Source organism: Thamnophis sirtalis, unplaced genomic scaffold (assembly GCF_051295495.1).
Source record: "Thamnophis sirtalis isolate CommonGarterSnake01/CBP01778 unplaced genomic scaffold, rThaSir2_p1.2 scaffold_7, whole genome shotgun sequence".
NCBI classification, from domain to species: domain Eukaryota; kingdom Metazoa; phylum Chordata; class Lepidosauria; order Squamata; family Natricidae; genus Thamnophis; species Thamnophis sirtalis.
Genome location: NW_028261387.1, coordinates 51,749,539 through 52,037,896, shown reverse-complemented (window position 1 = coordinate 52,037,896; position 288,358 = coordinate 51,749,539). Strand labels below are relative to the sequence as shown.

Sequence of the window (288,358 nt, the reverse complement as noted above, 5' to 3'; positions counted from 1 at the left end):
TGGTATCCTGCAAAGAGACATCATGTGCAAATAGTTTGAGCTGTCTAGCATGTCTATGTCTAGCATACCTACAGAAGAACAGTAAGCATCACAGCTTTGTAGTCTATCCCTTTTATTACTGAGCTGATTGCTCCTACACATTGAAGCACACTGTCCATTTACTCTGAACTTGAGGCTGACTCCAGCATCACTATCCTGAAAGGCATCATTCAACATAGCAGTAAACATCATGCTGAACAGTATGCGTGAGAACATACAATTCTGTTGTGCCTGAAAATGCCTTAGAGCAGTGGTGTCATCACAGAATCATCATCAGGGGTGGTATTCAGCCAGTTCTGACAGGTTCTGGAGAACCGGTAGCAGAAATTTTGAGTAGTTCGGAGAACCGGCAAATAGGTTGGCTCTTCCCCCTCTACCTCCCAGTCTCCCAGCTGAACAGGGGAACAGAGCTGGAAAGCAAGTAAGTGGGGTGGGGAGGGAATAGCAATTTTGCAGTATCCTTCCCCTGCCATGCCCACAAACTCATACCATGCCCACAAAGCCACACCCAGAGAACTGGTAGTAAAATTTTTGAATCCCACCACTGGTCGTCATGGGATATATTGCAACTTCCCCCCACTTTGCTAAACCAGGTGTGGGCATGGCCAGTATGTGACACATCAGGCCGCAAGTTTAACACCCCTGCCTTAGAGGATTCCTCCCTGTCTAGCATGCTGACCAACAAGCCAGCATGAAACTGAAGTACCATGTGAATGTATTTCAGCCAAATTTTGGCATGATCTTCCACAGGTCTTGTTGATTAACAGTGTCAAAGATTTTCATGAGATCAACATGATTCTGCTGCAGACACTTCTGAAGTTGGTGCATGGCAAAAATCATGTTAATAGTCCCAATACACTTGCAGAAGCCACATTGTAACTTTGGCCCAGTTCCAGATGAGTGACCAGATAATTTAGCAGAATTCTTGCAAAAGTTTTTCCTACCGTGGAGAGCAGCAAGATTCCTATATACTTGCATACTTATCAATTGCCCTTCCTCTTGTAGGGGTGTACAATAGATGTAGATTGTGTGGAAAGAATGAGCTTACAGATTGGCTTACACTTTTCAAATCAGAATTTGCTGTAATAAGTTATAACATCTGATATAGCATATAGAACTATATTCTTTGTAAAAAGAAGTCAGAAGTCACCTTTTTGTATATTTTTGTTCCTTTCTACAGTTTTATCTCCTATCTCTTTTTCTTTCTATTTTATCTATTTCTCTCCCACACACACAAACACACACACACATGCACTCTATATATTGATGATAATCTTTCAAAATAACACATTACCTCTATTTACTATTCTACTATCGTAAACAATTTTGTTTTTGCTTAGCAAGTTGTGTTAATCTAACCACTGGTTTATAAACAATGATTTATGGTTTAGATGAGGGGTGTCAAACTCGTGTCATCACAGCATCGTCATGTGATGTATGGTTACTTTCCCCTCCTTCATTAAACTGGGCGTGGTCAGCATGTGATATATCTGGCCTGCAAGTCGCATGTTTGATGCCCCTGCCTTAGACTATTCACAGTTGTGGATTATTAGACTCTTGTTAAATGATAGCTTAATTCAATGTATAAGCCAATAGCAAATGGGGAGGTCTTTGGAAACGGAATGTGTTAAGTCATATTCTTAATAATTTTGAAATATTTAAAATTGCACTGCATTTCCTATGTTTAGAGGTTTGTCTCATTATTTGCACAACAAAGTTGCCAGTTCTGTTTAGAATCCTTATGCTCGCATTTAAAGTCATGTTTTGGACTGCATCACATTGGTAGCATAAGAAGGTGTAATAATCACAACATTATTTTAAGCCACTTTACTTGATGGAGGTTTGGACATGTCTAGATAATAGGCTACATGCAGCTTTCCAAGTCTCTCCAACTTTCACTCTTCCATCTTCCTCCAGAAGAAGACTGGGAGAAGTTGTATAACATTATCCCCTTAGGCCAGTAGATAGTGTAGTTTCAGCAGTTAGCTGGCGCTTTTATCAAAATTCTTCTCAAACATATTGGGGAAGCAGTGTGATTTTTGCATCTGAAGGAAGTGCTATAGCAACCAAACATTTTCTCTCAAAATGACAGAGTTGGAAGGGACCCTGGAGGTCTTCTAGTCCCAATCCCCTGCTCAGACAGGAAGCCCTATACTATTTCAGACAAATGGTTGCCAATCTCTTCTTAAAAGCTTCCAATTTAGAGCATTCACAATTTCTAGAGGCAAGTTGTTCCACTGATTAATTGTTCTGTTAGGAAATTTCTCCTTAGTTCTAGGTTACTTCTCTCCTTGATTAGTTTCCACCCATTACTTCCTGCCCTGCCCTGTAGTGCTTTGGAGAATAGATTGAGTCCTTCTTCCTTATGGCAGTTCCTCAGATATTGTAAAATTGCTATCATGTCACCCCTATTACTTTTCCTTAAACTAGATATAACCAATTCCTGAAACCATTCTTCATATCTAAAATCTAATAATTTAAAAGCAAATATTAAACTGAGAACTGCTCATCACCATTATTCTATTAGATGTAGTCTCCTCCCCCCCCCCCATTTCTTTTGTTAAACTTCTATTTTTGTCACCTTCCCCACTACTGGAAACCTTCCACCTGAAATTTAGGAGGACATTCTGAAGGGGTCTTCTGTTCAGTGCTGCAGTTGTTAGCTTTGAATTACTGGTGTGTGTGTGTGTGTGTGTGTGTGTGTGTGTGTGTGTGTGTGTGCGTGTGCGTGTGTGTGTGTTTACTGTAACTGCATAGCAAAACCCACCCAGCAATTGCATAATAGAGGGGAAAAATACCTTCTCCTTTCTCCAATCCATCTCTAATCTCTCTCATTCTATTTTGTTTGAACACTGTGTTCTTAGTTTGCAGTTCCCTGTAGTTTTGTATTTGCATATAAAAGATCTCAAGTATGTGAAGTATCTGAGCCCATCTTTCAGCCATCCTTCCCAGATGCATATGAGAATTTTTGTACATCTGGCAAGGCACCATCTTGCCCTGAAGTATAAAGGTTCACCTCGCACATATGTGCTAGTCATTCCTGATTCTAGGGGGCAGTGCTCATCTCCATTTCAAAGCCAAAGAGGCAGCACTGTCCAAACATGTCTCTGTAGTCATGTGGCTGGTATGACTAAATACCAAAAGTGCATGGAACGCTGTTACCTTCCCAGTAATAACGGGTTCCTATTTTTCTACTGGCATTTTTACATGCTTATGAACTGCTAGGTTGGCACAAGTAATGGGAGCTCACTCCATTACGCCAGGGATTCGAACCACCGAACTGCCAACCTTTCTGATCAACAAGCTCAGTGTCTTAACCACTGAGCCACTGCGTCCCTGCCCTGAAGTATAGGGTCCCCAATAAGTTGTTTTTTTTAAGACAGGGAGAGGAAGACAGATGCAAAACTTATAGAAGCTCACCAGCCACTTTACCCAAAGCCTGGGGGAATCGCCAAGGTTTCAATGCTCTTGAACTAGTTAGAAGTCATAACACTCTCACAGTAACAGTTTCACATGTGCTGATCCCGAGACCATCCCCCTGGGTTTAACTGACATAGCCCAACACAACACTGCCATTCCAGGGCTGTGCAAATGCCCATGTGGTTTTTTCCCCCTGGAAATCCAGAGTTGGTGCTTACAGGCATGGGTGAGAGTGAGTTGTAGTTACAAGGCCAGCTTTCTTTGCATGCATAGAGTGTGACAGCCCTGTTGCATTAATGATGTTTCATTCGGTTGTTGTAGAGAGATCCTTCTTGGAAGGTTCTGGAGAAAATGGAGAAGATTGCTGCTAGCATGCAATGTTCCTGCTAGAGAAGGATTTGCTATTTGAATTGCTAGTCCTCTTTCTTTGGATGCTGGGGAAAATAACTGTTCAGGTAGACCGACTGTGTTGCATTCCAAGGATTGCCAGCGTTCTTTCAAATGCCCTCAGAACTCAAGACATTTTTCACTGGTAAAAATGTAATAATATTTGGTGCTTGGAGTATTTAGCATAATCTCAGCAATTTCACAGTGCTGCAGGTTGATATTACAAGGGGAGAAATATAACACTTAACTAATGAGTTTATTGTACTGAGGTAGGAATTGAACTTGGGGCAACCCCAGCTTACTGTAATTATCCTGGCTCCCAAGAGATTTAAATTCCGATCAATGCAAGTAGAATCAGCAAGGATTCCTATTCAGCAGCTAGTCAATTAGCCCTGCCTTTCTTCTTCACTCCTTTGAATCCCTTCTTTCCCCCATCTCAGGGTTCTGCTGATCATTTCAGTGGACATTCAATCATTACTGAATGCAAATTTGAAAACGTTTTCTCCATTTTTTAAAGGATTGGTCCTATTTCAATTTTATAAAGAGGATTTGCTGCTGAGATTTCTTTCAAGGGATAAGAGAAATTTTCATGGATGAAGTGTGGTATTCTTGTGCCAGTTATGAGCTATTTATTTAAAACATTTATATGGCTGGCTATCTTTCAGCCAACTCTGTGTGAGTGGTAGGTATGGAATAATTATGACTGCCCTGTCCTGACTTTGATTGCATAATCATCTCTCCAGCTGTTAGTATCCCTCTCATTTTGCAACCTTCAATTAAATCCAAAGGAAAAACTACCATGAGGGAAATTTTTCACATTAAAATGTAAAGTCCAGAAGAGTTTAGCATGATAGGAAAAATGCAACAGCAATGCAGTCTTCAACTATAAAGTAAGCTTAAAGATACCAGCCAAAGAAATTCAACCTCATTTTCAAGTATTCTGAGAAGATAGAAAAACAGAAGATTCTTTCACAAAAACCAAAATTTCTAAACATGATTGTACCCTAATAGAATGGAAGCCTCACAGGAAAGCCATACAAAACTTTGTTGTGATTGGGTTAATATTCTATATTAGTGTGAATTTATTCAGAATGCTTTAGCAGTAAAATTGCTCTTTGTTCACTAAATTTTATGGGCAGTGTAGATTATGTTATCTCCAATTTATAGCATTCCAAAATTTGTTATTATTTGCCCTTTAGCAGGCAGATTTATGCTTATAAAATAAATAAAAATTTACAGCTTTCCTAGCTTCACAGCTAGGCCATACAAGTAGGATTGGCAAATGAATTATTTTAATCTTCTTTTATGTCAAAGTGGAGGGCTGAAGCTTAAATTTAAACTGTCTTAGGTTTTGTCCTACTTTCAGGACATGATTCAATTTGTTGTTCCTAGATGGCCAAGGCAGATTTTAGTTTAACAGGTAATCTCTGTCACATGAGCAAGTATTTGATCAATGAAGCAAACATAGATATCCTCAAATACTCTCATCTTTACAATCTCATAATCCCACATGTTGCCCATTGGTACTGAAAATATCATTTGTACAAATCAATGGCAAGATTGAGTAAAGGTCAATTTTACAAATGCAGAAAATAAAAAATGACATGTTCAAAGAAGAAATATATGAAAGAAAAAATATATGAAAGAAAAATCCACGTTCCTTTCATTGTCAACACACAACACAATGTTGTGAATGGTAGATATCAGTTTTGCACTATATGTGCTTCAAAAAAATAAAAAGAACAGTATAAAACTTGGCTTGAACTAACCAGAACTCCAGTGTAAAAGCTTTAGCAAAGGACTTTATCACTGCTAGGCAGTTCTCCTTGTGCTACCACAGGCTACAATGTCACCCGAGACAACATTGCTTTACTTTTGTATGTAAAAAAGTTGCATATCAGATATCTATAAAAACTTTTAAAAGTGCAGTAGGGGAATCTATGAAAGTTGGAGTCATCTATGTGTGACAGATATCTCCATAGGACCATGAACTCAATCAGAATAGATTGAGAATCCAGAATAGAGCTGGAAGAGACCTTGGAGGTCTTCTAGTCCAACCTCCTTCTCCAGCAGGATGCCCTATACCAGTAGTCTCCAACCTTGGCAACTTTAAGACCTGTGGACTTTACCTCCCAGAGTTCCTCAGCCAGCTTTGAGGAACTCTGGGAGGTAAAGTCCACAGGTCTTAAAGTTGCCAAGGTTGGAGACCACTGCCCTATACCATTTCAGTTAAGTGACTGTCTAGTCTCTTCTTAAAAACCTCAATTGATGAAGCACCCACAACTTCTGGTGGCAAGCTGTTCCACTGGTTAATTGTCCCCACTGTTAGAAAGTTTCTCCTTAATTCCAAATTGCTTCTCCCCTTGATTAGTTTCCATCTATTGTTTCTTGTCCTGCCCTCAGGCACTTTGGAGAATAAATTGACCCCTCCTCTTTCTGGCAGCCCCTCAAATACTGGAATATTGCTACCATGTCACCCCTAGTCCTTCTTTTCTCTAGACTAGCCAAACCCAGATCCTGCAATGATTCTTCATATGTTTTAGACTCCAGGCCTTTAATCATCTTAGTTGCTCTTTTTTGTGGTGACCAAAAATGGATGCAGTATTCCAAGTGGGGCTTTACTAAGGATTCCTAAATAGGTACTAATAATTAGGTGAAACTAGTATGCTTCTATTTTTTAGTTATATTACAATTAGAAAAACTTGGAGTAGTATTCAACTTCTTTTAAGAGATTTTGTTATTATTATTTTTTTGCAGGCTGTTTTTTTTAAGGCCCTAAAGTTGTGCTATATTTCAAATATACTGTTTTACAGATGTGCTTCACTCAAACCTGGAGAAAATATCTCTCTTAGATAGCTACATTAAAATGCCTTCTATGAGTCCTTGAGGCACCAAAAAAGGATGCCAACATAAATTGTGTTGCTGCCATTGCTGGTCCCTTATCTACTGTAGTTAAATTGTCTGGTGAGGAGTGTTGTTCTTATACAGCGATTATGGCCAAGTTAAGATTGGTATATATTCCTGGCTCCATTTCCCCTCCCACCAATAAGCAGGAAAACCATCATCAATCATTCTCCTGCTTACAACAGTAGGTTAAGCCTCCTCTCAAGTTGCCAATCAAGTTGCAGGAATAATGGGCACGGCCACTCCTTCTCATCTCTGTGTTTGGTTCATTAAGCTATTTCTGAGTGTGAGTTTGGCATCCCAATGGACAACAATAGGCATAATGAATGTAGTGAAGTGGGAGGCAAATATAATGAGGAGCTCTATCTTTGACTAGTCCCAAAGGTGGTTTTTCAAGAGGCAAATGTACTTTCTGGTTTTTCTTTGAAGACATTTCACTTCTCATCCAAGAAGCTTCTTCAGCTCTGGATGGTGGGTAATGGAAGGATTTATACCTCTTGCAGACAGCTGGTCATTTGCATTCTTTTAGCACGTTGTTGAGGCCACCTAGAGGTTTCTCTGTGTCATCAGGATCAGTTGTGTGGTACAAATGGGTGTGGAGCCCTCTTGGAACTGTTGAAAGAACTGAGTTGTAAACTGGAAGTAGATGATATTGTATCCCTCCCCATCTTTTGAGAGAGGGCTGTTCAGTTTTGAAATGCATGGCCTCTTTGGAGAATCTCCATAGACATCTTTGACTAGTGTTTCCAATATGGCAGCACTGGCAATGAATAATCAAGTGTAACCATTGCAAAAGTTCTTTTTTTCTCTCTTTTTGACAAAACCAGTGGAATTCAGGTTTAAAGGCTTTGAGTAAAGAACTCAAAGCCAAAAGAACTATTAAGACACAACTACTACAATACCCTTGTCTCCCTAGATAAAATTAACAGTAGCACAACACTCACGTTGTTAAGAGTGCTACAGTATTAAGTCCATGATTTAAAAATAGGTTTTTAAAAGAGCATTAAACCCATAGCTATAGGGAACTCATATAATATTGGACAAGTCTCTGAAAACTACTAGTCAACATAGTCTAATCTGTGTTTGTGCAAAACACTAATCATAGGCAGATGACACTGTGAAAGCCAAGGATCCAATCTTTCCTATGACCCTAAAATGGTGTGGGGGGGGGGACAGTTCCCCGGGACCAGAGAGGAGAAGGTATTCTTTCATCAGCCTAAAGGGCTAATAGGAACTAGACAAATGCAGATCCCAGACTATGTTAATAATCACATTACTGTATCAATGAAGCATGGCAGAAATTAATTTTAAAGGTGGACCAGCCAACACAGTTTTAAGCTGCTAGTTATGAGTTGAGAAGGTAATATTGTAAGGTTACAACAGGAAAAGTGGTTATGGGAGCACAGTTTGATAAAGATGAAAAAAAAGGCCCTTAAACTAGTTGAGATGTGGGATTGAGATGGGAGAGACGGTCCTCACATAAGCATTATAGCAACTCCAAAGTAGAAGCAAGCAGGTCAAAGAAAACAACAGAGAAAAATAAACAATCCCTTTGTATAGGAAATAAGCCTAAAGTGGGGATACAATCTTCCAGTTAGAGCTGTACATATCAATTAGGAGATCATCTTGAATCTAAATGAGAAACTTACCATGCCAAGAGAAGGGAATCATGAAAATATTCCGTTTAATACTGAAGATTCTTTTATATTTACATCAGACTCACTCTGTCTGAATAATTTTTAAAGAATTGCTAACCACATTCATGCTGAGTATGTATAATCTATAACCTTTCAGTTAAGTATGTCTGAAAATGCCTTTGGTTACACTTGGGGAAGTATAGACCACGCAGTTTTAACTTGTTATAAATTATACCCATGTTCTACTTTCTTTTTGAATTCTGGAAGTTGTTTTCTAGTATCCTTTCAAAGAGCAATCTATTTTTTATTCAATTTTTATTCCCATTTTTAAACATTTTATTTTTAAAAGTTTTGCAAATCTAATTTTAAAAAAATCAGGAAATTCAGTTCCTCTCACTACCCATCTCATCCCTTGGAAATAAGTTTAATGGTGAAACACATGCGATTAATCAGTCCTTACATACATTTGTTGACAGAATCAGAATGCTTCATTCCATATAATTTATAGACAAAGTTGTAGGACTTGATGGCAGACTGGCATTGAGTCACTTTTGAAAGGATCCATTTAATTATTTAATTTGTTTGCTTCCCTTCTCAACAAGATGCCAACAAACAAGTCCTCAGATGTGGGGTTGATACTTTGAGCTACATTCAGCAGCAGCAGGAGTCACCATTGGCACCAGTTTCAATAAACCTCTCTAAATTTTAATCTCAATAAATAGCTCTCACTATTCTCAGTGCCCAACAATAGGCTGCCATAGCCCCTATTTATAGCACTGTGGGAAACATAAATGGACAATAGCAAAGTTGAAAAAAAGTTTCTCACGGTGTAAATCAGACTTCAAAAACCAGGTGAGAATTGGAGCAACTCCTAGCAGTTGTAGGATATGAAGAACTCCTTAAGAAAGGTCCTGCTTCAATAATTGTTATTGGTGCTATTCATTATTTATCCCGTAGCTTGCTTTGGAATAAATTAGAATCTTATAAAACATTTTTGTTCTAACCACATAATTAGATAATGGGTAATGTAAGTAGTTGCAAATAAAAAGTTGCAAATAAAAGGTCCCACATCTTGGGGGGGGGGGGGGAATAATCCAGGAAAACATTGAAAACATGAGACATTACCACATAAAGTTGGGCTGGCTTAAGATCAACCAGTCATTCAGCCACAAATATATTAGTTATTTGTGACAAAGTGTCTAAGTGATCATAACTCATCCTAACTACCATACTGACCTGTTAGTTCAAGGCACAGATTTCTGTCTGTTGTTAACTCAGAAGGCCATATTTCAGCCTTGGTGCCCTTGTCAGAGTTTGTTTGTCACACATTTATAGGCCACTAACTAAAAATATATGGGCTGCCGGCTTATTCTTCCTCTATACAAAGCACACAAGATGTATCTTTAGGATAGAAAGTTCCAAGATTATACTTTAACATTGCCTTAAGAAAAATACTTTTTGTTTGTTTGCTTTAGATGTGCTCAGAAGCAAGAACGTCTTTGTGCTTGGCCTGGTGAAGAAATTTTCTCTTGACATTTCAAGCAGCTTCCAGCAGAACTACTGAAAAATATCTCTACCAAGCAGGCAAGACAAGTATACCTACTTTTCCAAGATCCTCATTTCCTAAATTGTTGACTAAAATGCCAATAATTCCTCTCAGATGGCATGTTCCAGTGGGCACAATGAGCATTATCAAAAGACAAAGTGCAGGTTTGCAGTATCTCACCTCAGAAATAGAATATTTCCCATTTTAGCATATGAGTCTTTTCAGGTATTACACAACATGACAACAATCTATTCATAGGATAAAGATGAGCACACAGTCCTCCACTTCATTTAGAAACTATTCAAACTTATGAAGGGCCTCCCTGGGGGTACTTATTTATCCATTTATTTCCCATCTTTATTATTTTCCTAGATAACTCAAGGCAGTAAACATATCTAATACTTCCTCCTCCTATTTTCCTTCAACAACCCTGTTATATGAGTTGGGTTGAAAGAGAATGATTGGTTCAAGGTCACCCAGTTAACTGTTATGGCTAAGCTGAGACTAGAATGACCCAGTTCTGAAGTCCTGTCCACCCTCCCAATCATGTGACTGCATGTTTGACACTTTGGCATCCAACCCATTTGTATGTCCATTTGCAGCATCCTGTGGTCACATGACCAGGTTTTATAACTTTTTTATTGCTGAAAACTGCCATTTACTTCTGGTCTTCAGTAAGACTGACCCACAGTAAAATTTAAAGCATTATATCTCCTGTTTGTCCAGAGTAAAGATATACAACAAGATACCATTCCAGCAGATGGCTTGATATAGATGTTGAATAAGAAGAAAGAGTTGAGCCTGAAACACCACAGCAGAAAAGGGTCTTATGTCTTAGGTTTGGTTTGGTTTGGTTTGGTTTGGTTTATTGGATTTATATGCCACCCTTCTCCCAAGGACTCAGGGTGGCATACAACATTAAAAAAAAACACATATTACAAAAGTTTTAAAAAATTAGATAGAATATCCAAAAAACAAACCCAATTAAGATTAACAATAACATTTTTTTTAAATCAATTAAAATTAACAATGATCAATAATTTATTTTGTTTTGTTCAGGCCAGGCTGGCTTGTTAGAAAAGCCAATTTTTTAGGGTGCGTCGAAAGGACCAAAGGTCAGGGATTATACGAAGCTGTGGGGGCAGCTCATTCCAGAGGGAAGGTGCTCCCACAGAAAAGGCTCTCCCCCTGGGGGTCACTAGCTGACACTGTCTGGCCGATGGCACCCTGAGGAGGCCAACTCTGTGGGATCGCACTGGATGGTGGGAAGGTACAGGTGGCAGTAGGTGGTCTCGCAGGTATCCTGGGCCTAAGCCATGGAGTGCTTTAAAGGTCATAATTAGTACCCTGAATCACACCCGGAAGACAACTGGCAACCAGTGCAGGCTGCCTAAAAGGGGTGCAACATGGGAGCACCTAGGTGCCCCCATGATAATCCACGCAGCCTCATTCTGGACCAGTTGAAGCCTCCGGGTGCTCTTCAAGGGCAGCCCCATGTAGAGAGCTTTACAGTAGTCCAGGCGAGAAAGGACGAGGGCATGAGTGACTGTGCACAGAGCATCCTGATCCAGGGAGGGTTTTAACTTCTGCCACCTGGAACCATCTTCAGAGGAAGATTTGACAGCCCTGAGAGGTAAACCAAATCAAAAAAGTGACTTTATATGATGACTAGAACTAGACTTTATTGAGATATACTATCATAGCAGATCTTGCACCTCTGCCTGTATTTTCCTCTCTCTGTTATATCCCAGAGAGTCAGAGGGAAGAGAAAGGGTATAACACATATTCAGCACTTGTTATCCTAACGCCCTCTGGATAACTTCTTTTAGATTATCTCCTAAAGGAAAACCATTGCAAAATAGCACTGTCTTCTGCCCCCAACAATTAAGTTTATTTCTTGAGGAGGGGGCACACCATTACTTCTTTCAAAACTGGAGGTGTTACCCCCTTCCTCTAGAATGCATTTACCACTGCTTGGATTGAGCTTCCTGTCATCTCCCATTAATCAGGAAGGACCAGGATCTAATCCACAAGTAAGACAGCTAACGTCATGAAGAACACAATTTACTTCTTTACAACTAATAAGCTCAAATTTATCCCAGATAACTTCACAAAATGAGGCTGTGTTGCCTCTACTAGTCTTTCCCAATTGACATCCAAATTAAAATGAATTTGAATAACTTCATCCATATGCAAAGCAAAGTTTCAACAGCAGCCTAATATATGCTTCTTCCAGCCCACCAGCCCATACAATTTGCCTCTGCATTGTCTAAGAACATATGACTCCTTTGAGATGAAATAAATTTATCCCATTCAATATTTACAGCTAGTAACAACTGAATTCAGTTTTGTGTCCTCAGAGCAAGTTGAATCCAGCATAAAAGTGAATGTAAAATTTCATAATTCTTCAGAGTATAAATACAGATTGTGAATATTCAACAAATAATTGAAATGCATGTATCAATGATGTATCAGAATTTATGCTTAATATTATCAGCATTTTAAAGTGTCTTTTACTAGATCATTTATTTTAACCCACAAAATTGTTTCTTGAAGCTTCAAATAATCAGTTACAATCTGAAGTGTTTATATAAACATTTTTTTTCAATATCATGAGGTGAGTTTACAGTATGTAAACTGGTGATAGAATACTGAGTTGTGTAAAAGAAAGCTAAGGAGCCAATAGTATAAATGGACTGCCAATGGGACATTGATTAACTGGCATTTTTCAGCCACTGAGATGGTAATCCACTAATTGCTTCATATCTCTTAGAGACTCAATGCCAGACAGGGTTAACCTAAAACTTCCAGGCATATGTCTCTTATCCAAAACAAATTCAAGGCTTTATGCTATTCTTAATTGCAGCCTAAGAACAGCTGGAAACTGAATGTTTTGGGGGACTCCGCAGAGTATAATAAAAAAGTCAAGATATCAGTCACAATAATGGTGGTAAAAGTTCTGCCTGTTTTTTTATATTGTATATTGTGCATTTATGAAATGCACAATACATTTTTGATTATACCTTATATACACCCTTGAAATGGCTGATGTTTATGAAAGAAATTCTGCATAAAAAAGGCTCAACTAATAAACATGATGGCCCTTCATATTTTTGGAGGAGTTTTGTTTCAGGAATTCTCTTATGCAGACAGTTCTACAATACTACCCTTTTTCTATCAAATAATTTTATAAAAACAGAAAACAACTAAGAAGTTATTTATATATGTGTTTGCTTAAAATAATAAGAAGCTCTGCTTAGGTCAGAATTTTAAGTAGTCTACTTTTTTTCTAAAATGGTCAACTATATTTCTATTGGCAACTCACAAATTATGGAATGAATGCTATCGTTCCTTCCCATTCATATTCTTCAGTAATCAGTACAATATTGGAGGGAGTGCAGAGCTGTCATCCCTAATAATAATCTACGGCTTATCTTTCATGCTTTTATATTGGATAGTATCCTCAATTGGCATGACGCTATACACAAAAGCAAACAAAATGATCTGTACATCTAAAGAGCTTACAAAGTGAACTTCAACACAATGGGGAAATAACAGAACGAAAAAATGGAAAGGGGAAATGAAAAAATAGAAGAGGGTGAAAAAAGTTTAGTTTGGGGTTTAGTTTCAGTCACAGATGTGAGCTAGGGGATTTCATGAAATATTTCAGAGTCAAGCTGAGATTTGAGAAAAGATACAAAGAAGGTTGGTAATAGACCTATTTGTGGGGACAGCATCAGATATAAAAGTAGCAAGGAATAATGAGTAAAATCATCTGTTCATTTCTGCAGCTAAGAGGGGTTGACCTGCAGGGATACAGCAGCCTTTGGATGAATGCAAGTCTATTAGGCTTTCCCATGCAGTTTGAAGATGCTCGTGAAGGTCATTCACCATAATCCAGCCTCATGGAAAGTAAAGGGACTGAATAAATGCTCCATCAAGAGCTATATCTTCAGCTAGCACTTCTTGAAGATTGTCCTTAGGTTTCAGCTCCAGAACACTTTGAGTTAAGGATTCAAAAGCCCTTCCTCTCCTTCTAACGGGCAAGAGGGAACATTGAATAAACATGCATGGGAAAGATTGCTGTCTCTTTTTCCAAATGCAGATTGCAACCATTTCTGTGCTGCATGATGAAGAAGGGAACTCATTTTTCACTGTGAAGCTCATAAACCAAGCTAGTAGATAGACAAAATCTTCTGTAAGGAATGCACAAGGGACAGAAATATACTGTACTGTGTATCTTTTACTCTATCTTTGTATAGGACTTGATGGCATCTGCTTTTTATTTCATTGAGGTGTGCTGCTATGGGTTTTCCAAACATTTTAGCCCAAGGCAATGTAGCCTGCGGGAGAAAGTTCTTAGTCTCTAGTGTATATGAGGGCTTATTTTTTTTATTTTTCTAAAGGAAATTCCCTTGAAGGGAATTCATTGCAGTTTTTAGAGACCTACTTGCAATTTGCAAATCTTGATGGGAATTCACAAATCTTATTTTCATTTCTCATTCATAATCTATTATTTTTTTTCTGCTGAATATTTGCAAATAGAACGAGGCATCAGAATAGTTTGTTCACAGATGCTAATCCCTCATTTCTTCAGTTTGTTTATATGACTATTTGCTGTAAATATCTGAGTCCAAGGTTAGGAAAAACTCGTATGACTTATGAGTTTGAAACAAAACCAACCAAGAATGTTGCTGCTTTTAAAAAAAAATAGAATATATGATTTGTTGTTGAATAATAGGTCATGGGTAGAAAAAAAAGCTATCAGAAAGCTTTTCCTGTGAATGATTTTAAATGCCAGACTTATTGACAAAAACATAACAACTGCTTGCAATTTTGGGGCAGAAGCAGATTTATTTTTCTAGAGATTTATTCTCAGCAATGTTTTTACTTGATTCCAAGTGGGTTTTGAATGACCTCTTTGTTCTAAAGTTTGGTAAAAGTACTGCATAAGTCTTCTGCATGCAACTGACCTACAATTTTTATACATTTAGATTCTCCCACAAAACATAATAGAATCTCCCAGGATTAGTTCCAAAAGATCGGAAAGGTTCAGATCCCAGGTCTTTTGGGAATGCTTGGACTGGTCCTTAAATAGTTTTTCCTATCCTAATGCTTCATATGCCATGTATTTTGTCATCTCCAGTCAATGTGAACCTTATTTCTCTATAGATTCCCAAGAGTCCACTCCCTTCATAACAGCCTTCTGGCTTTTGGTTTGAAGTTCTACACATTGCACAAGGGCTTAAGGCAACTTACATGGGGAAGTCTCTTCATCATCCACATAATAATAGCATTGTGGAGTAGTTGAATTGGGAGAATGGGCTTGAACCTGATATCCTCAGATCCATAAAACATATAGTAGAGCCAATTTAAGGCACTAGGCTAGAAACTAGGAGACTGTGAGTTCTAGTCATGTGTTAGGCACAAAGCCAGCTGGGTGACCTTTGGCCAGTAAATCTCTCTCAACCCCAAGCCCCTTGCTTCATAAGAAGACAGTATCAAAACTACTGAAATCTTGTCATGAAAATTGCAAGGCATAATCCAGGCAGTCGGCAGGAATCAACATTGATTCAAAGGCAAGCACACTCGCATTTACACAGGGCATATACAGTATTAAATCTTATCCTGTGGAAAAAATATATTTTCTCTATAGCCAGCCTGTAGAGTTCCCTCCTTTGGGATCTTTTTTGAACTTCACAGAAGAGTGTTTTCCAGCAGACTTTTGCCCAGTCAGGTGAATTTTTAAAAATACAATTATCAAGCTAGATTAGTCTTTGCAACATACTTCTGTCTCCTGTATTTACTATTATTTCAATCTTGTATTTGTGTTTACTTATTTGTATTTATTTAAAGAATGTACATACAGTAGTACAAAATAATGTAAAAGGAATGGTCAATACAGTATACAGTGCATCTGACACCAAAATAAATGCCCCCGATCTTACAGATCAGTAATAAAAAGAGACAACAAACAGTTAACCAGTAAAGCAGGGGTGAAATCTACTTACCTTCGCTACTGGTTCGCTTATGTGAGTGCACACGATACCTCCGTGCATGTGCAGAACATCAAAAACGGATGTGGTGACCTCTGGGTCAGTGGGCGCAGCCTGCTACTGAGTGTGCCTGCAAAGGTAAGTAGAACAGCGAGGAGGGGAATCCATTGTGCAATGCGATTTAGATTCGCTAGAAAGCACAAAATCCTGCTTTCTAGATAATATAAATCACATGTCACAGCGGAAATACCAGTTCACCTGAACCAGTAGCATTTTTTTACTACCTGTTTGGGTGAACCGGTAGCATTTCACCCCTGCAATAAAGGCTATAACAACCCACCCCTTGTGGAGCTGTGGTGCCATGAATATTGCAGTTGTTAGAATGCAGTATTGCAGGCTAACTCTGCCCATAGCCACAAGTTCACTCGTGGCCCTGCTCCAGGTTGACTCAGCCTGCCATCCTTCCAAGGTCAGTAAAATGAGGAGCCCGATGTTATAAACTTCTCAGAGAGTGCTGAAAAGCACTAATGGAGCAGTATATAAGTCTAAGTGCTATTGCTATTGTGCTTGAGGATGTGTTTGCTATTATGCTAAAAAACCCAATTTTTAAATGCCTTATGAACAACTAAAAGGATCAAGGCCATATGGATGGGGGGAGGGGGGAGAGAATGTTGTTTCACAAGGTAGCAAGTTAATGCTGGTGCTAAATTATATCTGTATATTTGTAATTTTATTATTGTAAGCCACTTTCATATTCTGATCATTGTGAGGTAAGGGAAGGAGTTATTTTACACAAACAAGATTAATAATTTCTGCAGATGAAACTGCTGTTAATACATTGGGCAGATATATCTAAGACAGCAATGCTACATATCAATTCTAATAGCAAAAAACTGGTCAAATATTCAAATGAAATCGTTTGTGTTGTTTTTTAAAAAGTGTTTCCTTAATCTTCCAATCATTTCCAGAGTAAGAACAGTAATCCCACATAAACAAACAGCCCAGTAATCTTTAATGAAAAATGTTGTTTGTGCTTTCCTTTTTGGGAGAGAATAATTGTCTTTGGGAATTGTGAATATTAGTGGGAGCCATTCTTCATGCATTCAAAAAAAAAAAAGCAAGTTTTTTTTCCAAACTATGTTGGCGTTGCAGATCACCCAAACCTTGAGGTAGCATTTTACCCACTTACATATTTCGAAATAATCAATGTTTAAATGCCGCAAAATGAGCTCTTGTTCATTTTGATATGCTTCAGAGCTGACCATGGCACTAAATTAGCATCTAGTTAAACACCCCCCAGGGCAGAAGAAGATCAATCAATTGGAAAGGAGCATTGTGCAGGCAATAGATCAGCTGAAGAATGTCAAAATGTAAAGTGGAATGGAAATGCATAGAGGTCAGGTTTTCTTTTTTTTGCTCCTCAGGTTAAATTCATATTTCTAATGTCCTTGCATATCTACAGTCAATGTAGTGTGATCTACCTTTCTAACATCTGATTTTTGAGAATTTGTCCCAAACCATTATCTTCTCCAAATATTGGGTAGCAATAGCACTTAGACTTATATACCGCTTCACAGTGCTTTACAGCCTTCTCTAAGTGGTTTACAGAGGCAGCATATTGCCCCCAACAATCTAGGTTCTCATTTTACTGACTTTGGAAGGATGGAAGGCTGAATCTACCTTGAGCCTGGTGAGATTCGATCTGCCAAACTGCTGGCAGCCGATGATTAGCAGAAGTAGCCTGCAGTACTGCACTCTAACCACTGCACCACCATGGCTCAGGAAAGGGTCTTTTTCCTGCCTCCTCCTAGTTTCTGCTATTGGACTTGTTTAAAAGTAATTTTTGGCACCGTGTCTTTCAAAGAAGCTTCTATCACTTGCTATTGTTAGTCAATATATAAACAGTTTTCCAAAGAATAGCAGGATGCTCCAAAAAGTATAATGCACATGGCCAACATTTTGCACTCATCTCCACTGAATAATGCCATATCCAGAATCTATCAAAGCATTTGTGCCTTCAGAGGGGGAACCATGCTGCCTTTGAGTAAAAGGCATCTGCTGGAATTCTCCATTAAGGAAAATATAAGAGCATTTGCTCCGATTTTTGAGTGATTTGTTAAATCAACCTAGAAAGAGTAATCAAAACTATTGCTACATTCTTTGCCATCTCATGTATAAATGGTTGTTAGAAGTGAACCAAAGTTTGAAAATAGTTTTTGTAATTCACAGCCTATCCTAATGGAAAAATGAAGTCCATCTGCTACCGTGATTTGAGCAAACCCTTGGAAATAGGTAGAGGCAGGGAAGGATGCTCAATCTAAACAGAAAGTTTAGATTAATTTATCCTGTCCAGATGCTAATATCAATGTTGTTGTTTAAATTTCATTAGAAATAAGCATAGTATAATATATAGACTAAAAGAATTAGCAAAATATCTTACATACATAGACTGGGGAAATTAAAATTCAAATGTAACTATGATAGAGGTGTTTTAAATACTGACACTGATGAAATGTGGAAGCAGCAGTTTCTTAATAAGGCTTTTCACTGATTGGAACACTCAGTTTCAATATCTTATCTGGGGAAAAAATTATCCTCATAATTAACAGTGTCAGCAATCATTACACTAAGATATTGAACCCAATGGCCTTTGTTTAATTAATTACTTTAATCCAACCTTCCCAGACCTGATGTCCTCCAGATGTATTGGACTACAGTTCTCATCAAGATTATTCACATGTTGTCATGAATATCTGGAGAGCATCTAACTGGGATTGACACTTTAATCCTTTGACCAATTTTATAAGATACTATCGTTCCTTGCTGAAAGCTGCTGCACTTAATAAAGCTTAGTATCTATGTGTGCCACAACAAGATGATTTTGTTTTTGTTTTGCAGTTCGAATCTTTGAATCATCAAGTCCTGCTGCATTCCTCTGATTGCTCCCTTAACCAAAAGCCTATCATTATGGAATACGTTATCAGGGCAACATCTGTCACCTCTAAGCATCTGCCTGAACCTAGGCAGCAAATATCCCATATGAAATTCATTGCTGTTTTCACAATTGCCACCAGACCTGCTTGGCTATGTGAAGATGTTTGCTCATCCATGTAGCAAACTCAAACAGCACTTCCTGTCAGCTTAGAATTTTAAAAGAAGAGACAGCATCCTCAGTATACACAAAGGATGTTTATAAGGGGCATGCATAAGTGCACCAACGTGCCTACCATCCCTGTCCTAATGTTCCCTTTTATTCATATCCATTTATGTATTCAAAATCATGTTTATACTTATATATGTTATCTAATACATGCTTGATGAAATAAATAAATAAATAAAATAATTATTTGCTCACATATGATTTGACCTATTAGCAATCTACCTTTCATAGACTTAAGTAATTTGTAATTAGCAACTTAACAAATGCATGACACTGTTTCTGCTTAGGTACAAGAGTTTACACTTTCAGAACAATTTTTCAAGTATGCATTTATTTTTGCCTGAAATTTCTTAACTGCCTTTCTGTAACAGAGAACTCAAGAAATGTGCAATTAAAAACACAGTGTGAAACAAAAATGTAGCACTTATTATATCTAAGTTATCTGAGAAACAAAAGAGAAACAAAATATACACCATGCAGTTGAATACATTTCATTTAAGATTAAAATACACATATAATTGGTAACAGGTTAGCCACATTTTTATGGGGGATGGGCACACTTCAAAGCATTGATTTGGTGGACTCCTGAGGACACTTACATAAACAAAAATATGGCTTCTATTGAATAAAATTTTGCTCTAAATGTAGCTACAATCTGTCTTTCAAATAAAAGATGCTCCATGTTTCAGCAGAAATTTGGAAATGTATAAATATTCCGGTAAATAAGAATTATAAATTATAAAAAGAGATTTTAAAATTTAGGACATATTAGTTTGGATTAAACAGCATGCTATCTTTCATAAAATAAGCAAGAGATGGTTACCATTCTGCTCTGTTTAAAGCTTGTAAGGAAATTGGCTGCAGATTTAATAGTTGCTTAAATCTTTAAATTATTCTGAGGGATATTACCAATGTATAATCTGAGAATATTTTCTTGATAATAAAACAAAAGACTGCAGTGTTTTGAGACTAGGGGGTGCATAAGGAATTTTGAGGACTTGTCCAGTCATCAACAGTATTATGATAATCAGGAATGTCTAGTGTGTTTGTGTGTGTGTGTGTGTGTGTGTGTGTGTGTTTCAAGTGTCAAGATGGAAGTCATGATTATTTGTTCAAAGTCCTGCCATCTTTTAACATGTGGCACCAAAAGATATGGGGCTTTATTCATGTGGAAGTGTGTGCCATTGTGACTTTTTTTGACCTCCTGATGGTAACGTCCCTTTATCAGAAGACAAAATTACAGTAATCTTTTACATCAGTTCCTTTAGTTTCCCTTGTCTTTTGTATAATCTCCCATTTTTTTCTGCACAAGAAGGTACATTTTAATAAATTATCCAGCATTTTTGACTGGAGGCCTACAGGAGCTTAGGGCCTTTTTTTATAAATAAAGATGATACTGAAAGTTGGTGCTTTGCCTTGCCAGCATCTCACTTTAAAAGAAAGAATAAAAAATATTTTTTAAAAGATCAGGCATAAAGCCCTCTTTCTCCACCTTCACTCGCCAAATTGCAGTGCCTGAAATGGATGGCACTATTTTGACAGTCGTTCCCTTTTTCCCCCCACTTCCAACACAAATGGTTTGTATAGAAAGGTCATAATTCACATTGTATTAATGAACAAGGAAGGATTTTTCTGCCAATGCATTCTTTTCTTTGACATAGTAACTATTTAAGTGCTCCTCATACAGAACATGGTAATTATTATACTGTATATGGCTGGATAATTACAGAGCAGCTTCCATCCCAATAGAAAGGAAGAGACACGTTTAGTCCTTTGGGAACATTTAGTGATCCATCCATCAAGAAGAAAACTAAGATCCATTCAACACTATTACCATTTTCACTCCCCAAATGCTTAGAAACAATATCAAGTTGACCTGTTGTCATTCACCTTGCCAACCTCAAAATGCTGAGAACAAAGACCAACGTTTAGATTTAAAAAAAGAAAGGACACCCTCACCTTCAGTCGACAGAAGAGGGAAATAACATGCATTTTCAACAGCTCTCTATAATCAATGTCCTTATTGTTTGTCTGGTTTCATTCACCATTTCCAGCAAAAGAGTGAGGCCAGGAACAGAAAATAGGACATTTTTTCAATGTAGCATCCCTCTTTTTAAAAGCACTGTAAAATATTGTTTTTAAGCTTGGCTGTGGTCTCAACTACACTATAATAGCCAGAAATAAATTATCTTAAATTACCAACATTGACGGCATGATGGGATTTGATTTCACACTGATGAGGAAGTCTCATGTGGAAGTTCCCTGTGGCTAATTAAGGAAAAAGATATTTATCATTAAAAAAAATTTATACATTAAATTTGCACTGGGATTAGGAATATATAAATTCATTATCAAGGCCATGTCTTTACTACCCCAGCATCTCTTCCCTTCCAGTTTCTCAAAAAGCAGTTGAAAACTGAGCAATAATTGTTTCAGACTATAAGAACAGATGACTGAAGCCCATTTTAAACTAGTTGTTTTGCAAAGTGGCCAGTCGTATTTCTCTGGGACATGCCCTTGCACCTTTTATTTGGAGGAATGCTACCTTAACCACTCTTCTCTCTAATTTTTGATAGGTTGTATATGAAACAATCCTACAAGATAGGCTCCAGCAGTATGTGGATTGAGAACTATCAGATGTACAGACAGGATTTCGAAGAGGCAGAGGAACTAGAGATCAAATTGCCAACATACGCTGGATCATGAAAAAAGCTAGGGAGTTCCAGAAAAACATCTACTTCTGCTTCATTGACTATGCTAAAGCCTTTGATTTTTGTGAATCACAACAAATTGTGCAAGTTCATAAAGAGATGGGAGTACCAGACCATCTTATTTGTCTCTTGAGAAACCTTTATGCGGGTCAAGAAGCAACAGTGAGAACTGAACATGGAACCACTGATTGGTTCAAAATTGGGGAAGGAGTCCGGCAAGGCTCTATACTGTCGCCCTGTCTATTTAACTTATATGCAAAGCACACCATGAAAAAGTGGGGCTAGATGAATCAAAAATTGGAGTTAAGATTGGTGGGAGAACTATCAAGAACCTCAGATATGCAGATGATACTATTCTAATTGCAGAAAGTGAAGAAGATGGAGAGTGCAAAAGTTGGCTTGGAACTCAACATTTTAAAAAAACTAAGATCATGGCATCCGGCCCTCTCAATTCCTGGCAAATAAATGGGGAAGAAATGTGGTGACATATTTTATTTTCCTGGGCTCCAAGATCACCACAGATGGGGACTGCAGCCAAGAAATTTAAAGACTCTTGCTCCTGGGGAGAAAAGCTATGGCAAATCTAGACATGATACTAAAAAGCAGAGACATCACCCTGCCAACAAAAATGCATACAGTCAAGGCTGTGGTTTTTCTAGTTGCAATGTATGACTGTGAAGGTTGGACCATAAGAAAGACTGAGCACCAAAGAATTGGGGCCTTTGAACTATGGTGCTGAAGAAGACTCCTGTGAGTCTCTTGGACTGCAAGGCAGTCAAACTGATCAATTCTAGAGGAGATCAACCCTGACTGCTCTTTAGAAGGCCAGATCCTGAGATGAAACTCAAATACTTTGGCCACCTAATGAGAAGGAAGGACTCACTGGAGAAGAGCTTAATGCTGAGAAAGATTGAGGGCAAAAGAAGAAAGGGATGACAGAGAATGAGGTGGCTGGAGGGAATCACCGAAGTAGTAGGCATGAATTTAAATGGCCTGGAGGAATATTGTCCATGTGGTTGCAATGTGTCAGACATGGCTGCAACTTCTGTAACAACAACAATATGCAACACATTTATGTGTCATTGCTTTGAATCAGAGTTTAAATATATCCAGTATGTGTCATGTCAGAAGATGTCACAGTGTTTCTTCAATATAGCCCATTTAGCGGGCTTGATCCTAATGAATTAATACTGCTTTTTAAAAAAACAAAAAACAAAAAACACCCTAGTTTTTAATGGGATCTTTGATATTTGCACAGAGAAAAATGCTATGTAGATCTATTAACCCTCCATCAAGCTGAAAACTCTAAACATGCCTCATCCTGTCCAAATATTCTAGTTGTAAATGATTCTTTTTTTATTTATTTAAAAAAATTATAGGGCTGCTGTCCATGACTCCAGCAGCATGCAAAGATAAAAACCTAAGAAAGTAACAATTAAAAAAACAGTAACCCCCATGCCCCTGGGCTTTCATTAGACAGAAGCTGTTTCTATACATATTCTATAAATTAGCTGTGCAAATATTACCATATCTGGATAACATGAGACCAATTTGCTTCTGATTTTTTTCCTTCTGAAAAATTGAAGTTGTGTTATTGATTGATTATAAGTCTTTGAAGTTTGAGCAGAGGAAATTGACCTATCCAATTCTAAAAATGAAGTCACGCTATGCTAAAACAGACCTTTCCTTGACTTCTTTCTCTGGAACCTGTCTGCTACAGTAGCACACAGAATGTTTATGGAACTAATTATGAAGTAATATCCAGTTAATTATTTTCTTGACAGTTCTTATCTAGAAAAGCCTTCACTTTATCATTCCATGAGACTGTATCACAGATGTATTGTACCCTGATCTTGTTCAATTTGCTACGTGCAAGATGAAATGCTTCTAAAAGTGTCAGGCTACATTTTTGAAACAGCATAGATAATAAAGCCAGCTCTGGGGGAAAAAAACATTCAAAACTTGTAAAGAGACTTCAAATTCCAGAGTTTTTATCTTTTTGTTGCAGTGGTATTTAGAAACTGGATCATTATCTTTATCTTATGCAAGTATTCCAAAGGAGAATTGTTGTTGTGAATAATTTCCAAGACATTGAAGATTGTCCTCACTGAGACATCAGAAAGCATTGATTCATATTCAGAAACATTAACTAGTTCTTGAAATGTCAATTTTTAGGAGGATTGACAGCACACTGTGTAGATACAGTAATACTCATTAAAGTTTCACTGCCTCACTGCCTCTTATCAGCCTGATCCTTTTCTTTACATCAAAAATCTTGAATTTCTTATGGTACACAAAGCAATAAAGGGTAAATAAAGAGTATCATTCAGCTGTGTTGCTACACCACTGAGTCTGTTTAATATCGGATATATGTATCAGCAATTTTATGAGACCCTCATGCTTTTTTGATTGCAGGAACTACTGCAAGACCATTGCTAACTTGCCCATTGTAATAATCTACCGAATATTTTTTTTAAAATAGACATCTAAAATACAAGCGTATCAAGAATTTGCTGGTGGATACTTCTGTGCTTTTATCAACAGCCAAAGTATGAAATGTTCCAATATTATTTAATCCATACATCTCTGTGAGTAATTTTGAGGAATTCAGGAGCATAATTTTTTTACTTTCCATCTCTCTCTGTTTTTCCTGTGCTCATTAATATCCTGAATGGAGAGCACACAACTATTCATTTTAATAGCTGACAAACAATGTCAGTAAAAATCTTGATTTCTTCAAGGTTTGGATGCTTGTACTCAAGATTAATTTGTCTTTTCGCAGAATTTGCAAGCAGCATACCAAGCAGTCCTTCTCACGAAGAAGGTTCCCGAGTCTATCCCATTTATATAAGATTTAAAGGATTCATCATATTTTAAATAATCCGGTTCCCACATTTCCCCATGAAAAAAGAGTTTTGATCCCAACAATACATAGAAATAGCTCCAGCATTTTTGCCATATATTTAAACTATGCAACATGCATCATCATGAGATGGGATTTCCATACACTCATTTCCTTAGACTGATCCAGCCATTTAGATTTAATGGGATCATTGTTTTCTAGAAAGTAATATTTTCAAGGTGTTTCTTTAAAAACCTTTCTTTAAAACCACTTTAAAATAGTTATTTTTACTGTATTAAGATAACATTAATGCCATGGCTTTCTCTCAGCTGAAAGGCAGTTCTCCAGCCCTACAGTACCCTAAATAAGTCTATTTTGCCTGCCTGTTTTCACTGACTAGCATCATAGTCAGCCACTCAGCTTCCTTTTGTCCCACAACCCAGTCACCGCATGAAGAGCCTAGAGGTAACAGGTAATCCGGACAGGAAGAATTCAGCCAATGAAAACAGAGTCATTATAGAAGGAACATGAGAAGATAATCACAGGAAGGGAACAAATGAATGACCCAGATCTTGCTGTGCTACACAAGCGAGAGTTATACATGGTAGAATTTGATATATGCAGATTGTATTGCCCCTTGGAGGTCATTTTTATCTTTTTCTTAATTGGTTTTTTTTTTAGTCAAGGTAAAATTATTACCGTTTCTTAGAATTGTTTCATGTATGCACTATATTTTACCCTGGGTTCATGACCTGTGCATGTGTGCATATACAATCAGCTCAGAGGGAACATTGACCTGAATCTGAAGATAAATTGAGTGTTAGGATTAAAAGCTGGTAGACCCATGCTCCCAGAATTCTCAGAATTTATCTATTCTCCTTGTAAAGCCACCCAATTCTGTGGTTATTATCACACATTGCAGTAATTAATTCCTCAGGTGGATAATATGATCTGGAAAAAGAAAATTCCCTTGTGTATTCTAAATTTCCTTCCAATCAGCTTTATTAAATGACCCTTGGCCCTACTGTTTTAAGAGAGGAGGAAGCTTGCTTTACACTTCCTCCATGTCATACATATGATTTTATATACCTCAGTCATGCCTATCTTCACTCACCTGTATTCCAAGCAAAAAATCCAACATTGCAGGCATTTTTCCCTCATTAGGGGTGTGGTCCTGATTATTCTGATATTCCTGATGGACAGATCTTATTTTTTGACTTCCACTGATTTACCTACTGTATTCTTTTCAATTGTCTGGCCATGATAAACTCACCATGGGACAACTCGCCGCAACCAACTTCCCACAGGAAAACTGGCTGTGGGGCAAGAGTTACACTAACATCAAAGAAATGGTGGAATAGAATCATTAAAGAAAGGATGCAAAGGAGGTACAAAATAAAATGTGAATGACAAAAATTAAAATGTTTTTTAATTTAGATAATTTAGATAACTTAATTGAATTTTTAAATTGTCCTGCAGTGAGTTGTCCTGCAGCAAATTGGCTGTGGTGAGTTGTCTCATTCTGTCCTCAAAAGGAGAGAATATCCCGAAAATATCATGAGCCATTCAATGCTCACCTTATTTCTCTCTGGTCATGTAAAGAGAGCAAAGAACATAATCCATCAGTGACCTGTTGTCTGAATTGTCATCAGCTGATATTTCACCTCCTCACAACATGGAAAGTAAAATAAATTGCTATTTATTTCTCTCTCTCTCCCTCCCTCCCTCCCTCCCTCCCCCTCTCTCACACACACATCCATAGCTTTAGAACATATATGAATTGTGTCTAGTTTGCAACAAGAAAAAGAGAAGAAAAAAGAGAGAGAGAGACAAGGAGAGAGATTTGGAGATATTGCTTTGAAGTGATGTGAGGAAATATTAACTATAAAATTGTAAAGAAAACCATAGAAATCTTCTAAAATCTTTCTAGCTGCTTTATTGCCATTTCCTGTTGCACAAAGAAGTCCCCATGGCTTTGTAAAATGGAAATAATGACACGTCTGCAATTTTAAAAACAGGCATTTGGTTTTGTTTGTGGCCATTGCTGCATGTGTTATAGTGAGTAGATTGGGGAAGAGTGAAATCGATTGTAAATCATGCATACAAGAAGAGAGAAATTATGCAAAACAAAGATCCTGACAATATAAACTGACTGGGGTAAGTATTTTCACCATTGAGAAAACAGCATTTTTGCTGCAGTTTCAAATAAATTATATCCAAGTCAGAAATAAATTATTTCACCTTCCCAAACCAAACACTGAAATTAATAGAGAATATATGTAGCTCAGCGTTAACTGTGGAGTCCTTGGTGTTCCCCAAACTTGAGTGTTTGTTTGCAGATGTTTCATTACCCAACTACCACAGGTAACATCAGTGCTGTGATCCATCACATCAATTGATTGATCAATTGTTCAATCGATTAATCAATCAGTACCATGAGACCAGTTAGGTCAGGAATCTATCCTGAAATGGTGCCCTTGAAACCAGTATGTGTTGATTCAGCACTGTTTTACCCTGCAATAAATTGCCTTTTCCTAATAGAAAAGAAATACTGGAAAGTATAGAATTTTGTATGTTATTAGAATGGCCAATCAACTCTCTTTCGTTCTAATTTTTTGAAGCTCATTTAAGATGTGTTGTTTTTTTCAGAACAAAGGAAACACAGATGGTGGTTTTAGGTATAACCCATTATTAGAAGTGTGCCAGGTTCTCTCCAAGACCTTAATGAAGTCCTAATATATTGTGTGAAGTTGCTTATATTATTGCTATTGAAATACAATCTCACTTCTAGCTACATACCCGAACTTATCCTCTTTCCAAATTATCTGAAAGAAAAGAGTCAAACCAAAACTTGAAGGAAATCAATAAAAATTAGGTTTAACTAGATTTTATTTCATACTGTCAAGACTCATGTAGCTGAGTAAGAGCAAGGAAGCAACTTATTTCAGCAAGTCTGTGGCAAATACTGAACTTTGGAAACTGTAGAAGAAATATCCTATCCTCATATATAGTAACTTTATTAAGTCAGAATGATTAGAAACTTTTCTTCTCAGATTTCTTTCCTCCTGGGCTAAGCTGCCATTGAAGAGATAAATTGCTAATGTACCCACTCTCTCTTGATTGCTTATTGCTCTTTCATTCTTTTCTCAAATCTCCTCACAATTTCTCATACAGAATCATAAAATGCATAAACTGGAAGAGACCTTATGGGATATCTAGCTTAATTCTTGCTCATTGCACAAATTATTTCATCCATTTCTAAGAATAAGGGAGTTCAATACTCTTCCAGGAAGACTGTTCTAATTTAGCTACTCTTTTAGGCATTTCTCCCTAAAATTCAGTCTGAATCCCCCTGTTTTCAACCTATCTATTCTTGTTCTTCTCCTGCCCTCATTTTCACCACATATTATGACTTTCCTCTTGCATACAATAATCTTCTGTCATTTCTTTCCACAATAATCTGTTTTGCATGCACAGCTCCTTAGAGGGCTTTTATTATCCCCATAGTCTCCTCTCAACTTGTTCTGGCTTTTCCATGTCCTCTGAAATTATGATTCCCAGAACTGGACACAATGCTCCAAGTATTGTTGAATCAATCCAGAGGAAGTATCATTACCTAAAATTTCAACAAGATGCTTCTATTAATGTGGCCAAGTTCATACTGGATATCTTAACAGAATAACAGAGTTGGAAAGGACCTTGGGGATCTTCTAGACCAACCCCTGCTCAAGCAGGAAACCGTATTCCATTTTAGATAAAAAGTTGTCCAATCTCTTCTTACAAACTTTCAGTGTTGATATATCCACAACTTCTGGAGGCAAATCATTCCACTAATTAATTGTTCTAAATGTCAGGAAATTTCTCCTTAGTTCTAGGTTGATTCCTTGAATAATTTTCATCCATTGCTTCTTGCCCTGCCTCCAGATGCTTTTGGAGAATAAATTGACTTCCTCTTCTTTTTGGCAACCCCTTAGATATTGGAATACTGCTATGGGGTCACCCCTAGTTCTCCCTTTCATTAAACTACACATAACCAATTCCAGCAAGTGTTCTTTATATGTTTTAGCCTCCATTCCCCTAACCATCCTTGATGCTCTTCTCTGCACTCTTTCTAGAATCTCAACATCTTTTTTACATCATTGCAACCAAAACTGGATATAGTATTCCAAGTGTGGTCTTACCAAGGCATTATAGAGTGGTAGTAATATTTCACGTGATCTTGATTCTATCCCTCTGTTAATCAAGCCTAGAACTGTGTTGGATTTTTGGCAGCTGCAGCACACTGCTGGCTCATATTTGTCCACTTGGACTCCAAGATTCCTTCACAACACTATAGATGGATAGATAGATAGATAGATAATAGATATAATAACTTTATTGTCACTTTGAATGTACACTAATCAGTATACATTAAAATGAAATTTAATAGATTTACCATATTAACAGAGTTGGAAGGGACCTTATAGGTCATCTAGTGCAACCCCCAGCTCAAGCAGGAGACTCTACATCATTTCTGACAAACAGAAGTCTAATCTCTTCTTGAAAGTCTCAAGTGATAAAGCTCCCACAACTTTCGAAGGCAAGCTGTTCCATTGGTTGATTGTTCTCACTGTCAGAAAGTTCCTCTTTATTGCTAGGTTGAATCTCTCCTTGGTCAGTTTCTATCCATTATGCCTTGTCTGGCTTTCAGGTGCTTTGGAAAATAACTTAATCCCCTCCTCTCGCTAGCAGCCCCTCAAATATTGGAACTCTGCTATCATGTCTCCTCTGGTTCTTCTCTTCACTAGACTAGCCATGCTCAGTTCCTGTAACCGTTCTTCATATGTTTTAGTCTTTCATTCCATTTCATACAGCTCTCAAAGGGTCAACTCCTCCACTGCATGCTTCCCTCCATGTACCTCCATGTGGTCTACTTTATCAAATGTCTTACTGAAATCCAAATAAATTCTATCCATAGCATTCTCTTGCTGCATTGCACTGTTTGCTCATTTGTTGCTTTCCTCTCAGAGCTTTCAAGGTGATATATGTGATCCCCTTCCCTTTTGTACCCAGCAAATAAATGTTTGAGATAGTTTAGGCTAAAAGTTGGTGACCAAACCATTGTTATTTAGTGAGTTTTAAAGCAAAGCAGGACTTTGAGTTCAAATCTTCCTCATTTTAGCCACCTAATTATAATGTAACATTGTCCTAAAAGGATCTATATCAATATATATATATATCAATAAATAAATGAAATGGGAATCAGGAATATGGAAGAAGATAATTATCTTGCTCTTATCCACAATTATCTAGACCTACCGTAAGCTTATTTTGAAAGGCTGTATTCCAGGCATTTGCCTTGGGAATCTGTTATGCAATAAGACAGTTTAAAATTTCTGGTTTGAAAGACAAAATGTAATTAGAAGTATGTGTAGGTGTCCATTCAACATCAATATAGAACACCTTAAAGTGACTATAACTCCAAAAGCTGTATAGTGTCAGGATATACATGTGTTTCATTTAAAGTGTAACCCACAGCTTCTAAGTATGTGCCGTTGGGCTTTCTGATCATAGATTGCCCTTTGAATCTAGATTTCTGCACTATCCTATTATGTAGCACAAACTTCTACTTTAGTAGTTCATATTTTGTTGAAACACAATTCATCCTGTCTTGGAACACCACTCTTTTAGCATTTGAATTTGCCAGTCAGTCCAAGTGGATAATATATAGTACCTGCTGACAATTCTTTTTCTTCTGATTCTGACTTCTGAGTCAGACAAATACCTGCAGGTTTCTTGGAAAGTAACAATTTAGAAGTTCTCCTAAAATGTCATGGAAAGGAAGGAAGGAAGGAAGGAAGGAAGGAAGGAAGGAAGGAAGGAAGGAAGGAAGGAAGGAAGGAGGGCAGGCAGGCAGGCAGGCAGGCAGGCAGGCAGGCAGGCAGGCTGGCTCAGATTACAGTTAATGTAAGATAAAACAAATGAGTTGTCATGGAAATGCAGATGTAGCTGGAAGCACATTCCATGCAATGATACTTATATCTATAATTCATTATGAGTTTTTGCATTAAAATTATCCTTGGATGTCTGTTTTGTGCAAGGATGACTTTGTTGCATGCAATGCATTTCCAATGGAAATATGCATAAAGGTCCAACAAGCAAATAACCAACATTGTGAACAGAATTAAAGAAAATCTAGATGTGCGCTATATCTATAGGTAATAAGTAAAGTGGACTTTTCTATGCAAAGAATCTTTTTGTCACCACAGCCTATTTCTGTGGTTTAATTCTTAAGCATGGTTGCTGTATAAGAGAAATCAGTAGCAGATCCAAAAATGTTACCTCTAAAGTGGCGTAACCCCTAAGCCAATTTAGGGCCAATTGGGAACTTCTGCATGAATAAACTGCATCTGGCTGAACTAAAACTGCCATATGAGCATGTGTATCGCTGTGCTATCCCCAAAGTCTTTCCACGGAAGAAGAAAAACGTCTTGAGAAATCTATTAGAGTGACACATTCATCTATATACCCTTGTAGGACCATTTTTATGGTTGTTCCAAAACATTTCGTGGTGTAATGTAACCCCTGGGTTAGGAGTTTGCAGCAGCAGGGTTAATTTGTTGAACTAAGCCAGAATAGAACCCCAGAGATGAGAGACCATGATCGAACAGCTGAGAGCATAAAGGAAGAAATGAACAATTGCTACAGTGATAGAGGTGGCAGGATAGATTAAAGATTAGGGTCCCAAATTTTGGCCAGAATGGTGGGCAGGATCAAAACATAAAAGTAGGATGGGCAATAAAGTTTAAAAGGAGTTTTCCCAAAGAAGTAAGCAAGTAGAAATGAGATAAATTGAAGTAGAGGAGAAACAGAAGAGGGAATAAACAAGAGCAAGTGGCATGTTTTGCAGAGAGAAATATGCAGGAGTGGGGCACAGAGCAAAGGTAGATAGCGGCTGCAATGGGAAGGAAGAAGCAGGGGGCAAAACTAATTTGGCAGGAAAATAGTAGTGGAAGTAGCAGTCTGAAAGGGAGAGAGGAGTCGGAGGGGGGAAACATTTTTAAAAAGTAGATTGACTTTCTCTTTACGATAAAGATCTTTCTCTCTACAACAGTCTGCTTGGTGCCAAAAAGGGAAATAAGAATTTGGGTGGCAAAGAGCATCCCACAGAGTCAGAGTGGCTGGCAGAGTCAGTTGGTGGAAGGGCACCTAAGAAAACAGCTAGGGATTGTGGCCAGAGGAACCAAAATGGACAGTGGGCACAATGAATGGGAAAGAGGTGAGTAAAATTCAAGTGTTGTACTGGCCTAGCAGTAAAACATGGTTGGTGCCACAGAGTGAAAAGACATCGTGGATTGCTCAGCTGAGAGAGAGGATGGGCTTATTTAACATGCACTGTAGCATTAAGACTGCAAGCCTCCGAGGAGAAGCCTGTTTCAGAAGTATCTCCAGAAAAGATGCTAACTCTGATGCTTCTGCCTCTGTCTGCACTTTGATTCCCAGTAGGGGTTCATGTTATAGCTACTCCAGTGAAGAGAAAGGTGCTGTACCAAGTTTTTCATCTTTTAACTGACTGGTTTCTGTAAAACCAGAGGTGGGCTGCTGCTGGTTTGGCCCCAGTTCAGGCGAACTGGTAGTTCCGATTACTGGCTGGGCCCACCCACCAACCCTGACGCTAACTTCTCCTATTTATCTCATACTCCGGCTTTGTTCCCTGCACACTGATTGCCGCTCCTCACCAGATCTACTCACTGCGGCTGCCTGAGAAGATTTGTTGTGTGTTTGAAGTTACACAAAAGCGGGGAAGGTCACACATGCACTCACAATTCTGGCGAACTGGTTGTTAATGTATGTGCAGCCCACCTCTGTGTAAAACCATTATGGTGATCACTTTTATTATTGTAGGATTTCCCAAGAAGACTTTGGAAATTGATTTCCTTAGAGCACTAAACTGGACAGAGGCATTACTTGCTGCCAAAATTAATTAAAGCAAAAGTGTATATAGGAACTGGGGAGAATTTAGTAGAATTCCTGGGGAAGCCAGTTCCTATACTCAACGGCTTCAAGTTTAATTGGAGGGACAACAATAAGTACATTCTTTCTTGAAATATTGTATAAGAAGAACCAAGCCACAGAATGAAAACCTAAAACACAGAAAACTTGGATGAGGCATTCTAACATGAATAGTAATAATTTTAACTAACTACATCATCAGCATCAGCATCACCACCTCAATTAAATTGTTGGTGAGTTGGAAAAGGAAAAAAATGATTGGAATGGTGCCCCAGCTGGAAAAAAGTTATGCACAACTAATATTTATTCAGGTCACAAATGAAAAGGAACATCTTGGAAAATTATTTCTGTCTTGTTTCCTCAGAATGTTTTGTAATGAGTCTTGGAAGCCATGAATTTTCCAATAGTATAATGATTTGGCCCTCCTACACAGTATGTCTGTATGGATTAGCTGCCTGCACAGTGCATACCTAACAGCAATCAAAGCTAAAAGAAACCCATGGAGGAGGGAGTATCTGATCTAAAAACATGGATTGTCCTATGTTTCTTTTAAACAACTTAAGGAAGGTTAATGTGGTAAGACACACTTTCTAGAACAGGTCTGTCAAACTGGTGGCCCATGAGCTGGATATGTCACATGCAGGCCATGTCCACCCTGACTTTGCAAAGGCAAAAAGTTTCCTGATACCTCATGATCCGGCCTGTGACGCAATCAAGTTTGACACCCATGTTCTAGATGTTTTGGATGTGAGTAAGTAAGTAAGGGAAGGTGGAGCTACACCCTTCATTTCTGTCCCTTATTTGTTTGTGTACTAGGATTAACATTTTATGACACATAGCTTTTTCACCACCACATAGAGTCTGCAAAATATGATTCAATGCTTTTGTTTTGTTTTTTATTTATTTCACTTATTCCAGCATATTCAAAACTGACAAGATAATAACTACAAACAAAATATATGATGCATTTTTTTTTATTTTAAAAGGAAGGGAAATGAAGAAACTGAATGAAGACGTATGACTGCAGACCAAACAAGTCAAGGAAATTTGCCAAGAATTATTTGAAGTTCCTGCTTGTTCTTATGTTGAAAGGAAACTAATTCTAATGTTGACAAAGAGTATAGAGTGACAGTTCAATGCTGCCAGTGCTTGTAGATTTGTCTTTCTAGTGTAAAAGAATATTTTTTTATAATCCACAGCATGCAGAAAATATCCATAACTCTTAATATATTGATTCATTGACTGTTTTAACAATGGCGTATAATAAATCATGGCAACTCTTCACTCCTGATATTTTCTTGTCATAATCACATATAAAAGAGGCACTATTATATATGTGTACAAACGTGTGTTTCTTTTCTAAATAGAAAATAACGTCTCATTTTAAAAATATATTTTAAATGAAATGAACAAGAGGTTTTTTTTCTCTGTCTGGGGGTTGGGGTGGATTGTGCTGATTTTGAAGCATACATTTGCCTAGAAAAAGGAAAGACAGGTTTAGTTCAGCAAGATGGCAATGAGCATAGCTCATCAAGACAATTACTGTATCATCTTAGCCTTCAACAAGTCTTAGGTAAGGAATAACTTTCCAAATTATTCCAAATTTCCAAACATCTTTCCTTTAGATGTTCTGAATGCTCCAACACTGGAAGGTTTTAAGACATTGGACAACCATAGGTCTGAAATGGTATAGGGTTTCCTGCCTGAGCAGGAGGTTGGACTAGAAGATGTCCAATGTCCCTTCCAACTCTTCTCTTTTACTCTACTCTACTCTACTCTACTCTACTCTACTCTACTCTACTCTACTCTACTCTACTCTACTCTACTCTACTCTACTCTACTCTACTCTACTCTATTCTACTCTATCCAAATAGTGATAAACCTTCTGTAGATGTTTCTTGACCTCTTTGTAGTAGAACCGTACAGGTAACAAACTGACTGTTTATACATGATCTCTAACATCTTTATATATGGTTTTTCAAGGACATAATTTGAAGGATCACAGAACTATCATAAAACCAGCTGAATAAAAGAGGACAAATAGAATTCTATGTACCCCAGTCATACAAGAAACTCTATGGTGCCACTTTCAAACCTGGGGAAGAAAGCTGTCATTTGCATAAACTCTAAAACTCTGGAAAGATGGGCGGGGGAATCTGGGTTGTAACCACATGAAATCAAGAAGAGTGTGTCAGATGCCTTCCTGCAAGCTATTTACATACCTCTGATTGATTCCCTGCAACCTGTAATTATTTTAGCTGCATTTGTTTTCATGCTGTGTGTACGATTCTCTCTCAGTCAGATTAATGCTTATTTCTGGGCTATTAAAGCCACTTTGGTTATGATGGGAAGGAAAAAAAGCCACCCAGCCTCTTTGTGTGCCTCAACAGGCAGCAGATGTCGAGACCCCAGGGAACAACTTTTAGCGACTGTAAATTTTGTTGTGGTGATTTTCACAACCCCCAAATATTCGTCTCCTGCCTATTAATTCGCTTTCAAATTATATTCTTTTTTTGTTAATGATTTAGGAATCACTCTCTTTATTTTCCGTATTGTCTCATTTAGAGAATACGAGCACTGTGAAGAGGCTATATTCCCCAAAGGGTCTAGGAATATAGGAGTTAAAGCTAGAAAAACATGGCACCAACTTAGAAGGGATTGTAATGAAGCACTGAATTATAGCCATTCTACCTACCGGCTTAACAAGAAGCCCCTGTTTAGTGACATCTTGTAACTTCAAGGAGCCAGCTCTGCTTATTGCTGGCTATAGACATATCAGTTCCTTTGTCAGAGTAAATTGTCAGTTCCAGAATATACTGAATTTGTACCCCTCCCTGCCTCATTTCAGAATTACTTTCAGAATGGTTTTGATGAATAAGATATTTGATATCTTTTTAATTTGTATTTGAAATATTTTCCCAGTTGAATAATGCAGGGCAATGCATGGTTAATTTGGCAGCTTCTGTTCTCCCAACAAGCATCAGTTCCTTGTAATATCTTTTAAAGAAATGCAGACTGGGGTTTGGAAATGAAGAAAGGAATGAATGAATATTTATGGGGAGTTTCAGAAGGAGTTACTCAATCCTGAAGGCTCTATTATGAATTCACTCTTTTTATGAATTCAGTTTTTTCTAGGGATTCCTCCCCAAACAACACAGGGAATAAAAGTTAGGTACACACCTATCCCAAGAGACTCATTGTACATGTCTTAAAAATAGTGCTTGAATTTCTGGTTAGGATGCTATTATCTCTCTTTCCTGTTTTCCTCAATTGCAATTAGTCCTAGTAAGATATCATTAACTTTTGCAAAATTTGGTTTAGATGATTGGTAAGCATTATATTTTAAGTATGATTTTAATTTATTTGTACTGCATTTTGTTTTGTTTTTTATTGTTAACCATCTGATAATACTGAGCTAATTACTATCAAACCAATCTGCTGAATTCTGGAACAGGTTGCTTGATTTCTTGCATAGGGTCATGAGATTTTCTTGCTGAAGGGTTACAGAATTGTCTGCTACAACATCCTACCTGTCAATGACTACTTCAGCTTCAACCACAATAATGCATGGGGAAACAAACTCAAGGTAAACTGCTCCAAACTCGATTGCAGAAAATACAGTGATCAACACCTGGAATGCCTAACCTGACTCTGTTGTTACATCTTCAAACCCCCACAGTTTCAACTTTAAACTGTCTATCATAGACCTCACCCCATTTCTGAGAGGTCAATAAAGGGAGCATGCCTAAGCGCATCAGCGTGCCTAACATCCCTGTCCTACTGTCCCCATTTTATTTGTACTCATTTCCTTTGTCCATGTTTATACGTATACCTGTTATCTTGTACATGTTTGACAAACTAAATAAATAAAATAAATGAATATATTTGCTTATTTACTTGAGTACATGATTTTTTGTGGGACTTACAGTTCATTGAATTTTTGATCAAGTGACCAACCAGTAAGGGGAGGCGCTTTCCTCAACTAGCAACTGAGTCTCAAAAAAGAGTAATTTGAAAAAGACAGATAAGAATTCACAACTAGAAGAACAAACAGGAGCAGAAACATTTTAGAGTGAGTATGAAGTCAACTTCAGATCCTGATGAAAAGATAGCTACTGGTGAAATGAGAGACATCACTGAAAGTATTACTTGTCAAAAAAGAAGGGGGGAAAGAACCAGCAAAATGGATTTGTTTGTATATAAAAAAAGTCATAAATGAAGAAATGGAGAATTCCATTCCTGAAATATTCAAGTCCTATTGAAAGCATCTGGGTAAGATAAAAGGAACAAGGAACAAAAGTCATATTGCTGTAGGAGCTTACTACAGATCATCTAATCAAGCAAATGTAAAAAGCCCCCCTTTTAAAACCAATTAATCAGACTCTTAAGAAGAGAGGTTAAAATGGTAATAGGAGTTTTTATCTATTCTGATATTTGATGGAACACTAACTAAGGAGTGTGACATTTTATTTTTCAGAAAATGGATGAGGAACTAAAAGCATTTGTATCCTGGATTTATTTTTGACAAACAGAGAGGAATTTCTTGATGGGTGGAAAGAACAGTTTTCTTGAAGGAAAGTGAACATTATGTTAGAGTTTAACAAAATTAAAAGAGGAAAAGCTGAGAAATGTTAGTACATTGGACTTCAGAAAGGCATATTTAAATGAGTTCAGATAACCTTCTAAAGAATTCAAAAAGATGGAGATGCTGAAAAAGGAGATATTGAAAATACAGATACAAAAGTTCCTCATAAGAAAGAGGAAGAAAAAGCTTTAACAATCTTTGTGGATGAGTGGTAAAGTCACTGACAAGCCTAAGGAGCAAACAAAAGATATACAGGGAATAGAAAAACATCTGATCACTAGGGAGGAGTAGGGACTGTTAGACTGATCCTGTCAGGATGGAGTCAGAAAGGCTAAACTTCAGAATGAGAGAATGATGGCAAGGAATGCAAAATATAGCATGGATTTTGGGTGTAGTGGAAAAAAATGAATCAAATAAACAAAATGGAAACTGCACCCCTCCACCCATCATTTAGATATTACCAAGGCTTTCTCTTTGCCTAAAACAATCAGATCCGTATTTCCCCTCCTTTCCCCCAGCCACATACACATCGTACAATCCTATCTAAATCAAAGAATAGAGGTCTCCTCATCCAGGTCACTACAGTCAGTACAAGAGTAGCTTGCTAAGGGAATTGCAACATACAGGAACCCTAAACATTCCATTTCCTTTATTGATGGGATTCCTCAGCTGTGCTTCCCATTTTGTTTAACAATAGAATAATCTCCAGGTGCAAAGACAACTGGCCAGAAAATCAAATCCCTAGTCTTTTCCACCTTGTAGTTCTCAACTTCTATTGATTATGGTCTCTCTTTCTTGGATCACTCAATAAATGTCTGGCAATTTCTTCTTGGAGTTGTGCTCCTTACTTGTTATTTCATGACATAGGATATGTCCGAAATAAAAGGAGAGACAAGGAAGTGGTTAATGTATTGAGTGAAGAAGACAGAAAAGTAACAATAGATTAAAAAATGGTAGAATCGTTTAAAAGCTTTTTGAGTCTTCTTTCTAGCTTGACTGAAGGAAGAGGGAAATGCAAATGATAAATGTATAATAAAGACCCTCTTGCTATATTAAATTAATACTATTCTCCAGGAGCCAAATGAATAACATTCAGAATGTTGAAGGATCTGGGAAAGTGATCTAGACACTTGAGATTGTAATCTTTGAAAAATGGTCATGAACTGGTGATTTCTTTGAGAAAGCGGAAGAAAAACATACATAGTCTTGGTATTTTAAAAAAAGGAGAAAAAGACAATATGCAAAATTATGAAACTTCTGATATTAATTTTATACTAAGCAATATATTATAGCAGATTGTCAAGTATAATAGTTGCAGGACTTTGGAGAAAAATGCTACAATTACCAGGAGCCATCATGAGATTGTCAAGAATAAGTCACGTCAAATTAATCATCTCTCTTGTTATGGCCAAATGATGAATTTGGTAAATGCAGGGAATATTGTAAATGCAAGTATCTTGATCTGTAGACAAGATAGATAAATATGAGCCAGATCAGGGGTCACCAACCTTTCAGACCTCAGGGGCCACTAAATTCATAATTTTAAGTCCTGCGGAACACTAATATGATTTTTTTTTAATAAATAGTATTTATTTTTTATTTATTTAATATGCAATATTAAAAATACAAATACTTTTTTCTGCAGGCTACCAAAATATTCTAATGGACCACCAGTGGTCCACAGACCACCAATTGGTGACCACTAAGCTAGATGGTACTTTGGTCAAGTGGTTCTGGAGTTTATTTTCAAATAACTATTTGAAGATATTCATAAATCTTTCTTCTTTGTATTTGGAAAAACTATCAAGTAAGCCCCTAAAATTCTGCCTTAGCCATTGGTATTCAACTTCTTTATGAGTAGCCTAGGAAATATAATGGAACCTTTACTTATCAAAATTACTGATGATATCAAGTTAGGGAGTGTAGCTAATACATCTGAGGATAAAAGTCACAATTCAAAATTACTTCAGTAGTCTTGTACTTTGGGTCAAATCAAGAGGCTGACAATTTAAATAAATATAAGGTCCTGCATCTAGGTTAAAAAAAATCAAATGCATAGGTACAGGATTGGGGATTATTGCACATAAGATCTAGATGTACCAATGGATCAACAAAAACTACTATCATGCAGGAGCTAAAAATGTCAATGCCAACTTGTACTGAGTTGACAGAAACCTTGCAGCCATAGCACAAGATGTACAGTAATATTTTCTCTATACTCTCTGCTGGTTAGGCCACACTTGGAATATTGTGTCATGTTCTGGGCATCATGCTACAAAAGGACATGAAGAAACTAGAACAGCACAAGAGAGAACTGCCAAGATGATAAGTGATCTGAAAATAAAGTTATATGAGAGATAGTTAAAGGTGATGGGCTAGTATAGCTTCCAAAGGAGAAGACCAAAAGAAGATAAAATAAAAATCTACAAATATCTTAAAGTATCAGTGTTAGTATTTAAAGAAAGGAGTTTTGTGCTAAATGCTAGAAGAATTTTCTGATAGAAAGAATTGCTAAGGAGTGGAACAGTCTGTCTAGAATAATAGATATAATCCTCAACTTACGACCACAATTGAGTCCCAAAATTTTCTTGCTAAATAAGACAGTTGTGAAATGAGTTTTGCCCAATTTTATAACTTTTCTTGCCACAGTTATTAAGTGAATCACCACAGTTAAGTTAGTAATGCAGTTGTCAACTGAATCTTCCCCATTGACTTTGCTTGTTAGAAGATCACAAAAAGGAATCATAAGACCCCCCAGAACATTGCAACCATCATACATATGAACCAGTTGCTAAGCATCTGAATTTTAATCACATGGGGAATGTTACAATGATCATACATGTGAAAAACAGTCAAAAGCTACTTTTTTCATTGCCATTGTAACTTTTGTCACTAAATGAACTGTTGTAAGTCAAGGACTACCTGTAGTGGAATCCCTATTATGGATATCTTCAGATGGACAATGAGTGGCCACCTGCAGGTGATGCTTTAGCAAATTCCAGTCCTGAGCAAGAACTGGAATAAATGACCTATTCATACTGTCCATGATTCTGCCATATGTATTACTGGTTGATAAAAGGAAAGGGTAAAAATCAAAGAATAATTGGCTTCTTAAATTTTAAAATAAAATACTGGAAAGAAAGCACTACTTACCAGACAGATACCCTTTATCAAATGTCAAGTTTCTCAGAATGTGCACAAAGGAGGAGATCAATGTACACAAGACTAGTATTTATAAGGAGTTACAGAAGACATACTCCAACTCATCCAAGAGGTGTTAAACTAAACTAAAATTGTGTGTGTGAAGTATTTCAAACTGCTGAAAGCAATAGAAATGTTGAGATGACAGCAAAAGTAAAAGCAATAACCATTATCGTCATTAATTAGAACTTTGCTTTATATCCAAACTTTGAAAGCAGTTGGTTATTAGAGACAGCTTTTCATTGATGATGCCCTGTTTTGACAATTGCATCTTCAGGCAAATTCATTCAGTTTCAAAATTGCTGACTTTTAAATGAAAGAGCCAAACTCTATTTATCTGAACTTTAGAAGCAGTTAACTCTGCTTAGCAGCAATTTCATTCTTTTACAGATTCAGTCTACTGACAATGTGCAAAATGGTTTGAGTGGGAACAGTCTTATGTTCAAGCTGACCATTTTGATCTTGAAGCAAACCTTCCATGTTTTCTCTTCCTTTTGTTCAAATGGCAGAAAATGGGCATTTTGTTCTGTAATTGGACTTAGCATTCTAAATTTTTATGGCAACTGGTTTGGGGCATTGACTTGGACCTCACTATTGGGTTGCTATTTATTTATTTAGTGGAGCCTATAATATACCAAGAAAATGAAGTTCCCAGGAGTTCAGTATTTGTCTTGAGGGAATATATCTTTGCCCTCAAAATCTCCATCTGCTTACTTATTTAGTAAAATTTATTCTTCCAATTAGGTGTTTTGTGTATTTTAGCACTGCTGTTTGGCACATACCTGCATTAGATCCCCCCTAGGATAAGAAGAGATAGTCCTCTGTTCCTCTGTCACAGCTGCTTTTTCAATTGTTTCTCATAAGCATTTTAAAATAGTCTCTTGTGCCATTTGGTATGAACACTGGCTAGTTATTAGCACTCAGCACAGATTGTGCTACTACCTCGACTTTCGGCCTTCAGTTGAAAAATGAGGGGGAGAGAGAGGCTTTTATTATTTCCTGTTGCTTCCTATGGCTGGAACAGTCAAAACATTTCGCATTTTGGTCTGATGGAACATTTCAGGGAGGCTGTTCTGCAAAATGTATTTGCCATTTTGTGCATATTTCTGTCAACTGTGTATTTATGGTAGGTAGAGCAAACAAATTCAGAAGTACCAAAAAATAAAGTCAGTGCATTGATTTCAAATTCCTTCAAACAGAGTGCTTTGGTCAGAGTTATTCAAAAATATTGAATAGCTCAGTAGTAATATGCCAAGTTGAGAAGAATGCTGGGTAGAAAGGAACTTTAAAACTCCCCTCATCCAAGTCACACAAAACCAATGACCCTAGTAACATTATACAAAATATGGTGTGTGTGTGTGTGTGTGTAAGAAATAATAAGCAAAAGAAATTAAAAGCATAAAGTAAGATAAGAAAACAGCTAAACCTAATTTATATCAACGAATACCTTTCAATATCTCTCTCCTTGCCTCCCGCCCTTTTTTTGCAAACCATCTTCGTTTCCATGTATTAATACACCATTTGGTCCATTGCCTTTTTTTCCTTTAAACTTCTTTTTGAGGTCTATTTTGAGATATTGTCTATTTCAGCAAACATATAATACACTTTTTCACATGGATGCATGTGAAACCTAAACCTACTGAAGCACAAAACTCTTCATTGATACTCCCTGCCTGGAAAAAAAACCACACACCCTGCAATGCACTTCTCAGATTTGGCTCATTGTCATTTCTTGCACCCTTTCAATCACAATTTTGCCAAGCATTTTTCCAGGAATTCTTAAGTTAACTTCCATCATGTTTTCACACTCACTCTTGCCATATTTTCTTTTTCCTAGGGGAACAATAACATTTTTTCCCAGTCAGGCAAAGATTGAATCTTGATATATACACTAAATAAGTGATATAACCTCTCTTTAATCATACCCATGTTTTAACTGTTGTTCAGTTACGGTGCATTCTTACAGCACTACCATTTTTTTCAACATCCTGGGAGCATTCATTCTTTTTCATCAACACTAACTTTTTTAGAATTTGTTTAAATTTTAACCTTCAATATATTGCTAGAATTTCTGTGCAAATCTCTAAAATATTTGTTCCAGTATTCCCTCATTTTCATCTCAAATAGTTTCATCATTTTTATTTTGAATTCCATTCAGTCTCCCAAGGACTCCTAAAAGGACCTTTTAGCCCCTTCGCCTATTTCCAAATCCATTATTTCTTTCTATAAAAATTGGTCTGCATTTTCCTCTTTCTCTTCCCCCCTCACTATGTATTCTTTCTTTTCTTTACTACATTATTGCAAATGTCCTTTTTTAATGTACGTTTTGTATAGCATTATTCTATCTCATTTTTACAGCATCTATCTCTCGGATAATTATCATCTGAACTTCCACATTTTCTTTTTGAGAAAGGTTATTGAGGCATTGGTAGATCAGCTACAGGAAGTAGGTTATCTGAGACTTTTTCAAATTGGGTTGAAGCTGGGGTATGGGGCTGACATATCTTTGTTCAGATGACCTAAATGATTTATTTTGAGACTGTATATGGGTAGCACACTGCTCCTTCTTTTTTTAAACCTCTCAGCATCTTTTGATGCCATTGACTATGGTCTTACTGGCATGCCTGTGGAGGCCAGAGCCATTTTTTAAATGGTGGGAGTCAAAAGTTTTTACTGCCTGTTCTGTGGGCATGGCTTGGTGGGCATGGCTGGGTGGGTATAACAGGGGAAGGATTCTGCAAAATCCCCATTCCTGGGGAAAGGTTACTGCAAAACCCCCATTCCCTCCCCATCCCAGTAACCTGCTTTCCAGTTCTGTTCTACTGTTCAGGGCAACAAAAGAAGATCAGCTGGGAGGCTGTGGGGCAGCAGGGCTGGGGCCAGCCTATTTGCAATGGTTTTTTGCTCCTATCTTTATAGATAGTTTCAGGAAGTTATAAAGGAGGAGAGTTTCGTTCAGTAGCACTTCACTAATGGGATACCATTGGATTGATTTTCACCCTCTTACTGTTTAACATCTATATGGAACTAGTGAGGAAGATCATCTGACAATTCAGGGTAAAGTATCAGCTGCTGATATCCAACTATACACTTCTACCCTTATGCTGCTGACGTTCCATCCCATGTCTGGAGGTCATGAAAGTCTAAACAGGAAACCTCATACTAAACCTAAACAAAATAGAGTCAATGTGCTTACGTCTGGGTTCTCCTTTGGGGCCACTGTTATTTTTGGATGGGCAGGCACCATCCATTCAGGAACAGGTTCATGATTCGCAGATTCATGGACTTGTGATTCCTGCTTGAACAACAGTTCAGGAGAACCTGGCAAATGAAATTCATATACTAAGGCAATGCACTTTAGAAGGGGCTGTCTTTCAAAGGTACCCAGAAATTACAGTTAGTCCAGAATACAAAGGCTTGTCTCTTAACTGGTTCTTGAGAGTGGGTATATAATGCTTAGACTGTGGAACTAATGCTGGTTACTGGTTTCACTTCTGTATATAATTCAAAATACTGGTTTTAAACTAAAAAGCCTTCATGGAAGTTATAGAACCACCTTCTTCTGCCAGATTCAGCCCAGTTTGTTAGAAACTGTGTAGGGTGGGGCTCCTTGTTTTTCCACATTTCCAGGGAGTCAGAGGAGCTGAAGATAAAAGATGCTATTTCTCCGTAGCTAAATCTCTCAAAGTGCTTTCAGCTATGCAACCTAGATAAGGTGACTGCGTGTGATAACCTTGTTATTGCTTTTGGGCTGTGTTCCCTCTTGAGCTATGAATGTCTTCAACCACTATCCTTAAATTCTGCTTCCAAATGATAGCAAAAATATTCTTCCAGTAACTTGCTCTGGGCAGATAGTTTACCAGAACCAGGAGAGCAGATCAGGAACAAAAGAATCAGAGGCCAGCTTTTTTTGAATGACTTCAGAATGCTCAAGAGTCTTGTATTTGAGTTCATAAAATGGAATCTATAAAGTCTGCATTTGTGGGTCAAAGGCAATGATTTGTATTTGTAGTGGTATATATGTTTATAGATGATGTGTATAGATGATATTTTGTGTGCCTGCAAATTGCAGGCATCAGCATATGTTTATTTTCCTTGTAGCAGGATAACGTTAAAATGATAATCCAGTTGTCAAGACTAAAGCACACAAAATGATTGTAGTGTGGATATATATGGAGATTTATTATAACCACCACCCAATTCTTTCATTTGAAATATCTCGGTAGCTCTTTAAACCTAGTGTACATTCTTCTCAGTTTGTTTTCAACTTTTGTGGTTCCCAAATGTATTAGGCATTTGCTGTTGGATGCAGGATCTGGAATTTGGAACTAGATTTGATACTTGGGTTTGCAAGAGAAAGAAAACTGTACATGTAAGCATAGCAAGGATAGGTGAAGTAATTTTTGCATGAATAAGAAAAAATGAAGTTATATTTTTAATCAGTTTGGCAGAAAACCTTCCTTTATGTCCTTCCTTCTGAGGTAAATAAAAGTGGTTTTTTTTACTTAAGGAAACCCATCATGAGCTTGATGTCAGGGATGTGGCATACCTGATGTGCACCTGAAATAGAATGCCACAACCTCTGGCTTAAATATGCTGTCATATGTTACTCAGAAAAGCCAGAAATGAGAGAACAAGAAAAAAAAACTTGTTACTGTGAGATGGCCAGAATCCATACTATTTTGTTGTGTATAAAGCAGCGATGCTAACAGTGCCATGCAGTGGGTTAATGTAGGTTCAGATGTACAATGTCCTCAAATGGCAGAGCTCCTAGGTTCATTTTTTTCTGCACTGCAGTTTGTAAAAAGTGATGCCATCAGTGTAGAACTTTGGTCCAGAGATCAAGAGGTCCAGTATCCTATTCAGGTAGATGACCTCTAACACATTCTGCATTGAATAGATGATTGCAGTTAAAGAACCCTTTATATCTCTATATTCAGGGCCAAAAATTTACTCAGCTGTACTGGAGGTGAGAAGGCACAGTTTTAATTTCAGTACAATTCACAACTTATTATAAATGAATCATATTTAATGATTTGTTAAGAGGATGGCAGAATTCAAGCCTACCCAAAGAAATGTGTGCTACTGAGGAGAACTTTGAGATCTCTGCAAGCTCCTTGCAAATGGAACTACATCATTGGCATGAACCTAGTAGGTTATTCTTTCTCCCACTTTTCAGCAAAGATTCTTTCTCCTTGGACATTCATTCTGCATTTCCATCTGTAGAGAAATCTTGAATCCCAGCAGCCCTGAAAGGCAAAGCAATAAATCAGGATCTTGAGCAGCCTGTTTGGCAATGATAGGCCCACCCGACATTTCTGCAGGGTTTCAGCCATTTGTAGGAACGCTGACAGATGGTGATAAATAGCTCTGGGAACCAATTATCCTCACCTCTGCGAGCTGCTTACCAGGCAATCATATCTTCCTCCCTTGGAGGCTACACCCAAGCTGGAGAGGAGAGTCTGAAGAGCATGGCAGCCAGGTGATAGATTTTTCTACATCTTCAGTAGGGAAAATCTGATGGCCATCCATTTGAGTACATCCTTTGGGGAGTACTCTAAATGTAATGTTGTAATGAATCATCTTTAATTTCAAATCTATCAATATTATTTTCACATTTGTAGGAACATGAAGCCATTGATGGGTCATAGTCAGAGATTTTAACTCTTTGGTCCATGTTTGATATATTCCCAAAGTATTCACTTTAAAAATCTTCTTGAACTTTTGATAAATATAAGTGCAGGTTTCACTTGTGTCATGGGTTTGGTCAAATAGGAAAACATTCCAAGTGTAAGTAAGTAAGTAAGTAAGTAAGTAAGTAAGTAAGTAAGTAAGTAAGTAAGTAAGTAAGTAAAATCTTTATTACAGTCAAAGACCAGCAATACACATTAGTTTTTGCACTATATTAAAAAATACTAACATTAAAATATAATTAAAAAGTATTGACATTAAAAGTGGATAATAACATAATGGTCCAAAGATTGTTAAAGGTATGTCCAGATAATTGGTACAAGATGGTACTATACTTCTGTAGCCAATTGTTTTCTTATGGACATTGCAGCAGCACAGAACTTTGCCACTGCATACGTGGTAACCAGGTTAGTGTCCTGGAGGAGAAAGCCTAGATAAAAATTGTCTGCCCTCCCTGGCAATCTCTCTAATAAGGGGAGAATATGTGCAGATCTACAAGCTGTGTATAGCTCACAGTGTAATAGGACATGTGAATTATCTTCCACTTCTCCTTTACCACATATACAAACCTGTTCTGCTATAGGTGTTCTCTTATACCTGCCCTGGAGGAGTGCTGAAGGAAGAATGTTAAATCTGGCTCTGAAGAAAGCTATTCTTTGTTTTGGGGAGATCAGGTCATTTAGATATCAACATTCCAAGTGAAAAACAAAGTGTCTGGCCCATATTGAGTCATTATGTTTCAGTTTTACTGTCAGTGTTATTATGAGCTTAGGAATGCCAATGTCAGGAGGAATCTTTAAAATGGTCATAATAATTGATCTTATGCTGCAACCACAGCTTGCAACCCTACTTTCCATTAAGATCTATTAAGATCACCATCTATTTTCAAAGTAGATTTTTTCCAAAGATTTAAATATCCAAACAAGAGTGCCAATTCTCGGCCTAGAGAGAGTGGTTTCATTGTCCCCTTCTCAATGATTCTGATGGATATTTCTTCACTGCTAACACAGAAGCAACTGTTGGGTCTCTACAGTCCAACAAATGGCTGATTAGCTCAGTAGTATAAAAGAGTAGGAAAGGTTCTCGGGATTCTTTAGGACAGTCATGTGGAATATGAATTACTCTTTTTACATACTAGATATATAAAATAAAGACCACCTAACGGCAGTTTGTTCATATAGAAAAGTATCTTTGTGTGTATATGTAGTTATTAAGTGCCTATTCTACACCTGGCCACTGGCATAGGTCTCATAATATGATACTGAAGTGAAATAAAACCCTGAGTAAATTAGTTTTTGAGTTTGTTTATTTATTTAAACAATTTGTACGGCCGCCCTTCTTGCTACTTTAATTTCTGGGTGGCTAACAAGAAATTAAAATCTGAAAACAAAACAACTCAAGTTAATTAAAAAAGAAATTGCAGTCACAATAAATCAATGAGTAAATGAGATTCTTTTGTTGAAGATTTTATATGGGTAATATTAGAGGTCTAAATCTATTTGCAAATGCTTTCAAGCAAAAGTAGGGAGGCGAGATGCCAGATGTCTGATCTACAATCTCAGGCCTTCCTCCAATTTTGAAAGCTTTCTCTTAATCTTGGGCTGCATCACAAACAAATTGGCAAATGACTGTGACATGGAATGTTGTTTGAAATGTGTTAAAGATTATTAGAAATGAAAGGAAAAATCTGGTAACTACAGGTTGCTTGAACAAAACAATACCAGAGAACTAATATTATTCCCGCTATTAAGTTTTTCAGGGATGATATACATAATGAATCTGAATCACAAAGGCAGTAATATTTTTTCAAGTTTATCGCTTACTTTATATTATTGATTCAAGAGCCAGATTTACAAGGCAATATGGCTTGTATATATAAAAGATATATACATTATACAAACTATATATTAAAATCAAGAAATTCAGTTAGCTGCAGTTTTATATCTACAAGATGTCATGAATACAATTAAATCATTTAAATAAGGCTCTGGCCCCTGATGGATTTTGTTTTGACCAGTATATTTTTCTAATTTTGGCCTCATGTTGCTGAAGGCCTACAAAGATGCCTGCTTTGTTCAAGAAGCTTTTATATCTATAATTCTGAACGGTGGGAAAGATATTATGGATTGTGCTAGTTTCCTTCCAATTTATTTCTTGAATATGCATGCAAAATTTTGAAAGCAACTTTGGCTCCAAGACAGTAAGATATTTTTTTCAATAATGTATCCTGCACAGTGTTTTTTTTTAAATAAAAGATGCCAAGCATCAGGCAATAGCTGATAAATTGGATTTGGTGATGGTTGTCAGGAAGTGAGAAAGCTTTAGACATGGTACAGATTACATTTTTGAAATATATACTAGTTAAACCTAGTTTTTCTTTTGATTTTTTAAATTGGATTAAAATGTGGTACTCAAAGCCATTAGCAAAGGTTTCCATAAATGAAATTATTTCCTTACCTGCAATATAGAACTTGTCAAGGATGTCCGATTTCTCCTTGTTAAAGTTAGTGATATTGTAATCATTAGTTTGTTTTATTAGGCCATGTAAGGATATTTTAGGTGTCAGGACTACTGGAATGAAACATGAATTATGGTTATATACTAATGATATTTTTATGTCTTTTGATAATTACAATCTTTTAACACAAAGTATAGTTATATAATATTTTGACAAACTTTCACGTGATTCCATTAACTGGAATAAAACTCAACACTTTCTTATTGGTTCTAAGGTTTTTATGGACATTGATAAACCATTGGATGAATTCATTTAAACATATTTTTTTATTACTCCTGGAAATATGTCTTTCTTGTTGGAAGTTAATATTTTCAGCTGTTATGTCAGATTAAAAAAGATATAAATACATGAAAAAGTCTCCATTGAAAAATAGGAAGAATAAAGGTTAAAAAGAACATTAAGGTTTGTATGTATTCTTAGAGGAATTTCTATTTTAATATTTTGATAAGTATTGACAGGATATTGGGAAAGTTTTTATGAGATGATCAGACTCCTTGATTTTCCTAATCAAAATTACAGCTTTTATGTGAAGATGGAGAATTTGATTATCTTGCTTTTTTATTATAGCAATTCTATTGCTTCCTGGAATTCAAGAGGTTTATTTCAAAACTCATTATCGGTTCAGTTACAATGCTATTATCTTGTCCCTTTAATATATTGCTAGGGTCTAGTTTTAGTCATAATTCAGATGCATTTACTTCATTAAAAGCTGTAAGATATATTTGGGAAATGTACATATAATATACAATTGAGTGGACTTCCTCTAAGAAGTTGAAAATATTGGATAATTCAGTCCTTCAGATTGTTGAATAAGCATTTTTTTTGGAGTTCACAGACAAAACAATGCATGAAAACTCCCCCCCCCAAAGTGCAATTTTGACTGCTTAATGGCAATATATGACATTACAATATCTCTTGATAACAATGTGGGTTTAATGCATTAAATGAGTCTGAAAATCCTAAAGTATTAACATCCCCGGAAGAGATTCCTAGACATTTCACAACCCTAAAATAATATTAATTCAGCATTTTTAAAGGTAGATGGGACAGCTCACAGGTTGTACAATAGGATTGGAGAATTTGAAGTTTAACTCCTGTATGCTGATAATGCAGCATATCAGAGGGACCTCAACTCTTGTTTTCAACCTATTCTATATTGTCACAATTTTTCCTCATTATTGACAGAGTTGTAAATAGTTTACTTGAAAAAATGTAAGGGTCAAAGTCAATGATGGGATTCAATTTTTTTTACTATCGGTTCAAATGTCCATTTTCTTTCTTATTAGAAAGATTCCAATGACACCTATCTGAAATCCTGAAGGAAGACATGCTTATATTTTCTTTGTAGGAACTATTTTTCTATTAAAGTTGTGGAAAATTTGACCAGAATTATTTGATATGCTCTATATGGCCAAGGTTCAATATGATATTGAAGTTTTAATGCCATTGTGTATTTAATTATTCAATAACTACAAGTATTTATTTTTTCTTCCTTTTGGTTTTTGTTTTGTTTTTCCATACTTCATGTTCTGCTTGGATTTTTGTAGAGGTGGTCCTAGTTTAACAACTGCTTCTTCAGAAACCTTTCAAACTTGCAATGACACTGAACAGGTGGTACTTATGAATGGTCATTGAAGTTCCAGCTGTGGCAGTGCTCCCATGGTCATATGATTTCAATTTGAGCATTCAGCAACTAACCTTGATTTCTAATTGTTGCAGCATACCATGATCATGTGATTGTGGTTTATTGCCTTCCCTGCTTGCTTCCCACAAGCAAAGTCAATGGAGAATCTGACAGGAGGCTGAAAGTTGCAATTAATTGAAGTCCTTCTTTAGTGATCTGTGGCGATTCAAACAATAACATTATCCAAGGACTGATAGAATTGCTGTCACTAAGTGGCATGATCATGTACTGTCATACTTTGCAACCACATTGCTTAACATTAGAAACTATAGTCCCAATTACTGCTAATGAGGACTACCTATTATTACTATATTTGGTTATTGTCTTTGGTTGTTCTTATAGAATATAAAAAGAAGTGAACTAGATTTTTAAAGCAGAGGTAGAGCTGTAAGGGCTTTTTTGGGCTGGGAAAATGTTCCTGGAAGTTAAAATTTTCTTCATCTTCTGTTACCTGTTAATCATCACTCTGTTGAATTTCAAGAAAAAATATAACCAGGCGGCATTACTGATTCAACTTACCCAGTTCTTTTACCAAGTTTCTATATTCCTCAAGAATAAAGATTCAACCACAAAAGATCTCAGGCTTCCATATCCTATTGGATAACTATTCCCAGAATTCTTTAATACTTAATAATTTATACCATGTTTAGTTTAAGTTTGTGACTTTAGAAATAAATAAAGAAATAAATGGAAACTGAAAGAAATTTACCTTGCAACTCTCACAGAGCCGAGGTGGCGCAGTGGTTAAATGCAGCACTGCAGGCTACTTCAGCTGACTGCAGTTCTGCAGGTCAGCTGTTCAAATCTCACCGGCTCAGGGTTGACTCAGCCTTCCATCCTTCCAAGGTGGGTAAAATGAGGACCCGTATTGTTGTTGGGGGCAATATACTGACTCTGTAAACCACTTAGAGAGGGCGGAAAGCCCTATGAAGCGGTATATAAGTCTAACTGCTATTGCTAACTGCTATTGCTACTTAGACTGGAGAGAACAAAACTTGCCAAAGTCTTGTTGCCAAAGAAATACTATTACGAGAGTGTCCTCCCCTCTCATTTCTTAACTATGCTTCATAAAACACTGGAGGTCCTCAAAGATCTTTCATGTTTTCAGATGTATCCTGGCCTATCATCATGAACATCTTTCATTTCCTGGATCCCCCTTTCCCCCCTTTTTGTAGATGATGATGATGATGATGATGATGATGATGATGATGATGATGATGAAGAAGAAGAAGAGAGAGAGAGAGAAAGAAAGAAAGAAAGAGAGAGAGAGAGAGAGAGAGATTGTACATATATATATATATATATATATATATATATATATATATATATATATATATATATATATATATATATATATATATATATATATATATATATATATATATATATATATATATATATATATATATATATATATATATATACCTCCTCCGAGTACCATCTGCCAGTCAGTGTCGACTGGCAACCACACAGAGGAGAGCCTTTTCAGTAGCAGCTCCGACCCTTTGGAACGATCTCCCCGTGGAGATTCGTACCCTCACCACCGTCCAGACCTTCCGCACAGCCCTTAAGACCTGGCTAGCCCGTCAGGCCTGTGGATAAAGATAAGCTGTCCCCACCCGAATGATGAATGAATGTTGTTTACTATTTTACTTTTATGTACTATTTTGTGTCTATTGTCTGTACCCTCCCCTTCCCATTTTATGTAAGCCGCCCTGAGTCCCCTCAGGGAAAAGGGCAGCCTATAAATATTAATAAAATCTCTAAATCTCTAAATTTATACAACAGTTTCAATAAATGATGACCATGTGGGTCCATCCATATTTCAACTCCTAACCTCCCCAAAATTGTTCTAGCAATATAAGATGTTATGCTTGCCAGTGAATAGTTCTAGTTCTGTCTTGCTTTTTCCCCCTTCTCCTTCTGTTGCTTTTTCTTAGCTAGGAATGGAGGCTATGGAAGTCATTGGTGGAATTACTTAGAACTGCAGATTCTGTTCACAACCAGTGACTTGGTGGTCGATGTTACAACAAGAAGGTTACAGCCAGCAATTATTTCACCAACAAAGCATCTTCAGGCTCCCAACAAGAAAATGTATTTGATCAAGAAGCATACGGTATCAAGGAAATGATTATATTGAATAATGCCCATAAATGTGTGGTTCTATTAGCCTAATCTAGGTCAGGACCATAAATTGTCAGTACACAAAGCCTATAAAAAGTCTAATGTGTTATCAGTCTTAACAGCCACAGACAGCAAAAATTCATACCAGTAAAATTCTTAAGCTGGATTTTTAGCTTGACTAATTGCAATTTACATGCTCTGAGGGAAGAAGCAGAAAAATCTTCAAGGTGCCTGAGGCCGGAAGGCTGTTCTGTTGTGAAAGAAAACAGAGTAGTGGGATTATGTGTGTATTTATTATAGTATTTATATCTCACTTTTTCTCTGAAACTGAAGGAAGTATACATAGGATTTTCCCATTTTATTTTCAAATTTTTCCTGTAAATAAGACTGGGGAAGAGAGTGAGAAAGCCTGCAGCAAGCCTGATGGGTGAATGATATTTACTGTTCAATCCGACCCACACTTTATACCCTATATTCTATCCTATGACATGACTGAACATAATCAAAATAAAACAAAATATATTACTTAAGAAGAACCATATCACTGAGAAGAAATATAAAATTAAAATTATCAAGTACAGGTAGTGCTCAACTTACAATCACAATTGAGCTCAAAATTTCTGTTGCTAAGTCAGACATTTGTCAAGTGAGTTTTGCCCCATTTTATGACCTTACTTGACACAGTTGTTAAGTGAATCACTGGAATAACCTGGTTGTTAAGTCAATCTGCCTTCCCCATTGATTTTGCTTGTCAAACGGTGATCCCAGGGGACCACAACATTATAAATATGAGTCACTTGCCAAGTTGTCTGAATTTTGATCACAGGACCATGGGGATGCCACAATGGTCATAAGTATGAAAAGCAGTCCTAAATCACTTCTTTCAGTGCCATTGTAACTTTGAACGGACACTAGAATGAACTGTTTTATGTTGAGGATTATCTGTATATGGGTTATGCCTACAGGTATTTTTTAACAGAACATTTCTTCTAAATATTCAGAAACATCCTTTCCTCCTGCCCAAATCTTTTTCTCCCAAAGCAGATTTTCACCAAATTTAAAGTAGTTTTCTCAAAATTGAAAGATCTCCTTTTGCCATCTTTACTATCCGGTGTGATGCTATCTCCAGGTCAGATTATGATTGACTTCCCACCAGGGTTGGTTGCTTTTACTTATTTAACTATTTATCTGAGCTTCAGCAGGAGTCACCAAATTTCCAGTTAAAACTGTTCTCCAGCCTGCATTTTGGATTCTTGGTCCATTTTTGGTCTGTTCCTAGATTCCATGGTTCCCTGTTTTCTATTGTACATATAAATGCATTAGGGTCTTTTCAGATCACACAATTTGTTGGATCAATCTTTTTAAAAATTGTGTAGTCCATGGTTGCAAGAAACCAGGAGCAGGAATCAATTGTACCATATCAGCTTTTGCCAAGTTAGAGGAGAAACTAGCAAAGTATTGTCTTTCCATCTCAGCAGAAATATAAAAAGCTTACATGTTTCTTCATTGCTTAAGCCTTTATTTTGAAACAGAAAACAGTATTAGATGTTTTCCAGTTTGACAGAATTTTAATACCTATGAAATTGCATTTCTTCCAATATACTGACTACAAAATGAAATAAGACTCACTTTGTGATATGTTTGTACAATTGGCATTGTCCATATAGTATTACTACATGCAGCCTTGAAATTAGGTTGAGAGAGAAAATGCTGTAATCCTGAGGTGATGACATCTCACTCAGAGAAAGAAATTTTGATGTCTGGCCATCATCTCATCCACTGCAAAGGTTGTATATATGGACATGCATACATAGTTCTATATATGCGCAGTCGCTGTACCTCTCACAATGGCAGAAAAAAAGCACTAAAAGTAACATTGAGGTTCATCATAAAAATGCTTGATGAAAAATATTTATGAAAGAAATACCAAATGGGAATGGTTAAGTTTTTTAGCTCATTTTCTTTGTTTGATTTGCTCTTATTACTGTTTTTGTAACCTTCCATCAGTGGTGGGTTTCAAAAAAAATTAGAACCTCTTCTGTAGGTTTGGCCTGCTTTGTGGGATAGGCTTGCCGGCCATGTGACCAGGTGGGAGTGGCTTGCCAGCCATGTGACTGGGTGGGTGTGACCAACTTGTAAAATGTGGTGAAACTCACTTAACAACACTCTTGCTTAGCAACTCAGAAACTGGCATTTGAAGCACGCATATCTTAAAGCTATCAAGTTACAAAACCCTTGCACCCCTAACTCTTTAGAAAAAAGAATCCCAGGGGTTCTCAAACTTGACAGCTTTAAGACTTTTGGACTTCAACTCCCAGAATTTCTCCTCCAGTCATGTTGGCTCAGGAACTCTGGCATTGAAGCACGCAAGTCTTAAAGCTATCAAGTTACAAGATCCTTGCACCCCTAACCCTTTAGAAAAAAACCCCAGGCTTTAAGACTTGTGGACTTCAACTCCCAGAATTCCTCCTCTCACTCTTCATCTTGATGATGTGCGGATGGGCGGGGGGAGGGAGCTGGAAACGGTTCTAAACAGCACTGTAGATTTGTGGAACCTCTTCTATAGAAGAGGTTAGTACTGGCAGGAACCCACCCTTGCCTTCCATGTTCTGTTGATGCCCAATTTCTAGTAACAAAAAAGGAATATGAACGTATACATATATTAAATAAATTACTGCTCTCTTGGGAAGAGAAGTATTAAAAATTCTGGCTTGGCATATTCTTTTGTATACCTCTGATCTAATATCTCCTTATGAAATGGTACCTTCATCGTTTTCATGTAAATCTTCCCCTGCTATGACTTTTAAGTTTGCATTTGATGCCAATAATTTTTGCCTTGGTTTCTTTTCTTGCTCAGTGCAATCGGTTACTTATCCCTTATTCCCAGGTAGTTCTCAACATGACCACAATTAAACCCAAAGTTTATGCTGTTAAGTGAAAAATGTATTAAAGTGAGTTTTGCCCCATTTCCTGACTTTTCTTGCCACAATTGTTAAGTGAATTCACTGCAGTTGTTAAAATAGTAACATGGTTGTTAAGTGAATCTGCTTTCCATATTGACTTTGCTTGTCAGAAGTTGCCAAAAAATGATCAGGTGACCCTGGGACACTGAAACCGCCATAAATATGAGTCAGTTGTCAAGCATCCAAATATAAATCATGTGACCATGGGGATGCTTCAGTGATGATAAATGTGAAAAACTGTCATAAGTCACTTTTTTCAGTGCCATTTTAACTTTGAACAGTCACTAAGCAAACTGTTGTAAGTAGAGGACTACCTGTATTCCAGGGATGTCAAACTAGCAGCCCACAGGCTGGATGCATCATGGACAGGCAATGCCTACCCAAACTCTGCAAATGGGGAAAACATCACGAAATGTCACATTATGGCAACATGACGTGGCAAGTTTGATACCTGGGCTGTACCCATATAAAACGTTCTATTCTTGAGGACCTAATATAGGGGCATTTCCTGTTTCTGCTATTCTCATTTAGATTTAAGGATTTGTAAAAGTTCTTGTCAAGCCGGCCTCCTTCAGCAACCAAGAAAGAAACCATTTAACTCCATTTGGCAGAATTTAGAGTACTTTTACTGGTTATGAAAAGATAACAGCTAAGTAAAGCAAGGTCTGAGGCAAAAGCGTGTGAAATCATACATATCAATATTTGTCCAACCCTCTCCCCGCCGGTAACCCCCATCCCATTGTCCAATCTGCAAATCCCCCAGGTGTCATGTGGGTTGCATCTCCAAGAAGCATCATCAGATTGGTATGCAGGATGGTTGGCCTTGACCAACTCTAAACACCAGCCATAAGCATGCGCAGTAGATGGTGAGAACAAAACTCCCTCTTAACAATCTCTCCTGTACCAAACCTTCTCCTCCCAAATACCAGCCCCCCTTCCCTGTTTCAATGGCAGCCGAAAGCGAATAGTGAAACAGAGGCTGGCAGTTCTGTTCTTCCATTTTCTTAAAAGTTGGTAGCGCACAAGACTAATAATAATTAAGTATATTGTCATTATTTAAAGACTCCTCTTGAAGCTTGTTAGGTTTCTAAAAGTTATATGGATCTTATTGAATAGGCACACTAGGTTATACTCTTTCGAGATTAAAAGTAATTGTTATATTTATTTCACATTTCTTTTCACTTTACCTCTGCTTTTGTGTTCTCGTTTTCTTTTAACGCAATGTCAATAATCTAGATAGGAGCTGAAACTTTTTGATGGCTTCTTTAGTTCAACATGTCCAGTTAATGTGGAAGAAAGAACTGATTTATTCTGTGTTTGTACCAGATTAATGACATCTATTGTTCATCTGACCCGATCACACACCTGATCACACACATTGTCACTGCATGATTATTTTAAACAAAAGTCCATGTACTTTAACACAAATATGCCCTTATCAGTATCTGTTCGATGGGTCTGCATGGGGTTATTGTTTTGCACAGACTATTCTAGGCTATTGCTCACTGTATAACCCTTTGAGATTCAATCAGGTTTCAACTCTAGTGATCCTGGAGAATTCACTTCAACATGTATTGTCTGCATGTTTCTTTTAATATGTAATTATTTGTAAGAAAAGAATGCAAGTATCATCCTGTGACTCCCATAATGTTCAATAGCGTGACATTTAACACTGGGATCATAAAGATGCCATTTGTAATAACACTTAGATCACTGAAAACCTAAGTTTATTTGGACAATTTCTCTCTCTTGCTCTCTCAAATATTTTCATTAGTTTTATTAAAACTGTATTAGTTTTGCTCGATATTCCTCAAATGGTTTTGGCTACCCATTCACATTTTCCTTGAATTGTGTTCTATGTAACAATGTGATGGCAATGTTATGTTTAATTAACCCTCAATGACTGCAATCTGTACTTTGTCTAACTTTCTAAATCATGAATTGTTCTTAATGCAGAGACAAGATAATGAGAAATTTCTTTGCTAACCATTGTTGAATGTTAACTGAGAAAAAAGTTTAGAATGGCCCTGGCAAGACTGCTTTGCTTTGATAATTTTCCAGCATCTCTGGTTTGGTCATTTTACTTAGCTGTAAGTTATATGAAATATAAAAGTGTTCATGGAGAATGCAGATTGCAATTTCTTATAATAGCCAACCAAAATATTGCCAAGGAATGGAATGATTTTGGAGTAAATATTAATATATATAAAAATAGCAGTCAGTCCAATGACAAGTATGATATAGGGTTTCCTGCTGAGGCAGGGGGTTGGGCTAGAAGACCTCCAAGGTCCCTTCCAACTCTGCTATTGTATTGTATTAATCAGGTACAAAGAGGAATATAGAAGCATCAAAGGAGAGAAGATAGAACATTCCCATTGCCATCCTAACTTGGTACTTTTATTGCCATGTGGCTTTTTTGATTACAGTGGAAGTGGTGTATGGCAGAATGATTCTAAATCAATTTTCTCTTATTTTTTTAATTTTTAAAAACTTTATTAAATATATTTCAACATTAAAATGCAACATATATTTACAATCATTGCAGCATTTCCATATCGATGTCACTCACATTATCATATCACATTACTAACTATATAGATAACTATACTATAAATTATATATACCTTTAAATCATAACAATATTTACAGACTTATACATTTCTCTTTCTTTTTGATATATATCTTACATATTTTTATGTATTCGCTTTACGTCTATCTTCCAACCAAATGTACCATATATTCCAGATTTTTTAGAATTCTGATTCTTCTCTCTCCTTTAACTCCATGGTTAACCTTTCCATCTCTGCACATTCAAGTACATTTCTTATTATCATTTGCTCAGAGGGGGTGTTGTTCTGTTTCCAGTTTTGAGCAAAGACAATTCTATCTGTGGTTAGTATATGCAGTATTATTTATTGAAATTTTTTACATGTTTCCCCTTAATATGCCCAATAAGAATACTTCCTGTTTCAGCTCTATCTTTTGTCCTATAATCTCTTCTAGCTATTTATTTACGTTGAGCCAGTATTCCCTCGCTTTAAGATATGACCACCACATATGATATATAGTTCCTTGTTTATAACTGCATTGCCAACATTCAGGCAAATGGTTTGGAAACATTTTGGCCGGAGATAAATGCCAACAATAAAACATCTTGTACATGTTTTCTTCGTAGGCCGCTGACTTTGTTAATTTATAGATTTTCTCCCATAATTTTTCCCAATGTTCCAAATCAATACTATAGCCAAAATTTTGGGCCCAACTTATCATTGTCTTTGTTACTGTTTCTTCCTCCATTTTAATTCTTAAGAAATAATTGTACACTTTGGTAATCATTTTTCTCAATTGGGCATCCTCCAGATGTGTAGGGACTGGACATTCCCAGATTTCCAAACAACATGGCTATTGCTTGTATTTTCTGAGAATTCTGGAAGACTAAGTCATCAAGCATCTGGAGGTCATTCCATTAGGGCTTTTTAAAACCATCACTGCATATATACACAAATGAAGGCTCAATCATCCAGGCCAAAAGTATCTAAAAAAATCCAAAGTTTATTAAAACTGAAATGTTTCATTACTCATCCAAGTAACTTCTTCAGTCAAAATGAATGAATCCAATGACTCTCTACCTATCCAAAATTTTCATTTTGACTGAAGAAGTTACATGGATGAATAACAAGATGTCTCTGTCTTAATAAACTTTGGTTCAGTTTCCATGAATTAACCTTTTTAGCTACATCACTATCCCAATGAACAGAACATTAATCATTTTGGTAAAGGAAAGCATAGTGGACAGAATTTGAAATACATTTTCTTGAAATCATTTTAGCTTCACTTCTGTTTTCAAATCAAATGAGCAAGTCTCATTACTGTCTTTATATTAAAAAAACCAACTGGTTTTGTCCCCACCCCACCCAACATGTGATTCTTAAATGGTCAAGTCTTCTTTATAAAAAATAGCCCACATATTCAAAGAGGTACCGTCAAGAAAAAGGGTTGGGGAAGAAAAAAAGTGATAGAAACAAAATCATTCAAGGCCCATGGTTCCCAGGAATATGGTGGCCAGAGAAGGAAAGAAAGTCTGAACATAATAAGATATCATACAACTGACTCATTAAGAAGTCATTAGTCATTAGTCTTTGTCAAAGGCTGCATTAATTAACAAACGCCAAGAAGTGCAATCCTGACTTACTGTGCTGCTGCTGTGCAAAACATCTGAAGGCAATAATTAAATGCCATTTAAATCTCCCCAAAAGCTGGCAAGGGGACTCAGCTGCTGTGCCAACTTCTCCAGGCCACTCTAGGAACAACCTCATTTTTATGTTTTCCTGAGAGAAATGGAAAAGTGGGCCTGCTGCTTCCTGGGCAGGATGGAATGAAAAGAGCAAAAATAATATGTCCTTTTCCCCTTCAATAGCAAAATCCCCAAACAACATCACTTACTTTTTAATTGGAGACATTTCTCAGTAGGGACAGTGTTAGAATTGCGCTGTAAGGCATGTAATTCAACTCTGAGCCAAATGCCTTCAACTAGGGCAGATAAACACTTTCTTCCTGGCCCACTTAGTGCAGCAACAGATGGCATTGTTCTCCTCCACTCCCAGCCTGTTGCAGCAATATCCCTCACCCATGTTCTCCAGCTTTAATTCAAAAGTGCTGCTATTACTGTTCTCACTGGAATTGTCTTATGACCTTGAAAGTGGATGGTCTCTAATGCTTCCTTTTGTCTTAGTAGCATCCCCAACTGTGATTTGGCAGCAGTATCTGGCACACTCCTCCTCTCAACCACTGGTTACTGTTCTGTATAGCCATTTGGCCCTAGGCTGATGGGGCTTCTGTGCTAGCAAGAGTAGTGGATCCTCGGTGCCCTCTGAGCTTGGTTGTTTTCTGATTGCTAGCAATGATGGTGTTATCCAGTTTGGGTAATGAAATGTCTGCAAGTAAACAACCAAGTTCAGAGAGCACCAAGGACCCCTCAATCAAGTAGTACGTTACCAATACATAAAAACCTAGCAGGAAAGCTGATAACAACAAGATCTGGCAATATCTGCTGTCAAGAGCAGGAAACTTGAAGAAAGAGACAGCGTGAGTAATTCTGACTACACAAAACGCAGCCTTAAGAATACATGCAAATAAAACCAGAGTTGAGGAGACAGCAACAAACTGCAAATGATTCTGCAAAGAAGTTGAAGAAACAATGGGCCACCTAGTTAGCTGCTGCAGTAAGATTGCTCAAAGTCAATGACAAAATAGCAACAATTGTGCATTGGAATATCTGCAAGAAATATCATTTGTCTCCAAGAAAGAACTGGCGGGACACAAAAGAGACAAAGTAATAGAAAATTAAAAAGCAAAAGTGCTTTGTGATTTTGAAATTCAAACAAACAGTTGCCACAGACTTAACAATGATCAATAAGAAAGACAAAAAAAAGTATGGCTAGTGGACCTTGCAATGCCTGAAGAGAGCAGAAGAGCAGAAACAGAACTGGAGAAAACCACAAAATACACAAAATACAAAACCTGTAAACTGTTGCAAAAGAAAGCAAAGATAGTACCAATAGTAATGGGGATCTTGGGTACAATTTGTAAATATCTTAATATTATTAAATAACAGCATCTGGCTATCCAGGTCCTTCAGAAGGACTCAACAGGTGGATAAAAATACAAAATGGAGTCAAAACATCTGGAAGGAGGAGGAGGAGGAGGAGGAGGAGGAGGAGGAGGAGGAGGAGATGATGATTCATAGAAAGAAAAGGGGAAAGAAAGATTATAGTAATTGTGTTTGAGTCATTATAAGTTAGGCACCAGTAATTACTTTATGCATCCCTGTGCCATATTTCTTTAGATGGGAAAGAACAGGTAATGTTTTATGTTTCATGCAGATACTATGGCAGAGTGCCAGTGAACAAAACCTCTGTGACTGCTGCAGTGAGTGTTCCTGGAAGGAATCAACAGCTGAATATTAGTTGCAGGGAAATAACTTAATTAGTAGATTCAACAGAGATTCTGATTAAATAAAATAGCAGCAGAAGTAGTGTGTGTTTGCTTTGTGGTTTTGCTCCAGTGACACAGAGCAGGGACAACAGGCCTGATCTCAGCTCTGAAAGCACTTTGATAAGAGCCAGAAAAGAAAAGCTAATGGGATTAGTGAGGCTAATACTAGCTATAGTCCCAGCCAGGGATGAGGTTTAATGAAGAATATGTTTGCTTAGGAAGGAAGGAAGGCAGCAGTTAATAGGCATGAGTCCAGGTTACTTGAATGACTGTCTCACCCACTGGGATTGACTTGTCCTACTCGGGCTGGAAGAGAAGTATGTTGCATGTACCTTTGGCCCAGGGGTGGGTTCCTGACACTTCTAAGCTCTTCTATAGAAGAGGTTCCACAAATCTACAGTGCCGTTTAGAACTGGTTCCAGCTCCCTCCCCCCGCCTGTCTGAACATCATCAAGATGAAGAGCTAGAGGAGGAATTCTGGGAGTTGTCTTAAAGCTGTCAAATTTGAACACCCCTGGGGTTTATTTTTCTAAAAGGTTAGGGGTGCAAGGGTCTTGTAACTTGACAGCTTTAAGACTTGCGTGCTTCAAATGCCAGAGTTCCTGAGCCAACATTTTGGTTGCTAAGCAAGAGCATTGTTAAGTGAATTTCACATTTTACAATTTGGCCACGCTCACCAGTCACATGACTGCCAAGCCACTCCCACTTGATCACATGGCTGGCAAGCCACTCCCACCCAGTCACATGGCCAGCAAGCCACTCCCACAAAGTAGGCCACACCTACAGAAGAGATTCTAAAAAAAATTTAAACCCACCACTGCTTTGGCCTGATTATTCTGGCTGGTGGCGTCTAAGAGGAGGGCCTTCATTGCTCTACCCCCTAATGTGAGGTTGGCACCAACCCTCATATGCTTTTCTAAGGACGTAAAGACCTGGTTCTGCCAGTTGGCCTGGGGTCCCAATGGGGGAACAGCACAATGGAGGTGGTTGATCAAGTAACAACAGATCCCACCTCCCTCCATTCTACGCCTCCCCCCCACATGTCCTTGATTTTAATCTTTGGCTTTAATTTATTCCGATTTTAATTGTATGTATTTTTTATGTCTGTAAGCCACACAGAGTTACCTTATGGTAAGATGGGCAGCAAATACATTTCATAAATAAATAAACAAACAAATAAATAAAACAGACTGGAGAAGAGCAAGACTGAACAAACAGGATGTAGAAGCTTGTATGGGTGTGTGCGTGCGTGCGTGTGTGTGTGTGTGTGTGTGTGTGTGTGTGTATGTACATAGAGAGAGATAGAGTGGAATGTGTAACCAAGCATCTCCAGGATTAAGCAGTTTATAGGGTATCCCAAATTATTCGAGTTTGAGTTACGGTAGTAATAGGGATTGTTATGAAAGCTCTATTGGCATCTTCTAATATACTATCTGATAAAATACAAGGGCCTGACTCCGTTTGGGACATGAGACTATTAGGTATAAAAGCTTACAGCACCGGCCTGAACACTAAGGAGATAGTGTACACTAGAGAAGCAAAGGTCACCCAAGGTATATTCCCAACCACAATGCAACAATACAGTAACAGCAGATATTTGAAAGCCACTTTGGTCTAGTGATTAAGGCATCAGGCTGGAAATTGAGAGACTGTGAGCTTTAGTCTTGCCTTAGGCATGAAACTGGCTAGATGACTTTGGGACAGTCACTTTTTCTCAGATCAATCCATTTCACAGGACTGTTGTGAGGAAAATGAAGAGGAAGGTGTGTTGGATATGTTTGCCACATTGAGCTATTTGTAAACTCAGCCAGATAATCACAAAGACAGAGTAGGGATATAACTTCAGGAGCAGAACTACCATCAACCACTCTCCTATTCTCATATTTGAGGTAGGCAGATAACGCATTAGAGCAGTGGTTCTCAACCTTCTCAATGCCGTGACCCTTTAATACAATTCCGCATGTTGTGGTGACCCCCAACCATAAAATTATTTTCGTTGCTACTTCATAACTGTAATTTTGCAATTTTCCAATGTTCTTAGATAACCCCTGTGAAAGGGTCATTCGACCCCCAAAGGGGTTGCGACCCACAGGTTGAGAACCGCTAAATTAGAGGGTCCTTGCCTAAGGCCCGATTTGTAAGGTAAATAGCAGCTGGGATTTGAACCCTGATTTCCCACATCAAAGATGGTGCTCAAACAGCTATGCTATCTAGCCACTTGCAATCTCTGGTAGAGGACCTGAGAGTGATATTGAGAATTTTGTAGAGGTGAGAAGGAATAATGTGTGTGTGTGTCTGTGTGTGCATGCATGCACGAATGTATGTGTGGATATGTTTGTGTGTATCTGTGTATACACATACAAAGCCTTATTGTCATAAGCCTACTTTGGAATGAAATTTTTTGATGCTTGAGGACTATCCTTCCACAAAATGTGGTAAACATAATTAATGTTCAATAAACTATGTAATTTTCTATTCCTTTCTTCCTTACTCACACCCTGTTCAGTTAAGCTAAGCATTCGCCTTTCTGTTCTTCATTTGTCTCTCTGCAAGGTCAAGGAATCCTACAACCATGCTAATGTTTTGAATGAAGAACTATCCCAATAATCCAATATCTGATACATTATGATAATGTTATAAAGACCTATTTGTTTACAAGTGGGAGTTACAATAAAAAGGAGCTTTAGAAGCACAGTTATTTGAAGTTTTAAACAGACTGGAACAGGTCTTAGTCATACTGTTCAAACCCTAGGAGCATGTTAATTTCATAAAGGGAACAGGAATAATTGCATCTGCAAAAGCTGTTGGATAATTATAGCTAGCTCAGCTTTTAAACATCCAAGAGAAACACCCAAGAGGACCCAAAGAGGCAGCGGTAAGAAAGGAAGGGTGACTATGAGGATTTATCTAACTGCCTAGAGGCAATTTCTACATGCCCCCAGGAAAGCAGAACATTTGCTGGTGGCATCTCTGTATGTATGATTGCTTTTACTGTCGGATTGCATCAGAGCAATTTAGAGATGTGCAAAAGGCCATGAGAAATTTTATGAGGCATATTGAATTCTCCCCACACAGCAATCCCATTTCAAAATTGGACTCCTCAAGACAGCGGTGGGAGTGGCAGGCAGCAACATCTCGGCATCTCCCCAATCTATTTGTAATAACCTGAGTCCTGCCCTATCATACCATCTGCTGCCTCCAGTAGTAATCTGGCAGCCAAAATGAGGGATGGCAGTGGCAATGTCTCTGGTGCCATGGTTAATGAAAAATTTAGAATGCCTAAGAATTTAATATGGTTGTCAAGAGTGATGGAAGTGACTCAGTAATATCCTAGATAGAAGGTGTTTTGAAACATGCAGAGTTCATGTTTAATATTGTTGCAGGTAAAGTTTTGAAGGAAAGGAAACAGGAGCTCTGGCAGTCAGCATGACTGTAAGATGAACATATGATAAGTCTGTGATGGAAAATTTCAAGGGTATGAATTCTTGCATTATGAGCAAAATAATTACAGCTTTGGCATTATTACCATTGCAAGCTAGTAACGGTCACCCTGGAGTTAGCCCTATACTTCCATCCTTTCCTCAGAGATTATTTAGACTTAACTAGGATAGACACATTCAGAATGTCCTTAAAAAATCAACAGAATTAATCTCTTTCATCTTTACAAGAATTTAGATCTGGATAGGACACAACAGGGACATTGTCAAAGGATTGGAAAAATGATTAAATCAAACAGAGAAAATAGTCACCACACATAAAAATATATGTCTGGGATATTAGGTATACAGTTTGCAATTCTGCTAGTCACTGGCGACTATAGAGGGCGGTGCCCATTTCTGTTTCAAGGCTATTGAGCCAAAGTTGTCCAGACATTTCCATGGTTATGTGGGCAGCATGACGTCATGGAGTGCTGTTACCTTCCCTCCAAATTGGTACCTATTTATCTACTCCCATTTGCTGTCAAACTGCTAGATTGGCAGGAGCTGGAGGCAAGACAGGAGCTCACCCATCACGTGGCATTTAGGTCTTGAACCTGGGCTCCTGGCTTTCCAGCTGAAAAGCCCAGCATCTTAACCTCTGAGTCACCATATCACCCACAGTTCATAATAGGCAATGAGAATTCAACTGACACCAAAACGTTAACGTTTCAGAGTATCCTCCTACATGCTTGTGAAGCAGCTGCTTTTATAGTTCATATAATTTCACTGCAATCAAGAAGAGTATAATTGAGGTTAAGGAGTTAACATGAGATGACTCCTGTTAAATGGCAAGATAGCAGCTGGCTTTGGAAGGCTGGCCTGCTGCTGACTGCTGACTATGCATAGGCAGAATCTTTAACTTTATGAGCTGGAGAAATAGCTCAGTGCATAATGAAGCACCATGAACTGGACCAATTCATGTACTTAACCAAGTAATTACCAGGTTCACTGTCTCAGATTGTCCATAAGCATTCACTTCAAAGGAAATTTGGTAATCCAAGAGTCCATCTGATTTGGCATTTCCAGTTGAATCGTTTCCCAGATGCTTTACAGGAAAGATAGAAGGCAATAATGAACTAATCTACTCTCTGATTTACTCTCTACTTTCAATAGTCTATTACTGAAAATATTTCTTTAGAGAACACATGCAAACCCTTTCTTTTTAGAGAAACAAAAGTCATATAATTACTGTTTGTAAATATGGTGATATCGTTCCAGAGGACCTAAGCATAATAAGCTAGTTAATTAAAATATAGTTAAGCACAGGTTTGCTTTAATGTAAGCACAGGTTTGCTTTAAATCCAAAAATTTGCTAGATATTGTTGGCAAACAATTGTTGGTATTTGCTTGTTAGGCAGGTTGATATGGCTTCCCATCTAAGCAATGGAACTCTGATTGGCAAATAAAAACATAATATATTATATTATATTATTCAACTCAGCTAAAATAAAAATCAAGATAGCCTGATAAAAAATCTCATTGCCAACATCACAACCAACTACATAAGAACTCTACTAATAGCTTGGCCCCAGGGTTGGGGATTTGGGAGTGGGGAGATAAATCAGGTCATCATAACTTTTTGGAAGGCCAACAGGGTTAGGCCCATCCACACCTCTAGGAGGAGACCATTCCATAAAGCAGCACCATGATTAAGAATAATATACCAATAAAGTAAAGTAGAAAGTAATTTAACTTACTAAAATCTTATTAGATAAAGAGGATGCACAGAAATTATGCAAATGCCTTTTTGTAAGGGAAGAAATGGCTTCTGAATTGCTGAATGGTGTTCTAATTTTTAAAAAATACAAAAAATGTACATTAATAGCACATAAAGTATAAATGTTTTAAACATTTATCCAATCTATGCATTATTACAAGAGAAAACATATTTCAAATTCATAAGGGCCTAGAATTTAAACAGAGTTGGGGCTGATCAGGACTTAGATGAAAAATTTTCTAAGAATATCCATGTTATAGACATGGGGGGGGGGGCGGGGGGCGGGGAAGGAAACCAGAAATAGAGAAAGGCAAACCACTTCCATGTATGCCAAGGTAATTAAATAGCTTTTTCTATGAACTCATCAATTCATAGAACTGGACACTAAAGCAGCTCTATGCTTTTTTGAGTATATTTATCTGGGCAGGTATATTTGCATTTCTGTCAAATGTACAAAACTACACTAATGCACATCCATTCAAAATGCACCTGTTAGAAAAATGCCTGCAAAATAGTGTGCATAGGGAGAAATATATATGTATGAATTTTCTAATGTGTGCATTGGGAGAAATGTATGAATGTTCAGATCTTGTTTTTACCTCAGAATTCACAAACTAATGGTGTAGAAACAAGAGGGAATGAATTGATGCTTCAGGATGTTGGAACGGTATAGGAACTGCACCAGACAGATTTTACCCATTATAGCTTTGCTACTTTTTACTCTGCATTTGCACAGTTTCAAAATTGTTCCTGCCTGCATCAATTTTAGTCTGTGATACCATTTTAGTAGGTCATGCAAAGTATAACAATGAGCAATATCTCTCCCTCTTCCAATCTTTGTAAGGAAAAAAAGGCATATCTCTTGATACTGAGTAGCTACGACCCCTTGTTCTGCACTCCTTAGCAGCCATTGTACTTATCCTAATCAGAAGTTGGAAAGAATCCAGAAAAAGAAAGAAAAGCTGTATCTCTTAAAAACTGACTTCCCCATCATAGTTCCACCAATTACATCAGCAGCAGGGGCCAACTGCTAAAAGCAGCAAGCTCATTACCGTACTTTTTAGGAACAAGCAATGCCTGAAAATTCCCATTCATATGGAAATGAAAAGACAAAGCCAGTGTATAAAATTAAACCAGGGCTGTAAGGTATACACCAGTGAAAGTGTATATGGGAAAGGAAGATGGAATATACTGCCATGGAAACCAACATATCATTTATTCCTCCACCCCCTTCTCACTTATTCAAAATGTTTCCTGGAATTGCAATACATGAAACAAATGAAACAAATGAATCAATCAAAGAACAATGCTGGACAGAGAAAAACAATCTCATTTGCTGACTCTCTGCTTTTCACATACATTTCCCCTCCCTGGCTGAGCCTCATGAACCAGTATTTTGCTTTCAGTGCTCATACCCCCGCTAGCATATTCAGAATGTAGAATGCATTCTCTCTCTCTCTCTATTCCAGTGGAATGAGCCCTAGAGAAACCAGAAGGGAGAATTCTGAATAAAGTCCATCATTAACTAGAAAAATGTAGTAAGGCTGGTAGAAACATATAAAACATCAAAGGTAAGAACTGGAGGGAATTTGCTGACAAGAAAAAAAGATTTTTGAAATAGCACCTAGACTTATATACCACTTCACAGTGCTTTACAGCCCTCTCTAAGCGGTTTTCAGAGTCAGCATTGTTAGGTAAGCTCCCCGTTGGGAGAGCGAGTACGTTCAGAGAAGCGTTGTGAGAGTGTTGTTGGAGAACACACAAACCAGCATACAGAGACACTGCAGTTTAAATAGGCTTTTACTTTCGTGGAAATAGAGGTATTAGAGTCCATCAAACAGTCCAAGTCATACACGGATAAGACAGTCAGTCATCAATGTCTTTCAGTTAAGGGATAATCCAAATAACATAGTCCATAATCATACAAACAGTCTGGTACTCAAAGTTTGCTAGCAGTTGCAAAATTTACAATAGCTCATGGCACTTTCTAACAGTCAGCTTCCAAAACACTCAGATCAGATCAGCCCAGCATCTATCAAAACAGAGAGCTAATGGTGATTCTGGCTCCCTCTTATGGCCGATTGAGGAAAACAGCAACCAATCACATTTTACAGTATGATTTAAAGAAACAGGTACAACATTGTTACATGATTTATATATTGCCAACCCAACCATTATATTCCTAACAAGCATATTGCCCCAACAATCTGGGTCCTCATTTTACCGACCTCAGAAAGATGCAAGCCTGAGTCAATCTTGATCCAGTGAGAATCGAACTGCTAAACTGCAGGCAGCTGGCAGGCAATAAAAGTAGCCTGCAGTACTGCATTATAATCATTGTGCCAACCTGCCTCATAATGCAGATGCAGTGGTGGGATTCAAAAAAAATTACTACTGGTTCTATGGCTGTGGCTTGGTGAGCATGACATGGTTTGGTGGGCATGACTTGGTGAGCATGGCAGGGGAAGGATACTGTAAAATCTCCATTCCCACCCCACTCCAGGGGAAAGTTACTACAAAATCCATAATTCCTCCCGATCAGCTGGGACTTGGGAGGCAGAAAATAGGTGGGGCCAGTCAGAGGTGGTATTTACTGGTTCTCCCAACTACTCAAAATTTCCACTACTTGTTCTCCAGAACTGGTCAGAATCTCTGAATACCACCTCTGCACAGATGTATACAATGATTTAAATTTTCATTTGTTTCCAACATTTTCATCTGTGCGTTTTGAAAAAATGTATTTTATAGCTGGTTTGCTGATTCAGCAGACTTCACAGAAATATAAATAACAGGCTTAGGAAATTGGCTAAATTTACACAAGTTTGGGGATAATCACTAGCACTCAGCCATGTACTTTCATGGGATGTCACCATGATCTCTAGAAATAAAATGGAATATAACTCTAAGCAAAATCAAGAAATGAAGCATTTGTTTTTAGATAAGCAATAAAAATGCAATTTTCAAATGATGGCACAAGTCTTACATCCAATCCTTCCTTTATTTCTTCCTTCAGCAACTAATTGACCTTGGAGGACCTCAAAAAATGTAAACAGGGTTGACATGGAAATTCCAAAGCTGCAGGTTAGACTGGAAAAATCAGTAAAGTATACTAGCCTTCAACCCAAATTAATAGTTAAGTAATTAAGAACAAGATTCATATTCCAAGAATTTTAAATTCAATCATAGAATCGTCCATTGCTGGGAAGACAGAATAGAATAGAATAACGGAGTTGGAAGGGACCTTGGAGGTCTTCTAGTCCAACCCCCTGCTTATGCAGGAAACTCTATAACATGTCAGACAAATGGTTGTCCAATCTCTTCTTTAAAACTTCCAGTGTTGGAGCATTTACAACCTCTGGAGGCAAGTTGTTCCACTGATTAATTGTTCAAACTGACAGAAAATTCCTCCTTAGTTCTAAGTTGCTTCTCTCCTTGATTAGTTTCCATCCATTGCTTCTGGGTGGAAACCAATGGTGGGCAGAACAGACAATGGTATGTTAGGCAGAAAAAAATATTAACATCCTCACCCCCATCAAATATATATTATCTTCCTATATTCTGAAACATCCTCACCTGACATGGTTTCCTTCAAATGTACTGCTGGCTAGTTAAGACTACCAGGCTGAGAAAGGTATTTGACAACAAGTGGGTTAAAAGGCTTCTATTCACCTATGAAGCGCTTTGTGGAATGAAACAAGGTTATTTGCAGGGTTTCTTCTCAGCTGTTTCCACACATTCCACTAGGTCCAACAAGGCGGGCATGTTTCAAGTCTTCCCACTTAAAGAAAGTCATGTAATGGTATCTAGGAAACATGTCTTTTCTGTCACAGTGCCTGTCCTCTGGAATGCCATAACCCTACGATTAAATTGGTCCAGAAATTTAGATTGCCCATTGAGAAAAGTTTTTTGTTTTGTTTTGTTTTTCCAATAATTTTATCTAGGTTTTCTCTTGGTGATCATTGTAGCTTCTTACTCATTGTTAATATTTTTTAATTGTTTTAATGTGTTGTTAGCTGCCATAGATCCATTCATAAGATGGGCTGCTATATAAATTGAATTAATAAATACATAAATAAGTAAAAAGTAAATTCAGATTCCTGTCAGGCCTCTCGCTTATGAATAATGAATGCAGGTCTTTCTGTTCTGCATACTTTTTCAGTTGCACTGAAAAACTGGCAGCAAAGAATAACCTCTCCACACCTTTATTGTTTTATTTCTGATCAGAATTTCTTACTTGCAGATTTGCCAACCCTTGTTCCAGTTCAGGAATATCCCATCATTTCATAACTCTGAATTCAGTGTAACTTGAGTACCTGACATGTATTTATATTCTATTCTCATTCTATGAATCCTTAACAGCAAGTTGTCATTCAGTTCACACATCAAATGATGTTATATCGTATGTGATATCATCTAATAGAAGAAAGAGATTATTAGTTATAATTGTAGTTTGATTAGTGTAAATAGGATTTTTTAACTGACTTATTCCTAAAGTTTTGAAAGATATACTAGGATAGAGACATTAATTTTGGAATTCTGGAATGCTACAGTGTTCATTTTTGCCACATTTTAACCATGCAATACCTTCCTCCCTGGGGTGGAAGCATTTTGTAAAATGGTTCTGAAGACTACATTTTAAAAAGAAATTTCTAAGGCAATGCTATTAGAATAGTATTTCATGTTCTTTGCTCAAGCAGTGCTGAAAATTTACTGCAGCTTTTCAAGTCAATTTCTTTTACAAGAGAAATTAGTCATTCTTAAACAAATTGTAGAGGTTTATACACAGCAGCAAATACAGTTCCAAAAGATTCTCAAGCAGTTTCAGGATTCAAAATGTTTCTCCTGCTTCTCTGAATCAAAGCATCAACTTTTCTCAGTAGGTACCCAACACAGAGAAAAATCTATGTAATTTAAATCTGAAGGCAAGATTTCCTTGTGGCCACGAATTCCCTTTATTGTCTTCAAATTTTAATATTGTCACTAGCTTGAACCATTGTACCAAACAGATAAAACTTGTCTAACAACTTTATGTTAGAAAATGCCCCATATTAATTGTGCAGCTGCAAGTCAAATAATATTGTACAATATTATACAGATATACCAGTTCTTGAGCCAAGCAAGTCTATTGGCAATATATACAAATAAGAAGCAATAATTATATTACAGTTCACTTATATCTCCTCAAGTATTGTGGCATATTGTTCTCTAACTTCATCAAACAACAGGTACTGAACAAAGGTGCAGAGAATAGCATTGCTGTGATGAGCTTCTTGTCTCTTGTCTGGGAGCCAATATATAATGCTACCTAATTTTATTCTTATATTTAGCCATCAAACATCTGTCTTGTGTGTGTGTGTGTGTGTGTGTGTGTGTGTGTGTGTGTGTTTGTTTGTTGCCCCATTTCATTTGAGCCTTACTTAGGTTTTCATTTAAAACAATCTTAAAACCAAACCAACTTAGCTTTTCATTTCATTTAAGACAATCCTTTTTTGTTTTTTTGTTTTTTGGGGGGTGGGGAATTGTTGTTGAATGACACTTAGAAAATCTGCATATTGACAACTTTTCCATCTGTCAGGTGCAAAAGCAAAAATGCTTGGATCTACTCATATATTATGCCGATGCATTATGATATCCTAGGGTATTGGAAGAATTCAATACATATGGAGGCCAACATCAGTTAAAGAACTGGCAGTTGTGACTTTACATTTTTGTGTACAGATAATAACAAAGATGAAGATGAGAAAATCACCATCAGTCAATTGCCAAAAGCAGCTTACTTGGAAAGGCTCACATCCTGCAATAATACTTTTAATGCCCCCCCAAACAATATTATCTTCTTACTCTAGATTCTGGGAAAGATTTGATAAGTGGACAAAAATCTCAAGTTCAGTCTAAACAACTGGTAGGCTGTATGTCAAACCATAATAATGATGATGATGGAAAAGAAAAGGAAATGAAGACGAAAAAGGAAAATAAGAAAACCAGTTTGTGCCTAATTGTTTCATAATGTCTAACTATGAAGGAATGGGCTGGTCAGAGCAGCCAAATTGTACACACAGAGAAATACAGATACCCAGACATCAGACAAGAGAGCAGTTTTTCTTTTTCATAGAATATATGGTTGCAATGTGATTATGAACAGCTTGAAGTCAGCTGGTAATAGCAGCAGTGAAAAGAGATGGAAGCCTCTCATTATTGAAGCTGGACCTAGAATCTTCTATATGCAAAGCATAGACTCAACAATACCATTAAGCTCTTTACTAAACTCCTTTGAAGTACTGAGGGCAAGATCTAGCTACTTTCTGGGTTCAGTTTTAAGTACAAACATAAAGTAAATCCCATTGAATTGGGGGAATTTACTTCTTAATACACATGTATAGGATGATGTCAATATATTTACTAAAAATAAGAACTTAGGTTGAGTGCCTGAATAAACAATTGATGTCTGACAACTTGAAGCTATGCAATATTTTACATAATTTTCTAAATCTACATGCCAATTAAAATAATTTTGTTTAATAAGTGCTGCATCACGTATCCATATAATGTATATCTCAGTGAATACTGGCTAAATTTGAGGAGGAAAAAAGAAAGACAATTTTACATTAATATCATGAAATAGCCAGTGTGTATATAAGTAGGTTTAAAAAAGCAAATTATTTATTGTTGTAGCAAAAAGAAGATAAAAATAAATCTTTAGATATTTATTTTTATCTTCTTTAAATCCAGCAGTTTCTGACAGGTTCTGGAGAACCCATAGCGTAAATTTTGAGTAGTTCAGAGAATTGGAAAATACCACCTCTGGCTGGCTCCAGAGTGGTGTAGGAATGGAGATTTTGCAGTATCCTTCCCCTGCCATGCCCACCACATGTGCTACTATCTGGGGCTTTAATATGGAAACTGTATGTACAAATGTGTTCCATAGGCTTCCTAATGCATCTTAATTTCTTTCTTTTTGAAATTATTTTAATTTAAATAGATGAATGTGATGCTAACAAACAAAGCAATGCATCGGCCACAAGCATAGATTTCTTTGCAAATATATATCAGGGATCCAGACTGGCTGCAGAAGCATTCTGAAGAGATATGAAGACAAGCAGTTATTTCACCCTAATACTTACTTTGTGTTGTGCATACCAGCTCAGGAAAATAATACAAAAATTATTTGGTGTATTTGAACATCTCTTGGCAGTTAGAGCCTTCTAAGTTTGCCTTCTGGTAAATGGATATTTTATCATTGGCCATGCCTTTCATTCCATCCATCATTGAGATTACTCCAAATTATACCCATTGGTTCTAATAATTGAGGGGTTTCAACCTTGGCAGAGGTTTGTTAAAGTCTCATATTTGTGAGAGTTACAACCCAAGCCAAATTTTTTTTAAAAAACCTTAGCGTGTTGTTATCCATTTTGCTTTGCTCATGACAGTTAAGGGGTTACAAAAACATTGCTGAGTTGTGAGCTTTGTGTAGTATTATTGACTGACATCTCAGCTGTTACAACAGAGGCAGATTAGAGAGGAAGGGAAGGTGTGAACATTACCATATTGCTATTTAATTCTGGTTCCTTTGACAATTATAAAATTATAACAATTATAAAAGCTGATGATAAATCTCTCTGTCTGTCCTAAAAAATGCTGGTCCAGAAATCAATTCTGCAGAGCTCAAGTCTTCTGGTTCCCCCTATGATAGTGAACATAAGCCTTCTCTCCCCTCTCCATTTGTTTATTGCCACTGTGAAGTAATAGAGTGAAAAGAAGTTGATGGAGCAACTTGATATGAACATATAGCGTTGGGAACGGCTCAGTGCCACAGCTGATTATTTTAGAAAAGACACTTTGTATTGCAGACATTTTACATCACTCCCCTTCCTCTCCTTGAATTTATGAGCAAGCAACCTGTGTGTGTGTCTGTGGAGAGGAGGAATAATTTTTAATAAGTGCACCATGTGAGTATTATATTTGCTTTTTAATGCTGCTTGATACATTCATAGCTTATATTATTTCTTTTAAGGGTCAGGCTTTTTTAAAATATATATCTTTTACTGTCAAACCCAAATTGAGTTAAAGGGCTTCAGTGAAAATGAAATCTCTTGCAAGTTTGGGGGAAAGAGAATAATTTTATTGGATTTAGTTCACTAAGGCTACAATCCAGAACATGAATTAAAGACATTCCAGTTTTACTGAACTCAGTGGGATGAAAGCAGTCATTAGCTTTCTCCTGAACTGAAGTTTAATGGCAAGATCAGGCTGGACTGAGGGTCTGTATCTGCATGTACAATTTGCTGTAGATATCAGTCATAGAAATAATTCCACTATATGAAACATTCCAGTGTTAGGGGAAATGTTCCAAAACTCTGAATGGAATCCCTGAACTGTTCTTTTTGGCCACTGTCTTACCTAACCAATATTGGTTTCTTGTTAAGAACACCAATTATAAGCATTTGGGAGACCTTTGGCAAGATGTTCATCCTTAAAGTTATTACTTAGTGATACTAGTTTCTTTTTCCCATTACTTGTTCTTATCTTTATGAGAATCTTGTGCTTTATGTGACACCTAAAGCATCAAGTAAACTGACACCATGGTGATCAACTTGAGCAAACTCTCCTCTCCTACCCCTTCCCTGCCCCTCCTCTCTTCATTCTTTATATGCACATCTTACCCTTCAAGGGAATTCTGAACCATTTTGTTTCTCCTTAAGGCTACTTTGATCTAGGGGATATCTGGTGGGTTTCTGGAAATTAATATTCTCAATTGGAAGCAGATTGTGATATTCCAAATGTTGACCAATTTGAACCAGGTTTTCATCTTCTAATTCTTTCTAAAATGTGCTGCTTTGCAATATTAAGTTCATTTAATAAGTATGTAACTGCTGTGAGTTACAGTTAATACATTTAATTTTATATATCTTGGACTTTAGATCAGTGGTGAAATTCAATTTTTTTTTACTACCGGTTATGTGGGCGTGGCTTGGTGGGCATGGTGCAGCTTGGTAGGCATGGCTTGATGGGCATATCAGGCCAGATCAACTCTATTAGAGTTACAATATCTTCTAAACAGCCAGGCTTCACCAGCTAACCTAAGAAGTGAAGAGAATAAATATTATTGCATGCAGTTTTTGCCTGCCTCCTCTTCCCTCTCTCCCTCTCTATAATATCTATATTTCATCTATCCTACCATAGATCCTTTCTGGTATACCATCAAAAAGTATTGCTATGGGGGGAAAAGGATGAGACGGTAGCAAAACTGATAGGGTAGACATGGAGAAATGTATTTGTGAAATTGGCCCCTCCTTCTAGATTGGTTTTCCACAAAACATTTTGCTACATTTGTCAAGTCTGCTGAATATTTACAAGATAACAGCAAGTGGGGTAGTTTTCTTTAGTGCTTTGCTTCCATTTGGTAGTTATATTTCAGCAGGTTAGATCTGGTAGTCTTAATTTAATTGCCAATCCTGTGTGCTCAATGGATGAGTTGAAGTTGTCAATGGAGGGGAAATTTGGTGTATAATATTGGCTTATACATTTGGCAAGGAAAATGAATTTTATGGATAAGTGATTATCACTAAAGTATATATCTATAAAGCAGGGTTTCCCCCATTTATGGTGCATTTCAGATTTTCTAGTTTTATTCCTGACATTCATATTGGCTTGTATAGTGTACACAGTACACTACTGGACTTTAAAAAGAGAGACTTAATTCAATCCCTTGCTCTACTATGAAATTCACTGGAAAGATTGATGTTTGATAGTAAGTCCAGGATTCCCAGGGATATATTTGATGCCAATGAGCAAAGCCAGGGAAAAGAAGAATATCTACAATACATAGGAGAAATTCAATCTTTTACTATCCGTGTTTTTTTTCTCTAAAAGTCTTCCTGCGTTGGGACAAATCATAGAATAATGCCTGACTAAAAAAAAAATAACTAAGGAAGAAATGAAATTATATGTCATCCTTTATCATACCTCTCTAGCCTACATGTGCAAAAAAGATGTAAGAAGCAAAAATATTATGCACATTCTTAGAATATAAGCAGAATGAGGAAATCATGTGTAGTACTCTTCCACTGTAATGTTTTTTATACTGTAATTGACTACAGACACTGTCCCAAAACTGAAGTATATCAATGTGAGACTTGGCAGGATGCTCTCATTTAAACAGCATTGCTTGAACACTAAGGCTAAAGCCAGCTTGAGGAACAATACCATCATGAAATGTACAAATTACCCATGGGGAGCTCAATGTCAGGTTCCAAGTAATGTATCCATCATAAATTGAACTCTGAGTCTTTCTTTTACTCATAGTACAAATTTATTTAGATACACCATATTGGCACTAACTAGTGAAGAGCCAGTAGTAAAGTTCCCGGGCTTTTCACATCAATATAAGTTTTAGTTTTCTCAAGTTTCCAAAACCATCGGTCACATTGTGCAACCAAAATGGGAACTGATTGCTTGGTGACTTCTCTCCTCCTCTTCCTCCAGTCAGGGAGCCATTGGAATGTGCATGATTCATCAGCTAGTTACGCTATGGTTACTGAAGGCTCCAAGCTGTGTCAAACTGAATTAATGTTAGAACACTCCAGGATATAAACAATCCCACACCCGCTTAAAATTCAGGCTTGACACTCAACCATCTACACTATGCATATCAGCTTTGGCCTTGAAAGTCTCTGCAGCAGAGTATGCTGCTCCAGTGTGTGGTGCATCTGCACACACAATACAAGTTAATATCACTGTCAATGAAGGAGTTTATGCTTAGTGACTGGTTGCCTCAAATAAAGACCAATTGAGAAAATATATCCTCTTGGTGGCTTTGCCCTACCTAAGTTCAGGAAAGAAGTAGCAGCAGAGGCTGAGTGAACTAAGTAAGAGAATGATCCTCAACTTCCTCTGAATGGACATACACCCCAAGCTCCCCCCCCCCGCCAACTCAGATCTATGAATAGCTTTATGGCAAGAACAAACATTATTTAGGGTACACAAGAGCAAAACTAAAGTAAAAGATGAAGAAAGAGACCATCAAGCAAGGAATCACATGAAAGGAAGATATGGCTAAAGACTTTGACCTCCTATATACTACTTGGAGGACCCTGAATAGGTTGAGAGTTGGAGTCCCTAAATGTAAAACCAATATGTTCAAACTGAGGCTCTTAGTGGTTAACAACACACTATGTGAATGTGGAGAATGTGGCCCATCCACTGGTATGTCGACTGCTACCAGAAACATGTACTTATTTTTGACTAATGACAAAGTCAAGAAGGTGATGTCATTCTGGCCGTTTAAAGTTTGATCTAGACTCAGAAGAAGAAGAACTTTTTCCTTAGGATGCTGAGTAGACCACCATCAAGGATATACAAGGAAGTGTCACTACATTGGAACCTAGCAAGTAGTAAGGTATTCCAGAAATTCCATGCCTTCTAAATCTATGCCAATGAAAGAAAGATAAGGCATGATTGCAACCTAGCACAGTGTGTCCTTTGTGTAACTTTTATATTAGCTAAGCACATCAGGCAAGATGCCAAGTTCAATCCCTGGCTTCTCAAGATAGAGTTGGACAAAATCCTTCCTGAAACTTGGGGAGCTGTAGTTAGTTTTTGATGATAGAGCAAAGATGTTGCTGAATAGGTTTGTAGGGTTGTTCAAAGCATTTAAAATAGGCAATTTCCACAAAGCAATTTGTTTGAATAAAGGAATTGGGGCAATCCTTAAATGTTTTGCCTATCTGCAACAAACGTACAACTCAAGTAAATGGCAATGACTAAAGGAGACCCAAGGGCAAAGACTTGGTTTGGGGAAGGATTGGGTAAAGCAGGCTGGTTGAATGTGCTGTAACTGAATTGGGAGTGGGCAGTAGCTAAGGGAAAGCAAAATTAGGGGAGGGGCAGATAACCCCCCCAAAAAATCGGGCTATGTTGCATTTGAATTTAAGCAGGGGGGGAGGGAGATATGTGCTGGGGGGGGGGGGAAATCATGCAATGCTCTTTGCAAAGTGCCTGCTTTGAATGCTTGGCACAGCCCTATAAAGCAACTTCTTGTTTTGCTGATGATTTAGTATCTATGAAAATTCCTATTACATTGGATAAATAACTAACCAAAAATAGTCTGTTTACTAAATGTGGCTTTGATCCAAGATTTTAAAGAGAGGAATATTTCCTTAGATACAGCTTTATACCTTAGAATAGTATTTGGAGCTGAGTCTGAAATTAAAGCCACACATGCAACATATATTTCTAACTATTGAATAGTAATATCCCAAATTGTGTCAGCTGCCTTCAGGAGCGTATTATAGCAGTCTAGTTTAGAATTTAGTGAAATAGGAATGTTTAGAATATTTTTCAGTATCAGTAAAAGCTCACAACAGGCAGAAGCTCATTAAGGAACATTGCTACCTGCAACTCCTAGAACAGGAGCAGATGCAGAAATACAGCCTTTAAAATTGTTTATCAAATTGCCATCCTGAATTGTCTCAATGATACCTGCCTGTAGATAGTTTAGGAATGTCTTCTTCAAGCTGGCGCCCTGCAGAAATATTCAACTAATTCCTATAATCCCCAGTTGGTTGATATTTACAGAAGCTGAATCCAAATTATCTGGAGGGCAACAGTTGGAGAAAGCAGCTTTAAGGATAAGGCAAGCTAGAGTTATGAACATTATATAAGTCCGAGCAACAATACTCTTTCTCTACAACAGATACATTTCTTGGAAGATTTATCTCCCCCTGGATCAGGCAGGCTCTTTTTTTAATCTTACTTTTTAATTGCATATTATAATCTTAGCAGCATTTCTTGAATGTACAGCCTTATTTAAGCAACCTTCAAAATGACCCAGACAACACTGTTGAGACAACTTCATACAGCAACACTCAGCAACCAATCAAGTCATCCTATAAAGGAGTGAAGGGGGTGGGGGAGGAAGAAAGATACACAATATAGATGAAAAGTTTCATTCAGCAAAGCCTTTTGTACAACAAAGCCAGAGATTGATTCTAGGAAAGATACAAGGAGACCATTTGAAATATATTTCCGTCTTAACAAGTACTTTTCTCCAGAGAACAGTCTTCTGAAGGTCAATGGGTATACTAGTTCCACTTCTGTTTCCTATAACAATCCAATGTAATTCTGTTCCTGATACTAAAAGGCAGACAGTTCTCAAGCCCTATGCCTGCATAGCTAGAGGTGACAAACTTTGTGTGGTGAGCTTATTTTCCACTGAGAGTGGATTGGATTTGCGGCTTTCAAAATTTGTAAATAGTTTGGATGTAAAGAAAAAAACAGATGGCAAATAGATTGGATCCTAATAGAGGAATTCTAAGCCATGTGCATTTATTAGTAATTCTGACTGGCTCTCAGCTGTTTAATTATGGCAATAATGATGCCATGTTTTTTTTTCCACTTAAATTGAGGAAAGCTTGAGTTAACTATGGATGGATTTGAATTCCATTACTGACCCATGAGTTCAGTTCCATTACAGAACACAACTCCCTATGTACAGAATGAGTTTAAGGATACCCTGGGGATTGATAGTAAGCATCCGAGGAAGTTAGAGAGGATGGAAGAAAATAAATTCACTGGATTGCTTTCTGATTATTTGGTGCTTAGTAACTGATCATACTCATTATTTCAGCCATTATGTGAATGAGTAAGATCCCCATATTTGCCTTTTTAGTGTGTTCTGAAACGGCAAGAGATACTCATTGGTTAACAACCCTCTGTTCTGACCTGCAAGGATGTGAATTACCCCTAAAGTGACAACAAAGGTATAGAGTTTTCTGAAGCCCTTTTCTATCAACTAGTGGCTGACAAGATTTTTGCAATCCACATCTGTTAGATCTAACTACAAAAATTCAGGATAGTTATCTAATTAGTCAAGAATTGCTTTCCTAATATGTTCCATCCTCTCTGCTTCTCAAAATTGAGGAAATGTGGGGGTGGGAGTAGGAAGACAATTCCCACTTTGGAGGGACCCTTTGTTTTTGTTTTTGGCTGGTTTGGCACAATTTCACCTTGGGATATGGATGTTCACAGCTGTTGAATGTGGAAAGAAGAATCTAGTCCCCAGGATTGGATTTTGCAGAGGCATAATTGGGGAAGGGCAGTTTGGGTTTGGGTAAGTCAACTGTTCCTCCTTTAGTTATGTAGAGGAAGTGGTTATCTGGAGAATAGTGCATGGGATCCAGGGTTAGAAACTCTCCACAGCTTGGTTGTATCCCTTTATTAGGCATCTGCATTGTACCCTGCGTTCAGTCCTCTTCCTGACTTATTCTTTCATATTTCTCCCAATATAACTTCAGATAGATCTTGTTTCTTCTCTAGCCTGGCTGGCTTGGTAGATTCCAATTCTGAGTTTTGCTTAGAGCTTGCCTAGAGCTGTCCCTGAGTCATACACCAAGGTGTGTACCAATGGGGACCGTGGATCTAGAGTTGGCAGAGGTCAATAAGAGTATGGAGATGAGCAGTCGTGGCTCCCTGGTGGAGATCAACTTCAGTCTACTGGGGCTAGAAAAAGTAGGAAGAATCTTATAATTGATTCACAGAAACTGAACTCAAAAAGATAACATCTCTGGCAAGATGAGATTCATGCTTCATGTGATATAGCAGTAGGCTCTTTTCTCTCTCTTAGATATAATGTTGTGCAGGATTAAGAGAGCCGGGGTGGCACAGTGGTTAAATGCAGCACTGAAGGCTACTTCAGTTGACTGCAGTTCTGCAGTTCGGCTGTTCAAATCTCACCGGCTCAGGGTTGACTCAGCCTTCCATCCTTCCGAGGTGGGTAAAATGAGGACCCGGATTGTTGTTGGGGGCAATATGCTGACTCTGTAAACCGCTTAGAGAGGACTGAAAGCCCTATGAAGCCGTATATAAGTCTAACTGCTATTGCTATTGCTATTGCTATAATAAGGAGGTATTTGCAAATAGGCGATGGAATAAAATAGCTCTGAATAAAATAGCTCTGAAGGTTCTTCAAAACCAGAAAATATTGTATATCTGAAGTGCAGTGGAAGGAAAGAAGTGGGCCAAAAAGGTCCTTTAGAATATCTCCTTAGTAAGATTGATTGAAGTTCCTAAGCTTCGGCAAACCAAGTCTGCCAGTATTTTAGAGAGCCATTTTTTCTCCATGTCATTACCAAGGGAGGAGGTTTATCAACCTTGCTTAAAACCAACCACACTGGGAGCTCTCAATGCCAAGGGTAAAGTATGGCAGCTCTGCCTGGGGCATGAAGGTGACTATAATTCAGGAAAGTGCAGGGTGAATGTGAGTTATGACTCTGTCCTATACAAGTGACAAGCCCACAATCATTTACTTGGTCCTGCTGGTAAATGATTTTGGTTTATTCTTCACAAGGGAAAACTGGTGTGCATGTATATATGTATGGTAGGGGAGATTGGGACTTGTTGGAACTGAAAAATAATTTTTGAAGACATTTCTATTTAATTCTTGGTTACTTATTTCATTAAAATGTTTTTTTTTAATAAAAAGATGTTTGCATGTGAATACAGTGGCAATCAGAAAGCCTTTCAGATGGCTAAAAGCTTCCACATTCAATTTAGCTTCTCTGAGTGTGCCTTTTTCCCTGGAAAAAGCCTACAAAAGGAAAGTTAAAGGAGAAAAATAGGTTTTTCAATCACTGTTAGAAGACAAGGAGGATCAAAACATAAAACCTCCCTATCACTCCCTCTTTTCCCAAGGGTTCCCAGCAGAAGAAAATTTTGATAGGCTGCCAACAATTTGGATGCATTTCCTGACAATCTGACCAAACTTGAAGTTCTTGGGTCTTCTGCCCAGGATTTGTCCCTCCAGGACAGTTCTAGGAAAATGAAAAGAGGTACAGAATTTTAAAAATCTTATCCCAGTTCTGAAAGATGAAGCCATGCAATCTTTTAAAGAGGTTCCTTTCTAAAACCAACGAAGTCAAAGTTTTAGATGTAAAAAATGGAGTTTATTGTGAAAGACAAATATAAAGAAAACAGAGAAGACAAAAGTCACACAGAGAGAATTATGAATAAAATCAATACAGTTGGCTGAGTTAAAATAGATACTTATAACCTCCTTGAATACACAGCTGAATTTAGCACATGCTGACTGCGGAGAGGGTGAATAGATGGAGAGAGATCCTTTTTGATCTTGTGCTTGGATGTTCCTTCTTGTCCTTTTTTTCCTTACATTGATGCCTTTGTCTTGTTATCTCTTGAGTATTTATCCTTGATTTCATAGAAAGTGGGGGAATAAATGGGAGCCAGCTTCTTTGAGGAAACTGACTGTTACTTTCCATACACAAAGACAACACTACCTCTGTATTACCCTGGATCCAGTCAGGAAATAAAAAATTGCCTTCCTTTCCTACTAATCCTAAGTCAACTGTCAATCTCCCCAATATGGTCTGTTTTTTTCTACAGGTTCTGCCTTTCTTTTTATCAGGCTACACGGGAGAGACTCACTTTGTGGAACAAAAGGTAAATTCAAGCCCTCTTGCATAGGATCAGTTTATCAGATGCTTTAAGGGACATTATTCTGACATTGAAAAACTGGAGATTTGTCATAAGCCTGCTTGATGTAAATTATTCTCTCTTCTTTGGTGTAATTGATGATTACTCAAGGGATATATTGATATATGGGAGGGAACTTGGAATCCTAGTGGAAAACCATTTAATTATGAGCCAGCAGTGTGCAGCAGCTGCCAACACAGTTCTAGGCTGCATAAACAGAGAGATAGAATCAAGATCATGTGAAGTGTTAATACCGCTTTATAATGCCTCGGTTAGGCCACACTTGAAATACTGCATTCAGTTTTAGTCGCCACAATGTAAAAAAGATGTGGAGACTCTAGAAAGAGTGCAGAGAAGAGCAACAAAGATGATTAGGGGACTGGAGGCTAAAAAATATGAAGAACGGTTGCAGGAACTGGGTATGTCTAGTTTAATGAAAAGAAGGACTAGGGGAGACATGATAGCAGTCTTCCAATATCTCAGGGGTTGCCACAAATAGGGAGTCAAACTATTCTCCAAAGTACCTGAGAGTAGAACAAGAAGCAATGGGTGGAAATTAATCAAGGAGAGAAGCAACTTAAAACTGAGAAGAAATGTCCTGACAGTTAGAACAATTAATCAGTGGAACAGCTTGCCTCCAGAAGTTGTGAATGCTCCAATACTGGAAGTCTTTAAGAAGATGTTGGATAGCAGGAGGAGCCAACGTTGCGATGACACATTGCGCGGGCTTGACAGTCCGAGTCCGCCGATGAAACTTTTTCCTTGGACAGTCCGGTAGGACCTAAACTGTCCTGAAGAGATGGTGACAGAAAGCCAAAACCTTGCTGGTCACAGAGACACCGCAAAGTCCCTGATTGACCCAAGGGTAGCGCTTCCAACCGAAGACAAACAGGCAGCCCCCAGGCTGGCATAGTCGGAGACGGCTCCCGAAGGAAAAGACGAAGCGAAAGCATTACATCTGGTGAGGTTTTTTTTTCTTTTTTTACTTTCAGAAGATCTATGTTAAGAAACTTTTTAAAAAAATAATAATAACTAGTCCTCAAAGTAAGAATAAAGCTGCGAATTTGATATTTATTGGACTGCTACTAGAAAATTTCCTGCTCTGGTTTGTAACAATGTTTTGTGGATTGAAGTAATTGCAACGTTTCCTGTTTTCCCGCTTGAAGTCTATGGACTGATCTTTTTTTCTCTATTTTTTTTACTACCTTAATTTTTTTCTGTTGGCTTAAATTAAACTTCTTCTCTTATTTCAACAAATTTTCCTTCTATTGGTTAAAATTATATTAAAGATATCTAAGGAAAAAGTATAAAAAATAATAATTGAATGATTATTGAATCTGCCACTTGGAAGCCAAAGCCTGAACTTTGTTTTTCTTTGGACACAATGTAACCTTTGTTCTGCTTTATTTGGTTTTACTGACCTTGCAATGGAAGGGTTTGGAATTTGCTTATAAAACCTGATAAAGACTTAAAAGCATGAAACCTGTTTTGTTAGTGCTACTGGAAAACATCTTGGCAAGAGAAGGAAAAGACAAGCAAGAGATAAGAACTCTTCTACTTTAAAAACTTTGAAAGAACTTTAAGATTTAAAATAAATACAGACACATCCCTTAAAATTTTGATAGGCTAGAGTGGCAGATTTCTTTTCCTATTTTCTTTTTCTTTATATTCCTTTACATTTTGAAAAATGGATCAATATTCAGAGGAAGAAAAGCTAATAATTCAAAACATCCTGGCTGGACTTCAAAACATTTCAGAAGGACTTGAGAGATTTGACAAGAAATGGAACAGTCTATGGGGTGCTACAGTAAAAGAAGAGGGGGTTGGAGCCCCAGAGACCAAAGAAGAGAATGGAAATATAGAAAACAAAGATAAGACGTCAGATGAATCTATTAATGGACTAAATACGAGTGTAAGCAGAAAGAAGGGAAGCTGGAAAAGTGTTTTTGACAACTTGGAGCCTTTCTCCAACTTCAAGATGCAGGAAGGAAAAAAGAGTGAAAAGGATGGAATTAAGAAGACAAATATATCCAGAAATAAGTTTGATAACCAAAGCTAAGCCTACGTCAATAACAATTAAAGAGCAACGAAGCTACATGAGAGATCCTTTAAGCTACAGGGTGCAGAGAAAAGTTTTAGAATCTGAAAAGATGCCAATAAGGGAATCGACACAACTGCTGGCGAGAGAGAAAAAACTTTTTGGTTACTGGAAAGGCACTGGTTGATAATGCCAGTTGATGATAAAAATTACCTAATCTTTGATGATTAATAAGTAGGGATTTTAGTATTTTGTAAACTCTTATAGATTATCAGTGAATGTTTATTCGTTAACATATAATTTACCATGATATTAATAATGAAATGATAACCTTAATTAGGATAAACAACCGGGCCGCAAATTGTAATTGAGATTTGGTGTAGAGATTGTTGTTTTCTTTTTGTGCCTGTGGAAAGAAGAGGTGAGAAAAATAGTAAATAACCTTTAGTTAACTATAATAATAATAAAGATATGTTAGGGGGAGGAAATGTTAGATGTCCTATTAATTGACTTTTTTCTTAGAATACGTTATAAAGATATAAGATATGGCAAATTGATTGAGACTGGGGGAAGGAAAAAAATGCCAGGAGGTGGCTGTGTTCTTGAAATCTTAATTAAATGAAAATGGTGGTATGGTGATAGTAAAATATATAAATGTTAGCATATACAATTTAAACTGAATGGAATATATGTGATTGTGGAAGGAATGCACGAAAGGTACTTGTGACCAATGGATACGCTTTCTACAAGATGTAATGTAAGTTGATTTTTTTTGTTTTTTTTCTGTAATAAAACTAATAATTTTTTTAAAAAAAGATGTTGGATAGCCATTTATCTGAAGTGGTGTAGGGTTTCCTGCCTAGGCAGGGGGTTGGACTAGAAGACCTCCAAGCTCCCTTCCAACTCTGCTATCCTATCCTATCCTATCCTATTCTATTCTATTCTATTCTATATACATGAACATGTATACATATTGTATACATATACACTACTTGTTTTTAGTTCTCAGAAATGAGTTACTGTATATAACATTTGTTGCCCCATACAAAAATTGTGTCAGATAGCCTCTGTTTTGACAAACCTACATAATTAGGAGCCTTCTCAGTAAATCTAAAAATAGGATTCTGTAGTATCTATAATATTAGATAGAAGAAAAAGAAATACTGATTGAAAATTAAAGCAGATAACAAACTGAACAAGGCTTTTTATTACCAGAACTAAAACCCTGGCATCCAAAAATCTAACTCACTGAAGGTCTAATTACTGGGCTGATCAGTATACTGACAGATGACAGATACATGTGGAAACCACCAAGCTGAATTAAGAATTTCTGGTACAGTATTTCAGAATCTTTCCCAGAAGGTAGGTTGCTTTTTAAGCTGAACCCTTTGATAACATAGAACTAGGGCTCTTGAATACATCATCAATTATTTTTAATTTGGGTATTTTAGATTACCCTCACTCTTTAAATGATGTGATGGAATGATCCATCTGCAATCAGATTTAAGCCCTAGATACAACTGCAGTAAGTCAAATATATTCTTAATTCATTGTACAATTTAATTAATTCACAACAGGGTGTAAACCAGACTTTCCTGCTGTTCTATATTTTCACATTCTCTTTGTACACACCTGGTATTTTCATGCTTTGATGCCATTAAATAAGAAACCCCCCACTGACCGAGAGTGGAAGAGTTAGCTGAAAGGGGGCACTGTGGCAAACAAAATAAAGCATGAGTGACTGGTGATTAGATTTCCTAGCACTTGTAATTTTTATTTGAAAACAGAAACAGGGTGAACGGTGGATAAAGCAGTAGGGTTCGACATTTAACTTCTTTCACTGGATTTTTTTTTAAGTCTAAATTTCTCCTGTCATTCATTCAGCAGAAAACAGATATTTTACCAGAATAATAGGATGAGGTAAAACTATCTATAAACCTGATTGAATCATTTTGGGCTACTTGGTGACTGACGACTTTTCTTCAGCCTAATGTACCTTATACTGCTGTTGTGGAACAAAATAGGAAAGGGATCATGTGTATTATCTTGAGTTTTTTGGAGGAAAAATGTCAGATGGATGTAATGTAAGGTAAATGTCTACACTTGTTATTTAGGATTTCATTTAATGCATATGTTGAAGCAATTACCCAGATCAATGGGCAGATAAGAACACAGTTATCTTTGGATTTCTGCCTTTAAATGTTCAATATAATCTTTGCTCTTATATACATTGAAGGAAGTTTCTAAAATGTATATTTTACCATAAAATGTGTTACCAATGCATACTTTGAAAGTCATATGTATTTTGTGAAAACATATATATCATTTTAACTATGGGCTTTGTGCTAAGTAATGTAGAAAGGGACAACAAAAGATTTATAAATGCACAGTTGTGAAATGACACACACCAATCCATATATCCTTTCTACAGACAGTTTTCATCTATTATGAATTGAGGAACAGGCTGCACAAAAAGGCAGCTATTCAATTCTGGCTTTCTCTTCATTATCACAGCAAGCTTCACTGCCAGTTCTGTTGAAAATGGTATAAATGGTACATGTTGCTGTTTCCATTATTAAAAAGTGAAACTTAAAAAAAAAAACACAGTTCCAATGTAATATTTCAGCAATCTGGGTTCAAGGGCTTTTTGTTACGAGTTAACTGAATGAATGACTTGAGAAACAACCACTGGCCAGGGCCACAAATAATACAAATCTGTTATTGGGTTTGTCTAATTATGCTGTGTTGATATGTTAAAACTCTTCCCTTAAAATAAACAATGGCTTGCTTTTCCCAGACTATTGATTACATAGATCAGTAATAGTTGTTCTTCAGATTCTTCAATATGTTCAACATCTTCATAAATGAACAAAAAGTGAGGATTGAAGGGGTGTTCATTAAATTTTCAGAAGACACTAAACTGGGGGGATTTGCTAACACTTTGGAAGATAGACACAAGATTCAGAAGAATCTTGACAGATTTGAATACTGATGCAACTCAATGGTGAAAAAGTAAAGTCCCACATGGGAGAAACTAAATGCAAAGATACAGACTAGGCAATACCTAGCACCGTGGGACAGGGTGAGTTCCCCTCAACAATAGTATCTCTTCTCAACAATAGTACCTGTGAGAGAGATCTAGGTGTTTTGGTGGATCCCTGCTTAACTATGAGCTAGCAGTATGTTGCAGCTGACAAAAAAGCCAATACAGTCCTATACTGCATCAACAAGGGGGATAGCATCGAGAACATGAGAAGTGATAGTAACTCTCTATATTGTGCTAGTATTGCATGAGGTGGCACTTGGAATACTGCATCCAGTTCTGGTAACCATGATCCAAAAGTGATGCTGAATCTGGATCATTGGATCTGCAAATGTGAAAGTACAAATCAACCACAGCCATCTGAATGCTGCTTCAATGTTTGTCCTTCTAATTTTTCTAAGCATGCTTATAATGCTCAAAATATAGCTGGCCCAGATTATTGATAAAGCAAAATAGTTTGTTTCATTAACTACTGCAGATGAATATTTTGGGAAGTCTTTGACCCATTTATTTTAAATTATTTGTTTTAATTCTCAATCACACCTGTTCCTAATGACCTATATATCTAAATGAATCTTCTTTTATGCCAAAGTTTAATAGCATCTAAGAAGCATTTAAGAAATCTATTCCATTCACATAAAAAAGTTATGGTTCCTTGAGCTAGGTTACCTTTGCAACCTCAATGATCTCATCAATATACAAAGGACATCGTGTATAATCTGTCATGCTTTCCAGGAGGAAATGACAGTGATAGTAGGAATAAGAAATAGAATATATACACAGTGCTACCAAAGGCCTTAATTGCTTGGAAAAGCTGTTACTGAGGCAGGATAAATTTTTAACCCTACTATTCTTAGAGAATAGGTTCTGGATAATTTCACTCTGATAAAAGCATAAAAATCAGAACAAGTGTCATAAGAAAAACATTTTAAATCAGTACCACTTCATCTAAAATTACAACCAGTTTAACTCTAGATATAGTATATATAGTATAAATATATTAGTATATATTTATCCATATAGATAAATATATATAGCATCTCAAAAACATAAAATCCACATGAATTATGTCGCAATATTTGATGTTGTGAACAGTTTTAATATATGCAGCACATTTGTTATTTTGAATGTCTTCCATGTGGCTTCCAGTTTGGCTTTTATCTTCCCCATATTTAATGCAGAGACTGCTTGTTCCATCTGGGAGCAGGTAGGAAATTGTATGGGAAACACATAGTCTGCTACTTCCAGTGATGTTTGCAGCAGTACTGAAATACATTTCAAATTAATTAAATCATATATTTCAACTACATTTTGCAGAAATATAAATACCAGTTACACAATTCTTTGAATTTCAAAGCTATTTTCTTTAATGTATTTTAGCGGTATTTTTTTTCCCAGTCAGACTGCATCTTTCAAGCATGATGTAGACGCATTGCCTGACATCCAGTATCATATGACACAACTGTAAATTGGAGTATAACTATTCAACAATATGGAGGGATTATTCTCAATAATTTGAATATGAGTCCTCCAAGGTAGACCAGACTGAAAAATCAATTCCATTAGGTCATAATTACTTTTACTGTTATAATTCATAATTCATAATATAAGTCATAATTACTTTTACTGTTTGATTGAACAGATGTTAGCCATATCATTTTAGCCTTTAAAACTCCTAATTTGAGTAAAAATGCAAATAAAAAAATATAAAACAAAAACATCATGATAGAAAAGTTAAGGCTAACTGATATCACAAACATCATCTTAAAGAACTCCTCTTTGTCTTTATACCCTGGACCCATCTTCTGTTTTGGTATAGTTTGGTAATTCCTATTGTTGTCACCTGTTTTATAGAAGTGACCTTATCAGAATATGGATACTTGGGGAAGTTTGCCAAGAATGTAAATATATAAATAGAGCAGGATGTTCAAGAGAGATATGGTTTTCAAACTCTTTGTTACCTTTCTAGTAATTAAAAGTTCAAAAGAAATTATTATTTTTTTAAAGAAATAATGCTGAAAGCATCACCTACTATGTAGGAAAGTGTCTTCTGTCTGGGACATAAATTAATCTCACAGGAGATAAACAAAATATAACTTTATTATAAATAAACACACTATCTTCTTCAGCTTTAAATATTAACATACATATATTCCTGTAAAATGGGGAAAAAACTATCTGATCATGGATATAAAGTAATTTGCATATTCATTAAAAAAAGAAAATGTAAAAGAAAATACAATTCTTCAGAGAAATCACAAGAAAAAACACTGCTTTCCTCTGCCTGAAATATTACAAATTCCAAAAAGATTTTAAAATATATCTTCAGAAATATAATCTGAGACATGCATAAAAGCTGAATTTGAATGCTCAGTTATAAACTTACACAGTGGCATAAAGAAAATGAAACTTACCTTGATACACAACCAAATCCAAGAATCTAGCACAAATTCCTAGTTATACTTATTAAATTCAAAAATAATTTGCTATACTTTTTCTAGTTCCTCCAGCTTCTTAGAGATGTCCAACATAAATTAGAACCTGCAGACCATAGATCTTCTATTTTTTTTTATTCAGGTTCTCCCTAGTAATTTTACCACCATTTTTTCAAAAGGCAAAACCATTTCTATATCCAGCAAAGGAGACTGTTAAAAAGCTTCAACTACAAGACAACAGGATACTGAATGGAGAGAAAGTGATATGGATCCACAGCTGACTTTTGACCACCATCTCTCAGCTGTGACCAGGGGGGCATTTGCCCAGGTTCGCCTGGTGCGCCAGTTGCGGCCCTACCTGAATCGGGAGGCCCTCACAACAGTCACTCGAGCCCTTGTGATCTCCAGGCTGGAATACTGTAATGTGCTCTACATGGGGCTGCCCTTGAAGAGCATCCGGAGACTTCAGCTAGTCCAGAATGCGGCCGCGCGAGTGATTGTGGGCGCACCACGGTTCGCCCACATAACACCGATCCTCCGTGAGCTGCACTGGCTACCTGTCGATCTCCGGGTGCACTTCAAGGTTCTACTCACCACCTATAAAGCGCTCCATGGTAGTGGATCTGGCTATTTGAGAGACCGCCTTCTGCCAATTACCTCCCTGCGTCCCATCAGATCGCATAGAGTTGGCCTCCTCCGTATTCCATCCGCCAGTCAGTGCTGACTGGCGACTACTCGGAGGAGAGCCTTCTCTGTTGCGGCTCCGACACTATGGAACAATCTCCCCGTGGAGATTCGTACCCTCACCACCGTCCAGGCCTTCCGCACAGCCCTCAAGAACTGGCTAGCCCGTCAGGCCTGGGGATAAGTTTACTTTTGCCCCACCCGAATGTTGAGTGAATGTTGAGTTTTACTATTTAATTTACCTTTGTGCACATTTCTTTTTGTATTGTCTGACACTCCCTTCCCTTTTGACTGTAAGCCACCCTGAGTCCCCTCAGGGAAAAGGGCGGCCTATAAATGTCTAATAAATAAATAAAAATAAATAAATAAATAAATAAAAATATGAACTTATTTCACTTGTGCTGTTATCCCAGTCTATTTTTAGATCCAACAAAGAAGTTTGATTCTATTTGTTTTTAAAATGAGCAATGACTTGGGACTATGTTATACAAAGGATTAGTTCCATGGATCTTAGCTCCCTGGAGAATAAATGCATTTATCCTTTCTCAATGGCTCCTGTCAAATTAATGACAATGGAGCGTACTGAGAAAGAATATTTCAATAATGGTACCAATAAAACCTCCCCAGAGTATGGAAATAAATCAATTAATAGACAGCTGATACAACTTAGGAATAAGACATTTCTATAAACCAACATGGACCAGGAGGTATCTGTATATTAACATTATGAATTACAGATAGTGTTTCTGATTCATATATATTTTCTGGGATAATGCTCATTGAAATTCTAGGAATTAAAATAAGAACATCTTTTCAAAGAACAATTAATTTGAACTGCCTATTCATTTCTAGCAGTTTCAGAAAATATTAAGCATCTTGCTTCAATAAAAGTTTTTTCCCCAGATGTACAAGAAAAAGATTGTAGTTGTGGACCAAGAACTGTGGAATTTGCTTGTACTCCAGTGTGCTTAGCATAGGATGTAATAATGGGGTGTGGGAGGGGGTGAGAATAGCCAAGGATATCAGGCTCAAATTACAAGCTGGCCGGTAAATTCCTGTCACAACCAATGGATCAGCACTTGGTTGATAGCAATATAGCAATAGCAGTAGACTTATATACCGCTTCATAGGCCTTACAGGCCTCTCTAAGCGGTTTACAGAGAGTCAGCATATTGCCCCCAACAATCTGGGTCCTCATTTTACCCACCTCGGAAGGATGGAAGGCTGAGTCAACCCTGAGCCGGTGAGATTTGAACCGCTGACCTGCTGATCTAGCAGTAGCCTGCAGTGCTGCATTTAACCACTGCGCCACCTTGATCCCAAGAGAGAGACGGGAGGGGGGAGCGGGGGAGAGGGAGGGAGGGAGAAAACCCTGGTCCTAGCATTTATAAGAAAATTGTAGAAATAAAAAAAATTGAAATGAAAAAAAAATGGTAGTAATGGCCAAACTAGTTTCATCAGATACTAGACACTACATCTTTGTTTTCAAAGTAAGTGATAAAATGTATTGCTCCGATGCATCCTGAAAGATTAGTGCTGTCCATGGTTTGACTTCTGCTGCAGCCCTTCTCTTTTTGTGGGAAATTGAAACATAGTATAAAAAAATATGTGGCTGTTGTACTGGTTGTGATCTTCCCCAAATGATAGGCCTCAGCAATCAAGTACGACTAGTAATAAAAGAGACAAATGCTCAATATCTTGATCAGTCCTTAGAAATAACTTGTGGCTCTTCCAAAGACATTTCAGCAATATCTTTCATTCCATCCATCAATTATCCATTGTTTTCCCCTTGTTCATCTTTCCTCAACCTCACTAAGCATCTAAACATAATGTTTTTCTTGTCCATCATCTGCTCACATTACATGCCCAAAACATGCTGATCATTATAAGGGAACAGTCTATTTGATTTAGGACAAATGGATTAGTTCTTCTTGCAATCTTGCAATTGGAACTCTTGGTAAGTACATCCAAATCAATAATTCAGAGGTATTCATCTTTTTTATCTTGTCCTTTCTCAATATCCAGGGTATTTTTAGTCATACGTTATAACTTGGAAAGCTATTTTTTTAACTATTCCGGTCATACAAATATTGCTCGATTTCATAATCTTATCTCCTTCTTATTGTCTTCCTCCAAGGTTCTTTTTATATCTCCAGGATGCTATTGATCTATTACAATAGCATAACGTTATGCTATGCGTAAGTATATAAAATTGAAGATTTTTAATTATTTGCCACGGGATGTAAAATAAAAAATGTAGGTTGGCATTATGTTTGACTTCTTAATATTAATATTGCTCCAGATTGTTCATTTTCCTTTTTTATTTTACAAAGTAAATAAAGAGATCTTTGCATTTTTTTATTTTTAGATGTCAATTTAATGTTTAAATGAATTTCAATTTGCCAGTGTTTTGACCTTCAGTTTTGATTTTAATTGTCTTCCAGTCCCACCATTCTCACTATGAAATGCCTCTTTAGAAGATTGGTCCTCTGCGACAAACAGACCTAATTAATAACCTATACTTGCCAAGCTGTCTATAATAAACTTCTAGAAGGAGAATTGGTTTTGTTTTGCTCTTCTTTTATTTTTATCCAACTATTTTCAATAGGATTTCTGTGCTCTGATTCCCGCGTTTCTGGGAAAGTATCTTTTTTTCTTCACATACAATGCAATATTATTTTCTTTTTCATTGTTCATTGTTCCATTACTTTACTACTATTATGTTTACATTTCTTTTCAGTTCTCTATTTTTATTGTTATAAACTACCTAGGGTAGCCCATGGCGACATAGGCGGCAAATCAATTTAAAAAAATATCTCCTTTTCAGATATCTCTTTGTTTTGAATAAATTGAAGCCTTCCTATGTTGTGTGCCTGTCATGGGTAGCATTCTACTGAGTTTCAGTGATGCCTATCATATATTTGTTTTCCTGAATTCAGAAGTTCTAGTTCTCGCTGTTTATTTCCCATAGTCAGTGCACAAATATAAAAAAGAAATATGAGGTTTGTATGCACTACTTCTTGGCATCTGATTTGTAATGTTCTGTAAAAATCTGAGTCCTCATCCTGGCCTCCTGCTTCTCTCTTTGGGTTCTATTTTCTTGACTCCAGGTCTGGCTGTCTTCCCCCTATTGTTTGAATTTAATAACCATCTTATGAGATTGTGAGATTCTTGCCAAATATTTCTTCATCTTGCATCTTCCCAGGAATCGTTTACTAGAGTAGTACAGCCTGTTATTATAGAATCAGAACATTTCTTGCCAATCCCATCTGCAGAGTCAGTTCCTGATTTCCATTTTCTCTTGTCATGTTATGATCTCAACAGAAAGAACTTATGAAAAAAAGTACTTGTGTTCTCCATTCCTTCACCTCCTTCCAACCTCCAGGGATTCTTTCAAGGTTCTTCTGGACTTGTTACTCATTTCCACATGGATCAACAGGAAAGAATAGTTATCCCTTGATCTGAATAGTCAAGCTGTCACATTCTATTTCTGGGTACCAGTAAGATCATACACTTTCCACAATGTCATTCTGCACATAACTTCCTCCATTTGTCCACCACCATGCCTTTTCTTTCGGGGGCAACTCTTGTTTCTTTAATCAATGAAGATCCACATGCCTTTTATAATATTCTGCATTTTTAATTTCTGATTATTTTTCTCCATTTGTTGACTTTCTTTACTGAAATGTTTTTCTTTACATTTTCCTTCCCAAAATTGCAAATTTCTGTTCGGTCATTATATGTTATTCTTGTTTTAACCAAGTTAACCAAGTTTCCCTGATTATTTAAGTTTGTTCTCAAAGCCACTCGGAACTTTTCCTCGTGACATTTTAAGAATATGTTTTTCTACTTCAGTTTTTGTAGTATCTGTTATCTCTTCCCATGGTGCTGTAAGTTCACCTTTGCATGATAAGCATGATAAATATGTTCCTTAGGAAAACTTGTTTTTTAGCATAGAAAGAAAATGTTCCCAAATCTTCCAAACTGACCTTCCAAACTTTTAGATTATTTTCTTCCCAAGCAATATTTCAAATCTCCTCCATGGTAGAATGGTAGCTTCTGCAGAAGTCTTTTTATAACTTCAGGAGGTTTATTGCTCAGAAAAGCATAAATCTGATAAGTACTAATTCAAGTGGACATAACATGAGCAGATGTTTTCCAAGGGATCTCTCGCACCTCCCCATCTCCCCCATTTGAATTTTTAGCAACCTACAAGTGAGCAGCTATTACAGCTGGCTGAACGTCTTTTGTAAAGGAATACCAGAATATTCCCTTTGAAATACACCTGCCACCCATAACAATGCATTGACATTGAGAAGGTACAGAATAAATTAATTTTTGTGGATTTTTTTATATGTGAGCTTCCCACTTATTTTTCAGGCAATAAAACAGATTTTTACACTTCAGTAAATGACAGTCCATGAATTACTAAAGACCTAGACAATATTAGCAAAAGAGAATAGATTCAAAATTACACTAGTACCATTTGGGTTAAAACCATCTCCTGTTCTAATGCTGGCTGGATTTCATGTTCATATAGCATGTTAACCAGAGTATTACTGTTAAGTAGGTTTAGTTGATCAAGTCAAGCAAAATTCATTTGCTGGGCCATTGTGAAGCAGAACCTCTAGAGCAGTGGTTCCAGGGGTGGGTTTCAGACGGTTCATGGCGAACTGGTTGGTCGGCAAACCCGGAAGTAAGTAACTTCCAGGAACGCCGAAGGATCCACCTGCCCGCCCGCGTTTCTTACCCGGTTTTGACGAGTTCTGCGCTTCCACGCATGCGCAGAACGCATACAGGGCCTGTGCGATCCTCCAGGAGCAGCTGGAGCATCGCACAGGCGCTAGTACGCATGCGTGCACTGCGCGCATGCACGAGGACACCGCCAGCCCCGTTCCAACCGAACCGCTTGGAACAGGGCGAGAAACCCACCCCTGAGTGGTTCCCAACCTTTTTTTGGCCATGTCCCACCTAAGCATTTTTAAAATCTTTATGCCCCCCCCCCATGACATATAATTCTTACTTTACTCAAAAAATGAACTCTACTCACATGGAGGAAGCCTAAAAGGCCATTAACTTGGTTTAAACAAAGTTCAAATTGCCCCCATTGAAAATCAAATTGCCCCCCTGTGGGGCGTAGGCCCCACATTGGGAACCACTGGCCTAGAGCCTCCCAGGTCTTTATTAAGAACTAAATCCAAGCCTTGGCCCGAGACTTAAGCAGATATAATTAAAAGCAGTGCATGTTTTCAGATAGACTAAGCAGAAATGTAGTGGGGAAAAGCTTCAGAGTTATGAATTACATAATATGTATCTGTTTATTATGCATTGTATATCTGTTTATCAATATATGCAACATTTTCTGACTTACTATTTTTATAATTGTTTTATAATATACATTATTTTATAATATTTATCTATTATTATAATGAATAAACTAAAAAATACAGGAAAAAAATAGACAACTAAAACGAAGAAAGAAAAAAGTGCAAAGACATAGAGAAAAAAATATGACTTTTTTTCAGTGCAGCAAAATATATAAAAAACCCTACCTCAATCTTTTGCTTTACATTTCACATTTCAAGACATTCCCATAATAACAAAATCATTCTAATCATCAAAACCTAAGGATCAAAGTTTCATATTTTTTTCCCAGTTTTGAACAAAAATCCAGAAGCAGTTACCAAGTAGAAATAAAACTAAATAAATTATCTTTAATTAAAAGAGTCGGTTTCACCACCTCTACTAACTCTATCATCTTTACCATTCAGTCGTCCATCTTTTTCTATCTGATTTATATACTGGTACATTATTTTTAAGCTGCTTCACATTGAATCAGACAACTATCCTTTCACTAAGTTTGAATTAAAATATAGTGCTTAGATTCCAGAAAGCCATTCTAGTTTTAGAAATGACAGAAATGATTATTCTTCAGGATATTTTGACATACCTCAGAACAAATAACTAAAAGAAAGCATCAAGATAAATTCTGAAATGCAGTGCAGATTTCATATCATATCAAAAAACAAACTTAACATGATTTAGTTAACTTATTGAAAATTTAGAGTTCACAGCTACCAAATATATAAAACATGCAATTGAAAACTCTGAAAATACCCTGGAAAAAAATTAATAAAAGTGGTCTCTAAGACCTTCTTAAAGAATAGCAAAACTATTTTCCCTCTCAGAAAACAACACATTCTAGACATTAGGAGTATGTCTTAAAAGGTCTTATCTCAACTAATTACTAGATGAATGAATGACAATTAAAAGAGAATCTCTTGTGCTCAAAGTAATATGTAGTAAAGATGAAGTAAGAACAGCCATTCTCATAACAGACCTGAACAATTTAGAGCTTTACTGAAATCACCAGCATTTTGTATTTTCTCCAGAAACAACCTCCAGCAGTTGCAATCATATTCATACTGTTATGACAATGGACAAGTTGAACTTTCCAAGGATAAAGTAGAGCTAAACTTACTAATGTGTATCTAAAATCATTTTAGATTGTTTTCCTCCCTGAATGGATGACGTTTCCCTCCCCCCCCATATTTCATTTCTTAACTGCACTTTAGATTGATCAATAATTTGCCCATGCTAGCTGTGGCCAAGAAATTAGTCTTACTGTCTTCAGAAAAAGAATCTGATCTGAAATTTCAAATTGAGTTGGAAATTGTTTGGCCACAGTCATAGCTGAATAGATTTAATCTCAAATGTAGCCTTGTAAAAGAAGCTATTCCAGCTACTCGGATGCTTCTATCTTGTCCTAATTTCCTCCTAATTACTAAAGAAATGCTAGAGGCAGAAATGGTGATGGCTCAATGGCATGACACAACCGGCATGGGAAACACTTGAAGATGGATCTGAATCTGACCACGGACCAAGAGATCTGGTTTAATTGATATTGTAGCTCAGTGAGACAGAGAGTAAGGCTGCCAGATGCTATGAAGATGGCTGTCACCACCTCAAGCTTACTTGTGTGATCTGGGAAAGAGGCAGTTGTTGATGCAGGGAAACAAGCTGAATATAATGTATCTGCCCAAGATGGATTCTGCCTTTGAAATTTCAGGAACTTGAGAATCCTAGACAAACTAAAGAAGCAACAGATGAATGGGTAGGTGGTAGGTTTGCCTAAAGGAGAAGGCAAACCAGAACAAGACACAGAACCAACAGCTAAGTTAAATAACACAAGTCTTGTATCAAGATGAAGGGGAAGCTCACTCACTAGTTCTTTCCAAAGGATTTTGGAATGTCCTGGAGCTGGGCCAATCCTGGGCTGCTGCCTGAGGCAAAGGCATAACTCTACTGGCCTTGCAGCTATACATTATATCATTACTGATAGGCAGAAATTGAAAATCTTCAGGAAAAAATGCCTCCAGCAGAAGGAATCAGAACAGGAAAAAAAGAAGGAAAGATAGGAATTAAGTAAAAGAATGTGGGGAAAAAGTATACAGAATGAAGTGATAGGACTCTTTTACAGATGCAAATTCAAAGAAACAATTGATCAGAAATGCAGAACAACATAATTGAACTTTTGAACAGCTTTGACAACTTTTCCTTCTCTAAATAGTTTTAAACCAGAGGTGCCCAAACTTGGCAACTTTAAGGCTTGTGGTTTTCGACTCTAGCCAGCTATGGGAGTTGAAGTCCACAAGTCCTAAAATTGCCAAGTTTGGTGACCCCTGTTCTAAATTGTTTGGGTACAACTTGCTTCATTTCAATGTGGGAATAATGGGAATCTTAGGTCAAAATATGTAGAGGGAAGGCTAGCCAAATCTCAAATCACAAAATTTCCAGGCATATTTCTTTTGATGATATTTTAATCCATCTCTTGATATTTACTTTCATATACAGAAGTAAAATATATAAATATAAAAGTATAAAAAGCATTAAAAGTATTAAAAAGATAGTTTAATATCAGGGACAGATTGAAAAAGAACCAGAAATGGTCAACCAATCTCAGGCTAGACATTGGACTAGAGATGGGATTTCCTATCCTTTTCTTTATATGAATCTTCATATCTTCATTGAAAACTTTTGAGAACCATTCCATTAACTACAAGTCAACAACATAGTGCCTATCAGCACAATGGCAAAAGAGTCAATATTTTTTTTTAAAAAAAAATGTCTTATCAGGTGCTGAATCTTATGAGATATTGATATTACTATCTGCAATCTCCCAAGGGTTGAGGCAAGAACATGGGAATCTTGAGGGATTTCAAACAAGAATAGATTTTTTGACAACAACAAAGTCATATTACCAAAATCATTTTTATTTTCACTGTGGCTACCTGCTGTGCTTCCTTGGATCACAAGTGATGCCAAACGGCTAATAGTTAGCCGATAGGCAAATTGAAAATAAGCTTCTTGTGTTATAAATGAGAAGCTAGCAGACATGTTATTAAAGACTTTTAAAAATCTCGGTGATACACTTTCTGTCTCTGTCTCTTTTTCTCTCTTTCTGTCAAGGAAGAAAAATATGGTAAGTGCAAGATAACCTCTTCTTGTTGCAGAATCTGCATACAAGAACAGTGCACTATAGATTAAGAAACCAGATTCCCTTTGATGTTTTATTTGAAAGGTTGCATACCTAGCTATGATAGTTGTGTCCAAGAATTATGGCTGAGCCCATCTCATACCACAGGCAAAGTAAAAAAGCAAACCCTAAAGCATTCATAATATAGAAAAAGATGAAATGACAGATTTATCTTATCCTAGAAAATAGATGCAAGAAAGAAAGCTGTTTTAGAATAGGAAAATTACTAATTCATTCCTTAAATGACCTCAAGGTAATGTAGTTGACTACAGGACAATGGTACTTGAGCTGGCAGTGGCTCTTTGAAATCTGATGTAATGGATTAGATCATTCAGAGGTTTAGATCATGCTTGATTGAGCAATGGTTGGAGCCCTAAATAAGCCACACTATTCACCTATTCAGTTGGAAAAGTGGCCACAGTTTTCTTTTTGAGACTGAAAGGTGTATATAGCTCCCAGACTATATATGCTGTGAGATTAACTATGACAGCAAAAGTTTAAACTCTTGTAATACCACATAAATATCTGCATTGAGTTTTGGTGTTTCTTATCATACATCATAGAATTGTCTGCAAAGATGATGTCAATATTGGGAATTTTAGGGATGCTACAGATTGATAGATCTGAACCAAGAAACTTTTGTTTCAAATAAAAGATTCTTTTGCTACTATTTCATTTTTCTGAGGATGGTGTGCCAGTAACTCATATCCAACTATACATTCTTTAGATGGATTTCTACTAAAGAACTCTTAGGAGCTTCAGTTATCCAGAATGCAGGCAGTCTGTTGATAGTAACGGTATTGATGATGATTTCCTGCGTTTGCTTTTGCACACTTAAGGCAGTGTACATAGGGTTCTATTTTCCCCATAAGCCCAAGTAGTGAATTGGGCTGAGAAAAATGAATGAGAAAGACAGGGTCAAAGTCACTTGGCTGGTTTTTATGCCTAAGACTGTACTAGAATTCAAGATCCCTTGGTTTCTAATGTAGCACCTTAACCATTATGCCAAACTTTGGCATAATGCTTCTGGCTACAGTTCAAAGTGCTGGTTTTATTTAATATGTTAAGTTCTACATGGAATGGTGCCAAGGTACTTCCAGGACCACCTTCTGAAGCAAGAATATACATGCCCAATCCTGGAGTCTTAAAGGGCATTACTGATTGTGCCATACTATTGTAGTATGAGTTGGATTGAGGCTGTCAGGTGTTGTACCTACACTGTGAAAAAAACTTCCTGTGGAATTTAGTATTGACCCCATTTAAAAGTTACTGCAAGAAACATTTAAAGGTAAAACTGTTTGGGGGGGGTAGGGTGACTATGAGAGTTCAGGAGACTGATTTTTTGTTGTACATTTGTTGTTTAATTTTATACTTTTTTAATGCTTTTTTCACTATAGATATTTTATTGACTTGTCTGGTAACTCTGAGAGTCTGCTTCAAGAACACAGAAAGTTAATGGCTGCAGTTAGACAAGTCCAGTTTCATTTGTAGATTTGATTGATTTAATTTTGGGAACAATACTCAGTAATAAGCACCACTCATTTCAGTGAGATTTGCCTCTAGATAAGCTAATATTAATCACAGGATGCAGGAATTATATTGAATAAAAATTTAAGGCAAATTGGAGGAAGGAAATTGTTTCTGGCTCAGGACTAAAATTGAAAATGATATTGCTCAAATTCGATGCAACACACTCTTCTTTTGTAGAGAGATGGCATCTTCTCATTTTACCTACATAAGCCAGATACTTTAAATGTTGGATCTTTCTACAATACTGGTGACATGTACAGAGTCCTCCACTACATCTGAGACACTGGTGGGATTCAAAAATTTTTACTACCTGTTCTGTGGGCGTGGCTTTGTGGGCATGGTTTGGTGGGCATGGCAGGGGAAGGATACTGCAAAATCCCCATTCCCTCCCCACTCCTGGGGGAAGGTAACTGCAAAATCCCATTCCCTCTCCACCCTGCTAACCTGCTTTCCAGCTACGTTCTCCTGTTCAGGGTAACAAAAGAAGATCAGCTGGTGAGGCAGCAGGGGCGAGGCCAGCCTATTTGTCGGTTCTCTGAACTACTCAAAATTTCCGCTACCAGTTCTCCAGAACCTGTCAGAACTGGCTGAATACACCTCTGATATGAGATTAGGCTAATTTAAGGAACTGAATGCAAACCACATTGCTTCTATAGTCCTACCACTCTAGATCTGCTGTTACTCATCATCATTGCAGTACTTCCACCTAAGCATTTTCTGAATGGTAAGGCCAATTTTGGAATATACTCTTATTCTACACTGTCAAGAAGAGGAGCCATATCTTTTTCCTCTATGAAGTATTGCATAGAACCGTGATGGCAAACCTATGGCATGCATGCCACAGGTGGCACATGGAGCCATTTGTTAGGGCACACAAGGCGTTGTCCTATCAGCTCCAGTGCACATGCACGCGCTGGCCAGCTGACTTTGGCCTTCTTTTGAGTCTGTTTTTCACCCTCTGGAGGCTTCCTTGAAGACTCCAGAGTGCGAAAAAAATGACCCTATGGGCAAACCGGAAGTTCGGATATGGACTTCCAGTTTGCTCGAAGGGCCATTGTTTGCCCTCTAGAGGGCAAAAAACAGCCCTATGAGCAAATCAGAAGTTCATTCCCGAACTTCTGGTTTGCCCATAGGGCCAGTTTTTCATGCTTTGAAGGCTTCAGGGAAGCTCCTGGAGCCTCCATAGGGCCTCCGAGGGATGGGGGGCTGTTAGGGTTAACCCTAACCTTAACCCTAATCCTCCCCAGGTGCCTAGAAAGCCTCTGGAGCCTGGGGAGGGTGAAAAAAGCGCACCAAAAGTGGGGGGGGAGCACTGGTCACGCGTGCATGCGTGCTGGGGTCATGCGTATAGCATTATGGGCATGGCATGCCCATGCATGACCCCCCTGCACTCCCCCCACTTTTGGCACGAGAGCCAAAAATGGTTAGGCATTACTGGTATAGAACAACAGAGTTCATTAGATTCAGAGAAACTAACCTTCTAAATACTGACCTTCCCTGATATTTAAGAGGTTGAAAGGATTATTTTGGCTGATGTGGCAAAGTAAACTTAAATGCAGGATGCAATCATATCTGCATTAGCAAAGGTGATTAGTTCCACTATTTGCCATTTCCAAAGCACAACCCATAATGGCATGGGGCATTTTATCTCACCTCTTTATGCTGGTCACATTTCTTGCCAACAAATATCTTTTCCCCAAGATCAAATGAGACAAGAGTTTTGCCAGTATGTCTTTGTTTTCCTCCATGCAAGGTGGTAATCTTCTGTGTGCCATTGGAACAAATATTAAACTTAATTCTTCTTTATGTCTGGAAGAGTACACTTGATTCCTCTTTACTGCTTATTTATAACAGAAAAATATCAAAAGTGGGAAATGATAAAGACAGAAAAATATATCTTGTAATCCACTGTGCCAAACCTAAGCCATGTCAGATTTGTATCATAGCCCACAGGTTCATTCAGTAAGCCACCTGGATTTTCTTGTCTATCTGTAACTTTAGAGAGTCCACAGTATATGGTTATGGATCACAACTTGTGCAGCTTTGTTTTAGGTAACTTCGTGAACAAATCTTACTCTTACAGTTAGTTTTTAAAACGTTTGTACAGAAAATAGAGTTGGAGAACTTTATGCTTTTTTAAAAAAAACTGAACCAGATTCTTGTGTATGATCTAATAGATTTCTGAAGGTGGTGTGGAATTGAAATTATTGCCCAGTTAAACAGAATTTCTGGACCAAGAGTGCATTTTTGCAGACAATTTATGAGCAATATGAACAATTAAGCAATAAATATTATTGCGCTTCTGGGTGCAATTCATGATGCTAGTTGTCACATTTGACTGGGTTAACAGGACCATCTCTCCCAATTGTTTCTACTCATCATATCCAATCCAGCAGGGGGGGCATGCTCTGGACTAAGACCATTTTAGCCTTAAGATTAAGGTTTAGCATCAGCTAAGGATTGTCAGCTGGTGAGGCCCAGAAGGAGAGCATTTTCAGATGCAGAATAGAGCCTCTGGAATGCCTTCCCCCCAGAGATCAGAACATCCTGTTGATCTTCCATAAGGCCCCAAAATATGGTTTTGTGGTTGAGCATGGGGCCTCGGTGGCTCAGTGGCTAAGACGCTGAGCTTGTTGATCAGAAGGTCCACAGTTTTGCAGTTCAAATCCCTAGCGGCAGAAGTGAGTTGCTGCCGGTTTGGCCCAGATCAGTCGAACTGGTAGTAGTGGCGGCAGGAGGCTCCACTCACCCACCCAGATGCTTCTGTGCATGTGCCAAAAGTGTTGCACACAGGAGTGCACAGGGAGGGCACCCAAACCAGTAGTGAAAAAATTGGTAACCCATCTCTGCCTTGTAACAGAGTGAGCTCCCTTTGCTTCTCCCAGCTTCTGCCAACCTAGCAGTTTGAAAGCACATAAAAATGCAAGTAGAAAAATAGGGACCACTTTGGTGGGAAGGTAACAGCGTTCTGTGCACCTTCGGCATTTAGTCATGCTGGCTACATGACCATGGAGATATCTCGGGACAGCGTTGGCTCTTCAGCTTTGAAACAGAGATGAGCACCATCCCTAGAGCCAGAAACTATTAGCACTCATGTGCAGGGAAACCTTTACCTTTACCTTATGGGGCTTCAGGTGTGGGACCAAGCCCATTACTTGTTTAGATTGCGTTTGAGTTTAGCTTTGTAACTTTTTGTCCTAGCTGTTGTAGGTTTTATATTTTTGTATATACCGGCACTATTTTATTATTTTAATATCATGAGCCATTCAGAGTCACATATATGAGATGGGCAGTCATAACAATCCATCAAACCAACCAACCATTTCTGAGATCCTCCCCGCAGAGCAATTAATGATAATAGGAGCAGAATCACCTGATGAGACTGCTGTGGTTGTGTCACCTGCTTTCCTAGGCTTCTCCTCAAGGGATCTGCCAAACATTTAGATTCAAAAAAGTATAAAACTTGTAATAAAGAGCAAGCTCCTATGAAGTATCCTTCCTTGACATATTGCCCTGCGGTTATATTGAGTTGCCAACTGGGCATGATGGGCTTTGTTATAGAATAAATCACGAGAGCTTCAAGCGGTTAAGACTGCATATGAATTTAGATTGGATTTAGATTGGAATTTTTACTCATTCCATTTCTGCAGGGAAGAGAAGGGTTTCTGCTCTACTAGCCACAGAAGATTCCCACTAGAGGGAGTGTTTTGCTATAGGAAAAGCAGGGCTCTTTCCTCTGTGGTATACATACATCTGTAGTTCACTGATGCTTGATGCTGGCTGATAATAGTTTTAAAAAGGTCTACTGTGGGTTTTTGAAATTATGATTTAAATGAGCTCATTTCATATCAGAAATGAGAAAAGTAGATGAGAACCAGTCCATTGAGAAGTGATAAATGAGAACAGAGATCTCTTGTCCTTCAGAAACTAGATCAGTGGTGCTGTTCAGCCAGCTCTATCCGGTTCTGGTGAACTGATAGCGGTGGCGGTCACTATCATCACGTCCCATTTTTGATGATCTGCGCATGCATGGAAGGTCCTGCGCATGCATGGAGGTTGCACGTGAGAGCAAAGTGAGCCGCACGCTCATGCGCTCACATTTGTGAACTGGTAGCGAAGGTAAGTGAATACAACCTCTGGACTAGATAGCAATAGCAATAGCAGTTAGATTTATATACCGCTTCATAGGGCTTTCAGCCCTCTCTAAGCGGTTTACAGAGTCAGCATATTGCCCCCAACAATCCGGGTCCTCATTTTACCCACCTCGGAAGGATGGAAGGCTGAGTCAACCTTGAGCCGGTGAGATTTGAACAGCCGAACTGCAGAACTGCAGTCAGCTGAAGTAGCCTGCAGTGCTGCATTTAACCACTGCGCCACCTTGGCTCTTATTTTCCTTTTGGTTTCCAGAAGACCTGAATTTGCTACCAGTGCAACAGCTTTACCCTGATTATATCCTGACAGCTTTTTTTAAATTTAGGAATGTGTAGTTGTACATTTAGGGTTCCAGTGATTATGGTATTGCATTTTATAAATAGTACATTTGCAGAATAAACACATTCAACCATTTTTATTATTTGGAGAAGCAATTATTGGAAAAGGGAAGAATCTGTCATGTAACTCCCTAACTCAAAATCTAGCTGGCCAATCTAGGTTTGAGTTTCAGAAAAATCACCAAGTACAATACCTAATTCTGTGTCGTGGCTCTGATGTTCTATAGTTCTCATGGACTTTTATGTCCTGTGATATGGTTTTTGCCTTCTCCACTTGATACCTTTCTCATGCTTTTTGGTATTTTTCCACCTGAGTGATATTACACCACCTAATTCACATGAAAGCTGCTATGTCTCACAAGTCTTTATTCTGGAATTTTTTTTCACATTGTGCAGAAGGTGACATCTATCAGAACAAACTTTGGCCTAAATGACCTGTTTTGATTAAATCTTGTGCGCTCCATTTTTCATACATGTCCATTCATACCTTCAAATAAGTACATAGCAATACATGCCAGAAAGAAACCGTACATAGAGACAACCATGTATATAATAGCTATACAGTAGTGATGATAACTCTACAGACATTGATTTAAATGTTTACTTTATTGACTTGGGGAAAAGTAGAAATCAACTGATTGCACAGATTATTTATTTTAAAAATTATTATTTATTTATTATTTATTTATTTGGTTATTTCATGTATTTATTATTTTTAATAAATAATTCAAGGTGGTGAACATACCTAATACTCCTTCATCCTCCTATTTTTCCACAACGACAAACTATGACGTAAGTTGGTTGAGAAAAAGTGATTGGCGCAAGGTCACCCAGCTGACTTTCAAGGCTAAGGTGGGACTAAAATTTTCTGCCTTCTGATTTCTAACTTTGTGCCTTAGCCACTAGACCAAACTATCTCTCTACTAGGCCACTTGAGTAAATAAATGAATTATCTGTCCCAAGGTGCTTTTTCAAAAGGCAACTGAACTTTCTTGCTTTTTCCTTGAAGACCTTTTGCTTCTCATCCTAAAAACTTCTTCAGTTCAAATGAATAAACTATTCTGATTCTTTAACATACAGTTTTGGTGACTTTCCCTTAAAACATAGGTTCAGGTAGTCCTTGACCTATGACCACAATTAAGCCCAAAATTTCTGTTGCTAAGCGAGACATTTGTTAAGTGAGTTTTGCTCCATTTTATAATCTTTCTTGCCATAGCTGTTAAGTGAATCATTGCAGTTAGTAACATGGTTGTTAAGTGAATCTGGCTTCCCCATTGACTTTGCTTGTCAGAAGATTGCAAAAGGGGATCACATCGGTGGTGGGATTAATTTTTTTTACTACCGGTTCTGTGGGCGTGGCTTGGTGGGCATGGCATGGCAGGCATAGCAGGGGAAGGTTACTGCAAAATCACCATTCCCTCCCAATCAGCTGGGACTCGGGAGGCAGAGAACAAATGCAGGCGTGGCCAGACAGAGGTTGAATTTACCAGTTCTCCAAACCACTCAAAATTTCCACTACCGGTTTTCTAAAACTGGTCAGAACTTGCTGAATATCACCTCTGGGTCACATGACCCCAGGACACTGCAACAGTCATAAAAAGGGGCCAATTGCCAAGTGTCTGAATTTTGTTCACACGATCATAGGAATGCTGCAATGGTTGTAAGTGTGAAAAATGGTCATAAATCACTTTTTCAGTGTCATTGCAACTTTGTAACTAAATGAGCTAACTCACTAAGGGCTACATGTACTCAGGCTTCTCCTTGATACTGTTTTTCTTTCTTATTACTTTTTACCCCTCTCCCGCCACACCCACCAGCTGTTCTCACTCTGTTCCTTCCTTTCTCTTAGTACTATCTCCTATAACTACCCTAACTGTTCTATGGCTAGATATAGCTTTATACAGTATATTATACATATATCCACATATATATCTTTAAAAGGATGGACACTTGTTTGTTCTTACTCAGTTACTACATGTTCTTATGCTGAATATTAGGAAACTCTAGTGCACACTGCACAAATGGATTCTTTCTCCTAATCTTTGGAGAAAGAGTTGGAAGCTTTCCTGATAAATAATAATTGGAGAAACTTTTTTAAACTTTATTTTAAATCAACCCATAATTGCCTGATAATTGACTTATAATAGCTGAAAAACATTATTGTTTGAACTTCTAAAATAATTAGATCTACATTTCGGAGAACTCTTGATGTGTTCCTGATAGTTCCCCCTATTTATTCTTCCATTTCTTTGGGTGCTTGAAAAATGACCAAGCTTGCTGTGCTTAAAATAGTCTGTCACCTGAAACCCAGCAAGCAGCCAAGCTGTTTTTGATGCTTAGGGCACTATGAAGTGAATGGCCACAATCTACTACAGTTCAGCATAACCACAAGGTGAAGATAACCTTCTGCCCTAAATAAATTCAATAGAAGCTGATTTTAGAGAAGGCATCAATCAATCCGCAAAGGTGACTGTGCTATGATATCTTTTGGGCAGATTTTTAAAAAATGCAATTGGGATTTCAGTTAAAATGTGGGGCAGAGGACTTGCAAAATAGACCTCTTACAAAAAAAGGGGGCTTTTCTTATTGGCCTTGTTTGAAAGAGGAAGCAATCAAGCCAGAACAAAAGTGTTTGCTGATTTCAAGTGACCACTTCAAAAGACTGAAAAATAGCAATCCATATTTTGCAGTATATTGTTTTCTTTTAAGCATCTGCAACAGTCATTTTATATAAGGCAGTTTGCAGTACAATGCCCAATATAAGCCTTCAACTTCTCTTAGAAAGTGTTTTGCTAAGAAAGAAGTAGGCCTCCCCATCTAACAACAAAATATATTTCCCCCCTGCATGAACACTTAATATCACGATCAATCATTTTATACCTACACCTATGTTCTTTCTATATACAATTTGAGTTACATCCCTCTTTGCTCTGTTGGGGGGGGGGACTGAGAAGTAGTACTAGATGTGAATAATAAGGCAGCTGCCCAAAAAATGGTCTAACATCAGCACATTGGACAACTGTTGAGCAGAACAGAATTGCAGTACTTGCTTGCTTCGGTATGATGAGCAACTTATGAGCACATTTGATCCTGGCCTGAAAAGAGTCCAAAGCAATTCAGCTATGAACAACAGAAAAGAAAATAGAAGCTCTGTATCACAGAATCAGCTTGAATCATAGAAAACAAGCATTCAATTGAAGAATACAATGTATAAGAGAGAATAGACAGACGAAAGCCATGGTGGGATTCAAACATTTTTGCTACTGGTTCTGTGGATGTGGTGTGGCTTTCTGGATATGGGTTTATGGGTATGGCAGGGGAAGGATACTGCAAAATCCCCATTTCCTCCCCACCCACTAATCTGCTTTCCAGCTCCTTTCTCCTGTTCAGGGAAACAAAAGAAGATCAGCTGAGAGGTAGCAGAGGAAGGGCCAGCCTATTTGCTGGTTCTCTGAATTACTCAAAATTTCTGCTACCGGTTCTCCAGAACATGACAGAACTGGCTGAATACCACCTCTGACAAAAAGGACATAGGAATGAAGGCAATCGTAGGAAAGCATGAAGCCAAATTTTTTAAAAAGCTAATAAAACATTTCTCAGGAACATACATAAGTGCTAACAGCACAACTCGGAGCAAAATGTGAAAAATTGAAGCTGTTGTTGTTGTTGCAAGAGTTAGTGATAAATCCACCAGAAGTAAAATTAGGTACAATTTTTTCATCTCCTCCAAAGTGAAAGAAAATTCTGAAAATATAGAGAAGACTTGTCAGAATTCGCATCACTTTATTTGAATGTGCTACACATTTATCTAGTGAATTTGCTAATATTTTTTCCTAGCACCATGGCAACAAATATTCCAACTGATTTTGATATATTTATTCTTACAATATTAATATCTACATGTTACCACTCTGTCTCATGACAACCCATATAGGGATATATATATATATATATCTTTAGTTTTAAGACCTGTTAAAAACTATAGGCATATATCCCCAAATGCATTAAAATGTCCAGATGGTATCATAATGTTAATTCAATCTTAATCATGCATTGCATTGTAAAACAAAATGTAATGACTAAATATTCATGTAGCAATGATTGATTGTAAATTCAACACAGTTAGTTGCACACAAACAAATAACTGGGACTTGCATAGGAGTAAAAGCAGTGAAGATTTAAAATGTAACTATGTAAACAATTGATGCACTGGCAGTGTGATACCAAGGTAAAAATAGCAGAATTTCCATCAGAGGAGAATTTTTTTAATGTATTGCTTATTTTACTAATGCTTACTTCAAGCACTATTTCTGAGGATTAATTTACCCAATCATATTTCATATGATGAAACTGACTTGAATTAATTTGCCAGTAATTTCAGATATATTGATTTGGGATTGATGGCAGGGATCTATATTTGCTTGTTTATTTTGTTGTTACATTTCTGAACCACCAGTTAAACCCTTTTCTCTGATTGGCATGCAAATCTATTAAAATGTACCATAAAACAAACTTATGGAACAACCAAACTGCAGCATTACATAATTCAACAAAACTGCAACAATGCTGCAGATAAAAATCACAATTTTGTCTGGTCAGTACCAAAATAATATTTGCTTAACAAAATCAATTTATCATAAAATTATGGAATTGGAAAGTAGCACAAGCATCATTATAGGGCAGTGCTCTACAATGTGCAAGAGGACCCCTTAAATTATTCTTGAATGGTGGCTGTCCATTCTCTTCTTAAAACTTTCAGAGTTGAACCCACTGTCTCCATAGGTAGAGCTATTCCTCTGTTATATAGTTCTTACTGTTAGAAAAAAAATTCTTTAGACTTCTAGGTGACTGCAATTTGAATTTACTGTTTCTGGTTCTAATTTTTGAAGCAGTCTTTTCTAGTATACCCTTCTGACCATTTCTTCTATGACACCCTTTTATGTACTTGAATGCCATGTTTCTTCTCAGTCTAGTCCAGAAAGTTTGGAATGCCTTCTGAACATTTCAAATTCCTTCAGCTGTCCTCAAAGGGTACATCAAATGCCTGTGTCGTCTTGGTCACCTTCTTTTGAACCTGTTCCAATTTGTCCAGATTCTTATGGAAATATGGTACCCAAAATTGTACACACCACTATACAGTAGAAGAGAATAGGTTTTCATATGTTTTGATACAATAAACCCCCAAACTACATTAACCTTTCTAACAGCTGACTCACACTGCTGTTGCTCAAATTCTGTTTTTTTTTTCCAATGATCACTTCAAGTCAAGCTCTGATGTAGTGCTTCCAAGCCATGAATCCATTATCTTGTATGTGTGCCTTATATCTTTCCTTATTATATATACGTAATACCTTACATTTCTCCCTATTGAAAGAATCTTGTTCCTTTCAGACTAGTCTTCTAACCTGTCCAGTTAAATTACAATCTTGTTCTGCCATTCTGGGCATTTGTTTGTTTGCTTATTTGTTCATTTATTAAATTTATATGCTGCCCATCTCACTGATAAAGTGACTCTGGACAGCTATTTATGAATCCTCCCAATGTTATTTTGTAGGTTTGATTAGAAAGTCAGAAATCCTGCTATGCAGGTCATAAATAAAACTGTTGAATAATATTCACTCCAAGACAGGTCTCTGTTGGACTCCCCTGGTTTCTGCTCTCTGGCTTGATATTAGAGCTATTACAACTGGCCCTGAGTATGCTTAGCCTGTGTGGACCCATCTTACTGTAGAGTAGTACTATTCAAACTACACTTTAACTGCTTGTCAGTGAGAATGTCATGTAAAGCCCTGTCAAAAACTTTGCTGTGAAATCAGTGTAAATTATATCCACAGTATTCGCCTTTGTTCGCTAGAGTAGTTATCCTGTCAAAAAAGGAGACACGATCTGTCTCATGTGACCTATTTTTGACAAAACCTGATAACTTTTAGCAATCATTGCATTCTCTTCAAGATCCTTACAAGTGGCCTGTTTTATTATCTACTACAACATCTTTCAAAGTATTGATGCTAGGCTCACTGGTCAATAGTTGCTAGGAACCTCTTTAATTTATTTTTTCCTATTTCAAAATAGGAACCACATTTGCTCTTTCCGACCCTCTGGTATCTCTAGGAGTCCTCAAAAATTATTGACAAATTGTTATTTGAATTTTATGTATACTCCAATATGCTGTTATTAGTTTTTTTGTGCTACTTTGTTTTGTATTGCTTTATTTATTGCTTTGTTTTAAACCCATTGAATGCTGCCCAGAGTAATTTCCAATTAGTTGGCCTTAGAGATGGATTACATTATTATTATTATTATGGCTGATCACACAGTCAGTCAGATGTTCAGGTTGATTTGGCATTTTTATCCATTTATCAAGTACTTCCCAAGGACCTGGCCTAGGCAGATGTTTGATGGTATTAAAAATATCATTGACATAAGTTGTTCCAAGTAAAACTGCCTTTTGCAATTGACTGATGGTGATCTTGTCAACGCCAATGGTGTTCCTTCTCATCTTCTGCTGTTTCTAGGTATTGCTTTCTTATTATGCAGAGGTTTTTTGTCTTGCTTATCAACAGTTGTTAAATCTGGAATGTTATGCGGCAGGTGCTTGTCTGCTTGAATCTCAGACCATTTTAGCTTCTTAATTTTTTAATATTACTATGGTATTTTTTACAGATATTCCAATGCACCATTGTTGCCAACTTGCCATGCCATTGTTTGTAGTAAATCTGTGCAATCTTCTTTCAGCAGCTAACTAGGTGGGCCATTGTTTCTTCAGTTTCTTTGCAAAGATGGCAGTTGCTTTCTGGTGCTGTCTTCTTAATTCTCATTTTGTATGCATTTGTTTGTAAGCTTGGTCGTACGCAGCCAGAATTAGCCTTTGTCTCTTCATCTTTCTTGCTGTTCGCCATTGGCAGCAGTTCTTGTTAGTTGCTAGCTTGTCTGCTAGTATTTCTATGTACTGGCTATGTGAGACTTTGCCTTGCTATGTCACTTTTCTAATCGTCATTTGGTCTCTTTTGTAGGCCAGCTTTTTTCTCTTACTGGTATTCAGTAAGTTTTTGTAGCATAATAGTTTCAGGGCATCTTCTTCTCTGTCCTTTAAATATTCTTCTAATGCCTTTTTTTCTTCTTAATCTGTCTGGTGTTCTTGCAACATTTCACACCCACCTATGCTCCCTGGTAAGTAGAGGGCATGATTCATTGAGATTATTTTTATGGTCTTCCTTTCCAGGTGTTCTAGTTCTGCTTGAGTCCATTCCACTGTTCCAACTGCGTATCTAATGACTTTATGGTACTTTCTCCATTGAGTTTGAACTTTAAGTTCTTTTTCACTCTCATGATGTGTACACTAACTTTCTTCTTGACTTGAATGTGATTGATGTTGCTAGCTTGAAGGAAGCTATGATATTTTTAGTGATCTTCCTCATCCAGACTCTTGAAGTTATTTTCATAGGATATGTTAATTTCTTCAGTTTTCACTATTTTCCTCCTGTCTTTTGTAAGGGTGGCACATATGTGCAGTCCAATTTCCATTGCACTATCTTGGTGTGTGTGTGTGTGTGTGTGTGTGTGTGTGTGTGTGTGTGTATGTATGTATGTATGTATGTATGTATGTATGTATGTATGTATGTATATATATATATATATATATATATATATATATATATATATATATATATATATATATATATATATGCGCAACATTGAACAGCTAACCTATTTCAGATAGTCAATATCGTTGATAGTGGAAGTAATGCAATGGCAAACAGTAGTGTGGGGGAAAAAACCGTTCTTATATTAACCTTTCCCAATTTCAAATTGACTAGCAACTGTGTCTTCCATTGTGCCATTGATATTTGCACAAAGCTTCTGATGTTTCTACTGTTTCTGTTATTTCTAGGCATTTATCACTTGGTCTTATTATTACTTTCCTTCCGTTGGCCAAGCCTTTTTATCTTAACCTAGATTCCTTAACAGCCATTATCAGTGCAGTGACCTCTATGCACAAAATTTCATTCCTGATATTACAGCACTGCAACCTCATTTCTCTTCTATTGACTGTTGTACTTACAAAGGTGAATCCATCCAGCCCAATGTCCCAGTGGTAGGATTCATCCCATCACATTTCCATAAATCTATTATATCATATTTGCCTTTATGCTTTACAAAATTCAAATCCTCTGCTTATTTTCATTAGAGACACTTAAAATAAGGGTTAGACTTCCTGTGTTCACTCTTCCCTCTCCTTTATATTTATATTTCCTTTGCTTCTTTGTTAACCAGAAATTTCCAAAATACTTCATCTCATTCATTACCCTCCAATGTTCTTACAACTCATATCTGTGTCCTAGTTTAAAGCTCTCCTAGCCATGTTAGACACTCCACCAAAGATGTACTTCCTTCAGTGAGATCAATTCCATTTTTCCTGAATGTTTATGCTCCTGTTGAAAAATCCTAAATTTTATTACTTCTATTACTTGCGCCAAGGTCCATAATTTACTAATATTGTTGTTGTTATTGTTGTTTTAATGTAGTGGATCCAAATCTTACCATAATTACCACTTATAACCATCAGTATATTGGTATCACATTTAGATATTTTTCTAATTGAAAAAAGCCAGTTATGACATATGGCCACATTCCGAAACAACCCTGCTCAAACAGAATCTACAAAAACTTCTTGGCATCAGAACCCCTGACTCAGCTCTATTTCCTGCTACATAAGATGATTTCAGTTTTGAGATGTTCTTCCTCTGATAAATGTGTCTGCTGATATATTCTATTTAGCTAATGGGTAGAAGGACCTAAGAATTACTTGTGCCATTGTTGCAAAACTACTCAGCCCGAGAGATATCAAATTGCATGAACCTATTGAATAAGCCATCATAACTTTACTCTTGCAATGCAGCCCTGCCCTAAATTATTTTCTATTGCAGCAGCTTGACAAAAAATGTTACCAAGCTTTTCTGTTCTTATTCCAATATCTTTTCTTTCTAATGTGGCCCCTGGTTAAATCACATATCTTATCTTTGGCTGCTGGGATAACCAACAGCACTATGAGAGTATGGGTAATTTCACACAGCAGTCTTCAGCTGCTTGTCTCCTATGCTGATACTGGCTGGAAATTATGCCAGCTGATATTTTGCCTGGGCAGCAGTTACTCTGGACCCCAAATGGTGAATTCTGCTTTTTCTTTACTGTGGCAAAGCAAATCCCAATTGTTTTCCTTTCTGTGGACCAGGCTTCGAGGACATATGGTTTCCATCTGAGTGAGCAGCAGTCAGCAAATCATATAGTTGGATCTTAAAGGTCATCTATTCCTGTTCATGCAGCAGAGAGATGCTCACAAGGAGCATTTATCAGGCCACCAGTGAACCAATGAAAAAACAAACAAACATATGTGACATTTCACTATTCTTACTGTCAGTTCAGCTAAAAGGAGAAAGCGTCAAACTCTTGTCACTTTTCCCCAGCCTTTATACTCAGTCCAAGAGATGACTTCTTCCACCACTTAGCTTGGCAAGCCCCATTAGAGAACTTCAAAGTAGAAAAATGCTGGATTTTATTTCTGGGAGACGCATCTGAAAGTGATAGCTATCTGGTTGTGCCATTCAATGTATGCTATTCTTTTTTTTTTTTTTTTTTTTTTTTTTTTTTTTTTTTACAAAATATTTTATTCAATTTTTCAATTTTCACATTCCATTTGCAATCATTTATACACAGGGTATTTACTATAAGAAAAGAAGAAAAAAAAAGAAAAAAGGAATAAAACGAACAAATAAAAAGGAAACACAACTCATCATTCACAACCCCACCTAACCCTTGCATCCTCCATACACCCCATCTACCCCCTCCAACTTTCCTTTCTCCCTCTAACACTCCCCTCCTACTTCCCTTTCCCCTCAAACCTTCCTTCTCCCCTTACTCCCCAGACACCCTCCTTACATTCCCCTTACTCCTTACATTCCCCTTACTCCTTCCTTACTCCTCCCTCTTCCTTCCCTCTACCTCCCTCCTTGGTGTATGCCTTTATTCGAGTGTTGTTTGATCTAATAAAAGTAAAGTGAACCAAGGAAAAAATAATAATAATAATAATAATAATAATAAAAAAAAGAACCACTGTATATAAATACATTCTTGTTCTTATTAAGACTATGTTAACACCCCCCCACCCCACCCCCCACAATCCCCATCCCTAATCCTCCCGGCTTCCCAGGGCCCACACCTGGCACTACCTTCTATCTAAAATATCTTGTATACATATGGATTAAAAAATAAAGGTAATATATCAAAAGAAAAAGAAAAACAGAGAAAGAAAAAAAAAGGAAAAAAAGAAAAGAGAAAAGAGAAAAAAGAAAAAAAGAAACCACTCTTTGTGTTGATCTCAGCCCCCCATCTTTATCTATGCTTAAATAGTATAAATCATTCTATCTATATTTTATTCTCGTCTCTTACTTCTTTGCTATTTACCCCGATCTTCTGTAGACTCTCCCGTTCCCTTCCTAAACCTCATGATCCCTTCCAATAAGATTTAAGCAGCATGGTTCATGCCATATATTCAAATATAACTTTACAGACAAGTAATCAAACTTTCCCTTCTAGTAAAATTTAAACAACGTAAATGATCTTTCTTTACCCCTTTTTCAAACAGTAATTCAAAATAATCTAACCAGATTTCCCCTTCTTAGTAAAGTTAAGCAGCGTAGATCAGATATTACTTTACACAGGAATCAATTTCTATCTTAAGATAATTCCAACCGACTTCCCCTTCTAATAGGATTTAAATAACTTAGTTCATTCCACATGCATTTTACCCTCATCCCCCACTTGTCTGATATTTACCACTATCAAATTTATACTAACATTTGTTTAAAATATAACTCAGAGCGATTTGTAGCATGAATCATTCCACATATTCCAATAATACTTTCAGCAAGAGTCAGTTAACCTTCTATTTTAAGGTAGTCCCTTCTAACAAAGTTTAAACAACATAAATCATTCCACATTCTTTTTACAGTTATCTTAAGATAATCCCAAGCGGCTTCCTGTTCTAATAAGCTTTAAACAACGTAAATTTTGCCCTCTTCCCTTGCTTGTCTGATATTTACCACAAATAACGTAGTTCATTCCACATGCATTTTACCCTCATCTCTTGCTTGTCTAATATTTACCACTATCAAATTTATACTAGCGTTTATTTAAAAAGTAACTCAGAACTATTACTACCAACTTTCCCTTCAAATAAAAGTTAAATAGCATGGATCATATTCAAATAATACTTTCAGCAAGAGTCAGTTAACCTTCTATTTTAAAATAGTCCCATCTAACAAAGTTTAAACAACATAAATCATTCCGCATTCTTTTAACCACTATCAAATTTATGCTAACGTTACTTTAGAATCTAGCTCAAAGTAGTTTCACCCAGCTTTCCCTTCTGATAAAAATTAGTCCACTTTTTCTACCGGAGAGAGGTCTCAAACCCCCATTCAGTCCTCAACTTTAGGAAGTCTTTTGAAGTATCTAAATTCTCGATCTGCGTTCTTCTGCTTCTCTGAGGGAGGAGGGGCTACCCCCTCCATCTTGCAGCCGCATGGCCAGCCGTTTGCTTTCTCCTTCCGCTTGTCTCTCCTCTCTTCCAAGCGCGTCAGGAAGTCCCGCCTTCAGAATCCTACAATAGAAATCTTGAGCCTCCGAAACAGAGTTAAGACGAAATCTTTGATTCTCAAATGTAACTGTAATACCGGCAGGGGCCTCCCATCTGTATCGAATCTGTTGACTCCTAAGCTCCTTAGTTAAAAAGGTGTAATCCCTTCTTGCCTTCAACATCTGAAAAGGAATATCTTTGAAAACAATCAGGTCCTGGCCTTCAACTCGAAAACTGTTATTATGAAACTTTTGCACAATCACATTTCTAGATTCTTTTGTGGAAAAATGTATAATTATGTCCCTCGGGAGTTGTCGCTGTTCCGCTATCAATGAGTTCTGGCGATAGATTTTCCGAATCTGCCAATCAAAGTTAAGTCCCGGGCTTCCCAGCGCATGGCTGAAGGCTTCAGCAAAGGTCTGTTTCAAATTCTCTTGCTCCTTTTCACGGAATCCTCTGACTCTAATTGCAAATGCCTTCCTATTAAAATTTAACATCATAAGCTGTTCTTCGTTATTTCTAATTTTTTCTTGTAAAATTTGAATATTGGTAGTCAAATTAAAATTAGCCTTCTCCAGACTTTCCAATTTGTTCTCTATTTCAGCAGAGTAATCTGACAGGGCAGACACGGCTGCAAACGTATTCGCCTTCATTTGATTAACTTTAGATTTTAGATCATCATAAAGTTGCAATACAAATTCCTGAATTTCTTGTTTAAAGGCATTAAACATTTTAAAGAGATATTCCTGTGTTAAAACTTCTCCAGTAGAGGGCGTAGGAGACAAAGGCTGTGTTTCTAGAAAAGATTCTTTAAATTCTTTAGACACATTTGTAGCAAGACGCTTCTTTGATCTGGGTGCCATAATAAATAAACAAGTAAGCAGTGCTTCACTCCCCTCTATTTCCAAAGAAGAAGAGTTTATTTTGTTAAGGAGCGGTCTGCAGGAAGATAAACCCGGCTAAGTACATCCAGTAATCATCCACGGAGAGAAATCGCCATTTTGAAGTCTATTTAAACAAAGAAGTCTTTAAGACGAATGGTGCTGGTATTTAAGATAGTAATAAAAGCATAAATCTCACAGGGGTGGTACCCTCCCGTATCAATTCTAGCTTGAAAAAACTTTGTTTTGTCCTGGGGGGGGCTAGCCTGTCTGGGGCTGCCAAAAAAAAAAAAAGGCAGCTGAGAAGAACTGGCCGGAGATAAAAGCTCCGCTTCGGCTGGATCTAATCTCTTCCACAGCCAAAAAAAAAAAAAGGCTGTGGCTTACGAATAGACCCTAGTCTACGGAGCTATCCTCCCTGCCCCTTTCTTAGCCAAAAAGGGGTGCTATCTATGATCTTATTTAGATATACAGACCAGATCTCTGAGGAGCTCGGTGGAGCCCTCCTCGGCAACAGGCCACGCCCCCAGGAAGCCCAATGTATGCTATTCTTGTCTGCATCTATTACTTTGCTACTATGTGTTGTACTGTCTCTGAGATCTCTCTGCATAAGAGCCAGTTTGGTCCAGAAAGCAAAAGCCGTGAATTCAAATCCCATCTTAACCATGAAAGCCAACTGGATGACCTTGGGCGAGTCACTCTATCTCTCTCAGCCCTACTCACCTCACAGGATTGTGGAGAAAATAGGAGGGAGAAGTGTGTCGGCTCTGTTCACCACATTGAGTTATTTGTAAAAATAATAAAGTCAGGATATAAGTAATAAATAAATAAATAAATAAAATGATCTATACCTCAGGTTCTGCCCTGCTTCTAGAATCTGTTTTTGTTCCTGTTCTTGAGTTGTATGTTCTTTCAGTCAGCCCTTTCTTTATGTTTGCCACCTCAGCTATCTGTTGATGGAACATTCCATGCAGATCTTGTCTTTCATTGGCAATTCCTTTCCTTAATTGTCTTCCCATGTCTGCTGCTACATCAGGCATTCTTTCAGCAGCTCATCCTTAGGTGATATCATATTGATGTCCTCCAGTGGCTTTTTGACAGGCACCAGGTCACATGGATGAATGGATGAATGGATGATGGATGGATGGATGGATGGATGGATGGATGGATAGAAAGAAAGAAAGAAAGAAAGAAAGAAAGAAAGAAAGAAAGAAAGAAAGAAAGAAAGAATAATTGCACTTTTACCTTAGGCCAGCAGCCAAAGATGATGACTATGGAGGACATTGGTCAGCAACTAGGTAGGAGATGGAAAGCCCACTACAGTCCACTCTAGGCAATAGGAGCAGAAGTCTACAATTGAATGAAGTACTCTGACTAATCATAAAGCACTGATTTTGGCAGCAGAGATTGGGAAACATAGGATCAAGAAAAGACAAGTGGACACTTCTCAGCAATGTAGGAATATAGCAAAATGTCAATATATGTTCCTGTCTCCAGAATTGGAAAATGTCTGTTCTCTTGCTGGAGCAAGTAGTCCATGTGGACGAGCCCTAGCACATTCATGAATGGTATGGCTCTTCTATGAATGTGTGCAAGGAATATAAACAGTGATTCCCCACTGCTTCAATAACTATTTAAGAATAAAGAAAATCTTGCTTTCCCAATCAAGTCTCTAATCCAGCTGGGAAAAATAGAATATAATGTTTCCCCCAACCTCATTTCTCTTTCTAAAGCATTTTCATATCAAGTTCTCACCTTCAAATAATTAATGCTCACAATCAAATGACCATTAAGGAACATTTTCAGCCTCTGATTAGCCATGGTTTTTAAGGCAAAGCCATAATAACAAATCTTTTTACAATTATCAATAAACCATGTCACAATAATATTGGTTTATTTGTTCCAAAACATAAAAAGAGATCATTATGAGTGCTCTTGCAAATTCTCTTGCACTTGATGAAGGAAAGTATTTTCACAGGGCCACAACTGTGCATAAACTTTTGTGTGAATCTCCAGGCAGAGATCATAATATTTTATCTGTATGTCCTGTTGCTTTGAAAACCTATTTCTGTTTGAGAGGGCTTCTGAGCTTGGTTATTTTCTTGCAGACTCTCATTATCCAAACTAAGTAACATCATCAGTGCCAGTTGATTAACATCCTACCTGTTAATGACTACTTTTACTTCAATCGCAATAACACCAGGGCTATCAATAGATACAAACTAAATGTAATCTGCTCTAATCTTGATTGCAGGAAAAACGACTTCAGCAATAGAGTAGTAAATGTTTGGAACACTCTACCTGATCCTGTTGTTAGTTCCTCTAACCCCCATACCTTTTACATGAAGCTGTCTGCCATGGACCTTATGCATTTCTTAAGAGGTCTCTAAGGGGGAGTGCATAAGTGCACCAGCGTGCCTATCATCCCTGTCTTACTGTCCCTATTTATAAGTACTCATCTTATTTGTTTATGGCTATGTTTTGCTTATTTATATCCATTTATTTGTGCCATTTTTTCATGTGTCCATGTCTATACTGATACCTGTTTTCTTGTACTTGTTGATAAATAAAATAAAATAATAAATAAATATTTAGAAGTGGGGTTTGCTCTCAAGTTATATTCTAAGGGCTTTGGTGGGTGTGGTCTTAGAGTTCTTTGGCTGGACTACTTACTGTTGACTTGTTTGGGTGTTCCTTGATTGGGGAACTACCCCCACCAACACTGACAGAGCAAGCAACTAAGAATATCAATTGAGAGCAAAACCCACTCCTTACTAACACTGATGATATTACCTTGTCTGGGTTAGGAAATATTTGCAGAAAACAACCAAGCTGAGAGAACACTAAAGACCCCTCATTTCAATCCTGAGCTACAGATATTCTCCTTTATTGGTACCATTTCCATTTATAATAGCATTTGAGAAAATGAATGTTTAAAACTAAAGTTAATTTGTATAGCCCTTATTAGATGTCATCACTAACTTTATTGGAAGCAACCATTTACATTGGCATACCATATGGTCTTTTTGCAATATTGCCTAAAACAGTGCTTCTCAACTTTGGCCCACCTGACGATGCGTGGACTTCAACTCCCAGAATTTCCCAGCCAGCAGAACTGGCTGGGGAATTCTGAGAGTTGAAGTCCACACATCTTCAGGTGACCAGGGTTGAGAAACACTGGCCTAAAAGATCAAGTCATGTATTCCCATCTACTTTTTAAAATGTGGCATGGAAATTACAAAATAAGGAGTCAGTGGACATGGCTGATGCACTAAAAATCCAAACCATGTTATGGCTCCAGCAGTGGTGGATAGCAGAATAATAATCTATAAGATGTGCTCTATAGGTCTCAATTCTCCAAAAAAGGCATCAGAACCAGCCAAATCAGAGGAAAAATGCAACCTCAAAGTAATTTCAAAACTGGTTCACAAGGTTCTGTTATCATTGTCAAAAACAAGATCTAGAATTTATTTATTTATTTTTATTTACTTTTTATTTGATTTCTATAGCTGCCCATATGACTCTTGGTAGCGTACATCATAAAACATAAAACAATTAAAATAATAGAAAATAAATAAATATTGTTGACAAGTAAAACTATTGCCATAGATGCCAACATAGCCAAGAAACAGGGCCCTTTACATACTAAAGGCTCCAGGCCTGGGCACATAACCAGGTCTTCATGATCTAAGGCCTACAGGGTTCGGGACATCCTGAATCCTGAAGGGAGAATGTTCCAGAGGGCAGGGACAATGACAGAGAAGACATGTCCTAAAGTATCCTAAATATAAGAAGTCTCCAAGAATATTGTCAATCTAAGCACCCAGGTTGCTTTAAACTTTCATCCTTTAAATGAGTCAGACAATCTTGAGGTTAATAATATTCACCTTTCCAATTGTTCATAAATTACAATATGCATCATGTGGATGAGTGAATAAAAGAGCTTCTTTTAACTTTATAAAGCTAATTTGTGGAAAAGTTTAGTAAGACAGCTAAAAACAATTCCAAGCTGATGCTCAAAAAAGCATATATCCATATCTTCAAGAAAGTATTATAAGAAAAATCCATGTCCAGTTCCAAGCCAGGAGAAAGGCACTGGAAACAAAATGGAGGCTAAAGGCTAATTGGAATGAAAGTTTCCCTTTATTGATGAAGCAGAACCACCACCAAATGTGATTCTGGGACAACTGACATAATTGAGTTTAGAGTGGGTGGGTTTTACACCTTCTGGATTCCTATGTGGTCATGTAGGGGTCATGGCTGGCTCTATAGGCAAAGGGAGAAATGCAAATCCATGGTGTTTATTTGAGCTAATTTGTCAACTTTTGGCTTGTTGCTTATCTGAGTTTCTGCCCAACCCAATCTTTCTGAATGGATTTCCATATCTGCATTACTAAAAGCTGGCCTCCTCAGTTTCTGCTTGGGGCAGGGAAACTGGGCCTGGTTTCTTCTTCCCTTAAGGTTTTTTTTTTTAATTTCTCCTTTAGGGGAAATATTCTATCCTGTCTTTTTAATATTCCCCAAAACATTTCATTCTTTTGGGGGAACTTCACCACAAAAGTAAGTGATGAATATAAACTGAATAAGCGAATAGTTGAACTGTACCTTTAGGGGAAATGAAGGATCTTATTGATGGTCTTACCAAGCCTTTATAATGTTTTATCTCTCAGAAATTTTGGAGAAAGAATGAAGAGTGAAATGACTGGAGAAAGGTGAATGCTGTCCCTTGCATAAAGGGGAGGAAAAAAAAGAAGATACTGAAAATTATAGACCAATCTAATATCATTATGTGGGAGAATTTTAGAAAAGTTCCTAAAGTGAAGTCAGTCTGTAAGCATTGTGAAAAAATATATTGCAGCCATCGGAAGTCACCATGGATTTGCTAAAATAAATTTTGTTAGACAAATCATATGTCTTTTTTAAATTAATCTAATTAAAATTTAATGTAATTAAAATTAATTTAATTTAATTTTAAATCAATTTAATTTACCTGTGTATGCTACTATCCCAAGGGTATCAGCACACTGTGTGCATCTCCTAGTTGGTGGGATGCAGACAACATATGTTCACTTGCAAAGTAATCTTTATGTTACAGATCCTGGTAGTCGCCTCTCAATTAGTTCTGACCTTAATTAACTTTTCAAGACTGGCCAGTTAAATGCTACCATTTGGTTCAGCATAAATGGATGTTTAGTTGTAACATATTTTTAATTCAGTAAAATGTTTGTCAAGTATCTCATGGAGAACAAGTCAGTTAAACTGGATGGAATGGCAATTAAGTAGATGCACAATGGATGTTCATGAGATTGAAGGAAGGTGTGAATATGATGTTACCAAATTCAGTACTGGACTCTATACTCTTCAATATTTTTACTAGTGATTTAAACCAAGAATTTGAGGAATGGCTCAAAATGCAGATAACAAAACAGGAGAGAGGATGACTAATATCCAGAGACAAAAATAACATTCAAAACCATCTTGATAGGTAAGAGAAACAGAATGAAATTTAACAAAGACAGATGCATAGCTATGCAGATAGGAAATAGAAATCAGCTGAGGATATTGAATGGGGAAATAGCTTGGCAGTAACACTTGTGAAAAACATTGTTGGGTAATGGTTGATTACAAATGGAATATGTCAGCAAATGATATGACTTTAAAAATGACGAATACAATTTTAGGCTGCATCAGCAGAAGTATAGTACCTATAATATAGAAAGAAATATTTTTATTTTCTCTTTTGGTTAGATTCCATTTCATATTAATTGGGTCAGGCTGAAAGAAATGCAAGGGAATAATCAGTGGACTAAGTTCTAGAAAGAAGACTGGAAATGTTGGGGAATATTTAGCTATGAAGGAAAAAAACTAAGCAACAATATAAAAAGACTCTTTAACAGTTTGAAAAAATATCATTCATCAGGTGGTCAGTTGTCTGTCATCTTGAAGGGCAGGACAGAACAAACTTTTAAGTTACAGGAAAGAAGATTCTGGTTGAAGATCAAGAAAACTTTTCCTAACAGTTTAGGCAGATTGACAGAGGAACAAATTATCCAGAGAGAAGTTAAGTTCTCCTTCACTAGATGTGCTAAAGCAGAAGCCAGATAGCCATCTGCCATAGATTTCTGCATGGATCAGAGGTTTGGCAAGCCTCGATGTTTCCTTCTAATTCTAAATTCCACATAAAGTCCTTCAACAGGTCAGAAATGAGTTTCTATCCTTTCTTATTTTAGCTTTTTTCAGGAGTTAAGCCAATGTATTTGTGTCCCATCAGAAACATATATATTAATAAAAATGCAGAAAGAGAGTAGTAGTAGCAGTAATGATTAATCTTTTCTTTTTATGGAGAGGAGAGATGAAATTTTTGTTACTTTCAAATCCATGATAGTTTGGAATGTTTCAAGCAAGCAAATTCAATCCTTGCATTGTCTTAATAAGTAGTTAGAAGGGAAACTGATTGGCTAGTGATATTTTCTGCTTGTTCTCAGAATTTTTAGCCCAGCAGAAAGATGATCAGGCTGCTTTTGAGAGCTTAAGGAGTAAAAATAGGGATGGGGATGGTGTGCAACTAAGATTCAGGAGGTTTGATTCTGTGTGATGTTGAATATCAGATTCATGGTACTTGAATCCTTATTGTGTCATCCCTGATGGTGGCAGATAGTTTTATCTATCTAGATAAACTAATGGAGAGGAGAGGAGGAGAGGAGAGGAGGAGAGGAGAGGAGTCTCAAATCTTCAGTACATCCTCATCTAATAATGGTGGACTTATTGGAAATCATCCCAAATATCTTTCTACTTTATATCCTACAATCCTCACTATAAACACAGAATACTAGGATCTGTTCAATTTCATATTTTGTTCATTATAGACCTTGAAGGGTCAGCCAAACCAATCCTAGTAATAGCTAAAGTCTTGCTATTATAGTAATACAGTTTGAATGAAATCAGTAAGAATATAACACTGATATACAGGGGTGTTATCTGGCAGCAGATATTCTGAATCAGCAATGTCATCTATAGGGATAAAGTAATATTGTATTTTACTGCTTGGGGATTTTGTTTTATCAGTTAAGGCTTATTATTATTATTGTTTTCTTTTATAAGTTAACCCAGAGAACATTCTATTTTTGTGAAACCTACAAATAAAACAGCTTACGCCAAATAGTAAATATATATTCTATATAAATAGAATATACTGTATTTTGATTTATTCTGTTTATGAAGGTTTAGGAATGTGTTACTGTGAGATTCTCCATTTCCTCCATCAAAATTCCTCAATGTTACAAATGTCTGAGCTGTATTCATTTTATGTACTCTGTTTCCCTGAAAATAAAGCCTCCTGGATAATAAACCCAATCGGGCTTTGGAGCGCATGTGCTAAAAGAACCCGCCCCCCAAAATAAGTCCTCCCAAAAAATATTGCAACACAGCAGCAGCCATGAGGTGACCATGCTCGCTGCCTCCTGTACCTCAAAAATAATAAGACCTCCCCCAAAATAAGGCCAAGTGCTTATTTTGGGGGGCAAAAGAAAATAAGACCCTGTCTTATTTTCGGGGAAACATGGTAATCATAATCCTACCCAATCAACCTGTTGTACTGTTATTATGTTTCAGATCTTCTTTACAGATATAGTGAGGCTAGATGGAAGGAGAACAACACACTGAGCCATAGGCAAGCTTAATTAAAAATGATTTAGTCTTCTACCCACCCCCCAGTTCACAATTAAGGCAGCTTTGCTTCCTTTCTTGCTCTGCTTCTAAAGTAGCATTTTCTAGATATCTATGGAGATTCTCAGTCATCTAGATCATGACTGTCTCAAAGATGGTTTTTCAAAAGGCAACAGGACTTTTTTCCCCCCTTGAAGACGTTTCCCTTGTCATCTCAGAAGCTTAATTGGTTCTGGCCATGGATGACAAGGGAAACATCTTCAAGGAAAAATAAAGGAAGTCCAATTGCCTTTTGAAACTAGCATTTAATAGCATTTTCCAGCACAAGCCATGCTATCTAGCCCATTTGAATATAACATGTTAAAATAAGATTAGGACTAGTTCCCACACTTCTTCCCACACTTATATGACCAGAACTCCTATTATGCTTTGTTGCCAAAACAGAATAGGAACTATTATGTGACCAAGACTTTTTTAAACTGGTATTTATTTATTTTATATCCTGTCTTTTAATTATGTACTGTAGATAGTGTACATAGTGTTCTCTTTTCCTATTTTTTTTAAATAGCAACAATCCTATGTTGTAGTTTGGACTAAAAAAGAATAACAGGCTCCAAAGCTTGGCTCCTTGAACTAGAAAATGAATCTTCTAACTCTTCATCAAATTCCTTTAGCCATTACACCACCCTGGCTCTCACTCTCACTTTTTTGCTTATTCCCACACTGGATAACATACTACTAAGTTAGATGCTCAACTAACAGAAGACACATTTCTTCCTTCCACATGAGACTCAACAACCAGCATTGCTACATTTCCTACATGTATCACTTTTCTAACTGTAAAGTCACATTCCCTCATATCACATTCTATACAACTAAGGAATTTAATTACCCATATTTTCTGGTGTTACTAGTTCTGTGTTGTGATAACATACATTCTCTTGCTTTTGAGGATTCTCCTATCTGAGTCTACATGAATGAAAATATTTCACATTCCTCTTATTTCATAAAAAAAAATGCACCAATGCCTTGGCATCAGTTTCTTCTCTCACCCACCTCCATAGTCTGATACCCATTGCTGAATTGCCTGCATAATTGGCACACGATATTTCTACACTGAGGCTTTACTTGCTCATCATATCCTTTTACAAATCCAGACAGTGTTTTCAGGCCAGCTTAGGTAAGATCTGAGTAGAATTCTGCCAAACTGGGCAGCTCAAATAGTAGAGATCATGCAGACATAAACAGATGCAACTTTTAACAGCATTTATCTGACCTTTAGTTGATTTTAAAAAGTTATGTAGGATTGAACCAGAAAATACTTAACAAAACATTACAAAATGTAAACTGGACTAGGATGGGAATTGAGGGGGAAACTATCCCCTTTTGTGGGCAAGAATAGCAATATCAGGTTTATATATCACTTCAATGTGCTTTACAGTCCTCTCTAAGTGATTTACAGAGTCAGCATATTGCCTCCAACAATCTGGGTCCTCATTTTATTGACCTTGAAAAACCCACATAGGCATGCCCATGAGGTCAACGTTTGATTGCTTTGCCTTTTACATGAGTATGTGTAACTCCTATCTGTCCTTCAATGTTCTATGTATTTTCAATTTTTCCTAACCTGAGCACCTCCAAATTATTGCACCCGATCATAAATCATTCTGCCAAAGTTGATTTTGTTTGGAATCCCAACTATCCTGCCAAACCTGGATTGAGAAAGTTTTTTAGATCAAGCGGGACCAGCTTAGCCTTGGATAGCTAGTAAGACAATATAAAAAATTAAATAAAAGAAGTTTGTTATTTATATACATTAAGTATATTATATATTTTATGCATGAGCCAAGACTATTCCTCTTTACTCAATGTGGCTCAGGCAAGCCAAAAGAGTGAGCAACCATGTCTTAGACAAGGGGTGTCAAACTTACATCATCAGGGCAGCATCATATGACATATTGTGACTTTTTTCCCCTTTGGTAAATTGGGCCTGGGTGTCGCCAGCCTGTGATGCATCTGGCCTGTGGGCCATAAGTTTGACAGCCCTGTTTTAGACCATTGTGGATGAGTCGTGGTGGTGCAGTGGTTAAAATGCAGTATTGCAGACTAATTCTACTGACTGCCGGAAGTTCAGTTCTCACCTGCTCATGGTTGACTCAACCTTCCCATCCTTCCAAGATCGATAAAAGGAGGACCCAGATTGTTGCAGGCAATATGCTGACTCTATAAACTGCTTAAGGAGGGATGTGAAACGGTACATATGTCTGAGTGTTATTACGGATGTGGGTGTATGTGTGTGAAATATGTGCAGATAGTATTTCCATTCAATATCAACTAAACTTATTCCCACTTCCCAAGATTTGTACAAAAGCATTGGCTGCAGTAGAAAATTGTTTGTAAACGGCTGGGGGGGGCGGGGGAGAGTCTATGTTTCGTTTTGTCAAATTGAATACAACTAAATGACTTAAGGTCAGACCAGGTTCTTGTCGTAGTCAGATCGTGGCTGGTCTGAATGCTTCGTCCCCAGATGCTTTTCTGCCTAAGCATCACCGATCCCGGGACTAGCAACTTCGAGGTACGGTGACTGCATGCCCCGAAGTGTCAGCCTCTCTACAGGCAGGCAAGCTGCTCCCCGTCGCTTCCTTCATCGCTCTCGGCCAGGCACCGCTCAACGCCGCCGCCCCTTCCCTCCGCCGCCCCGTTGTTTACCACCGAGCTCCGCGGTGCCTCATGAGTTAAAGCGGCCGAGATAGCAGAAGCGGATTCAGGTGGGTGGCCCATTGCAGAGCCGGGCCTCCATTGGGAAGGTGGGGAGCTTCTCGAGGGGAGGGGGAGCGCGCTCTTGGCTGTGGCGGTGGGGAGCAGCCGCGGAGAGGGAAAAGGGAGGCGAGCAAACGCCTGCCGCCTAAGCGTTTGCGCGCGCGAGGGCGCGCGCTCGTGTTTGTGTGTGTGGTCACAAACTGAGCTGTGAGCGCGGGGAAAGGGACGCGACTCCCTGCCGCTGCCTCCAACTGGCAGGAAAGGGAAGCGCGGAAAGAAGGGCTGGACGGCGGCGGGCGCTCTTCAGCTCTGGTCTCCTCAGCGGCAGGGTAGTCGTCGGAAACCTCCTCGGGTCCTGGCGAAACGACGCCCTCTCCGCTCGGGCTGCCAACTCCGGGGCTCAGTCGGAGACAGCTGTGCGTGCTTCCAGGGCTCGGCAGCAGGTCGCTACCTAAGAGCTGCGGTGCTGAGACGGCGAGAGGAGAGTCCAAGGGTAAGTTGAGCTCTTGCGAGGTGTATCCCCGATGCGGGGCGACGAGCGGGGCTTGTGTCCCTCAGGTGGGGATGGGGGTGGGGGTAGCTGTGTCGGACGCCGCCTTCCTCTCGCTTCGAGTCAGGCCGAAAGGGAAGAGAAGGGATGGTGCGCGGCTGACTGGGGAGAGCCGTCAGGGCTGGTCTGATTGGGGTGGTCTTGGCGGCAGCGACGTTCACGAGGTTGGAGAGATTGGGGGAAAGTTGGGATGCGGTTTCGGGCTTGGCAGCAGAGATTCCCAAGTGAACCTCCGGGATCAATGCAGGTGGAAGACTGACATTCGCGGCGGTTCTTGTGCTGCTATGTAAAACCAGGTGTGTCACTCGCATCGAGCAATAAGGCCAAACTCCTGAGCCTGGTGACGAGGAGGGAGGTCGGGGTGCAAAATCGTTCCTCAGACGGCGATCTGGCTTAGAGGGTGCTGGTGTTTATCCTGGAATAGCTCTTGGAGCCAGCAGCCCCTCTGGGGTTTTGGCAGATCCTGGCAAATCAAGGACAGCCTTTGAATTTCGTGCACATCGGCTGTGGCTTGCTTAGTACCATCCAATTTTTTGGATCAACCCCTTGTCTCTAAACATTGGAGGAGATTTTTGGATCCAAGGCGGGGGGGGGGGAGGATTGCATTGAACAATGTAGTCTAGCCTGTTACTTCCATCCTTGACCCAGGAGAGCCCCCATTTAAAAAACGGGGGGGGGGGAAGAGTGGTGGTGCTAGAAGTCAAGGCATCCAGAGGCAACATAAAAGAATAGAAGCAGAAAACAAAAATCTGAGAAATGTTGGCAGAGGAGTAAATTGTGAAAGAAAAGTACTGGTAATAAGGGGCCATCAGCTGATGCAGACAACAAGCCAAAGACCTGCCTTTTGATTTAGCTTCCACACTAGCAATCTCTGAAGCTAACAAACACTGGTGATGGCTGCCTATCACCATCCCAGCCCCATAGAGAGCCACGTTGTGAACATGAAGGTGGAGGTGCCCAACAGAAAGCAGAAAGCAGGGTGGGCAGTGGGTCCAATCGACTGAAGAGTTGGCAGAACTAGTGAGAACAAGTACAGAATGTTGAAAAAAGCTCATTAGTCTTCCTACAAAGTGCCCTTATCCCCCCCCCTCGCAATCCCCAACAGCTCTGTTGCCATTCATTTCTCCTGCTTCTATCAGCCCTACTTTACACCCTATCATAGCAAAGCTGTGTAATCATGTACACAGCATAACAGAGAGGGAGTTTACCTACAGGAGCTTTCACATATAATAAATCTGTCAGAATCTGTAGATTTTCCCTTCATTTCACTGTTTGATCTTGCGAACCTCTCCCGGTGGCTATGAAACAAACCTCCTTAGTAACCATAAATATATCTGTATTCTGGCTATGATAGTCAGATCAGTTGTCCTCCTTTTTCTTTCCAGAGATTTATTTTTCTTTATTTCATCCTTTAGTTAGCCTTGCTATGAAATGTGAATATTAAAGACAACTGTTATACATTCTGGGAAATTTCTTTTGTTTTTTCCCACATGTGACACAAGGGATCGCATGATCCTCTTCTCTTTTTTTTAACCAAAGAGAATATGTATGTAGCGGATGCTTCCCAATATAATGTTCAGAACAGAAGGAAACTGACCTAAATTCTACATTAGCTTTCTATTGCTTCTGTAAGTCAGATTTTTATATATGCACGTATGAATACTAGTGTGGGTTGGGCATTATTTGTGGGCATTATTGGGATGAATAAACGCTTAACCAACTTGCACTTGTTTTGTCATGTCCCTGGGTGGGTGTGCACTTCGGAAATATGTACCTTTAAAGGATAGGTATAAGTATAATCTTTATTGTCATTGTACTTAAATACAACGGAATTGGTTAATTCAATAAAATATTGAAACTCCCAGATCCTAAGTAAAGAAAGAAGTGAATATGAGGAGAGAGTATATATTAGACTTCTCCTCCTTCCCTTTCTGTGAAATGTTACCTATAAGGACCTAATCTTTATAATTCAATCCACTTGTCGGCATGATGACTTTCAGAACCTTACATCGTATCCTATATAAGTATGGGGGGGGGGGGGAGACACTATTCAGGTTTTGTCAAATGCTCATCAGGTCTCTGAAGGACCTTCTGTCCTCTGTCCTCAGCTCGGACTTGATGTCATCTACTCTTGTTCTGGCAGAAGAAATGCCTGTGACTCACAGGTAAAATATCTACATATTTTGAAAAAGGAGGGGCTTGGTCCTAGACCAAGAACAGGCATTTAAATGGAAATTGCTACTTAGACGGAAGCTTCGGTACAGTGTACTTGAAACCTGCACTTTCATTTCATTTTTAATGAGTGTTCTCAAAAAGTATATGTGCAATTAGAAATGCAATGGGACAGAGGTCTAGGGCTTTAATGGCATGAAAGCCCCCAAACATCATGCAGAGCATGGTAAATGATCGGAGTATCAGCAAACAAGACAGACTGTCACTATGGGGGTTGACATGGATATTCAAAACTCAATGGAATGAGTTGAGACAGAGGTGGGTTGCTCCCTGTTCAGCCAGGATCGGGCGAACCGGTAGTGGCAGCGAGGGGAGGCTCCACCCACCCGCCCGGATGTTTCTGCACATGCGCAGAAGCATCACGCAAGCACACGAGCAAACCAGTTATTAAAAAAATAGAACCTGACCACTGAGTTGAGCGTTGGGAGGAATACAAAATGTAATACATTGTTTATTAATATTCCTTTTATAGGATTGTTTCTTGCAATAGTTAAGTATAATCTTTATTGTCATTGTACTTAAATACAACGAAATTGGTTCCAATACTGGAAGAGAGAGAGAAAAAATAGGCATGTATGGGGTTACAGATATTTATATTTCAATTCACATTATATTTAGTGTCCAGTAACACAAAGGTTGTATAAAAGGAGTTCCCTTTAAAACCATTAACACTCTCGTCCATTCCACATTTAATTAGTTGGTATCTGGCACTGAAGACTGTGCATTAAAATGGCAAATACATAACACTGTGCTATGCAAATAGGTATAATACTTCAATCTGAAACTTTGAGTTTTTACTCCATCAAGTAGCATACATTTCTTCAGTTAGTCTCCTGAAGGAAGAGAATTCCGTTAATTTTTTTTTCTGAAGAAAAAAGCAAGGACATCATGGCCAAGGATTCTACCACCAGAAAAACCCAGTAACTAGATTCACTTAGTTTCAGAAAATAATTTCTTTTCTTTTCTCTAACTGCCCCTGTTTTCTGAATGTTATCTTTGCTTGACAGTTGGAAAGTGATCTAGTCACCAAAGCATCCTAACCCTAATGCTTAACAAATCCTTGCTCCACTTTATAGTGATATATTGCAGTGCTCTTTTTAACTTCATTTCTCTGTTCACCTTGGGGAAACTATATCCTGTCCGCTGATCTATTTCTGAACTGTACTATAGTCCTAACAGAATAACAGAGTTGAAAGGGACCTTGGAAGTCTTCTAGTCCAAACCGCTGCTTAGGCAAGAAATCCTATACCATTTCAGACAAATGATTATCCAATCTCTTTTTTTAAAAAACTGCCAATGTTGGAGCACCACAACTTCTGGAGGCATAGATTTATATATTTTACATTCATACTTACATTCATTTGCTACGACTATTAAAAGCAAGTCATAAACAGTAGTGCTTTTGCACTGTTGCAAAATGAATGCACATGAAGGTAGGTGGGTGTAGTACCAGCTTACATTTTAAAATCTATATGTGAACTCAGCTAAAGGTTGATGTGCAGGTGTGATGGTTTTATGGCAAGACAGGCCATAGGAACATTAAATATTCATTAATACATTGGAGTGGGTATTCAAAGCAGCAAAATAAAAAAATGCTATTACATTTTCAGTACATTTCATGACACAATGACACAATACAGAAAGGACTACTGATCAATGCCTCCTACTATTAGCATTGTACAAGCTTTTGAACTTTATGAAATTTAGCTTCAGGGAAAAAAGTAAACCAAATGCTTTATTAAATGCAAAGACTTATAGTTACAGAGTAGCTGTGACATCTATTGTATTCATGTTGTGATTTTGATAGATTTCCCAGCCCTAGACAATGTATATAAACAAAGTTGTTCCACAGGCCTTTAATATCCTGCATTTATTGAACATGGATCCAAGTGTACACGCACTTTACATATATTATTTGAGCAATACTTGCTTTAGCCTTCTTGGATAGATCAATTTCCATATTATATATTATAAGGGACATGAATGGCTTACCCTTATTTAACTATACAAACATGTATAGTTAAGGTGAAATGTGAACCAAAAATGTCTTGATTCACGACTGACAAGTATATTGTAAAAATTAGAAATTGGTTTTGTAAGAAATGTGTTTTTCTAATTTGGAAATCATGAATCCACTGCAATTTGAGGATAACTTCCTTTTGGAGATTGAGTCCTTTTTAAAACTGGTTGGGCATCTGCCTTTTATAAGATAGAAATACCTTAGTTTGTCCACTCCACCTTAAAAATGACTCTGAAAAATATTGCTGCTAGTCATCTGTCAGATAATTGGCAGTTGATGTCAGAATCCATAGGACAAGTCTTTTGCACAGATGTTGATACTCCTGTTGAGATGACAGGATCCCTGAGAATAATATCATCCATAGACATGGAAATGATCTTTTCCATGAATACTTGCATTTAGGTACAGTCAAGTGGAAGTTTTAAAGCAAAACCTCTCTGTAATAAATTCTTACTACTTCTGTTATAAGGAGGAGAATGGAACCTTCAGCTGGAAGGAAGCCAAACTTAACTGAACTTAATTTGGTTGATGTGAAACAGAGCCCAAATTAACTCATTTGTGTTGTGAACCCTTTCCAAAATTGAGCCTGAGGGAAACACAGTTGTTATTGCACCAGCTATTAATTAACCATCTTCTCACCTTATAGTCAATCATATAGAAGGGAGGGAAGGTTGTACACATTGGCTCTGTTTCTAATCACAAGTTCAGCCAAAAAGGAAAATGGTTTTTACTCATATGCATTTACATAAAGTTCTTCTGATCGCATGGTTAGGTATTTTGATTATGCCATAGTTCAAAATAACATATCCAGCTGCTATATGTGTATGTGTACATATGTAAGCAAAGTCCACATTGGACAGTAGTGATGGATATGTAAATGTCAAATAGAGTCCAGTATGTAAGATTTTAGTTTCATTCCAGGTGTTTAGGGAATGCAGGAAAATGAAAATAAATCTAAGCTTGAATGAAATTTCATGAATAGTGTCAATAATACTTTCTCTTTTGTGCTGTGATAATATAGCATAGCATAGCATAGCATAGAATAAGAATAAGAATAAGAATAAGAATAAGAATAAGAATAAGAATAAGAATAAGAATAAGAATAAGAATAAGAATAAGAATAAGAATAAGAATAAGAATAAGAATAAGAAAAGAAGAATAAGAATAAGAATAAGAATAAGAATAAGAATAAGAATAGAATAGAATAGAATAGAATTATTTATTGACCAAGTGTGATTGGACACACAAGAAATTTGTCTTGGGTGCATATGCTGTCAGTGTACATAAAAGAAAAAGGGAAAAAATACATTCATCAAGAATCAAGTGCTGTGCTACTTTATCGGATATATAGCTTGTGATGTTACTCTGTTGTGAATAAGAGGATGATGACTTTTATTAGATGGATTCATCTTAATGAGTGTAATTATAACTGATTTTTTGCCTCAAGAAGAGCTCTGTGTTTCTCTGAAAGATTCACTTCTACTTAGTTCAATAAATATGACACTTGCCTTTTTTACATATGCTCATGTAAACTATGGTATGATGAATATGTTGGAAATAATATAAGAATTAATTTTTATAAGAATACATTTTAAAGAAAGATTTTTACTTATGGGTATGGTGTGCATGAGGGTATCTGTGTGCGCATGTAAAATAGCTCTAATGTCTTGGAATCTCTCTGAACTTTGATGTGAGAAAGACACTATTAATGCAAATGATGATTATTTTTGTAATTATATGAATATGCTTTGCATACAGTGTTAAGTTATAATTGTATACACACAGTTATATTGAGCCCAAGTACAACAGAGGTAGAATTAAGGCTTCCTAGTCACAGTGCTGACATAGTGTAGGACCTATTCTATAATACGTGCAATGTATCTTTTTGTAGAGGAATTTAGCTGGCCTTGAGGAGGAGGGATAAAAGTTGAAACAGCTCCTCAGTCCTGTGAAAACAGAAAGCATGAAAAAAGGGCTTAGACTGTCCTTTCAAATGGCAATAAGATAATGTTCCTGGAATTCCTGTGGTGGTCTGGCTTTTGTTGTTGTTGTTGTTGTTGTTGTTGTTGTTGTTGTTGTTAACATTAAAGGATTGCGAGTATTACAGTTTCATGTAATGCCCTGTCTACACACCCATGGAGGTAAGATGGTGAAAATATTGCCATTAATGTTTTGTATCCAGCTGAAACATTCTTGTTAACTCAGATTTCCTTCCTTCCTTCCTTCCTTCCTTCCTTCCTTCCTTCCTTCCTTCCTTCCTTCCTCCCTTCCTTCCTCCCTCCCTCCCTCCCTCCCTCCCTCCCTCCCTCACATTTTTAATGTTCTGTACCTAGGCTCACTGTTTTGTGTTTGTGTGTGTGTATGTGTGTGTGTGTGTGTGTGTGTGTGTTATGTATGCAAGTATTTTTATATTATGAGATATATATTACTAAAGTAAAATACTTTAGTTTGTTGTTTCATGTATAGGTAGATCCTATGTTAAAACAAGTTTTGTTCTTTATTCTATTCTTTAAAAGATAATTCTCTTTTGGATAAAATGTTCTTTTCTACACTTTGATGAGTTTTTTTAAAAAAGTATTTCACATAGAGCAATTTGTTACAATGTGTTTCTTTTTTTAGATAGCTATACTTCTAAGCCAATAACCTTAAATAACTAGGGAATATTCTATAATTATTATACTTAAGAAGTAAAAGTAAAGGAATATGGCTATCTATGATTGGAACTCAATTAACTAAGGGACCCAACTGTCACAATCATTTTCTCAGGATTCTCATTGTGCAGTAGGAGCTAGCTTTCATATTTTTAGTACCACCAATAACACTTAATGAAGGTTAAGCCAGGCTAATCAAAACTGACTGTATATGCCACAAAGTTGTACTACTATAAGACGTATATCTTATTTTTAAGCCATAAATGTGATGTAGCTGGAGCAGAGGTGGATGCAAATGGAGTGACATTAAACGATGCCTCTATAATGTCACTGAACTAAGGCCCCTAAATTCCATAGACTTTATTTAACTGAATTTAATCTTGAATAAATATTTTTGAGTTCAGTGGGAATAATTATCACAGCCAAGAGTTGTTTTGTGCCAGCCCATATAACTTAATGGAAATAGAAGACAGGAAATTCCTAGCTAAATACAGCTGCTATCATTTAAGGAGATCAGGTAACAATTGTCATATCTATTTATTTAATTTTTATAGCCGTTCATCTCAATCGCATGACTCTGGGCATGTATTTAACTGTTAAATGGTTAAAATAATTAAAAAAAACAGTACAAAATAAATACACAGCAGCTGAGAAAATACTGGTTAGTACAGCAAAAATATGTGGTAATATTGCAACTGAAATCTGCTATCATATCTAGTATTATGATTATTTATATATTGCCTGAAAGACATCCATAAACATTAATAGACTTCAGATTTGAAAAATCTTTCTGAATTGCAAATTTGGGAACATAATTTTCTAAGGCAACCATAGAGAGAAACAACCATTTTGATGTTGGTGGTGGTTTCTTCCTTTTGCAACCTAGACCTTGTGTCTGGAAACACAGTGAAGGTCTATGCTTCTCTTGGACTCTTTTAAGTGAAGAAGAGGGAGCCACTGGTGTCCTGATTGATAGTATCTTCTTGTATCCTATTTTATGAGCAGAATGTGTGATAACCACTTTCTCTTATTCTGTTGGAATATTTTTTTTTTGTGAAGATGCAATTGTTTGCCTCTCTCTTCCTCTGGAAATAATTTGGAATCCAGATACAGAAACTAAAATAAATGACATTAATCCAATAATTTAACCTGATTTTTTACTTTACCCAAGAGATATGTCTGTCTGCCGGAAATTTGAGATGTTGGCTAAGAGATGATATATTCCTCCATAGTATCCTTGGGACATTGGATGAAAGACTGAATAAGCAGGTGCCTAGGGTACCTTGCCATAGTCGTAGTCGCTGTGGTAAGATGTTCTATTTCTTATTTCTACTTTTCCCATGGTAGTCTCAGTGCTCTGGGACAAGCTTCTTTTGCGACTATATTTGGTCTCCTCCCTTATCTTTCAAAAGTGTGTGTGTGTGTGTGTGTGTGTGTGTGTGTGGTGTCACAACCCCTGGTATGCCCAAATATGGAGAGAGCATACTGCTTCCCTTTTCTGTCTTTCGTCTCACCCTAGGAGCCATCCAGGCAGAAAGCCATCTTTTATTTTGCCTTATCAGCACAAATGCAACACACACACACACACACACACACACAAACACCATATATATATATGGTGTTTACAGTTATATTTTCTTATTGTGTGTTCTGTTATATTTTTGCTTTATTATTTAATATGCAGAATCTTCAGTTATTGAATGGGATTACAAACCTGTAAAATAAATATATAAATAATCATTATTATTTCTACATTTATATTTAAAAATTAGCAAATTCTATTTGAGCATAAATCACAGTCCTCTTCTTTAGCTTTCCTTATGTGGTTCACCTGTTTCAACTCATTTAACTGATGACTAAATGTTAAATGTTCATGAAATTCTGAAATTCAGTTCTACACTTTGATATAATGTAAAAAATTCCTTGGGTATATTGTTTAGTGAAAAATAATCCTCTCACTAGAAGGTTGCTTTTTTGGGTAAAATGGAACTTTGTGATTTTGTAACATTTAACCAAACTTATACAGGATTTTCTGTTGGCTCAAGTCTGTTCCTAGCCAATTGTTTACTTTTTGGTTTGCAGATACCTGAGGCCTTTCCACTAGAACTTATTAATTAATTCCCTACATGTAAGAGCTTGCTGTAGTCAATTGCTTTTGCAATCCAATCCTTGTGCCTATGTTACGCTTGGACTCTTAGAAGAAGAGTGAGCCACTTGTGCCATGATTGATAGTATCTTATATCCTTGTTTGTTTGACAAGCAGAATTTGATATTCACTTTCTCTTATTCTGCTGTAATATCCCTTTGTTAGGGCATGCGAGGCATTGCCCTGTCAGCTCCAGCATGCATGCGCCCACTGGCCAGCTGACTTCAGCCTCCTTTTTTGGCTGTTTTTCGCCCTCTGGAAGGGCAAATAAACACCCATCACGCAAACCGGATGTTCAGGAACTGACTTCCGGTTTGCCTGTAGGGCTGTTTTTCATCCTCTGGAGTCTTTAGGGAAGCTTCCTGAAACCTCCGGAGGACATCTCTGTGGTCATGTGGCCAGCATGACTAAATGCCGAAGGTGTATGGAATGCTGTTACCTTCCCACCAAAGGTGGTCCCTATTTTTCTACTTGCATTTTTACATGCTTTTGAACTGCTAGATTGGCAGAAGCTGGGACAAGTAATGGGAGCTCACTCCGTTACGTGGCACTAAGGATTCGAACAGCTGAACTGCCAACCTTCTGATTGACAAGCTCAGCATCTTAGCCACTGAGCCCCCGCATCCCCAAACTGTTTACTAATAAAGATTGGAAAAAATGCTAAAAATTTATTTCTTCTGGAAAAGCACTAAATAGAGGTGGCAGTCTTATTAAGCCATTATATTTATACAGTTCATCTAATCTTCTGTGGCATTCATGGCAAAATGTGTGACAGTCTCTGTCAATATTCCATTCAAGCAATAACTATACTGAGAGATGATTAGTTTCATTAAGGCAAGTGCCAGAACACTGATGTGGGGATAATTTCTTTTACCCTGGATTTGTCCCACATGTTTTTACCAACATTGGAGAATGAAAGGGATCTTACCCCACACATTACCTTTCTATAACAGGTAATGAGAAGCTGGGTAATATTGACACTCGGAACAGAAGCAACCAATGCAGATGAGGGTTGCTCCTGGTTCGGCCCGATTCGGCCTGGTTCGGCCAGATTGGTAGTGGTGATTCGACCTGGGTCACAGAACTGGCAGCTACCCAAGCTGGCCACGCCCCCGAACTGGTTCCCCAGTCTGTTCTGCCATTGCCGGCATTTTTCTATGCATGTACAGAACAAATTACAGTCAACTGCACATGCGTGAGGAATGAGCAGCGGGCTCACGAGCGAGGAACCGGTACCAACTGGTACAGGAACCCACCCCTGAACCAGTGTAACTAAATAGCCTACGCTGGTCTTGACTGTAATAAAGATTTGATTTGTACAAAATAGTTTAGTGCTCCTAAAAAGCACCTTGTTCTAAAAAAGAGAGAAATGTGAAGACTTTGTATACTTTTGTATATTTTATAAACCAGTAATTGTTTAATGAAAAATACCAAAAATCCATTATCCAATTAAAATGTATTGCTGAAATTGGGGTAGCCAAGATTTGATTCTTGCATGGAAGTTTCACTCAGTTCTCCTTTTAAAAATAAAATGAAATCCAGAGTTTCATTCTTCTGTACCAGAAATTCAATTACAGACCATTGACTCTACTTAAAAATAAGAAGACTATTCATTCTAATTAAAAACAATTTCATACAGACTGATAATTTTTTAACATGAAATCCTATCTAGATTTATTTAAGAATAAATTTTATTCAACTCAATAAAACCTACTTCTAAGTAGACACTTAGATTTCCAGAGAAGCATTTCATTTAATCTGTTCAGAATAAAATAATAAATATTTTCATCACTGATTACATTATTGCCATCACTTAAATGAATGGATATATTTTTTGATATCTACAGAAAATATTCCTTTTCATTCCCATCTTGTCCACTTTACTTTTCTATGATGCAGGCCATTATGGTTTCTACCTTTTCCTAAATCTTCTTTTTGTTTTATCTTCTAGGCCAAAGAAGCAAGAGAGGGGAAACTGTTTAAAAGCCCGATATAGTTCCAGGGCATCAATCAGTTTATAGGCAATGAAATATATGTGCAGGTCTGGAGGTTGTTGATAGGGTAGAGTATTTTGTGATAAATATATTTATTGCAGGTTGTGTGAAAGGTTGTTCCAATGAGTGGTTTTTAGTAAGGCAATAAATGGTCAAGAAAATTGCTCCAATTGCACTGCAGTGCATTTCAGGCATTGGAGTTAATGGGGTTCTTTTCTATCCCCTTGCATTATCAGAAAGGAATGACAGTGGACAAGTAAGACCTTCTCATTTGCAGCAAAAGCCACTTCTGTTCATGCATGGCAGATGTTCAGGATTTTTTTTTAAAAAAATGTATTGCATCTTTTAAATCCAGCTAGTAATATAACTGGATACTATGAGATAAGTATATGAAGCAAATATTCATATATAATGAGGTTTGTCCTTAAACATAAAATTAGAATATCAATGATAATCAAAGGGATTGAAGTGTGTTCAAGGTCCTGCACCAAATGTCTCGTTCTCACATTCAGTGATCTAGTGCAGACAAAGAGGAGGATAAGGTGATCAATGGATACTAATCATGATAGCTATCTATCACCTCCAGTATCAGAGCCACTATGTCTCTTTGAACAGCTGTTTCTGGAGAATTTGAACAGGAGGGTGCTATTGTATTGATGTCTAACTTATTGGCTTTCCACCTGGGTAGCTGCTGCAGGAAACAAGATATTGAGCCAGTTAGGCCACTGGACTGATCTATTAGGGTTTTTTGTGCTTTGAGATAGAAATAGAAGCTTATTACATGAAGAAAGTTAATTAGTGGATGTTCTGCTTTGAGATATATTTCAGTGCTTCAATGAGCCACTCTGTATAGAGGAAACGTATAGAGAAAATGTAGATAAAAATCAACTGAGTGAATAATAAATATATAAATAAAAGAGCGTTTCAGCTATCAATATCAAGAATAAAAGCTTGCTAATGGACATCTAAGCCGGAACTGTGCATAAGGTTAGGCTTATGTGGGTCCACTTTGATCAAGCCAAATGAATGGGAAGAAAACAGATACATTTCTGATGCTGTACCAGAGCCAAGAAATATGAAAAGCATGTCATCAGTAGAGATTCTTAAGTTGAATCATAACAACAGATATAGCTTTCAGAGTCATGGTGCCTTGTCCTGACTCTATGGGCACTGGGGTGGTGGATGATTGCTGACAACATTCTCATGACATATTCATGAAAATGTCAAGATATTTGTACTTCTGTCAGATACAAACAAGGTCAGTTTGGCATCACTGCAATTTGCTGTGAATGACAATGCCAGATTCCCTACTGATTCATTATATACTGAGGTTATTGAGGGTTTTAGTACTTCAATAAGAGCAACAAGCATACATAAATCTTACCTTGAAATGATTGAAGGTCATTATCATGAGGATGGAATATAAAACTGTGGTTGCCAGTGTATTCCAGTAATTAGTGACAAAAACCTGACACGAATTGGATTGTTTTATGCCTAATATAGAAAGATACTGTATATCTTCTGGAAAATATTTACACGAAACATGATGGTACAGCTTTTTGATGGTATATATCAATTTGATAATGATTTGAATGAGGTGACCTTTCCAGTACATACATTCATGAAAGGAAGTAGAATGGGCACAGTGTTATTTCATTAGCAATAGGATCCACTAAAACAAAAAGAAAGGTTTTGAGAGCTAAAAACAAGACCTTTACAGCCTTTCTTTTTTTTTTTTTTTTTTTTTTTTAAGGTACAGCACTTAATAATAGTCATAGGATACAAATAAGCAATCAGGAAACAATCAAAAAAAAAACACAAATATGTCATCATTTGTCAATCATTAAAACATTGAAGTACAATTTTTTTTTGTGTGTGTACCCCTCCCTCCCTCCACCCCCCCACCCCCCCACCCCCCCTCCTCCTTCCCCCCCCCCCCGACTTCCCAGAACCCGTACACGGTATAGAATTTTAACTAACACAGTCTAAAATCTATTGAGAAAAAAAGAAATAAAGAAATTAATGACATTCTAGATTGACCTTAGCTTCTTCTTACTGAACTAACTTTAAACAATTTAAATCATTTCTGATCTTAAGCATAGGCTAACTGGAATTTCTTAGTCCCGTATTTATTTTGTATATAGTCAATCCATTTTTTCCAGTCTCGTTTATATCTCTCATTTGAATGATCTTTGAGATATGCCGATATTTTAGCCATTTCAGCTAAGTTTGTTACTTTCAATGTCCATTCTTGAATTGTAGGCAAATCTTCCTTCTTCCAATATTGCGCCACCAACAGTCTTGCTGCAGTTATCAGGTGCAGAGTCAAATTGGTCTCTACCACTGTAAAGTCAGTACATATACCTAGTAAAAATAACTGAGGACTAAACTTTATACTTCTTTTAAAAACATTTTGCATGACCCACCATATTTTTATCCAAAATGCTTTAACCTTTTGGCAGGTCCACCATATATGATAATATGTAGCATCGAGAGAACCACATCTCCAACATTTAGGCTGTACATTCGGATACATAGAAGCCAACTTTTTAGGATCTAAATGCCATCTATAGAACATCTTGTAAAAATTTTCTCTCAGATTTTGAGCTTGTGTAAATTTCACATTTCTTACCCAGATTCTTTCCCATGTATCCAACATTATTGGTTCCTCAATATTTTGAGCCCATTTTATCATACAATCTTTAACTAATTCTGTTTCCGAATCCATCTGTATCAATACATTATATATCCTCTTTATATGCATTAAGCTTTGATCTCTTATTTGTTTAAACAAATTATCCTCAACTTGAATAAAACCAATTTTTTGATCTATTTTCCACCTAGCCTGTAATTGCCCATACTGGAACCATGTTTGAACTACCTTCTCCTCTTTTAATACCTCTAAAGATTTTAATTGTAATACCCCCCTTTCCGAGGTAAGAAGCTGTCTGTAGGTAATTCTGTCCTGTTTTTGTGCTGTATTCATATTTTCAATTGCGTGTCTAGGAATTGCCCACATGGGTATCTTGTCATTTAATTTATATTGATATTTCTTCCAGACCCGCAATAAAGCATTTCTTAAAATATGACTTTTAAAGTTCTTATCCAATTTTTTGTTGAATAACAGGTAAGCATGCCAACCAAATACCAGATCGTGTCCCTCAATGTTCAATATTCTATCATTGGTTAAGTGAATCCAGTCACTAATTACAGATAATACCACTGCATCATAATATATTTTTAAATTAGGTAGTTTCAATCCTCCTCTCTCACGTACATCTTGCATTATTTTCATCTTTACCCTCGGCTTCTTTCCTGCCCACACAAATTTGTTGATACCCTTCTGCCATTCTAAAAGATTCGCATCTTTTTTAAGTATAGGTAACATTTGGAAGAGAAATAAAAATTTTGGTAAAATGTTCATTTTCACTGCCGCTATCCTACCCAGCAAAGATAAGTGCAATTTCTCCCATTTTTTCATCTCTGTCTGTATGCTATGCCAAAGTGGTTCATAATTATGCTTATATAATTTCCCATTTGAAGTTAAAATGTTAACTCCAAGATATTTAACTTTTTTAACTACCTCACATCCTAGCATCACTCCTAATTCTTCCTTTTGTTTAATATTCATATTTATAGCTAATATTTTGGTTTTTCCTAAATTTATTTTAAAGCCCGACACTTGACCATATTGATTAATCATATTCATTAAAACCATACTAGATTCCTGCGGTTGTTCCAATATTATGACCAAATCATCCGCAAAAGCGCGGACTCTATATTCTTGCTGCCTAATCTTGATCCCTTTTAAACCATCCAAGCCCCGTATTTTATTCAACAATACTTCCAAAGTTATAATAAACAATAATGGGGACAAAGGACAGCCCTGTCTTGTACCTTTTCCAATTTGAAAAGAGTCTGTTAGACTTCCATTGACTATAATTTGTGCTGTTTGCTGTTGGTATATTGCTTTAATTGACTGTAGAAAATTATCTCCTATCTGCATTTTTTGCAGTATCTTCAACAGAAATTGCCAGTTAACTCGATCAAAGGCCTTCTCAGCATCCAAAAATATAAACGCAGCAGGGATCTGGTTGTTCTTTCCCAAATATTCTAATGCATTAATAATTAATCTAACATTACTTTTCATCTGTCTCCCTTGTATAAAACCTGTTTGGTCCGTGTGTATCAATTGTTGAATGACCAACATTAACCTATTTGCTAATATTTTAGTAAAAATTTTATAATCTACATTCAGTAATGAAATAGGTCTATAATTTTTGGGTTGAGTAGTATCTTGTTCTTCTTTGGGTATCAAAGATATAAACGCTGTCTTCCAAGATGGAGGGACTTTACCTTCCGTTTGAATCATATTAAATAATTCTCTAAGAGGTTCTACCATTTCTAACTGTAAGTTTTTATAGTAAACCGCTGTCAAGCCATCTGTACCTGGTGCTTTCCCTAACTTTAATTGCTTAATTACCTGCAGGATTTCCCCCGAGGTTATTGGTTGATTCAATTTTTGCCTGTGTTCTTCTCTAACTGAAGGTATTTTCTCTTTGTCTAAATATTTGTCTATGTCTAAACCATTAATTTTATCCCCTTTGTACAGTTCTGTAAAAAATTCCCAGAAAGCCTTTTGAATCTCTTCCTGTTGAAACACCTCCTTCCCTCTGTAAAACAGTTTAGATATATTTCGAGTTTTCCTTTTTTTCCTAATCTGATAAGCTAACCATCTGCCAGGTTTGTTTGCATTACAAAAAGTATTGTGTTTTGCATATAATAGATTAGTAGCCACCTGGTCAGAGATCAACATGTCAAATTGAGATTTTAATATGTTAATAGCTTCCTTAACCTTTGTATCGTCTGGGTTCATTGTTAACTCCAGCTCTTTTCTCTTAATTTCCTCTTCCAGTTCTGTTCGTTTTAACCCTTGCTTATTTCTATGTGTTTTATTTATATTCATCAAAACTCCTCTCATATACGCTTTGCTTGCGTCCCATACAAATTCCATAGATGTACCCTTATTCATATTCAAAACGAAATATTCAGATAATAATTTTTTACAATCATTAATATACTTTTCATATCTAAATAAGTTTTCATTCAATCTCCAAGACCTTCTTGCCTGCACTACCCTTCCCAACTCCATCCAAACTGGATTATGGTCAGAAAGGACCCTAACTGCAATCTTTGTTTTCTTGACCCTAGAAAGCAAATCGTTAGTGGTTAGGATAAAATCAATCCTTGAAAGGGATTGATGCCTGTCCGAGAAGAAAGTGAAGTCATATTCCTCTGCATTTCTTTCTCGCCAAATATCTCTCAATTCAAAATCATCCATAATGTCAAAGAAAGACTTGGGTAACTTTGCTCGCATCTTGGTATTTAGGCGGGAAATCTTCTTATCTCTCTTAGTGTCTATCACTCCATTCCAGTCACCCAATAGTATACAGGAACTATAGTCCCACTGTACTAATTTAGCATGAAGATTTCTATAGAATCTATCTTGCTGTTGATTGGGAGCATAAATTCCCAAAAGTAATGTCTTTTTCCCTTCTAAGATTAAGTCTAAAGCAATATATCTTCTGAAGGGATCTGCTTCTATTAATTCAGCTTTCATATCTTTTCTTAAGTATACAACTATACCATTCTTCTTTTCCATAGCAGAAGCTGCAAAATGTTGACCAAGTTTTGAGTTGATCAAATATTTTTGATCAGTTGACTTGATATGAGTTTCTTGCAAACAAATTACATCGTTCTTAAACTGTTTGAGATAATGAAATATTTTCTTCCTCTTCTGTGGAGAGTTCAGTCCATTGACATTCCATGTTAAAATCTTAGTTGTCATTTTTGGTTGGTTGAAGCATTTTTAGAGCTTCCTGCACGGCCTGTTTAACCTTAGGTCTAGCTCCTCCCATTGCTTCCAGATTTGTTGTTGTAGATCCTTGATCGCTGGCCGATGATTGTTGATGCTGTTGCTTTTTAGCTTGTTTCTCCATACGTCTAGTAGTCATGCGGCTAGGTCTTGGTTCCATAGCACCTTGCACTTCTAGAGAAGAAAGATGCTCCATCTTGTCTGATGGTTGTGTAGTTTGCTGTCTATCCTGTCTTTCTTGTGGTCTTTCTCTGGGTCCAGATGGTGCAGGGTGTCCGGCCTTCAATATATTATAATAAAAATCTCGGGCTTTCCATACAGAGTTGAGGCGGTACCTTTGCTTATCAAATGTAAATATGATGCCAAATGGTGCATCCCATCTATACTGTATCTGACGATTTCTGAGTTCTTCGACCAAAAAAGCGTAGTCTCTCCTGGCTCTTAACATTGGAGGTGGTATCTCTTTCAAAACAACCAGGTCTTTACAGCCTTTCTGATAACCATGTATTTCTCCTCCTCCGGTTTACAATAAGTTAACCTAAACCTTGTTCATCATGTTTCTAATGTATATACAGGTAGTGCTTGACCTATTACCACAATTGGGACTAGAATTTTCATTGCTAAGCAAGGAGGTTGTCAAGAGAGATGTGGTTGATTTCATGACCATTTTTTGCCATGGCAAATCACTTCAGAATCATATAGTCTTTGTGAATATAGCTTTCCCCGTTGTCCAAAGCTGGCTAGAAGGATTACAAATTGTGTTCACATAGAGAGCTGCAACCATTATAAATATATGCTGGCTGCTAAGTATCCGAATTTGGATCACATGACTACAGCGATGCTGCAATGACTACAAGAGTAAGAACCAGCGCCACTGTAATTTCAAGTGATCATTAAACAATGGTTGTAAGTCAAGGAATTCCTGTATGCAAAATGAAATAGAGATGCATAAAAATCTTATTTTAGACAGAAGAATCTAAATATTTGAAGAAATTATCTTTTCTTAAATCTATTTACTATCAATCATTTTACTAATTTACTATCATGTTTAGCCTAAACCAGAGAACATTATATCCTCACTTGGGCTCTTTATTTCTTGTTAGTGATGTGCTGATTTCTAAACACAGATAAATGCCACAAGAAGTGTGGCAGATACCCATAAAATGTATTTGTCATGAATTATTACATTATTAATGGCCCCTGCTTAGTATTTCTGCCAACATTTCTTTCTGAAATTAAAATATTTGAATATCATCTGACTTCATAGAAATTCTAGTGCAGGTGCATCCAACTCATAGCTGCCTTAGACAGCTAGTAATGTCTCCTTACAGGATAAAAAAATAAAAAATAAAGGAAGTTTGTTGTTTATATATATTAACTGTATTGTGTATTCTATATGCGTCCCAAGATAATTCCTCTTCACTGTATGAGGCCCAACCATGCTCTAGTGAGTCGTATTAGAATTAATCAACTTTTTCTGTTGTATAATAAAATCATGTATGATAAAGAACGTTGCTAGGCAAATCCTAAATTATATTTTATTAAGAATGTGTGGCTATATCACATTGGTTTTGTTCCTCCTTCTTCATTTTCTGCAAACCTGAGTTAAATCAGTCCTAAATATTCAAAAGCAAGAAAAGAAATAGTTCCTAGCTCCAGAGAACTCTTTATGCTTTTGTAAAATTCAACAGTGACAAAGTTTCAACAACCTTAATTGCTGACAAATGATTTTTAAATGAAAGGGGGCACTCCTGATCCACAGTCTAATGGGCCTCAGGCCTTCCCATGTCCTGTTGTAACAAACAAATGAAATATTCCAACTGGTTTCTGGCCAAGATCCTTATCTTTCATACTATTTTCACTCAGCTGATAAATTGCTTTCAGGGCAGAGGGGAGTATGAGGAGGGATGCAAACGGAAAGCAAACCAGTTGGCAGATCAATGCTAAAACTAAAGCTGAATTCAAGAACTGAAGTCTAGAAGCTACAATCCTGGCAGTGGATTTACGTAGAAAGAATACTTTTTTCTGGTCCTAAATATGAGATCATTGCCCAGTTGCCCTGAATAGAAGCTAATGTTATTTAAAATCCCACCCTCCAGTTCTTTAAAGATGTCTGTGGAAGAAGGGTGATCAGAGCAGTCAGTCTGATAAAAGTAGCATAACGTCAGTGGGAAACAAGCTCTGTCCACACATTCTGTAGAGAAAAGTGCCCTAAAGATATGGGTTCCAGAAAGCTCGGAAGACAAAACCACTGGTCCCAGTGACAGACCCAAATTGGACTCTTGTCCATTTTGTATGTTTATTATGATCTTACATGCATGTCCAAAAAAGGTGGTGTTCATGGTGCGAGAACAAAACCCTTTTCTTCATTTTGATAAAAGTAGATAGAAGTATAGATTTATTAATACTGATTGCATTTTATTTATGATTGTTTTATATTGCCTTTTAAGCTACTCTGGAGGACTTTTTATCTGGAACTTAGAAAATACATAAATAATAGCTGGAAGCCAAAGTAGATGATAAAGTACTGCTAGCATAATACAGATAAAGTATTGCAGAGCAGTATGATAGGACAATTCTGGACAATCTCACTGAACAGCTTGACTACTCTATTTTGAATCAGCTGAAGTTTCTGAACTATCTTTGAAGGTACCCCCCGTGCATAATGTGTGTTGCAATAATTCATGTGAGAGGTTACCAGAGCCATAAATAACAACAGCAAAGCTGTATCTGTCAAAATAGGTTGCAGTTGGTATATCAGCTTGTAGTGATAAAAAACTAGCAAGCAAAAAATGAAGACACCTGGGAAAAATGCACTACAGAGCTACTATTGAGCTAGCAGGGTAGAACATAAAAGGTAATGGAAGTCATAAATGCTTTCAATATTTCTAAGAACTCCAGGGTGGATTATCTAAAGTTGCAGATGACTATTTTACTAGCAAAATATCCCTTTGTGTGCAAGGACTGACTGAAAAGTCATGCCTCCAGTGTTATAAGTCATCAACAGATGGCAGTTCTGATATGTTAGAAGCTCCACCGTATTCAGTAGTACCTGTTGTTTCATACAGTATAGCTATGAGAAATAGTTAAGTTACTATGAAATTGAAGCCTGTAAGTATGCTTTAAGCAATGCACTCTGGTTAGTTTTTTTTACTGCCAAAGCAGTCCTTCCAATTGAAATTCACCATTGAATGTACTTTGTTTATGGTGAGGACTGTGTTGACATGATGTGTCACTGGACCCCCCCCCCCAAAAAAAAAACCTATGTAAAGATGGTAAAGTGCAAAAGACTGATTTGTGTGAATGACTTTTGCATAAGAAAGGTTCATGAACTGATTAAGAACCATCCACAAATCAGTCAAAAATAAATTGTTGTCAAACTCAGCACTCCACAGCTTGGGCGACATTATTGGTGTTTTTCAATATTGAAAATTTGTGCAAGATGAGTTCCTTGCATATTGATGGCAAAAATGAAAAATGTAAGAATTGAGATTTGCCAGCAATTGGTGTATTACAGGAATAAAGATGAAGATTTTTCTTTTACATAGGCTTATCATTATGATCCAGAAGTGAAGCACCAATCCATGAAATATCTTCACAAAAGTTTACCTGTAGAAAATCAAAACCCAGGATTTGGCAGAAAAATCATGGTTAAAGCTTTTTTAGGGGGAAGGAGGCAGATGATGTTATTCACATAGATTTCCTTGAACCTACTGCCACTGTTCACATACAGCACTACACTGCATTACTCAAAGGTTCAAAATAATACTTAAAATAGAGTTTGGAAACACAAGGAGATTTTGCTGCCATATGACAATGCTAGGTTTCACAACTCATTAGCCATCCAAGAGGCAGTTGTGAAGATGGATTTCACCATCTTACTCCATCTACCATATATTCCAGGTTTGGTGCCATGTGATTTCCCCATATCCCCAAATTGAAGGAATATCTTTGTGGATATCTTTGTGTTTGTTTGACTGAAATGAAAAGGTGGGGAGGACTGTTAGGACTTAACTGAACAAAGTGCAGCATTCTTTCATGAAGGATTTAAGAAGCGTATCCATCAGTGGTGGGTTGCAGGCGATATGCCCCAGTATGGATGTACCAGAGCCTGCCCGGAGCACTGGGTACCATTCCGGTACAGCGCTCCAGAGGGCCCACCTGCTCGCCCGAGCATCTTATCTGTCCTTTAAGACTTTGGAGCTTCCACACACGCATCTGTGTGATGCTCCACCAAGCAGCTGGAGCATCACAGAGGCTTGCAAAGGCGTCGCAGGCAGGTGTGCTGTATGACTGCAGTGTGCGCATGTGCATGCACATCATGTGCATTCATGTGAGTGACGCTGGGCCTGTTCCAAATGTACTGGTTGGAACAGGATCCGGAACCCACCACTGTTATCCATCATTAGTAGAAGTTTGCCGCAAGTGATGATGATTTTATGGACATAAGTACAGGTAACAAAATAACTAATTCATTTTAAGAATTACTTTCCTATTTCATTTATTAAAATATCCCTATTTTAAGTTATGGAGGTGGTGACATTACTTTTCATTCAATACTTATACATTGAATTAATAATTAAATCAACCAGTCATTTAATAACAACTCCAATGAAATTTGGCATATGTTATAAAGACCGTGCTAGTACCCCCATAATGAAGTTTCAGTTTCCACTGAAATTCTCTACATAAAATATTGCAGTCTGAAATGAACCTGAAGCAATGAGAATAATTGTGATATATATCTAAATAAACACCCATCAACATAATCAATAGTGTTACAATAAAAGGTTGTATAGCAGTATTGCTCAACTAAAACTTTGCTTAAATTTGCATAAGCATTCATTTATGGCATCTTCAGCCACACTTTAAAATGGGAAATAGTCTAATGTATTACTTGAATTGGTGGGTAAGACAGCAAGATGGAAAAGCAGCATGGAGCTCAAAAGTCATATATAGACTTTTTGTTGTATATAGATATCAACATGGTACTAGTGATAAATGAGAAGAACAAGAGAGCTACTTATTGCTTAGGCATTGATTATAGTTCTATGGCCATTTATTTGAGAGTTAGCTCTACTGAACTTACTGGGACTTTTTTTAAAAAAATAAGAATGCATAGGATTGCACTGGTAGTAAATGCAGCTAGCCCAATACACGTCTTTTCAACTTAAAATTGATTTTGCTTCAGCAACTTCATTCAAGGCCAAACTATGAATTGTCCAATCACTTTTCATTATCTGTTTCTCAAAAATGCAAATTAGGGGGATTCATAATTAATGGGATCAGAGCAATCATGGATGAAAGATTTAACTCTTTTTTCACTATTGTATTCCTAAAGAAAATCCTTTTTGCTTAAACAGAGCTCTGAAAACAAAGGATTATTTAAGCTTTAATTCCTTCAAAAAGTATGAGTATGCATTTGTGCATGCCTTGTTAATTTAAAATGTATTAACTGTGTTTGTAGATGTAAGAAAATAAACCACACAGGACTGAAAACATTAGGGAAACATCTCATAAGAACCAGCTTTCCCCAGGCCTGATGTCCTCCATGTGGAAATGGACTAAAATAGACATATTGACTGGGAATTCTGGGATTTGTAGCTGACATGTGTCAAGGACACTAGGGTTGATACAACCAGTGTGAAAGTAAAGCTAAATAATCCATTATTACTCATCAGCTTGCTTAGGAGAAATGTAGATCCTATGAGTTCAGCTCTCCTGAGGAATAGCAAGTGAATCTGGATTTAGTTCCCTTACAGTTTTACCAAGATCAACAGATTCTCCTTCTGATGCTATCCTAATCCTAAACTGGCCCAAATACTTTTACTGCAAACTATATCTAGATTACTCAATTTAATATTCCCATGTGTAGAATTTTGTGTCATTCATTAAGCTATCTAAATAAGACAAACAGATTTCAGAAATGTTTGCCAGAAATCTTTATGACATTTTAATTTTTTTATTGACTCCTGTCTTACTTAACATATGCACACATGCGTGCATCCCTTCCTTATTGCTAATTTGATTCAATTTGTCTTTTTCTGTTTTAAAAGTGCTACATTTTCTTCTCCCATAGTGTTTCTCTAAAAGGAAGTTAAATTAATATGTCCTGTTTATATTTAAAGACAATATCTTAACATACTCAAACTCTCCGTCTCTGATTATGCAGAAGCACCAGCAAAAACACCTCCTCTGCTATTTGAAAAATGGTGCCCATTATTTTGCTTCTGATTCAAAACAGCAGGAGGGCAGAGAATTGTGTTTGCGGGGAGGTCCTTAGAAATCAATTTGGCTTTTTTTTATAAAGGAAATACTGTAGAGTGGTACATTTAGAAAACATCTCAATGAAGAATAAGTCACTCTAAATAATAGTATGTTCCTTCCATTCCTGTAGAACTCCATTCTTCCATATACTTTAGATTCATTTGCAGATATATTTCTTAGTAACGAAGGGACACGATGGCTCAATGGCTAAGATGCTGAGCTTGTTGATCAGAAAGGTCAGCAGCTCAGCAGTTCAAATCCCTAGCGCCACATAATGGAATGAGCTCCCGTTACTTGTCCCAGCTTCTGGCAACCTAGCAGTTTGAAAGCAGATAAAAATGCAACTGGAAAAAATAGGTACCACCTTTGGTGGGAAGTTAACAGCGATTCCTGCACCTTTGGCATTTAGTCATGCTGGCTATACGACGATGGAGACATCTTCGGACAGTGTTGGCTCTTCGTCTTTGAAACAGAGATGAGCAACACCCACTAGAGTTGAGAACGACTAGCACATATGACTAGTTACCTTTACCTTCTTAGTAATGATATGACTTTCTCTCCCATACGTATCTCTGTATCATAACTTTCCAACTCAATTCAGACTCTCAGAATGTGGGTTGAATCCCCCGAGACTAGCCTTGGACTCTCTGCAATACTTGAAAATGAGAATGGATGAGAGCAGGGAGTAAATCTCTCTAGGAAATCGTGTCTTTAGCTGTTGGAAGATACATGATAATTAGGTCTGGCTTTGGCCAAAAACCTTGTTCTGTCTTCCTCTCTCTGGTTGCCACCCTCTATCATACAGAGGAGAAGAAAGCAAAGATACTGGAGATCCATCAAACAGCAACTTGGAAAAAAGGAATTTAAGAGCTTTTTTCCCCCATATCCCAGCCTGGTTGGGCTGAATTCTTCCTTTCTGGTGGTTATATTTTAGGTAAATGAACAGCACTGAACATTCCCTTCATATCATTCTACATTCCTTTTCCTTGTTTGCTCATCCCTGCCCGTTAGCTGCCTAACAATAGCCACAGTGATTTTTTTAAGTTCTCAAGCCCCCTCTCCTCACTGAAGCTTTCACGAGAAACTTAATAATATGCTTTCTTGTTTAAAGATAGAGATTGAATGACTAGATGGGGGAAACATTGGACTATTTTAATTTGAGCCAGTTTGGAAAGAGACAAGTGTGGGGGAAATGGAGGAACATCCCCGAGAAAGAACTGCCAGGATCCTATAAGTGGCATTATAAAGGATAATTATAAAGGATAATTATAAAGGTGGCTCAGTGGCTAAGACATTGAGCTTGTCAATCAGCGGTTCAAATCCCTAGCACCGCATAACAGAGTGAGCTCTAGTTACTTGTCCCAGCTTCTGCCAACTTAGCAGTTCAAAAGCATGTAAGAATGCAAATAGGAAAATAGGAGCCACCTTTGGTAGGAAGGTAACAGCGTTCCCTGCGCCTTTGGCGTTTAGTTATGCCAGCCACTTGACCACAGAACATCTTCAGACAGCACTAGCTCTTTGGCTTTAAAATGGAGATGAGCACCGCCCCCTAGAATCAGAAACAATTAGCACATATGTGTGAGGGAAACCTTTACCTAAAGGGTCTTCATATTTAATACATTAAAAGTGAAAAAACACTGTTTGTGTTTTGCAGTGTCAGAACTTCTTCCAATCACTATTGTTGAAAACTGGCATTAATACTATCAGCCTCTGGGAGGTACTGCATGACAAGGTAGTCCTTAAGTTACAGCCATTCATTTAGCAACCATTCAAACTTACGTTGGTGCTAAAAAAATTGACTTATGACTAATCCCCATAATTACGATTAGTCGCAACCTGTGGTTACATGATTGCAATTCAGGCTTCTGGCAACTGACATGCGTTTATGATGGTTGCAGCATCCCAGGATCATGTGTTCACCCTTTGTGATCTTCCCAGTCAATTTCTGTCAAGCAACCTCTGTGGGAGAAACCAGATTCACTTAATGGATGTGTAATTTGCTTAACAACTTGATGAGTTGCTTAATGACCATGATAAAAAAGGTAGTAAAATTGAGGGTGATCATGTGATGATCACATCATTCAGTGATGGAACTTCTCATCCCAGTTGTGATCATAAGTTGAGGACTACCTAACTGTAAATACAATTATGCTTTATGTATTTTTTTTAAAATGAAGAAAATCTCTCAAAACACTTTTTCATACCTGGGGATAAATGAAAATACATGTATATATGTATATCATTGCTCCACTCACTGTGACCCTCAGACTTTACCTTACAACTCATACTTTAAGCATGTCACATATTTCATATTTTTCCCTTTTCTCATTGCAGATAAATTACTGATATTGGTCTTTCTCTTTTTTGCATTAAGGGTATCAGTATTATAATATAGCATTGGTATTAGGTAAAAAATTTGCATGCAAATAATTTTATTCTATTTTTAAGCATAGAACAATTATAGAGATTTTTTCTTCTGTTCAATCATGTCTGGTTCTTGGAGACTGCCTGGACAAATCTTTGCAGTTTTTTGGCAATGTTTTTCAGAAGTGGTTTGCCATTGCCCTCTTCCTAAATTAGAATGTGACTGGCCCAAAGTCACCCAGTTGGCTTTGTGCTTAAAGCAGGATTAGAAATCATGGTCTCCCAGTTTCTCGCCTAATACTTTAATCACTACACCAAACTGATTCTCTACAAGAAAAAAATATTCTATAGGGAAAATATTAATTTTAAATATGAATTATAAAGTGAAACTGTGTAAATCTGTATTTTATACAAAGTGATATTATTAAACTAGGATATTAGTCTTCAGAAGAAAAATCAAGCAAATAAATAATTCTTTCTCTAATTCTATCAATAGTTGATAAGGAACTACAACACACACACACACACACACACACATATATACACAAAGAGTATTAGAATGGTTATGAGGTAAAGATATGAAATCAAAATCTGGGTGTGTCCTTCAATCAATACAACTTTTCAGTTTTTCCTTAGAACTACAAACTATAGAACTTAAAGTTTAATAGAATCATTCTATTTCTAATGCGGTTTGGGCTTGTTAGCCTCAGGCACAGAAACAGTATGAGAATTTTATTTATATAAATGACATACATCAGTGCTGCAATCATCTTAAGTTGAGGGTGAGCCTTGTGACTTCAGGCTTTAAGAAACAATGATTTAGAGTAGCAACAAACTGAGAGAGAAGTATTTGAACAGTTGTGCAGAATTATACTGATGTAGAACTAAACACAATATAAGAGACAAGATAGCAGAGAGGTTACTTTGATTCATTGCAATTTCTACAGATTTATACTGGACTCAGTGTTCTTACCTGTCCAGTATGATATAGTAAGGGAGGCACCTTTTGAGTCCTATGCCTGAGGGCCTGCTGTTATCAACTACCATGAGCATATGCTTTTATGTAGTTGTCTCTCTTCTTTGGAATAATGCCCATCCAAGATCAGGGCAACACTAACCTTGTTGACATTCTGGAAGGCTACCAAGTCCTGTCTATTCTGAAAAGCCTTGGGGAATTGATGATATGGTAGATCTGCTCTCTGAAATATGCAACTATTTTTGTAAATACTGTTTCCCATGGGTAGTTAGGAAATGGATTGGGGGAGGGATTTGGATTTTCTTCTAATTTTCTCTATTTTATTTTTGTTGCATTACTGTTAAGCTATTCAGAGCTTTTTTGCACTGAACAGCATATAAACTGCAGAAAGAAATGAATTCTGTCAAAATTATAATTAAAATACTAATCAAAATTATAAGTAAAAACTAAGAAACTAATACAAAACTGAAAGAAACAAAAGTAGAACAAAGTAAAATGAAGAGTAAAATGTATGTATGTATGTATGCATGGAAGGAAGGAAGGAAGGAAGGAAGGAAGGAAGGAAGGAAGGAAGGAAGGAAGGAAGGAAGGAAGGAAGGTTCCAACCTTTATCAGAAGAAGTATTCTTAAACACTTTAAGAAAAACATGGAGACAATCACCAGAGTAGTAGTCAATGTCTCACTCAGGACAAGAAATTCAAATAGGGTCTCATCAATAACATATTCAGAAGTACTTTTTCTTCTAATCATGGTATGAGTAATGAATGAAATAATGTTTTCATTTACATTGAAATCAGAATTGGGAAATTGTGAAGAATGGCTTCCAAATAGAAACACTTGGGAATGTCTAATAAAATGAATAGCATTCTTGATGCCTTCTTAACGTACCTTGAAACTGCATGCGTAATTGGCTGATAATCAGTTATGGACAAATTCTATGAGCATAGAAGTATAATAACCCAATAGTGTTATTCACTACTTGGGCTCTATTTAAATACTTCCACTGTTGAAGAACCTGGCCTTGGTATTAAAACTGCTCACTTTCCTTCAAGAAACTTGAGTCTTCAATCTATCAATGTTATTCATGGGTAGCTGAAAATTTCAGAATGTGTACATGTGGAAGGAGGGAATGGGAGAGAGAGGCAAAGAATGTGAATAGAAGACTCTTGAGAGTCAACCTGCTTTAAAATTTCACCAAAGAACCCAATTAGTCTGAAATCCCTCAACTTGCTCAGAGGCATCCTGTTGCAAGTCATAAACCTTCCAAATAAAAAGGGCTAAAAAAGTAAACTTCCAACCCTCCCAGTAATGTTGCATCGCCAAAACCTTCTGGGACCTAATATGGAATTGGAAAACTGAACTGTAGCCACAATCTATCTTGTTAGCCCATTGCTATTTGATAATCATCAACTTATGATCTTTAATACAAGAATGGTGAAGAAATGTACCATAAGACATAAAATACATAGGTACATTCAACAAAACACAGTATAAATTCTCTACAGCCAAAACTTGGAGACAGAACTTCAAATTAGGAAGCAAATAACCTACAGTACTTTGGTATGAGATTTTGAGTGCCATAGGCTTAAGTTGAGTCCTAAATGCAAGTGATTCTCAACGTTTCTAGGAAATGCTTACAAAAGAGCTAATTATATAAACGTAAATCAATTTCTAGAGAACAAATGAGAATTTGTTCTGGAGAACAAATAGGAATAAATGACAGGCTAGAGCTGCAACCAGCTGTAGGTAACCTACCAGTTGGTGAGAAGAAACTTAAATTGACTTGCATGACTGCAAAAAGCATACACAGAGGGTAATGCCTGTAATTTCTCACAGGAGATGGATGAAAGGGCAATGTCACCTCCTGTTAAATAAGAGAAAGGGAGTGAGAGAAACAAACCATTTGGCAGCACAGTGATCCAGATCCTCATCTACTAAATCAGTATAAAGCCTCTATTGATTTCATTGCTAACTGAAACCAGCATTTCTTTCTTTTTTTCCTTGTAGAAGTTAGGCCATGGGAGAAAATATATGAAGACAGATTTGCCAATATTGAAACAAATATGTAAAAATTAAGCATAAAATATTTTTGTGAAAGCATTAAGACAGCCTTCAGTATCTATCATGATGTTCAAATTCAAATATTCTTTAAAAATATTTGATTTTATTGTCTGATGTTTTTGTTCCACAAAATAAAACTAATACATATCAGTGCCCTGGCATAAGTTTATGTACATTTTCCAGGCTTAGATACAAATAAATATACATTTATATATTCATTAAATATATTTTCTATGCTCCAGGTGTAAATTGTTGCTAATATTTGAAAGTCTTATTCAGGGCAAGCACTTGGATTGCATGCTGTATCACAATAAGTCTCAGTTTTCTTACTGTATGTACTGTATGACATACTCTGCAGTAGTGGTTGAGATGAACAGCCCATAGTCAGAGATTTCTGATTTCAATCATATCTACCACTTGTTTGTTGTTTTGAACAGATCATGCACAAGGGGAAAGTATCATATAGAAAAAATAGAAAAATAAAGTAATTCTTCTAAACCTTTTTTCCTCTTCCCTAAGAAAGAAGATACTCTAATTTATGCCTAAGTAGAGAAAGGGTGTTGGTTCTTACCTGAGATGTCTCTTCTCATAGGGTGGAGATAGTACCTAGTCCCACCCTAGATAGAGGCTGGTCTTCAGTTCCAGTGATAAGACTTATTAACAGACTTTACCATAGGAAGCAAAAGCAAGCCTTTACAGTTGGAGTGGGCAGATGAAACATTGAGTCTGACAGTTCAACTTTGCTGAATGCTGGGTGTGCTCACAGCATCAATTGGTTGGAACTCAGAGCAGTGCATCTGGCTCTTTGGCGTTTCCAACAGAGAGTCGCTGGCAAGCATGTTCCCATACTGATGGACAACGTGGCCACCAAAGACCACGTAAACTTTCAGGGGCAGGACCAGGTCCAGAACCCTTCTGCAGGAAGCCAAAAGACTGTGCCTCTGGGTGGAGAGACACTTATTATCAGTTATGGCAGAACATGTATCAGGGGTGGCAAACATACAGGCAGACTGGCTCAGTTGGGCCTGGGTGGGCCATGCCAAATGGTGCCTGCACCCTTCACTCTTCCAGGAGATCTTGGGATATTTGGGTCTCCTGGTTGTGGACCTATTTGCCACCCCAGACAACATACAACTTCCAAGGTTTTACGTGAGGTTTCTGGCCCCAGGGGCGGAAGGGGTCAATGCCCTATGAAGTCCCTGGCCTGGACTGCTGTATGCCTTCCTCCCTCTTCCCCTCATCCCAAGGGTCATTCGGAAGGTTCTTGCAGAACAGGCACAGGTCATTCTTCTTGCCCCCCACTGGCCCAGGAGGCCATGGTTCGCCAATCTAATGGCCTTATTGGTAGACTGACCCCAGAGAATCCCTCGGGACAGGATCTCCCTCAGCTGGGGGTCACTGGAGCATCCTGAACCACAGTGGCTCCAGCTGACCACCTGGTGCTTGAGCGGAACTCTCTGAGAAGAAATTTTTTGTCCAGGATCATTAAGATCATCCAGACCTCCAGGAGGTCCTCCACAGACTGCATATATAACTCAACCTGGCGGACATTTTGTACCTGGTGTACAGGCAGCTCATCTCCCCAACAAGGGCTTCAATACTTCAGATCCTGGATTTCCTCCAGGATAGACTGGATAGGGGGATGTCTACAAACACCATCAGGAGGCAGGTAGCAGCGATAGCGTCGATTCTGACGCTGTAGCCCTTAACTCAACACTCCATGGTGTGCCACTTCTTGAGGGGAGCCTTTAACCTGAGACCTGTTCAAGGTTTTAGACTCACTAACTGGTTCTCCCTTCGAGACTTTATGGATGGCCACCTTACGATTCTTGACCCTAAAGGTGGCATTTCTCGTGGTAATCACCTCTGCCAGGAGAATCTCAGAACTTCAGGCCCTCTCTGTAAGGGAGGACCTCTGTATTTTCTACCACAACAGGGTGGTGCTCCATCTTGACCCCTCCTTTATGCCCAAGGTGTGCACCTGGTTCCACCGAGCCTAGGAACTAATCCTCCCGAACTTCTGCCCGGGTCCTTCTCACCCCCTGGAGAAGAAGTGGCACCCTTGGATGTGAGGAGGGCTCTAAAGATATATATTATAAGGACTTAAACTTTTAGAGAATCAGACTCTCTAAACAAAAGAATTTAGAGTAATAAACAGCTTTTTTGAAGTGTTTCTCAAAAATGAATGATGGAAGTGTTCAGTGTTTAGAACAGGGGCAATAGAAATAACTCATAAATGGGGCTGAAAGCAATAGAAAGCACTGTGACTCTATATATATATATGCATACCCAAATGTGTATATCCATGTGTATCACAATCAAAGATTTCATTTGTATTTTTAATAATTGTTCTAAATTTTGGTAGGAAAATATTTTTTATAAAAGAAGAAAATGTGGTATAACATGAAACTCTAGGTAATCCCTGGGTTATGAGCATTCCCTTAACGAATTTTTGAAGTTATGTGATCAGTGCCACTTAGTGTTTATGAACTATTCCCAAAACTACAAATCTTGCAGCACCACAGCAGTTGTTCGCCCTTATGAACAACTGCAGAGGCTCTGCAACATTCATCCTGCATGGGTCTCTCTCAGCATTTTGCAGGCCAAAATGGATGGGCCTACCTCTCTGATGCTCCATTTTGGCTGGAAAACTGCCAAGCAAGGCCTGAGCACAGCAAAAGGGAGCTGCAGAGAGGGGGGCACAGCTGAAAGGCTAGAGAGGAGGCAGCTTGCTAGATCTTCACATGGTATATGATCTGGCATGGCAGGTTGGGTGGAGGGGAAAGCAATTGTGGGGAGCATGAAGTATTTCAGTGAGTTGGGGAGGCCTTGGGTGACCTTAAGCAGGTGGATTGTTCCATCACTAGCTCCCCCCATAGCCTTCCCCACCCTGAAATACCTCATGTGCACTTAACAAACTACATATTCAATTAGCGAATGTGTGGGCAAAAGGAGGGAGTGATCCCATTCAAGCTGTGAGATTCACTACCACAATCCTTGGGTAATGCATGTAATGGGCAGGTTCCATTACATTCGGAACTCAAGGACTACCTGTAGAGACACTGTAGGGTGAAAGCCACGTTATCTCATTAGTGCAATGAAATAATATTTTTTTAAATTGGTCATAAGCTGTTCAGAATTCAACTGTGGAAGTCATTAATAAAAAGCATAGTGATAATCGTTTGCTTGAATGGCTGTCAAAGAGGATTGAAAAATCAATGAATGACAGCAACATGAATAGACATTCTATCATATTTGGTAGATGTATTAAACAGCTTTAAAAATGGAAAGATACATACATTAATTGAAAAGATTATAAAGATTAAAGTTAATAAAACCAAAGACTTTTCTTTTGGGAGTAATGGGCAGGCAACTAGAAAATAGTCATGAAATGTTGTTTTCAATATATGGCAACTACAGCAAGACTTTTAAATGCTCAGAAGTCAAAGGTTTTCTATTACCTTTAGTGGTGGAATGGTTGATAAAGGTGATGAAATTGCAGAGATTTTGTTTCCCTTCTTTCCTTCTTTTTTCTTTGTTTTCTTTATTCTGTGTTAGTTGTTCTCTTCTCAATTGGTGTGTTTGTTTGTGTGTGTCCGTGTGCGTGTGCGTGTGTGTGTGTGTGTGTGTGTGTGTGTGAGAGAGAGAGAGAGAGAATCTACATCACCTATCTCTATCTCAACCTATGTGGTAGACATATCAGTCAAGGGCTATGGGTGACTGTCCAGTTTTGTGAACTGCAGTGGCTGTCAGTCTATCTCCAGATATGATTCAAGGTGTTGATTATCACCTATGAAGTTCTATGAAGCAGTAGAAGTGATGGGCCAGTGCCTGGAGGCTGTCAGGCTGTCAGGGTCTGGATGGGAACGAACAAGCTTGCACTCCATCCCGACAAGACCGAATGGCTATTGATGTTCCCTCCCAAAGATTGGCTAATGATTCCATCTCTCAGTCTGGGGGGGGTGAAATTATACGCCCCTCAGAGATGGTTCGCAATTTGGGAGTCCTCCTGGATCCACAGCTGACTTTAGATCACCAGTTATGGCTGTGACCAGGGTGGTCTTTGCCCAGGTTCGCCTGGTGCACCAATTGCGACCCTAACTGGACCGGGAGGCACTTCAGATAGTCACTCACACCCTCATGACCTCAAGACTGTACTACTGTAATGCGCTTTACATGGGGCTGCCCTTGAAAAGTGTTCGAAGACTTCAGCTAGTCCAGAATGCAGCCACGCGAGCGATTGTGGGTGCACCTAGGTACACCCACGTTACACCTATCCTCCGCAAGCTGCACTGGCTGCCCATTGGTCTCCGGACTCGCTTCAAGGTGCTAGTTATTACTTATAAAGCCCTACATGGCATCGGACCTGGGTACCTGAGAGACCGCCTCCTGCCAATTACCTCCCAAAGACCAATTCGATCGCACAGGCTTGGCCTTCTCTGGGTTCCATTTGCCAGCCAATGCCGGCTGGCACCCCCCCGGGGGAGAGCCTTCTCTGTTGCTGCTCCGGCCCTCTGGAACGAGCTCCCCGTGGAGATCCGGACCCTTACTACCCTCCCAGCCTTCCGTAAAGCTACTAAGTCCTGGCTGTTCCGGCAGGCTGGGGGCTGTTAACGCACCCAGCCCCGTCTTAATTGTGACTGTTGTGGATTTTAAAATTGTTTGTATTGTCTTATTTATTCCCTCCCCTGTTTATTGTGAGCCGCCCGGAGTCCTTCAGGAGTGGGCGGCATACAAAACCAATAAACCTAACCTAACCTAAACCTAAATGACCTATGGTCCAGGTTTCCTTCATCAGTGTCATCTTTTAGGACCCAGGGATCATATCTCCCCTGACGTTTTCCTGGTCCAGGTACTAACTGACTCTTTAAAAAAAAGACTGGGCCCAAATATGACATTTTTTTTTCAATCTGTCAATGCTTTCCCATACTTTCTCATATAGAGCAATAATTGTGAACATACTGTATGTGTACTTATTTTATCCATCTAGTCATATACCTCTTTAAAATGGTTTATACTGGGATTGTTGAATTTCAGAAATACAAGGTATTTTAGATTCCTGTGTCCCCTACAATGTCTTCTTATCGTCATGCATATTCATATATTCTGTGATAATGAAGGAAGGCTTACAGTTCTATCATAATACTAGTATCTTGAAATAGTATAATATCTATTCTTCAGTTCTGGGCAAAGGTGATTATGATAATGAAGGGATGATTAGGTAGAGGGAGAACAAACTGTCGATTCAAGTAGGCCAGAAGCAGGAGCTGAAAATAGCAAGGCCCAAAGCTCAAAAGAGCAAGCATGAATTTGAAGGATCAGAATCAAATGAACAAACCAGTAATGAGTTTAGTCCAAAGCTGAAACTAAAAAATGTAAGTAAGTACTTGGGCAATTATATCCAAAATGAATTACTCATAATGATGGGCAAGTCGGGAAAAGGAAGGTTTATAAAAACTGATATTTCTTAGCAACGCCCCAGGCATACTTGTTACTTTCACTGAGAACTTGATCTCAGTACTCACATTCATGCATACATTATACTTAAAGAATGAATAAAATACTATTCTGAACGAGGTTGAATACACACACTGAATTTCTGATAAAATTTGCCTACTACATAAGATTTATTTTTCATGTGGTTTCTTAAATAATTTATTCAAACCCTATAATTAGCTGGAATTAACAAAGATTGATCTTTTTCACTTTCTAACCCAGGTCAGCATTATTTAAGTTCTTAAAAAGTTCTTCTAGGAAATGCCATTTGTTCATAAATAAAGAATTTACAGAGATGTGTGATTTATTTAAAAATATAGAAATATTTTTCATTAAGAAATCTGAGCCTCAACTTGCAAACTTTATTTTACTGTTTTCCAATTTTTATGTTTGCTTGAATAGAAATCAGCCTGAGTGCTAATTTTTAAGTTGACTTGGCCAAGGGAGGGGGCCATCTAGGTAGGTCTTGTGCTCATTCCCCTGGCTCCTCCTTCATCATCAGATTCCAACTAGTGAGAGTCAAGACAGTTTAATTTAAAATAAAGTGGAAGTGAATGCTGAGAATAAATAGAACTCCTCACCCATGAAGGGCAATTCCATCTCTTTCAGTTGAAGGAAGGAACTTCATAATTCACTCTGGCTGCTAGTAGTGTGTGTTGTGTGGTGTGTGTGTGTGCGTGTGATACAGAGAGAGAGAGAGTGAGTGAGTGAGTGAGAGAGAGAGAGAGAGAGAGAGAAAGACAGAGAGAGAGAGAGAGAGACAGAGATAGAGACAGAGACAGAGAGAGATTTGGGACGGGGTGGCTTCTTGTTGTCAGTCCTTGCATGGCGTTGTATGGAATCTTATAGTGTGACAATCTGGCTTAGGTGAGACAATGTAATTCAGATCTAGAGCACTATATGCATCTTTGTACAACATTATGAGCCATTTTAACAAGTCCAAATCTAAAATACATGGTCCAAATTCTTCCAATTTCTTATAGTTAAAAGCCCAATATCTCCATTGATCCTTGCCTTATTTGTTTCCCAATTCAGACAAGAATAAAGCTTATCTGTCTAAATCTTTAGTTTTTTGATCCAGATTCCATTTCCTGCAATAGGTATATAAATCTTCAGCATTTTGAAATTGCTTCCAGATACAATAAGCAAAAATGGCCCCAGACTTCTGTTACAGATTATTTGCAGTGAACATGCCTAATATTCCTTTCTCCACCTATTTCCCCCTCAATAACAGTCCTGTGAGGTGAGTTGGGCTGAGAATGAGTGACTGTCCCAAAGTCACCCAGCTGGCCCAAACTCTGGCAAATGCTGCTTAAAATATATCAAACTTTACCATTTAAATTGTAATGCTGAATTCAGCCACTAATTTCAGCAGACTCCAGTCACACAGGTCTCAATATAAGGTATGAATGAGCTTTCTAAAGAGCCTTATAAAAGTGGAAACAGTCTCTTTTCTAATTATTGGTAATAATAAAGCCAATTCTGACTAGAACTCTTCAAAAGCTTGGGGTATGTTATCATGCATTGAGTGGGATCTGTATTACACATTGCTTTGCAGCAGAGAATTTCACTTTGTATAGAGTATCAGATAGAAATAACTGTGCCAATATAGAAAATAAAAATATGGAGAGCAAGAACACATTCTTCTTTTCGGTAGAAAAAGTAGGTTTTGTCCAAACCATTTACCCCCTTTAGAGTGTCATTAGAAACTTCTGCTGGCTAGTCTCAGTCTATTTTGCTTTAATATTAGATGTAATTTCAGAATGTTCTTTTTCGTTACCTTGTGGCAGAATGTTGTATAGTTGGGTAATGAAACATTTGCAAGGAAACTCAGAGAACTCCAAGGACTCCCCAGAATGTTGTATATTGGAGTTGCTTCTAATTTTATATCAACATCCTTAGTGACATGAACAGAAATATGATCATAAAACAGCCAAATATCATAAAAATCAGATATACATCAAACATTTGAATTCTTGGGAAGGCATAATCCTTGATTCATTTGGCTTTAACAGTAAAAAAACACTTTTTCAGCACAGAACTATGGATGAAATAAAGCAGAAAAGGAATATATTTTCTGCTTTATTTCTAAGATACTGGAAAGTTATTGCTAATCGAAGAGTGATTAATTAAGCATCATCAGTGCATTATTTAATGTAACATACTGTATAAGGCAATGTTCTTTATTTGCCTTTGCTGCTTGGTGTTTTCCCAATGGGTGGGGTCTGGAATTCCTAGAGGTTTTAGCTAGCATGGCTGGTAATTTTGATACGGGTAGTCCTAGATTTACACCCATGATTGGGACCAGAATTTCTGTTGTTAAGCAAGGCAGTTGTCAAGTGAGTCCGCCTCCGATTTTACAGCCACAGTTGCCAAACCAATTATATTAAGTGAACCATAGTTTGTTAAATGAATCCAATTTCCCACATTAACTTTTCATATCTCAAGCCGGTCGTAATGTCCAATCACATTATAGGGACACTGCAACCATAAATACTTGCCAATAGCCAAACACCTAAATTTTGTCATGTGCCATGGGGATACTGTGATGGTTGTAAGTGCGAGTACCAGTTGTCAGTTTTTCAGCACTGTTGGATGCTCAAATGGTTGTAAGTTGAGTTGTGATCCAATCTATCTGAATGCTGTTAGGTTGGCCAAGCATGTGTTACAGTGCCGTTTCTGTGATGTTATAAATTTCAAATGAAATTGATGTCTTAGTTAACCACTTGCAATTCCAATCTATCTACAGCAGTTATTAAAGTTAAACAAAGACCAAAATCTTTCTTATGAATGAGAGGGAAAGGCAATAAACTATGCAATTCAACTTGTCCAAAAACAAGTATTTTCTTTTACCCTTCCTTTGGGTTTTTGTTTGTTTGTTTGTTTCATTTTCAGTGAAACAACTTTGAAGCTGAGAGAAATATTATCCTATGCTTAAAGTAGACACTTTAAATATCTACAAATCTGTATGTATATGCATGTCTGGCTGGGGAATTCTGGGAGTTAAAGTCCACAAGTCTTAAAGTTGCCAAGGTTGGACATCCTTCTGTAAATTATTTGAATACAGAAAAGTTTTTTCCCTTCATTTGTGCCTTTCCAGGAAAAACAAATTGCCATCTGCTTATTTTTGTTCCTCCATTAAGGCTATGAGTTCTCTTTCCTGTCTGATATATTCTAGCGTGCACCATTAATGCTCCCTGCTCTTTTCTTCCATCCCAGAGTACACATGGCATATAATTGGGAGCTGTCTTCTCTTTCTATCTCCTGCACACACCTGAGGAATGAGAGAACTCAGCCCCCGGAATATTGCCTGAAAGCTGTAAATGTCAGTTGCTATGGCAACTCCACATTTTTCTTGTGCTTCCTAATGACTTATTGGCATTTGTTGTAATTTACAGCTTTTTGGCAGCTGGAGATTTGCTTCTCCCCCTCCATCACCCCCCCCCAAATCCCTTTAATGTTAGATGCACTAATTAAGCAATACTATGAAAGGAACAAAGTATCTCACCCCAGTTGGATTGCTAGGGAATTTGCCCTCCCTTTGTGAGTGCTAAAATTTTCCTTTTCTGGGAAGACACCTCTTCTCTCACCCCTTTTCCATTGTAAATAGACCAGAATTTACTATTCAAAGCATCTGGTGTTAAATTGTTGCTTATCTTTCTGAAGCAGTAGGCCAAGATAGACAGGATGACGTCACGAGATATATCTCTTTGATCTTGAGCCAATTTTACAGGACAGCCACAGTTTGTGAAAGACAACAGTAACAAGCAAGACCATAAGAAGTCACATCCCTAAGGCAGCTCTTAGGCCAAGGCAAACAAGGGCATAGAAAATGTTTCAGATCAATATGCAGAATCACAATTGATTTTTATGCAGACAAGCTTTTTGAATTATGTACTGTTTTCTTTTGGTACTGTTTTGGGGGCTTCATGGCAAAGATACTGGAGTGGGTTGCCATTTCCTTATCCAGTGGATCATGTTTTGTCAGATCTCTCTGCTATGACCTGTCTGTCTTGGGTGGCCCTGCATGGCATAGCTCATAGCTTTCATTGAGCTACACAAGCCCCTTCACCATGACAAGGCAGTAATCCATGAAAGGGATTAGTAGAAAGGCTGAGTGCCAAAGAATTGAGGCCTTTAAACTATGATGCTGGAGAAGACTCCTGCAGTCCCTTGGACTGAAAGACAATCAAACCTGTCAGTCCTAGAGGAGACCAATCCTGACTGCTCTTTAGAAGGCCAGATCCTGAAGATGAAACTTAAATACTTTGGCCACCTAATGAAAAGGAAGGAGTCACTGGAGAAGAGCCTAATGCTGGAAAAGATTGAGAGCAAAAGAAGAAGGGGACGACAGAGAATAAGTGTCAGCATTCCAAGTATCATGTAGAATTAAATCAGAATCAAAGGCAAAACGATCCTTAAAGTTCCAATTTAATAAAGCAGACATCTTAGCACATCTGTGTTAATCCCAATACTGGAAATGACATCAGACTTCCACCTAGTTAAAAGTTCATGATCTTGTCCTCACACCCACAATCCATCACATGGTCCAATCTTCTTCTTCCACGCTGTCATCAACACCCAGCTGCTTCCGTTCAGGTGTACTGGTGCGAAGACAAAGGATGACCTTGGCTTCTAGTAAAGAATGAAAACAATACATTCCACAATCTCACTCCTGTCTATTCCCACTCCCATCAACTATACTAAAGAAACAGAACAATGAAATAAGAGAAAGTGTGGCAGGCCAAAATTCTAAAAGGAATATAATTGCAGGCCTGACAGGCAGCCTCTCCTCAGAAGAAAAGCATTTCCTGAAAAGAGAATAACATAAAAGTTAACATATAAAAATTAACCACCTACTTCCCCCCCAGGAGACCCTTTGGCTTATCGGGAAACTTCTCGTGGAATTGTTCTACTAACTTTTCCACTTTTAAGTTCCAACTTTTCACCCAAGTGGCTTCAGACAAAGGGTAACCCTTCCATTGCACTAAATACTGTAAGCGACCCCTATTCAACCTAGAGTCTACAATATTTTCCACCTCAGATTATGTTTCCCCTTCTATCTGGTTAGATGGTGCTTTCTCTTCTATCACTATATGAGGAGAGAAAGCTTGGTTGGATGCTCTTATACTAGACCCATTTACTGGTTTCAACAAGCTACAATGAAATTCTGGGTCAATTTTCCCTAGACTACTGGGTAGACTGAGCTGAACTGTAACTGGGCTAACTATCTTCACTATTGGGAATGGACCTAGAAATTTTGGACCAAATTCCTTGCTAGGCATTCCTAATCTTAAGTAATTGGTAGACATAAAAACTTTGTCCCCCACATGAAAGGGGTTCTGGATTGAGCGGTGTTTCTCAGCTTGCTTCTGATAGGCTTCTGCTGCATCTGCTAGAGCCTTATTCATATTCTCCCATCCTTTCTTTAGCATGTCCATCCATTCATTCAAAGACATGGAGGAGGGAGGTTCTCTAGGCAGCTCAGGCATAGGAACAAATTCCATGCCACTGGTAATCTGGAAAGGAGTAAATCCAGTGCTGCTGTGAACCGCATTGTTGTACGCCACTTCGGCGAAGGGTAGCAAGTCTGACCAGTTGTCTTGCTGATAGTCCACAAAACACTGGATGTATTTTCCACTATCGCATTGGCTCTCTCTGCTTTGCAGTTCATGCTGGGATGAACCTCTGAGTCAGTTCTTGTGTGAACCCAATGGATCTCAGGACCTGGCTCCAGAACTTGACTGTGAACTGGACTCCGTGGTCTGAAATGAGCAATCCGTTCAGGCGATAAATGTGTTTCACAAACATTTTCGCTAGTTCCTTTACGGACGGCAACTCTGAGCAAGCGATAAAGTGTGCCTGCTTGGAAACCAAGTCCATAACTGTCCAGATTACTCTGTTTCCACTGCTGTCTGGGAGTTGCACGATGAAGTCCATTGCGACCTCTTCCCATGGTCTGTTAGGGCTGGCCACTTATTGTAGCAGTCCAGACTAGTCTGTTGGGAGTGCCAATTTCATAGCTGTCATCTGCTTATCCTGGCTTCCATTACTGTCATGCTGCGGTTTTCTTGACAAAACATCCCCCAACAAGTTTTTGGGTGCTTGTTGGACATCTAGGGTTTTTGTCTCTGCTGCAGGTTCTGGGCTCTTGGGTTCAATCATCCCTGGCTGGCCCTTTTCCTCCACCGGTGATATTGGCTCATCCACAATCCACAACAGCCGAGGTGGCGCAGTGGTTAGGGTGCAGTACTGCAGGCTGACTGTTATCTACAGTTCAGCGGTTCTAATCTCACCGGCTCAAGGTTGACTCAGCCTTCCATCCTTCCGAGGTGGGTGAAATGAGGACCCAGACTGTGGGGGCGATATGCTGACTCTGTAAACCGCTTAGAGAAGGCTGAAAGCCCTATGAAGCGGTATATAAGTCTAACTGCTATTGCTATTGCTATCATCAATTTCCTACCACCGTCTTCCCACTTTATCGTAGGCTTCCACTTGTCAAGCCATGCAAGCCCCAAGATTATTTTTTCCAGCATCTCTGGAGCAACAATGAATCTGAGAAGCTCGCAGTGGCGGCCCACTTGTAACTTCCCCAGGTCAGTTACTAGCGTGGTTTGGACTCCTCCAATTAGCATTCCATCTACCTACTCAACCCGAATTGGACAGGCTAGAGGTCTTCTGCTTATGCCTAGTTGCTTGACAATCGACGTGCTGATTAAGCATCGAGCGCAACTGGTGCTCACAACTGCTTCAACTTTCCCCTCCAACCCCATCTTAGGCACTTGGAGGTTGACTTGGAGGGAGAAGGGGTGGATGGGTGCATTCACCATTGGGTCATCTTCAGCATTTTCCTCCTCCGAGGCCTCCCCCTTTGTAGGACTCTTCATCATCTTAAGTTGGGGATCCTCTTCCAGAGGGTGTTTGCTTTTTTCCTCCTCCGAGGCCCCTCCCCCTTGGTAGGACTCTTTGTCACCTTAAGTTGGGGATCCTCTTCCAGAGGTTGGAAGGTGGCTGGGATCTCCATCAGATCATCTGGCCATCCTTTCTCCGTGTTGAGAATAAGCTCCTTCATTCCTCTTCTTTCCATCCCCCCCAGGCTGGGCTTCTTGCCAGCGGCAATAAATTTTAAAAGAGAAGACTCCTTTGTCTTTGAAGATTTGAAGAGTTGCATCTCATCTCAGCTTCTTATCTCAAAAGGCTGGCTCCTAATTGTTCACTGATATTTTACGCTGACCTGGTGGCTTGCGTTGGGAAAACAGCAACCCTCACCAGCCCTCCCCTCCATGAGGGAGGGGTGCTGGTGATTTATTTTGAAGAGAGTATTGGGATAATGTCAGCGTTCCAAGTTTCATGTAGAATTAAATCAGAATCAAAGGCAAAACGATCCTTAAAGTTCCAATTTAATAAAGCAGACATCTTAGCACATCTGTGTTAATCCCAGTATTGGAAATGACATCAGAATTCCACCTAGTTAAAAGTTCATGATCTTTTCCCCACACCCATAATCCATCACATGGTCCAATCTTCTTCTTCCACGCTGGCATCCACACCCAGCTGCTTCCGTTCAGGTGTACTGGTGCAGAGACAAAGGATGACCTTGGCTTCTAGTAAAGAATGAAAACAATACATTCCACAATCTCACTCCTGTCTATTCCCCCCTCCATCAACTATACTAAAGAAACAGAACAATGAAATAAGAGAAAGTGTGGCAGACCAAAATTCTAAAAGGAATATAATTGCAGGCCTGACAATAAGGTGGGTGGATGGGGTCACCGAAGCAGTAGGCGTGAGCTTAAATGGATTCCGGGGGATAGTAGAGGACAGGAAGGCCTGGAGGAACATTGTCCATGGGGTCGCAATGGTTCAGTTATGACTTTGCAACAACAACTGTTTTCTTTCTGGATAAAAGTTTGGAGACACATTTTTAAACTGAAAGTAAATTGAGCAAGAGCCACTTGCAGATTTTATTCTGTGAAAAATGGTTCCCGCTCACAAAAGAACCCTACTTAAGTCGTCTTTGGGACAAAGAGAGCAAAAACCAAAAGATAAATTAATTTTTTGAACTTTTAAATGAACTTTTTTTTCCTAGAAGAAAGCCAAATAGTCTGGGGCAAGGTCCTGGTAAGATAGAAATCGGGCTACAGATTCCATCACATCTGTATCACAGAGTTTTTCACACTTTTTAACTATCGCAATATTGGAACAAGTGTAAGGTTATAATGTAGTCACAGCAGAAATTTTCCTTGTGGATTTACATATATTTACTGAACATTAGAAGAGAATATTTTCTTGTAGAAAGTGACAAACCACTAGCTTTTCTCTCTTTTACAAGTCCCATAGGAATAATAACACACCATATATAGCAGTATGTCCCAAAGGGAAGTGTAAAAATGCTGACAGCCCCTGATTAGACTCAAAGAAATATTTAATTGTGAACTACAAATCTGGAAAAAAAAAAATAAAAGGATTCAGAGCATTATCTCTATTACCCCCAGATAGCTGCCATATAGATATGTTGGGATTACAACTTCTAGAATTCATATTCAACATGACTCCAAGTACAACATTTGTTTGCTGTTTCAGGGTTTAAATAATTGTAGCAGATGATCACATCTATTAAAATTTGGTTGATCTTACAAATAAAATGGCCTCAACTTAAAATGATTCAAGCCTGTTTAACTCTGGGAAATTCAAAGATCATCCAGGAAGAAGGCAAAGGCCCTTCTATACTCTTGTCAAGAAAACTATCAGGATTTGTCCTTGTAGTCATCATGAGTTAAACTTGACTCAAGTCTTTGGTTTATTTGAGTGACTAATTTGCTATATTAAATAACAGAAGAGATCATGAAGTTTTTCGGTGGAAAAAGAATGAGTGTGTGTGAATCTCAAAGTTGCTCCTGTTACAAAACAGCAGAGTTTGAAAGATTGGAGGAAATCAAATTGCTTTTGCTTAAAGTTCTTAAACGTTTTGCTCCTACTTAGCAAAAAACAATATTTTTGTGCTATGGTACTTATCACTGAATCTGCTCTTGCTATGAACAGTCCATGGCAAAATTGTCCTATTCTAGAAACAGAAAATGCCAAAAAGAATGAGATGAAGATAGAAACACTTTTTTAAAAAAAGTGGAAAGAAGACTTGATTCTTCATCAAAGTTAAATAGGCACAGCTTTATAAATTCCATATAGTACAGTTCGCAGATGCAAACGAACTCTTTATGAAGTACATATCAATTTGTAACTTCTGTCAAGGCAGAGGGGGAAAGGAAGCAGCTATTACAACATGCAGCACTCCAGATGTTGCTAAAGCACACCGCTAGTATGGCCAATAATGAAGAATGCTTGAAGTTGTAAACCAGTAACACCTGAAAGAGTTCACAAGAGGAATCACTGACAGCAGACACCTTGCTTCTGATTTGTGTTAGAATGTTGTAGTTCACATAAATACTGCCCTGTCTGTCATGTTATTGGCCCCAGCATTGCCATAATAAATGCAGGATGAATTTCTGGAAACAAATATACAGTACATAGTGAATCTACAGATCCCAACAGCTGAGTTGTGTTACAAACCTGTAGCAGGGAAATTTGGTAGCAACCTTAAAAATAGGGGGGGGGGGCATATCTGAATAGATTAGCCACACGCAACAGAGGTTAAAACAGAAACACACAAAGAGCTTTTCTAGACAGCGGTGTTACAGATCCCTATAGCATATTTTTGAGATATGGATGAGATGGATGGCACATAAATCTAATGAATAAAATATAGGAACTATTTGGGATGTTGATAGTGTATCACAGCTGCTCTTGCCAAATGTCTTTTGCGGGGGGAAGGAAGTGGTTCCCACTCACTTAATGTGGAAAGGTGGCTTATTAGCTAGAAGATAAAATTGTGAGGATGCTTCTCACTATCCCAAGGACATTTTCTTTCATCCAGTCTATATTTATCTTTTGTAGGGTGGAGGAAGGGATAATTGAGCATTTTGATTCTCAGCTTGCATTGCAAATATTCTTTCAATAAGGAATTATCCTGAAGGTTGAAACTTTGCAACCTGATTGCATTTCATGACTTTTAAAAATTAAAATGTTTTTTTTTACAATAAACAATATGTCAGCACATTCCTCCCCACTTTAATCCACTCTGAAACCTCCAGGAGTTCTTTCTTCCCCCTTGATAGCAGTGTTCCAATATTTCAGGGGCGGCCACAAAGAAGAGGGAATCAATCTATTCTCCAAAGCACTTGAAGGCAGGACAAGAAGCAATGGATGAAAACTAATCAAGGATAGAAGTAACCTAGAACCAAGGTGAAATTTCATGACAGTTAGAACAATTAATCAGTGGAAGAACTTGCCTCCAGAAGTTGCAGGCGTTCCATCACTGGAGAAATTATTTGGACAACAATTTTCTGAAATGGTATAGGATTTCCTGAGCAAGAAATTGGAATATAAGATCTCCAAGGTGATGTGGGAGGCAGTGGCTCAGTGGCTAAGATGCTGAACTTGTCAATCAGAAAGTTTGGCAGTTTGATGGTTCAAATCCCTAGCGCTATATAATGGAGTGAGCTCCTGTTGCTTCTGCTAACCTAGCAGTTTGAAAGTATGTAAAAATTCAAATAATAAAATAGGAACAACCCTTGGTGTCGGTGACGTGCAGTCAGGGGAGGCAGGGAAGGCAGAGCCTCACCACTGTCATCATGAAAAGAAAAAAAATGTAAAGGAAAAAGGCTGAGCTAGTTGCTGCCAGAGTCACAGTGGATGACTCTGCTTAGTGCTTAACTGTTTAAAAAAGCCTCTAAAAATGTGCCCTCTACAGGAGGAGGCAGGACAACCACGTGCCTCATCTACTCTGACTTTATGATCACTTGAGCAGAGTTAAGCAAGGGTTAAAAGCCGAAAAATTCCTTATGTAGATGAGGCACGTGGTTCTCTTGCCTCCTCCTGTAGAGGGTGTTTTTAGAAGCTTTTTTAAACAGTTAAGCAGAGTCATCCATGGGGACTCTGGCAGCAACTAACCCAGCCTGACCTCAGCAGCTCTTGCCTTTTTCCTTTTACATTTTTACATTTTCATGATGGCAGGCAAGAGCAGAGTTGAAATCCTCTGTGAAATAGCTGGAAAAGGTATGTGGGTCAGAGGGAGGGGGAGGAATTCAAAATTAATCCTCCTGGTGCAACTGTGTGTGTGTGTGTGTGTTTGTGTGTGTGTGTGTGTCTGTGTCTGTGTGTTTGAGATTTGGGAGAGAGTTAGTTTGAGTGAAGAGAGGGAAGGAGGTAAGAGAGGCAGGGAGGGCAGCCCACCAGCTTTCTTTCTCTGTGTCTGCGGCAGCCCGCCAGCAGAGGCAGGTCTTTTACCCACCTCTGCTGATGGGCTGCTGCTTTCTTTTGCCCACCTCTGTGTCCGTGGCTGCCGCGGACACAGAGGCAGGCAGCTCAGGCAGGCTTTAGACAGTGGGGTGTCGGGGGAGAGACATCCCACTGTCTAAAGCGCTTTCTTTCTTTTGCCCGTCTCTCAGAGCTCAGGCGGGTGAAAGAAAGAAAGCACTTTAGACAGTGGGATGTCAGGGGAGAGGACTGCCTCACCAGCCATAAACCTCACAGCACGTCACTGCTTGGTGTTCCTATAACTAAGGTGTTTAGTCATGCCAGCCACATGATCACAGTGACGTCTTCGGACAGTGCTGGCTCTTTGGCTTTGAAAGGGGGATGACCACCACCCCCTAGAGTCAGGAATGACTAGCCCTTATGTGACTAGCCCTTTATCTTTATCTTTTTAAGGTCACTTCCAACTCTGTTACTCTATTATTCTGTTTATGTTAGAGTTAATAAAGATAATATTTATGGTATTATAACTCTTGTAATGGGATTCATTATTTGATAGCAAATGGAGATTTTTAGATAATACAAATTATACAGGCCAAGTTCCTTATTCAAACTGTTCAGTGTTTTTTTCTAAAGCTTAGCTTCTTTTTCCTTTCTCCTGTAAAACCTTTTTTTAATTTAAAAAATCTACCCCAGAGTAATCAGCCTTTCTGAGGAGTGGGACTTGTTTTTTTCTTTTTGGCACTATTGTAAATGTAAATCCCCTTTGAATGTATTTTTTAGATGTAACATGGTTAGATCTATGAAATTCCATAGATCAGCATTCTAACATGGTAAATATCTTTGCATGTGATTTTTTTTAGTAAAATGGAATGTATTCCCTGCTTAGCAAAAAATATTAGTTACAATCAATGAAGCGTCTTTAATTTATATTTAATAAAATACTTTATTTTCAGTAAAGAAGGACTCTGATCCAATAAAGGGTATCAGTGAAATTACATGATTTTTATTAGTTCCAATTACCTACCCTTAAATATCACCCTAGGGGACTGCTGAACTTTTAGAAACCTGGAAGTGGACTGCAGAGAGGAGAATAAATTATAAGGTTAAACGAGAGCAGTCTTTTTCTTCATCATCCAAATGATAACCTTTGCTGGTTAAAAGAAGAAATGATCAATCTGTGTAAAAACATCATTGGAGAAAACCAATATGTTGGGATTTCTCATCCATATTCATTCTAGCAGATGAGAATATATTGATTATTCATATATGCTACTATATGTTCTATCAAGATAAATAATCAAGCTAGGCTTGAGTTCACTACTGAAAAGGTACAGAGTATATGGATTTTGATTTTGTATACTTGGTAGACTTCACGAAATAAATATGTGTTGCTAAGAGCAAAGCTTCAACAACTGCTATTTTAATTTTACTACCAATGTTGCCCTAGAATTCTTGACCAGAAGTATGGTAACTCATCCTGAAATAATCCATGTGAATAATTAATTCAAGGGTATCTCATTTTGTAACCTGATTTGGGAGTTAGTTTATGTATTATTCTTTTAAGTTTTTTTTATTAAATTTTATTAAATTTAGTAAATTTACTAAATTTCATGAAAAAAATCTAACCCAGTAAACATTTAGATCACGTGTGTCAAACTCAATTTCATTGAGGGCCGCATCAGAGTTGTGTTTCACCTTGTGGGGAGGGAGTGGAGGAGATGGCCAGGATGGGCATGGCCAGCTTGATATCACTTGGATTGGGGGTGCCTGTGGTGGCCGAAGCACACAGCAAATACGGGCTCCCAAATGCTGCCTGTGGCTCTTCCAAGCTCCATTTTCACTGGCAGAGGCACTGTGAGCTGTTCCTCTGCTGTTTCCAGGTGGTCCCATGAGCCAGATCTAAGTACCCTGCAAGCTGGATCTAGCCCTGGGCCTTGAGTTTGACACCCCTGCTCTAGATTGTGATGCTTTATATCATGTGAGCACAAAAATGGGATATAAATCATATTATATCCCACATATGTTTTCTTGGAAGTCCTGCTGTGCTCAATAACCCTTTTATTTAATATCATTGGTATAATATATGAGTATAAAAGAAAAAAATCACAATATACTCACACATGTTCATGTGTGCACATCCATATAAAAAAACCAAAAATAAAGCAAAAAAGAGAGAGAGAAAAGAAGAAAAGAAACATACCCTCTCACAAATATGTATAATATATATATAATACTTCCAGTTTTACCAAATATTGGATTTGGTCTTCCAGAATAATATTGTTTGATCTTTTTATCACACCAGTAAAGAGATACTATGCTTTGGCATAAAATAGAGGTGACGAAATTGACACATAGGCACAGATGAGTATTACCAATTTAGGATGATTTTTTTTTTAATTACTGAGGGATATTTTCTTGCTATTATCTTTTTTCTATGGCCATCTATAACATGTTGAGTTCTGGGAAACATAACACTAATACCAGGCTTTATCTTTGTAGCTCTTCCGTATGAACACTTACCAATCTCTCTCCAGTGAGCAACCACAGAAATGTTTAATTTTGGAGTCTTTAACATTCTTTCCATTGAGAATTGCTTTGGGAACTTCTCCACAAAACAACAGGAATTGTTATGAGGTAAAACATATTTGGGCCTCATGTTAAAATATGTAGGAAGACAATTGCAATGGCCAAACTTATTGTTCCCATTCCTGTACCTGTCATAAATTTACTGATTCCAGCCTTTCTCAGAATGAGCCATGAATTCCTCTAAGATTATTGGAATTCAGCAGGTTGGCTCTTAAAAGGAGAATGTTGAACTTTATTCAATCATTTTGACTGAATAGTGTATTGAGCTTGTTGATGCCGCTGTCATCACCCTAGCCTCTAAGTATATTTAAAGTAATGTGTTCAAAAGTGTGTGTGTGTATATATGAATGAATTTATATTCATTCATTACCAAATTATTATGGGCACATCATTGCACATGTTAGATTCTTATGTTCTTGTGAAATAATGGTTGTACATATAGATAGAACATGGGTGTCAAACTCACGCATCACATCGCCATCATGTGACATTTTGCGGTGCTTTTCCCCTTCATGGAGCTGGGGTGGATGTGATCTGGGCATGATGCATCCAGCTCGTGGGCCACCAGTTTGACACCCCTGGGATGGAACGTTAAGAAAACAGCAACTTTACAAGAATGTTTTGCTACCTTAGAAGCTTAATTTTTGCTAAACTTTCAAATTCTGTAGATGAGACTATGAAAATGTGGATGTTGGGAATAAATGTTATATGTTTCCTGCTGCTCCTTATTTGCTGAATTCCTAAACTGGACTGGAATCCATTATACTGGTCAATTAATTACCATAACATAAATATATTGAAGCATGATCTAGAATGGTTTCTAATTCTTTTTTTTTTTTTTTTTGCTCAGCATTTGGATTGGCACCATGGATAGCGCCACACTAAACTCTGTTCCCTTGCTCAGGCTTTGGGTCTACTCAAAACAGTATGAAGGCAAATCTTTTCTGTGCATCACAAGAAATTACACTTCTCAAAATTTATTCTGCAGAATCTTTTCCTGCTGAATTTTGTTTCCTTATGTCTGAAGTAACAAAATTCCAGAAATTTTAAAAGAATGAATCCATCATAAAAATGCCTATTATTTACAGCTTTATATAAAAATGTGCTTATTATTTAAAAAATGTGGCAGGCATTCTTATATTTGTATTTATTGATTTACTTATTTATTTATAGAAATTTCAAGTAAGTCTTGGCTCTTGGTGATTACACAGACGAGTCCATGCAATTTTCCAGGCAACATTTTCAGAAATAGTTTGATGTTACCTTTAAGCAAATGATTCATTTAATGACTGCAGGAAAAAAAAAGCTCATAAAATTGAATATGACTCACTTAACAACTGCCTTATCTAGTGACATGAGTTCCAATCTCAATAGTAGTTATAAGTTGAGGACTATGTGTAATTTTTTAAACACATTTGTTTTGGTTGGACATACATCCTCTGTAAAAACAAGGGGCTGAGGGAAGATTTTCACTCTTGTTCTTGATTTGTTGCTGAATTTACTCTTAGAGACACTTTCTCATTGAGACAGCTGTTTTTCAGATCTGGAAATGTCATTTTCAGTTATCAGTCCTCTCAGAAGAGATATTTGAAAATGTTTTATTAGGGTTTATAATTTAATTACTAATAAATATTAGTACTATGAATTAGTACTATGAATTTGCAGTCCAAAAAGTGAGTTGAAATGGCTTTAACTCATGAGAGGTAGGATGGACATACCTAATTCAAAATCCTGCATAGAACTCCACCTCTAACATATAACTATGAGCTTGGTATGCTAAGTGCTGCAGTATACATTTTAAAATTCCTTTTTTCCCCTTCTCTCATTACTCCCCTTACCTCCTTCCTTGCACAATACATCCAACATTTTATTTTGTTGAAGACAATACATTTCAGTTGTGCTACAAATTTTTTTAGTCTTGTGTATTTTTCAATCCTGCCAATCATTCATAACTTAAAGCCACACATTATAAGCAATGAATCATTGTGTGAATCCATCCTGTTGTTGCAAGCAGTGTTGAGTCCCATTCTTTTTGCTATTTTGGCCCTTTTGATACACACTACTTACATTTAGTATATTAGACAATGGCCCAAGGGAGTTGAAGTCAAGTGGATGGGTGAAGTTGTGCAAAGAAGTATTACTGGGAACATTGCCGAAGTGATCTGGGCATGTAATTGCTAAAATCAAAAGACCATTTAACTTGAAAACCTCTGGATTTATTTTTATGGAAGTTGGCACATTCCATTTATTCATTATTTATTATAATTCATTATTCATTATCTGGCTTTTCCATAAATTCCTTTCTATTTTGATGGTCCATCTTTTCTTAAAAAGAAAAAAAGTTCTAGCATGTTTATAAATGAGACTATATATAATGTAACTTCAAATAAAATATGTCTTTAAACTGATTCAATTCCATACTTTTGACATGGACAGATCTATGCAGTATTCTGAAGTGAAATTGCCTTCCAGAATTTTTTTGGGGAAAAAAAACCCTGTCTAATCTACAACAAATAGACTTCCCAGGTTGATCCCCCTTCCAAGCATGAATCATGTCTGATTCTGCCTAGCATTCTATATCAGCCAAAGTGAAACATATACTCCCATAATGATCTAATGATCAATTTCTGATGAGGAAAAAGGTTATAAAGATTGGGGAGTATTTGTTTTTTGCATATTACATAATGGAAGAGCCCAAATTTTTCTGCACAATGCTCAAGAATTAGGATTGAGTCAGAATGATCCATTGCTTATGCTGCTGCATAAGGCAGTTTGTTATTTTTTGAACTAGGGGTTCAGTAGACCTTGAACAATTTTTTTACACTAGTTTATCTCTTGAGCACAAATATATGTTTATTCAAATAAAATAAGGATCCCAAAGGTGTTGAAGATAAATTAGAGAATAAAAAGTCACAGTACCATGTTTTACATTAATTTCCCTAAAATGTTTCAAGCTGCATACCTTCACTTATCTATCTATACTCTACATACTCTCAAATATACATTTCTCTAGATGTAAAGGGAGATAGGCATTTTCAGAAACACCTCTCTATGTTTTTTACCTCCTTTCTTGTACGGACAAAGTGAGATACATTGCATCACAGTTTGGGCAACAAAATCAAAAAGAAAAAGGTACAAGGAATTATAGTTGATTTATTTCCTGCAGCATGAAGCTGTCAAGTTTGCCTTCAGATGTCTGCAATAATTCTATTAGGAACTTAGCTGAACAAACAGGAAATCTGGAACTTGATTAAATGAGATAAAGAGAACAGTTTACTCAATAAAGAGCCTAGTCATTTCCCCAACCCAAAGAAGAGTTGAATGAACACAACAAAGAGTTAAATCTTGGATATCTTTCTACAGTCCTTACTTCATAAAGGATTTGTAAATGCCTTATTCTCAGACATATATGATATCTGTTATAGATGTTATCTGTAATCAGCATGATATTTTCATGTTACTTCTCATTTCCTAGCCTTTCTTCTTCTCTTACAAATTTCAGCAGTTTCATTCCTCCCAAATTTTTCCTGCTGGAAGTGAAAGTGGAACATAAAGGCAGTCTTTGGGATCAGGCTTTTAGAGATGGTGCAGATAAAATTGCTAGAAGGCATAGGGACACCATCTGCTGTTTCTCAGATTCTGTGTGTTCTCCACGAGACAGGGGAAGTGCCCTGCTGAGTTTAGAGGTGGGAGAAAGGGGACTCCAGAATCTGTAGGCAGTGAATTTCATATTCCTGAAAATAAAGTGTAATGTGTTATCACTAAATATATGGATTGTGAGTTTGCAACTAATACTTTCATTAAAATATAGGGAAATCAAAAGATCCAAGCCAAATACAGTTGTAGGGATTCTTGATGCTTACAGTGATGAGTAGGGCATGCACATTTGCAGATTGGCCCAGATTTTAAAATCCTACCACCTGTAGTTTCTACCTTCACTGGGGAATCTACAAACTGAGTGGGCAAGGCATATTTGCATACAATTGAAAGGCTTTATGATATTGCCTGCGACATCAGAATCTATTAAGTGACAAGGATCTGCTTTCACTGTCAAGCTTGCCTTCAGATGCCTGAAATACTGCACCAGGGCAAACAAATAAGAAATCTAGGGCTTAAATGTATGAAATTCCTTTGGAATCCTAGGTTTCTCTGAGCTTGTGTTTGCGTGCAGAGGTTTCATTTATCAAACTAGGCAACAACTTCAATGTTGGAAGAGAATGGAGTTTGCCTTCTGTTTTTATATAGTATCTTGCCTTCTTGGTTGTAATGGTGGCAGCGGTAAAATTGTTTTCTCTCCTAAATTCCTTTATTGCATTCACAGAAACCTTAATGGGACACAAAGCAGCTTTTGTTTAACTAAAAAAAATCAGTTCATATTTCTGAAAAAATTATAGGTGTAACACCTCAGTTTCTTTCTTCTACTATTACATTTCAAAGACTGGTCACCCTTTCCTTATTTATTATGGCCACCTGTGCAGCATTTTAAAATATGGATCTGATCTGGACAGTAAATTCACAATTCTAAAATTTAAGCTGGCATTGTATTCAAAATGTTGGATTAGGCAACATGGTTCTTAATGTACTATCTGTTCTCCCATATGTCACAATCTGTTTCCTATTAAAAATCCATTCTACTTTTCTCTTTATAACCTGAATGCTGATATAAAGCTGAACTCATACATTTTTCAGGAATTATAGATTATATGTAGCAAGTCAATGGCAAACAAGCAACTTTTAAAATGAAGGATGATTAATCAAATAAAAATATATTTGCCAATAATGGGGATACTTCAGATATGTCCTTCCTCATTCCTCAAACAATATATTGCTTGGAAGATACAATTGGATTCCCTACAGCAGACATATTAAGTTAAAAGAAAACAGAAGTAATATCCATACATTATTAACAAATATCTTAATCTCATTGCTAAATGGTAAGAATTCAAGGGTGCTTACATTTCCTCAGGATTCAGATTTATTAGAAGGAATTCATTGAAGACTGCAGCATTCCCCTGATATAGTTTATTTTATATATAGACACACATAGACACATACACTTATTCAGGCTGAGAACAAGAAATGAGGTTCACAGATTCATATTCTGTGTTAGATATCTAACAGGAAGATAGCACAATAAGTGTTGTTATAGAAACAAACTCAATTCTGCTTACTTTTCCGGTTTTAGCCCAGAAAACTGTGGATGCCTTTTTAAATTCGTTTTCTTCAAAGATGCTTAATCAATTTTCAGATAACATTTCCACGTCACTCATGGGAAAACTCATTATTGTAATTGTAAATAAGTGCTAGATAAAGCATAACTTGAGGGTATAGGGTTTAAAAGTTTATTTTTAAATTGTATTTAAGGCAAATGTTTCTACGTTTTATTTATTTAAGCATGCTTAATCACTACATTGCATAGCTGAGTTAGCCCTGTCTATATTAAATAAAACCACCCTATTTAGATTGGGTGGTTTTTTTTATATTAGAGCAGCAGGAAATATTTAAAATATTTGGCAAAAAAAATCACATATATTAATTGTGGCTTCAAGCATCAGATTATATTTTTGTTTTCCTCATCTCTTGTTTTCGATGCTTAAGACTTTTTGATGACAAGAATCACATAATTGGCTCGACATCCTGTATGTTACTTCCAAAATGTTTAATGAAATGGAATTGAAAAATTGATAGATTACATTACAGAACTGTGTGGCTGCTGATAAAGAGACAAACATGAAATTGTTAATATCAACCAAGTACTTTCATGAAATATGATAGAAAAATGTTTATTTTTTTCCTTCTTTAATTTTCCTTTATTTGTTATCACCTATATTTACCCAAAGATTTCCCATTAGGATATCTTACTCTCGTTCATGGAATTTGAAATCTGGAGACAAATATTTTAAAGTTAGGTCACTACCATCCAATGAGACATTGGTAGGTAAATGGACAAATGTTTTTTTGGAATTACAGTTTGAATGTTATTTGGTCCAATTTCACCATTTTTCCTCAAATTCATTTGCCCTTTTTCTGTTTGTTTTTACTTGGTATGAGCCTAAGCCTCTTAATTTACTAGTTTTTTGGGATATTACACTCATAATTGAGTGAGCAGCTAATAAATATTTATTGTTTGACTACCACCCAATCTGTGAAGAGATACATAAAATACAGAGATAATCAGTGTTGGGATTCCACCAGTTCGCACCACTTTGGGAGAACCAGTTGTTAACTTTCTGAGCAATTTGGTTAACTGGTTGTTGGCAGAAATCATTAGGGCACAGAACCAGTTGTTAAATTATTTGAATCTCACCACTGGTGATAATACAGACAGGATTGTAAAGATAAAGTATGTGAAATGTTTAATACTTTAATGTTATAAAAAAAATTCTCTCTCTCTCTCTCTCTCTCTCCCCCCTCTCTCCTCTCTCTCTCTCTCTCCCTCCCTCCCTCCCTCTCTCCCCCTCCCCCTGCTCTCAGTATGTGTGTATTCTAAAAGTAAAAAGGATCATTTCTGCAAAATGATTCATGCAATACCTGAACGTTACTGATTTCTATTGTATTAGCAAATCACATCATAAATACAGTACATTGATGTTCTTACCTGTTAGATTTCGTACTAAACCAAAGAGGTTTTTGAAAGTTCAATGTTTGATACTAGATTTAAAACAACACAATGGCTACTTTACCTATAGTACCAATGGATCTTCTGAATTGTTCATTTTATTGGCATGATGAGGAAAAAATAACATTCCCATTTCTTCCTGCTGCATTGATGCTAGCAGCTATTAAGATTCAAAATCAGTCAGAGTTAATTGCTACATTCAAATAGCAAGCCAACAATTTTGTTATTAGTTTCTGATGCCTGTGCAAACCTTTTCTCCACCAAGTATTCTGTATTTCATGTGATCAATATTTACTGATCTCTTGAAGCCAAATAACAAAATTACTGTATGTGAGGATCCATGTTTGAGGGATATGCTATATGTATAATTTTGTTTCCAGATGCTTGTATTCAAATGTTTAAAAAACTCTTCAACATAGCTACTCTGTTTCTAAGACTAGTGGTGACAAAATAGTTTTAGAGTCCTGAATGTTTTTGAAATATAATCCAAGATTAAAAGGGAGTTTCTTAAATTCTACTTTCAGGAATCAGGAGATATTATAACGAATCAAATTCTAAAAGCCTGTAAATCATAAATTAAAAGACTACATCTCTCAGGAAAAACTTCTATTTTTATTGCAAGAAAAACAAATATATGCATATGCCATGCAATATTTCCTCTTTCTGTTCTCTTTAATCCTTTGCAATATTATTATAACTCTCTTCCACTTGTTTGTAAAAGTAACAGCATTGTAAGGTAGCATTGTAAGGTTGCCCATTCTAACTTTTGATAAAATTTTGGTAAAATTTCAGGAAAGAGGGAAAGAAAAAGTGAATGTGTTTTGCACAGAAACTGCAGACAATTATACCACAGCAAATGACTTGAATTGGTTGTACTCTTCTTCATAGCATTTTTAGTGAGACAATTAATCCAGTCTTGAATGAGTAATTGTTCCTAAAGAGAAGAAACACAGGGAAGGTTTACTGAAAAATTGCAAAGAAGTGTAATATTTAAGAGGGGGGGTGGAATGGAGAAGATACTTTGGAGCTTACAGGAATGCAAATATAACACTGATTCATAATGCAGCAACATCTGTAGTGGAAGTCATATAGTTGTCATCCCAGAAAAAGATGTGGTTGCTTTGAAGAGTTGCAGTGCCATTAGCTGCAAGCCCAAAAAAACGTCAGATTGTACATTTTCCTAGTGAGTTCCATCCCATCTGTCTAGAATAATATGAGAATATAAAAAGCTGGTGAGAGATCAAGAAGGGCCAAAATGTTGCAGTGCTCCCATCCCAGCCCTTCTAGAGCTTATCAATACTTTTAATGACTCCATTTTATTCTGAATTTAAAATCCAACTTAAAGGGACCAGATAATCCATTTCTTCTATGGATCTCTGAAGCTATAACCTGACTACTTCTTAACATGCCAGACCCAGAGCAATTTTCATGCAGCCTCCAACTTTCCATGTGAAAATTTATTTTTGTAGTTCTAGGGTTTTTTGGAAGGGGAGGGGGGTCTTTGACTAATTATGGAAACAGACCTATTTTTGTTGAGCATTATCCTATTTTCATAGATGAAATTTAAATATGAGGTGGGAAGTCCATAGAAAGGACCAATGGTAAATTCCGAAAACTTTTCTGCCACATAATTTAGCCTGAAAATACTGACCTAATTAATATATATGAGGTTGACCAACCTCATATATATATCTTTAATAGTAAAGTTAAGTTCTGTATTTAGAAGTCATTCTATAAATAAGCCATTTGGTGTATCTGTTCTAGATTCTTTGGGACAGCAAAGCATTATGAAATAGCAAATTGTTTATAAAGCAATTAAATTATAGTATTTTATCATTGCTTCAATTAGCAAAATCAACACTATTGCAGATAATTGTTTTTGAAATTAATAATCTGATAAAATTGTATCTATTTATTTAAAAGTTATATGCACAATTTAAAAGCATATTTATCATAAAATAACTAAATGAATATCATTCATTTCATTCAGTGTAAAAAAAATGAGGGGAGGGATGGAATGAAACCAACCTAATAAAAGTAAAATAGAAATACCTAACTAAAAATAAGTGGATTTAATTAGCATTCTATATCCCCAAATACATTTATTTCTTATAGTCCTAAATGCACAGATGAAAATGCAGACATATATGCAAACTTACCCATCATGCTATTCCTTTTATAATAAGTAATAATGCAGAGTACAATAAAGAATTTTTAAAAGCATATATCAAAGAAATGAAAAGATCTGAGATAAGAAAATGAATAAAAAGCATAGCTAAAAGTAGTTTACATTGATATTGTTCACTATAATTCACCATATCTTTCTATATTTGCAATCCATTCTTGCTTCTACCATATACATATCTTGATTCCTAGGCTATCCTTTGTTCTTTAATCTTCTCATTCTTTTCTTTTTGAGGATATCCTTAATCCTATCCAATCATGAATTTCTTGATCTTCACCTTCCTCTCTGCATTCATTTTTCTTTCATATGGTAATTTGATTTGATTCGATTCATTCTCTATATATGACCAAGCTAACTCAACATAATTTCTGTGCTAGTCATTTTTGTATTCAATCCTCATTCATTCAACACCCATTCATTCCTGACCTTATCTCTTCTTTTATTACACACACATTTTTACCTCATTCCCACTGCATTCAATTTACTTTTATGTTTCACCTGACATAGCCATCTTTCACTTCCACATAATAAATTGGGCAGAAGCAATAAACATAACCATTTCCCCTTCTTTTGGCAAACAACCATTCCTCACAGCAGACCACATATTATTCATTATTTCTCCAGCAACATTTGTGTATCTTAATTTCTCCACCCATTTCTCTATCTTTAGTAAACATTTTAAGTTGAATAAATTTTGTTCCAGTCATTTTGTTGTTTATGAATAAGTTGCAATTCTTCATTCCACTTTTCCTGCCAAATTGTACTACCTTGATCTGTTTAGATCATGTAATCAACTGAATGCTTGATGCATATACTTTATCCTCTTAGACAATCTTATGGCATTTACTGAATACAAAAGTATATGTACATTTATGCCCTCAGCAATATATCTCTGACATCATTGAAAGCATTATTTACATAGCCATAAATACTTTAAACAACCAAAGAGACATCACATATCTTTCTCTTACTCCCTGGTCATCCTTTTAAGATTATATTAATGTCTTTTCCATGTCTATGTATGACTAGATTGAGGTTTAAACCATATCTTTGAAAGAGTTTTTTCCCCTCAGTGAACTCTCATTAGTCACAATTCATATTCACTTTTAGTCTCTGAAAGGCTCAGCACTTTCTATGTACTCTATTGTCTTGTTCCACACAACAATTAATATCAATTAACTGTTTCTTTTTTCTTCACTGGATTGGATTCATTCATGTTATTGTCCTTTTGTTTCCTAAATCCATATCTATTTTTTACATTGTTATACTTCACAACTATCAGCAACATAAGGATTGCTAATTTAAAATGTACACATTACATCAATGCATACACTCTGATTTTAATTTTAGTTTTTTATTCACAATTAAACCTAGAACTTCATTTTTCTTGCATGTATTCATCAATTCAATGTCCTAATATCAGGCCATCCTCATTTATTTAATATTCTTTTCCCATCTCTTAGCTTTAGAGAGACACAAATTATTTTTGTTCTTTCACATGATTTATCTATTCATACTTTTTATTATTGATACCTTTTATGTTATAAATCATAATCTTCCATATGACCTGGTTATCACCAGATGGATCCATTAGTATTAACCTCCACAGATGTGATCTAGCAAAATTTTCACATGATGCTTTTTAGTGAGATAGAGAAGATGGACACATTAATTTGAAATGATTAACAATATTGTAGTCTTACTAGAAGAGATAGAATTGTGGTTTGTTTTTGCACTGCATGATTTTGTGTGCGAAGAGGCTACTGATCTGTGTTAATATTTATGGAACTTCAGGAGTTTGCTTCCAGTGTAATTTTAAAAAAAGATATATTTATTTCCTTGCAGATTCTTGTTATGAATTTTCATTTTATGTTGTGCCAGCTTATAATGTATGGATCACAGTCGCAGACACTTACCTCAAAGAAGTTTAATTTTCTCAGCAGGATTCAAAACCAATCTATCTAGGATTGTGAACAATTAATTTTCCAAATCCACAGAACAGTCAGCTTCTGAGGGAAACAATTAGCCAGTCAAAAATTGTAATTGTCATCTCACTTCTGATTTTAATTTGGATTAATGAACACTAATAGTTCCTTCTCACTCCTTTTACTCCCCTCTGCTAGGTTTATCTGTTTTACATAACAAGATTTTGCTTTTAGAAACCTACCTGGTAAGATCTCCTTTCACCAGAAAACTCTGGGCAAAGCCTGGCTGGGGAGAATTGCCATTAATTCCTATTGTACCTTGCTTGTTTTCAAATATCATTTCCAATAAAAGTTTTATTTAAGGAAATTGACTGCTGGTGTCGGTGCACTCCATTTTGTCACAGTTTGTTAAGCTTGCCTGCTCATTCTTTCAGTTGGCGGGAGGAAATATTGTCACTTAATCTTCATCTCCATAATATGATGATTTTCCCCCTTTTTAACTTTGCCTTACTATCTGCTTGCTGGTGTACCTATCACTCTCTGCAGTACCTTTTGGATTCAGCTAGGGTTCCTAATGAACTCATGGTATCACGCTAAATTGCATTTCAGTGTAGAATTTAATTTAGATTGAAAAAGGCATTTGTTAGACACTGAATGCCAACTAACTTGTCAGTGTAATATCTATTGGACATCCAGCTACGGCATAGCAATTTGGGCTAAATACAGCTAGATACATTTGGGACTTCTGAAAACCAGCCAAGAATTGGAATATATGACAGAATCTTGTTCTACATGAATATGCAAAATGGTTTGTAGGCTTGATTTTAATAAGAACCCTGCATTATGGGATGTATGACCTCTATATTCTGTGCTAAAGTAGAGGATGATATATTTCATTCAAATGCATCTGTAGCTAATTAATTGCTCACCAAAGCACTTCATGGCCCATCATTCTTGTGCCATTCAGCCAAAAAGATTCTGCAAATTTGGCAATACTGCAATATTCACTGTCATGCTTATACATTATATTTTCTAAGTACAATCTGCCTGATAAATAAGAGAGGAAGGGAGCGAGGGGGGAAAGAGAGAGGGGGGGAGGGAGGGAGGGATATATACATCCACTGGTATGCCCAAATATGGGAGGAAGGATACTGCTTCCTTTCTCTGTCTATCGCCTCATCCCAAGAGACAATCCAGCCAGAAAGCCATTATTTTTACTGTTCTCTTTGTTACATTTGTGTTGAATTTCTGCTGATAAATTAATAAAGGGAGACTAGTATAGATCTATTTCAAGCTATTTAGCTCTCATCAGCTAACCATACCCTTACTGGGATTTGACACAACTGCCTGATATGTAATACAGCACAGGTTCAAATCCCAGTAAGAGTATGGCTAGATGGCTAGCTGATGAGAGCTAAATAGCTTGTAATAGATCTATACTAGTCTCCCTTTATTTATTTATCAGCACAAATTCAACATATATACATACATACATACATACATACATACATACATACATACATACATACACACACACACACACACACACAAACATATATATATATATATATATATACATACATGTGTATGTGTGTGTATGTGTATATGTGTATGTGTATGTGTGTATGTGTGTATGTGTGTATGTGTGTATGTGTGTATGTGTGTATGTGTGTATGTGTATATAGTTTCATGAAGGATGCAAAGTGTTACCCAATGAAAAATAAAATAAAACATACCAAATCAAGCTATATTAGCAACAAAAGCCCAAGAAAGTGGATTTTAAAATTCAGTATATCCACTTTTCAGTATGAAAATCTTCCAGGACATTTTACATTATATAACAATGTAAAACAGGATTGTCCCTCCCCTCTGAAAAGAAAGCAAAGATAGTTCTACTAATAAAAGGCATCTTGGGTGCAATTCTAAAACATCTGGAGCACCATTGAAAAACCATCAGCATTGACAAAACCATCACCAATCAATTGCAAAAGACAATGTTACTTGCAACAGCTTACATCACGGAATGATACCTTTAACACCATCGAACAACAACATCTGTCTATCTCATGTCCTTGGGAAGGACTTGATAGCTGGATAAAATGCTAATCCAATCTAAGCATCTGGCTAACTGTACAACCAAGCATAATAATAACGGAAGCTGAAGAATTGGTGGACCACTTAGTTACCTGCTGCAAGAAGACTGCAGATTGACTACTGGCATATTGGCATAACAAAGTAACAACAATGGCACAGTGGGATTTCTATATCACCCATCTCACCGAGGTGATTCTGGGGAATTTACATATATTTTATCTGTATTTAATATTTCACTTATATTTAACTCATGGTATTGAATCAGGCCAATGAATTCTGACCAGAATGTAATTTCTACATAGGATAAGATGAAGCATTCAGCATACTCACCAGAAAAAGAATTTAATGTAATTCAGTATGGCTCACTTCTTAGTGTTTATGTTTAAGATTATGTTCTGCAGCTGTAATCCTAGACACATATTTTTAGAAAGGAAGACAATTTATCTAATTCAAGTAAAGAGAGTTTGGGGCTAATGATATTCATACATGCAACAATGTCCAAAAGTCAACACTTTAAGAAAAATGGGAATATAAAGCAAAGAAGTGGTGAGAGTTACAATTAACTCTTTCTAAAACAATCTTTTTGCTCAATAAGTGCTTTTTCCCCCTCTGCAGGGAACCTATATACCATTGCACTACTATCTTGACAAGCTACTAGCTTGTTTCATTTTATATTATATAATATATGTATTATATTTATTTGAAAATGCTTTTTATATTTTGAAATATTTCCAGAAAAATAAAAAACAGCTAAATACATCATTTATAATACTTCCTCCTAAACTATCCCTGGTCATTCTGTATCCTAGCCTGTGCTGGTTGGATACTGTTAGATTCAGCAGGTTGTTAATAATTAGGATCAGCTTTCAAGTCTGATTGCTTTATCTATATTAATAACCATGATATATTTGCAGGCATCTCTTAAAATAAATCTGTTTGGCAATATTGATATTGTGTCAATGGTATATAAATTTAACAAATAAATAAATAGGATTCAAACATTGTACTGGTTCTTAGTATATCTCACGTGATTGAACTTAGCTGCAGTGATTTATTCAATACACTATTAAACCATAGCTTGCCATGTTTGGCGAACCTAACTAGTGACATAATATCAGATTACCGGTAGATTGGGAGGCATCCTTTCTGTCAACTCTGTTATTTTATAAATAGAAGTGAAATTAATCCCCATCCTCTTTCCAAATCTTCAACAAATAGTGATCATGTAAACAATTAGTAGTACAATAGTGCTATAAAATGCATGTCTTCCCCACCTTAAAAAAAATAGTGAGCACCACAGTGTACCAGAGCAGATACTAAAGTCTGAACATTTTTCTTAGAAGATAGGACAAGTCAATTTCTTTGCTGCATAATAGTATCGCATTAAGAGGAGAGCCAATCTTAAAATATAGCATCAGATGGAATATGAATAGGATGAGTCCATAGTAGACCCCAGCTACCAATAGTACATCATCACAATGGTACTATAGTTGGGCTTATTTTAGTCACTGTGCCAGTTGCACTGTGATTGCAAATGTTTCGTGTTAATTGGATGTTATTTCTTTCCCTTGTGTCCATTGAAATATGCCGTTCTCTATTCCAGCCAAATGAGAAAGTTATCTCTTTAGTTCAAGTTATTAGGTTTTCAGACTCTGCAAGTCCCAAGTGCAGTAGCCAAATATTTCTCATCGTTTTTATTTTATTTTATTTTTAAAAGGGGGTTAATTGATTGCCAATTAATTCAAATTAGTTCATGTTTAAGTAAAGTCAGGCATGCCAGCTGAGAAGAGAACTAAGAGAGTTTCTATTTCTGTAAGAGAGAATGGTCTCTGCCTCTATGAGTTCCTATTTTATGAAGTTTACCCTATAAAACAAAGCCTTCTGGGGAAGAGGAGTTTATGCCATTGTAACTCATCTCAGCTTAAATACCCCAAAGCTTTGTTCCAGTTAATAGAAGTTAGGATAAATCACAAATTTGTTTTGATTCTTGTTGTCAGATAAACAGACCCAAGTGCCATTTCACCTGAACACAAATATGGTGGCTGAGTGGCTAATGGCTGACAGGCTTTATTAGTTCTGCTCCTACACTTAATCGATTGTCCATATGAGCATCTAATGAGGAAACCATTTGCTGCAGTACCTGGAATTTAACCTGACTTAACCTAATTCTTCTCTCAGCCATAAAGTTCACTGGATGTTCTTGGGCTGACCACCATCTCTCAGCTTGAAGCTTTCAAGTTGAGACAACCTTTCTAAAAATTATAATGTGAAAGGAGAGGAATCACATCTGCTCCCTAAAGTGTATGTACATATCTGTATGTTTTGAGAGAGGGAAGGAACCTATGATAGGTTCAGTGGTGGGCTGCTGCCTGGTCAAACTGGTTTGGGTGAACCGGTAGTTGTGATCACTGACTGGGCTGCCCCCCCTCCCATCGGCTATCCTATCCATTTATAAGTAACTTTCTGGCTCGTCCCCCCTGCCCACACTGCCCAGCTGAGTGCTGTACTCACCGGAGCTGCCTGAGTTGATTAACTGCATGTTTGAAGCTCTGTTTCTTCCCCAAAGAGGCCCGTGTGAACGAAGCATGCACACTCGCGCTCACAACCAGCAAACCAGTTGTTAAGGTAAGTGCAGGTCACCTCTGGATAGGTTCACACATTGCATAAAGCCACAATGTGGCTTATTTGGCTATGATTAAGCATGTGGCGCAAGCAGGGATGGGCTTCAACATTTTTAGCAAGGGATCCTCTGCCCAGTTGCTGGGTGGGCATGGCCTAGTCAGCCTCATGCACCATGGCAGGAGGGCGTTTTTGCCCTCCTTGGGCTTTGGAGGCTTTCCTTGAGCCTCCAGGCAGACGGAAATGGCCTCCCCAGGCTCTGGAGGCCCTCCTGAACTTCCGGTAGGACCATTTTTTACCCTTTGTGCATGCCCTGCACTTACCTACATCCACAACAGGCCACATGGGGACTCCTGGGAGGGGAGGGGCATGGTGGGTAGAGCCAGCCAGGAGAGGTATTTGGGGATTCTCCAAACTGCACAGAATCTTAGCTAGAGGTTCTCCAGAATCCCCGCGAACCCCCCAGCAGTCCACCCCTGGGTGCAAGCCTAGCAATTATAATGTTATGTTGGAACCTATTTCATTAAGAATTAATACAAATCAGCAAATTAGTATATCACGGTGACTATATTTACATTATATATTGATCTATAGTGCACACTTGGTTATTTTGGGAGGAATTTTCACAGTATATTAACCACAAACTGACTACAAGCAAAGTTAGCCCAACAAGGCAGATTATTTTGCATTTATATGAACATATAGCATTTTTCTGGCTTGGTCTTCTCCCATTACTGCAGCTACTATATTGAACAAAATATTTGGTGTACTGGACAAAGTAAGTATAGAAAATGATTGATGGGTAAAAAAAATAGAGATAGAGAATAGTTAGCATTGCTTTTTCTGCATTTAAAAATGGAAAAGAACAATATAGATATCAAGTATTCAAACTGTACTTAGTATTGTATTATTAGTTTTAAAAAATGCAGGTGACACAAAGATCCTGTAAGATTTGTAAGGACTGAATGAACTCAATTGCATTCATAGTGGACTGAAAATGAATAGGTCATCTGTTCCTACCTTCCAGATATTTTGGGTGGCATCTACTGCACCACCAATATAGATATGTCAAAAAGAATACCAAGGGGCCTAAATAGTTTTTTTTAAAGATTGTTTAGTTGGGCTTATATTGTTCTTATGTGTCTTTCCAGTTGCAAATTTTACACTGGAATAAACATTAAAGGAGGAGCTGAATCATACTCAGCTGAAGTTATTATATGTGACAGAATGGAAGGATTTTCCTCCATGGAACTAAAGAAGTTTAGAGCTCTGATTATTGCTAGCAGAAATGTAGTTAACTATTTCATTTCTTTGAGGTTCATTTTCTGTGATTGAAGGCTTTTTTCCCCAATAAATCCAACTATTTTCATAATAAAAGCCGGATTTACAGAAACCACACAACAGTTTTATGAATGTCCCCAGAAAAATATGGGTATCCTAATTTATTTCCTGCAACAAAATTGCAAAGATAATGAAAATATTTTTCAAGACTATTTACAATGGGGAAACTATTTCCAGCTCATTGTTCTGCTTTCTTATCATTGTACAACATGGTGTTGGTATTATTTTGTAATTTAACTTCAGAGGTGTCTATTCAATTTTCTTTTAGTCTGATACTTTGCTTGAAAGTTTTAAGACAACTGCTTTATTTCATTGCTGACACTGAAATATGATTGTTTCCCCACCAACAGCAACATCACTGATCAGCCAAAATTTATTATTTAACAGCTACCTGTTCATCAGTTTTTTATTTCATCACATTTTATTTTGCATGTCTAGTTAGAACAGGAAACCAAGAAACAACATTCTCAAAAGGCTCATATTGTTTAATCTAAAACTCAGCTATCTACTAAAATAAAATATGAATTATTTTCTGCTATCGAATGTCCACCTGGAATTTTACAGGTAAGATATCATAGCCTATTGATTTATTTTCCCCCTTGATTAAAACTTTTTAAGAAAAAATGTCATAAAATATAACAGTTTACTCTGATTTTCTCAAAGACAAATATAAAATTGAAGTGAGCAGGGTAATTTAAAATATGTTGTGTTTGCTAATGAGGTTCTAGTCTCTCAGGTCAGAGAGGCATAGGGTGTCAGTCAGAAAATTGGGGGGAGAGGCAGGAGGTGTACTGCAGCAGTGCCAAGTTGCAGCAGGCCAATTGCAAACCATTCAATCACTTATTCCCTTGGGCTTTTGCTCCCTGAAGGATTGAATCCTCAATTATATGGAAGGTTGATCCATTATCTAGCTTCAGTTAGCATTGATGGCTGCTACTGATGTGGAAGTTTTGTGGTATGGACATGTCTTCAACAAATATCAGTCTCACCCCAAGGCAAGAAGGATACAGGCAGGAACCCTTTAACTATTCATTGAGTAAGCCTAATCATTTCCCAGTTAAACCATTTGGCTTTAATTTACATAATTTCATCAAGTTTCACTCATTTTACAATCTTCAGAACTATCTGCAAGGAAAACAACACTAACTATAAAGGAAGAGATATACTATATACAGCATTCTTCCACCCCCAAATCAGCTGTATACTTGACTTCCTTGGGTTCAATTAGAAATAGTGTTGCGCTTCCTCAAAATTAGCTAAATCAAAGCTACATTGTCTTCTCCCAAGTGGAAAGGATTTAGGGATTATGACTGAGAAGCCAAACTCTCTAGGCATGTACTGCCATTTAAATAATGGATGACAGGGTTAGCATGACTCACAGAGATATTTCAGAAAACTAATTTTCCAGATGCTATTATCAACCATCATAATCATAGCAGTTTAAGATGCAGCAAACCAACCTTCACTTTATTTGATTTTATGTACTGAATATTAACTTCATCGTATCATCTATTTTATTTAGTCCTGTAATAGCAGTAAGAGGTGTGGAAGAAAACCAGTATTAAGTACTCATAGAATATTCGGGAGCAAATAGTCAAAGAACAGTTAGTGAATTGGTGGAAGGATTTCAGTTGTTAAAATACTGCCTTACTCCAAACTAGGAACTAAACAGAGTTAAGGAACTTGCAGAGAAAGAAAGTACTTTCCTGTTGAAATCATTACACACAAATTGCCCTTGACAAAGTTGGTTTGCTCATCTATTTCTGTATTCAAAAGAGCTATAGTTTTGACATGAGACTTTTTAAAGGCATAAATATTTGATAAACTGAAAGAAGCAGCATTGTCAGTACTAGTTAAAGGCAGTCATTGTCCTTGTCTAATTCAGCTGTTTTGGTCTCCCATGTTTAACATTAAGAGTCTACAGGCATCAGTACAATCTGATTTGCTATTGTATCTGGCTGTGTTATCTTTGGTTGCCATTTCTATAGTAGATTTTCATTCTGACTACCGATGCATGAAATTTTACTTTATATTTTCAGTTGTTTTGTTTTTTACAGACACATATATAAAGATATTGTTTGGATTATGTTTTCATATATTGATGAAGGTTCATCTAAAAGTCCTTTGGGTTTTTTTTGTCTCATATAAATTAAAATAACTGTTTAGAGTTCATTCTCAATGAATATTGTTGTTTTTCTTTGAAATGATTTTATCAGTTCCTACAAATAATGTCCTTATAATTCAGTTCCTTCCATCACCCATGTCTCCTGTAATGATTACTAGTTCTCATTATTTTGTCTGGAGTTATAGAATTTGGGAAAAATTTCATTAAAAATAATGTGTTGCAGATATTGTTGTAGTGGAAATGTAAAACATGTAATTAATAAAATACACATGTTTATGGATTCTAGATAAAGTATCCATTACAAATATTTTCAATGGGAATTTTATTTGTGGTAGAATTACAATTTTTAAATATGTAAGATTGGCAGTTATTAATTGGATGTATTAGCTAAGGCTAGCCTCACTCATCTATCTCTTAACTGACTGAGGGGTGGGGACTGAGAATCTGGTGGTGGATTCATTGAGCCAGGGGTGAAAGTCCAAGGCTTAAATGATTTTCCAATTTAATTCTACTCCGTCCCATTCTGAGTGTTGCACATTAAAGGGAGATGGAGAAGCTGGAAACACTTCAGAGGAGAACTACCAAACTACTATAGGGTTTGTAAATTAAATCCTTTGACAAAGAACTAAAAACTTGGATTTGTTTAGCTTCCAGAGAGAACTGAGGGAAAATCTGATAGCAGCCACACAATTATCTAAAATGCTGTCATGCACAAGTAGGGGCAATCCTTTTCTCTGTTGAAATTGAAAGCAGGTGATGAATAGATGGATAAAATTACATACAATATTTTATATTGATAGATTATTATGGCTTTTCTTCCAAAGAATCTGATGTCCTTAATTTGAACTACATGAAGTCATCAACAGAATAAAGCAAGAAAATAGTGATATTGGTGATTTATCTACCTTTCTTTTGAGACTTTTCAATTCAAACATTAGATGTAGAATTCGAAGACTGATGTACAAATAGATATATGGTTACTTAAATCAATTTACTATACAGTTCTATATAATTCTACTCCTATACAAGTCCTCTTGAATTCCAAGACAATCTCTATACTATAGACAGTTGCAGACCTATTTCCTCCACCATTTTAATGTGTTTTGAATTGCCATTATTATTTATTTTTTATCAAAGTGCTTGGTGCATACAGTCCATTAACCACAAATAAAATTGTGTATCTTACTTTGATTTTAAAATGAACTCTCCCTTAAAATAATGTGTGTTGTTGATAACCTTGTTGTTAAATAACTGGTTGTGACAATACATTAAGAGTGAATTTTTATTATGCTCTAATACTTTATTTAAGCAAGAAAAATAAATATGCTTAAATTAAGGTACTGGTTAACCAAGAAATTTGGTTTGTATTAAAATATTAGAATTAACTGCTAGTAGGAAACAGCTATTTTTAATACTGTACTTTCCCCTCCTAATAGTAGCATTCAAAAAACTTTCTAAATCTTCTAAAACAAAAGCAGCTATTTAAAAATGTACTGTAGTCCATTTATTGAGTTCTACCCAATTTAGATAAGGTTTCCTTTACTGTACCATGATTAAAGTGATTAAAATGTGTTGCCATGATTTATGCTAATATATTGTACATTGCTAATTAAGTTAAAAATAGATTGATTAAAAATTATTATAGGATTTGCAGTCATGATTAGTCACCCTAGGTTATTGTTATCATGCTGAATATATTTTCATGTCCTACTAAGGGTGGTAAAGTCTAATCTGCTATAAAATGAAAAACCAACAATGCTATATTTTGATACTGCATAGAAAGATGAGCAACATAAGTTATTGTGCATCAGAACTAAGTTGGTTTGTTGTCCTATAACATTTCTAATATAAACATATAAAAGGTAGCTATTACTTCAGGGTTCAATAAAACTAAATAAACAAGAATCAGAGTGATATGAGAAACCAGAACTCTTTAATTTGACAAATTGCTGAGGATGATGTTCTGTAGCTAAAGTACCACATTGAGTAGGTCCTATGCCAGGTGTCCTAGTAACTCATCTTACATTTCTAGATTTGTATTGGATTTATATGTTTTATTCACATTTATATAAGCTGTCATGAGAACAATTTGTTATTAGAGCATTCAAAGCATTTGCTAATAATACTACCCTACTTTGACTCAACAACAATACCAGCATTTTCAATAACAATGAAATCAAATCTTGAACAGCTTGATGTACCATTCACTAAAATTGTAAGTGGGAATTTTATTGCAATCTGGAAAATATGTTTGGTTCAAGATTCTTAGACTCATGAAATATGAGCCTTTATTTTGATTCTACAATAAAATTAAGATAATCCTGCAATTACTTTAATCAGAATTACATTCATTAAATAGACTTATCAAAAGAAGTAAAAAAGATATTGTTTATTATGTATGCATATGTGGGTATGTTAAACACACATGGAAGAGACAAAGACAATGTTCTTCCTGATTAGCAGCATTACTTTCTGAATCTCTTACAAATAATGTCCTTATATAAATTTCATTGGCACTCAGTACACAGTTTAAGATTTTGCTGCTTGGTCCAAATTTTTGTTTGCCATAATTTTTTTGAGTTTGGTGTTCATACCTCCTGATTTTGTATGCAAACCAGTATGTGCTGGTGCAATAAAATCTGCTATTTTAAAATTCTTATTATGATTTTCAACAAAAAAAATGGCAAGAAAAAGTTGTATAATAAAAAGATATACCCATATATATATTTCTTGTAGAAGATACACCAGGAAAAAAGGTACAAAATAGTGAATGTTTTTAAAAGATGTAAATTTTAGTCCTATCTCTCTTTCGCTTCCTTTGACAGAATCACGATCAGATGAAGAAATAGGCATTGGACTATTCAATTGAACTGGGGCAATTGAATAGTTTCCAGTGGTAAATCTTCAGAGCTGGGAGGACAATGGTTCATGATGTTCTGGAGTTGATGTTTGATCTGAGAAGTTAAAGAGTTTTGTGTAGGTAACTCTGCTTTTATGAATGAAATTCTTTTTCCTAAGCTCTCTTAGAATTTATTCCATTTTTACTATCATCTTTTAATATACTGCCATGTGTGACTCAGCATTCAGGAACAGTCCATATGACAGGAGTTTGATAATTGAAAATATGTTTGTTTCCATAGAAACATGCAGTTGGTAGCCTGAAGAGAATGAAACATCAACTTTATTTTAAAAAAAATGTCTTGGAATTTTTATGAAGCACTAAATTGCTTAAAAAGGGCATCATTAAGCTGTATTTCTTTGGGGGGGAGGAATGTGCTAGAAAACTTTAAGCAAACAGGAACTTTCCTTCAGAATTTGTGTGGGTGAAACCAATTTGGTAAGGGAAATCTTCATACAGTATATTACATTGTGGGAGGTAAAAAAGAAAATACTCTAAACAAAAAGGCTACATTTAAAAAAAATTCCAAACAATTCCATAAGAATATTCTTCTCAAGTGGAGGCTAATCTAGAAAATAGTGTAAAGATATGACTACATAAAATGTCAATTAAATGTTAAGTTTCTCTTTTTCCTTAGGGACAACTTTTCCCAGTCCAATGCACTTTCTAGATGTATTGGAATATAATCCTCAAAGTGACAGCACAGTTCCATAAAGATTTGAAATGATGGAGTTATTTATCAACATGCAGTAACTGGAGGGGACAATGTTGCAGATGAACCCTGTTTCACAGTGTTCTACATTTTTCAGCCTTGACTTTTAGTAAGCAAGATTATTAGCAAGTCTTGCTTACTGATTACTGAGGGAAGTTCCTTTAGAGATTATGGAGAAAAAAGGATAGCTAGATACAGTGCTATAATTTTTAGTAGCTTTTGTGGTAGCAACTAGATTATTCCACTAGTCAAAAGAAAATGACATATTTTTCCATAAATTAATAAAATGTTAATTTCATACTAAGCTACCACTAAATGTTATGATGGTTGTTTTGTCATGTTGATTTGGGAAGGCCTTTCATCCAACCAAGGAAGACTTCTCCTTCTTTCCATACAATTGCAGATAAAAATACAGTCTGACATTTACAAGTAGCATGTAAAATGTGTGGATAACAACCTACGGTATTTAACATTCTTATCTTATTAGAAGACAAAGTAATAAAGATTTTGAACTAAACATGACCTGGACCAAAGCAATACTTAATAGAAGGAGTGGACTTGGCAGATATTTTTGCAGTGAACAATGTTTTTCTTTTGGGTCTTGCGAGCTAATTTGACTGTAATATTTACCAATATATGCAATATACTGTATTTTGATTAATAAAACAAGTATTTTTATTGCCTTAACAACTGAGTGCTCAGGATATCATATGACAATGAGAAATGATATAGAGAGAGCACTACATTGAAAAGATTGAGCTGGCAACTATTTTGCTGTGTTATGTTCTTAATGCAGATACACAATATTAATGGCATCAGCCATGTGGAAATGTTTCTGATACTTCAAAAGACAATAAATTAAAATAAATAAGCAAATGCCATGTCTGAAAAGACACTCAAGAAACAATGGACCACCAAGCATGTTGCTGCAATAAGAGCACACAGACTGATTATAAATAATGGCATGACAAAATAGCAACAATGCTGCATTGAAATATCTGCAAGAAATGCCATTTGCTTGCAAGCAAGAACTTCTGGGACCAGATAGACAAAGTAATAGAAACTGAAGAAGCTAAAATGCTCTGGGACTTTAGAATTCAAACCGACATGTATTTGCCACATAATACCTCAGACTTAACAACAGTTGATAAGAAAACAAAGTCTGAATAGTGAATGTGGCACTATCTGGAGACAACAGAATAGAAAAGAAAGAACTGGACAAATCACAAAATATGAATGCAAATAGAACGACTATGGCAAAACAAAACAAAGATTGTACCAATCATGATAAGCACGCTGGGTGTAGACCCAAAACTTGAACACCACCGGCATTGACAAAATCACTATCATGCAACTGCAAAATTCAGCTTTATTTGGAACAGCTTACATCCTGTGGCAATACCTCTAACACCATCAAACAACAGCATTTAGCTATCCCAGTTTGTTGGAAAAGATTTGATAAATGGATAAAAATGCCAAAACCAGGGTAAACATCCGGTACTGGTTGGTGTGACCCAGTGGTGGGTTTCGGATTCCATTCCAACCGATAAGGTTGGAACAGGCCCGGCATCCCATGGATGCGCGTGGTGCAAGCATGCATTGTAGCTGCAAACGATGCTTCCGCAAGCCTCCGCAATACTATAGCAGAAGCGCCAAAAGCTTTAAAATATGGTAAGGAACTCGGGCGGGCGGGTGGGCTCTCCAGAGCACCATACCAGAATGGTATCCGGTGCTCCGGGCAGGCTCCAGTATGCCCGTACTGAGGCGTATCGCCTGCAACCCACCACTGGTGTGACCAACCATAAAATTGTCATCTTTGATATTTTCCCAAATGTTATGTAGTACACACAAGTAGTGGGTGGTGGGGTGGCTCAGAGATTAAGATGCTAGGCTTGTTGGCTAAAAAGATCTGAGTGCCATTCCAGCATCCCATCCTCAGCCCAGCTCCTGCCAACCTAGTAGTTCAAAAGCATGCAAATACAAGTAGATAAATAGGTACCACTTTGTCATTCCTTGCGATCATGCTGGCCACATGACCATGGAAATGACTTCAGACTGGCTCAATGCCTTGAAACAGATGAGCACCCCGCTCCCAAGCTAGCAATGACTAGCGGAGTAAGATCTGAAGAGACTCCTTTATCTTTTTACATACAAGCAGGGACGTGCAGTCACTAGAGGCAAGGGAGGCGGAGCCTCACCAGTCTCCTCAGGAAAAAGAAAGAAATTTAATTTTTTTTTTAAATAATTAAAGCCAAGATAGTTGCTACCAGATTCCAGCTCACAGTGGCTTGGTGTCTGCTTAGTGTTAACCAAAGCAGGAGGCGAGAGAACTCGGGGCCTCTTTTCCATAAGGTATTTTTCGCCTTCTAAAAGTTAAAAAAGAGTTAAAAGGCAAAGAAGTTCAGATGGAAAAGAGGCACTAATTCTCCCGCCTCCTGATCTGGAAGCAGCCAATCATGTGTTCTTGAGCACGCTTACGTTGGGCGGGGCGTGCTTCAGAGGAAAGAGGAGTGGGAGAGAAGGAGGAGGCTGGCTCTTTGCTGCAGACCTGGGCGCTTGGCGGCTCCCGCAATGCAAAGTGCCCCACCATCCCCGATGCTGCCGCCCGCTGCCCCGGCCTGCTTCTCCAGGCTCCGCCGCTGGAAGTCCCGGATCGCCTCTGGGGGAAGACTGGGTGAGAAGCGGAGCGAAGCTTCTCTGCGGCCTCCCGGCGCTGCGCAGAGGCTCTTGCAGGAGCATGTGTCAGCGGCCGGCGGCCTGGAGCGGCCCCGGCTGTGAGACAAGGGAGCGCTTAAAGCAGCCGCTGCCGCTGCCGCTGGCACCACCACCCCTCCTTCGCCCGGTGGGGTGGTGGCGGCGGCAGCGGCTACTTTAAGCGCTCCCTTGTCTCACAGCCGGGGCTGCTCCAGGCCACCGGCCGCTGGCACGCGCTCCTGTGAGAGCCTCTGCGTCGTGCCGGGAGGCCGCGGAGAAGCTTCGCTCCGTTTCTCACTCAGCCTTTCCCCAGAGGCGATCTGGGACTTCCAGCAGCGGAGCTTGGAGAAGCAGCGGACACAAGCCAGGACAGCGGGGGGGGGGCAGCGGGGCACTTTGCATCGCGGGAGCCACCAAGCACCTTTGCTGCAGACCCGGGTGCTTGGTTGCTCCCGCGATGCAAATCCCCCCCCGCCGAGGCCAACCGCTGCTCTGCTGAGCTGCTTCGCAAAAGGATGCCCAGCTGAGCCTCACCAGGTATAAACCTCACCGCACCTCACTGCATACAAGTAGTACCTCCAAAGTAGCTTCTCCATTTTAAGAAACTATTCAGATGAAACACTGAATATTTTTATAATGGTGCTACTACTGAATAATTGGGATTGCTTGGAGAATGTTGACATGGACCGAATATGATAGGTATGTTCATTTCAAGCCATCTGCAAGTGCTTTTTGCTATGTAGTGACATAATTATCTGATGACAAATCTGAATATCAACCATTATGACAATTAGGCCTGCAGCAAGCATATGAAAGATTTATAATCCACTGAAATATGAACAAAGCATTTCTCTTGGAATCATTAAAGCAGGCATGTCTTTTCCAAAAATAGACACAACCATGAATGGTTCCTTTAGCAACTTTATGAGTCTGACAAAATATGCATTATATTAATAAACTGAATAGAAATATGCTGTGCTCCTGTGCATTGCAGAACTTTTTTTTCAAATTCTTTGTACAACCATAATAATTACTTGATTATTATTAATAGTATCTCAACAAATTATGTCAATAAGTTTCTGTAACTTTGTGATACCAATTCAGCTCTATAGAAGGACTAACTTTTTTCCTACCCTAGATTAGCTGTAATGTTCCTGAGTTTAAAACAGTATATAATTGGGGAAGAGGAGAAAAGAAAGTTGATTGCTTTAAAAATTCAGCTACCTCAGACCTAGATTTTTTTTAATGTTCTAAAATTCATTTGTCCTATTTCCCCTCTGGATGGTAGGAAAATATTAGCTTAGCTAATTAATTCATTTATTTATAGAAGCAATCAAAATAGGGGGATAAAGACAGAGATCATAAAAGTCATCCAGAGTATTTTGCAAACTTTAAGGACTCCATTATAATTGTGTCCCTTAGGAGACATAAACATTTTCAAATCAGCTTTGTCAGTTGTGAAGAGACATAATGGGCACCTTGTTTGCTTATTACTTATTTATTTAACTTTTTATTTTATTGTTCAAGTTTGGTCTAGAAATAGGGAATTTTAAATATCTATAAATAAAAACTGAATATAATTTATACAATAAGAGGTTTTTTATATGGTGCTTAGAAAGTTGCATTCTAGTTTAATCCATTTTTTCCCTTTTTAGCCTAGATAAGAAGAACAAACATTGGTAAACCAGGAACTGAATTGTGGTCAAATGGAAATAACTCTAATCACTTAGGTACAGTACAAAAAAAAATGCAGCAGTACAAAGAGATCTATAATCAGGATCCCAAACCAGCAAGATCTTCAGAATTAAAAGTAAAAACATTGAAAATAAATTGGGAAGAAGCTCAAGGCAAGAGTACAAGAGTACAACAGCAACAAGGCAAAATAGAATTTTACAATGAGAAGTAAAGAGACAAACATATCTATTCAAACACTTTGGCCATTTGTACATACAGCCATTCACATTAATAAAGTATTAATATTTCTGAGGAACTCTGTTAATAGGGCAAGTTGACAGCAGTACTTTCCAATTTTGTGTACAAATATTGATGTCATTAAAAGACTGCTGTTGGAGTTTTTTCTGGTTTTGGCCCCAAAACAGGAAGCAACTCTAGATAATACAATGATAATAATAGCTTAGTTTTTTTAAGTACTGAAATGATATAATTGACATGTCAGAAATATTGGCACTATATAGCCCAACTAAAGGATCAAAAATTGGCTGGAGGCAATAACAGGGGTTAAAATAGAATTGAAACCTGAAGTTTTTTTATTAGGAATAATGTCTGCGAAATACAAAAAAGAAATCCAGTATTTAATATTACATATAATTACAGCGGCAAGGATTGCCTTTGCCCAGAAATGGAAACATGAATTAATTCCAAGCAAAGATGAAATAATAAGAAAGGTTATGGATTGTGCTGAGATGGACAAACTAACTAAAGAAATCCATGGAAAAGAAGAATCAGAATTCTACCAGATATGGGATAAATGGTATAGGTGGATGGAGGAAAGAAACAAGAATCAATGAAGGAATATAACAAAACTCAAAAAATAATAGTTATGAGTAAAATAAGAGGGTTAAGAATGGTGAAATCCAAATGAAATACAATATAAATAATATAAGGTGTGCTGTATCGGTTGATAATTGCTATTAGAAAAAACAGGAAGCTCCTGTTCGTATTGTTTTGTGCAAATGTGGTGTATATCTAAGTTTTGTGTGTGTGTATTTTACATGTTTGTTAATAAAAAATAAATAATAAAAATTAAAAAAAATAAAAATAAAGGAGAAGCTGATGAAGGACTGCAAGCAGATGACAGACAGTTCTCTACAGATCTAGAACAAGCTATAACCATCATTTGGAATAGAAGCTAAACTGACAGTTTCTATAGGAAAAGAAAATGGTTATGAATGACTGAAAAATAATCATTTCAAGAAGAGAGGTTTTGCAGAATTCTTTGGAAAAAATGTGAATACTTCTTGAAAAACATTTAAATCTAGTGTGATATAATGTTTAAGGAGCTGACCATTGAATTCTGATTCAAGCCCACATTTAGCCCTGGATGTTCAGTGTGACAATCCCTATTTCACAGGTTAGTTGTAAATACAAATGGAGGAAGAAGTACTATTTAAATTATATGTATTGATTTACTTATATATTCACTTATAAAATTTATATAGCAGCTTATCTCACACAAATTGAATCAGGCCAGTATACAACAATAAGTATTGAAGTCTTAGAGGGATTATATGAAAAGAAACCTGAAAATTATACAGGTAATCTTTATTTAGCAACCCCAACTGGAACTGGTAACTTGGCCATCAATTGAAGTAGTTGTTAAGTGAAACACTGACTATGGTTATGATATTCTTTCAGCCTTCCTTTGCTTAATAGACTATAAAGATTGTGAATACGATTGGTCATAAAGTTACTTTTTCATCACTGTTGTAATTGCAAACAGTTGCTAAACAAGGACTACCTGCAGAGGCAAATAATAGGGGCCATAAATTACTTTTTCAGTGTTTAGCAAATATCTTAAGAATATGGAATATCTATTCCTATTATTCAGCAGTTGATTTTTGCATAGTAGAAGTCCAACTCAAAAGAATATGGATATCCACAAATATTAAAACCTGCTAATGTTTGAAAAATATGTTCTTGAATAAAGCATTCTCATTGAGTAACAAGAGTTATTTTTACAAATGCAGTGAGAGTCTTTAGTTTACTGGATTGTTTGAGGCTCAAAAGATAGATTAGACATAATTCCTATCACTATTACTTTGATTGACGATTGTTCTTACAATTGTTGACCAGAGTCCAATTGGAAATTGCATTTGTTCCTTTTTCTTTTCCTAAACTGAAGTTATAAGACAGTGCTTTGCAACTTTTTCTTCACCCTTTAAACATCTTTTGTGGCCACGGATCCCCAAGACTTAACTCAAGATTTAAATATAACATTTCTTCAAATCTTTGTTGAACCACGGATTGAGAACTAATGTTATAGGATAAGCTAAATCTTATTTTAAAAAGAAATATTAAAATTTTCAGTGCTAGGATCCTTATGGTAGAACAACTATTTAATTATAATGATGATAAAGGAAAACTGACATTTATTATCCATTGAAATCTCAGTTTGGACCAGTGGTTTTTTTAGCCTCAGTGACTCCTAAATTATTAATTACCTGCCAAACCTAATATAATTAAATACATTAATTCAAAAATTAAGTGAAAAATATGAAGTCTGAGACTTTACAATCAAAAAGATAGAAGAGCTACCCTACCATTTCCTGCAAAAGATGGGGTATAAAAAGTTAATGAGCCCTAATAAACAGCAAAATGGATAAAGATGTCAACTAAAACAGAGCAAAACTCTTAAAGGAAGAGAAGAAAAAAGTATTATGAAGGGTGATAATAAAAATTGATTAATTTGTTAATTGGAAATACAAAGTAGAAAAGTAATAAAGAATGCCAACTCAATTAGCAAATTAGGACAATGAGAGGAAAAGACAGTGTCTGACAGAGAAAGAAATACGAAGAAAATAGAGATAAGAAATACAATTAAATGCATTCTAGTAAAATAGCACATTTTAAAACAAGATTCAGAAGAGATATAAAGTCAGTGGGATTATTCCCAGATGTCTTTAGGAGCAGAGGTTTCTAAGCACACTGCATAGCCAGGATTGTAAATAAATAAAAAACTTTCTGGATACATTCTGATCACGAGCTAGGTTTATCCATGTCGTTTTCTTGGCAAGAATATGGATGTAGTTTGCTATTCTTCCAGGGTATTTTCTTATTTCTAAGTATAGCCTAGAATCTTGAGATTTTCTTATAGTCTTTCATCCAAATTCTTAGTGGGAACAATCTTACTTGGTCTTTTTTGAGATCAGCCAAAGTCTCCTAGGGACTACAACTACTAGATCAGGAAAGAAATAAATGGTAGCTTGTAAACATTTCTCTTCTGTTAGAGGTTTATGTATTCATAATGTGTGTGTGTGTGTATATGTGTATATATATATATATATATATATATATATATATATATATATATATATATATATATATATATATATATATATATATATATATATATATATATATATATATATACATACATACATACATACATATACATATATACATATATATATATATATATACATACATACATACATACATACATACATATACATATATACATATACATATATATACATGTGTTTGTGTGTGTGTGTATAATAACTATGTTACAGCTCTTGCATTGTTTGAATGAAGAAGCACACAAATCCCCTCCCCCCAAATACTGTAACATAGCATTTTTAATCCAAATTAACTATAGAAGTCAGCTCTGCCCAGGTGACAGCTGAGAGTCAGTGATGTGGGACAGTTTCTGGAAAGCATCACAAATCTCATTGTGAAGCACTTTATGTTGCTCTTAAATTAGAATATGGGCATGTTGATTTCATAATATAGCTTCAGCTCAGATGATTGCTCCCGTCAAAGAGTCATTTTTCAGTCACAAATGAAAAGAGAAAGAGGTAAAGAAAGAAGCTTGAAGTTTTAAAAAAATTACCTTTGTGCTTTTTAAAAAAATTATTTTATGTCCTCCTTTATTTCACAAGTAGCTGCAGTTTAATCTAGACAATTGACTTTGGTCAGGGCGAAATGCAAAGAGCACATTTTGGTTGCCAAAATTGACTTCCCTTTGTCTCTTGCAATGAATCTTAATTTCTTCTTCTTGAGATTCACATACCCAGAGCATAGTTTTGAAATTCTATTAAATTGGTTTTCAGCCAGCTTTTTATTCACATTAGCTCAAAATGTATTCATGGTATGATTCAATGTAATTTAATTTTTAATTCATAATTACATCTTTAAATATTATATCCCACTCAGAGTCTTAATTGTGGAAATGAACCGAGAATCTTGATAACACAGTGCAGTGTATGTATATACACATAAACTGGTGAATCTATTGGAAAAACTAGAGCAACATTTTCTTCTCTATTTTTAATAGAAAAATGAACTGATTGAGAAGCCACAGTTATTCTGATAAAGTTCCAATTCTGCACTGAAACAGGGAGCCCAGTGCATATTGATTTGTCTGGTGCAAAATGCTATCATGTTGGCACACCTGGACCTGTGGTTCTATTGCCATTAGTCAAGTTGTAATTGGAATCATTAAACACAGGTGGGATGGTCTGTTCACATAGTTCCTACATTAGTTGGTGGCTGATAAAATATTGGATCCCTGAGAATAGAAATATCTGAAGGCAGCACCTTTTGTCTTCTCTATTTTCAAGTCTAGGAACAGATCAAGACAAACTGTTCATGAAAGGACAGCATTGGATGTGCAATCAATATATTATCTGTCCAACAAATCCCATGAGGGTTTTTTTTTCCTATTCCATACACGGGACTGGTCAATTAATCCAGTATTATCTGCTGGTCTAGTATAACTTTTTTCATCAGACATCTATATTTCTGCTCTTCTGAAACTCAGAATTACTTCCTAAGGTCAAGAAAGGCTATGTCTTATTTGGCTTGAAGAGGCAACAGAAGACAATCTTCTATTAGATGTCATCCTCTGCTTAGGAGGTTGTACTGTACAGTACAAGCTATTAGACAGAATAGCTGTCTAATCTGATTTCAAGAGTGTCCATCAGCAGTTTGTGGTGGGACAGGAGACCCCGCAGAGCATACAGCTCATTCTCTTACTATCTTGCCTTGTACAAAGAGACTTATTAAATTAAATAGAAATTGATTATTTTTCTCTATAGTAATACAAATCAATAATGTTTGTGTGGGGGATATCTTTAATACTATTTGGCTATCCAGACTAAAGAAGAGCATATTCTTATGGTGAAAAAGATAGAACAAGATAATCAATGTTGAAGAACCTGAATCAGTGTTATTGCTACTCTTTTAAAGCAAGGACTAATAGACTCTCCCTTGCTAATAAGCACTTTATTTGAAATAAACCTAGGCTTGGGACTTGGGGGTTTGATTTCAAGCTCCCCCCTGGAATACTCAAATAAAATAGAATCTGTCTTTCGTAATGAATAGTATACAGATTTACTACCAATATTAATCAACAGCTTAATAGAAAACCCTTTTAACACTGACACAGTATGAACAACCCAGGCTGTTCTTGGTTTGTACTGGTTTCTCCTTGTTCTCTTGACAGTCATAGCAAGGCTGATTTTTGGCTCTGGTTTTCTCCAGTTCTTCTGCTCATCCCAGTTCTTCTGCCAGGGACTGCTGACTCTGCCAGTTTCTTTCACTTTAAGTCCATTTACTGACAACTAAAACACTCACTCCTTTGTATTCCTCCCTGTTTCATTAAAGAGGGGAATGCTTGCTGTGCAAACCTGCTGCCAGGAGAAATACCTTTGTTTCCTTCTTTCCACTTCTTTAAAGGTAAAAGTTCTCCTCGCACATATGTGCTAGTCTTTCTCGACTCTAGGGGGCGGTGCTCATCTCCGTTTCAAAGCCGAAGAGCCAGTGCTGTCTGAAGACATCTCTCTGGTCATGTGACCAGCATGACTAAACACGGAAGGCTCACCTTCCCACTAAAGATGATTCCTATTTTTCAAGCGTCTTAGCCACTGAGCCACCAGATCCCTCTTTGCTGCACCACTTTTCTGCCTCCCAAATCACTTCTCTTTTTCTTCTGCTTCTTGGAAGGAAAAGGCCTGCTTGCTTCTCTCCATGTTTCCCTTTAAATTCCTTTCTGCTTATTATTTCAATTTTATAACTTCCTTTTTTCCATTTAATTTGATACTTCTAAGCTACATTTTAAAACACTTCTTTGCAGTATTGTCCAATTGCTCTTTTGGCTTAAATTGCTACCTAACACATTTGCTCTCCCCCATACTTTTCTGTATACACAGAGTGCTCACCTTCTGGGATTTTCTTTACTTATATTCCTGTTTTACCTTTTTCTCTAGGGGGATGGGAGGAGTATTTCCTGTCTTATTCTGAAAATTGAAGAAAAATATTTTAAACTTCATTAGACTATCTCATTCTTCCAATTATTCTGATAATTGCTATTATCTAATATGTGACTGCTTTGCAGAAATTAGATTCCTGGTTATGTATGTGATGCTCCCCCTTCAGGCCTTTGCAAGATGGCACAGTGGTTAGAGTGCAGCACTGCAGGCTACTTCTGCCGATCATTGACTGCCAGCAGTTTGGCAGATTGACTCTCACCAGGGTCAAGGTTGACTCAGCTTTCCATCCTTCCGAGGTGGGTAAAATGAGGACCCAAATTGTTGGGGGCAATATTCTGACTCTATAAACCACTTAAAGGGGGCTGTAAAAGTGCTGTTGCTATTGCTTTACTATGAAAAGTAAAGCATGTGGAAGTTAGAAGAAATCAAGAATGTTGGCATGATGACAAGAGCTGGAACAGTGAAAACTGTTATGGATAGTTTGCTTATCTATCTATATCTAGTCTTGATTTTGTTCAGGTTTGTCTGTGCCCATTTGCAAATAAGATTAAGGAATACTTTTCTTCTTACAAATGGTGAAGAACAGCAGGCAAATAATTTTTGAAGTTTTTAAATGATGAGAGAACTGATAAAACACCAGGCACTGAGATGAATAGCTTTCTGAATATGGACACATTTGCTTATGTAACTATCAACAGAGAAGCCAATTAGCAATTTAAAAGAGGCTGTTGAAACGAGACCAGAATCGTTTTCATGGTAACTTCCTTAATTTTTTAAAGAATAGTTACAGGGTGTCTTTTTGTCTTAGTTAATACTTCATTGTCTTTCTTTAAGCCTCCCTGGCATATAAATTCCAAAATATGAATTTACAATGTTAAAAGAAAAGAAATGTAAAAATTTAAAATATAATGCAAGTAAAATGCATTAGGTAGATAAGCAGCTAAGAACTTTAATAAAAAGAAAGAAAGAAAGAAAGAAAGAAAGAAAGAAAGAAAGAAAGAAAGAAAGAACCACCTTCATACAGTAACTATTCTCAGTAATAATTTAAAGCAGGTAGGTTACAGCTAGTGGTATAAGAATCCACATACAACCTTTGCGGATTTATAGCATTTTCATGATTTTTTTTTCACATTACAGCTAGTGGATAGAAACAATAGTATTGGATCATGCAGATGTAGAACTGATATTGTGGTAATGATAAAATGTTGCATGGATGTTTCTCTTCTTTTTAAAAAAAATTATTGTAGAAAATAAAATATAAAACAATAAAACAAACATATACATTCAAACTTAACAAGAAAAAAATAGTGTTCAAAAAAGGAGGAAAAAGGGGTCTACATATATCCTGTTTCCCCCCAAATAACACCTATTTCAAAAATAACCCCGCTCCTAATATAAGCCCTATCCCAAAAATAAGCCCTAGTTTAGGTTGTCCTGATTAGGGGGCGTGGCCATGACCAAAGACGGCAAAGACACGGAGGCCAACAGTGTCTGGCAGCAGCAGCAGCCTGCACAGCTCAGGTAAGTTATTATCTATCCAGTAGCAGATGGAGGCAGAGGCGGTGGGGATGTGATCTGAATGCACATGGCTGGACATGTGAAAGCCAAAAGTTGATAGGATGGAGCACCCAGCAAGCTGCAGGAGGCTCATCTTCACGCAGTGGCACTGGCAGCAGATAGAGGCAGAGGCACAGGGGGAAGGCAGGTGATCTCGATGTGTTGTGTGGGCCACAGGAAAGCCAAGAGATGTGAAGATGAGCCTCCTATGGCCAGCCACCCACTCCATCCCATCATCTCTCAGCTTGCCTGCTCCATTGTAGCCGTGAGCAAGCAGAAGAAGTGGGCTGGTGGCCACGCAGGGTTCTGATGGATAGGGCTGTTGAAACTGCCACCATCAGGTGACGCAGGTGTTGGGGGGTGGATGGCCTGGCTGAGGGACCTGAGGAAAGCCAGTGTGGGTCATGTGGAGCAGCTCATTCCTTCCTGCCTTGCAGTGGCAGCACTGGCACACTGCACAGCCTCCTGCCTCATTGTGGCTGTGAGCAAGCAGAAGAAGTGGGCCTCCTGTAAATGGGGAAAAATAAGACATCTCCTGAAAATAAGCCCTAGTGCTTATTTTGGAGCCCCCAAAAATATAAGACTGGGTCTTATTTTGGGGAAAAACACTGTGTGTGCGTGTGTTCACGTGCATGTGAATGAAGAAAGAAGAAATCCATCTGTTATTACTTTTAGCACATAGAAAGTTTTTCATTAACTGTCTATTCCTAATAAAAGCATTTAATTTTGCCATCTCTGCTAATTTAGTCAATTTCAAAATCCATTAGTCAACAGTTGGCATCTTTTTTTCTTTCTGATGTTTGGTAAGTACAATCCTCACAGCCATCACCATGTGAAGGAGTAGCATCCCAAATTGTTTTTCAATTGACTTGTCCTTCATACCTAAAAGGAAAGGTTCAGGTTTCATTCATATTTGTATCTTAAATATTTTTGCCTTGTCATTGTAATGTTTATCCAATATATTTTCACATATTAGCAAGACCACCACATATGATCAAATGAACTGGATTTTGACTACATTTTCAGCACTTATTAGAAATCCCTTTATACATTTTCGTTAATCTATCTGGGATCAAGTACCAATGATACATCATTTCATAAAAGTTTTCTTTCGAACTATAATGTAAATATTTCCCTTTTTCATTACTTGAAAACAGCAATAAACATTATGCAATGAAAGAACAACATTAATTTCAGCAAGAAAGAAACACTATTCCAGTGTTATCAAAACTGGAAGCACTTGATCTAAAGATCTGTGGTTCCTTTGTATATTCTGAACACCAGACATTGTCCTGTTTGAGGTCCTGAGCAGCATCTGATATTAAGTCCTATAAGTATCAAACTCTCTCTTAAGCTATGTTAACTTCTAATTTTTTCCAGTATGCAGCTTTCTCTTATCAATTCAAGAACAGTGATTTATTGTGTCACTGAAACAACCTGAGGGCATAAATCTCATCAGGGTTGCAACCTTATCTGTCAGCTTCAAGTATGACAGACAACACTTGCAATCCCCAGTGGAACTCTTTGAGCCTCCCATTTACTTCAGAGGAACTGTGTGGTACTTTCGGAAGGGAAGGGAAGGAAAGGGAAATTGTCCCTTTCAACTTTTTATCCATATATTTACTCTCTTGTTCTTTAAAAAAAACATCTACCCAAATGATATGGCTATCTTTTTGTAGACCAATATGAAAATGTTAAATATGTTAGCTTATTTTATGTTTTGTTGATCACCTTCCTAATGTTTCAGTATTATAAATTGATTTTTTTACACTTTGAGCCTTAAAAATTTTTTAAACTACTTTAAAAGTGTTTGTGTGTGTGTGTGTGTGTGTGTAGGTGTAGGTGTAGGTGTAGGTGTAGGTGTAGGAGAGATATGTGCCCATACTGTTTCCTTTACAAGATTGTGGTTATATGCAAAGACCTGACTATTATGAAAAAAACGATAGTGTACATATTGTCAATATAATTAAGAAATACAATGACTTATTTGTGTGTGTACTATTAAAATAATGCTAGTCTGCAGTCACATTCTCCAAGATCAAACTGTTTTGCATGAAGTGCTGATCTTATCAGAAATCACAGTGTTACACTCTCTATGGGAGTGAACAGATCATTAGAAAATGATTTGAATACAATTCTTACGTCAACAGATTTTCAACAGATGTTATTCTATGGGGGTGTAGCTAGCTAGATAAAAATACATATAGGAAACAAAGTAGAATATGGCATTCAGTATCTCTAAAACATTTCCTATTTAGTGTTGAGGTCATCTTCAGTCTTGGAGCTGTTGTGTAAAATACATTTCAAATGGATTCTTGGAAATTATTTTCTTAAATTGTGTAAGAGAGTAAAAGTTTCATTTGCTTATAATAGATAATTCAAAAATAAGTGAGCTGTCATGTCTATGGAATTCTCAGTCATTCAGGTTATGGTCCCAAAAGTGTTTTTTCAAAAGGCAAATGGGCTTTGTTTTTCCTTGTAAATGTTTCACTTCTCATCCAAGAAGTTTCTTCAGTCTAACTGAATGGTGAAGGATGGAAGGATTTATATTCTATTATATTCCAATAATGTCTTTCCTATACATTACTTGTCACACAACAAAGCAAAGAGTGTGGTTATTAAAGGGAAAATATTTGATACAAATATAGTACTCAAAAGCAGTTTTAGAATTAATGAATATTTTGATGTAATCTGCAGCAAATGAGAATGAGTTAGAACTTAATATTGTTTTATGAGATTTCAAAAATCATTGTTTTTTTTCTTTTTACAAGTTCATGTTCATTTACTTTAGGAATAATGACACATAATGTAGTGATGATACTAATATAAATATTAATATTTTGAGTGTTGTGATTTTCAATTATTTCTGAAGCTGATATGAGTCTAGCTTTATATATTCAATTAATTATTTAATCAGTAAATAATTAATTTTAAATTTTATGATAATTTAAGTTCACTGTTTATTTATTGACATTTTATTTTCTAGCCACTATGTCTTTTTCCACTTTCTTTTTTTTTCTTATGTAATAATTTTTGGTTTCTTACATCTGCCTCTCTTTCATTGTCTGTCATCTGTCTGTTTGTGTATGTGTGTTCCCCCAAACTGGAAAACAGCTTTAAGCCTCCTGAAATCATCTCCAGCAGTGCTGACTTGAAATTCTGGTAATAAGGACCCTAGAAAGTAAAACTATCATTACTCAGCTGTTGCAAATCCTAGGGTTGAAAAACATTTCTCATCCCCACGCCACAGAAGAGAAATAAAATCCAAAACTAGCAGCCCCACAACCATATCCTTCCTTTGTGTTGTGTGTGCTTGCTAACATCTGCAACAGAAGTGATATTCAGCAGTTTTTGATCAGTTCTGGAGAACTGGCAGTGGAAATTTTGAGTAGTTTGGAGAACTGGTAAATACCACCTCTGACTGACCCCAACCCCCCCCCCTCTATTCTCTGCCTCCCAAGTACCAGCTGATCGGGAGATGGAGTGGGGAGGGAATGGAGATTTTACAGTATCCTTCCCCTGCCACACCCACCAAGCCACGCCCACCAAGCCATACCCACAGAACTGGTAGTAAAAAAATTGAATCCCACCACTGAACTGCAACACTGACTGCACAGTCATGAAAAGTGCCATTCCCCTGAAGGACCTAACAGGCAGGCAAAGCCCAGGCTCTCAATGAATGAGAGAATGAAGTAGGAGACCCCCTTCAAGGGGAAATGGATTGCAGACAAACTCTGTGGCTTCATAGAATCTCAAAGTGTTGCAAAAAGAAATACAAAGGTATACAGGAGTTTCAATTACACCACAGCTAGTCCAGAAAGAAATGCCCTCAATTGTTCATTACTGCAGCATTTGGGGGTCAGAGAAGCCCATAGCTACCTTCAAATTGGTACAGCTTATTTGTGTGAAGGTACACAACAAAATTTGTGGCGGGGGGTGGGTGGGCGGAGAAAGCATCTTTGTTCATGAGGGTTTTTTTCTCTTATTCTTCAGAATGAAGTCTCTTTTATTCATTGATTTCCTGTATGAGCAGATGAACACAAAAGTAGGAGTGTGGGAAGCACTCAAGGTAAAGCATTTGGGAACTAAATCCGGGAAGCTGGCCATAAGCACAGTGAAATCATTGCTGACCTATATCGGCTGAACTGACTAGCATTTCCCTATTTTTTATTTTTTATCAGTCTTATAAAACGGGTGAGGCTTCTAAAATCCCCCATTTCCTGAAATAATACTCAGAGTTGGATTATGGATTTGGAAGAATATTTTCATGCCTATAAGTTAAGACATTTTCTATTTTTGCTTGCTTTTTTTCTGTAGTGCAGGTGTAACAACTAGATAGATGTTGACTGCATTTAGTGTATCTGTTGAGCATAACTCTAATTTCATCTAATGCTACAGTATTTTGACATAGCAAAGAAAGGAAACTTATTGTCATGCTTTCTACTATCCAAAGCAGCATGTGTATTGTATTGGTATGGACCATTGAACATCTATTAGATCCTGCCTCTGACAGAGTGGCAATTTGTGATGGCACGTTTCTTTCTTCCTGGGCCATTCTGGAAATTGCTTATAAAGTATTCTTTAAAAATATTGTTCACTTCTTTGTATGTCTTACTGTTTTAGATGCTGAGTCTTCTTCCTGCACAACAATACACAAGTGATAGGGCTATTCAAGTTTATTGTTTTGCAACCCCAAAATTAGTAATTACCGCATTCAAAGTAGAATAGTAGAATTTCCACTGACATAAAAAAATATAAATTCACTATTTTACACAGTTATATCAATCACTCCGGAAAACTTTGAAAAGAGAAATTATTGAATGCAAATCAAGTTTCAAGTTGAATTCATTGCTGTTTAGTAGCAGGTAAATGTTTCTTCAATATAGAATACTAACTGCAATCTCTGTGTTAAGCTAGCTCTGAGCAAAAGGGTCAGGGCTTCCCGGATTCCTATAGGGATTCCCTCAAGACCTTCTTCATTGATTTTTTTTCTAGCAGCAATGGATCTCTGCCTATTTGCCCTATTATCTCTGTGGATCCTACTTCCTGGTTCTTTAACTGCAGCAGCCTTCTATGTACTTGTCAGAGCTCCAAACTCATTAAAATGAGATTCAGTTATATTGCAATCTCTTTTTTTTTTTTTTTAAGAGAGCTTTTTTATTTTTCTTTAAAAAAAAAACACAAACATGTCATCATTTGTCAATCATTAAGACATTGAGGTACAATTTTTTTTTTTTGTGTATACCCCTCCCTCCCTCCACCCCCCCATCCCCCCTCCTCCTTCCCCCCCCCGACTTCCCAGAACCCGTACACGGTATGGATTTTTAACTAACACAGTCTAAAATCTATTGAGAAAAAAGAAATAAAGAAATTAATGACATTCTAGATTGAACTTAGCTTCTTCTTACTGAACTGACTTTTAACAGTTTAAATCATTTCTGATCTTAAGCATAGGCTAAGTTATATTGCAATCTCTTAACAAACTCCAGCTGCAACAAACTTTAATTCTATGATTTCTTCCAATTCTATTGCAACCATTAAGTTTCATGAATATGCAATATACATACATACATACATACATACATACACACACATACATACATACATACATATACATACATACATACATACATATACATATACATACACACACTATATTGCCAAAAGTATTCGCTCACCCATCCAAATAATCAGAATCAGGTGTTCCAATCACTTCCATGGCCACAGGTGTATAAAATCAAGTACCTAGGCATGCAGACTGTTTTTACAAACATTTGTGAAAGAATGGGTCGCTCTCAGGAGCTCAGTGAATTCCAGCGTGGAACTGTGATAGGAAGCCACCTGTGCAACAAATCCAATCATGAAATTTCCTCGCTCCTAAATATTCCACAGTCAACTGTCAGCTGTATTATAAGAACATGGAAATGTTTGCGGACGACAGCAACTCAGCCACGAAGTGGTAGGCCATGTAAACTCGTCCAACATCAGTGTGTGACCTCACAAATGCGCTTCTGGAAGAATGGTCAAAAATTCCCATAAACACACTCCTAAAACTTGTGGACAACCTTCCCAGAACAGTTAAAGCTGTTATAGCTGCAAAGGGTGGACCAACATCATATTGAACCCTATGGATTGGGAATGGGATATCACTTACAGTAAGTTCATATGCGAGTAAAGGCAGGTGAGCGAATACTTTTGGCAATATAGTGTGTGTGTGTGTGTGTGTGTGTTTGTGTTTGTGTATGTATGTATGTATGTATGTATGTATATGTGTATACACACACACACACACACACACACACACACACAGGTGAAACTCGAAAAATTAGAATATCGTACAAAAGTTCATTTATTTCAGTAATGCAACTTAAAAGGTGAAACTAATATATGAGATAAGACTCACTACATGTGAAGCAAGATAGTTAAAGCCGTGATTTTTCATAATTGTGATGATTATGGTGTACAGCTCATAAAAACCCCAAATCCACCATCTCAGAAAATTAGAATATTACATGCAATCAATAAAACAAGGATTGTACATAGAACAATATTGGACCTCTGAAAAGTATAAGCATGCATATGTACTCAGTACCTGGATTGGGCCTCTTTTGCAGCAATTACTGCGTCAATGCGGTGTGGCACTGCTGAGGTGATATGGAAGACCAGGATGCTTCAATAGCAGCCTTCAACTCTTCTGCATTGTTCGGTCTCATGTCTCTCATCTTTCTCTTGGCAATGCCCCATAGATTCTCTATGGGGTTCAAGTCAGGCAAGTTTGCTGGCCAATCAAGCACAGTAATCCCACGGTCTTTGAATCAGGTTTTGGTGCTTTTGGCAGGGTGGGCAGCTGGAAAATGAAGTCAGCATCCCCATAAAGCTCGTCTGCGGAAGGAACCATGAAGTGCTCCAAAATCTCCTGGTAGACGGCAGCGTTGATCTTGGTCTTAATGAAGCATGGTGGTTCAAAGTCCTGTTGCTCAGTGGTCCAAAGTCCTCTTTTCTGATGAGAGCAACGTTTGCCAAAAGCACCAAAACCTGGTTCAATGACCGTGGGATTACTGTGCTTGATTGGCCTCTCCATTCTACCTCCATACTCTGGGTCCTTGGTTTCCAAATGAGATACAAAAGTTGCTCGTAGTGATCCAGTTAAGTAACTTTAATTGGCATTGGATGAACAGTCTATGATGAATTCATTAAGCAAAGCCTAGAGGTATATTCTAGACTGCTCAGGGTTTTAGTTAAGTTATTAAGCATCTTACTTGACAGCATAGCATATAGAATGAATTTCATTATGGGGGTCAATGAAGTTCATTTTCATCTGATAGACTTGACCTCTGAGTTAGCCTAAGCAAGAAGTGTATTGTATGTAACAGGATTCATTCCACTGCCGTTAGAAAGCTTGAAAACACATCCCTGGGAGGCAATCTATGCATTTAAAAGGTCATGATAATAAGTATCTGCTTAATTTGGAGACTCAACGGTATAGTTGTTATATACTGTCATCTAGATTAAGATCAATGTGATGCTTTGTAGGATTACTGCTCACTCTTAAATTGCACAATGTTTCTTTGGTAAGAAATATTATCCAAAAGAAAATAGTGTGGTTTTGTGCAGTGTTTGTCTCAAAACATTTTATTGTCCATTCCAGCATGTGAATGTGCCTTTAACACAAAGCACCCGCATTCATTCATTGTCCTTGAAATTCAAGTCAACATCAGTAAATCAGGACAGTTGACAAGAATGACTGCTAACTGAAGGAATAGTGACTGAAGCCTAGGCCAGTTCTGCCATCTCTAGCATGCACAGAATGGGTAACTTATCATATTCCACCCTGCTGTCTGAATTTGTGCTAAAATTCAAACACTCTCTCTCCCCCACCCCACCCCAACATCAGATCAGGTTTTCCCTACAAGGATATAAATCCTAGTTGGAATATTTCAAATCTTATGAGAATAAGTAGTGCTGCAGGAACATTTACAAAGAGAGGGGACTAATAAAGGAGGATGAAAGGTCATCATTATCACTGCCATCAGTAATACTAACACTATAATATTTTAAATTATTACAGCACAACATCTCTGATCTGGGGTTTTCCATATGTATTGGGTTATATTGCTCAATTTGTGTAGTTCTTAACCAACAGAAGATGAAATCTGGAAAACACTGAGCTAGAAAAAGCAGAAGCATTTAAGTCACTTGGAAACAACTTTCCCACACTTAATTTAAGGCATACACATTTAATGGCAATTAGGAAGAACTTATTTTCATTTCAACCAGTTTTGTATCAACCAGTGGAATGTCTTGCCTTCAGAAGTTGTGAATTCCACATCACTGAAGATTTTGAAGAAGGGACTGAACAGCCACTGTCTGAAATGGTATAGACTCTCCTGCTTGTGCAGGGAGTTGGACAAGATGACATCCAATGTCCCTTCCAACTTTGTTATTCTATATTCTATGTTTGTAATTTATCTAATATTAAATTTTGTAAGCTTTCCCTCCACCCTCTGGCTAGATATAGAACAGAAATTCCTCTGGAGTGTTTCTGAGAAAATAGAAAAATTTTCCCCTAGGGCAAAAGAAATTGTTTCTTTATTGTGTGTTACCTGCAAATAATCTGTTTAGGCCATAAATAATGAATCTGTCTTCTTTCCCTATTAAAATGAATTGAGAGTTTAGTGATTACAAGATATAGCAGAAGTTTGTTTTTCTTGGTTGTCAAGAGGAAAGATATATGAATGGGGGGGAGGGGGGATTGCAGTACAGTGCTGTGAATCCCAGGAGCCTTTGTAGAAAGATCAAATTACACAATTGTATTTTGGCTTCTAGCTCCTTTTTCTTGCATAAACACTTATATCAGAATTCTAGTTCACACTTCATCCTCTGAATGTTGTACATGCTGAAGAGAAAATGGGAATGAAAGAATAGTGGAAAAATAGCCAACAGGGGAACTGATGTAAGATGCAGAGTTATTTAAGGCAAGGAGATGCTGGCTTAGTGGATAAAATATGGATTTTGTTGATCAGCATTGTAAACCAAAGCTGGAGGCAAAGATTGCTTAGCATATAATTATGGGAGCAGGATGGCATTAGAAATTGCAAAGAATGGCTGCATTCAGGAATCATGTGGAATTTTCCCCCCCATAAATTCTTATGGTTTTCTGGCTATGGAGATTCTCAGACATCCAGGTCATGGTTGTCCCAAAGGTGCTTTTTCAAGAGACAACTGGATTTTCTGGTTTTTCTCTGAAGATGTTTTGCTTCTCATCCAAGAAGCTTCTTCAGGTTTTGTGATTGTCTGATATTTGATCCCTTCAAGCATTGCAATATTTGGATATAGATAGGGAGATTATACAAATATTGCCATTGTTTTGGGTTTGGGAGAAGAAGGAGAGTCTGTGAAACCTCAGTTAATGAATGGCAGGTATTGGCCTAACACTATAGCCCAGGGCACGCGGGCCAGATATGTCATATGCTGGCCATGCCATCTCGCTTAGTGAAGGGGAAAAAGTCACAATACGTCATGTGATGACAATGTGATGTCACAACTTTGACACCCGTGCTATAGCTGAACATAGCACTAAGCCTTGACCATTTACTAGTCAGTCATCTGGAGAATCAGCTTATTTTTCAATAAATGTGAGCTTATGGGAGAGGGAACCCACTTGTGTATTTACCTGAAAATTAGGGGGGAAATAAATAAAAATTGTGAATAAATAACAAGAACCTGCCTGATTTCAGTTGAGAGATACTCAACTGCTTCCAATCAAGGAATAAACTTAGCAGGTTGTCCTCATATATATGTTCCCCATATCTCTTCTATGGAAAGAAGGAGTTGTGGTCCTTATTAGATCCATGGCTATTTGCTTTTCCCAAGTCCCAAGAAAAAGACCACAAAACATGCTGCAAATTCTGTTTTTTGACTTCTTGCTCTACCACATCTGCATTTTTTGTGTGAAAGGTTTGGTACTGCCTGACAGTCCTGTTGGATGGTTTTGATCTATTCTCTGTGCAAAAAGCAGGCTGTCAAATATCTCTAGGTTTTATTGTTGGCATTATCATAAACAGCGTCCTTTACCTATTATCAGGTCACCAGGATGCTTTCTCTGTCATGTCATTTCACAGCCAGAATTGACAGCTCAGCATCCATGAAGGGATGCCAACTTGAGAATTAAAATATCCAGCATCTGTGAAGAAAGGCTTTTGGAAATCCCTCACTTCAGAGGTTCTTTCTGGAATTTCATGATTGTGGAAAAGGGATTCTTCTGTCTGGAGCCTCATGATGGATTACATTTCTCATCATCTCCAACCACCCAACAACAATAATGAGAAGTTTTGGAGGATAACCTTTGCTCATAGAATCATTTATTGCAATCCCTCATTCAACTACTAAACCAAAATTCTGGTTTATTTATTTATTGCCCATCTATTCTTCTGAAATAATTCTTATGAATTCCTCTATTATCAGATTGTTTCCTTAATTCATATTTAGTTAATTCTGTTTATACAATTTGTTAATGCTTTATTGAATTCTATCCACCTTCCCAGATTAACAGTCTGTCATCTGTATTACATGGATAATATAAATGATTAATTTCTAGTTCAGCATGTACTAGAAATCTGCTTCCACTATAGTAAGAACCAATGGTAGAATATCAGAAAATATTCAATCCACAGGACGCTTTTTTATAATAAAAATAAGTACAATGAGGAAACAAACATCAATTTATTTATATGTATCTATTTATCTCATGCTGTGATCATAGAAGACTCTTGAAAGTTCACCAGAATAAACATAATAAAAACAACAGTCTTACAAATACATTAAAACATCACAAAGCAATATCCCCAAATCCCTCCAGAAAAACCCAGTTATCATTGGGGGGTGGGGTGGAGAAGGCAAACCCTAGAAATAATATGAAAGTTTCTCTCTTTGTTATATAGTGTCTATTGCATTGCTTTTATAAAGATGCTTTGAAGACGTGCTTCATTTGACACAATGTCAGAGCAAAAGATCCCTATTTTCTTTGAAAGCATGGTGACATGTACCCTATCATCAGTGAACATCAGTCATGAACCCATGCTCCATTTGTTAGAGCCAATTCACAGAGAAGGCTTTGCAGTGCTGACAGAGAAATCCCTCACAAAGTCAAAATGGTTTCAGTTTCCCAATTTCCCCCTTTAAATGCTTTCTTGGGAAAAGAGATGGACGTAACCTGAAGTTTTCCCTCCCAGCTAGGCGGTCTTCCAATTCACAAGGTTTCACTAGTTATATTCCCCCCTTATGAACAACTGAAGCTTCATGATATCAGGGCAATGTCTAAAAGCAGTTTTGCATCTTGTGGTAGAACTGAACTATTTCTGGATATATCCTTTATTAGAGCTCAGTCATTTGCAAAACTTCCAAAAATACAATGTGATGCAATCTTCTGCAGTAAGATTCTTTTTTTCTTTTAAAGAGGCGTGTTTGACAATGTCAAAAATCACACCAATGAAAAGAAAGCCATCATTTTTTTCATATTTTTTCTATTAATAATCATATCATTGTATATTTGTCAGCCTTTCTAAACCTTTCTAATGATTTTTGCCTATGATTCTGGAACAGAAAAGTCTTTAGGATTCTTAGCAAGAAAAACAGACTCATTCATACGTAATGGTCTGAGATTTCTCTCATTTCTAAACATTCTTTTTTTCATTATTGAACTCATGGCTATGCAAATAAACATTTTTGTCTTCTATTACTTGTACTTCAAAAAAGTACAAGTTCAACTCCTTCTTTGAATAAAGAAGTTCAGTTCATGGGCGTGGCAGGCCTGGGTCACTGGCGGTTCCAGCGACCCAGGCCACCAAACCACTACCGGCTTGGGCAAACCAACCCAAACCGGTAGGAACCCACCTCTGGAACTGCTGTCTAAACAGGCAAAGGAGATGGAGCAGGCCAACAAATAGTAGACGCAGCAGCCATTGTTCTCTCTGAAGATGAGGGTGCAAAATTACTACCCACTCCCAACACAAGAGCTTAGCAGGGGCTCTGTTAGACTGTTCACATAGAAGGAATCTCACCCTTCTATACCAGGGCTGCTGCCCCAATGATGGCAGCTGTTCTTTGACCCGCATTCCATGGGCCTTGGCTCATGGACCTTGTAACTATGACTTTTAACCTGGTGAGGTTTATGAGGCTGCTACAAGCTCTGATTCTTGGACTCTGTCTGACTATTCTCTTGCATGCTGTTTTGATTTGGAACTCTTGTAAGCCAAACTTGATGAACTTTGGCAGGAACTTGTCTCCATATTGCAAATGCATGTGTTTGCAAGCCTTGTTTCATAAAGAGAACAAAACCACCACTTTGTATAGTTGTGTGTGCTTGCCTGGGACAGGACAACATGTGATAGGGGATTATGTGACAAGCTTACTGCATGGTTGAGAGTGTTACGTAGAAAATATATGAAAGCACAGACAGGAGGCTGAAGATACTAGAAAATACATTTGAAATACTCTCTGAATATAGACTATATACTTCTATTATCATATCCCATTGTTATTTCACAAATAAAAAGAGAAAAATACATGTCAAATTCTTACACCATCTCAATCCCCACTGTTCCATACTCTGAATAATTGATTCTATCCGTTGTCTTAATTTATTATACAATTTCCTGTCAGCACTGATTGAAAAATTGAGATATCTGCTATTTTGCTTAAAAGGGCAAAATTAATTGTTGCATGATAGTTTATTAATACATATACAAACATACCTCAGCAATGTCAGGCTGTGAAATATGAAGCTATCCTTCATTCAGAATTTGGTTTAAACAGTTCTAGGAACAAACAACAGATGCCTTGAAGTAGCCTATTAATAATATTTGGATAGCAGACAGAGTAGGCACTAGGGCAGTGGTTCCCAAACTTGGCAACTTTAAGACTTGTGGACTTCAACTCCCAGAACTCCAGCTCTGCTGGCTGGAGAATTCTGGGAGTTGAAGTCCACAAGTCTTAAAGTTGCCAAGGTTGGGAACCACTGCACTAGGGTCTCCTAGACACAAAGTATCCTAATGTGGGAAATTTCTGTATTCCTGTTTCAGTCAATACGATACTGAAGTTAAATTAAATTAAATTAAATAGTGACCACATATGGTCAGTGATCTATCAGAGAAAGATACTGGAAAATAATTACATTATTACTTAGTTATTTCCATCTAACATAAATGGAAAATTTGTTTTATTGGGTATTCTTCAGGATTACCTAAAGAATCCTGAGTTATCTTCCTTCTTGTCAAATGTTTTTGATTAACCAATTAACCAATACAAATGTTAGTATTATGTGATCTCTACAGGGAAACACAGATTCACAAACATATCAGTGTAAGAAAAAGATTTCAATATTCGGTTCACATTAGGATTTATTTGGATGCTAGTCAAATAAAAATACAAACATTTAATTAATAGTAAATCAAAAGAGACTCAGTTCAAAATGAAACTATTTTTTTTAAATCTGCTACATTCTAAACCATTAATCAATTGAAAGTTCAATATCTAAGAGCAATTAAAAACATATGCATCCAAAGCCCATTTAACAATTTCTACTGATGAAGCCAATGGGAGGGAATTCTATAAATGCAGAATCACTGTTGAAAAATCCTCTCTCTCTCATTTCCATACAGATACTAACACAACAGAGTTACAAGAAGTTCTGTCTGAGCAGAAACAATATGCTTCTAGTTCAGTGTTTTTCAAACTTGGCAATTCCCAGAATTCCCCAGTTATCATGTCGAAGCTGCCAAGTTTGAAAACACTGATCTAGATGAAGAAGTAAAATAAATGAATAGCCCTTAATTCTTAATGCGTTTATACTGTGAACCAGAGGTGGTATTCAGCAGGTTCTGACTAGTTCTGGAGAACCAGTAGTGGAAATTTTGAGTAGTTCAGAGAAAAAGTAAATGCCACCACTGGCTGACCCCACCCCCATCTATTCTCTGCCTCCCGAGTCTCAGCTGGCCAGGAAGGAATGGAGATTTTACAGTATCCTTTCCCTGTAGGGGGGTGGGAATGGAGATTTTACAGTATCCTTCCCCTGCCACACCCAACATGCCATGCCCACCAAGCCAAGCCATGCCCACTGGTAGTAGTAGTAGAGCTGGTAGTAAAAAAATTGAATCCCACCACTGCACTGGACCTCAAAGTGTCTGCTCCTATGGGTTGAAAAGATGCTATGGAACAGGAACAATCATTACCTGACATGAAGAAGACTGAGCTGGAAGTGGATTTACAAATGGCAGGCTACAAACATTACATGGAAAGAGATATTACGCTGGACATACAAAAGAAACCAGCTGATCTCTTAATAATTAAAAGGGACATACAAATAAACCAAGAGAGTGACCTAAATTATTTTCCTATGATGGGTTTACAAAGAAGCTTGTTAAAGTTTTGAAGAATATTGTGTAGAGTAGCAAAAAAAGAAAGAAACCAAGGTCTACAACAATATCTGAAGGTACTATAAACCAAAACTGCTAGAAGTAAAAGGAAGGCATATAAAGTTAGTTTATTTGATCAAGGATAAAATAGATATGTTATTTCTGGTAACCCTTAACTCTTTTGCTGACCTAAGGACTGAAATGTCAAGGTTTCATGGATTTGTTTATATTGTAGATAACTGCCTCTCCCTAAGGATATCTGCCCAGACATACTCTAAGGCCCTCCCTGAAATCTGGCCATCTCGTGGCAGACCTTGGAAGTGTGTCTTTTCCATTGCTACTTCTACCTGGTGGAACAGCTTCCCACTAGCAATTCAACAAGCCCCACCCACCTGTCTAAACTTTTGGAGGGCCATTAACACCTACTTTTTACCGAGGCACTGGGATAGTTTAGTTTAATGAAATTTGTAGTTTAGTTTAATGAAATTTGTATGCCGCCCACTCCCATTGGGACTCTGGGCGGCTCACAGGCAAGATAAAAGCGTTTTTTAAAATTTTAAAATAAGAAATACAATATTAAAATTTACACAACATCCATTCTGTCCAAGAGGGGCTGGATATTAATCAACAGCCCCAGGCCTGCCGAAACAGCCAGGTCTTGGTGGCTTTACGGAAGGCCGGGAGAGTGGTGAGGGTCCGGATCTCTACGGGTAGTTCATTCCACAGGGCTGGTGCAGCTACAGAGAAGGCCCTCCCCCAAGGGACCACCAGCCGGCATTGTCCGGTCGATGGTACCCGAAGGAGGCCCAACCTGTGCGATCTTATTGGTCATTGGGAGGTAAATGGCAGGAGGTGGTCTCTCAGGTAGCCAGGTCCTAAACCATGTAGGGCTTTAACATTTTATTTTCCTTCTTTAAATATAGTACAATAAATACAATAAATATATTCAAACTCACAGCCGCATATATATATAGTTATCTGTTAAAAATACTAAAAAAAAAAACAATTTCAATGAAGTAACACAACTTCATCAACTGTTCCTGCTTTGGGATGAGGTGTCACTACTGGTGTGACTTGTCACTGTGACTTGGACGATAGGATTGTATATAAGTAGATGGCATGGAAGGAGGGCAACTGAGCCTGCTGTGGGACATCCCAAAGAGGCAATTAAGGCACAAGATTTGCTTAACTGTTTTTATTATTTTATGATTGTTTTATTTATAGGTTTTATTGTTGTTGTGAGCCACCATAATTGCTTACAATGTGAATCAATATAAATATTTTAAATAAAGAAATAAAACCTAGGAAAGGGGAAGAAAATGTTATTGACATTTTAAGAGATGGTGATAAGTTATTAAAATTGTTTATACCTGTAATGAAGGACAGCCACTTTATTTTTTTTCCTTTATTATTCTCTTACTCTTCTTTATACTTTTTCCTTTTTCTTCTCTGTTTTTTTTTCAAAGTTTGCATTAGTTTTTATTACTGAAAATTGGAATCCTTAATAAAATTGTTATATAGCACAATGTCTTGAAAAGTGCCAAGGAAAGAGACAGGAATGTGCCAAGGTTGAAAACATAGGGTTCAAGAGCAAGAATGCATAAAGTACAAAACCAGATACCAAAGTCACTTCTAGCAACAAAAGGCAGTTCCTGCCCAGTTTAAATCCTTCCTCCGCCAAGTTTATATTTGCTGAAGCTTTCCTTGTACAGCTGTGGTCGATCATGAGGCTCCAGGCTTGCTTGCCACTTGTTCATTAGGTGCTTTTTTTGATGGGTTGCAGAATTCTGAGGCCAAGAGAGTTTTTCCTGCCTCTTGGAACTCTTGTCAACTATGAAAGGATCAATACTGACTGTGGAGGGACCTGAAAGGATGTCAGTGTTTGATTCAGTGGCTGCTGATCAGTGGGCACAGCACCCAATGGGACATGATCCACCCATGTCTTGGAGCTTGGCTCAGAGGCCATGCCAAAGCTGGCAACTTCAGCAAAGCCTTTTGAGGGACAGTAAATTCACTAATCTCAGTTCTGATACTTTCATTTGCAAACCCATCTGGTGAGTCTCTCTTCGTTTTTGAAAACAAAAATAATAATAATTATGAGTTTAAGAGCTTAAAGAATTTGAAATAAATGGCAAAAAGCTAAGTAAGATTTAGAACCAAGGAAGTTATAAATGACCTAAGGGCCTAGACAAATTTAGAATACTGAAATTTTTATTGTAAGATTGTGGAACTGTCTAAAATAAACAGCTTTTTGTAAGAACATTATGTTGTCTACTCTGTCATAATGGAAGTTAGAAACTTTATGATTTTAATTGGACACTAGAGGAAACAAAAAAAATCAGGCAAAAAGAAATAAAAAAATCCTGCTTTTGGTTTTTGTTAGGATTGGGATCTATTAAAGTAGATCTTTGAAAAATGGTGTCAGAAATTAGTAGCTACAACATCAAAATATTGTATGGATAGATTATATCTAAAGGATATTAATGAAGGAATAACATACATGAAACAAATCCTGCTTGATGCAAAGTAGTAGAATTAAAAGTATTGGTTTAAAAAATAGTGTGGATTACTAAACAGAAACCATCTAACTGACTGGCCAAAATAATTACTTATATAAGGACTCTCTTGGATTTACAAAAGAAGCTGGCTGAAGTTTTAAAAATTAAAGGGGAAATACAAAAGTTAAATTAAGAGAAATGATCTGATTAATATATTTTTTTACTGAAAGTAGAAAAGAAGTTTCTCAAAGTCTCAAAGAAGTCTTTGCAATCAAACAAAGACGAACTTAAGACACCAAATCCTACGGCAATATTTGAATGAATTAAAGATTAAGATTTTCATAAGTAAAAGGAAGGAATATAAGTTTGGAAGTTTGGAAGTTTATTGGTATTTGTATGCCGCCCACCCCCAGGGGACCCCCCGGGGGAGGGACCGAAGGCCCTCCCCTGGGGGGTCGCCAGCCGACATTGACCCACCGATGGCACCCGGAGGAGGCCCAATCTGTGTGATCTTATCGGTCTTTGGGAGGTAAATGGCAGGAGGCGGTCTATAAAGTTGATTTATTTGATCAACATTAAAATAAAGGGTGGTTTTATGAAATTCTGGTTACCTTTTGCTGGACTTGCTTATAGATTCTGTAAGGAATGGGTTATGGGAAGACAGCTTGTTTATTTATAACCTTATAGGGGTGAAGAGATATCAAACTTGTTTATCCCTGTTGTGCTAAAGATTGGAGGTCACTTCTTTATATATTTCTTTTCTTTCATTACTCATTTTTCTTTGCATTTTTACACTTTCTTTACTTTCACCTCTATTTTTGAATTTACTTTATATTACTTTTTATTAAAATCTTTTATTTATTTATTTAGAAAATGTATATGGCCACCCATTCACTTTCAATGACTCTGGGCAGCTTACAAAATAATAAAAACCCAATATACAATCATAAAAATAATAACCTCCTCAACTTTCCATCCCACTCCTAGTGACAGCAATTAGTCAAACAAGCCACTTGATGGACTTCATCCCACTCTGGGTTCCCCAGGCTCATTGACAAAACCAGGTCTTAGGGCTTTGTCCTAAGATTGGGGGCAGTCTAAACTCTGCAGGGAGGATGTTCCAAAGGGAAGGAGCCACCATGGACAACACCCTTTTCTTGAATCTGGCCAGATGTATCTCCTTAAGAGATGGGACCCATAATATTCCCTGCTTCCCCACTCTAATAGGTCAGGTTGGTGTAACTTGGGAGAGATGGTCCTTCAGATAACCTGTTCATTAAAATCTTCAATGATTTTTTTTCAATTATATGTAAATAATAATTTTACTAATCTGTCACACTGCTTGGTTTCTAGATAATATTTTGTTGCAGTGACAGGGAATTTCCAGGCATCTCCATTTCATTCACAGAGATTCAAACAAATCCCTTTCCCTAAAGATTTTTGGTGATACATCAAACAAGAAAATATTTGATGTGATGCATGTCAGGGTTTGAAGTGAAGGGCAATTAAAGCGTTCCAAGGCACTCCTCCCAGGTAATGCAATTTGTGCCCATAATTATAAGAAAGGTGTCTTTTTAACATCTTAAGCTTCAACCCAACCAGAACCAGCATTGATGCAGGTGGGAAAGAAGGGTCAGAGATGTTACACTGGTTTAGTCTATTGATTAATGAAATCATACCAGCCAGACCATATTTCAATTAATATTGTCAGAACCATTGTGACTCTAAATTAATTTTAATGCATCCATAACAGCTAGAGGTTCATTTAAATATAGTGTCCAATATTATAATATCATAAAAGAAGCAGCTGAGACTTGGCTCAGAATATGTAGTTGCCATAGCAACTTCATTAAGGCTTTGCCCTTTAGCAAACTCACTTAGGGGATGGTTCCAATAAAATTGGAGAAGTTCCAAGAAAATTCAAATGATCGCTTCAGCCTTTGGAAACCAGCACTCCTCAACAACTATGTATGCAGCTGTGTATGGTTGTCAAAAGCCAAGATATACTGACTTCAGTATCTGCCACTGGTTTGCTGATGACCAGTTTAGCCTTTTAAACATTGTTGCTCAAAATAAAATATTCTGGGTAGCAATTTTTATTTTTAAGAATTTTTATAAGAAGTTTTTTAAAAAATACAAATCATCTAAAATATGCCTTCTCTCATCCCACGGAACCACTACCAAAGATCTATGAGCCCAACCAATCTTTCTTATGTAGCTATCTTTGCCTAAGGCATAATATGGAGATTAGCTGGAAGGCTCCAAGTTAAACAGTGTTTATTCAATGAAAACTTCCTATGTAGGGAAGCAACAGCTTTATAGAATTGTGTATTCTTCACCATATAATAACATGCTATATGGAAATAATCTAATAGGTTCAATGGAACACATGTTAAGTGGTGAGATGGAAGGAGGGGGAGGGGGAGGAAGAGGAAGGGAGGGATAGGATGGGATGGATGATTAGGTCTGGAAATTCTTCTAAGACAAGGCTGTCAAACGTGCGGCTCGCAGGTCAGATGCATCACATGCCCAGGCCCAGTTTAGTGAAGGCAAAAGTCACGATACATCATGTGATGCTGCTGTGACAACATAAGTTTGACACCCCTGTTCTAAGAAGTGCTTTGCAGCATACTGGAGTACATATGAAACACTTGTATTTGAATCAATAATGCAAACTTATTTTTCATACTTTTACAATGATTTTGTAAATTAATCCTCAATATGTCCACATACGTGTATATTCATAGCCATATCATTTCCCTGGGAAGATATTCAATTGTGAAAGAACTACAATGTGCAGAAGCTCTGATCTGTGTCTGCTTTGGATGTATTTTTTTTGTGCAGCAGGGATGTTTGTGGGAGTTTTTTCAAAGAAATTATTTCACATGAATAGAAAGAGAACATTTAAGTCTCCAGGAAATATTCACAAAACAAAGTGAACTTAATTGATCCAGGGAATTACACTTAAACAAATCCAGGTGAATTCAACCTTTAATTGATTTATCTAGGGTTTGAGATTTACATGACGTATTCCCTTTGTTCCTCCAGCCACAGTCAACCAGGATCAGGATGATAGTTCAAATCAACAGTGAATTAAAAATGGAGTAATAGAATTTCCATTGACTGGAACAGATGTATTAAAATATAGACAATAATAAAAAATGAGAAGGTACAGGGATTCATAAAATAATGGAATATAATAAAATGTTTCTAAGTGACCAAGATGTCTCTCTCACTCTCTCTCTCTCTCACACACACATACATCATTGCTGATGTCTTATTTGGGATCACAGCAGAAACTCATGTGTTTAAAGATCATGGGGTTGCCATGGTACTAACCCAGTGGTTGGAAGCTGTAGCAAAGCATACAGATTAGGAAGCCCAACAAAGCTGGGGGAGATTTGGTTGCCATGTTACAACAGTGTGTGAAATGGCACTCTTTCCATAGACTTGTCTTTCTTTTTGCCATATTTAGTAAGTTTGTAGAAATACTGTTTTTTGAAAATAGTCATATTCCCTTTACTACAAAGTCAGGATGAAGAGTATTTATTTGTATTTATGATGCTTATTTATAAAAGTTTAGAATTTAGCAAGGAGTCCCTTTTTCCACCTTCATTTCTTTGCTTACTCTTAAAAAGGGTAAAATTGATTACTTCCCCATTTAACATCTTCTGTTGCTACAAGCTTTTAAAATCCAGTGTATGGCTACCTAAAAATAAATCCCAAAGGGCACTGGGCTTATTTTGAAATAAATAACAACAAGATTGAAATGATGTTGCCACAATGCAGTATTCACATTTTGGTGTGTGCAGATGTGTATATCGGTTTTAAAAAACAGAAATAAAATGTTTCTTTATAAATGGCACAAATGGACCACACTTAGAAATTGTGAATTTAAAAAATACAAAAAATATAATCTATTCAAATGTCAGAATCAAAATAATTTTTGAGCCATGGTATTGAAAAGAGGCTAAACAAAATATATGGGATATATTAGACTTTGCAAACCGTAATAAATAACTGGTTTATACATATCTACAGAAAGACGGGATGGAGAACAAAACTATGGTGTAAAAAGGGCTATGTAATTGAGAGGATGTAAAAGAAAAGACCCGGACAACTCTTTGTTCCTATAATATGTATAATTTGTATTAAAAATAAATAAATAAACTTGAATGGAAAAAAAAGAAAGAAAGACGGGATGGAGTGTTCATATAAGTATACAGGTCTGTATACTCCAGGAAAATAAACTGTGTGATGCAGCATTGGCTTCTTCTACTACCCACACATTAGAGAATGGTCCTTTTGACTGTGAGAGGAAAGGAAACAAAGAGGAAGGAAGTGTTCTCTCTTTTCTGGGTTGCCAGGCAACAGGCACCATGTAAAGAAAGCTTCCTTCTCCTTCGTCCCCTCCCTCCCTGGCACTCCTTTGCTTTTAATATGCCTAACATATATGTATATCCTATCTATTCTCATGTCAAGAACACTCCCTGGATTTTAATTTTGCTTAACACTCTGCATATATAGTTGATCAATTCTAAATTAACTGAATGGATATCTTTGCAAATATTTTATCTGAACATTATTTCTGTCCTGGAATCATTTACTTGAAATTGGCTGAAACCCTGAATTGAAAGGTTTAACTCAACTTATTCACATTCCTTTGGGTTCCGTTCAAATCTTTTATATGAGAAATCCCTCTATGCTTGTACTGGAATATATCAAAACAGCAACATTATATTTTTCATGTGGAATATAAATTAAGCATAGCTGGGGAAAAACTGTTTTACATATCTGAAGGCTTTTTAATTCAGACTGCATGATGGAAAGAAATTATGGATAACTACTGTTTATGTATCTTGGCATCTTATTAATATAATATAGACTGAGAAATTTCATAATTTGGATCTGATTGCAAGTGTGAGTATTTGCATCGTCTAGGAATATAAATTATTTGTTTGCTTCTTCTAAGCTTATCTCCTTGATGTTGTTTTTGCCCCATCCCTCTTTACCTCTTTGATTCAGTGAAACATTTGTATTCTCTAAATATTATACATATGGAATAGCCGAATATAAAAAATATGATGACAAGGTTCACACATCACTCTAAAGAAAGAAGTGTTGTATTTTCTACTACAAAATTGTGATCAATACATTCAGCTACAGTTCCTAGTGAGCAATAGCACGCAGAATTAAACCATTTGGTTAACTAAAACATTGCAGTATTATAGAACTGTGATTCATCAATCCTTTCCTGATATGTGAGGAAGGATATATTTTATTTCAAACATGGTGCCAAAGGTATTATTGCCACAAATGTATGTTTCTGTCAGCAGTAACCACAAATGACTCATCCAATGTAACTGCAGTTTCATTACATAGATATTTTAATGTTAAACAAGAAGGTGTTCATTAAGAAGATTTATTCAAGATTAACAGCTAGGTAGCAGAGACTTTGATAATCACTGCTATGGAACAGTTGATCCAGAACATGTAAGAATTACTCTAGGGGTAAATCCCCTGCAGGATTTGAAATTCCATGACTGCCTTTTTTTCAATCAGATTCCCAATTCCATTGCCGAAATTAATTCATGCATTTCAAATTCAAAGAACACACTATTTGAACTAGTAATATCTGCCTTCCAGTAGTGCACACACTTAAATTCCAAGAGGCAGAATGGAATGAGTTTCTTACTTCTGAAGTGATTGCAAAAGGCGAGAAACTGATGAAATCAGAAAACATCATCAGAAACATCAAAATTCAATGTTTTGTGTTTCTTTCTCTCTTAGCAATTGTTTGAGGTTATGATGGATTTCTCCAGGGGTACTTATTACTGGATTCTGAAGTTCTGACAGCTGGGCATTCCTCCCTGTGGTCACATGATTACATTTGGGGCACTCAGCAACCAGCCCACATTTACAGTCATCTGCAGTGTCCCCAGTTTTTATGACTGCAATTTATGATTCTGGGATTTTTGGCAAAATTGGCCCATGGTGAACAATTTGTTTGCTTAATAACTATGGTGTTCTCTTTACAATCATGGCAATCATTTTACAACCTCAGTGTTAGCTTAACAATTGCTGCAAAAAAAGATCATAAAATTAGGTCAGTCACATCAGTCATTTTGCAGCTGTCATAGTTTATGACTGTACTGTAATGGGTAGGTTTCTTTAGGGACATAAGTTAAGGACTACCTATGTTAAGGCCTGCTATTTCTAGGCATTTAATTAACCAATCGTGGCAGGGAATTGAATGCTTTCTTTTAATCAATCCAAGCTGCATTCAAGTTGGTTTTCTCTCTCTTACAGTTGTCCAAAATCTTCTAGGGAATCAGGACCTAGTGCTTTGTTCCTCTTTGAAAGTTGCAATTTGAAAGTTTGTTGGTAAGCAGGTAATTGGCTTGTAGTTGCCTGGTTCTGCCCCTTTTATTAGATCTTATGGGGTAGGTTTTGCCAGATGTCAATCAGTCTTCAGTTTCATCTCCTTGCATCAGGATGTCAAAACTGCTTTGTAATGAGTGGCTACAGACCAATCCAATGCTTCACAAAGAGCATGCAGGTCTTCATGCAGTGCTGACCAATTCTTGCAAGGCCAATGGCAAAGAACATTCTCCTCCTGGATTTTTCCAGTCGAAATTCTTCAACTGACAAAGTCCATAAAATATCTTCTTTGCCTGACCAGATGGAATGGGACAATGTGATGTGGATGAGGTGGTTCCTCAAGTAACTGGTCCGATGCTGTGTAGGACTTTAGAGTCATAACCAAATTAAGATACAGACATATTTTGCAAATATAAAAGACATCCCTATTTCCATTTTTTCTTCTGCTATTGCTTTTTAAGTGGTGGAGATTAAAGCTAGGGCAGATATTATCCAATTTGATCCAAAATATTCTGACAGCCATTGGAGTTAGAAGAGCTAACATAAATAATGCATACAATTTGTAACAAACTGCATTACTTCCTACTTCATGGCAACCTGATCAAGACAATTATGCAAAGGAAGAAGGAAAATTAATTCTCCATATCATTTTCCTTGTCAAGGAAAAATCCCTCCTGAATCTATACAATGTGATAGAGTTTGGTTGTTATTGTTGTTGTTTGCTTTCCAAAGCCGGCTATGAAAAAAGGATCAATCTGTCATTTTCTCTGACATAATTCTCTCTTCTTCTTTTGCATTTTTTTTATTTTATTTCCACAATTAAAATACAAACTCCAAAAGAAAAAAGGAGAGAACAAAGCAAAATTAAACAAGAAAAATGCATAAAAACACATGCACATTAATTGTCCCTCCCTGTTGAATACTGATAAAGTTATTTCACCAATTATATTCCACTTCCCTTGCAAAACAGATCCAAAGTTTATAAACTTCTACAGTTTACTACTTAGTAAACTCTGTTTACTAAGCAGTATGGAAAGGGAGGAAGCAAAAGTGCACACAAGAAGTAGATGGGATGTTCTCTACGCCAATAGCTACTTCCAATATGCCATACACCCATTATAGCCCCAGGCAAATTGGTACAGAGATGTCTTCAGAAGACCAAATGAGTGGGAACAGATCTGATCTCGAGGGCAAGAGAATAGGAGCCACAGTACAAAAGGAGTCTGTCAGCTGAAATTCCTTGTCTGATTGGGTCTACAGCATGCCCCTTTTGCCAGCATGAATGGAGTGGACTAATCACACTGGGGCAAGCCAGTTTCTCACATGGCCAGGACCCATGCCATGAAGGACCTTAAAGGTGATAACCAACACCTTGAATTGGACCCAGGAGCAAAGTGGCAGCCAGTGCAGCTCATGGAACAATGATATAAATGGGCCATCCTAAGCGCCCTAAGAACTGCCCATGCAACTGCATTCTGCACAAACTAAAACTTCCAGATCCTCTTCAAGGGTAGCCCCATTTGGAACACATTGCATAGTCCAAGTATAAAATGACCAGGGTTTGACTGATTGAACTCAGGGACTCCCAATCCAGGAAAGGGTGCAACTGGCACACAATATGAAGTTATGCAAAGGCTCTCCTAGCCATGACTGCCACCTGCTCATTGAGAACGAATTATGAGATTGTGTGCTGGAGATTATGTGCTGCATCAGAAGACTTATTTTATCACTGAGTTTGGCTATGAGATTCACCTAGCATCGTGATTTTGACTGAATGATTGTAGTTACCCTATAACCTGTTCTTGGGGTAACGAGCATAATTAATTGAAGACAAGTAAAACCTATATGTGTATCACAGAATTCAATGTGACACAAGTCTAAACATGTGAAGAACCAAATGAGATTGAGGATTATGAGAGATGAAATCCAATGATTCTGGAGCCAGAAGACAATAGGCTGGGAAAGGATGTTATAAGCTAGTCAAATCATGAGCTATAATATAACAACCTCTTAAAGGCTAACGTGATCATAACTGCTATAACAGATGAGCAGAATAAAATATTAATATAAAGTTTTAAAACCATGTTAAAACCCCTGGGAGGCAATACATAGGTACCAGTCTGGGGCAGAAAATAGGTCTGAACTCTAATTCAATGCAAAACACAAATCCAGTGTAGAATGAGATAATACAAGCTGTTTCTTAATCTCACTTGACAATGAACAGAATGTATAATTTGTCCACTGTCTCATTTAAAATTCTCCATTGAACTCAGCCTCCAATATGTAATTTAGGATCTCAGTAGCTCAGTTGCACTGTGTACCAAAAAGGGAGGAAAGTTAAAGCTGCTAGCCCTTGCCAAACAAATAAATCCCACATGCTTGTAATGTAATGGTAGGAATGAAAGGAAGAATACTGGATTCAGCAATCACCATCCACAAATCAGAATAACCTTTGCAATTGGTTGCCCCATCTGCAATTCTTTGAATGGATGGCATGACATGGGGAAGAGGGGAGAGCAACAGATATCCTAATCACTACAATTACCTCTTATTCTCCTGATGTTTTTAGTATGTGTGTCTACAATTTTCTGTCTCTTGTAAACAACCAGCTGAGGTGACCAAGGCATGAATGACTGTGTGTAGGGCGTCCCAATCCAGGTATGCACACACTAGTGTACAAGATTTATTTGTGCAAAACCCCTCCAAGTCATAGCTGTCATCTATTCTTCATGCAGGAGCCCTACATCTAGGAAGATCCCAGTGTTGTACACTGATACTGTTGGGGGTGGAGCAATACCTTCCAGAATCAATGATGGACCCAGTGGCCACAAAATCCAAATCCAAATTCAGATCTCTTCTTCCCAATCTAGACCCCCACGGTCTTCAGACAGGGAGACAGATCCTCAGCAGCACTGTTTGGTTAGACAAGGTTTGAGATAATGTATGGAAATCTGCCATTAAAACATTATCACTTCTCCTTCCTAAGTCATAAAGAGTCGTGTCTTTTCCTGGCACTGTATGGTTGTCACTTTGCATCTGCCAAATGTTCCAGGGAAACTATATCCTTGTCTTAAAAAGTGTCAAACAGATGCTACATTTGCTGTCCCTCTGAGCAATCTAGACCATCTTTTTTGGAATAAAATCAAAAACATTGCTCAAGTCTAACATCCATTATTTCAGGCCTTAGCTAATAGCAGTTGGACATATGCATGTATTTTTATATTTTGCTTTTGAAACAAGGATGAATTCTGGAAGCTTTCTAGAGGACACTTAACATTGAAAGCAAAATACTTAAAACAGAAAGCATATTTTGTTCCATTCTAAATGAAATCTCTTGAAATATGGTTGCTTTATTTTGAGAAATGCTGCAAATAGTTTACACCTGAACAATTTTGCTCCTAATAGCCGTATAATATTTTGTCCTCGTTGGACTATTGAAGCATAGGAAAGAAGGCTGAGAGTTTTCCACATACATTTTATTTAATTCTGTAAACTTCAACCACCCTTTATTAATACCTCCCTTTTATTTCTCAGTGGCTTTATTTTGATTGCATTTCAGACAGAACCGAACTTTTGAGTTTGCTGATATAGTTAATCCTGCTCCCTGGACTCATTATAGACAGCATTACTATGTAAACAAGTAATACAAGTGTTGAAAAATGGTAATATTAATTTGGTAGATTGAATTGCTGTTTCATATACTGTAGTGCTAAAGAATTCCTTTGGTTTTTTTCCCCATTATCCACAGTTTATTTTTTAAAGACTACAATCAACAGAGTTCCACATTAGAACAAAAGATTGCTGTGGTCTTTTGCCCATTTCCAATTTGCAGGCTGTCAACACCTGATTGTCTGAAGGACACTAAATCCAGCAATGGTAAGATGCTCAAATGTCTCTTAAAAATTCTTATTAGCAAAAGATTTTCTCCAACTCTGACACTGTATATCTTGTTAGAAAAAAATTGTCAGTTTAAAATATTACAATTTTGTATGTTCCCATTACTTTTTCATCTCATTGTCTATGGAGATTCTCAGTCATCTAGTCCCAAAGGTGCTTTTTAAAGAGGCAACTGGACTTTCTGGTATAAAAAGAAGAAGAAAGAAAGTCCAATTGTCCCTTGAAAAAGCACTTTTGGGACTTCCATCTTATTTTAAACTTTATTAAACCCAAATTCACTGGTATTTATTGATGGCATTCAAAGCAAGATTGGGTAGACCCTCCAGGTGTTGGTACGGATGGAATTATGTAGTTGAATAGCATCTGGTGGGCCATAGTTTATTATTTTTACCTTAGATACACACATCACATGCTGGTGAAAAGATTGTCCCCTTCTCTCTTGCATTGTTAGCAAGCCAAAAAAAAAACAAACCAATTCTAGGCCAACATCTAAGAAAACAGAATGCATGGTAAATATCTCAGGAATGCATTTGGAGCTTTGCCTTGCATTGTGCATACTATATGGTCAAGGTAATTTTCTAAATAAGAATCAAATAGTTTGTGTGGCTTTTAAAATTTATTTTAGTCAAGCAAAAATACTATTAAGCATTCTGAAAATATGTATTCATATATTCTTTCTGGTTAGTTAATTAGTCAGTTAGAAATGAGTAGTTAATGACATTAAAAATGTTCACTTCATTGTCACCTCAGATTTGAAAATCAATTCATCAATAATTCTGTCATCTATATTTTATGCTGCTTGCCTCTAATAAAGTTTATAGTTATCATCTTCTTTACTGCCCTTAGTTTGTATGATATAGCAGAACATTATTTTTTTCTGACATCAAGAACCAAATGTATTGTTGTCTTTCTTAAAGAGCTCAGGGTGGCAACCATTGTTTTCTACTTCTGTTTTTTTTATCTCACAACAAACTCCTATAGTATGTAACTTAAACTGATGTAGTGCCTAGTTACAAAATACACAGGATTGGGTTGGGGCAGGAGTGTTTGAGACAAACGAGAAAAAAATGTTCTTTGAACTTGAGTTAGGAAACACACTTTGAGGTTACTTTGAAGTCCCTTTGAAGATAAGTGGGGAGGGCCATCTGTTGTGCTCTCCATAAACAATCACTTGCCCATTCTGACTACCAACTTAATAGTGTAGTATGAGTGCTACATGGAGCAGTATCAACATATTTGGGAAGAAATCATGTGCTTTTCTATAAATTATGATACTATGTAAAGAAATCACATGATTGAATACGTACCTTCTAAAATTGTATGTTGAAAAACTGCAGAATAAGCACCCAGGCTCCTAACAAGGCCATTCAGTATTCATTTCTGCCATGCTATCCTACTACAGATTTGTTTCTCTTTTACTGTTAGGATGTTGAGGAAAATATGTTTTCCCATGAAGCCAATGTGTTTCAAGAGGGTCTTGTTTCCTCAGTCTGTCCCAGTTTAGAGCAATTCACAGCACAGCTGTTCCCAGGTTACGATGACTGACCTCCCACTCACTCCTTCTGCTGCCTAATCTCTTGAGAAGGGAACGCAAGCTGCTCTCTTTTGCACTTAAAGTTGTCAAGCTCAGTGGAAAAGAGGTGGTCTAAAGTTTTTAAGCCCATACTCCTGGCTTCTTATTACCTCCTTTAATTTGTTAACTGAGCTGAACTTATATCTTTTCTTCTTTATGACCTATTCCTGCTGACAGTTCTTTTAATGTACTTACGCCAATCAGTCTATTTGCCATCTGCTCCATCAATGGAGCAGCTTTGTGATTGGAAACTGTCAAGAACCAAGAAGTCTCCAAGGACTGGCATGGAATTTAGCCAAATCTGACATCATATTAGAAATGCATACAGAAAGGCAGAAATGGAGAGCCAGCTATTATTTTTAAAACAAAAGGCCCATGTAGGTTACAGTTTACTCCTCTCTTCCCTGGAGATTTTGTAGGGCTTAAAAAATCTGCCTGGGCTTAAAAAATCTGATCAACCACTTGGTTTTTCTATAGATTTCTGCTTCCATCTAATTATTATCTGGAGTTTTGTATTCTGAATCTGGCACACCTGCTTCTTTTTGCTCCTATGAAGTCATATCCTACATTGGACTAGTTGATATAAAAGCTGCAGATCTTAATTGGCATTAAGAGAAACAAACATAAAGTGTACATGTGTACTCAAACAAAGCAAATCCAAATTATGCAATTATGGTACTAGGCAAAAGTCATCAACATAGTGTTGCCTAGATAACAAGAAACCTATTAAAGATTTTTTTTTAAAGTTATTCCAACAAGTTACCTAGAACTGGCTGTGAAGTTAAGTCATAGGTGGCAGCATGCTAAAATTATACAAATTGTCGTCTTCATTAATTGTTGGATATGTTCTAAATAAATTGGTCACCAATCATAAAACAAACTTTCACAAACCAACCACTATTGTTGGTTTATTGTCCATATTTCCTGAATCATATTAATTGATGTGACATAAAAATAGGCTCAGTTTCTGTTATTAACTGCCAGGTTTGTTATTATAAAACTATGGAAGATTAAGCTATATTTTCCCTTGTACTGGTGTAATTTAAGGTTGAAGAATTGCTCTGGCCAAAATAGTAGTATAACAGAGTTTTGAAAACTTTACAAAGAAGCTATGGATTTATCAGCTTTTGTCTTGTTTCTACAAGAAACAACAAAAATATACGAAAAATTTCTGGGATTTAAGTGATTGAGATGAGGGGCTAGAAGGGATGCTTATAAAATTCACAGATGACACAAAGCTCAGGGAGATTATTAACCCCTCAGAAGGATTCCAAAGAATCTTAATCAACTTGAATATTGAAATTTATCCAACAAAATATTGTTCACTGGGCAGAAATATGAAGTTCTAGAATTAGTCAGAAAATCCCTGGTACAAGATAGGTAGTGTAAATATTATGAGAAAGGTACAGTTATCCAATAGACCACAGATTACCAGTATGTATGAGCCAAAAGTATGCTACACCTGCCAAAAAGTCAATATGGTTTTGACTGTATCAAACATAGAGATATAATATCAAGATCATGGGAAGCAATAGTACTGCTGAATGCTGTATTAGTCACACCACACCTGGAATGCTGTGTTTAGTTCTAGCTGACACAACATAAAAAGGATTCTGAGAAACTGGAAGAAGTGCAGAGAAGAGTAACAAAAATAGTCAGGGATTTGGAGGCTAAGGACAGCGAGAGGAACTTGGTTTGTTAAGCCTACAAACCACGGGGAATCATGATTGCAATCTTTCAATATATGAAGCGGTGTCACAGGGCAGAGAGTGTGGATTTCTGACCTATAACTTCCAATAAAAGATAAGAACAACTGGAGGGAAGTTTTAAAAAGGAAGATCCAAACTTGAAATCAGGAGGCATTTCCTGACTGTGGGAAATATTAAATAGTAGAACAGCCTGCCTCTTGGAGTCATTGATGCTTCATAACTGGAAGTTTTCAAGTAAAGATTAAAGAATGATTTTTCCAGGGTGGTTATGAAGAATCTGCACTGGACAAGGGAATGGACTAGAAACTCTCCAAGGTCCTGTCCAATTCTATGATTGTCCTAATTTTTGTGAATATGTGTGTGAATCTGTTACTAGGGCATCATGCCATCCATTGCAAAATGCCAACCTTCCCTTTTGCATTGCACAGTGCCAATCTTGGTCATCCTCTTCTTCCAAATGAATATTAGTTTAGAATTAAAAATTCCATTCATGTAGACTTAGCAGCAATTGTAAATTGAATGTAATCTGTTGTTTGGCATTCTCTGAATTGGATTGTTTCTTCCAAAATTCTATAGGCCTTTACAGCCCTCTCTAAGCAGTTTACAGAGTCAGCATATTGCCCCCAACAATCTGGGTCCTCATTTTACCAACCAAGATTGAGTCAACCTTGAGCTAATCAGGATTGCATTGCTGGCAGTCGGTAGAATTAGCCTGCCATATTGTGTTCTAACCATTGTGCCACCACTGCTCTTGAAGTCAATGAATGGGTGTATTAGTGAAGATGGCAGTTGTCAAACCTCTATGTATTCATCAGATCAAATGCACATATGAGGAAATAGAAGGGGCAGTCATCCCCACCCCTCACATCTCCATATGCCTTGGGGTGATGGCTATCATATCTGGGCTGTAAAAATTCAGATGACCATAGATTGTAGCAAACAGATTTTATTTATTTAATTTTTATCACTGCCCATCTCATCAAGTGACTCTGGGTGTAGCACACTTTTTTTAAAATAAAAAAAAGCAATTACACTAATACAAAAACTTAAAATATGCTACATAGTAGATACAGAAAACTCTCACTCCTTGCTGTTTTCTAAAGTTTAGAAGACCAGATATAATACCTCCTCACCCTGTATATCTGATTTTTCAAAGCACTTTCCGAGTAATTAATTTTTTTTTAAATCATGAAAAAATATTTGTCCTGAGTATTTTTTAAAAGTGATATAGACTTAATTATATTTGGTTTATCTTTCACACCATCTTAATTATCCTGATGTAATGGGTGGATGGTTTTACCTGACTCCACTATCCTTTTACATTTCTAAGGAGGCTCCTTGTAAAAACAAGCCAAAAATGCAATGAAATACTTTATAAATTTATCACAATTTAAACAATAAGACAACTTTTGACAAGTCTCTTAAACTTTAACAGCTGCACCAGATATGGTTACAGTCTCTCAGCTACCAAAATCCAGACAATTGCCAGATGCAGTAAAGTATCTCTTTTTTGCCATCTAGTGGCTGTTCATATTTTTACAATCCAGCTCTGATAACTTTAGAGTTAGGCAGCATTTTCAAAAGTAAAATTCTTCCCATTTCCTTAATGTTCTGCAAAGTTGCACTTGTGCGGTGAAGCTTCTATGAATCCAATTTAATAAAATCCTACCTAAACACAGCCATATCAGGAGAAATCTCAGATACCCTGTGTTCTTTAATTGACTATATGAATCTACAGGTGAAACTCAAAAAAATAGAATATCGTGCAAAAGTTCATTTATTTCAGCAATGCAACTTAAAAAGTGAAACTATTATATGAGATAAGACTCATTACATGCAAAGCAAGATAGTTCAAGCTGTGATTTGTCGTAATTGTGATGATTATGGTATACAGCTCAGGAAAACCCCAAATCCACCTTCTCAGAAAATTAGAATATTACATGCAATCAATAAAACAAGGATTGTACATAGAACAATATCGGACCTCTGAAAAGCATGCCTATGTACTCAGTACTTGGTTTGGGCCTCTTTTGCAGCAATTACTGCCTCAAGGCGGTGTGGCAGTGCTGAGGTATTATGGAAGACCAGGATGCTTCAATAGCGGCCTTCAGCTCTTCTCCATTGTTCAGTCTCATGTCTCTCATCTTTCTCTTGGCAATGCCCCATAGATTCTCTAGGTTTTGGTGCTTTTGGCAGTGTGGGCAGCTGGAAAATGAAGTCAGCATCCCCATAAAGTTCATCTGCAGAAGGAAGCATGAAGTACTCCAAAATCTCCTAGTAGATGGCTGCATTGACCCTGGTCTTAATGAAGCACAGTGGTCCAAAGTCCTGTTGCTCCTTGGTCCAAAGTCCTCTTTTCTGATGAGAGTAACTTTTGCCAAAAGCACCAAAACCTGGTTCAATGACTGTAGGATTACTGTGCAAACTCGCCTGACCTGAACCTCATAGAGAATCTATGGGGCATTGCCAAGAGAAAGATGAGAGACTTGAGACCGAACAATGCAGAAGAGCTGAAGGCCGCTATTGTAGCATCCTGGTCTTCCATAACACCTCAGCAGTGCCACCGGCTGATAGCTTCCATGCCACGCCGCATTGAGGCAGTAATTGCTGCAAAAGGGGCCCAAACCAAATACTGAGTGCATATGCATGCTTATACTTTTCAGAGGTCTGATATTGTTCTATGTAGAATCCTTGTTTTATTGATTGCATGTAATATTCTAATTTTCTGAGATGGTTGATTTGGGGTTTTCATGAGCTGTATGCCATAATCATCACAATTATGATAAATCACAAACTATCTTGCTTTGCATGTAATGAGTCTTATCTCATATATTAGTTTCACCTTTTAAGTTGCATTGCTGAAATAAATAACTTTTGCACAATATTCTAATTTTTTGAGTTTCACCTGTAAATAGATCAGAGAAGTGATAGAATATAACATGCTTTACTCTCTTTTCAGATTGCAAAAACGTTAAGAGTAGCAAAATTCTGCTATCAGGCATTAGAAACACCTTTGCCAAAAGAATTAAGAATTAACTTTATTAATTGGTGTTGCTGACCTTTGATTCAACTAGAACCTTTGCAAATTATTATTGAATGATTTACCAGTGGGTTTTTTTTTGGGGGGGGGGGTGTCAGTAGTTTGAAATTATTCTATCACAATAGTGTCCTTAGCCTCAAAGTACTAAGTAATTGGCTTATTAATTACAGGCCAGAATCTTTCTGGAATAGAATATTTTTCCCCATTAACATCTAACCCAAACATTTAGAGCAAAGTGCTATTCAGCCGGTTATATAGTATCTGCATATGTCCCTTTTATATGCCTATTTCAATATGTGTGTGTGGACCAGACTATTGGGTGATACCCCACAACCTTGCTGCAAAATATGCTGCAACAATATTCTTCAATTTTTAATTTCAGATAAAGCAGATACTTAGTTTTCTTTTCTGTGTAGTATTTAGATGAGCAAAAGTTCACTTAAACTGTGTCAATACACACAAGGGCATTGATTTGCCTGACTTTTGCTACTTAGCACCAATTTTTACTCATTTGGCTTTTCAGGCAGACATTATATAATCCTAAAGCACCAAGTGATTTCCTGAAATTACAATGCCAATTGGATTTGCCTGAGATGATGACTTCAGCAAATGAAAACTGTTATGAAAAGTCATTTGAAAGATCTGTGAGTTAGATATGCTTCTTAATTAGAAGTTATGCAATGAATGTGACACAGAGGATAGTATATGGTTACCAATTTGACTATAGTTATCCTGGTACTAAATGTATCTTACAGGAAGACTGGAAAAGAAAGATGTTTCATTACTGTAAGATTCCTGAAAATGGTTGGTAGTATTGGCTCAGCCTTAGTTTACAAAAAGGAATTGCTTTCATCTTTTAGCATTTTCTCTAGAACAGCAAACTGCCAAGCAGTTCTATGGAAAGATATTAGAATATCGTGACATTGGGTAGACATCATCATTACATAATAAGTACTAGCATCCTCCAGAGCATTTCTACTCCCAGAGCACAACCAGTGGGGTAAAGGGCTAGTCAGGCATTCTAGAACTTGCAAGCCCATTCAATTTGGTACTCATCAGATCTGAGGAAGGCTAGTGCTGGGAATTAGGAGTTTTCTGCTGTTCATCTGGTCTTACTCTCCACAGCAGTGTTAGAAGTCAAACATTATTCTAGTCCAAACATACTTAGCAAAAATGATTAAGGCACCAGGCTAGAAACCAGGAAACTGTGAGTTCTCGTCCTACCTTAGGTGTGCAAACCAGCTGCAGGACTTTGAGCCAGTAACTCTTTCCTGCTCAACTCGTCTCACAGAGTTGTTATAGTAAAACATAGAAGAAGGAAGGAATATTAGATATATTATTCACCTTAATTTTTTTCTTTAAAAAGGGAATAATAGCAAGATGGGTACCATATAATTAGATAAATAATAAAACCTAAAACAAAAACATATTGGTGCACTCTCTTTAGGATATACTTCCTGCAGATTTGAATAGCAGCCATCACCCTCTTGATCCATTGGGACTACAACTCCAAGACTTTCCCAGTTAGAAGGATGCAGTTCCAAGACAACTGGAAGATGCCATATTGGATAAGATTATTTTATAATATAGCCTCAATTAAAAGAAAAACATTTTTTGTTTTCATCCGACATTAAAATCCTAAATATTTTTCTCTTTTATGCTGTGGGAAAAGAAGTCACAAGTATTTGTAAATTATTTGTTAAAAAGCATACAAATGAGATGCCTATCAAGCTATTCCAGCCCATTTTGATATTCATTTCATCTCCAAGTAAACATGTAGTTTATGAAGTCTAGTTTCTGCCAAAGAATCTGGAAATCTGGAGACTATTGTATGAGTTCCTGGGCTTTTGTACATAAACCACATTTTGTGAATAGCTTAGGATGTAGTTTGGTACTTAAATTTTTTAGCAAAGTGCTTTCTGAAGTAATACAGCTAATAGAGGTCTTTTTCAAATTTAAGATTTCCAGATGTTTAAGACCAAAGAAGTTTGAGGACATGCCCATGCCCACAGGTTCAGCCTTTGGCATACCTGCCTGTGGAGCTCCTCCCAAAGATGGTCTTGTATTTTTAGCAAGAAGATTTGAAAGATTAAAATGCAGTTTGATGATAGCCCCAAGTATTCACAGTTCCAGTTTCTGTTCAGATCTCCATATTAAATATATAAAGATCTTGGAAGCAACTGGATATGGAGAGTTGTGAGAGTATAGATAATTCATGTTGCCACCTCCTGCATTCTGCAGGTGAATGCCCGTATAAGGGATACTTGGAATACTGCATCCAGTTTTGGTTGCCACAATGTAAAAAAGATGTTGAAACTCTAGAAAGAGCACAGAGAAGAGCAACAAAGATGATTAGGAGACTGGAGACATATAAAGAATGGTTGCTGGAATTGGGCATGTCTAGTTTAATGAAAAGAAGAACTAGGGGTTACATGATAGCAGTTTTCCAATTTCTCAGGGGTTGCCACAAAGAAGAGGGAGTCAAGCTATTCTTCAAAGCACCTGAGGACAGGACAAGAATCAGTGAATGGAAACTAATCAAGGAGAGAAATAACCTAGAACTAAGAAGAAATTTCCTGACAGTCAAAACAATTAATCAGTGGAGCAACCTGCCTCCAGAAGTTGTGGGTGTTCCATCACTGGAGGTTAAGAAATGATTTGGACAATTATTTGTCTGAAATTGTATAGAGTTTTGTGCCTGAACAGAGGATCAGAGTAGAAGACCTTCAAGGTCCCTTCCAACTCTGTTACTCTGCTCTGCTCTGCTCTGCTCTGCTCTGCTCTGCTCTGCTCTGCTCTACTCAGCTCTGCTCTGCTCTGCTCTGCTCTGCTCTGCTCTGGTCTATTCATTCACAAAGCCCTAGAACCAATCTCAATAGCCATCTTAACAATGGAAAATCCAGTACTCAAGTCTCTATGAGAACAGTATGGAAGGAAACTCCCATTAAAGTTTGGAGAATGATTATGGAAAGGACACAAAAAGACCTTATAACCAGGGACGTGCAGTCAGGGGAGGCAGGGGAGGCAGAGCCTCACCACTGTTATCATGAAAAGAAAAGAAAATGTAAAAGGAAAAAGACTGAACTAGTTGCTGCCAGAGTCACAGTGGATGACTCTGCTTAGTGCTTAACTGTTTAAAAAAACCTCTAAAAAAAGTGCCCTCTACAGGAGGAGGTGGGAGAACCACGTGCCTCATTTAGTCTGGTGTTTTATGATCAATTGAGCAGAGTTATGCAAGGGTTAAAAGCCAAAAAATTCCTGACGTAGATGAGGCACGTCGTTCTCCTGCCTCCTCCTGTAGAGGGCACTTTTTAGAGGCTTTTTTTAAACAGTTAAGCACTAAGCAGAGTCATCTGGCAGCAACTAGCTCAGCCTGACCTCAGCTCTTGCCTTTTTCCTTTTATATATTTTTTTCTTTTCATGATGGCAGGCAAGAGCAGAGTTGAAATCCTCTCTGAAACAGCTGGAAAAGGTATTTGTGTGGGTCGGAGGGAAGGGGAGGAATTCAAACTTCATCCTCAAGTGTAGTTTTATTGCATGCAGAGCCACATTGCCTTTTCAAACACACACACACACACAAACACACACACACAAAGCTGGATAAAAGTATATAAGCTCAGCTTCACTGATTACAAGTTTGAAAAGGCAACGTGGCTCCACCTGCAATCAAAGGCTCGGATCGGAAGGCAGCAGGGAAATGGGGGGGGGATATGGCAGAGGAGCTGCTTTCAAGCCATTGGAAAATATATCCAATCCAACTTCTGTGTTTGTGTTTGTTTGAGAGTGAGTGAGAGAGAGAGGGATCCAACTTCTCTCTCTGTGTGTGTCTGTTTGAGAGGGGGGGAGGGAGAGAGGGAGGAAGGAGGGGGAGAGAGAAGAAAAAGAATGAAGGAAAACTTTTTCGCAAAGGAGAAAAACAAATGCTGTTGCTTTAAATCGGAACTGAGCATGCCTGGCTGTGGAATTCTGGGAGTTGAAGTCCACAAGTCTAAAAAAATTTGAAACCCACCACTGTGTCAGTGCCTCACCAGCCATAAACCTCACCGCACGTCACTGCTTATAACCAATCAACACACTGTATGCATTTGAAGAGGTTTTTATGTTTTATGTTTTGTGTGTTTGTGTTTGTTTGAAAATATATATATATATATATATATATATATATATATATATATATATATATATATATATATATATATATATATATATATATATATATAGCTGATGAGAGCTAAATAGCTTGAAATAGATCTATACTAGTCTCCCTTTATTTATTTATCAGCACAAATAAACACACACACACACACACACACACACACACACACACACACACATATATATATATATATATATATATATATATATATATATATATATATATATATATATATATATATATATATGAAATTGAAGACTGAAATTGGAAACAAATTAGAACTGCTGAAGTGATTTTTGTGGCACTCAAAAGACGCAGTCATGAATATTAGCAGATATCATGTAGTAGTTTAATTCAATACATAAAGCTACAAGAAACATATTTCGGGACTCGGTAAATAATGCAGTAGGTTGAATTCAGGGGTGTAGGTAACAAAATCAATTTAGCCCAAGAGAAATAAGTTTAGGATTAAAGGTACACTTGCCTGTTCATTAAAAAATAAATAAAGCCCTGCAAGGGACTGGCATATTCCTACTCATAGCCTTGCCTACATTTGTACTATTTCAAATGAATTTATGACATTGCAGCATGAAATTATTTTATTTTATTTAGCAATAGCACTTAAACTTATATACTGCTTCATAGTGCTTTACAGCACTCTCTAAGCAGTTTATAGTATTAGCATATTGCCCCAACAATCTGGGTCCTCATTTTACTGACTTCAGAAGGATGGAAGGTAGAGTCAAACTTGAACTGGTCAGGATCAAACTTCTAGCAGTGGACAGAATCAATTTGCAATACTGCATACTGACTGTTGCAACACCATGATTCTTTTTATTTTATTTGTCATATTTATATAGCAATCCATCTCACAATCAAGTGAGTCTTGATGTATTGTAGCCATTTAAAAAGTGCCTTGTAGCCAAAACTAACCAAACAAAAGCCAACCCTTTTAGACTGACAGCAATGTCAGCATTCATTCATTCCAGTGAAGTTATTTGGAAGGTTTCCAGATTGTCAAATATTTGAAGAGCTTTCACATAAAATGTGGAGCAAATTTATGTTCCTCTGAAAAAGAGGATCAAATTATGTTTACGAGCAATTAAGTAGCACATATTAATTCAGAAATAGTGGACTTTTCTTTATCTAAATGCCTTTAGATAAAAGCTGGGTTAAATACAAGCATGACAAATTTTCCTATATAAGAGAGAAGTTAGACCAGATGATTTCTATAGTTCCTTCTAATATTACAGCTATGCGAGTAGAAACCTAAATTGGCTTATTTTTACTTGATTAAACAAAAGAAGGAAAAATACATATAAAATTCGTGGTAAGGTTTAGCTCCTAGTGCAGGGTGTCAAACTCGATTTCATTGAGGGCCGCATTAGGGTTATATTTTACCTTGGGGGCTGGGGTGGGTGTGGCTAGGCTGGGTTTGGCCAGCTTGACATCACTCATGTCAGGGGCTCCTGTGGTGGCTCAAGAGCTCTGCCAGTGAAAATGGGCTCCCAATCTCTGTTTTCAGCCGTGATGGCCTCCTACAGCTCTCTGATAGCGAAAACAGAGCTCGGGTGGACCACGTATGTCCCCCGGATCCCATTTTGACTACTACAGCCTCCTGCAGACCTTTGGGCTGAAAACAGGATCTGGAAGAGCCATGTGCGGCCCTCCCATGCTCCGTTTTCACTAACAGAAGCACTGGGGGCTGGTCCTCCACTGTTTCTAGGGTAGCCCCGATGGCCAGATCTAAGCACCCTAGAGGCCATATCCAGCCTCTGGGACTGGAATTTGACACTCCTGTCCTAGTGTAATTGGGCTTTGTTGTATTTAGGTAAACTACAGTATTTTGGGATTGAGATTTCTTCTATTTAAGAGAGAATATATACAGTTCTATAACATTTTATGGCTAATCAGAGTGGGGAACCTAGTCCACCCTTAAGAGTTCCTAACCCTCACAACCTGTTGCTTCCAATGAAAGCTTAATTTGCAGTGCTCCATCTGGAAAATTCCTTAGCAGAGCTGTTTGTTATCTGCTCCATACATTCCTTATAAGACACCTTTGTAATTACTCTACCTGGGTGATGCCAGGAACTAGAACATTTACTGAGTTGGCAGGATACCTTTTTTCATCCTATATAGGCCGGAGGAAGGGGGGACAGTTTTTAGATCTAGTATGTCTTTACTGTTCCAAGCATTCTGTGCCAATCAATAACTAATTAAAGAACAAGAAACGGTAAGTAGAAATCAGTAGAAGTTAGCAATGAAATATTTGGATCCACCACAGATCTGATTTTGTATTAACCATGTTTAATTTATTCATAAAACACCTGGAACTTGTAGCAAGCAATGAAGTGCCAAGTTTACAGAGAACACCAGATTATTGAGAATAATAAAAGCCTAAGTGAACTGCAAAAACTACCCAAACTATTCTCCAAAGTAAGTGAATGGGCAATAAAATGGTAAATGAAATTCAGGATTCAGAAGTACCACATTGGTACAAAACTTCCCAATTCTGCACTGAACTAGCCAAGGGTTATAAAAAAAACAAAGCTTGAGGTTTTGATGAAATACAAAATGATGGTATTGGACTTAAAATGAAATAGCTACATTTGTACACCTCAGAAAGGTTATCCTGTTTTAGAGATGATCTATCAAAATGGCTCAAATCTTGGGCATATGATAAAAAAGCAGTTTATATTACAGTGATAATATAGGACTGATTGATACAGAGACTGAGATCATTTTTTCATTCTTTTATCACATAAAAATGTTGAGTAATTAAAAAAAACACATTGATAAATTCAAAGAAATGAAATTAACTGCAGTTTCTCTCTATAAAATATGCTGAAAGTAAAGATAGTGGTGCAGGAAAGGCATACTTGTAGAAAGAAATGGCTACATTTATGTTTTCTGATGGTGTTCTTGGAAATATCTGGTGACTGTGGAAGACATAATGTAGAATTCAGTAGTACTTTGGTATAATTCAGTTGCTATATTCTTAAGCCTGGACTCAATTTCCTGATAGATAGAAATACTAAATCCATAGGATAAATATTTTGCATGACTGGAAGACAGACCAGTTTGAAATGCTCAAATTGAATGCTTAATTAACATGGAATACGAGGGAAAAACTGATGAATTTCCATAACTATCAGACTGACAGAACAGGTGCTGTTCTGTTAGGTACTGTAGATAGGAAGTTTAAAATTAATTTATAATATCAGATTTTTTATAGTTTTAGGAAATTGTGAATTATTAGGTGATTACCTGAAGTTGCTGAAGACTTTGTCACTTTCTTCTTATATCTGGAAATCTACAGAATGGATGGATGAGATAGATAGATAGATAGATAGATAGATAGATAGATAGATAGATAGATAGATAGATAGATAGATAATTTCAACACTCTTATGGGTTATGGAGATCAGGAAAGCAGCTAAGCTTTTAATTTATTTCTCAGACAGAATTATACTCATGTAAACTTGCAAATCTTGGACGATGTGTTACAATTGGGTCACAATTATGTATTTATTTAAAATTATATCTGGTAATGTAGCTCTGTGTAGACCATTTATTGTGCGTGTGATAGAGCTTATATTAAGTCCAAATCCTTCAGAATCATCATTGCATATTTTTCTCCCGTGTGGGAAAACTACAGTGTGAGACTCAGCCTACCATGGTTGTTACAATATTGTATGATACCTGTCAGTCCAGCAGCCAAAATTATGCTGGCACATCAAGACAGCTCTTTGCTGTAAAATGAAATTTACTGTGAGGGCAATTGGCAGATGAGTGTGCACCAAGTCGATTTGCAGCCGTGTGTTCTTAGCTCTACCCCACTGACCATCTCTTCTGATAGCATTTATAATCTCCTTTGTTGTACATCAAATTCACCCTTCCTAAAATAATAATGCTCCCAATAAATTGCTCAGAAGACATTAAAACCACTGATGTTTCATCTGAATGCTGTCCTTCAATGTAGCCTGAACAATGTTGCTATTTGTAAAGGCAGCCAGCCAGCCAGTACTTTTTGTAGTCAGGAAACTTCCCAGACCCATTTTGCTATAAATGAAAAAGTTGGGGGAAGGGGAAGTAGCCTGAGACTCAGATGCAGCCATTTATCTCCTGAAGCTGGGCTATTAGGCAGACGACAGAAGGAAAGAAGCAGCCAGTACAGGAACTGAAAACCTAGGCTCCTTCCAGTGGGTGATTTATCTCCCAACTTCATCTGTCAAATTTGCTGATGGAAGGACTCTTCCTTTCTGTGAACCTCATCAATTTTCATTCTTGTTGCATCCCCCCACCCCCATTTAGAAAAAAGGTTTCCAGATTCTTTTCATTTAACCACTATCTCCCTTGCTCTTTTTTCACTTTCTTGTTTTCCTACTTCTTTATATCCCTACTCATTTCCCCCGGTTCCCCCTGGTCTCTCATCACAATTGCTCTATTTTTATTCCTTCGGTGGGTCTTATAAGTTTATAGAAAATAGCTGCTATCTTGCCTGTACTTTGCTGCATATAATAACACAAGCCGTGGGTTGTTGTTTTTTTTCCTAGTATAGACCATCATTATATAGTAGCTGTTCCTTTGGACTACCTAAATCAGACATGTGTAGAAAGCCAAAATGCATCTGCTATGGAACTGATTTTTAGTTGATCAGCAACAAACTTATCTCTTCTGCCCCTTCCCATAAAATGAAAATATTTAAGGATCTGTGATATTCTGGAATATGTGTGTGTGTGTTTCTTTGTGTCTCAATGAAAGGATTGATTAATTTTACTCAGTTTTGTTGCAAATATAAATTCCTGAGATGATTTTTTTTATTTTGAATATAGATAGTCCTCAACTTAAACCCACAATTGAGCACAAAATTTATGTTACTAAATGAGACGTTTAGTGAGGTTTGCCCCATTATATGACTTTCCTTGGTATAGTTGTTAAGTGAATCATTGCAGTTGTTAAGTTAGTAACCCAGTTGGTAACTCAGTCTGGCTTCCTCGTTGACTTTACTTGTCAAAAGGTAACCACGTGACCTTGGGACACTGCAATCATCATAAATATGAACCAGTTGCCAAGCATCTGAATTTTGATCACATGCCTATGGAGATGCTGCAAAGGTTGTGTGAAAAGTGGTAGTAAGTCACTTTTTTCAGTGACATTGTAACTTTGAACAGTCATTAAATGAACTGTTGTAAGTCAAGGACTACCTATAGTGTATGTTTTGTCCCAGATGATTTGTAATGAATTTTAGAAGTAAAAATAAATACATAATATATCCCACCTGACATCTACTCTTTCTTAGTGAAGAGAGATAATTTCACATCACAGGGAATGTTTGTCCTAAGTATTTTAAAAAAGCTGTATCCAAAGAAAAATCCTTCATTCAAATAAAAGGTCTAATCTCTACAGTTCCTTGTGATATAAGGTGCCAATGTATAATCTGTTACGGAGTCTTCTAAACTTTGTTCTAAATCTTTAAAATAATGCCAAAGATCACCCAGTGTCTTTAGAGAGAAACAGCAGAAATATTTTGGATGGCGTCATGGCACTGAGGAAGAGTAGAAATATATCCCAAATTATTATTATCCTGACTTGTGGGGGCAGATAAAATATGATACTATCGTTTTATCCTTCAGTTCTAGAAAGGACAATTTAGAAAGGAAATGGCTCAGAGAAAACAATCTTCTCTTCAGTTTCATGGTGCAATATTGTGCTTTTAAGCAAGATACCAAAGGATCTAATTTTAGCTCTCCAATTTTAAATTTAATATAATTCTAGGAGCTCTATGGAACATACCAAGTAACCTCTTTTGTTGATCATTATATTAGTTTCTCTGGGGTCTCTAAGGTCACAAAATCCTAATGGTGAAAGTGGCCCAAATAATGGCTATAAAAATTACCGTAAGCAGGAATGGAAGAGGTCTTTTACGTTTTCTTTGACCAAATTAACTCCCAGCATAGATGGAACAGCTATTTTTAAGATCAAGCTCAAGAAAGACTGATCACATAGATTGTTGGTAAAGCATCTCAGCTGAGGCTAGCCATGAGGCATCAATCATGTGGCTAGCCATGAAGTACGGCAATTGATTTCTGGCACACAATAGCAATAGTCAACAGAAGTACTTATACAAGGAGGAAAGACTGGTTTCCTTTCAAAACGCTCTTGCTCTTGACTTACAAATACAATCGACCCCAACATTTATGTTGCTAATGAGGCACTTGTTAAGGAATTGTGCCCCATTTACAACCTTTCTTCCTAGCTGTTAAGTTATTAAGTTAGTGACATGATTGTAAAATGAATCTGGCTTCCCCATTGACTTTGCTTGTCAGAAAGCTGCAAAAGGTGATCACATGACCCTGGGACACTGCAACCATCACGACTGTCTGAATTTTGGTCACCTAACTATGAGGATACTGCAATGGTCATAAGTGTGAAAAATTGTCATAAATCACTTTTTGCATTGTAATTTCAAGCAGACATTAAATTAAGTTCACTACCTGTAAATTGTATAAAGCATTACGTCTAAAGAGAAGCCATTCAGGCTCTTTAGATTTTCAATCTTCAACCAATATGTGGGTAATAATACTAGTTTCTGCAGAAGCAAAATTTCTTGGCATCTCAAACTTCTTACCATACTCATAATTCTATCTATTGTAACAGATAGAGCCTACATAACAACAAAATCTGAGACATTGTGCTTTGTGTAACACTTGACCTGGCAATACCACTTCTACTTCTGAGAAAGGATTGTAGCTTTTCCATCCATTCAACACACCCCATTCTAGCTCTGAGCCAGTGGTGGGTTTCAAAATTTTTTAGAACCTCTTCTGTAGCTGTGGCCTGTTTTGTGGAAGTGGCTTGCTGGCGATGTAACTGGGTGGGAGTGGCTTGCCAGGCATGTGACTGGGTGGGAGTGGCTTGCCAGCCATGTGACTGAGTGGGAGTGGCCTGGCAGTCATGTGACTGGGTGAGCATGGCCAACTTGTAAAATGTGGTGAAACTCACTTAAAAACACTCTTGCTTAGCAATCAAAATGTTGGCTCAAAAACTCTAGCATTTGAAGCACGCAAGTCTTAAAGCTGTCAAGTTACAAGTCCCTTGCACCCCTAACCCTTTGCACCCCTCACCCTTTGAACCAGGGGTGTTCAAACTTGAAAGCTTTAGGACTTGTGGACTTCAACTCCCAGAATTCCACCTCTTGCTCTTCATCTTGATGATGGGCGGATGGGCGGGGGAAGGAAGCTGGAACCGGTTCTAAACAGCACGGTAGATTTGTGGAACCTCTTCTATAGAAGAGGTTAGAACTGGCAGGAACCCACACCTGCTCTGAGCCCTTGTTCTAAACTGTTTTCTAATTTAGCCACACATGCATTTATATCAGTGGTGAGATTTATTTATTTTTACTACTGGTTCTGTGAGCATGGCTTTGTGGGCGTAGCGTGGCTTTGTGGGCATGGTGTGGCTTTGTGGGCATGGCAGGGGAAGGATGCTGCAAAATCCCCATTCACTCCCCACTCCTGGGGGAAGGTAACTGCAAAATTCCCATTCCCTTACCACTAACCTGGTATCCAGCTCCGTTCTGTTCAGGGCAACAAAAGAAGATCAGCTGGGAGGCCGTGGGGGCGGGCTCAGCAGGGCCAGCCTCTTTGCCAGTTCTCCAAACTACTCAAATTTTTCACTACCAGTTCTCCAGAACCTGTCAGGACTGGCTGAATACCACCTCTGATTAATACAGAAAATTATTAGAATCAAATTAAATGTATTCTGTAAAGTATAATAAACAATATAAGGGAGTTTGCTCAGAGGCAAAATCACAGAAAGGTTTCTTTTATAACCCACAGGGACAAAACATTATGATTGCAGCCACAGGGGGTGGAGTGAGCATGTTAAAACAGAGAGGTTGGCAGAAGGATCGTGACATGGCCTCCACCATGTTGCTTATTTTAGCCCCTTCCCCTGATAGCTTTGGCTACAGGATGATTTTGATTTTGAAATGTGGTTATTTTTCTGTCTCTTTCTCCTTTACTAGTATTGGTTCTGTGCCTTTCACAACAGCTTGTTCATTCAGCTTAGCAGCCAGACTTAGAGAAATCGAGCCAAGGACAATTTCTTGTTATGACAGGAAAACTTTATCTGCAACTCAGACTGATGTGACTTAGCAATGGATCAGGAGTTTGCAATCATATTCCACAAAAAGCAAGCTAAAATGTATATTTACAGTATTTATTTATATCTTGAATTTAAAATCATTTAAAAATATTGTGTTAAAATTAAAAATAATACATTTCATCTAATTTTTATATAACAGCACTTTGTTCAGATTTCCAAAGATACAGGTGACTCAAAACATGCCTGCTGATTTGGGATTTTGAAATCTCATTTTCAATATAAAAACATTTTTAAAAGCATAATGATAGTGTACCTGTTTCAGAAAAAAACACAGTGTGTTCTGTGTACATTACCTTGTAGGATGGAAATGCAAACCCTAAAAAGTGAAGTATCTTGAACTAATAATAAATGTGTTTACTTATTACTTGATGTGAAAATAGGGCCACCTTTTCAGAAAAATAAAAATTATTGATGTTGACAAGTGTGTCTACCTTCATTGTAGAAGGGAGAGTTGCCATTGTCCTTAAAAGGAGTGGTACTGTGTTGTTCCCTTAACATGCTGGCCATTAAGAACTAGAGAGTAATTGTCCAGTCACCAATACCAATTCTTGAGAAGGTAGTGAGATACAAAGAACTGTGAAAGAAATGCACTATCTGGAGCCTTTTCAGTCAGAGTTCAAACTCAGGATAGGAATAGTGTTAGTTGCTCTAATGACCTTTGATTGGGGGACTAAGTTCCTATTCAGTAGCCTTGAATACCACTGACAATGGTACCTTTCTGTTTTACCTGTAAAAACTAAGATTTGGAATGGTTCCATTTCATTCCTTCCTGACTGCATATTTTCAGTCTATGACTTCAGGATTTGGAAAGACCAAATCCTCAAGCAGTCTAATGTGGGATGCCACAGGGCTTGACCCTTTTACCTATTTTATTTAGCATCTGCATGAATCTCTGGGGGGGGGGATGTAGGGAAGAACTATGAATAGTTGTACATGTCTACCGTAGGCCTCATGGGAGCTACAGCAGAAGTTTTGACCACCAAGTGTTTTGAGCTTTGACAGTTTTGATGGAGAAAATCAGATTGATTTTAACACAAACAGGATGGAGTGGTTTTTGATACAGAAACTGACTGAGTGGAGATAGAATAAACTTTACCTCTAATGTGATTTAATCTACCAGAAATTGCTGCTCTGAAATTTAGGAATTTCCTGGATTTACAGCCCTGCTAGAAGCCATAGTGGAAGATGAGCCAGGAGAGCATTTGCCCGACTTCAGCTAGTGTGCCAGTTGCAATCTTTCCTGGTACAACGTGTTGGGAATGGTCACTCATGCCCTCATCATCTCACATTTGGGTTACTGCCAGGTAGCTGCCATTGGTACAGTATGCAGCTGCCCATATGTCAATAGGAAAATTTGGGGGTCTGGAAGCTCACAGCCTAGTCTACTAGGTTAACATTGCATTGGAAATATGACAGTCATTGTTATCTCCCATGCTTGTCTCTAGCAATGTTTAGTAAACCAAAAGCTGATTCAAAAATTCTTGTATTCTGTACATTATTGTCCTATCTTCTCTAAATGGCAAACAGTGCACTGGAGCAGGGATGGAGAAGCATTAAACAAAATGACATTGTCAAACATTACCAGAGTATTAGTACAGCAAGGAATTATTATCCAATCTGGTTATTATTACAGAATGGTGTGAAGATATTTTCATTTCTTTTTATTCTTTGCTGTTGGAGATATGGAAAAGAATGAACTGCCCCTTGGTTATGAACACAGAAAATGAAATTAGGCATGTCTAACTTAATCTTATTTTCTTGGCTGTAAAATGGAGATAACAACAATTCATCTCATCATTAATTTGCATATTAAGAGGGCTATATCTTCATAGGTACCATAAATCATAAAACTTCAACATGACCATAGCTCAGTGGTACAGAACATGCTTTGTATGCAAAAGGTGGTGCATTCAGTCTTTGGCTCCCATACATAGGATTTCATACTGTCTAAAATCCGGTGAGCTGCTACAAGAATTGAGCTAATGGATAAGTAATCTCATTTGATATAAAATTTCTTGTGATGTTGCTTTACTGGGAGGATCCATTAACAGAAAATGGGAATGGTAACTGGAGAAAAGGACTCATAGTAATTATATTCCGTTTGAGTAATATCCTTCTCAGATGAGTTAACAAAGTTCCAAGATTAGTAAATTTTAGGTTGCCAGTTAATGTTTTCAGTGAAGATCTATGATGTGGGTACCACTGATTTTGCATTGGTTTTATCTTTACTTGCGTCTATGATTTAGTAGCCAATTTAATGGTTATGGATTTTAAAAGCCACAGAAAAAAATATCTTAAAAAATGAACTAAGGGAGCATCAGCCCAAGATATTTTGCAGGCTTCATTGCACACAAAGGAGTGGTACTGCTCTGGAGGATTAGTTACTTTATCTGCTTTTGGGCATTCAGAGGTGGAGGTGGAGATGGAGTCTGCTGGGCCACAGCTGCATTTAATTTAAAAATGGTATCAAAACACATTAATACAAGAAAGCTTTGTAAGGCATCTTTTGTTCTGGGCCATTTCACTGGCAGAGTCTAAAGTATTAGTGTAATTGGCCCAGATAAAAAAGTTACTTCTATGTGGAAAAGCAAAAACTTTTTCCACTCCACACTCATTCCATGTCATTACTAGCCTTCACTTTTGAACAAAGGTGATTAGAACATGAGCTTTAAGAATCACCATCTGTTTTCAGATTATTGGGGTGCCCTTTGCTCATTGTCCCCATTCAACAAAGCAAATGTATCTGGCTGGCAATACAAATATGTATGCTTCAGCACACACAAAAAAGACACATACACCCCTAAACAAACTAATCTTATTACCTGGATATCAGCCTGTTGGAACCTAGGCATACCTAAATAAGGATGTCAAATAATTTAATTTGGTCCTTAATTTCAAGTGAACTAACAAAATTGACACTGTGCAAATTAATAAACTGTAGATAGCTTAGCCATTCATTTTTGCAATATTGCTTTTTGCTTTTAAATCCATACAAAAATACATAGGATAAATTGTTCACAAAAAATTAGCACAATTTATAACATTTTTCTTCAAACATAATCCTGCATGCAAAAAAAATGATATTTCTGATACAGAAATTAAAATTATAATTATAAATGGTTGCATTTATAATTCAACATAGATACAATGGCACATATTAAGATTAAATTGATTTATTACCCCTTTTTTAGGAATATTTCATGAAGGAGAGATGAATCCTTTGCTTGCTTTCAGGCAGTATTTTTTTTGTCATTAAAGCAATTTCATGAATTCATTGCACTGGCACATGTATGTATCTGGGTGGTTTCAATAAGAGAATATAATCTTTTATATGTACAGATAATATGTAGAAAACAAAGAAAATCATGAGCTAGAAAGGGGCACTGGGACCAACCCACATTCAGGCAGGAATCTAAATTAAATTATCCCTGATAAATGACTGCTCAGCTTATATTTGCACACACCAGGTGAAGGAGGCTTACTACTGAGTTTATAAATACTTCCACTAACTGCTATTACGATTAGCAGAGATTTCCTAACATTCAAATGCTATTTTTCTTCTTATAATCTAAGACAATTATTCCACTTCAAGTACTGCAGGCTGAAAAAACACAGTCTTGGCCTTCTGTGTGATTTCCCCTTATGGCAACACTTTTCAAGTACCTTATCTTCTCTCGGTCATCTGTTTTGCAAGTCAAATACTCTTTTCCCTCAGTTTTCCTTGTAAAACTTAGCTTCCAGAGCCCTGAATATTCTCCATATCCTTTCCTGTATCTAATACAGTTTTCCCCCCTGGTCCCAGAATCAGGCATGGTATTCAAAGTGGGCTCAATAGAAAGAGCCAGGATGAAGAGATGGAGCCTTTAAAACAGGCACCTAAAGGACAACAAATTTGGCACTTAAAGGGGGAACATTCCAAAGTTTGGGCACTACCACCAACCACATTCTTGGCAAACATCGAGCGATGACCTGCAGAAAGTGATACAAGCAACATGGCTTCTTTACTGATCATTCATTCTGAAACTATACAGTAGGGGCAAATGTGCCCATCCAGCCATTTCTACCAGATGTGAAGCACCAAAATCAGATAATGTCTGGGTAGCCATGGTGAATCAAAGGTCAAAGACCAGAGAGCGTGGGGAGAATGAAAAACAAAACAGTAACTGGGGTTGGGAACAACAGATTCAAGGAAAGAAGAGAAACAAGATGGCTGCTGTGGTCTGCAAGCTGTGTGCTGGGGAATAATGAGTCAAAATCCACTTTAGTAAGCCAAAATCCATTTCCCTCTTGTCCTTCTACATAAGAATTGGAGGCCTGCATCTCAGCAGTTGCCAGCAGAAGCAGGCCCAGCCTGAAGCCTGGCTATCCCAGCTGACAGTAGCTCATTACCAACAGAAACAGCAGGCTGTTACAGCTCCAGCAGGAATCACATGGTTCAGCCATTGAATTTCCAGTCACATCACAAATGCTTTTTCTCCTTCGCAGACTCCAGCTTGCAGCACCATAGGCTGAGCCTTTTGGACTGAAGATAATCATAATAAAAAACTCTTAAAACCTGGAATCTGAGCCTACGCTTCTCTGAACAGAGACGGCAACAGATTGCAGGCAACCAGCAGCAAATGTGTGTACTACATGAGAGTTAATGAGAAGGTGTCCTTTCTGAACACCGTTGCCAAGAGAGAGCTTTGTCCAGCTCCTATTGTAATCTGTCCATTGATTTTAATGGCATTAGGAGCCAATACTCAGACCTAAGTAGCTTGTTTATTCTCTGGTCTTTCATCTTGGAAGAGCCTTGAATGGTTTTACAGATCACCTCCTGGATCTTATTATAAAAGCAGATATTTCTTGGGGTCTTTGGCTAAGGCAATTTTAATGTTTATTTGTGAAAAAGTTTTTTTTAAAAAAACAAATGTTCCTTACCCATGGAGAAAATTTTAACTAGAATGATACAATTAATTCCTGCCTCTACAAAATGATATGATCAACTGAAATCATTACAGGGTATATAAACCTATTGTTATTAAAAGAGTATCGCTTCGTTCAACTGAGGGGGGGGGAACGCTAGCAAATGGGAAATTATGGCATTCTACACACCAGTTGCAGGGGATAGCATAATTTACGAAGAATTCCTATTTGTAAGGTTGATACTATGTTGTTGTTCGTTCATCATGTTCGAAGAGAACTTGACATCTAACAGGTTGTAGACTGTCCACAATGTGTCCACAGGTGGCTGGTAAAGCCTATATGGGCATGAAATGTTCTGCCACATGTCGGGCAGACATGTGTGGGCACCATTGTTGCAGCATTTGCAGCTCTGGCTTTGTGGAGTGCTATGGTTGTTCTTCTGTCCTCAGAAGTCTGGCAGCCTTGGTGGATCAGCGTGTGGCATGTTGATCGATCTTGTCCAGGGTTTGCCAGGAGGTGGTGTCACTATCCAGGGACTTGAAAGATTGGACCCTTTGTCTCTGTCCCCTCCCCCCCAGTGTGATCGCTTTCCTTGAGAGAGCTCACCATAGACACATAAAGGTCTGGCATCCTTGCAACATATCTGGGCCTTCATCAGCAGAGTGTGAACTGATGGCAGGCCTGCTCTGGAGAGGACTTCTGTGTCTGGGACCTTGTCCTGCCACCAGATCTTCAGAATTCTACAGAGGCAGGTCTTGTGGAAATTGTTCAATTGCCTAGCGTGCCTCCTGTATACAGTCAAAGTCTCACTGGCATACATCAGGGTAGTTAGCACTACTGCTCGGTAGACTTTGAGCTTTGTAGCAAGGCTTATTCCATGGCAGTCCCAATGTTAGTCAGTAGTCTACGAAATGCAGAGCTTGCCTTGGTGATTCTGCAGTTGACCTCAAGGTCATTTGTCACTGCACAGGAGAGGGTGCTGTCAAGGTATGTACATTGGTCCACTTCTTGCAGCTTTTGTCCCTTCACTATGATGGTGGGTTCTTGGTGTTGGGCTTTCATAACTGGCTGATGCATGATACTACGTAGAACCAGGTTCAAATATCATGGTAACTCACTAGGTGATTTGGGGCCAGCCTGTCTCACGGGGTGGTTATTGTAGAGGAAAATTCAAGGAGGTGCTACATAAGCTGCCTTCAGATCCAAAAGAGGATCGTGTACTATATTAATATATATTATAGCCATGACATACTCCAAGTAACAACAATGAGATCCCCACAAATACAAAACTAATGTTAGGCTAGCCGTCCTCTTGAAATGCTGATTTTCTGTGTAAATGGAGGACAAGAACAAAAAACAGTCAAGAAGAAAGATGGTCTTATTACCTGATTTTACATATAGCCCAGAGACAACTGAATTTCTACACCTGGAAGATGGGAACTGGTTGCTAAAATCATTTTATTCTAGTGCCTATCTATCTCCATGATTGTGTGAACTATTTTTCTGTTATGGAATTAAGAAAGCATATACCCAGGAGGATGAAAGTCACACAGAAAGCAAAGCCAAAGGGCAAGTGTTGAAAGAGAGATAAAATGCTCTAGTGTTCTCAGGTTGAAACCAAAAAGTCTCAACCTGAATATGATAACTGAGTTCCAGCTAAGGCCAATCAAGGACTCTATCCTACTCTAATTATAGTTTGATGTTTCATTGTTATGGTTGACATGCTGACTTGCTTTCAAGACTGATTATGAAGAATTACTTTAGTGGATCATTCTCCATTTCTATTTGATGGCTGAACTGGCCATAACCTTGCTTCTTGCTTTCAATAGAAACATTTGTATCTGGGAGTAGCCCATCTTGTGATCTTGCTTTGGAGGGATCCATGTTTTTTAAGATAAGTCGTTTGTCCTGTATTCCCAGAAAATATTCAAACACAGTCTTCTGAAATAATGTAGTCCAGAATAATTATGCATCAATCTGACTGCATGTTTTGCTTCATTAGCTGATGGGGGTAACTGTACACTTCCTGTTTCTAAATATTCACATGTTGAAGAAATATAGGTTACAAGTTACAACAGCTCACATGCAGCAGAATATTTCAACTTCAGTTTTTATATGTTTATTTTAAAAGGATTCTGAACCTTTTGATATTGATTTGATTTGATTTATGTGCTACCCATCTTGTAGGGCAGCTCAGGGCAGCTCATGAATATTAAAATCAGAAACATTAAAAAATAAAACAGAAATCACAATAAGCAAAGTTATACTAAAATTTACTATTAAAAGTTGGGAGCACAAAGACCATGAGGACAGATGGGGACTTCTCTCAATCGCACAACAAGCTCCAGAGTGATACCCTGCTATTTGGGGTCCAAGGCAGGCTGGGAGAGCCAGGTCTTCAGGCCCTTTTGGGTCAGAAGGGTCTATGCAGATCTCCCCCGGGGGCAGGGGAGATATGTTCCAAAGGACAGGAGCCATGGCAGAGTAGGCTCTTCTCCTGAATCCCACCCACCAAAATATATTTGATATGGGTTTGCTCTTGGTATGGATCTCCCATAATCATGCTTTGGATTCAGAAATCGGTAATCTGAGTTATATGAGGCTCCAGACAAACAGTCTCCACTTTACCAGTTCAGTATGTGCTTTTCATGAAAAACATGATCTGCAATGGCTTCAGGAAAAAAACTGTTGATCACATTTAAAAAGACTTATAATCAATGATAAGAAGGGAAGAGCTAGAGGTTTTTTTATATATAGTTTATGATCTTTTTTATATTTATATTTATATTTTAATAGCATTTATAGGCCGCCCTTTTCCCTGAGGGGACTCAGGGCGGCTTACAATAATTCTCTTCAGGGATTGGATGTAAGAGGACGGACCAGTCACATCAAAACTATGAACTGTGGCTCTAAATGCTTTGAAGTTAGGAAATCAGATAAATAAGAATATTTATTCACCTAGGAAAGCTATAAAGAGGAGGGGAAGGAAGCCGATTGATATTCCTACTCCCTCGTATAAATGTTAAGAGTGCTCAGTTCTTCTGTAATACTTCAAAATGAACACTCTACCTCTCTTCAGTTTATTTTCTTTCTCTCCATGGTGCAACACATCCCAGTGGTTGAGACATTAAAACTGGCTCATAAATGCCTCCTCTGATTCTCCCTGTTCAGATGGGGCTTCCTGATTCCTCTCCCTGAAGCCAGTCTGTGGTGCGGTGCAATAAAAAGTAAATGACTTTGCATGCTATCTCCTGGCTTCATTGGCTTCTAATTAAGAAATAATGAGGCAGACTCTATTCTAGACTGCGGAACTAATAAATGACGACCAACATGTCTCCTGTCCCAGTTTTATGTTAGCAATGGAAATAATCCTGCCCGACTCAGGGCTCTCATTTGTGTAGGACAGATTTTTGTAACTTGAAAGATTATCAGCGTCCCAGTGAAGGTTGAAGAAGAAGCAAAAACAAGAAGGGATCTCAATGGGTTTTCTATACAGGCATGTGCCTTTCTCCTTCCTCCAACATATGATGCATATAATATTCTTTACTCTTTTATTGTCCTTGTGATCCTGGAAATGATAATTATACATCATAATAACCTGAGGTAAAATGTAGTCAAGGAAATGGTATGGCTTTCTTGTATAATTTACTTCATATTTGTTTTTTTCAGTACTTACTCTATTCAAAAAGCTCATTTTCATACCTATTAGCATGAAAAAAAGTGGTAAGAGTTTAATGTGTGATATCCTTGCATAATTCATAGCAATTTAGAGGCACTCTAGATTCCATTGTTTTCCATTAACAGCCATCTTACCTTTTTCTCATGATTTCTTTCTCTTTTGGGGGACTGGAGTCAGCTTCTCTTAAAATCTACTATGAAGGAGGAAAAAGAATAATTACACAGTGTGTTTTGAAAGACTATACTAGGAACCCTCTGTCTGGAAGCTGCATTTTCCCAACATTCCTGTTGGGGCATGTAAAAGGTCTCCTGATTAATGAAACTCCACAGAGTTAGCTCATTAATATATGAAGCATAGAAGACTTCCCTAGATTGGTTAAAGATGTTGTTTAGATCATATTGCAATTTGGACTATAATATGTTATCAATGTCAACTGAGATTTCTTCTGTTATTTTAGTACTGCACTTTTGTAGCTTATGGGGTGGGGGATAAACTACAACATCTTTCACTCAGCTCTCCCTCCCCCAACTCTTATCTATTCATAGTCCTTCTTATTTTTCAGGCCACTGAAGCTATTTGCTTACATAATCTTTTTATTATTATTATTTCAGTAATTTATATTATTGGAACCATATTTTTATAGCCTTTTCTTTAAAAAAAAATCCTTATGGGATAAAAGGGTTTGGGAAAAGACTAATTGCAACAGAAAAACTGTAAACAGAAAATACCCCATTTCTCCACTGTTTCCCCAAATTACCTTTTCATATAATCAACCATATAAGTCTGCCATTCTGCTTGCATGGAATAAGTAATTAGGTTTGAGTCATCTTAGAAGTGGACAAATTCAAGACCCATCCATTGCAGTTCGTCAAATAACTTTGCATGGAAAGGTTGGCAAACTTCCTAGAAACAAATGACCTGATACTATTGCAAAGAGAATGCTTGATAATATAAAGATTTAGCCAGATGTGAAATTCAGCAGGTTCTGGCAGATTCTGAAGAACCAGAGCGGAAATTTTGAGTAGTTTGGAGAACCTGTAAATACCACTTCTGACTGGCCCCACCCCCATCTATTCTCTGCCTCCCGTCCCAGTTGATTGGGAGGAATTGGGGATTTTGCAGTAACTTTCCCCTGGACTGGGGAGGGAATAGAGATTTTGCACTATCCTCCCCCTACCATGCCCACCAAGCCATGCCCACAGAATCGATAGTAAAAACTTTTGAATTTCACCACTGGATTTAGCCCAATATTTGTTTGTTTGCTTGTTTATAAAATTTATTGGCTGTTTATCTTACCATAAGATAACTCTGGGTGGCTTACAGTTACATATAAGCTAAAACATTAAAAAATTAAAAACAAACATTAAAACCAAAGACAGATAGGCAGGGGCTCCAAGCTAACTGACAAAGCCACATCTTTAGGCCCTTACAAAAAGATAGGGGGGTAGGGGTCAACCTCACATTGGGGAGGTAAGATGTTCCATAGGGCAGGAGCAACAGCAACAGCAGGGAAGGCCTTCATCCTGGATCCCACCAGCCAGGCTGACAATACCCGCAGCATGCCTCCTCTGTTGGCATGAGTGGTATGGGTCTAATCCCAGTGCGGTAAGATGGTCTCTTAACTAACCTGGACCATGCCATGAAGAGCTTTAAAGGTGTTCACCAACACCTTGAATTGCACCTGTAAGCAGACTGGTAACAATGCATCTCAAGAGCAATGGTGTCACAGGGGCCATTTTGGGGGGCCCAAAACTACCCTTGCTGCTGCACTTTGCAGCAACTGTAACTTCTGAATGCTCTTCAAGGATGGTTAGCAGTATCCTAGGGCTTTTCCTCTTAAGCTGGTAACCCAGACTCTTCCTAGAGCAGTGATGACAAACCTTTTTCGCGTTGGGTGCCAAAAGCACACACATTCACTATCTTTCGCACTTGGATGCCCACCCCCATAATTTAATGCCCCCATGCCGTGCCCCCTGTGCATGTGATGCCCCCTCTGTCCCGTGCATGGGCGCACGTCTTTCATGGAGCCTGGGAAGGGTGAAAATGCTCCCACCCCCGGAGCCCCTCCTGAGGCTGGAAACGGCTCATTTTCTGACTTCCGGTGGATCGGTAGGTCCATTTTTTGCCCTCCCCAAGCTCCAGAGGCTTTCTAGGAGCCTGGGGAGGGCAAAAATGGCCTCTCCCACCCCCCAGAGAACCTCTGGAGGCCAGAAACGGCCTATTCCTGAACTTCTGGTTTGTGTGTTGGATGGTTTTTCACCCTCCAGAGGCTTCAGGAGGCTTGCCTGAAGCATCCAGAGGGCGAAAAACAGCCCAATGCGCAAATTAGAAGTCTGTTCCCAAACGTCCGGTTTCCACATTGCACAAGGGAGAAAAACGGCCAAAAATCATCTGGCCAGTTCGCGCATTCACACTGGAGTTGACAAGGCAGCGCCTCACGTGCCCTCAGAAATGGCTCCGCGTGCCACCTCTGGCCCACTGTGCCATAGGTTCTCCATCATGGTCCTAAAGAGAGCTAAATAGAAAGAAATATTGATTATTTGGATAGAATTTTTATTTCTGATGACTGTCCTGGATTGACCAGGATAATCCCAATTTGTAATGAAGAATTCTGCCTAAAAATTCCAACCTAGAAAACCCTGATTTTTCCAATAGAGATGCAACAATAGTTTGGTATGCACCTGTAAGTAAAATCCACAGAGTGCTCTCTAACTAGCCAAGTGCAGTGCATTTCATATTACAGTGGTAGAAAAATCAAAACCTGAGTGATCAGGAAAAAGAGAAGCAAGCATATGTCTAGCAATAAAATCCAATCTGAAAGTGTTAAGTGTACTGGGAGTGCAGTCTGTGTATCTTGTTAGGCATGGCTGGATTTGTGTAGGAACCAAAAGGGAGCCTATACTATTGATATCTACAAACCACTATTCACAATCTGTACATTCTCTCTTGCTTGCTTTCAGGCAAGGGTACCTGGTAGAATTTAAGAGAGAAGAAAGTGCAAGTAGTTTTAAAGGCTTACTGTACCCATGAGTTTAAAACTAGAGCCACTGTCTTTCTTAAAGAGACAGCATTTTTGCTTCCTCAGTCATGGCTATAGAAAAAAGACAAAAAAAATTTAAATAGTGCACTCGTTATTATTCCAATTTACTGTACTTCCTGTTTTGGTATTCTTTTGGACAGACTGTTCAGAAATGGGTTCTTTAGCTGGTCACCCATTTCTAAATCATTCAATCCACTTTTCTCCTTCATTTCCTCTTCCTCTTTCCCTGACAGAAACACTTAGATCGGTGCTTACAAGTCTAGTCATCTGACTACAGAACAAATTGGGGTGAACAATGGATTATATTGTCTTAACCCATCATGCCTCTCCAGCAATGCCTAGATTTTGAATTGTGCAGATCAACATTGGTGAACAAGGGAAAAAAGAATCAATTAATTATGAAATGTGCTGTTGACTCACTCTTTAATTGCACTTTTGAATTAAAAAAGGGATAAAGCAATAAATAAATCTATTAATTGTACTGATGGTCTAATCCTCCATATGATAAAACACAAAAGAAGATTTGTTTGTTTGTTTATTATTTATTTATTTAAGTGACATATCTAATTGAAAGAGCCAAGGTGGCGCAGTGGTTAAATGCAGCACTGCAGGCTACTGCTAGATCAGCAGTTCAGCGGTTGACTCAGGGTTGACTCAGCCTTCCATCCTTCCGAGGTGGGTAAAATGAGGACCCAGATTGTTGGGGGCAATATGCTGACTCTCTGTAAACCGCTTAGAGAGGGCTGAAAGCCCTATGAAGCGGTATATAAGTCTACTGCTATTGCTATTGCTATTGCTATTACTCATCTCATCAGGTCGATCTTGGCAGCTTACAGAAGATTAAAACCAGTAACAAAATAGTCTAAATTATATACCATCCCAAAAAGCTCACCACTCTATAATATATCATATGCCTGAAGTAAAAAGAGAAAGCATACCACCTATTATCAATAAGACCACAATTAACAATCCACAATTGAAAAATGGCTCACTCAGCCACATGAAGTCTTATGTGGTTGAGTGATGGGTTGTTGTGGATTGTTAATTGTGGCCTTATAAAAATTATGTGGGGCTCCATAGATGATAAACAGCAGTCTGAATTATATCCAGAAGCGCAATGGAAGCCACTGCAGTTTGTGGAATAGTTGTAGTATATGGTCTTATTGTGAAATATCCAAAATTGCTTGCCCCACTGCATTCTGGTCATGCTGCAGCATCTGTATCTTCTTTGAGAGCAGCCATGTAGAGCATTTTACAGTAATCCAGCTTGGGGGGTGATTAAGTTTAAGGATAATAGTGCTGAAATGGCATCGATCATGCTTTCCAATGACCTTTAGTGTATTCATATGAGGATAGTGCATCCATCCTGATCCTCCTTGACCTTTCAGCAATATTCAGTACCATCAATCTTGGTATCCTTCTGGACTAGTTCATGGAATTAACAATGGGAAGCCCAGTGTTTTGGTGATTCTCTTCTTTTCTCTGGGGCCCATTCCAGTCAGTGTTGGAAAGAGATTGAGTCCAAGGTCCCCACTATGCCTTAGAAAGGAAAAAGTACAACTCAGCCTGGCAATCCTGACTTGCAGGATTCTGAGATACCACCTCCCAAAGTTTTGGTGATTTTTCATCTTTATCTCTGAATACTTCTCCAGAGAGAGTTGGAGTTCAGTTATTTCCCTGGACCTGCAATTCCTCTTCAATGTAGTTGCATAGAACAATATTACATATTTAAACCATGAAGCTACAAATATAATTCAGAAAATAATGTCCAAATGTGATGGTAAACGAATAGAAATGCCTTCATTCATATATATGTATTCTATTAAAAAGCATTTTTAATATAAATTCCATCCATATATTTCTTTTTCATGGTAATATTTAATCTGCCTTTTCTTTCTAAAAGGCATATCAGACTGGTTAATATATCAAAATTAATTCAATAGTACAAAAATTAAGGAAACAAACTATAAAAGAATTATCTAGCAATAAAAATATTACAATTCTAAGTCAATACATGGGAAGAATAGCAATTTGAATAAAATGTCAATAAGCATCAATATCAATAGATATTAAACTAAATTTCTGAAATGCAGCTATCTAAGAAACAGCCCACAATATACGAACCAGTCTAGCCTTTCATAAAGCAATTTACAGTGTATAATAAATAAAGAATGAAGAATCACAAATACCATTATATTTTCCCAAAATGGCCTTCACTAATCTACTCTTTTCCAAGGGTTATTACATTTTCCAGATGACATAATAATTATTGTCCAAAAGGTTTGGGTGTTGTCCTGTTGAATCACAGCCAAAGGAATAGGGAAGCAATTCTGATTGTTCCCCCGTCAAGTGATAGAATCAGCTCCTTTGAAATCATGCCTTTGGCAGTGATTCACCATGGGCTTTAACCTTTGCCAATATCTGAAACCTATTGCCCAGTTTATGTCTGCACAGTCATTTATTCATTCATTTGATTTCTAATTTGTGGGCATCTTATAAGAAAGTTAAAGCATAAAAATAGAAAGCTAAAGAATTGACAATGAATAGCCATGTCAGGCTCTTCATAGTTTTATTAAATTACTACTGAGTTAGTGCTAAGACACTGACAATGAAACATGTATATATCTAACATTAGTGTACAAATATAACTATCTGTATTAAACAGTTCTGTAAAATTTGACTTTCAGGTTTATTGAAACCTTACATAAATCCCCCAATATGTAAACAAGAGCCTCTTTCAGACATTCCATTCTCTAGTCTGGGTTTATTTATTTATTTTCATAATATAAAACTTTGGTAGTCTTCAGAAATGGTTCTGCCAATATTTTGAGATATATGTTTGCTATATTTCCACATATGGCAATACTGTAAACACAACACTCAAGCTGACAGAAAAGTTAATAGGTTAAAGAAAATGAAACTGTCTCTGTCTTCCCACTTTTTAAAGCAGGCAAACTTTTTTGGGAGAGAGGAAGATTAATTTTCTTACAATTTTGTTCTAAGCCTATAAGAATTACTCTGGGCCCTGTTTTCTCAATATTCAATAAAATACATCACCAGAATTTCATTTTCCTAAGGAGATCTGATGCATGTCCCTGAAATAACAGTAACAAAATTTAACATGGAAAAAAGTTTTTCTTCAGTTGTTTAAATATGCAAATTATTCATGTCTATGAGTAGACCTGGTTCTAGCACATTGCACACAACATCCCTGGGCAAATGTTGGGACCCTAGCAGATCCATCGATTCTCACAATGCTGTGCCCACTTTACTTCATTGCACAGTGAAGTAATTAAAACAGCAAAGCTACCAAGCCTAGCTGCATGAGCTTTGTATTTCTGACTGTGCTGCTTTCACGCCTTCTGCCACCGTTTTTAACCAATTACTGAGCATTACATGCAGAGGTACTGAAATACTTCTCTCAGAGACCCCTCAAATTGGAGCTGACCTGTTGCAAGATGTAGACCATTGTAGCCTGGACATTCTTGGAGAACCCAAAGAAGCATTTGCTGTATTTGTTTACTAGCAGAACAGACTTTCTGTCAGATTGATCTCCTCTTTCCCTTTTACCTCTCATATTTTCTTCCATGTGTTCTAGAAGGATGGAGGTAGAAAATCAAAATAAGTCTTGTAGCACTTTTTGGGCTGGTAAGTGCTATTAAGGCAGAAGCTTTCATGAGCTACACCTCTCTTCATCAGACACACTAGGATAGATACAATACAATAGATACAAACCCTAGAGCAGGGATAGTCAACCTTTTTATACCTACTGCCCACTTTTGTATCTCTGTTAGTAGTAAAATTTTCTAACTGCCCACCGGTTCCACAGTAATGGTGACTTTATGAAAACCTAATGAAAATTTTTAAATAATGCTATGAATTTTTTTTTAATTTAAATTTAAATAAAGGAAAGTGCTTCAGTATCAGACAGAACCCCTACCGCCCACCATGAAAGCTGGAATGCCCACTAGTGAGCAGTAGGGACAAGGTTGACTACCACTGCCCTAGAGGAACAAAGCATTTTTGGGCAACTTGGGAATTGTAGGAGATGCTAGAAAAGGCGTGAAAAAGGCATTTCATTGGAGGAACTATCAGCAGCGTTTTGGATTCTGTTGATTCTGAAGGCCTTGATACCAAAGCATAACGCATTGATGGATGATCTTTGGAGAGCCAGAGATGAAGGACATCCCTCCATCCTGGTCCTCCTTGACCTCTCAGCGGCTTTCGATACCATCGACCATGGTATCCTTCTGCGACGACTGCGGGAGGTGGGAGTGGGAGGCACCGTATTACGGTGGTTCTCCTCCTACCTCTCGGACAGGTCGCAGTCGGTGTTAGTGGGAGGGCAGAGATCGTCCCCAAGGCCCCTAAAATATGGGGTGCCGCAGGGTTCGGTCTTATCCCCCCTACTATTCAACATCTACATGAAACCGCTGGGGGAGATCATCCGCAGGCACGGGATCAGATACCATCAATATGCGGACGATACTCAATTGTATCTGTCCGCCCCGTGCCAAATCAATGAAGCGGTTGATGTGATGGGCCGGGGGCTTGAAGCCGTTATGGACTGGATGAGGATTAACAAGCTTGTGCTCAACCCAGAAAAGACCGAGTGGCTGTTGTGTTTTCCTCCCAAAGATTTGACCAATAATCCAACACTCAGGCTGGGGGGTCAAATTTTACACCCCTCAGAGAGGGTTCGCAACTTGGGAGTCCTCCTGGACCCACAGCTGTCATTCGACCACCATATAGCGGCTGTGACCAGGGGGGCATTCGCCCAGGTACGCCTGGTGCGCCAGTTGCGACCCTACCTGAATCGGGAGGCCCTCACAACAGTCACTCGGGCCCTTGTGACCTCTAGGCTGGAATACTGCAACGTGCTCTACATGGGGCTGCCCTTGAGGAGCATCCGGCGACTTCAGCTAGTGCAGAACGCAGCCGCGCGAGTGATTGCGGGTGCACCTCGATTCACCCGCATTACACCTATCCTCCGCGAGCTGCGCTGGCTACCTGTCGATCTCCGGATGCGCTTCAAGGTGCTATTGATCACCCATAAAGCCCTACATGGCAGTGGATCTGGATACTTGAGAGACCGCCTTCTGCCAATTACCTCCCTACGACCTATAAGATCCCATAGATTAGGCCTCCTCCGCATTCCATCGGCCAGCCAGTGTCGGCTGGCAACCACAAGGAGGAGGGCCTTCTCAGCAGTGGCCCCGACCCTTTGGAACGAGCTCCCCGTAGAGATTCGTACTCTCTCCACCGTCCAAGCCTTCCGCATAGCCTTGAAGAACTGGCTCGCCCGTCAGGCCTGGGGATAAGGACTGTTACCCCGCCCGAATGTTGTATGCATGTTGTTTGCTATTTTATTATGTGTTGTAATCTCAATGTTGTATTCCCCCCTCCCTTGGTTTTCTGTGAGCCGCCCTGAGTCCCCTCAGGGAAAAGGGCGGCCTACAAATGCAAATAAAACCTCAAAAAAAAAAAAAATAACTAGGAGCTCTGGCAGTGCAGTGGTTAAAATGCAGTATTGCAAACTAACACTGCCCACAGCCAGGAGTTCTATCCTGACTGGCTCAAGGTTGACTCAGCCTTCCATCCTTCTGAGATCAGTAAAATGAGGACTCAGATTGTTGGGGCAATATGCTGACTCTGTAAACCACTCAGAGAGTGATGTAAACAACTATGGAGTGGTATACAAGTCTCAGTGCTATTGTTATAACTAGCCTTCAGCCATGTGAAGTTGGCATATGGAAGTTGGGCAAGCTTTGCGTGCTGGGCTGGATTCCTACCTTGCTATTTTTCTGCTTCTCAACTGTCACCCTCCCCTGCCTTGTACCTGCTTTTCTTCTTTTTCTTTCTCAGTCTCATATTGGCCATCATCTAACTGAAATGTTGCACCAGAAGAGTGTTTTCGTATGTGAACCAATATAAAGCTCCTTCAACACTGTGAATTATCTGACATGACAAGCAGCAGAGGTACAATGAGGAGGGTAAATGGGTTGTCTCTTGTGCAAAAGCAATGTTCCTGCAAGGTTAATACAATTAAGATGATATCTCTGAAACTATGACCTATAATAAGCCGGCTGGATATGCCAACCTCCATGCTTGCTTGAAATCACGCACAGCATCATCTTACATGTAGAAGCAGATTCACAAAATCTCACAATAACCTGATATGGTAACTAGATATGAGCTGCAAAAATCTATAATATCATTATTTAGTAATAGAGGAATATAGAAAAATTTAATTTGGCTGCCATCTACAAATTGTCTGAATTTTTGCAGCCCAGATCTGCTAAACGTAGCAGTTCATTATGGAGATTCAAAAAAGTAACAGGAAGTAAATTTGAAAGGTGAGGTTTGAAGGAACAAGTACATCAGAACATTGTATAGTACATTGAAAGGCTTTCTCAAAAAGTCAAGCATATATTCTCTTTTTTACACTGACAAGGTAGAAGCTGCCTGGTTTTCAGATGAGGAAAACCTTGCTGGTTTCTGTGTTTTTCCCACTGGAGCTGCTGATCAATGCTTAACCAATAAATTTAAGGCAGAATGGAGAAAATGTAAAGCACTGAGCCTTTTCCTAAGATTCCTTTATGGGGAAAAATGTACACCCAAAAGGGTATAATAATCTCCTATACATAGGCTTTGGGACAAAAAATAGAAAAGGAAAAACTAAAGAAATAATGGACAGCCTTTAACTTTTTTATTTTTGTGATATAAGTGGTTTGCTTCTCTTCAGCGAAGTCATGCCATTCACTCTTGTGCAACTTTTAAGATGTTTCATTGATCCTCCCTACTAGTCTGGAGAAGTAATAGAGAAGACAGATTAAGATTTGTGCCCAACATAAGTGAAATAAGCAGTAGACTGCTCAGGAGGAGAAGTTGGACAGAGTTAAATTCAGGTAGTGGCAAAATAGCCAAGTATTTATAGCACAGAGACTGTTCTCTGATTGAAGAGGAGTGGTCCAAATCCAACATAATGATAAATTGCCTCAAGAAACTAGGAAAGTAGAACCATTCAGCTTGCCCATATCACCAGAACAGCCAAGTGAACAGACATAGATTTGCAATTTATTACAGCCTTCTCCACTATGATGAAATGAACTGCACTTCTAGTTAAATTATAGGATGAACCAAGCTTTTTGGTAGAGTTTTTTCCCCACAATAAATGGGAGTGCAAATGAAGTGCCTCTCTTTGAATGAAAATGTATGTATTTAATAGATCAAGAAATATTGCAAAAACAGACCCAGTCAGCCTTTCCATCAGTATATCTGCTTTCTTCCACATAGTGTGTGTGTGTGTGTGTGTGTGTGTGTGTGTGTGTGTGTGTGTGTGTGTGTGTTGCAAAGAAGGTATATTGAATTTTTACAGCATCTTGGTGGATGTATTTGGGTTTCTATACAACTGTCCAAGCCTCATTGTAGCTGGATGATTAAATAAAGAGATGCAGTCATCTCAAGGAAACTCCATTAAGTCCTATTTATGAGGCATTAGGAAAACTTCTGCTTTACTTAGCTTGAGCCAGAATTATTCAATTAACTTTTCTAAAGGAAAACAATTGTCTTTTTAAGGTCCTTACTTCATGATCTCTATTTATCAAAGGTCTAAAAGCATGTGTTTAAAAACCATTCAAAATGACAAAAAAAATATTCCCAAGTAAACTAACTTTAGATTAAATTGGAAGAATTATTGTATTTTATCCACATTTTCCAAACTCCTTGAACTGAATCCATTGCCATACACTTAGACTACGTTTTGATCCCATAGTGGCTGGGGTCTTTTGCATGTATCAATATTTTTGATATGACATTTTAAGGCAAGTTTCGTTTTCACAATTGTTACTATTAAAGGAAATGTTTGGAGTAGTTGCTCTATTGGAGATTAATAATAAATTTGTATATTTGTTTGGCTACATGTCAATTTAAAATTAGTGCCTTGAAGCATATTCAACTACATGTCCTCTTAGGTAATGCAACCCAACATCCCGTACATGTTCTCTATCTCATCAAAAGTATTTCGTTCAAAGCACTACATTACCAGCAATCTGCTTACTTGTTTCCTAGATTTCCCTTGCCATAATACTAATTTTTCCTGAAGCATCATACCGGTAGGTAAATGAAACAATCAAGTCTTGATGAGAAGGGGCCTTTTAAAAATGCCTGTGATACATTAGCAGTCTTTTTTTATGTGATATCAACCCCCTACTGTGAACACATCTGAAAAGGAAGTGATAAGGAGGAAAGAAATATCATGGTGATGCAGCGAGAATAATGCAGGGGGCAGAGAAATGGGGAAATTTAAAAAAACTTGACAGGATAACCACAAACCCAGATCTGCTTTTTAAATCCCCCAAATCAGCTTAAAGCTTTTTAACAAAATGTTATCTTTTTAACACTATAATGCCCTGATAGCAAACCTATGGCATGTGTGCCAGAAGTGGCCATCTCTCTGGGCATGCCAGCCATCGCCCGTTGCTCTTCCGGGTTCCGGCGTGCACATACGCACCAGCCAGCCAGTCTTTGTGCATGCAGGAGTGCCAGAAACCAGAAGACCAGCTCCCTGGCTTGCATGCTTCTGGTTTCTGGAGCACACATGCACGCTGGCCAGCTGGTCTTCTCAAGTGCTCATGTGTGTCAGAAACTGGAAGACCAGATGACGAGTGTGCATGCACCTACTGGAAAACCAAAAGCTCAGCTTCCCAGTGTGCACATGCATGCCAAGGAGCTGCTCTTTTGATTTCTGCCGTTCCCCGCACATACGTTCTCGTTTCAGCACACAGTGTTGAAAAGGTTCACCAACGCTGCTGTAGTTCAATTAGTCCAAAAGCACTAGCCAATGTAAATCACTTCCATCTTCATGATATACTGTGAAGATGGTCATATTTTTTTTCAGACTCAATTACATATATTGAGCATTATCAAGCATTTTCCTTTAATTGTTTCCTTCCCCTCCCCCCTTCTTCTTTCCCTCACTTTACAAACCCAACTATATCTCCAGGACTCCTTTCCTGTGAACCTGGCTTAAAAATAGTTTGGCAAAAAGGAGCATGCTAAATTATTTGCTGACTGCCTCATGTCTCCTCCTTAGAAGGTTTTCAGGAGCAAAGGAGAACCAGGGCATAGTAACAATGTCAAGTCTTCCTTCCTAGATTTTCCAGCTGCTGCTGTTGATCTGTGATTTGTCACCTGCTATGCAATTTGAGAAAATTAAATGAATAAGGGGCATGGTTTTCCAAGGTAACATTTTGAATGCCTTTTAATGCTTTTTTTTTTTAAAAAGCACTCATTTTGTAAAGGATGTCTAAGTAAAGATTAGATGCCAGTATCTTGCTGTGGTCTGTGCACCAAAATTGATCCTATGCATTTATGCCTTGGCTTTTGGCCAGCCTTTGCTTTTTATTATATCTCCCAGAGTAATTGTATTAAGGAAGGGTTTGCTGTATTGATTTTCACATCCATTGTGATGGACCTTCAATTTTCTTTCCCACTCTGGATGAAGTTTTTTTTTCCTCTGCCTTAAATCTATCAAGACACTAGAAAACAATATATTTTCCTCTTTCAAAGGAAAAACATAAATAAAAAGATTTCTTCATTCCCTTGATATATAAAAGTGATCCAACACAGATTAAATCACAACATAAATTACTATTTTTATTGAAATTGTTTCAGTTTATGTGCTGAATATTTTTTCCATAGTATACTAGGTATCCAAGAGGACTTTCCAGGCTTGTCCATGAGTTTCTATGTATAGAGATCTTTTTAATATATTTGCTTGTAAGAGAAGCATCATTTGGTTGATGATTATTTGTCATCAAGATGGTGTTAACTCTTATTGACTCCCTAGACTTTCCTCAAGATTATCTGTTCCGAACCTTACCCTTCAGGTCTTCCAACTGAGCACTCATCACTGCTGTAACTGGCACCCTACAAGTGTTGTCCCCTTTAACTCTTGTCTTCACCTTTCCCAGCATTTTAGACCTCTCCAGAGAGCTAGGTATTTGGATCATGTGTTAAAGATGTGGTAGTTTGATTGTGTGGTTCTGGATTGCTTTATTTTTTTAATGTATTCTCAGTTTTCTTCAATACCAAAGTTCAAATATTATGCTTCTTTGAAAACCAGTGTTTGCTTCCATAGAATATCACAGGGAAAATAATTGCTTAGACAATTCTGATCTGTGGACATGTCATCTTACCTGAGTACCATTTCTAAGGGCTTCTTTACTATGTTACAAGTGGTAGTCTGTGGTGTATTTCCTGACTGATGGTTCCTTTATTGTTGATTATGGATCCAAAACAGAAGTTACCTAGGGCTTTAATATCTTTATTGTCAATTCTAAGGCTGCTTGCTATACCTGCAGTCATTAATTTGAACTTCTTGTTGTTTAATTGTAGCCCATATTTACACTATGCTCCTTGATTTTCATTACTAGAACTTGCAGATTATTTACACTTTTAGCTGTCAGAGTAATATAATCAGCATTGCTGTTGTTAGTTGCGAAGTCGTGTCCAACCCATGTAGTGGTGGGTTTCAATTTATTTTATTACTGGTTTGCTCTTCCACGCATGCACGCTTGCGCAGAAACATCCGGGTGGGTGGGTGGAGCCTTCTGCAACCACCACTACCGGTTTGGCCGCTCCAGGGTGAACTGGCAGAAACTCACCTCTGGACCCATCACAACCCCACGGACAACATTCCTCCAGGCCTTCCTGTCCGCTACCATCCTCTGGAGTCCATTTAAGCTCATGATCAGCATACTGCAGGTTTTTTATATTTCTTCCTCTCATTTTAAAATCACTCTCTGTCTGCCACCTCACAGAATTGAGGCCAACCCACCTCACAGAATTGTTGTTGTCAAGAAAAGAGAAGGAGGAAGGTGTGATGGATATGTTTACCACCTTGAGTTATTTGTAAAAATAACAAAGGCAAGGTATAAATAAATTCAATAAAGTAATAAAGTAATAAAAATGTCTCTTATTCTTCAGCTTTTTCTAAAGCCAGCTTGAACATTTGATGTCACCCTTTCCATGTAGGACTCTTATCTGTCTTGGGTGATTTTATTTGCTAGTATATAAAATGAAGAATATTGTGCAATAATTTGCATACTTGTCAAGATTGCTTTCTTTGGTATTGATATGCAGACTAACATCTTCCAAGTTAGTCAGGATCCTGTTATTTTGTTAACATATTTTGGGTCTATTAGTTTTTCATCTATTGTTCTTGCTGTTTTTCTAAAGTATTCCTTCAGTTCCTTATCTTTCCAATAATCTAACCTCATTTTCTAATACCAAAGTTTCCTATAAATAGGGAATATCTTCTAAAGTATGTTGGAATTTGACATCTGTACTGGATAGAATATCAGAATAGTGTTTCCAATTTTGCTTGATCTTTAATTTAATTACTTTATTGGCAACTTTTATCATATCAATTTGAGGGTGGAGCCTTCTGAATTTGGCGATCTTTTGGAAGACTTTCCTTGTTTTCCAAAGTCATATTCCATATTCAATGTGTTTATAGATCTCATTGTAACATTGTTTCTTGTCTCCTCTAACAGCTCTGTAAAATTCTTTGATAATTTCCTTCCTAAGATCTTTATATTTCTTGACTTCCACTTTTATTCTCTTGACAATTTCCACTATTTGTTCTGATACAAAAGTTTGCTTTTTCTATGTCTAGATCTCAGGGAGTTATTTTTCACAATCATCCTTAACAATTTCTTTAAGTTTATTCCACACTTTTTCTGGTTTTCTATCAATAAAGTTCAGGAGTTCAGAGCAATGATTTTGTGATCTGCTCCACAAGCAGCCGCTGGCAACATCTTTGCTGTTATAACTGAGCTGTTCCACCTCCTTGCACTTATAATATAGTCAATTTGACTTCTGGGTAGTCTGTTAAATGATGTACATATTATAAAGATATTGTTTAGTGGTGGGAAGGCTTTGTTAGCAAATGAGGGTATCATAGGATTGCCTATGACATCAATGTGTGGCTGATTCACTTCACTTTTCACTGTGTTGAGCTTCTCTGTATTCACGCCTCTTAAGTTCTCTGATCCCTGTAATTCTAACTTTGCAGCTTTGGATTTTCGTTTTCTGCATGGCAACCTCAGCAGCTGGAAGCTTTAGCCTTTAGCTTTAGCCTACCAGCATCATAAACCTCATTTAGAACTCCAAAAGCTCCTTACCTCCTTTTCTCAGTAGTACATTGAGTGCCATTTGACCCAAAGGTCCCATCATCTGGCATTATATCATGATCATTTTATATTTTCTATCCATGTGATTTTTGGGGGGTAAAATGCAAACGTAGTTTAGCATTGCTTTCTCTTACACAATATGAAAGGTTCTGTCAGAGTTTGTTGCAGAAAAAATCAAATCCAGAAAGCACACACAGATAACTGATTCAGCTGGATTCATTAACTTCTTTATATACATAATAACAGATGAATAAACGTACAATACCAATAGTAGATTCTTTCAATGTGGTAGAAGTTACAAGCAGAACACACAAGCAGGAGAGAATAGTTGGCTTCATTTCAGAGTTCAGAGCAGACAGAGATCAGTCTTGTTTCAGTTTGAATTCTCAGCACAGACTCAGATCTGTTTAAGCTCCCATTGGCTGACTTAGTTGCTATGCCTATTCATTGGCTGACCTTGTTACCATGTCTCTCCCAGTCATAAATATTCTAACAGGTTCTCTTTGTTATTAGTGTTTCTTGTTACTAAAATGATCACCCACCTCCAGCAAATTCCTCTTTTGCTGCTGTCCAACATAGATGCCTGCTTGCTCCAGCTAGGCAGATGGGATGATCTTACTGCCTTGGTTTGTCTTGCTGGTATTATATACTCTTGGTATCCTTCCAGCATTCTTTGCTGATCTTTCCTAGGAATGCTTTATGGTAGTCCTTTTTGGGATTGGCAGAGCAGGATTAGACAAAAACATTTTGCTGCAAAAGATAAATTAGAGGTTCCACGGCTTCCATTTCTATGTAAAGAACCTACTAACATTTCATTACTCATGATGCAACAGCTCCCTCCATTCGTTCTGAGAATTCTAACTAGATTAACAGAAAGTGAAAGGCCACTTTCATTGCTGTCTTCAGACAGCACAAAGTGGAAATGACTAGGTGAGAGCACTGCTGTTTCTCACTTGACATTCATACTCAACATCTACATCTAATGCAGCTATCTCAACCTGACTAATGGTAGAGCTGACCCAGTGGCCCATCTGTCACTTGCATCTTTTCCTATTGCCTGCCTAGATCCTACTGAATTGTTTCTAGGTTCAACTCTCTGCCTCAAACACAGTTGCCAGTAGGAAAAGGTGTTAAAAAATAATGGACAGTACAGATCCCTGCATGAGTCTTAGAGCTTATTCACAAGTGAAACTAAAAACACCTTGGAGTGTTTGGAATGTGTCTCTTGTGAAGACTACTAATGCCAGTTAGCAAATAGGAAGAAAGTAATTTTCCAGCCATTTCTTCTTCCGTCCCTTCTCAGAAACTGTATCTACAAGAGATCCAAAGTAATTACAGAAGTGTATCTGAAGACGACAGTTGAATTTCAACTAGCAACTCCATATTTTTCAGTACAGGACATACTATTTATCCTTCTCTCCTTAAGCTGCTGATAAAATACAGGTGGTCCTCAACTTATGGGCCAGAATTTGGACTAGAATTTCTGTTGCTAAATAAGATGGTTGTTAAGCAAATCATGGCAGATTTTATGAATTTTTGCCATGGTTGTTAAATGAATCACTGCAGTTCTTAAGTGAATCATGTGGTCATTAAATGAATCTGAAGTGGTGAAAAAAATAAAGTTCTATATATAGGCAAGAAAAAACAAATGCCCAGGTATAGTATAAGTGGTCCCTGGCTCAATATTAGTAACTGTGAGAGGGATCTATGAGCCAGCAGTGTGCTGCAGCTGCCAAAAAAACCAACGCAGTTCTAAGCTACATTAGCAGAGGAATAGAATCAAGATCACATGAAGTGTTAATATCACACTATAATGCCTTGGTAAGATCACACTTGGAATACTGCACCCAGTTTTGGTCGCTACAAAGAAAGAGGACAGAGAAGAGGGACAAAGACCATTAGGGAACTGAAGACTAAAACATTGCTGGAATTGTCTAGTTTAATGAAAAGAAGGACTAGGGGTGACATGGTAGCAGTGTTCCAATATCTAAAGGGTTGCCAGAAAGAAAGCAAAATAAGAGGCAATGAATGGAAAATAATCAAGGATAGAAGCAACCTATAACTAAGGAGAAATTTTCTGACAGTAAGAACAATCAGTGGAACGACTTGCCTCCAGAAGTTGTTGGTGCTCCAACACTGAAAGTTTTTAAAAAGACATTGGACAACCATTTGTCTGAAATAGTATAGAGTTGGATTAGAAGACCCTCAAAGTCCCTTCCAACTGTTATTCTGTGGCTTCCTCCATTGATTGCTTGTCAGAAACCAGTGGGGAAGGTCACAAATGTTAATCACATGATCCTGGGAAGCTATAATTTTCATAAATATGTTGTCAAGCACCTGCATTTTGATCACATGTGGAGATGCTGCAATAATCATTAAATATGAAGACTGGTCATAAGTCACTTTTTCAGTGTCATTGTGACTTTGAATGGTGGCTAAATAAATGGTTGTAAATTTAGGAGTATATGTACAATACTTAAGGATTATCTGCATGATACCTAACTCATGATTTATGATAGAGCTATTTTTAGCAGTTACTATTTAGAAAAAGATATGTATGTATATGTCTCAGAAAGAGAAGGGGTACTTTTAATTTATGGCAAAAGTTACATATAGAGTATGGCTTTTCTAATAAAATATTCTTATTGGTTGAGCAGATAAACTCCTCTAAAAAGATGACCAAGTATGGTTTTATTGGTCCAACAGTGCATTTAACCTTCCTAATTTGGTCAAACCAATTCAATCAGGTTTCATAAAAATATGTACCAAAAACTCCATATGGGTCCTGGGTTTAGGAGTCCAAGTAACTCTACCCTAAATCTAAATGTATGTTATAACTTCCTGCTACCCCCAGAATGTGGTAATAAGTTTTGATTTTCATATGTTGTTACATGTATATTTCCATTTTTCTAATAAAGTTGTCTTTTCCCAATCTCTTTCAGTTAAAGCTGTAAGGAAGGGGAAAAAAACCCAACGTTACAAGCAAAAGAAGAAATGAATCATTTATGGAAGAAAAAAAGTCAAACTTCTGATTAGAGAGGAGAACTACTACGGCTCTTTCCATTATGAACTCTTCAGTTGCAGAAGCTTCTTACCTTTAGCGTAGAACTGCCTGCAGTCACCACAGAGATTCCTGAAGAAGTCAGTGGGGCGAGGGAGTGTCTATTTCCACTTGCCTTCATGTTGGGTTCCAGATGTGTCCTGTGAAAGCATTTACTTTGAATGGAAGTTGCACTTGCCCATTGAAAATGAGACACTTCCAATTGAACTTGCTTCTCATCTGTATGGCAACCACCACTGCAATTCTTGTTGTGCCATGGAAGGTCAAATGTCCATTGCAGTGTGTCTGCCAGATCAGACCATGGTATACCCCCAGATCTGTGTACAGGGAAGCCGCCACAGTTGACTGCAATGATTTGTTTATCTCCACAGTGCCTGAAAGATTGCCAGAGGGGACACAGATTCTTCTCTTGCAAAGCAACAATATTGTCAAGGTCGAGCAGAGTGAACTGGAGTATCTGAAAAACCTGACAGAGGTAGATTTATCACAGAACAGTTTCTCAGACATTTTGGACTTTGGCCTGAAGAATATGCCTCAATTGCTGAGTCTTCACTTGGAAGAAAACCAGCTGGCTGAACTTCCCGATAACAGCTTCTCAAGCCTGGCTAATCTTCAGGAACTTTATCTTAATCACAATCAAATACGCAGGATTTCTCCCCAAGCCTTCTTAGGACTTGGAAATCTCCTTCGACTCCACCTCAACTCCAACTTCTTAAGGACAATTGACAGTCGCTGGTTCCAAGTACTACCCAGTCTGGAGATCTTAATGATTGGTGGCAACAAAGTAGATGCCATTCTGGATATGAACTTCAGGGCTTTATCAAACTTGAGAAGTTTGGTTCTGGCTGGAATGAACCTGAGAGAGATTTCAGATTATGCTCTTGTAGGCTTAAAAAATCTGGAGAGTCTGTCTTTTTATGATAACAATCTGATCAGTGTTCCCAAGCGAGCATTGCAGCAAGTTCCTGGGCTTAAGTTCTTGGATCTGAACAAAAATCCACTTCCAAGGATTAAGCAGAGTGATTTCACAAACATGCTACACCTCAAGGAATTAGGACTCAACAATATGGAAGAGCTGGTTTCTATTGACAAATTTGCATTGATCAACTTGCCTGAACTAACGAAACTGGACGTGACCAACAACCCTAAACTATCCTATATCCATCCCAGTGCTTTCCACCATCTCCCTCAGATGGAAACTCTCATGCTCAACAACAATGCTCTAAGTGCTTTGCATAAGCAAACACTAGAGTCCCTCCCCAGTCTGCAGGAGATAAGCATCCACAGCAATCCCCTCCACTGTGATTGTGTCATCCGCTGGGTCAATAGTACTGAGAACCATATACGCTTCATTGAGCCTCAATCCACATTATGTGCTGAACCTCCAGACCTAAAAAGAAAACATATACGTGATGTCCCCTTCAGAGAAATGACTGACAGATGCTTACCCCTCATCTCTGACAAAAGCTTTCCTTCTCATTTAGATGTGGTAGATGGAGAAGACATCTCTCTTCATTGTAGGGCTTTAGCAGAACCAGAACCAGAGATCTACTGGGTTACACCATCAGGTCTTAAGCTATTGCCATTCTCAGAAGATGGAAAGTATAAAGTGGACTCTGAGGGGACAATGGAGATTCGCAAGGTCACGGTACAAGAGGCAGGCCTCTATACATGTATGGCTCAAAATCTCATAGGTGCTGACACCAGAAGTATCAGTCTAATAGTCAATAGGTCTTTTCCCTTTAGTGAAGACACGCTAGAGCTGATCATTGAGGAAGTCCAGACTTACAATATCCTGGTTTCATGGAAACCTCATCTCAATACCATTTCATCTAATCTCACTTGGTCCAGTTTCAACCCCAACTTGGACTTAACAAATGTAGCCCGTATTCCAACAGGTACCCACATGTATAACATCACAAGATTGCACCATGATACAGAATATTGGGCCTGTCTTCATATAGCATTTGCAAAGTTGCAGACCAAGGTTGCCTGTGTCAATGCCAGGACTAAAGAGGCTCACTACCAATACTTGGAAAGCAGGCAGGGTGCCCTGATGGTATTGTTCCTCTGCATATTGGTGATGTCTATAAGCCTCATAGGCAACTATGGTTTAAGTTCTTTCAAATTTCAGTCTAGGAGCCAGGGAATCTGTATGCCATGGAAAGCAGCCTCATCTTCAGTTCATGTAGTATATCCAACTTTTATCAAACAGTGGGATCAAGGAAGAAAGGGGGAGACACTCCTGGCCATGGAGGTACAAGCAGCATCGTTGGACTCGTGAAGGCTGCAGGTTTTTTTTTTCCTCTGCAAGAAGGGTGGATAAATACATCTGGTGAATTTCTTTAAAAATTACCAAATACAGATTAAAAGAGAAAAATACTGAAGTATGAAAACCATGAATATGGAAGATAGATAGGAAAAGTTGTCCCTTTTCCAGCCAAACCATGAGTTTGCTTGGCCAAACATAGTATCTCTCAATCCAAGATAAAGAATCTACTTTTATTGAAAGAAAAGTTGCTGAAAAGACAGGCAGACAACCTGAGTTGGAAAGCATCCAGCTTGAAATTCCAAAACATCTCTGCCTCTTCCGGGCAGCTATGACTTCTCTGGCTGCCTGTTACCAATATACTTTGTGCTCAGCACATGTCTGCTCCCCTGGAAATACAAAAAAGGCCTTTTCCTTTGGGGATACCTTTCTCTCTGCGTGGATATGTATCACCACAGAGAATCTTGACCAAATCCAACAAGTCTCTTGTGACCTGAAGAATTTGCCTCCTGCAGTACTTTTCCAAGGAAACAAATGTGATATGAAGAGAGGCGACTTTCTCAGGCTTGAGAATCAGGAAAAATGAATACAATTGAAGGGTGGGGTGGGGGGGGCGTGAAACTTTGAATCCATTAACAATGTCAGTGAGCCAACATGGACTGGATTTCAATTCAAGAACTTAATTTCAATATTATTTTGTAAACATTTTGTGAATAAGTTTGAAAACAAACGGAAGAGGGGATGAAGATTTTTTTTGTAATATATATAGATATATAAATATAAATGGGGAGGAAGGGAGGGATGGAGGGGGCCTTTATATGTCAATCTACCATATGGAAGAGGCTTTATGCTAGGTCAGCATTGCTTCAGCTACAGGGTGGGCAGAATGATAAGGAGGGGAGGGAATAATAGTTGATGTAAGACTGATTTCAAAGAATGAAAATCTCTTTGTTTTAAAGTGACTGATTTCCACGCGGCATAGTTGAAAACATCCCTGGAGAAGACACAGGCTCAGTGGTTGAGAAAAAGAGGGAGGATGAATATTCCCTTTTCTAACTCTGTCATGATTTCTTTGTCTCTGATAAGCCAATTAAAATTGAAAATAAAATATTTCTGAAGTTGTGTGCTTTCTCCAAAGCTCTTCCTAGATAACCCAAATCCAGCCGTAATTGGTGACGGCAGGGAAGGAGAGTTGTAAGGGACTTCTGCTGAGGGGAATGATTTGGATAGGGTGGCCTAACTTCTGTTTGCAAAAAAAAAAATCTCTTGCGTTTACCTCCACGCTGCAAAGTGTGGTGTTCTATTCTTTTAGTCCTTCAGAATGTTATTACTAAATTGTTACTTTCGA

The 288,358-nt window shown here is 37.5% G+C and overlaps 1 protein-coding gene across 1 annotated transcript; it reads left to right on the top strand.

The window, feature by feature from the left end:
- Positions 1 to 128,906: 128,906 nt before the first annotated feature.
- LRRN2 (leucine rich repeat neuronal 2) lies at positions 128,907 to 288,122 on the top strand. The gene is made up of 3 exons (XM_014076267.2): positions 128,907 to 129,265; positions 239,064 to 239,191; positions 284,623 to 288,122. The coding sequence occupies exon 3, from the start codon at positions 284,875 to 284,877 to the stop codon at positions 287,023 to 287,025; it is 2,151 nt and encodes a 716-aa protein (XP_013931742.2). The 5' UTR covers positions 128,907 to 129,265; positions 239,064 to 239,191; positions 284,623 to 284,874; the 3' UTR covers positions 287,026 to 288,122.
- The last annotated feature ends 236 nt before the right edge of the window (positions 288,123 to 288,358 follow it).

Excerpts from the sequence above, each read along its gene's own strand:
- LRRN2 (XM_014076267.2), top strand. The coding sequence starts at position 284,875 with ATGTGTCCTGTGAAAGCATTTACTTTGAATGGAAGTTGCACTTGCCCA.